The 288,358-nt window shown below is 37.9% G+C and overlaps 2 protein-coding genes across 7 annotated transcripts; one reads left to right on the top strand and one right to left on the bottom strand.

Annotated features, from left to right (window-relative positions):
• Positions 1-67,427: 67,427 nt before the first annotated feature.
• Positions 67,428-169,619, top strand: RDX (radixin). 4 transcript variants are annotated; one of them, XM_060304021.1, is made up of 17 exons: positions 67,428-67,694; positions 81,169-81,239; positions 95,432-95,515; positions 107,219-107,314; positions 107,835-108,109; positions 113,586-113,669; positions 113,873-114,019; positions 115,164-115,260; positions 116,131-116,294; positions 121,651-121,781; positions 133,700-133,860; positions 135,511-135,603; positions 139,093-139,335; positions 140,285-140,445; positions 148,225-148,426; positions 166,168-166,265; positions 169,233-169,619. In XM_060304021.1, the coding sequence occupies exons 2-17, from the start codon at positions 81,228-81,230 to the stop codon at positions 169,243-169,245; spliced, it is 2,061 nt and encodes a 686-aa protein (XP_060160004.1). In that variant the 5' UTR covers positions 67,428-67,694; positions 81,169-81,227; the 3' UTR covers positions 169,246-169,619. The 4 variants fall into 4 exon arrangements, with proteins under 4 accessions (XP_060160004.1, XP_060160003.1, XP_030692405.1 ...); XM_060304020.1 differs by having other exon boundaries at positions 168,998-169,619; XM_030836545.3 differs by lacking the exon at positions 148,225-148,426 and having other exon boundaries at positions 67,429-67,694.
• A 13,648-nt stretch (positions 169,620-183,267) lies between these two features.
• On the bottom strand, positions 183,268-253,138 carry ZC3H12C (zinc finger CCCH-type containing 12C). Of its 3 annotated transcripts, none has more exons than XM_030836524.2 (6): positions 253,034-253,138; positions 218,837-219,585; positions 200,378-200,517; positions 193,788-194,022; positions 191,174-191,280; positions 183,268-190,536 (listed from the first exon to the last, which is right to left on the bottom strand). In XM_030836524.2, the coding sequence occupies exons 1-6, from the start codon at positions 253,055-253,057 to the stop codon at positions 189,140-189,142; spliced, it is 2,652 nt and encodes an 883-aa protein (XP_030692384.1). In that variant the 5' UTR covers positions 253,058-253,138; the 3' UTR covers positions 183,268-189,139. The 3 variants fall into 3 exon arrangements, with proteins under 3 accessions (XP_030692384.1, XP_060160002.1, XP_060160001.1); XM_060304019.1 differs by lacking the exon at positions 253,034-253,138 and adding an exon at positions 252,807-252,902; XM_060304018.1 differs by lacking the exon at positions 253,034-253,138 and adding an exon at positions 248,178-248,262.
• Positions 253,139-288,358: the final 35,220 nt, after the last annotated feature.

Raw genomic sequence — 288,358 nt, 5'->3', positions numbered from 1 at the left:
GTATACATATTATATATAAATGTTTACATGTTTACAATTTCTGCACATGTGCAGAATTCAATAAAATGTCTTTGTATTATAAAAATGTGAAGAAATTAACATCCAAGTGTATAACAATGATTCTATATTTGTATATATTGCAAAATGATCACCACAATAAGTCTAGTTAACATCCACCACCACATAGTTACAATTTTTTTTGCTTCTGTATATACTATACTCATATATACATTATAAGTATATATTTTTATATAATTTATAAACAACTCCAATATCCCATCAGCAAGTAAATAGATAACCGAATCATGTTATGTCCATCAATAGAATACAAGTCAGCAACAAAAAAAGGAATGATTTGCTGATAAACACAACAGGGAGAAAGAAGAGAAAGAAGCCAAACAAAAGATTGCATATTGTATGATTCCAGGATATTAAGTCTAGAATGGACGCAAAATCAGTGGTGATAAAAATCTGATCAGTGGTTGCCTGGGTTTGAGGATGAGGAAGTGCTGACAGCAGGAAGTGTGAAGGAACTTTCTGAGGTGACGCAAATATCCCATATGTTCATTGTAGTGGAGATAACTAGTTTGTGTATATTTATCAAAACTCATAGAAGAGTATACTTAAAATGTAAGCATTTTATTTTATATTATATTGTATATAAAATATGCCTCCATGGAGTTGGTTTAAAAACACATCTCCCTCCATCTACTGTTCTATTTCTCTCTTCCCTTTTACAGAAAAATTCCTTAAAAGAGTTATGTGTATTCTGTGTTCCTTTTCTCTTCTCCCGTTCTCTATTCAAACCATTAAAGTCAGACTTCCACTTCATCACTTCACTGAGATTGCCTGAATCAAGGTAATCAATGACTTCCTCGTGGTAAATATCATGGTCAATTTTCAGCCCTCTCTGATCGACCAGCAGCATCTGTCATGTTAATTACTTTTCCCCTCTACAAATGCTTCCTCCCCTCGTCTTTAAGGACTCATTTTTAAATTTTTAATTTTTTTTTTTTTTTTTTTGCCGCGCCACACGGGAGCATACAAGATCTTAGTTCCCTGACCAGGGATTGAACCCGCACCCCCTGCAGTGGAAGCATGGGGTCTTAACCACTGGACCACCAGGGAAGTCCCAAGGACACATTTTTTTAAACTGAAGTATAGTAGTTGATTTACAATGTTGTGTTAGTTTCTGGTGTACAGCAAAGTGATTCAGTTATATATATATGTTTATATTCTTTTTCAGATTCTTTGCCATTATAGGTTACTACAAGGTATTGAATATAGTTCCCTGTGCTATACAGTAGGACCTTGTTGTTATTTATTTTATATATAGTAGTGTGTATCTGTTATCCCAAACTCCTATTTTGTTCCTCCCCCCACCCCCTTACCCCTTTGGTAACCATACATTTGTTTTCTATGTCTGTGAGTCTGTTTCTGTTTTGTAAATAAGTTCATTTGTATCATTTATGTTTTAGATTCCACATAATGTGATATCATATATTTGGCTTACTTCACTTAGTATGATAATCTCTAGGTCCATTCATGTGGAAATAATGCAAATGCATTATTTCATTCTTTTTATGGCTGACTAGTATTCCATTATATATATAAGTGAGTAGTATTCCATTGTATATATATATATCACATCTTCTTTATCCATTCTTATGTTGATGGACACTTACGTTGCTTCCACGTCTTGGCTGTTGTAACTAGTGCTGCTATGCACAGTGGGGTGTGTTTCGAATTAGAGTTTTCTCCAGATGCATGACCAGGAGAGGGATTGCTGGATCATATGGCAACTCTATTTTTAGCTTTTTAAGGAACCTCCATATTGCTCTCCATAGTGGCTGCACCAATTTACATTCCCACCAACAGTGTAGGAGGATTTCTTTTTCTCCACACCCTCTCCAGCATTTATTATTTGTAGACTTTTTTTTTTTTTTTTTTTTTTTGCGGTATGCGGGCCTCTCACTGTTGTGGCCTCTCCCGTTGTGGAGCACAGGCTCCGGACGCGTAGGCTCAGTGACCATGGCTCACGGGTCCAGCCACTCCACGGCATGTGGGATCTTCCCGGACCGGGGCACGAACCCGTGTTCCCTGCATTGGCAGGCGGACTCTCAACCACTGCACCACCAGGGAAGCCCTATTTGTAGACTTTTTGATGATGGCCATTCTGACCAGTGTGAGGTGCTGCCTCATTGAAGTTTTGATTTGCATTTCTCTGATAATTAGTGATGTTGAGCAACTTTTCATGTATTGGCCATCTGTATTTCTCCTTTGGAGAAATGTCTATTTAGGTCTTCTGCCCATTTTTTTGTTGGGTTGTTTGCTTTTTTGATATTGAGCTGTATGAGCTATTTGTATATTTTGGAAATTAAGCCCTTGTCAGTCATGTTGTTTACAAATATTTTGTCTCATTCCGTAGGCTGTCTTTTCATTTTGTTGATAATTTCCTTTGCTGAGCAAAAGCTTTTAAGTCCCATTTGTTTATTTTTGCTTTTATTTCTCTTACCTTGGGAGACTGACCTAAGAAAACATTGCTACAATTTATGTCAGAGAATGTTTTACCTATGTTCTTTTCTAGGAGTTTTATGGAGTCATGTCTTATATTTAGGTCTTTAAACCATTTTGAGTTTATTTTTGTGGAAGGTGTAAGGGAGTGTTCTAACTTCATTGATTTACATGTGGATGTTAAGGACATATTTCTTGGTTCTGCTCCCTCTCAGTCTCCCTTGCTGGTTTGTCCTCATGTCCCCAACCCTAAATGTTGGAGTGCCCCTGAGATCAGTCCTCAAACCTTCTATTTGTCCTCTTTCTGCTGGGTGATCTCATGCAGGCTCCTGACATTAAAAGTGTATCTATAAGGAATTCCCTGGTGGTCCAGTGGTTAGGACTTGGTGCTCTCACTGCCAGGGACCCAGTTCAACCCCTGGTCAGGGAACTAAGATACTGCAAGCTGCGTGAGCTAAATAAATAAATAAATACACACACACACACACACACACACACACACACAAGCATAAATGTATACCTCCAGCTCAGGCCTCTAGTCAGGATTCCAAACCTGATTTTCTAATTACTTACTTGACATCTCTACTTGAATGTCTAAAAGGCCTCTCAAATTAACATATGCTAAATCACATTACTGACTTCTGAATCATCTCCATGAGAAAAATTTCCTCTTCCTAGTCTTCTCTGTCTCAACTAATGGAAACTCTGTCCTCTGCTTTTCTCAGGCTAAAAACCTTGTAGCCATCCTTGAGGCCTTACTTCTCATCCAGTCAATCCACCAGCAAATCCTGTCAGCTCTATCCTTAGGATGTTTTAAAATTAGCCCACTTCTTATGCTTCAGCTGCTACCACCCTGGTAGCAAGCCACCATCCTTTCTTGCCTGGATTATTGTAATATCCCCCTATTGTATCTCTCCTTATACATTTGCTATCCCTGTAGTTTCTTCTCAACACAAGTTTTATTAAAAATTTAAGTCGGATCATGTCATTCCTCTGCTCAAAATACTCAAATGGATTCCCATTTCATTCAGTGCAGGAGTAAGAGCCTTACAGTGGCTTATAAGACCCCACCTGGTCTGCTCCCTCCTGATCTTATTTCCTACCCCTCACCTGTTCTGTTCCAGCCACTCAGGTCTTCTACCTCAGGGCCTTTCACTTGCTGTTCCTTCTGCCCAAAATGTTTTCCTGCAGATAACTACCTGCCTCACTCACTCACTTTCTTTAGGTACCTTTTCAAATATTACATTTTTAGTGAGGTCCTTGAAAATCACAGAATAGCAACTGCCCACCACTCCGTACTCCTTATCTCCTCTCCCTTGCTTTACTGTTTTCTACAGCACTTATTTGCTATCTCACATTCTTTATGTTTACTTGCTTATTTACTGTCGGTCTCCATATCCACCCTTCCCCATCTCGTAGAATATACTCTTCAGGAGGGTAGCAACTTAATTTTTTAAATTTAATTTAATTTTTTAATTGAAGTATAGTTAATTTACAATATCATGTTAGTTTCAGGTGTACTGCACAGTGATATATATATATATATATATATATTCCTTTTCAGATTCATTTCTCTTATAGGTTATTATGAAATATTGAGGATAGTTCCTTGTGCTATACAGCAGGTCCGTTTTGGTTATCTATTATATATGTGGTATGTGTATATGTTAATCCCAACCTCCTAATTTATCCCTCCCCCCACCCCTCTTTCCCCTTTGGTAACCATAAATTTGTTTTCTATGTCTGTGAGTCTCTTTCTGTTTTGGAAATAAGTTCATTTTGTATCACTTTTTAGATTCCACATATAAGTGGTATCATATGATATTTGTCTTTGTCTGGCTTACTTCACTTAGTGTGATCATCTCTAGGTCCATCCATGTTGCTGCAAATGGCATTATTTCATTCTATTTCATGGCTGAGTAATATTCATATATATACCACATCTTCTTTATCCATTCATCTGCTGATGGACATTTAGTTTGCTTCCATGTCCTGGCTATTGTAAATAGTGCTATGAACATTGAGGTACATGTATCTTTTTGAATTATGGTTTTCTCTGGATATATGCCCAGGAGTGGGATTGCAGGATCATATGGTAGCTCTATTTTTAGTTTTTAAAGGAACCTCCATACTGTTCTCCATAGTTGGTGGGTGTACCAATTTACATTCCCACTAATAGTGTAGAAGTGTTCCTTTTGCTCCCCACCAAGAGGGTAGCAATTTTAATATACTCCCAATGAGTATATTAATACTCTTATTTAAATAAATCAATGTTTTTTCATAGTAGGCAGTCAGTAAATATTAGCTGAAAGAATTAATGAACTAAAGATATTTATCCTTGGACTTGAGAGTAGAAGTAAAGTGAAACCGCCAGAAATGCAATTCCAAGGTTAGAAATATGTAGATAACATGGTGGACCAGATTTCCCTGAGATAAGGAAGGCAAAGGGACTAGAAAGCTATATAAGCAATGTGTTCACTTAGAACTCAAGACCCAGGTCAGTTCCTGTGATTCTAATAGAGGTAGCAATTATCAGCAGAAGATCTTCCAGAAAGGGAACCTTTGCATATTGAAAATAGTAACCAAGGATCGCTGAAAATGAATGGAAGTTTCCAGCTTCCATAAGCTCCCACTAACCAAAGTAAGTATTTACTCTTAAGGAACGCTGGAACTTTCCTCCAAAGAAGAAAATGTGTCCAGGAGGTACGATCAAAAACTATTTAAACTCCTTCTGTCCAGGAATAGAGCTTCACAGAGTCACATTTAAGTATAATGTTAAGGGAAGATGTAGTAGAGTTCTGCTTAATTTGAAGACTGCAGACAAAGCCATAATGGGGAAATTTAGGCAGCATTGGTCATTTTCGTCCAATAGATGGAGCCAGAGTAGAAAAGACACAATTTTTGGCAGATTTTGTAATCTCACAGAGAGATTAGAATGGGGAATCTACTGTGGATTCCAGCCCCTAAGAGCCCATTAGGCATCCAGCCAGGGCTCTCTCCAGTCGGTTGGTGTGGGGGGAGGGGAAGGAGCCTGAAATGAACTCAATGAACTCATAGAGTATATAGCAGGGAAAAGCAATGTGCAATGGAAAGAAAACAAATCTGATTTTAATTTGAACACCAAGGGTTTGTTTTTGCAAGTGTGCAAAACTTTGAACTTTAGGAACCGAGATGGGATGGAGGTGGATTTGTGACACCCTTTGGATTAGAAATAAAAAATTAGTACTTATATTAAAATTATAGGGCTAGTCCTTGTATTAAAATTAAAGCCATAGGGATGTGGTTTTATGGTAAACACATGTGTACTAGAAGGAAAGAAAGAAAAAAAGTGTAAAAGAAGTCTTGTGATTCCCATTACTGACTGATTAATAACCAGATACATAAAGTTTATTCAAAATGTGAACATTGTGATGCTAATAAAATCTATTGAATTACAAATATTGGATTATAGTTTGTGGATGCACTTAGTACTCTACCACTTTTAAGATGGTCTCCCATAGATCTTCCTGACAGCAAACCTCAGAGGCAGAAATTGATAATTAGTTCAAGATTAACGACACAATTAGTAAAAAATGACCCTGTCTTATGTACCTGCACTCCTTTGCTGTAAGCTCCTGTCAACCACCAAGAGTCACCTTCCCCCTTGACTCTTTGAACAGATTTTGTGGGTGTGACTGAATTAGAATACATTTCTGAAGAGAGGGGAGCTGTGCTTTGGGGAGTGAGATGACATGGTGTTGGTGAAGAAAGAGTGGCAGGAAGGGGAGCTGGGGCTAAAAGAGCTTGGAATCATAGGCCTGTCCCTCTCTTATCCAGCTGGTGGGGGAGGGCAGGGATCATAATGCTCCATCCTATCTCTTCATCAACCTGTGAGGAGAATAGGGGAGAGAAGAACCAGGGAAATTTCATAAGATTCCTGGGCTGCATAAGGGCCTCCAGGAATGTAAAGTGAGACCAGTCAATGAGGTTGCATGCTGTTCTTCTGCTACACTCAATGGGGGCAGACAAGGGCATAGGGTTGATACCTGGATTTAACAAGGTTGGGGTGGGCCAAGGGAATAAAGTACCATGAGATGGAAAAGGGAGGTTAGGGTATATTCAAGGAGGTGATTATAATGATTGGCTACTGAATTTCAGTTGGATAAGAAGATAAATGAGAAAGGAAAGTCACAGGCACAGTCTGAGCCTATTCTCAGTGTCCAGGGTTATAGAAGGACAAATGCCATAAGAAAGCAAGGAGGAACCTTGCCCTGATGGCCTCTGACAGCGAGTAGAACCCAATCTCTAACCAGTGATTCAGTTTCCCTGCCTTAAACAACTTTTGGGTCCACTGGTTCATTCTCACCCCTCAGGCTATGGTGAAGCCGTCTGTGACTTCCTCAGCTAACACAGGTCCTCTCTGCTGTTCCCAGTCACACACCAGTAATTATTTCATTTATTTGTTTGCATGTTTACTATCTGCCTCTTCTGTTAGAATATAAGCTCCATGAGGTCAGGGACCTCATCTGTTCCATTTCCCACAGCATCCTTAGCACCCAGCAGACAGTCCAGCACACAGGAAACCTTCTATAAATATTTGTTGAATGAATTAACTGATATTCTGGACTGGTTCAAGTGCCAAGCACTATACTAAGGCTTTTACTTACATTTTCTCCTTTATCTCTCATGAGATAAACATTCACTATGAAAAAGCTAAAGCTTTAATAGGTTCATAATTTGACCAAGGGCACATAGCAAAGCTAAGAATTATAACTAAGTCTTTCTGATTCTAAAACCTCTGCTCTCACCTTAGCAGCTTTCATAAATAAATAAATAGTTTGTAAACTAAGCAATAGTGCATTATGCTAAGGTTTTCACAAAAAGCCAAGGAAAAAAATAGGAGATGCAAGAAAAGTGGCTGTGGCCCTAACTTTTATTACTGCTCTGACATTTGCTCATGTGCTAGGCACCCCATACATTCCATACATTTCAAAATCAAATGTGCTTTCTGATATTGGGTTCAAATTTCAAAGGAGAAGATCCAAGATCTTCTTTAAGGGCCACTATCCCTTCTCACCATACCTCCCTCTTCTTCTTTCTTTGTCTGTAGCTCATGCTTCCTTTCAACTCACCACATCCCTTCTTCACTCTCTGGGCACACTCTAAACAGAGATACAGAATTAGACTGAGTTGCTGTACTATTACAAGAAGGAAGATCGGGTGTAGGACATGTAAAAAACAGTCAAACTTAGACAAAGAGGGGTACTGAGAAGGTATGAAAAGTAAAAAAACAAATAAAAAAATTAGAATGCCCCAAAATCTGTATCACCTATAGAGAAAGATCTGGGATCCCAGAAATATGTGTGTATGTGTGAGTGAGAGAGAGGAACCTTGCCCTGATGGGGAGGGCAACCTCCTTATTTCTTTTATATAACCCATATATAAAAGAAATAGTGTGAAATTGAGAAGCAACTTGTTGCATTAGTACTTGGAACAAAAATGTGATATGAATCTGTTATTCTTTTAATAATATGAATGTCACAATTAAGACTAAAACTAACAAATAGAAATAAAAGACCCAGCTTAAAATCTCAAGTTTTCAGAAATAATATTCTATTTGCATCTCCTGGCACTGCTGCAAAATGAGACTCATACATACAAAGTCCAGAAAGGAACTAAATTACAGGGCTTTAAAAGAAAACAATTATTCCTGGCATACTCTAAACTTTCCTTAAATAAGTTAAAAGAAGACAGAGTTACAAAAATCCTTATTCATAGCCTACACAAAAACCCCTATGGAGGCAATTGGCTATTTGCCCCAGGATGTGTCAGAAATGGGATGAAAATGTGAACATTTTGCACTTGTTCAGGTTCAGGTTGGGGAGCAGCCAAGCCTGTGGTTCCTGGGAAGTCAGACTAGGGACCTGGTTTCCTTTGTCTTCTTACCACCCACTACATGTTTTGCAGGGACAGGCTTGCAGGCCTCAAAGGGTATTGTTATTGTTCCTTGTGAGGCTAGGAAGCCAGAAGGAAGCTAAGGGTATCATTTCCTACCCCACACCATTCTCCCACTGTTGTTTGTCTATAGGAGTAATGCTAATGCCTATAATACTGTATCCTGCTGCCTGAGGCTGGGGTGTTCCCATCAGATGAGTGATACAGGAGATGGGGCTTTCTGTTCTCCATGCACAGATGGGCATGTCACTCACAGTCTCCACAATCCAAAGGAGAAAGGTAATTTCTCCAAAACTGTATCTTTTTTTTTTTTTTTTTTACTTTTTAAAAAATACTTTTGTTTTTAATACAGAAAAATAAATGTGAGTGTTTTATTTTTTTTTCTCTTAAGAGCTACTCACCTCTGTTTCCTCTCTAAGGGGGAAAGAAAAAATATTTAATAACTAGTGTTTGGGATAACAGGGAAGCTCCATTCTGAAACAAATTCCAACTGGATCAAAGATGTAAATGTACAAAAGAAAATCTAAAGGTACTGAAAGAAAGCATAGAAAGAATCCGCATTACATACAGTGGACTGACCATATGCTTTTATCTTTTCTCCCTGTAGTAGGATAAATAACGACTCCCAAAGATATGTCCATGTCCTAATCCCCAGAACCTATGAATGTTACTTTAAATGACAAAGACGTTACGATATGATTAAGCTAAAGCCCTTGAAATAGGGAGATTATCCTGCATTATCTGAGTGGGCCCTAAATGCAACAACAAGCATCTTTATAGGAGAGAGAAGAGACAGGTGTGACACACACACATTAGAGAAGGCAATGTGATCCCAGTGGCAGAGATTGAGGTGATGCAGCCAACAAGCCAAGGAATGCTGGCAGCCACCAAAAGCTGGAAGGGCTAGGAACAGATTTTCCCCTGGAGCCTCCAGGAAGAATGTGGCCCTGCCAACACCTTGATTTCAGTCCGGTGAAACTGATTTCAAATTTCTGGCCTCCAGAAATGTGAGAGAATAAATTTCTGTTGTTTAAATCACCAGTTTATTGGTAATTTGTGTAGCATCCCTAGAAAACGAATACACTTCTGGATCCACCCAAACTCCACCAAAATAACAGTTAAGGGAGGGGAAATGATACAACTCATAAAGATAAAGAGAGCAGCAGAAAAGAATTTCCATAAATTTTTGGAAGATGGAAAAATGAATGAGAGGCAACTTACTCATCAGAGTAGAGAAAACTGCAACCCTAAGAGCCAGGAGAAAGGGCTGTGAACAAGCCGGGAGTCATTTCTCCCAGAGCTGTCAGCTCAGGGTCACCAAGCACCCCACAGGGGCGGGAGCAGGGACTGGGGCTGAAACTGGAGGAGACTGGCAGTAAGAATGCGACTTTGGGTCGCTTGCCCCATCCCCTGCTTGATACTGGTCAGCCAAGAGTGAGGTGCATCCCTCTTTCTGGCCTCCCCAACCTCAGTGCATTCCCCTAATCTCACCACCATGTCAGTACCACTGACATTCCTTCTGTTGGAGAGAACTGGTCTCAATGTTCTTCCTAGAAGCAGGGGGGCTGGGAGATGCCACGCAGGGCCGCCTGGGCTTCCCACCACCCCTCTCTGCCGAGAAGGAAAGCATGCTTTTTGATGGCCCAATAGCAACGTCTGCCACATTATCCTAAAATTTCAGAACACTGGGAATAAAGAGAAGATTCTGAAAGCTTCCCGAATGAATAAAACCTCGTCACTTCATGTACAAAAGATCAGCAATCTGACTGGCATAAGACTTTAAAACAGCAATACAAGATACTAGAAGACAATAAGGCAACACCCTCAAAATTCTGAGATAAAACAGCCTATAACTGAAAAGTTTCTATCCAGCCAAACTCCCGCCAAATGTAAGGGGAAAATAAAGACATTTTCAGACATGCAAGTTTTGAATAATTTGCCCACAACGCATCATTTAGGAGGAAGTTACCAAAAAGCATAATTCAACACAATGTGGAGTGAACAAGACCCTGGAAGACACGGACTCCAGAAAAAAACAAAACAAAAAAAACAGAGGATGCGCCCAGGAGAGTGGCAAAGGGGAAGTCCTAGGATGATGGATGTTTATCACGCCTGGCAAGCAACCATCCCTAGAACAGAGGCCTGTGCAAGTGTGAAGGGGAGTCATTTAAGGAAAATATGGAACTGATAGATTATTTAATGCGTTTGAGCATTTGGGGGAAAAATCATTACTAAGAGTTTGCCAAGTCTGTTAGATCATCTGGGGGAAAAAAGTGATGATATGTAGAAAACTAAGCAATTTAGCCAGGAGTAAGGGGGTTAGCAATTATGAATGGCAGGAAAAACAAGGTTATACAAGAAGAAGATATGATTATGATATACTATCTGGTTCAGTGGTGAATAATATTTGATAGTCATAATTATATAAACACTGACTTTTGACCTAACTAGACATTTCAATATAATTATTTTGGGAAAAGAGGAGGGAGGAAAGCAGGGAGAGTTGGAGCTGGGTAAGAAGTCAAAAGCCTCAATGATTTCCTTTCTAGGATTCTAATCTGTACATATTTTTGACACAGGTACAAAGATTTATGTATAAAGAAGTTCACCACATCACTGAACAAGAAATAGCAAAACAGAGACAACCTAAGTATCTGTCAGTTGGAGGCTGGTTAAACAGATCATGGTTAAATGGAGTACAATGCAAGCTTTAAAAAAAGCCAAACAATAAACGATGACATGAACAACCAGACAGTGAAAACAAAACAGACCCAGTGGGGAGAGGTGGGTCCAAAACACTACCACTTTGGGGGGAAAATAAATATATGTATCAATATATTCACATGCACAAACACTAAATCTTGTGTATCTACAATTTCTGGAAAGATACACAAAGAACTGCTAATAGTGACTGCTTCTGTGGAGGGGAACTTTGATCAGACAAGCAGGGATAGGACCTGCTTTTCACTATACACCATTTTGTTATTTAAACATTTATGCTAGTAAATGTGTTACCTATTCAAATGAATAATTTTTTAAAGGGAGGGAAAAACCAAACTGGCAAAAGGAAGAAAAAAAACAGGAACAACATAATTAGCCCTCCTTAGTATCGCAGCTTAATACATCAAACATCATCTTAAAATGTCATTTCTGTATTTTTAGCTTTTTTCCTTTAGGTGGCAGCAACTGCATTTTTTTTATACTGTCTATCTGTCTAGCCTTGAGGATCAGTTCAACAGTAATGTTTGGATTTCTTATTTTCCCTTTTCATAAGAAAAATTTCTTAAAATGTTTAAATATATATTGACGAAATGCATGGTCTGGAAATGCGCCCAAGTATTGTTATGCAAAATAATAATAATAAGTTTAAAAGCATGTTACAAATTTGTGGAAATGTAAAACAGACTGGGAAGATATTCCTCAAAATGCTGACAGTGATTATCTCTGGGTAGTAGAACAATTAACAGGTGAATTTGTTTTTCTCTTTGAGCCTTTCTAAATTTTCTACAATGAACATGGTATTTTTAAAAACCTTGTTTATCCTCCAAGTCTGATGGGCTTGTGTCATCTCGCATCCAAACATTTCCAATATCACTGAGCTCTTTAATTTCTTAACTGTGAGTGAGACATTCTAGTTATAATCAATTCTGAGGGGATGTGGCAAGGTTAACTATAAGCTCCCCACTAAACTGGAAGGCCAAGCCTCACAAACATTTGCACCCCTGTTGCCTAGCACACATCTGGCACATTTCAGGTATTCAAAGACCATTTGTAGCACTGTTAAATTGCAGTGAGTTTTCAGGGAAAGGTAAAACGCTTCCTAACCAATTTCTTATTCCTGGAGTAGTGAGGGGTAGTCCTTGCAGAGCTATTTCTGATGGCTAGCTGAAAGGGTTCTCCCATCTCAAGTAAACAGGGCCACAGCATGACTCCTGGTCCCCAGAGGAGCCTGTGGGATGGTGAGTAGATCTGCCAGGTGAGTCATTGCAGTGGGACAGTGCAGGTGGACTCTGTGCTGGCTCAGGAAAGGGACCCCATCTCTGCTCTTTGAAAAGATGCATCAGCATGTTTATCTGTGAGACAGAAAACAAATCTGGTGTGTGATTTATAAATCCCTCAAATACAGGAATGCAAATTGGCATGGGACACCAAAGGAGAAGAGTGAGAATAAAAAGGTCAGGTGCCATATGACCCAGCACTTCCATTTCTGGGTATATAACCATAAGGAATGACAGCAGGGATTTATTTGAACAGATATTTGTACACCCATGTTCATAGCAGCATTACTCACAATAGCCAAAAAGTGAAAGCAACCTGTGTCCAACAACAGATGAACAGATAAACAAAATGTATATACATACAGTGGAATATTATTCAGTCTTTAAAAGGAATGAAGTTCTAACACATGCTACATTGAAACTTGAGGACATTATACTAAGTGAAATAAGCCAGTCACAGAAGGACAGATATTGTATGATTCCACTTATCCAAGGCATCTAGAGTAGTCAAATTCATAGGGACAGAATGTAGAATGATGTTTGCTAGGGACTGGGGTGGAGGGAGAAATGGGGAATTACTGTTTAATGGGTACAGAGTTTCAATTTTTTCGGACGAAAAGAGTTCTGGAGGTGGATGGTGTTGATGGTTACACAATAATGTGAATATACTTAAAGCCACTGAACTGTACACTTAAAAATGGTTGAAATGGTAAATGTTATATGTATTTTATTGCCAAAAAAATGCCTATATATGGAATGAGGAAGTAAGAAATATTTTCCTATATTTTACCAATATCTTAACAAGAAGAAGTTGGATGTTTATTCCAGAACTGTTCTGTAATATAGACTTGAATTATTTGTGAATGTTAATAATGTTTGCTAACATCTAATGAGTCAGGGACTGTTTAAGGGATTTATGTACATTATCTTAATTCTCAAAACATATGAGGTATCCTGTGAGGTAAATACTTTTTATTATGGTCATTTTCAAGTTCAGAAAAGTGAGGCTTAGAAACTTTAAATCATTTTCCCAGGGTGCAGGGTTTGTACCTGGTAGAGCCCAGATTTGACAGATTTATTACTGTTAAACATATTGCTCTTTTCAGAGTTTGGATTCTGCTTTTTATAATAAAAAGTTTTTTGATTTTCTTAGTCTTAACACTTTGTCCTTAAGCACTTAAGAAATTTCTAAGGAAATAAATCTGAATCAGGAGAATCCAAATGATAGGCCAGAGGATATGGGTTGAACAGCAATCCTTACCAAATTGTACCTAAAACAATACCTTGGCAAGTAGCCCCGCAAATTTACTATGGAGTTGGGGTACTCAAGTCTAAGTCCAAAAGTAAGGGGACTGGAAAAGCAACAATGACCAAATATTCCTTTTGGGGTAAAACTAATTCTGTAAAATAATTCTAAAATATCACTTTATTTTTTTTTTAACTTTCAGACTTTATAACTGTAATTTCTGGCACATTGTTCAGCATTATGTTTTTCAATAAGCATAAACTGGGTAAAACATTTGAATAAACTAAGGAATTCAGAGTTTAATTCGTCTGTTAATTTATGGGACTCTATCTTCCCCCAAAGGATTAACTGGATGTGCTACTGCATTTGCTTTTCAAACATGTTTTAATACACACACACACACACACAAAACGGTGGATTATGCACATGCATTTACCTCTACTACCTCCCATATTCCCATGAAAGTGACAGAAAAAGTCTTTAAAGAGAATGAGATAATAACAGGAATAGGAAACAAGAAATAGTGTCATCAGCAGATAAGAAGTTTTGAGAAATTTCTGAAAGACAGAAAGCAGACGGATGGACTGAGAGAAAGTGTATGGAAAACTTCAGGCCAGGGCACAAGAAACAAACATGTGTTTTCCTAAGGGGGCCCCAGATGGGAGCTCACACTCAGTCAACAATATGCTGATGGGCTGTGGGGCTATGTAAGTGGCCTCATTAAAGAACTAGATTCCGTGCCTAGGGCCAGCTGAGCCACTTTCCTTTGACCTGTGCAAACAGAGCTTGGCAGCTGAGACTTTTGCCCTTGGGCTAAAAGCCAGCCCATTGCCCTCTAGGAAGCAAGCCAGCACCTCAGAGAGGGTTCTTGGTGAGGATTTTGTGGCCTAAGGTGTAAAGGATAATGATAATGAAGAAATTCTGAATCTCTGCAATAAACTCAGAGTCCATTGTACTTAAATCAGACTCAAAATGCACCTCCACGCACTCCACCTGGAAACTTCTGGTTCCCCCAGCCTGCTTGCTTGCTTTTTGCCCACAGGGGACCCTACAGAGAAGCTTTCCTGTCCGCAAACCCCACCTACTTATACAAAAGCTGTCAGTCATTCTATTCAAGAGCTTCTTGGGGAAACAAATCTAAACAATTGAAGAGGAAACCCACACAAGCTACCTCTACTAAATTAAGGTGTTTGTTTAGTTCTTAATTCATTCATATAAATGGACAGCAGGGAACATCAAACTTGTGAGAAAAAACAATGCAAAAGTGAAAGACTTAGAAAAATAAATTAAATAACTGAGGCTGAAGGAAAAAGATAATCCAAGTGGTTAAAGAGAATTTTTTAAAAAACATGGGGCTTCCCTGGTGGTGCAGTGGTTGAGAATCTGCCTGCTAATGCAGGGGACACGGGTTTGAGCCCTGGTCTGGGAGGATCCCACATGCCGTTGAGCAACTAGGCCCGTGAGCCACAACTACTGAGCCTGCACGTCTGGAGCCCGTGCTCCACAACAGGAGAGGCCGCGATAGTGAGAGGCCTGTGCACCGCGATGAAGAGTGACCCCCGCTTGCCACAACTAGAGAAAGCCCTCGCACAGAAACGAAGACCCAACACAGCAAAAATAAATAAAATAAATTAATAAACTCCTACTTCCAATATCTTCTTTAAAACAAAACAAAACACACAATTAACACACACAAATCAATCACATTCCTAATACCTATATTAGTCAATTAAGAAAATTAATATTTAAAACATTTCCAATAAGAGCAATAAAAATGTTAATTGTGTCATCAGCGGAATTTATAACCTACTGCATTTTTAAGACAATTATAGTCTGTGATAAAAATTAACAATCAGAGAACTTGAAAGAGTTCTTAGAAACTAAAAATTAAAATTTCAGTGGAATTGCTAAATAATATAGACACAATAGAAGATCAAGTTAGTTACCTGGAAGATAAAGTAAAGGAAATAAAAAGACAGAGAATATGAGAAAAAATGAACACACATGGAAGTTAGTAATAGGAAATCTAATATTTATCTAAATGTGATTCTAGAAGGTATAGGGACTATGGAGAAAAAGAAATAGTCAAGAAGATAATAAAATAAATTTCTTTACACTAAAGAGTTTTTAGATTGACAAAGCCCACAAATTACAGAGCAGGAAAAACAAACAAAAGCACATCTAGACACTATGGTGAAATTTTAGAATTCTAAGAAGAGGAAGAAATCCTAAAAGCTTCCAAAGACGGGAAATATAAAAAAGAACAATAATCAGACTGTCATCCAATTTCTTTTCAGCAATACTAGTACCAGAAGACAACTAATTAATAAAACAAATATATATTGAGTATATACTGTGTGTTAGACACTATTTTAGATCCTTCAGATAAATCAATGAATCAAACAGACCAAAATCCTGCCCTGGTGGATCTTATATTCTATTGGCAAAATGTCCAAAATCCTAAGGGGAAAAAAGGAATCTTAGTATTCTAAATCTGGCCAAACTATCAATCAAATGTGAGGGCTAAAAAAGACATTTATCTATCTATCTATCTATCTATCTATCTATCTATCTATCTATCTATGTACTGTGGTGAAGGAAAGTACAGCACTTATTGTAGGGTGCCAATCAGGGAGAACGGGCAACACATACTCAAAAGACCGGAACTCCACAATAGCTTTCAGGCAAGGATTTTTAAAGGCAAAGTTTGGCATAAGGGTCACCCAGTAGTGATCAGCACGTGGACATTTTTCTGATTGGTTGGTGGTGAGGTAACAGAGTGATATTTCAGGAATCTTAATCATCAACCTTCTTGTTCCAACCAGTCTGGGGTCTAAATGTTTGTGATCAGCTTGTAGTCACCATCCTCCACCAAGTGGAGGGGATCTTAGTTCCTGCAGAACAACTCAAAGATATGTGTCAGGTTGTTATGTGTATCCCTTGAGGAGGAACTAGGAATCCTGTGACTCTGTTGTATCACTGAACCATTTATTAAGCTATCACTACTTTTCTTGCTTGACTGCTTTTCCTTTCTTTCTGCATTCCCTCTCTTCTCTAATCACTAACTTCTTCACTCTGCTCTTTGGAACTCAAGGAAGGCCTAAGAGACTAAAGCCCTAAAAACAAGAGACATGGAGTGGCTTTGTACCCAGGGGGGTCCCTCAGGGTCCTGGTTGGCTCCAATTCTCCATCCCCACTTTTTTGGATACTCTTCAATCCTGAGGGGAACAGGATTGGACAAAAAGGGAATAAAGTTTTGAATAGAGAGATTAATCATAAACTTGGCAGGTAAACTCGGTTTCAATCTCCACTCCTGTTTTAACATTCCCCAAACCTTTGAGAGAGCGGATGACTATTGCTCTGGCTACTTCCTGCTGAAACAGGGCACAGTTTTGTCTCTGTTTGGGGAATGGACACAGAGTTGGAAATATTCCTGAGTTCCAGGTCTTGGATCTGAGTCTTGCATGATTAAGTTCTTTGACCCTTGGTCCACTGTTTTGGTGCAACAGACCCAATTAGAAGTAGGAGGAAGAGTGAACACCCAAACTTTAATAAATCTTGGAAAATAAATCTCATTCCTTGAGTTTAGTTGGAACTGGTCTGGACCTGGCCCTTCTGAGGAGGCTTGTTATAGCCAGGTAGCAAATTGCCTAAGCAAAAAAGACCATTTTTAGACATTTAAGAATTCAGAGAACTTATTTCTTACACAACACAAAACAAGAACTTAAAGAAGTAATCCAACAAATCATAGTCCAAGAAAGAAAACAGGAAGCGATGCTATCTGAATATGAGCCAGAGGAAGTACAGAAAGCAAGAAAAAGAGTAAAGGAAAGAAGGTAGGAAGGATTTCTAAGTTCTTCAAGTTTAGAGTAATCTCATTTAAGCTGCAAATTTTCAATTAAATAAGATTATATTTCCTTCTCAATGAGGGTTCATCCACACAACTTAGTTGATAGTAATAGCTGGCAGTTATAGAGGACCTATGCGCCTGGCACTGTGCTGAGTGCTTTATATGGATTAACATTTTTACTCTTCAGAAGACTTAATTGTAATTACAGAGCAGAATATAAATATATTAAAATATGACCACGTAGATACATATACATGTATCTGCACATTAGAGGTGTGTTGAGAGATGGACTCTCTTACATAACTGGGAATCAAAAAAGTCTCTCTTAATAAATAAACCCAGAAGTAGAAGTATAGACACATTATTTAAAGTTATAAAGAATAATTTAAATATAATTTTTTGAAACATTAGAAATATAATTATATTATAAATAATATAAGTAACACAAATTAGGTGATGGAGGGATACAGAGAAGTTGGGAGGAAGTATGAACATAAGAAATTACTCATCTTTCCTAGATGGGAGTCAGTACATACTTTCTAAATTTGCCAAATCGAGAAATGAAGCTGTAAGCATATTATTTTAAATTATAATGGTAACTGTGGCATGATCTAGCAACAGTAGCTGTTAACAGTGCTTGTTTCTAAAGAATGGACCTAGTCTGCAATGGTATGGATATCATATCCATCTTATTTTAGTTTTTAAAAATTTTTATTGGAGTATAGTTGATTTATAATGTTATGTTAGTTCCCGCTATACAGCAAAGTGAATCAGTTATACATACACATATATCCACTCTTTTTTAGATTATTTTCCTATATAGGTCATTACAGAGTACTGAGTAGAGTTCCCTGTATAGAGTAGGACCTTATTAGTTATCTACATATCCATTTTATACTCTTCTGTACTGATAAATTTTTTTCTTATTATGTGTGTATAAAACTGCCATAGAATAATAATAAACTGTTTCAACAGTATTAAATACATTAATATTTTTAAAGAGTGAAAACATATTAAATTAATCTTTTCCACAAACACAGCAATAATATTTAATATAGATATATGTTGCTTAGTCATAGTTGCTAAATGTCCTCAAAGATTCACAGTTTTTAGGAAAAGTTCTTAGGTGAAAGAGAGTTTAGCATATTACTTACTTGACTTTTTTAAGTTGAAAAGAAAAAGTAAAACCCACTATCCAGGTTTTCTGATTTCAAGTTGGAGAAAGTTGCAAATATTGTGTGTCCTAAACTTTTTGACCCTACAAATGACTCAAAAACTGATGAACTAAAAACTTTGCACTTTCAAAAAATGAATTCATCACTGAGGATTACTCATCTGTCAAACTAGAATAAAATGCATTTTGTATTAAGCAAGCTTCTTTAATGCTTAATATTTATTGAGTCAGGGATGCTGTGGTGAAGTGGACAGAGCTCAGGTCAGAAAACCTTTCTGTCCCAGCTCTGTCCCCAAATAGCCTAGTGACCTGAGGCCACCACTTAATCTTTAGTTCCTTCATTTGTAGAGTGTGGATATAATCTCCCTCCTCACTACTTCGTACTGTCCCTATGAGGATCAGAAAGGATAAATCAATTGAAAGTCCTTTGAAATATTACAAAGTGCTCTGAGGTTACAATATTGTATTATTTGGATGATAGAATTTCAAAGTTGGAAAGAACTTAGAAATTATCTAGTCAAATATCTTTAATTCGGTCTCTTTTTCTCATCTATTACTTGCTTAGAGTCCCTTCATATATTATTACCCAGAGTCTTACAACAGAAATTGATTTAAAACTATATTCTTCTGAACTATGTCCTCTTCTAAAATTACAAAGAATCGTAGCCTGTTAATGCTGCAAGGGACTTTGCCAGCCATCTCATCTAATCCTCTTGTTTTAACATGAAGCAATAGCAGCCCAAAGAGGGTGGCTGGCCTAAGACAAACACAGGACGATGAGCTCAGACCTTGGATTAGAACCCAGGTTCCCAGACTCGCAGTCACGTGATCTTTTCCCAGGTCACAGCTGAATCAAGCAAAGAATGACTATTTATGGATAATCACAGTTAATAAAGGTATACATTAACCTGACAATGTATAATTAACCTGACAAGAGTATGCTAATTATTTCTAACCATTTTTCCTATGTTCAAAAGATTTTTCTTTCCTCAGAAAGCAACTATATGACAAAATAAACTAAACAACAAAAATATAAAAATTAAGGGAAAATATTTTAATTAAAAAAAGTACTTATGCTTGAAAAAAATAGTATAAATACATAGACCCAAATTATTATCTAGATAAAACTAAGATTGTAAGTATCAGAACAGTCAGGCATTTAATAGTCAAATTAATTACCAACATTTCAGTGACACTTGATCTCACCTAGTTCCTCATACAAATCCTTGGGAGAGACACAGAAGAGTATAAATGGTTAGGAACATAGGGCTTTAAGTCAAGCCATAAGTTCAAATTCCAGCTCTGCCATTTACTAGATACGTAAATTTTGAAAATGTACTCTATCTCCCTAAGCCTCAATTTCCCATCTGAATTATGGGAATCAAAATAATAATTATTTCATAGGGTTCTTGTAAAGATTAAAATACAATTCACATAATTCAATAAACAGCATCACTCATTGTTATCACTTAGGATTTTCACAGATGGAGACACCAGAGCTCACAGCAATTATTTACTCAAGACTGCCCAGCTAGTAAGTGGTAGAGACAAAATTGAAATCTATTTAGCTTTGCTAAAAGTTCCAGCTCTTTCCACAACCAAAAGAAAGATTTTCCTCCTAAGTAGGACAGCTCTGTCAGCCAATTTCAGATGATAAGACCTCTAAACGGTTGCACCTCTGCTGGCCTGCCAAAGAAATCACTTGACTCTTTCAAGTTCACAAGCCCCCGTGTGCTGTTGAGGGGTGGCGGGGGTTGCTGCCTGCCTGTGTCACACAACCCTCTCTTGTACTCTTAGGACCTTGACTCTGCATCCCAAGAGGAGACACATGTCCTTCACTGCCCTCCCCCATCTCAGGCTGCTCCTGCCAGAATTGGGAAAAACCTTTATCCTTTTTTCTCCCAGTGACTGAGTGCAGGCTCTTCAGCACTCAAATCCCCCTCAAGCACCCTTGATTTTTCTCTGAGAGGGCTCGTGCAAATTTGACTCCCCCTGTTCTAGAGGTTAGGGGACCCAGTCTTTTTATTTTTGTAACTCTCAGAGCCCAGCATGAGCTGACATTCATTAACACTTCATAAATGTTTGCTGGAAAAAAATTGGAAGGAAGAAGAAAGGAAGAAAGAGGTGAAGGGAGGGAGGAAGAGGGAGAGGGAGGTAGGTACCAGGGGTCTTGTCACTCTAGAGTTGCTAAAAAAGGCATAACATTGAAGTCATCTCCCTTGTTCCAAAAACATTTAACAATATTTATATATTTATCTCTCTATCTATCATCTATCTATCTCTGGAAGTACTGATAATAGAGAAATCACTTTAATTTTAGTCTCAGAAATCAAGTTTAAAATCTAGGAGACTCTGTGTGTGTGTGTGTGTAAAATTCTGAGTTAGACTGGGACCATGAGGGTTGAATGGCAAATATGAGTAAAGTCCAATAGCAGGACATGGAGATTAAAAGCCCTATGTTCTTCTTAGAGATATGGCTCCAAACTGTATAAACCTGGGTAAGTTACACTCTCAGAACTGTTAAAACAGAAGGAATTTTAAAGGATGTCACTCTTACAGAATTGTCACAGACAAAAATGATAATGTATTTTAAACAGTCAATTTTAAAAGGACCCATAGTAGTGCTCACTGTGCTTTCTGAATTTTACAATGCCTATTGATCTTTATGGACCATATTCTATCATTTGAGTTTTTTCTAGTTGCACTTTCTCCCTCCCTCAACTAATACCTCTAGAATTCATAACTTTTGGTCATACAGCCATCTGTTCCCACTAATTCTGTCTCTGAAATGACTTTAGAATCTGTTCCTGGCCTCTCTGTTCCCACTGTGACTCTCCTAGTCTTTTAATAATTCTCACTTAGATGCAATAGCCTTTTTAACAATCATTTTCCATTATATCTGCTTCACTCTAGGATATTTAAATAAATTCAGACTGCCCGTGTCATGTATCTCTGAGAGTACACAAAAGCTCAGCTTTTGACCACGGATATCTTTGATATATCCTTCAATATTCTCTGGTTTCTAATCCCTTGGCCCATGATTCCAGCTCCTAATACCAGTCACAGACTCCCCCAGCTTTGATTACCTGGGTGGCCATGCTTCTCTTGCACTGTGTGTTCTCTTTGACTCAACATCATTTTTATTCACAAACTCATATCTGCAACCCTGGGTAAAAAGTATTTTCATGGCCTCATTCTGGCTATGACTGACTCATGCTAGCCCACTGGCCTACTCATTACAAAAAGGAGATCAGGCAAAGTCTGTCATTAAACTGTCATTCCAGCACTCAAATTGTAACATGGTACTCTCTGATTCCAGTGCCAAGAGCAAAATGTCAGTGTGGTTGTTCAAGATTTGGGGACTTGGCTGGGTGGGTATGGGTCACAAATGATCTTTGGCAACGGAAGCCTGGTGGGAAGGAAAACAGAAGCCAGCTTTTGGGGAACACCCACCACTGGAATGGAAGGTGGACTGGGAGCAGCTGACCAGGCTCCAAAAACAGGCCCTGGAAACAGTTATTAGGGAAGCAAAGGCAGGAGGTCTCAACAGTCTCAGCTACCAATCCAGAAGCTATTGGTCCTGCCATGGAGGCAGAGGGGGTGGTAGTTAGCCAAGCTGGCAGCAAATTACATTCTTCAAATTTTCACCTTAAAAAGCATACAGATAAATCCTTGCTGAACACTCCATTTATTCCTTCAATAAATAGTTAGTCACTAACTATACATCAGGCATTGTGTTAGGCATTGAATACACAAAGGAAAAAGGAAGTAGGCATGGTGACTTCTTTGGCAAGCTTTGTTAAATAACTTGGCATGCACCACTCTTCTTTATTGTCTTGTCAATATTAGAGTAGGTTTTGGATCGTAGATGTGGCTTCTAGCCAGTGCATTTATGCAAACAATTCTCAGATGTGCCACAAATATGTGGCCAAGATAACATTATAGCCTCCATCCTTGCTCTGGAATGATGACAGTCTTTCAAAAAAAGAAAACTTCATAAGCAAATAATAAAAATATACATTGGTGGCTTCTGGATGTCTTGAATTTTCCAAGCAGTTTTTTCAATTGGTCACCCCTCTATATTCAACTGAAAAAAATCCCAACCTGGAATCTCAGATAGTTAATCATCACAACACAGTTTTCAACAATACACCCATGTGTTTATGCTAACTGTTAAGAGTACTTGGTGATCCAACATGAAATGATTTCATTTTGTTGAACTTGCTTCTCACGGCAAGATTAGTAACAAAAAAGTTTAGTCTCTTGAGAAGAAACTAGTTCATATCACGAAGAATCAGTGTCCAGTGAAAAAGAAGACTTACATAAATAAAGAGGCATGTCATATTCTGGGCTTGAAAGACACACATTGTAAAGATGTTAGTTTTTCCTAAAACCAACCTATAAATTTATTACAACTCAATAAAATTATAATGGAATTCTTTTGGCACCTGGGAAAACAATTTTAAAATTTGGAAGTATAAAAATGCACAAGAATAGCTAATACAGAAGTTAATACAGAAGAATATTAGGGAGGATTTTACCAGTTATTTAAACTGCAGTATTTACTGCTTATCGGTATCCTTCTGCAGGAATAGACAGAGGAAGACTAAAACAAAATATTTGAATACAGAATTAGATATGAATATGATTTGATTATATAATAAAATGATGGAAAAAAATGTTTTATTTGGACAACGAGTTTAATCATTTGGAGAAAAAATAAAGTTGGGTCCCTACCTTGAACTTTCAGATATAATAAAGATTTAGAGTACTAAAAAGTTTTAGATAAATACTTTTATAATGTTTAAGTGAAAGAGGGTTTGAAAACCTGACACTTGGCTGTCCCAGCATCAGATCCCTGCCCTGCCCACCCAGGGTGGGATTCCCCACTTTGAGTAGTCTTGGTATGACAGAGTATACTGCCTGGACTTTACGAGCTGAAAAGGACCCTCCTCCAGCTCTCACACGTGGCCTTGTGGGGACTCCCTGTGAGTTGCTGACTAAAAAAGCTGTTCCAGACTGGTTTTCAGATGGCTCTTCTCTGATGTAAGACACTAGCACACTACACTAGTACATTTCATTGCCCACCTTCCTGGAAGGAGCAATGGCCTTTGGGTTTAGAATCCAAGGAAAAAAAGGTTCAGTCAAGGGACATATTAAAGATTCCACTGAACTGGAAAATGAAACTCTTCCTTTTTCATATCTTGGCATACAGACAGAAAAGAAAGTTCAAGTGTAGACTGGGCAATTAACTCTGTCTATAAAGGGAAAGTGAGTTATAGCATAACAGGGGCAGAGAGGTGATCCCCAGATACACCACCACATACTCTATAGTCAGTGTTAAAAGTCAGTAGGGAACACACTAGTAACACTACACAAGCAAGGCCACTATGTGCTTAGATCCCTTCGAAATGAAAATTTGAGTCACCTCCACTAGTAAAGAACCTTAACCAGCTAAAGAACAAGTGGAGGGCAAAGAATCAGTTTTGTATTTTCAAGATTGTATAAATGTATTTTGGGTTATGAATCTCAGAACTGATTAACTTTAATGTCAGTATAGCCCCATTTTAAGCACCAAGTCTGTGTGGGGAAAAGGGAACCCTCCTACACTGTTGGTGGGAATGTAAACTGGTACAGTCACTATGGAGAACAGTATAGATGTTCCTTAAAAAAACAAAAATAGAGCTACCATATGATCCAGGACTCCTGGGCAGAAAAAACCATAATTTGAAAAGATACATGCACTCCAATGTTCATTGCAGCACTATTTACAATAGCCAGGACATGGTAGCAACCTAAATGTCTATCAACAGAGGAATGGATAAAGAAGATGTGGTACATGTATAAAATGGAATATTACTCAGCCATAAAATGAAATAATGCCATCTGCAGCAACATGGATGGACCTAAAGATTATCATACTGAGTGAAGTAACTCAGACAGAGAAAGACAAATATCATATGGTATTGCTTATATGTGGAATCTAAAAAAAAGTGTACAAATGAACTTATCTACAAAACAGAAATAGAGTTACTGTTGTAGAAAACAATCTTACGGTTACTGGGGGTAAGGGGAGGGGGAGGGATAAATTGGGAGATTGGGATTGACATATACACATACACACATATATGTAAAATAGATAACTAATAAGAACCTACTGTATGGACTTCCCTGGTGGTGCAGTGGTTAAGAATCCGCCTGACAATGCAGGGGACACAGGTTCGAGCCCTCGTCCAGAAAGATCCCACATGCCACAGAGTAGCTAAGCCCGTGCACCACAATTATTGAGCCTGCACTCTACAGCCTGCGAGCCACAACTACTGAGCCCATGTGTCACAACTACTGAAACCCATGTGCCTAGAGCCCATGCTCTGCAACAAACAGAAGTCACAGTAATGAGAAACCCACGCATCACAACAAACAGTAGCCCCCACTCTCCACAACTAGAAAAAGCCTGCATGCAGCAGTGAAAACCCAACGCAGCCAAAAATAAATAAATAAATAAATTAATTAAAATAAATAAATAGATAAATAACCCCCCCCCCCGCAAAAAAGAACTTACTGTATAGCACAGGGAACTCTACTCAATACTCTGTAATGGCCTATATGGGAAAAGAATCAAAAAAAGAGAGAATATATGTATATCTATAACTGATTCACTTTGCTGTACACATGAAACTACCACAACATTGTAAATCAACTATATTCCAATAAAAATTTTAAAAAAAAAAGCACAAAGTCTGTTCAAGGTTCAGAGAGGAAGATGCATCTTCTTGCTTACAAATAGTTCTGCAGAGAAAGTTTATACCATCTGTTATTTATCATCTTGCTCTCTCGTCTCTCTCCATCCCCTACCTCCTGGCCCTTGGAACTCTCTCCACCTCTCTCTTTCTGCTTTGTGATATTTCACTATTCAATCCCTCAATCTGTCAGGCTATATCCCACCTCCATCCACTTGCACCCTGTCCCCTACCTCCCCCTCCTTCCATGCTGCTCACCTACTACCATCTGAGATTCCACCTAACAGCCCTCTCTGAAGCCTCACAAGTATATGCCCGAAAAGACTGATCATTTGCTCCTTATTTATGTAGGAGTACTTTAATACTTTATTGTCATTATAGGTTTACATGTTTATCTCTGCTTACCAAATTCACCTCTAAAACTCCAGGGTTTCACTCTTATTCAACATAGTTTTGGAGGTCCTAGCCAAGGCAATCAGAGAAGAAAAAGAAATAAAAGGAATACAAATTGGAAAAGAAGAAGTAAAACTGTCACTGTTTGCAGATGACATGATACTATACATAGAAAATCCTAAAGATGCCACCAGAAAACTTCTAGAAGTAATCAGTGAATTAGGTAAGGTTGCAATATACAAAATTAATGCACAGAAATCTCTGGCATTCCTATACACAATGAAAACTCAAAAAGAGAAATTAAGGAAACAATCCTATTTACCATCACAACAAAAAGAATAAAATACCTAGGAATAAACCTACCTAAGGAGGCGAAAGACTTGTACTCAGAAAACTATAAAACACTGATGAAAGAAATCAAACATGACATAAACAGATGGAGAAATGTACCATGTTCTTGGATTGGAAGAATCAATACTGTGAAAATTACTATACTACCCAAAGCAATCTACATATGCAATGCAATCCCTATAAAACTACCAATGGCATTCTTCACAGAATTAGAACCAAAAATTTTACAATTCGTATGGAAACACAAAAGACCCCGAATAGCCAAAGCAATCTTGAGAAAGAAAAGCAGAGCTGGAGGAATCAGGCTCCCCAACTTCAAACTGTACTACAAAGCTACAGTAATCAAGACAGTATGGTACTGGCACAAAAACAGAAATATAGATCAATGATACAGGATAGAAAGCCCAGAGATAAATCCACGCACATATGGTTACCTAATCTACAACAAAGGAGGCAAGAACATACAGTGGAGAAAAGACAGCCTCTTCAATAAGTGGTGCTGGGAAAACTGGACAGCTACAGGTAAAAGAATGAAATTAGAACACTATGTAACACCCTACACAAAAATAAACTCTAAATGGATTAAAGACCTAAATGTAAGACCAGACACTAAAACTCTTAGAGGAAAACATAGGAAAAACACTCTTTGACATAAACCACAGCAAGATCTTTTTTGACCCATCTCCTACAGTAATGGAAATAAAAACAAAAATAAACAAATGGGGCCTAACAACAATTAAAAGCTTTTGTACAGCAAAGGAAACCATAAACAAGATGAAAAGACAGCTCTCAGAATGGGAGAAAATATCTGCAAATGAAGCAATGGACAAAGGATTAATCTCCAAAATATACAAACAGTTCATGGAGCTCAATATCAAAAAACAATCAATTCAATTAAAAAATGGGTGGAAGACCTAAATAGACATTTCACCAAAGAAGACATACAGATGGTCAAGAGGCACATGAAAAGATGCTCAACATCACTAATTATTAGAGAAATGCAAATCAAAACTACAATAAGATATCACCTCATACAGGTCAGAATGGCCATTATTAAAAAATCTAGAAACGATAAATGCTGGAAAGGGTGTGGTGAAAAGAGAACCCTCCTGGGGCTTCCCTGGTGGCACAGTGGTTGAGAGTCTACCTGCCGATGCAGGGGACACGGGTTCGTGCCCCAGTCCAGGAAGATCCCATGTGCCGCAGAGTGGCTGGGCCCGTGAGCCATGGCCGCTGAGCCTGTGCATCCGGAGCCTGTGCTCTGCAATGGGAGAGGTCACAACAGTGAGAGGCCCGCGTACCGCAAAAAAAAAAAAAAAAAAAAAGAATTCACCTGTCAATGCAGTGGACACGGGTTTGAGCCCTGGTCTGGGAAGATCCCACATGCCGCGGAGCAACTAAGCCTGTGTGCCACAACTACTGAGCCTGTGCTCTAGAGCCCACGAGCCACAACTACTGAGCCCACGTGCCACAACTACTGAAGCCCATGTGCCTAGAGCCCATGCTCTGCAACAAGAGAAGCCACCACAGTGAGAAGCCTGTGCACCACAATGAAGAGTAGCCCCCCACTTGTCTCAACTAGAGAAAGCCCACACACAGTAACAAAGACCCAATGAAGCCAAAAATAAATAAATAAATAAATGTATAAAAAAAAAAAAAGGAAAGAAAAGGGAACCCTCCTGCACTGTTGGTGGGAATGTAAATTGATACAGCCAATATGGAGAGCAGTATGCAGGTTCCTTAAAAAACTAAAAATAGAACTACCATATGACTCAGCAATCCCGCTACTGGGCATATACCCTGAGAAAACCATAATTCAAAGAGAGACATGTACCACAATATTCATTGCAGCACTGTTTACAATAGCCAGGACATGGTAGCAACCTAAATGTCCATCGACGGATGAATGGACAAAGAAGATGTGGCACATATATACAATGGAATATTAGCCATAAGAAGAAACGAAATTGAGTTATTTATAGTGAGGTGGATGGACCTAGAGTCTGTCATACAGAGTGAAGTAAGTCAGAAAGAGAAAAACAAACACTGTATGCTAACACTTATATATGGAATCTAAAAAAAAAAAAAAATTAAAAACAAAAATAATGGTACTGATGAACCTAGTAGCAGAACAGGAATAAAAATGTAGACATAGAGAATGGACTTGAGGACACGGGGTGGGAGGGGGAAGCTGGGGCAAAGTGAGAGTAGCATCGACATATATACACTACCTAATGTAAAATAGTTAGCTAGAGGGGAGCAGCCACATAGCACAGGGAGATCAGCTTGGTGCTTTATGACCACCTAGAGGGGTGGGATAGGGAGGGTGGGAGGAAGACACAAGAGGGAGGAGATATGGGGATATATGTATGAATATGACTGATTCACTTTGTTGTACAACAGAGACTAACACAGTATTTTGAAGCAATTATACTCCAATAAAGAGCTATTAAATTTTTTTTTTAACTCCAAGGCTTGGCACTGAGAATAGCACAGAGTAGGTGCTCAGTAATGCCTGTGGACGAAACTATTGAATCGCCAGTGTTAGAGGCAGATTGAGAATGAATAGACTCTCAGCCATTGACTTTTTTTTTTTTAATGAAGTATAGTTAATTTACAATGTTGTGGCAATCTCTACTGTACAGCAAAGTGACTCAGTTATACACGTATAGACATTCTTTTTTATATTCTTTTCCATTATGGTTTATCACAGGATATTGAGTATAGTTTCCTGTATATAGTTTTCTATACAGTAGGACCTTGTTGTTTATCCATTCTAAATGTAATAGTTTGCATCTACCAACCCCAAACTCCCAGTCCATTCCTCTCCCTCCCCGGCTCCCCCTTGGCAACTACAAATCTGTTCTTTATGTCTATGAGTCTGTTTCTGTTTTGTGGATAGGTTCATTTGTGCCATATTTTAGATTCCACATATAAGTTATATCATATAGTATTTATCTTTCTCTTTCTGACTTACTTCACTTACTGTGATAATCTCTGGTTGTACACAGACTTTCAAGGGAACAAATATTCCTCTAGATTTACTCTGCCCTAAATAACTAAAGCTTATACCCACAAGCACTTGGAAAGAGCCAGAATTAATTCTGTCCTCTAGAACATGTAAAATACAGCTGTTTTTCAGGTTCAACACTTAAGGGGGAAAGCTACCAGGCCTGTGTGTCCAAAAAGATCCTAGTAATAACCAATGAGCCTTTTTCTACCTTTGGACCTGACCTTGTGACTCTCCTCTCCCTTTTCTGTTCAAAGGGCAAGAGGAAGTTGTACAAGCACAGGACATAGTCTGTAGTGCATTTTCAGTTTCAGTGATAGTTAAGGCTAGGAGGAGTTCAGTACAGTATTTCAGTTCAGTACAGGAGTTCAGTTCAGTATTTCACAGTTTGCATTTTTGTTACAAACTTCAATCACTCACTGACCAGTTCTTCTTCCTTTCCCTAGGATTTCCCTAGGTCTGATAACTTTCTTGGTAAACACACTGTATATTAATAGCAAGTGAAATTCTGGGAAATTTCCATTTCCTTCCTTTTTTCTCAAAAACACTGTTTTTCATTTTTACCAACCATCATTTTCAGAAGTATATTTTACATGACAGGAGTCTTGTAACCTCTCCAAATGGTCTCTATTTCCTCCTGAGAATATTTCAATCATTTTTGTTTCTGGTTGACCTAATTTTAATTATGATTCCACTGGTCATGCAGCTACTCACATCCAGCTTTCTGTTCTATGTAGTTACTCATTGAGCCAGATTTTTAAATCCACAAACTCAGAGCAAATTAGCTACCATTGGGAAGACACATTTAAGCTTTGGGGATAGTAGAAGCTATTTTATGCACTAAAGCAGTAATTTGCCAAATGTTCCCTGGTGATGTGAGAAAAAAATTGCTGAGTTTTTCATGGTATTTAATTTGCTTCCAGGAATTTAGGGAAAAGGAGAATCTGAGCTAATATGAACAAATGGGTAATCTTAGGTGTTACCTGTCCTAAAATCAATACTGTTGCCTAATTGAGTGAGCATGTATAGGAAATGTGCTCAAAGATACAGGCCCAGCTCTCTGAACACTGAAATGCTTACGTTCCTTTCTCAGGAAAATAACTATAGGAGAAATTCTGTTTCTCCCTCATGACTTCTCTCAAAGTTAATTTTTTACTTTATGCACCAAATAATGGTAAAAACATGCATGTATTTTTAAATCTCAGGTTACCAAATATCAGGAATTTCTTGGTTACATTCACCGTTTTAAACTTAGAAAGTGAATATTTAAGAAAATTAAAAAGTGGTCCTTTAATGACTTTATAAATTACCCTTTCCACTCCATTATAATCACCACTAAGTCCCCTAATAGTCTACATCCTCAAGGGAATGCCTGACAATAAATTCCTTTGAAATAATCTGAACAGACTGGAATATTCCACAAATATCTGTGGAGTGTTTACTATGCTCCAGGCACTGGGCCAAACAATGGAGACAAAACAGTGACTAAAAGAGACATCATCTGTACTTTCATGAAATTTACAAACTAGCCGGGGAGATTGCTATAACAAGTCTTCATGTCTAATCAGAACTCTGAGGATTTTGATCCCAATAATATACTGAATTCATCTGGTCAAGATCGCCACTGATCTTCATATGGTGATCTAAATCCAATTGTCCATTCTCAGTCAAACCTACTCAGCTTCTCAAAACATTTGATGCAGTTGATCACACCCTCCTTTCTAAACATTTCTTTAATGGATGTCCAATTTCTTTTTTTTCTTAAAATATTTATTTATTTATTTATTTGGCTGTGCTGGTCACACGGGATCTTCATTGCCACATGTGGGATCTTCGTTGTGGCATGCGGGATCTTTAGTTGCAACATGCGGGATCTTTTAGTTGCGGCATGCAAGCTCTTGTTCACTGACCAGGGATCAAAACAGGGCTCCCTGCATTGGAAGGCAAAGTCTTAATCACTGGACAGCCAGGGAAGACCTGAAGATTTTTTTGATTTTTTTGATGGACCATTTTTAAAGTTTTTGTTGAATTTGTTACAATATTGCTTCTGTTTTATGTTTTGGTTTTTTGGCCAGGAGGCATCTTAGCTCCCCGACCAGGAATCGAACCCACACCTCCTGCATTGGAAGGCAAAGTCTTAACCACTGGACAGCCAAGGAAGTTCCCAATTTCTTGATATGACTGCTACATTCATATTTTCTAAATTTGACACTTTTATATGTCTATTTGCCTACTCAATGCCCCCTCTCAGAGATCTAATAGCATCTTAAATTAAATCCGTCCTGAACGGAACTCTTAGAGGAAACTTTGTTCCCTTCTCCACTCCACAAAAATCTATTTCTCCCCTCCTGTTCACTATCTTATTAAATGGAAACTGTATTCATTCAGTTCATCAGGTTAAAGATCTTGGAACTGGCCATAATTTTTCTTTCTTTCATACTCCTTATTTAACTGACCAGAAAACACTATTGGATTTATTTTCAATTTATATCACAATATTACTGTCTCCAACCACCTTCATCAGTATTATCTTAGTTCAAGACAACATTTTCGATCATCTGGATTACTCCAGTAGATTCCCTACTCATCTTTTTGATTCCACTCTTTTGTTCTATTCTCAACACAGTGAGAGTGAGACTTTTGAAAGTTTCATCATGTCATTTCCTTGTTTATATCCTTTCCATGGCTCCCCATGACACTTAGAGTAAAATCCTTACCATGACATACAAGACTCTACGATCTGGTCTTTTCCTGCCTCTTCGCTCACCTTCCTTCCTACTCTTCTTGCTATTCCTGGAGTTTGCTCTTTACCTTCCCACTTTGAGGCCTTGGCATTTGTGCCCCTCTGCCTAGAATATCGTTCACCTAGATATTACAAGGCTCTCTTCTTCAGTTTATATGTGTCTCTATTCAAATGTTAACTTTTCAGAGAGGACTTCCCTTACTACTAAACTAAACTACTAAAACAGCACAACCTCTCCATCTCCTTCTCTTGATCCTCTTGACCTGCTTTATTTTCTTTCTAGTTCTTATCACTCCCTGACATTGTGTGTGTGTGTGTGTGTGTGTGTGTGTGTGTATTTTGTGTCTCTCTAAGAGATTCAAGATTCAAGAGCACAGTAAACTTTGCCTCATTCACTCTTGTATTCCAATGCCTAGAACAATGAGTGTCTGACACATTCTAAGTACTCTACAAATGTAGGTTAAATAAGTGAATGTGATGATAGTAAAAAGGAAAATTACAGGGGATGTCAAGATATCATACATAGTTATGCAACTTAGAGTGAGGTATCAGGGAAGCCAGTAAATGAAGCAATCATGCGTTCTGGTTAACATCTATAAATAGCAAAGGCAGCTCACAAATGTGCATAACAGAGTTCTCTAATACTCTCAAGACAGTTGCACATCCCTCCTTCTGAGCTGACCCATTAGTGGTAGGCATAAAAGCTCTATTGAAGAAAAATGTTTTTCATGTATAGTTTGCTTTTGCTTTTTCCCAGAGAAATGTGACCAGCAATATCTCATTTATCTGTGTAACAGATCTGTTACGTAGTCAGACAAGAGAGATGAAAGGAAAAGGGGAAAGAAAGGAATAATACCAGTTTTGTCTTAATAAAAAGGCAATGAAACAGAGAGAAGTCTTGTGACATACCCAGCATGATAGCGGTAGAGCTAGACATGTAATGAATCCTTCTAGCTTATTATTGATCTCTGCTTCTAGGACCTGAGATGCAGGGTGTGGAGGAGGTGGGGGAGATGGGGGAGTGAAATTTCTACATATCAATCCAGAGTGGATATGTTTTCTGTTATATCTTCTCAACCCAAACCACCACCTGTAATTCCCATTATGACTCCCTTTAGGTTTGCAGTGCAAGAAGTAGAAAAGGTGTAGAAGGAAAGAGTGGGTGTTCTAAAAATAACTGTTGAATTGATAAATTAGCTGGTAAGAGAAAAGGGAACAAGAAAGAAGATTTTGTTGTAAGTGAATACATGTGAATTCACATGTGCATGCACACAGGTACGATTCCTAATGGTTTGAGCCTATGTGAAGAAAAGGAATTTAATTAATAGCATAAAAAGAATTGTAATTTATGGAATTGGAATATGGAATTGAATGGAGAATTTATCTTCATTTCTCTGACTTCTGTGTTTATAGTCTCATTGACCTCTCAACCACCAGATAGTTCTTATTTATGACAAAGTATCTTCTTTTCAAAATGACAAAAGAACTATATTTGTCAAGTACAACTTTATTGATATATCAAATTTAATTGTGTAATACGTTTCCTCACTCCAATCCAGGTATATGGTAAGATCAAAACGAGAGTAACAAACAGTATCAACTTGACTTGGCCCTCAGAATCCCTTAATCCCTTCCAACAAGGTATATGCTCTTCAGTGTGCACTCAAGTGTGATGCCTGGTCTGCAGCATCTACATTTCTTCCCTTTCTGCTCGTGACCTGGGCCTTGTGGGTGCTGGGCCTCAGGCTGTCATTTTCTGTGTGCTTCTCTATATCAACGTCTCTATGCTTCTTTCCCATTTCACTCTTAACTCTTCCAACACTTGGCTGTCCTCTGGCCACTTTTCCCTCATTTCTGATGCACAATATGCTCTGCTCCTCCTTTTCTGTGACCTACTGGAGTACAGTGGCTCTTATCTGCAGTGTCTGGGCATCACATTTATGTAATAAACTGCTATGGTACAAGTGCTAGCATATTGTATTTGAGAAATTGACTGCCTTGTTTCCTACTCAGCAGGAAAGAATGAGGGGTTGTGGAAGATAATGTTAAATGGCTCCTACCAAGCCATTCCCAAACCTCTCACCCATCCATTTATGCCTCCTACTATACAGCCTGAAAAGCAAGATACATTCTTTTCCATCTTTCTTTGCATTTAGACATGGCCCTAGGACCCAGTGCTGGTCCATGGGATGCCCCTGGAGCCTACTGGTCAAGGGAGAGGGGATTCTGAGAAAGATTCTACTTTCCTGCAAAAAGAAAACTGATGAGACCAGTGTTGTTGCCTCTTTCCCTTTACCCTATTCTTCCTCTTTCTCATGCAGAATTGATGGCTGGATCTGCAGTGCCATCTTGTAACCTTGAAAGAAAAAGTCAGGAAAATCATAGGTGTGTCCACTGTGACATCACTGACTTAGAGAACCAAGACCAGCATTTAACTTCTTGATAAGTGAGAAAAATGAATCTCTATCTTTTAAGCAACTGTAGGTGGTTTTCCTGTTATTTGTGGGTGAATGCAAGTTTAAGTGATACACAGAAACTTCCTCACCACCACACCATAGTCCCCTCTAAAGAAAGAACCCAGGCCTTTGTAAATTGAGAATAGGGCTTTTTGGTCACCATGGAAGAGCTCATGGAAGATGTTTTTATTTTTTAATGTGGGCTAATTGGAGGACAGAATTGACTTATTTAAGAGAAGAGGAGGATCTAGTCTGGGGGAAGAGAGAGCATTGCAAGACTGGGAAGGATGGGAAACAGATTCTACAAATGTCCTTGAATGGCTACTACCCAGTGCCTTAGAAGGGTAGGACCTCAGGTGGGTGTTACCCGTGTCACCAACTACTACAGTTCTGAGAGCAGAGGTAAGATCCTCTGTAGCTGAGTCTGTGGTCAGTAGAGAAGATCAGTGTAAAGTGTATCTCTTTACTTTCCCAGTGAAGCAATACTGAGGAGCAATTGAAAATGGCATCATGTGGTACTGAAAGATCAAGTGTAGCCTCCAGCAACTATGTAGATTAAGGACCAGGCCTCCTGTTTACTTACAGGCTCTTATATTTTCTGCAATATAACTATGAATGGGGAAGGGATGTGCAAAACCTTCTTAGTTTGATGTAGCCCTATTTACTTATTTTTGCTTTTATTTCCCTTGCCTGAGGAGATATATCAAAAAAATATTGCTAAGATTGATGTCAAAAAGTGTACTGCCTATATTTTCTCCTAGAAGTATTATGGTTTCAGGTCTTCAAATTAAGTCTTTAATTCATTTTGAGCTTATTTGTATATAGCATGAGAGAATAGTCCAGGTAGATTGTTTCACATATAGCTGTCCAGTTTTCCCAACACCACTTATTCAAGAGGCTGTCTTTTCCCCATTGTATATTCTTGCCTCCTTTGTCATAAATTAATTGTCCATGTAAGTATGGGTTCATTTCTAGGCTCTCTATTAGGTTCTATCTATGTGTCTGTTTTTGTGCCAGTAACATAATGTTTTAATTACTTTAGCTTTGTAGTATAGTTTGAAATCAGGGGGCATGATATCTCCTGTTTTGTTCTTCTTAAGATTGTTTTGTCTAATTGGGGTCTTTTGTGTTTCCATACAGAATTATTCGTTACAATTACTTGTTATAGTCCTGTGGGAAATGCCATTGATATTTGAATTTAATGCCATTGGTATTTTAATACCCAGATTGCTTAGGTTATTATGGTCATTTTAACAATATTAATTTTTTCCAATCCATGAGCACAGTATATCTTTCCCTTTTTGCCATTTTCAATTTCTTTCATCAGTGTCTTATAGTTTTCTTAGTACAGGTCTTTTACCTTCTTAGTTAGATTTATTTCTAGGTATTTTATTCTTTTTGATGAGATTGTGAATGGCATTGTTTTCTTAATTTCTCTTTCTGATAGTTTGTTGTTAATGTATGGAAATGCAATAGATTTCTGTATATCAGTTTTGTATCTTGCATATCAATTTTGTATCCTGCAACCCTACCAAATTCATTGATGAGTGCTAGTAGCTTTTGATGGTGTCTAGGATTTTTTATGTATAGTATCATGTCATCTGCAAACAGTGACAGGTTTACTTCTTTTTTTCCAGTTTGGATTCCTTTTATTTCATTTTCTTGTCTGCTGTGGCTAGAACTTCCAACACTATGTTGAAGAAAAGTGACAAGAGTAGGCATCCTGATCTTGTTCCTCATCTTAGAGGAAATGCTTTCAGGTTTTCACCATTGAGTATGATGTTAGCTGTGGGCTTGTCATATACAGCCTCTTTTATTTTGAGATATGTTCCTCTATATCCACTTAGTGAAGAGTTTTTATCATAGTGGATGTTGAATTTTGCCAAAACGTTTTTCTGCATCTATTGAAATGGATCTTTTATTCTTCAATTTGTTGATGTAGTGTATCACACTGATTGACTTGTGGATATGGAGCCATCCTTGCATCCCTGCATAAATCCCACTTGATTATGGTGTATGGTCCTTTTAATGTATTATTGAACTCAGTTTGCTAATATTTTATTGAGAATTTTTGCATCTATGTTTATCAGTGATATTGGCCTATAATTTATTTGTGTGTGTGTGTGTGTGTGTGTGAATCCTTGTCTGGTTTTTGTTACAGGGTGATGTTGGCCTCATAGAATGAGTTTGGGAGTGTTCCTTCCTCTTTGGCCTATATAACATCATTAGTACTACTAATGAATATAAAAATGATTCAAAACATGTATTTTGACTTTATTGTTTAGCTCTTCATTTGAAGCTTATTTACATGTTGGTACCAAATTTTGTAAAAATGGCCTATGTATTAAACTAAACTTCAGTCAAACAGAGCAGAAGCATTTTAAGAGTCCTGAAAGCCTAAGATCTACTATTAGACACTTAACAACTTATATATTCCAACATTATTTCCAAATTTATGGCACTTATTTTTTGAACTGACACTGAAAAGTACAATATGAGGAGGATGCAGCCATGCTTCCAACAGAGTCCCAAAGGTATATCGTAATCAATGTATGTGTTCCTCAATTCTCAGGCAGATGACAGATTCGTTTTTTTGGAATATATTTGAGATAGAAAGTGAATAGGTCTTCACAGACCTTGTTCGAAACGGTACAGTGTTTGCAAATATATAAGTCACACATCTTTGCTTGTATTTATTTGTTTGTTTTTTAGTTGCTTTTGTATGTCTCCACATAGGTCATCAGTCATACTTCAAAGGTAATACATATCAAAAAAAGTATTTATATATTTTTAAATATCTGTGTCCTTAATTTATAGCTCTATAAGCCTCCAAGATTTAAGTAAATTTTTGTTTGTTTGTTTATGTCTATTATAGGATTATGTGTCAATGAGACCAAAGTCATAATTCTCATAAGGTAGGTGTTCCAAGTTTTAACTCCTGAGCCCAGTCACCAGGCTTATATAATCACTACTTCTAAAAATGTCTTAGTTAGTTCAGGTTGATATAACAGTACACCATAGACTGTGTGGCTTATAAACAACAAACATTTATTTCTCACGGTTCTGGAGACTTAGAAGACTGAGATCAGGGTACCAGCATGGTTTTGGAGAGAGCCCTCTTCTGGGTTGTAGGTGGCTGCCTTCTCACTGTGCCCTCACATGGGAGAGTCAAGAGAGAAAGCAAGCTCTCTTGTGACTCTTATAAGGACACCAATCCCATTCATGAGGGCTGCACAGTCTTGACCTCATCTAATTCTAATTACCTCCCAAAGGACCATCACATCAGGGGGTAGGGTTTCAACATATGAATTTGGGGGCAGGGAGACACAAACATTCAGTCCATAACAAATAAAAACAACTGAAAACCTACAGATAGGAGCTCAAGAAACAATTAACTTGTTTCTGTGTAAAAGATTAGCAGCACCATAACACTGTCCAAAACACAGTTATGACCTACACAAATAACAGGACCCAATATCCACTCTAGCCCAGTGCATAAGGAAATTTCCAATTGGTTCTTTCCATCCTACCTTGGGAAGGAGATACACCACCTCTACCACTATCACAAGGTGTCCAGAGGAGGAGGCTCACTAGTGTATAAGAACGCTACAGGGTAGGCTGAACACAGGCAAGGAGGACTGGGTGGGAGGTTGCAGCACTGGCGGCGGGGCCACGGGCAGGTTGTTGGTGGCAAGCTTCTCTGTATCCAGTCTGTTTTCGCAGGCTGAAAGTGTCCTTTCCTCATCTTTCCAAACCTAGTTTCTACACTCTTTCCCCTGCCTTCCTCAACCAGAGTCTCATGTAAGCCCTAGAAAATAAAGCTTCCACAGCTTCCTTCTTTGACCTTTTGTTTCGCCTCACTAAGTGGGTAACTCATAGCTATCATAGTGCTCTGGGGAAGAAAAATAAAGTGTCCTCCAATACCAATGAGAGTATGGAAAGGAAGGGAGGAAAACCAGAAAGCAACAGATTAATTCCTGGAGTTATAATCTTGCCATGTTCAAATATGATCCTCAGGACTATATTTTTTTGACATGTGCTATGATGTATTTATATAACCTCTTGCCTGGATTTTCATTTTCTCTCTCTGTTGTCTCCTCTACCTGCCTCTTTAATGTATTTAAGAATGTTGGTTAAAAAAACAAACAAATAAAATGAACTCTCTTGACTTTGCATCCCTCTAGAGTTACTATTTTAGTTTTTCCCTTTAGAGCCAGTGTCTTGAAATAATCTCTACATCAGGGACTTCAAAATGGGGGACAGGTACCACTGGAAGTGTGCCAAGACTTAGAAGGGACTGTAGTTTAATGGTAGGTGTGCTGGTCACACATAATAAATCCACTCCAACCTTCCTATCGCCTTAAACCTTTGGGTTCCCTTCTGTACATCATGCAGGGAAGCTCTGGCATCTCAATCTCATTGTCACCAATCAGTCCAGGTTTCAGTAAATCCATCAGGTAAGTTACTAGAGGCAACTACAGCTGCATGAATTAACATATTAAATCTGAAATCTCCAGTAAGTGCATCCACATTAATTTAATTAGCCTATTTTTATATCTTCCCTCTTTAGTCTAACACCTTTAGAATCCATTTCCACACACATTCCCCGGTTTCTGCTGAAACATATTCATAAAATCTTGCAATTGGTTTGGTGTGCAACCTGTTATCTCCCATAAATGTTTTGGCCCTTCGAAATATGATGAAATTTGACCATAGTTACAGGTATAATGAAAACAGAAAGTGATTGTGGTGGGTATTGAGAAGAAAGAATATCCCCTTGTAAAGCATATGTCTGAAGTAAGACTATCACAGGAAGACTAGTAATCTCAGACATAAGATAGAAAGCTATGACTGGGGTTAAGGGAGGCTTAGATTCTCAGTTTCATATGAGTTTAACTAGATGTTCTCATATCAAGTTTCAGGGTGCCATAATGTCCCAATCAATGTCCTAATTTTCACATGAGTTACTTAGTGAGGCTGTAAATTTAACCAATGTTATAATTCTGCAACCCACATTATTAAGTTTTATGTTTGATTTTCAACATCAGCTCTGTAGCGACAAGAACTGAGCTTCTTTTAAAGATGTCATAGTTCTGTTGTTCTAAGATCATGATTTTAACTAAGTGTTATAGAACCTGAGATTTTCATTTTCATTCTGTAAGCACTACAATGCACTCAGAAGAGTCTATAATAGTCAAATACAGCTGCGTGGACTCCCACGACACTTATTTCACTGGCACTTAATTAACCATAGGTGATAAGTTAATTGTAATGTTGCTGCATTCCATGGGTTACTAGCATCTTGTTTCCCATTGGCAAGAAGCCCAACACATTACCCAATCCCCAAATTCATCTTTTCGGGTCTGTCTCCTGGGACCACCCCAGATATGAATTCTATAGCAGTCAGAGTTCAGTTAGGAGACAAAAACCATGCCAGTAATTAGAGCAAGGGAAACTTAAAATAAAGAATTGTTAACTAATAAAAGGTAGTTAACTATTAAAAAGGGTAAAGATGACTCAAATATCCATAAGTAGCAAGTACAAAAAAGAAGCTGTAGTCTAAGAAAGAGTGAACAATGTAGAAACAAGAGATTGAGCAGAGACATGAGACCTCTTCAAAGAGAGCATGGCTACCACAGAAAGACACAGCCTGTCCATGGTGTGTAAGCTTGCCAGAGGGTCTGGACCAGAGCTCGTCTGCAGAAGTGGTTCACCATTTCCAGAATAGATAGGTGAATAGCTGGTCTATAGACAGAGGACTAATTATTATTAAGACTTTAATTTGACACCTCCAAAACCTGCCCTTTTCAATATGTTGGTGGCTCACCCCCACTTTCATCTATGCCTCATTTTCCAGAGTTCAAAGCCTCTCTGGTTCAGTTTCTCCAGAGAATGAATTTTGCTCCAGTTTTCTGCACAAGCGAGGGAGGGGTCATAGAATAGAGGAGGAGAACTGGGTGTACTAACTGCTCCTTTCAACCAATCCTTCTGTTTTCAGGCCAACCCTGTACCCTGTCTTCAAAGGTTGCTGAAGACTAGATGCTTGAATCTTTCTGGAACTCAAAGGCTCAAAGGCTGAGACTATTTCACTTACCTTCTTACCTAAGTAGGAACTTAGGTGATTTTAGTGAGTTTTGAAGAGAAAAGTCAGAAGTCCTTTCTTTTGTTCAGTCTATCATATTTAACCAAAATCCCCCTTATCTTTTTTTATATTTCACTTAAAAAATGTCTATCAGATATTTATTTTGGTGTATGAAAGGAGATGAGGATATAAGTTGAATCTTACTCTGTACCAGAGCAAGCCAAAACCCCATCATTTATTGAACATTCTTTCCTTCCCTCTTGTTTGTAACACACAGGGAAGAGTATACTTGGCTTTCAGAAATCAGAAATGGTATCAAAAATTTATAATATTTTCTCTGGGTCTTAAATGATGAGACAAACAGAGACATATGAAGTAATTGAGGCATATGAAATGATGTGTGGGACTACATGCAGAAGTGAAAATGATGGGACATGAAAAATGAGGCTGATAAGAAGACATTGGGCCAGATCTTGAAGGACATTTTATACCACATAAAAAATTAAACTCTATGTATAGGACCCACTAGGTCATAATATGCTAAGCTAAGCCTAACACTTTAAGAGATACACACAAACCATCTCCTTACCAGTTGATTAAGTGACTTCATGGTGGTCCCTTTTCAGTTATATTAACTAGCAATGTTTTCATCTTTTACTCTCCCAAGCATGCTTCTTTATGAGTCCATCAATGCCTTATGCCTTTATGATTTTTACTTCTTTCTGCATCTGCATGTGACACCACTGAAGAATTACTCATCTCATATCTGCTAAATAAATTCTTCACACATCTCTGGATGACTGTGAAACTCTACATACACACAAAGGAGACACAAGAGAGCTCAGTAGAAAGCAAAAGCCAAGGGACACTTGACAATTGGCTAAGCTTTGAATGCCCTACCCAATCACCACACAAATGGATCAGCAGAGTGTGGAAGTCTTATAGGCTTGGGGTATCTGGAAACAACTTTGTCCAAATCACTGGCTGACTACTAAGTCATGAAAATACAAAAGTAAACCTTAGGAGGTTAGGCTGAAAGAAATAAAAATTGCAATGAAAATGTCAGCAGACATATCAACAGCTGCATACTGCGGGGAAGAAGAAATCTGCAGTTCAAGTCCAGGAGAGATACCCACCCCCCGACAAATCTCAAAATCCATAGTTGCTACAACATATTAGCTAAAATGTCTAGTTTTACAAAAAAAAAAAAAAAGGAAAATGAGATATGCAAAGAAGCAGGAAAGTAAAAAAGTAATGAGCAGGGCTTCCCTGGTCGTGCAGTGGTTGAGGGTCCGCCTGCCGATGCAGGGGACACGGGTTCGTGACCCGGTCTGGGAAGATCCCACATGCCACGGAGCGGCTAGGCCTGTGAGCCATGGCTGCTGAGCCTGCGCATCCAGAGCCTGTGCTCCGCAACAGGAGAGGCCACAACAGTGAGAGGCCCACGTACCGAAAAAAAAAACAAAAAAAAACCCCAGTAATCAGCAGAAACTGACTTTTAGTGAGCTCAGATGTTGGATTTATCATAAAAAGACTTCAAAGATATTATTATAAATAAGTTCAAATAATTTTTTAAAATATTGTGACAATATTATATGTATATATATAAAATATATATCCTCAACAAATTGAGGATACCAATGGAGAAATATAGACTATTTTTAAAAATGAGATTCTAGAGTTGAAAAATGCCACACTAAAATTTTTTTAATTGCTAAATTGGCTCAACAGCAGATCTGAGATGTCAGAAGGAGGCATCAGTGAACTCAAAATAGAACAATAGAAATTGTTCAGTCTGGGGACTTCCCTGGTAGCACAGTGGTTAAGAATCTGCCTGCCAATGCAGGGGACACAGGTTCAAGCCCTGGTCCAGGAAGACCCCACATACTGCAGAGCAACTAAGCCCGTGTGTCACAACTACTGAGCCTGCGCTCTGGGGCCCTCAAGCCACAACTACCGAAGCCTATGTTCCTAGAGCCCATGCTCCACAACAAAAGAAGCCACTGTAATGAGAAGCCCGCGCACCACAATGAAGAGTAGTCCTTGCTCGCTGCAACAAGAGAAAGCCTACACACACAGCAACAAAGACCCAATGCAGCCAAAAATTAATTAATTAATTTTAAAAAAAGAAATTGTTCAATCTAAACAACAGAGTAAAAAAAAAAAAAAAAGATGGGAAGAATGAACACAGTCTCAAAGACTTGTGGGATAACATCAAACATATAATAGGAATCCCCCCCCAAAAAGAAAGATCAAATGGTACAGAAAAACATATTTGAAAAAATAATGACCAAAAACTCTAATTTGATGAAAAACGAATATTTATAGATCCAAGAAACACAAATAATCCTAAGTAAGATAAACACAAAGATATCTATATCCGAACAAAGAGAAAAAATGGATAAGATTTTCTCTTTCTTTGTCTAGGTGTGACACACTTTAGATTCAAAGACTCAATGGTAAAATAAAATGTAAAGTATGGAAAAGGGTGATAAATGCAAACAGAAACTATATGGTAGCTGGACTGGATATGTCAGTCAAAATATACTTTAGAAAAGTATTTCTCGAGACCAAGAGGGACATTTCATAATGGTAAAGGTTCAATACACCAGGAGTAGTTAACAATTGTAAATAGATAACACCTACAAACAGCCACAAAATACATAAAGCAAAAACTGACAGAATGGAAAGGAGAAATAGACAATTCAACAATTGTAGTTTGAGATTTCAATATTCCTCTCAAAGTAATTGATAGAGCAAATAGACAGAAAATTAGTAAAGATATAGAAGATATGAACAGAACCACCAACCAACTTGGTCTTACTGATATATAGAGGACTCTCTACTCAAACAGCAGAATACATGTTTTTTTCAAAGACATGGAACATTCTCTAGTAGAGATCATATGCTAGGATATAAGACAAATTTCAATCGATTAAAAATTATTGAAATCATACAAACTATGTTCTCTGACCTCAATGGAATCAAATTATAAATCAACAACAGAAAGAAATTTGGAGACTCTCCAATATTTGGAAATTAAGCAACACACTTTTAAGTAATCATGAGTCAAAGAAGAAATCACAAAGGAAATTAGAAAACATATCGAACTGAATAAACATGAAAACACAACATGTCAAAATTAATGGAGTACAACTAAGGCAATACTTAGAGGGAAATTTGTAGCTTTATATGCTGCTATTAGAAAGGAAGAAAGATCTAAAATGTATAATGTAAGTTTTCACCTTAAGAAGCTGGAAAAAGAGCAAATCAAATCTATAGTAAATAGATGGAATTAAAAAAATAAAGAGTCAGAGAAGAAATAAATGAAATAGGGACTTCCCTGGTGGCTCAGTGGCTAAGAATCCGCCTGCCAGTGCAGGGGACACAGGTTCTATCCCTGGTCCGGGAAGATCCCACATGCCACGGAGCAACTAAGCCCATGCACTACAACTACTGAGCCTGTGCTCTAGAGCCTGCAAGCCACAACTACTGAGCCCACACGCCACAACTACAGAAGCCTGCGCACCTAGAGCGCACACTCCATAACAAGAGAAGCCACCGTGGTGAGAATCCCGCACACCGCACTGAAGAGTATGCCCCACTCACCACAACTAGAGAAAGCCTGCATGCAGTAACGAAGACCCAACACAGTAAAAAAAAAAAAAAAAAAAAAGGAAGAAATGAAATAGAAAATAAGGATACAATAGAAAAATAATCAGTAAAACCAAAAGTAGACTTTTTAACACAATCAACGAAATTGATAAACTTTCAGTTAGATTGACAAAGTAAAAAAAGAGAAGACACAAATTACCTAAATCAAAAATGAGAAAGACCCAACAGAAATTAAAAGGAATACTACAAACTACTTCATGCCAGCTGAACTGTCTCAAGAAGAAATAGAAAATTTGAAGATCTATATCATGTAAATAAATGGAATTTTAATTAAGAACCTTTCCACAAAGAATATCACAGACCCAGAAGGCTTCCCTGTTGGATTCTATCAAACATTACAGTAGAAATAATATCAGTCTTATAGGAACTCTATCATAAAGTAGAGGAAGAGGGAACATTTCCCCAAACCATATTATGAAGCAGCATTTTCCTGATACTAAAGATACATCACAAGAAAAGAAAACTACAGACTAATATCTCTCATGAACATAGACATAAAAATTCTTAATAGAATATTAGTAAACAGAACTCAGCAAAGTATAGAAAAGATTATGCATCACAACCAAGTAGAGTTTACCTCAAGCAAGTAAAATTGCTTTAACATTCAAAAGTCAATTAATGAAATACATTATATTAGTAGAATAAAGGACAAAATCTATGTAATCATTTCACTAGACACTGAAAAAGCAATTGACAAAATCCAACACCCTTTCATGATAGAAATGCCAACAAACTATGAGTAAAAGGGAACTTCCTTAATTTGATGAACAACATTTATAAAATACCTATGGCTAACATGATACTTAATGGTGAAGGTCTGAATGTTTTCACCTAAAATCCATAGGTTTATTAAAAGGAAGGAAAAAAGAAAAACAGAAAGGTAAAAAAAGAAGTCCTTTTAGACTAATCTAATGACCTTCCTTGAAATAGTGGTGGATAAGGGGGTTTGGGAGGGAAAAAATCTATAATCTTTGTAACCAAAAGTTCTGTGCTGATGCTCCGGGAAAGAGCATCATAGATCTGAAGGGGAAAAGTCAGGAAGGAAGTGATGGGTAAATGATTCAAAGAAATTCTCATATGCATATTCATTCTTTCCCATGTGGAAGCGCGACTCCATATTTGGTTGCATATGTACAGTCACTGTTTTTTTGTTTTATATATTTTTATATATACATATATTTATTTTTGGTTACATTGGGTCTTCGTTGCTGCACATGGGCTTTCTCTAGTTGCAGGGAGAGGGGCTACTTTTCATTGCGGCGCGCAGGCTCCTCATTGAGGTGGCTTCTCTTGTTGCGGAGCACGGGCTCTAGGCATGTAGGCCTCAGTAGTTGTGGCAGGTGGGCTCTAGAGTTCAGATTCGGTAGTTGTGGTGTGCGTGCTATGCGGCATGTGGGATCTTCCCAGACCAGGGCTCGAACCCGTGTCCCCTGCATTGGCAGGTGGATTCTTAATCACTGCGCCACCAGGGAAGTCACCAGTCGCTGTTATAATGAGAAATTATACCGATCCTGTGCTGATAAGTGTCTGTTTTTCACATTTTGGTTGGTATATTTGTATTGGAACATGCTCAGCCCTGTTATTGATGCTATTACATTAGAATCTATTCATACTAAGGAAGTGAACCTTCTCATCTGAGTTTTGGCTTTGATGAAAGATGTATTTGGATTTGTTTTGGAAGAGGGTAAGACCACTTGATCTATCCCATAAGAAGGATTGTTAGATCTTTTGTAACAGGTTTTCTTGGAATCCCTTGGATATGCATGCCTGTTGACACTAAGCATGGGACTAGGCCAGCCCCATGTTAGATGGAATCTGAGTTTGTAGTGAGCTAGTTGAACTGCAGAACCAGTCATAAACAGAAATAACTTTGGTGGGTACTTTCCTGGACAGGAGAATACTAGCACAAATACAAAATGTGGCAGAAATGTTGGGTGGTTCCTGTACCTACAACTGAAACACAGTTATTCAACATTTCAAGTAAGGATCCTCTCTCACAGTCCATTTTCGTTCATTGGAGTTACCCTTAACTAATCTCTAAATTTTAGTTACAGTCCTACTGCTAAAACCACTATACCAACCATTACTTTAAAAAAATTTTATCTATTCAAGAGACCTGTACAGTGGTAATAATGGGGGTTAACATTTACCAAGTACTTACGATGTACCAGGCCCTGTTCTATATGCTTTACAGGTATTAAGTAATGGTCGCAATAACCATAGTAGTAGTTGCTATTGTTTCTTTCCATATTCCAGATGGAAAACTAAGGCACAAAGTGGATAAGTAATTTGCCAATAGTTAACTAGCTAGTAAGTAACAAAGCTAATATTCAAATCCAATGGCCTGCTTCCAGAGCCTATGTGCTTGACCCCCATGTAAGCCTCTAGAAGCTCAGTTGTTTGGTGTAAAAACTATAGCCAGGGCTCCCAAACTGTTTGTTCAGGGATTTTAAACCTTTGCAGAAAAAAATCTTGGAGGTGGGAAAACTCCTCTTTCCTCACTGGTGATCAGGACTGTGTGTGTGTGTGTGTGTGTGTGTGTGTGTGTGTGTGCGCTCCCACAAAGTGGTGAGGTCCATGAGTGATGTGTATATTTTCAAACAGAAATAGAGAAGATATCTGCTTCTCATCATTTGAGGAAGACAAAGCTCTAGGGGACTGTGGCCACCTAAGCTACATGAGAGAAGCTCAGATATTGACTTAGTGTAAAATGAAGAAATTGTACTATATCACACCCAAAGGTAAACCCAGCCCTAACTACTCACTTGAGACAAGCCAAGCAGAAAGGAAGGGATTAGAGCAAAAGTAGAATTTCCAAGGGCCAGAGCCGTAAACATGAACAGGAATGCTGGAGCTGATTCCAAATGCCTGAAGATTAGGGGCAGAATCCTTGCAAATCAGGGAGGAAGATGTTTTTTCTACTTAGAAAGACAGAGAAACAAAGCTGAGCCAAATATTCTGGGATTTGTGTGAAGGAAAATCAGTTGAGCCCCAAGCTGGAACTGAGAGCCAGAGAGCTGATCCTAGAGAACAGACACAGAGGCAAGCTCCGGAGGAACCAAAAATCCTTCCTGAGATTCCACCAGAGATCGTTTTTTCCAAAGTGACGTTGGGCCAGAAATCCAAGGAGCTCAATCTAGCCTCCACCCTATCTGGCCAGACAGCGTGGAGGCCAGGAAAAAGAATTGAAGCTGGGTAAGCTCCTCAAACAGTGCCAATCTAACCAGGCTATAGCTGAACCTTGGTGAGATTAGGATAAAAAATCTGGGATTTGTAAACCTATCCATTTCTCTGCTCTCATATTTGCTTTCTTTTCCTTCAGTTCTTCCCGCCACCTCCCCCCCCCCCCAACCAATTCCAACTAAGTCCCAGCTGAACCCAGAGAAAAACTGATCTCCCATATCTAAATCAGGATAAATAATGGAAATGCTCCAGAGGCAGATACAGTGGCGGCAGAGCCAGGGAATCTGAGGCAGAGCAAAAAGTAAGGAAGAAGGATGTGGAAAAGTTCTGAACAGTAGGTTATACTACTACCTCCTTCCTAGGGATTTTTACCTTATCTTTATCCTTTTCCTTGAAGTTTGTGCTTGCATGACGACCTTGGGTAAGAGGTGAATGAGGCTTTGTGACTTCCCATTGTCAGGGCAGGAGGAACAAATAAAGCATTGCCTCTATGGAATTGTGGAATGTTTATTATCCTAAAGAAAAGCATTTATCTTCTCTCACAGGGAAATCCTGTCATCTTATCTCAGAACTTCCTCTGAAATAAGTAGTCTTCAGTGCCCTTACTTATCTTTTTCCAGCTTTATTGAGATATAATTGACATTGTGTCAGCTTAAGGTGTACCACAGGACGATTTGATATAAGTGTGTGTTGTGACCACAATAAAGTTAGTGCCTTTAATATAAGAGAAAACCAAAACAGGAAGGTTTGGTGACCTGTCTGACCTATCTGTGGGCACCCATCTATGGACAGTGGCTAAGTTCAAAAGCAACCCCCCACATCTGCTCAGGTCAAAAATTATCATGAAACTAAACCCTCTCACCTGATCCCAGCACGTTTCTGCCCTGTCCTTTCTTCCTTCTCCCTTCCCAGGGAACAGAATCTGGGAGGCTATGGTCTTGAGCAGAGCATCAGGGCTCAACCCTAGAAATGAGAAATGTAACTCATTGACAAAAATTGCTGTGAAATCTTAGTATGTTTAAGAACTTGAAGGAAGCCAGGAAAAGTGCAGGCAACCCCAGCTTGCCTTCCAGCTCACCCTGTCTTGCTGACAGAGAGTGCCTGATACCCTGTAAGGGACACACAGCTGCTTTCACGATTCCAAAATTGCCCAGAGAGTGAGAGACTTTTAAAAAATCTATTCCTAGTTTAAAAACAAAAACCTTTTCCTCCTTTGTGTTAGAATTTTATACATTTTTTTTCTTAATCTCTTCTGCAGGATCTAAGCAAATAAAATGTGACATTAACAAAAACCCATTAACATTTTCTGTAACTAATACATAAATATCTTACAATCCTACTTCCTTTTTTACTTTTTTTTTTTTTTTTTTTTGGCCATGCCATGCAACATGCAGGACCTTAGTTCCCTGACTAGGGATCAAACCCTTGCCCCCTGCAGTGGAAGTGCAGAGTCCTAACCACTGGACTGCCAGGGAATTCCCTACTTCTTCTTTTTCACTTTCTATTTCTGATGTTCACTTTTCAAAAATAGCTTTCCAAAGTGAATTTAGGAACTGAATGCAAGACTTATGTCTTTGTCTTCCTATTTTCATTGTCCTCCTTTGCAGTCTAGTCTACAATATACTCACACAACCAAACCAAAAGAAAACACACTTATAAGTTTACATAGGATAATTACTGAGCTGATGTTATCACTGATTTATAAACGCACATTTAGAGATTTGTAAAAATGCAGTTTAGCTCAGAGTCTAATTGACTAAACAGTTCTTATTTCTAAAAAGGGCAGAACTGGAGGATTTTGTGCTTAAAATAGAAAAAAAAAATTCAGCAAAATAACTTTATGATCCTGGTAGTATAGAAGTTAAATGGCAGAAAGAAGACCAAAGGACACAGTGAAATCTTCATCTCTAGAAGAACAAAGCTAACATGGAAATTTATTGCTAAATGAAATTAGGTCCCTTTTTGCTTTAAGGTTATATAATTTTGTAACACTGTCACTAACTGTGTGTGCTGGAGTTCGTTACCTTATGTTTTACCAAATAAGACTGCCTTTAAACAATAGAAAGTTCTTACTTTAGTGAAATCTAAAATGATTCATTGTCAAATCAAAGAAAGGAGAAAATGTCTCTACCAAAGATAAATGTAGCCAATTCTATAAGTTTTCCTAAAGCAATATGGTTTTACACATTTTCTCTGTTTACAGTTTACCAGTCACATGTGAACCTTGCAAATTTCATCAAATGTATGTTTGTTAAACAAATGAATTGTTGTTTCAGACAAGTAGAGAAAGATTTCTAAGCCTCAGACTTTTGATAAATGGCAGAAGCCCATGTAACTGCTGAGGACCAGTCTGACAGGAACTGGCAGCGATAACACAGAGAACAATGAAGGTCCATTATCTCAGTGTTCACAGAAGAATGGCTTGGCACCTAGCCAGGTGTATAATAAGTCTATTTTAATGTTTATCATACAAACCAATGGATTTTTCCAAAGAATAGTAAATTAGGTGTGGCTCTTTTCTTTCTTTTTTTAAAAAGAGGATTTCCTGACAATCTGTCTAGAACTTATGATAATATCTTTGCATATTTTCATAAAATGGTACATCATGCACCTATGATAAACAATGGGACTTTGGTATCAGCTTTTTGAGTCTGGGTGTTTGGGGAATTTTATTTTCAATGGTTCTCTTTTGACTGTCGTAGTCTACATCAAGGCTGACTTTACCTGAGTCTAAATCCCTTAAAATATGTGACTTGTGATGCCCCATTGCAATAAATGAGGAGAGTCGCTTTGCCTATACTGCAGCCTGGTCTCCACACAATCAAGAGGAGAGCGAAGCAAAGACAGCACTGCTACCCAGGCATCACCTGTAACGTATAATTCTAGGGTCACACATGTGTTTTTGAAACCAAATATCTGTATTTATTAGCACATTGGAGTAACTGCTGAGTAATTAACTTTCCTCATTGTCACAACATATGGAACTAAAATTTAAATTGTTGACTGTGAAAAGAAAACCTCAACCTCAAATCACTTAATGTTCTATTTATTACTAAAGCTGCCATAAAGAAGTCAAAAATTTGATTTTTAATATTAATGAGAAAATTCTTCATTTTTTAAAATTAGAGATACTATAAATCCATTGCAAATTTTATAAATAATATTAAACATGACTCTTGTGTGTATTTGGTGCAAATTTTAAAATTAATATTAAAGTAATTGCTCAAACTTCAAATAATGCTCAAAATGTTTAAAAATTCAATATCATTAACAAAACTCTCAGCAAAATATGAATAGGAAGGAACTTCCTCAGTCTTATAAAGGGCAACTATGAAAAACCTACAGCTAACATCATATTTAATAGTAAATATTGAATGCTTTTCCCCTAATATTGGAAGTGAGGCAAGGATATCTGTTCTTACTACTTCTAGTCAAGATTGTACTGAAGGTCTTTGGCTGTGCAATAAAGCCAAAACAAGAAATAAAAGGCACATTGATTGGAAAGGAAGAAGTAAAACTGTTTTTATTTGCAGGAAACACGATCACCTATAGGAAATCTACAGAATTACAAAAAAGCCACTAGAACTAATTATTGGATGTAGTAATATTGTAGGATACAAGACCAATATAAAAATCAATTATATTTCTACATTCTAGTGAAGAACAATCTCATCTTGAAATTTATAAAAGTAGGCTTCCCTGGTGGTGCAGTGGTTAAGAATCCGCCTGCCAATGCAGGGGACACAGGTTCGAGCCCTGGTCCGGGAAGATCCCACATGCCTCGGAGCAACTAAGCTTATGCACCACAACTACTGAGCCTGTGCTCTAGAGCCTGTGAGCCACAACTACTGAGTCAGCGTGCCACAACTACTGAAGCCTGTGCACCTAGAGCCCATGTTCTGCAACAAGAGAAGCCACCGCAATGAGAAGCCCATGCACTGCAACGAAGAGTAGCCCCAGCTCACCGCAACTAGAGGAAGCCTGCATGCAGCAACAAAGACCCACTGCAGCAAAAAATAAATAAATTTATTTTGAAAAAAAAAGAAATGTATAAAATCAATACCGTTTATAATAGCACCAAAAAATATTTAGGAATAAATTTGACCAAACATGTTAAGACCTATACATTGAAAACTATAAAACATTTCTGAGACTCAAATTAATGGAGACATGCAGTGTGTTCCTAAATTGGAAGACTCAGTATTGTTAAAATATCAATTCTTCCCAAATTGATCTGTAGATTCAGTGAAATTCCAGTCAAAATATTAGCATTATTTTTTCTATAGTAATTCATAAACTGATTCTAAAATCTGTATGAAAATGCAACATACCTGGAATAGTCAAAACAATTTTAAAAACAAAGAATAAAGTTAATAGATATACACTACCTGGTTTCAAAATTACTATAAATCTACAGCAATCAAAATTGTGAGGAATTGTCATAAAACAGACATTTAGATCAATGTAATGAAAGAGAGAGTCCAGAAATAGATTCAATTTGTTTTCCACAAAGGTACCAAGGCAATTTAATGAGGAAGGGAAAATCTTTTCAATAAATAGTACTAAAAAAATAACCCCTAAAATGAACCTCAAAACCTACTTCACATCATGTGCAAAAATTAACTTGAAATGTGTTACAGACCTAAATATAAATGTTAAAACTATAATAGTTCTAGAAGAAAACATAGGAGAAAAATTTTAATGACATTTAGTTTGTTAAAGAGCTCTTAAATATGACACAAAAAGCATGAACCAGAAAAGAAAAAAATTAGTAAATGGACTTCTTTAAAATAAAAAGCTTTTGCTCTTTAGACACTGGTATGAAAATGAAACAGCAGGTCACAGACTGGGAGAAAATCGTTGCAAAACTTTTACCATGCATGGGACTTCAGAATTTTAAAATACCTCATAAACCAATCAAATGGAAACTTTTGTTAAAAATGGGCAAAATAATTGAACACTTTAGCATAGAAAATATATGAGTGAAAAGAACATGAAAATCTCATCATGAGTCATTAGAGAAATACAAATTAAAATCACAATGCAGTATCACTACACATCCACTAAAATGGCTAAAATTAAAAAGACTGACAATATCAAATGTTGGTGAAAATATAAAGCAACTGGAATTCTCATACACTGCTGGTGGAAATGTGAAGTGGTGCCACCACTTTGAAACCAGTTTGGCAGTTTCTTAAAAAGTTATACATATACCTACAATTTGACCCAATCATCCCACTGCTGGGTATTTACTCAAGAGAAATGAAAATATATTCCATATAAAATTTATATACAAATGTTTATGGCAGCTTTATCTGTAACAGCTCCAAACTGGAAACAACTCAAACGTTCATCAACAATTGAATGGAAAAACAAATTACAATACATCCACACAATGAAATACTATTCAATAATGAAAAGCAACAAACCATTGATACATGCAATGGCATCAATAAATCTCAAAATAATTATTCTAAGGTGAAAGAAACACAACCAAAAAAAATACACACTGAATGATTCCATTTATATAAACTTCTAGGATATGCAAACTATAGCAACAAAGATCTGATTCAGTGGTTGCCTGGGTCTGGGTTGGGAAAAGAGAGGAATGGATGGAAAAAAGGGCACATGAAACTTTTGGGGATGGTATGTATTCATTATCTGGACTGTGGTGATGGTGATGGATTGTGAGGCTCAATATGTCAAAACTCATCAAATTTTATACATTAAATGTGTGCAATTTATTGTACAGAAAGTATAGCTCAATAAAGCTGGAGGGGAAATGCTTTGTAAACATTGCTCTTTTTACCCCTTTGTTTGTGAATTTTGTAATGTTAGCAACCCAAGCGCATGTGCTTGACCCAACATTTCAAAATTCATACTTAAAGTCTTTATTTATGTAGTTAAGCTAAAGTTATATTTAAGAGTCTAAACATGGTTTAATAACATTTTATTACTAAAAGTTACTTTAGAAAATGTGGAAAATAGAAAAAAATATTAAATATATTTCTGACCACTCAGGAATAACAGCTGTTATTTTGTTTTCAGACTTCTTCATGCATATATGAAAATAATATTTTTTTTAAAATTGGGATTATGTTATACGTAATGTTTTGTATATTGAATTTAATTTAACATTACATTAAAAGCATTTTACATGTAATTATATAATTTCCAAAAATGCAATTTTTCTATTGTATAATAAATGTTACTTTGTATGGATATACCATGATTTATTTAACTTTTCTTGCATAGGGACACTTAGGTTGTTCTCAAATTTGCACTAATTTATATAATGCTGTGTTGAACATCTTTGTATGTGTGTGTGTGTTAAACCGTGTCCTAATTTTTAAGTATAGATTCTTAGAATGGATTAATGATCAAAGTGCATGAATATTTTTAGGACTCCTGACCCATGGTGCCAAACTGTTTTTCAGGAATATTGTACCAACTCACATCCCACTGGAAGTATATAAAAGTATGTGAAAGAGCTGATTTTACAATATTCTCCAAAGTATTGAATCTTACAGAGCTTTTAAATTTTTTTTTTTTTTTTTTTTTTTTTTTTTCCGTACTTGGGCCCCTCACTGCCGTGGCCTCTCCTGTCGCGGAGCACAGGCTCCGGATGCGCAGGCCCAGCGGCCATGGCTCACGGGCGCAGCCGCTCCGCGGCATGTGGGATCTTCCTGGACCGGGGCACGAACCGGCGTCTCCAGCATCGGCAGGCGGACTCTCAACAACTGCGCCACCAGGGAAGTCTAGAGCTTTTAAATTTTAACACTATTCGCCCCGTACCCATTGTCTAAGGAAACAAGGAAATTCCTTCAAGGAAATTATTATTTTGATATGACATCCTACTTAAAAGACATGAGTCAGTTTTGCAGAAAAGTAAAAACCAAAGCATTACATTTATGAGACAAGTAGTGTCAAATTCATCAACACTGCATTGCATTGTAACTCATATATCTATAGTTTCTGATTCTGATACAAAAATAAGTAAAAATTTAAGGCATAATTTGTGAAATGATAAATTTATTTTTCTTTTTCTTAATGTTTTATTATTTTCCAGCAGAGAATTGTCACTTGGCGAAAAGTAACAATTACTTAGCTATAGATATCAAGTATAAATTTTATGGACTATGAATATGAATATAGACTATGAATAGGTAAAGCCATGAAGAGTCATTCTAGGATCTGCAATCCAGAAATATTTCCTGTTTTTTTCTTAAACTGTGTTATATCAGGAAGAAAACTAAGACAAAGATCAAGTGCTAGGGCGTTTTCATTTTTGTGCATTCTATAGAATGCTGAGTCTTTGGGGTCTTTAACAGCTCTGACCTTCACCCAAATGATTGTCCTTGCTGGTCCAGCACTCAGCAAATGGTGTAGGCTCAGTCTGTGGTGCTGGTGGGTAAGCACTACAGAGAGAATCCAGGCTGGGCCAAGGTCCATGGGTCCAGTGTCAGTTTTTGGTGGGGTATTCGGAAAGAAAAATGGTAAGGAAGCAGACAAAAAGTTATACTATTTGAGGCCAAAGAATGAATAAATATACTATGAATGAGGTCTACAGAAACATGCTTAGAGAAATTATCTAAAATGTGATTTAAAAGTAAATAATGTGTATATTCATTAGAAATTGCAGTATGTTATAAAAGTGTGTTGAAATGATGAAGGGTAGTATTGAAATGATAGGTGCAAGTAACTTACCCCTGCTGCCTTTCATGGTGCTTGGTGCTTTGCAGGTTCTTTACAAAAGTTTGCTGGATGAACAAATGATTGTTATCTCAGAGTCAAGAAAAAAGGTGGAGAATAAAACAACAATAAAGGAGATTGACACCTTGGGTTTGGATGTTATGCTCAGAATAGCCCTTCTTTCTGTGTGAAGAAAGAAGAGATGAATGTGAAGATGAGCAGTCTGAATTTTCTTTGAAGTTTGAATAAATCACACTTGAGCCTTTGTCAACCTCATCCCTTCCTCAGTATTTCTGTTCTTTTCCATACAGATTTATAGAGGAGATTTGGTTGAGTGGAAAGAATGATGTCTTCCTTAGCCAAGGAAGGAGGCCTCAGAGGCTCCAGTGCTGAGGGTAGATAAGAGATCAAGGAACTGGATTGTCTAGATCCAATTTTTACCAAAATGTTGGGCCAGAAAAGAGAAGAAACCTTAGACAGTCTGACCTAGTTAGGTTTACATTCTAAGGAAAAATGAGTGCTTATAAGTTTGAAATTTCTCTGTGATGCTATTTTAACCACCTCCCCCCCAGATTCTTTTCTTCTTTTGAAAGCTGTAAAACTCCTTAGAAACACTTTTCTGAGTCATTTGCTGGCATATAGACAAGGAAGGGAGGAAATAAACAATTATATTGTTTTCAGAGTCAAAGAGGGAAGAAAATTCAGGCTGGGGAATGAGGGGTGATGCCAGAAGAAAGCTATGGTCAGACTTGGATCATCTGGGAGAAAAGGATGAATAAAGGGCCAGGCCTGGAGAGGAGACATGTCCTCAGGAATTATCACTAGCAGGGAACTTTGCTACCAAAGGCACTGCTAGTTTCTGGGTAGGAATAGATGGAGGTACTCTACAGCACAGAAGAAAAAATCATTAGTTTTTTTTCTATCAGATACTGACATGTGTTTTAAGATCATAAAGTTTCCTTTCCTGAAAATATGTTCTTTTAATCCCTCACTGATTTTGCAACTTTCTCATTATTAATGCTCTGCCTCAGAGAAGCCCTGCCTCAGGAGATCACCCAAATAAGCCTTGGGTGATTACTAGCTATGTTAGTAGCTATGTTTCTAGCTACTAGCTATGTAATTATTACTAGCTATGTTAATTACTAGCTATGTTAGTAATTACTAGCTATGTTACTAGCTATGTTAATATGCTATTACTAGCTATGTTAATATGTCCATTCATTTCCTCATATAGAAAATTAAGAGCAAAAAAAAATAGTAAAAGAAAAAGAATAATACTTTCCATCTGGGTTTGTTGTGAGGATTCAATGAAATAGTACATACGAACCTCTTAGCAGACTACCTGGTCTAGAGCAGGTGGTTGCTAAATGTTATTGTTGTTACAAATTCAGTTGTGTAAGTATCTCATTTTGGGGCATGTGTACCAGGGACTTACTGGCTTTGTCAGTGAGAGGTTAACCCCAATTTAAAGTAGTGGGGCAGAGAGACTGTTGGATGTTTGTTGCATCAGATGCCCCTTGAGATCTGTCAGTCTCATTTGTCTCCAGGGTTTCGACTTCTTGTTTGGCCCCAGCTCTTGCTGCAGTACCAGCTCTGCATGCACTCTGACTTTATGCAGATGCCGTGTGATGATGATTCCCCTCATGCCCATGCACACGCCTACTGACTCTCTTGCTGAAGCTCCACTATTGATGCTGAAGCATGAGATGTCTTGGGACCCATACAGCATGCAGGCAAACAGCTGGAATTGCAAGGAGGTTAATACCTGATGGGATGAATCTCAGATGACAGGAGATAGGAACCAGAGGTTGAATTTCTCCTTCTTTCTCACCTCGACACACTGTTCTGAGATGTGGTCATTCACACTCCTCTCTGAGGGCTACCATATAAGATCAAGTGGTTAGTTATGCTTGATACAAAGTGATGGCCAATTCAATAAGGACTCTGACATTGGCTCTCCCTCCTTCCCTGCCTCACTCACCCTCTTTTCACTCCTTATCTCCTGGCTTTGTCCTCCGTGGTAAATGGGAGCCCATTCACTTTGTCTCAGCCTCTGCTTTCTGGGGAACCCATGTTAAGACACTTATCATATCCATTGTTACTTCCTTTATATAAGATAGTATTTTTAATTTGTAGCTAAATACATGGTTGCCCAGAGTAAACCCTGTAGTATGCAACTTCTCTTGCAGCTATACTTGGTCATATGACTAAGTTCTGACCAATGAATATTATTATTTATATATAAATATAATAATAATAACATATATTACATTATAATAATATGTAATGTATATAATAAAATCTAATAAGATGCACACACACATACACTTTGGAAAATCCCTTTAAAAGAATGGGAATGGCTTTCTCCTTTCCTCGTGGCTTTAATGTAAATATGATGGCTGGAGCTGGGGCAGCCATCTTTTGCCATGAGTTGGAAGCCACATGTTGAAGATGGTGGAGCATGAAGATAACAAGGCTGCGGTTGGAGCTCCTGGTGATTGGGAAGACACCACATCAGCTTTAGAATGCCTACCTGGATATCATTTTAAGAGAGAAGTTTCTATCTTTTCAAAACCACTGTTATTTGGGGCTTTTAGTCAGTTTCTGCTGAGCTTAATCCTAACTGGTACAGTAGAAAATTGACTTTCTTTGGAATAAAAAAAAGAAAAAGGAAGAAAAAATAACATCAAGTGTCATTTTATATTCCTTACATGGCAGCACTGGATTCAAAGGCCAAAATTTTTACCGTTACATTATACTACCTCTCGCAAATTTAGATTATATAAGCCAGATATCCAGTGACCCGATCACCTTTGAGTCACCAGAATGTTGACATTCCAGACTAACATAAAACAAATAGAATGCTACCCATTCAGAAACCTGGCCTGTCAATGCTTCTCATCTGCATGAATACATGACATTAATTACAATAGAACTTACTGTGGGTCAGGCCCTGTGCTAAGCTCTCTAGTTAGAAAACGTGAGAAATAGCACTCTATGAAGGATATGTTTGAGAAAGAACCCTAGTCTGGGATTTTAGTTAGGAGGCTTGCCAGTATCCTGGATTCAGACAGTGGTAGGTAGCAGAGTTAGAGAGGAAGAGTGGGCTAGAAGACTCTTTAAGAGATAATGTTAGTAAGACTTGATGACTGATGGAATGTGGGGGTTGAATGAATTCAGGATTATTCTCAGGCTTCTATGATGGATGTCTCATCGGAAGATGGTTTCACAAATTGAGATGAACATATACAGAAGGAGGAAGAGGAAAAGAGGGAGGAGGAGGGGGAAGGGAAAGAGGAAAAGGAAGTTTAATGAAGAAGATGATGGGTTCAGCTCTGGGCATGTTGAGTTTGAGAGATTCCTGAGTGCCAAGTAGCGATGTTAAGCGGGAAATGAATATATAAGCCTGGGAAGAGGGCTTAGCTAGAGTAATTTTCAAATTATTTTGTAATTTTCTGCTTTGACATTACCCCTTCCAGTAGACTGACTTTCTCGGGGGCAAAGTAGTCTTGTTAATCTTGGGTTCCCAGCACCTAGAACAGAGCCTGCATCATAGCCAATGCTAAATAAATGTTCAGTGATTGAGTGACAGATTAAATAAATGAATGAATGAATTTCAATCTGTCAAAAAAGGGATATGTTTTTTTCATCTCAAGTTGAAACTCCAATATACATTCCAATGGAAACATGATTACAAACCTCAGTTGGTTGCACATTACTGTGGGTCCAGTTACATTACATTTTAATAAGCTTCTGCAGACTAGCTTCAGAACTGAACCACCCTTCAAAATCATTTCCACGGGGGTGGGGTGGGGGACATTTTTCAAATTCCAAATTAGTTACACCATAATTTTGAACCAAAGGTCCTTCACTAGTTGGGAATGTCATTCTGTTATGTTTCCCATGAAGAACTTACATAATGCCCTGTACCTGCACCCTGGAAGCCATCATGTTTACCCTACAACTGAGAGTCGGTCAGAGTGTCGAGTGGTCACTACCTCAATGCTTCAGTGCCACACTAGGTACCCTTTTTTGGAATCAGGTCACTACAATGCCTATAGAAGGAGTCTTGAGGAAGGGAACAGAGGCACAACGCAGTGACTTGAAAAGCACTCCAGAGACTAATAATTGGACTAGATCAAGGACTTAAGTGGATTTGCAGAGGGCCTAGAGTTTGTCCCTTTTCTTCACACATAGTTATCATAACAGCTAGATATTTATCAGCAATAGCCAACTCTGATTCAGACAGTCTCTCCAACTTTTCTGTAATCATTAAACTTATATTGTATGTTAGCTTCTTGTGTAAAAAAAGTATTCATACATTCAATTACTAACTTAATAAATTTCATATTGTGTAAAGCAATTTATAGTACAAGTTGTGTTTTAGTTATTTTAAGTAATGGTTGTTGTATTGCTCACTCAACGTTCTCAGAGAAACAGAACCAATAGGATATATAGAGATATGTATAAGAGGAGTTTTTTTTTTTTTTAATAGGAATTGGCTCACATGTGATTATGGAGATGAAGAATTCCCACGATCTGCCACCTGGAGAGCCAGGAAACCCAGTGTTGTAGTATGGTCTGAGTCTGAAAGCCTGGGGACCAGGGGACTGCTGGCAAAAGTCCCAGAATCTAAAAGCCTGAGAACCAGGAGCTGCGACATCCAAGAGCAGAAGATGCACCTCCAGCTAAAAAAAAAAAAGAGAGAGAGAGGTTTCACCCTTCACTCACCTTTTTGTTCTATTTGGACCCCCAATGGATTGGATGATTCACCCACATTGGTGAGGGCAGATCTCTTCACTCAGTCTATCCAATCAAATGTTAACCTCTTCCAGAAACATGCTCAGAGACACACCTAGAAACAATTATTTTACCAGCTATCTAGACTTCAAGTTAACACATAAAATTAACCATCACAGTTGTATTTCAGGAAATAAGTGGCAAAGTCACAAAGTAAATAAGTCTACATGACAGCTTTGTCATTATAATACAGTAACTATGCCTAGATATTGTATATCACTAGTGTTGCCAAAAACAATATTTGAAGAATGTCAATGATTTTCTTTGCACTTAATAAATGTATTGTATTGGTACTTAGAGTTGAATACATCAAATTGAGAGCAGCAGGTGTTGTAAATAACATTAAACCTTGGAGTCAGGAAACCTGGATTTTAGTCCCACACTAACTTCTTGGGTGATTTCATTCATTCATTCAACAAATATTTCTTGGCCACCTTATAATGTTCTGCACATCATGCTAAGTGCTAGGATACAAGAGTAAAAAGAAATTGACATTGTATCTACATTTTTAGACTGGTAGTTTAAGAGGACAGACGTCAAGTTTGAAAAAAATCTACGTGTTAACAATGTACCTGCTATTAAACACTGTGAAGAAAAGTTACGTGGAGATTGGACCAGGGTAGTAGGGTGGTCAGTACAGGCTTGATTGTGATGGACATCTAAAAGATGGTTAGGTGTCAACTAGGTGAATGGGGCAGAAGGAACTGTGTATGCAAAGTCTCAGTACCCTGGGTGGGACATCAGGCATATTCTAGGAATTATAGGCCAGAGTGGCTTGAGCTCAGAGAACAAGTGCAAACCAATGACCGGCAATAGGAATCAACAAATGAGTGTGGGGTCGGGAGGGGCAGGGAGATGGGAAGAAGTGAGATAATCATAATTTTTTCAACAAATTAACTCTGGATTCAGTACCGAGAACTAATTGTAGGAGGCACAAGTAGATGTGAGAAGACCAGTTAGGGGGCTACTGCTGGAGTCCAGAAGAGATAACTGTTGTGTGACCCGATTGGGAGTGGGATAGATATAAAAAGGTGGACAGACACAAGAGGAGGTAAAAGCGACAGGATTAAATAGTAACAGGCTGGGTATGAAGGAGGTGAAGGAAAGTGTTAGGATGGCTCCTGCGTTTCTAGCGGAGATAGGGAATAATGGAAGCACACCAGACTTGAGCGAGACAAACTCTGCAGATCTTAATTTCTGTTTCTGCAAAATAAGAGGCAAACTTTAAAGTCCTGTCCAGTTCTACTGTAAAATTGTGTGATTGTGTTATGTAATTCAATCATTTTTTGAAAACAAGGAGTGGCCTAATTAGAGTAGAAATTCCTTATAGGTAAATACATTAGTTATCTGTTGTTGATCAAAAAAATTATCCCAAACTTCAGTGACTCAAAACAACAGACATTATCTCACCATTTCTGGGGTCAGAGATTCAGGAGCAGCTTAGCTGGTGGTTCTTGCTCAGGGTCTCTCAGGTGGTGGCATTCAGAATGTCAGTAGTAGCTACAGTCATCTGAAGGCCTGACTGGGGCTCGAAGATTCATCTGCTCCCACAGTGGCTCACTCACAGGGCTGTAAGCAGAAGCCCTTACTTCCTCATGGGATCCTGGCAGGAGGCTCCATTTCTCACCGCATGGACCTCTCCACAAGGCTGCTTGAGTGTCCTCATCACATGGTGTCTGGTTTGCCCCAAAGCAAGTGATCCCACACAGAACCAGCCAGAATGAAGCTGCAGTGCCTTTTATAATGTAGTCTTGGAAGTCACATGCCATCAATTCCACTTTATTCTTTGGTTAGAAGCAAGTCACTAAGTTCAGCCCACATTCCTGGGAAGGGAAATTAGGCCCCATCTCTTGATGGGTATCAAATAATTTGTGGTTATATTTGAAAACTACCACAGAAAAGTTTAAATCTTGACACTTTGCAAAGTGCTGGGTACCTTTCCTTGACAGTAAATAACACTGTTGTATAGGTTTAAATTAAAATAAAACTACTGTGTTATAAACTAGAAAACAGCTACCTAGAATACTCAATGCTAAGTTCAGGGCGAATATTTATCATTTATTTATTTATAGCTCTGTAATGAGGCAAGGAAAGTCTAACAATGTACAAAGCTTAATGGGTCATAAACTAATGGATGTTTGAGTCAAAAATTGTGAAATATCATGGTAAGTGATCCTCCATGTAAATGCTTTATGTTGTAAAATACATAATGAATTCTAGAAATTACTCATTGTTATGTATGAGAATCAAATATTTTATATGTGAATCACAGTCAGAAATGAAGGATTTTAGAGCTTGAAGAAAGCTTACAGATTGTCTGTCTAATCCAGCTCCCTTATTTAGTAGATGAGAAAACTGAGTCCATTAAAAAAAAGAAAAAGAAAAAAAGAAAAAGATGTTCCTAGAATCTCACATAGTCAGTGGCAGGAAACCACTGCTGATGGGATGGATTGGCCATTTCACAGTAATACTGGGGAGGGGATTTAGTGCTTTTTGAGCTCCTTGTCTAGTTCTGAAAATCTACAATGCCTTAAAACAATCTCTGGGACAGGCCCAAAAGGTGTATATAACATTCTCCCTCTTTTAACATTGTTTGCAAGTAAAGTACAGACTAGTCCATTGGCTCTTTCAAGGTCACTTAGCAACTTGTTGGTAGGAATTGGGAATAAAGCCAAGGTTATAGATTTCCTCACTTGGACACTTTCCACTCCATTTATTACTTACCTCTGAAATGTTATTGCTGTTTATCATGAACTAAATTGGCTTTATTACCTAAGCAGAGAGGATTAAGCAATAACTTTTACCTTGTCTTTGTTGAAGACTACATGCTCATATCTGTGATCACATTATGAATTATGTACCTATGTAATTTAATCTTAGATAGGGAGAGAGTAAAGGTAGGAATCCACCTGTGGTTTCTTGACTCTTAGTTTGGGTACATTGGACATGAAACCTCTATTGACTGTACTGAAATTTTATAGCTTATATCAGCAGTTAAATTTGTATGGCTTACTAGGTATACAAAGCAGGTGATAAGATAGTTTTATTTACTTTGCCTGTTTTTACTGAGGTCTGTTATATTGGTGAACACATTGTGAATATGTACTTAAATATGCAAGATAATGTGAATAGTATGAAATACCACAGTTTACAACAGAAGATTCACATTTGTATTTTTTCTATGTATAGGTTTTAAAAATAGTGATTTTACATTGCTGTAGCTTTTAAAAAATAGTGAATACATTTTTAAATTAATTAATTAATTAATTTGGCTGTGTTGGGTCTTTGTTGCTGCACGTGGGCTTTCTCCAGTTGTGGTGAGCGGGCGCTACTCTTCCTTGCGGTGTGCAGGCTTCTCATTGAGGTGGCTTCTCTTGTTGTGGAGCACGGGCACAGATGCTTCAGTAGTTGTGGCACGTGGGCTCAGTAGTTGTGGCTCGCAGGCTCTACAGAGCAGGCTCAGTAGTTGTGGCACACGGGCTTAGTTGCTCTGCGGCATGTGGGATCTTCCTGGACCAGGGAAACTCATGTCCCCTGCCTTGGCAAGAGGATTCTTAACCACTATGCCACCAGGGAATTCCTGTGAATAAAACTTTTTGATGGAAAAATATTTTAGTATGTTATGGTGCTCCAGATTAATTTAATTCTAAACTGTAGTAAAATCCTTGGTTTGAACGAAACTATATTTTCCAAAGAAATAGTTGGAAATGAAAGGCCTATTTTAGCATGTTATCTATGTTCATTTCTTTAACAAGTATTTATTGGATATCTCATTTGCTGTACTTATAGTTCATATATTTCCAGTTACTGAGTCCTAGAGTGCCCGTAGACACTTAAAAGTCAGCATCTTCCTAACCTGCCTAATTATCTTCATCTCTCAGTTCTACTTTTTTTACAATCCGCATTTATCTTAATGGTACCCATCAGAAACCCTGAAAACATTTTCACTTCTCCTTTTCTCTTACTTCTCAAATCTTTTGAAAGATTCTATTTCCTCTTTTTCATCCTCATAAACCTCCCAAGTTCAGACCCTCATCCTCCTGTGCTAGAGGCAAAACTGTCTACATAAGGCATCCCTCAGAATCTCAACATCCACTTTCACTGTCATTGAACCTCTCTCCCAAGCAATCCACACGGCTGCCAGTTACTTTGCTAACATAAATCAGATCACATTATTCCTCTTCTTAATACCTATTATGGAAATTCCCTGGTGGTCTAGTGGTTAGGACTCTGTGTTTTCACTGCCTAGGGCCCAGGTTCGATCCCTAGTCTGGGAACCAAGATCCCACAAGCTGCATGGCATGGCCAACAAACCAACAAACAAACTAAAAACAAACAAACAAAAAAAGAATACCTGTTACGGACTCCTATTTCTTCAAGGAGGAAGGACAAATTCTGAACTCGAACGGACCTCAATTTACCTTTCTGAAGTCTCTGTTTGTAAATATTCTTATGTCTAAACATCAATGCCATCTTTCCACTGTGTCTCCCAAGCTAATTGCCTTTCCCCTCACTTCTTTTAGGGAACTTCTACTCATTCCTTTACTCTCCCCTTCTCTGCTTATCTTTCTCTTCTCTAGGCAGAGTTAATTACCCTCTCTTCTGTCTCCTTGACAATAATGTGTTTATCTTTATTATGGTGCATATTACACAGCATTGTTTGTTTGCCTTTCCCATTACTGAATCTAGAGGGAGACGAACAAGTGTTATTCAAACTAGTAAAGGCCTGGAACTCAATGTTAGTTCTAGATAAAAAAAAAACAAAAAAACTTCCATTTATAAACCGTACTTGCAAAACTGAATTTTCTTCATTTTTAAGAAAGACTTATACGTGCTAGTGAGACAAATGCTTTATAACTAATCATCGGAATCCCAGAATTCAGAATTAGCCAATATATTGTGGTGGAGTAGAGCAGGATTCTAGCATGGAAGACTTAGTAATAGATTGTTCATCAGATTTTTTCTAAAAAAAAGTAGTTTTAGCAAATGTGATTTTACCCCTTAAAATCTGAAGTGTTGGAATTAAACTGAGAAATAAAAATTTCAATTAAGCCTTATATATATATATTTTCCACTGCAAAAGTAATACAGAAAATACTGAAGAATAGAATAAGGGGCGGGGGGGGAGGGGTGCCCATAGAAACATCATCCTGAGACAACTCTGGGTTTCAATTTTTCCTTTTTTCTAACACTTCATAGTTTTGTTTTGTTGTTTTTAAACATAGATGTGATCATACTACATGGTTAGTTTCATAACTTGTGGGGTTTTTCTTCACTTAATACTATACTTTTTAAATTGTTACCTAAAATGCTACAAAGTACTTATGGTTACTTTTAAGACATTTAGTTTCCATAATCTTTATTTTTGCATCTTATAAATAATATTGTGACATACACCTTATGAACAAAACTTTTGCTCTATTTCAGATTATTTCATTCAGATAAAATCTCAGATACAGAGTATGAATTTTTTTTAGGTTGAATCACAGCACCAAACTGTTTCTAAATAGGTTGTTTCAGTTTACACTCCCACTCACAATGTCTGGAAGCACCCTTTTAATCTCACCAGCACTGAATATTATCCTTTACTTAAATGTTTACTAATATGATAGCTGACTGAAGTATTACAATTTTTGGTCTGCTTGCTGTTGAAGAGTATAGGATAAAATCAAGGCTTTGGAGTCAAATAATACTGGGTTTGGTCACAGCTCTGCAACTTCCTAGCTGTGTTATAATACATCAAGCAGATTACTTAACTCCTTTTTTTAAAATAAATTTATTTATTTTGGCTGTGTTGGGTCTTTGTTGCTGCCCGTGGTCTTTCTCTAGTTGCGGCAAGCAGGGGCTACTCTTTGTTGCGGTTCCCGGGCTTCTCATTGCGGTGGCTTCACCTGTTGCGGAGCATGGGCTCTAGGCACGTGGGCTTCAGTAGTTGTGGCTCGCGGGCTCTAGAGCTCAGGCTCAGTAGTCGTGGCACACTTCCCAGACCAGGGCTCAAACCTGTGTCCCCTGCACTGGCAGGCAGATTCTTAACCAGTGTGCCAACAGGGATGTCCCTACTTAACTCCTTTGAGGCTCTCTTTATTCATCGGTTTTTTAAAAAGGTCAATAATAATATTTACCCCAAACTCAGGGTTGTTGTAATTATTAAAAGAAATAGTCACGTAAAGCATTTCACACCAGTGCCTGGCATGTGACAAACGATAATGAATGCTTCATTTTCTGTTGCAAAAGTATATTTGATTAGTGTACTATCTAGGAATTCACACAATACTTTGACTCTTTATCCACGCAGCCTGTTGTGGAAGGCTGGACAATCACCTGGATAATTCTTGCACCCCAGGGAGAAGGTCAGGGAGTAATCTTATAGTTAAAAAAAAAGTACACACCTGGTTCCCATTCTTGAGGAATCTAAAGGCCTTTGAGTTAACTCTTGGGGCTTTTAATTGTTCAGAGAGGTCTCAAAGGGCAATGGTGGAAACTCACTAAAGAGTAAATTTAGTGAAAGTAATCAGGGGAGAGAGTTCCTGGAAAAGCTATTGTCTCAGGGAAGGCAAATGCTAAGGCAGGAAGTATATGAATTATTTGTTCTATAGAAGTTAAATACACTCGTGAGGTTTTATTTGAATCTAAAGTTTATTAATAAAAAGTATATAAAGCACTGCAAACAGAGCAAGCTCGGCGAATCTGATTTTGTGCACTTTCTGTTTCTATACTCAGAGCAAGTTTTGCTCTTTGAATCCCAGCAGAAAATAACAGGGGCTTGGAAGTAGATGACAGAACCAGAAGTCTATCTAGTCCCGACCACTAAAGTCAGTGGGCTAGAGTCACACCATGATCAAATGCCTAACTTTCACAAAGTCTAGGATAATTTAGGTTTGGCTGCTCTTTGGGGTCCCACTTCCAACATTTTCCTTTTAACCGACTTCTTCCAACTGCAGAAGAATGCCAGAGATAATAAAGATTTATCAAATATCCTTGCCTGGATAAAAATGTGCACTCTTGATTGGGGCCATATCCATTGAGGTTTCGGTGGCGGTTTAAAAATTGCCCCTGAAAAAGCAAGTTTTTCTAGTTGGGTAAATTCTGCAAAAATAATGTAAAGTTCTTTATTGCATGCATAAATTCCTCTAAGGCAGGTCTTTTTCTCTCTCCAGGTCCAGGATTTTCAAGCTGAACAGCCAAGTAACACGCTCGACTCGGTTCTGGATTCCCTCGGGGAAGAACTCCTCCTTGGGGGCGATAGAAACGCCCTCGGTGAGTTTTCTGGCACCAGCGGGAGTTTCAAGTTTCCGCCCATCGAGGGGCGGCGGCGGGCCCACTCCTAGCTCCGGGTTGGGCGGCTCTTCTTCCCTGAGCATCGGGCTTAGCTCAAGCTCAGTCCTCCCCGGAAGGAGTCCCCCACCCCCGCGCTCTCCCTCTTTCCCTCGGGGCTCTGGAGCCGCAGCCCCGCCCTCGCGCGTCCCCGCCCGGGACGGGGACCCCAGGCGACGCTCCGCGCGGCTGGCGGCCGCGAGCCCGCGGGGCTGGGAGGGGCGGGGGCGGGGCGTGGGAGGTCTGGCGGCGGCGGCGGCGGCGGCGGCGGCGACTGCGGCGTTGCTGCTCGGGACGCAGCGCGAGGCCGGCCGGCCGGCAGGGGGAGGCGGGGGGCGTGGGGCAGCCCCGCCTTTCCCCCGAGGAGCCGCCAGGCAGCCATATTGCGGAGCTGTCTGCGGTGGCGGCGGCGCCTCTCGTCTCTCGCGGCTCATCGCTCCCTCCACCGCCTCTACCTTCTTGCCGCAGCCGCGACACCCGGCGCCGCCGCGCAGCGCCCCGGCCACACGCAGGGCGGGAAGGAGCCGCCCACTCTCGGGGTAAGCCGCCGGCGCCCTACCTTCCCCCACTCCCGTTCCCGGGCTTCGCCGGAGACGCTGAGGTGGCGGCGAGAAGTTTCGGGGCCCAGTGCTGTCCGGCGGCCGCGCCGCGAGGGCCGCGGTGTCGCTGCCCTAACAGCCCGGCTGGCCAGGCCGCATCCGGGGCCGCGGGAGCCGCGAGGCTCTGCCCGAGTCGTGGCTGCGGCCTGAACACGCCGGTGCGCGCTTCTCCTCCCTTCGGGCGTGGGTCCGCCTTCAGCGTCCGCCCCGGACCCCCTCCGCCTCGAGCTCGGTCGGGTTCCCGCCGATCTGGTGCGGCCCCGGGCTCGGCCTGGCTCGTCCCTTCTAGGCAGTTTGAGAATACAGATTTAAGCCTAGGAAAAATTACGTTTTGCCATGTAGGGAAGGAATTTTTTACAACTTCTTCTCCCCGGCCTCCAGTTTGAAAGTAAGGGTGTTGAATTACTAGAGAACGTGTGTTCCGCCCTGGTGGCAAAGGGATGTTGCATTACGGGGTTTGGGGCGCGAACCGCCCTCAGCCACCCGCACCCGCGCGGCGAGGGCCGCAGTTCTGGCCCCGGCTCTACCTGCTGCTTCTACTGCTGAAGGCGGCCTCCGAGCCCCATAACTTTCTTCGGCCTTTGAGGCAGCCCAGTTTAGTATCTTAGACCCCAGTAGACTAGTTGAAGACATTACAGTCCCCCCTTCCTTTAAAGGGTTGTAAACTTAATTCCTGGGCTAACTTTGAAAGCGGGGGTGAGGGGCACTGCATTATTGCAGTTTAAATAGAGCACTTCACTTTTTATACAGATGTGGCATGGTTCTTTAACCATTCACGACATGTATTTAGCGTTCTTTACCATTAAGGAGTGGTTATTAATGAGGCTGGAAATAGGTTAAAAGTCAACTTCATCAAAGATACATTTTAAAATACAGTTGAGATTTGTGTAGAAGACATTTTAATGAGTTGTGTGGCACTAAGACGGGCATGATGTAAATGTAAAAACCCAAGATAATAAGAATTTATTTGATAAACGAGCACTTGGACTTAGACATTGCAGTCTATTGTTTATGGAGCATACATTTTTTAGAACACTAAATACTCTTTTATATTTCGGACGGAGCTCTGAATGAACAATTGCCCCGTTCATTTTGCTGGATAAATAATGGCTTAATCCATTTGCCATAACAGCATTATTATCGATGGATTTAAGAAGAGAGACTAATATTCAGGATTGCATTTAAAAAAAAAAATTTTCAGTATTACATTACTTTAACCAGTGGGCTTTATCTTCCAGAGACTAATTACCTCAAATGTGGTAAAATGTATTGAATAAAACATTTTGAAGTTAATGGTATCCTGTAAAGTTGATTGCACTGACTTTGTTTATTTTGCTAAACCACTTTTTTTAATATATGATGGGATTTAATAAACAGTACATTATTAGTGAGGAATGAATAGACATACATTGGAATTCTTTACAGTTTTATTTAAATGAGACAAAATTTGTGGCATTTAGGAATGTTAAATTCTTGCCCTAGTGGATTATACATTGTTTTGTTCACTCCTGTATTCCCAAGCATGGCAGAGCATGTAGGAGAGGCTCAGAAGTTAAATGTAATTAATTTCAGCGTGGGGAAAGTATGTTTAGTCTGTCCTTTGTTTTGGACATTTGTATTAACTGGAAATTAAACTGATACCCTTTTTTCTGTGGCGGTGAGAAATGACAGATTCTGCTGTTCTTTCTCTCTTTTGTTAAAACTCAGTCTCAGGGAGAGAACAAGGCTTATTTCTTCTTTTTTTGCTTCACTATTCCCAAGAGCAGAATTGGATTTTATTATTCATTTTTATCTTTGGCAGGCAGTTGAAATGAAAGTCTTTATGTACTTTTATCTTAATTTCAGTTCTCAATCTTCTAATGTAATCTGTTTACAGTCTAATACAATGGAGCCTAAAATCTTGAATGATGATGGGAGTCTTGTTTTTTCTTCCATTTTTAACTTGATTCAGTTCAACTTGTACAATTTAAAAATGGCAAATTTTAACCAATATTTCCCAAAGACCAAAGCCTAAAAAAATGTGTTCTATTAAGATTGTGAAGGTAGCCATGTTGGTGAACATACTTGATAGGGTAGAGTTAATATCATATCGTGCTATTGCTGTGAATCTGGGAAGTTGAGGAAGTCACCCTTTCTTGGATGACTTGGACCTCCTGCAGACCAGGAGCTAGTGGGCACTTCTCACGACCCTGATATTATCCTTGGGGTACTGGATTTAGTGGAACTGGATTGGGTTGCTATAGACTCCAGCTTTACAAGGTTATTTTAAACCTCATGGTGTTAAAAGGCCTTCAGGGAACTTCCCTAACTTATGCAGCAAGTATATCCTCACCTGTTGCGTGATAGAAATGGTCAGTCTGACCCCAGAGAGTTCCAGAATTTCTAGCCTCTTTCAGAAGAATCCTGCCTTTACTGTTTATATTAGTTCCTGGTATATTTTTCAATATTAATTTATAATGAACATATTTTAAACCATTTTTAAAGACTATAAAACTAATAAATTTTATGACAAAGTTAAAAAAACCCAGAAAGATGTTAAGGAAAAAGTAAAAGTTCTCCCCAGCTTCCCAGAACCCTCCCCCCACCACCTCTCCCAGTCTGGGTCTCTGTTTTTCAGAGGTAATTGCTATTAGCTATTCCTTGTAGTATATAGAAAATGCCAATATTTATGCAAGGGTAAACATATACTTTATATATATCCCTTATTTGAAATTTTAAAGTCTTTAAAAATAAGATTATTTTGTAACAAACATTGAAAGGGTGTTTATTACTGTGTTGAGCATTAAGTAATTAGTATTTCTCGGATTTTCATCATTTGAATGAAATAAAAATGGAATTTCTGGTAATCTCAAGTGTTCATGTACATGTGCAAATTTTCTTGATTAATGATTGAAGATGAATTCACTTTTTTTTTTTCTTCTAGGGTATGGTATATAACTGACACTGAAAAGTGGTGTCCTTTAAAAAAGGGTTTATGATTTTGGGTAGTGAAATGTCCCTATTATATATGTAGCTTTTTACCTGGGAACTGTTTGGAAAGGAAATATGGTCCATATGATTCAGTTCTTTGTTTCTTTGTTCCATTTAATGGTGAACCCTAGCTTTAACTTCCTGGAAGAGAGAGGTTCTTTCAGGTTAGTAATTGTATAGGTTTTTTTTTTTTTTCTTTGAATAACCAGTATGTATAGAAACTCTTGCAAATTCACAAAGTTATTTTTTTCCTATTTCAGTATCAGTTACCTTTTAGAAGAATTCTAAAGTACATTTTATAGAGGCTAGTTATATATGTAAATACGCTATGCATATGAATAGGATGCTCTAGTAACACTGGTTCCTTTTCTGCTTTTCTACATAATTTACATACATTTGAAATAAGAAACTTTTGGGTTCTAGTAAAGTTGATTTATTTGAAAATGATATTCTCTTTACTGTTAACCATTTGGAGAAGAGTTCAGCAAACTGGTTTGAAGGCCACATTCAGCCTACTACCTTTTTTGTAAACAAAGTTTTATGTGAATACATGATGGCTCATTGGTTTACATATTATCTATGATTGCTGTTGTGCTACAACAACAGAGTAGTTGAAACAGAGGCTGTATGGGCCACAAAACCTAAAACGTTTACTTAACCTGGCCCTTTACAGAAAATATTTGCTGACCCCTGCTTTAAGGTATTATTCAGACATTCAGACATTTATAATCATATGCCAGATATTCTTTGCATTTGTTCAGTAAGATAATGAGAACGTCACACTCTAATGGGAATATACTTGTGCCATTTTGTATACCATAAACTGTTTTTGCTTAAGTGCTCTTTGTGTGTATAAACTGGAGTTCATATTCAGTGTAACAGTGTTGTAAGCATAGTCTTCTGTGATGTGAATTCTGGGTGTTTCTTGTTTTGTACTTCAAAAAAAACCCAAAACTTCTTGTTGTTTCTGTAAATTAACTAATAACCTTTTGATAAATTAAATTGTAACTGAAAATCCTGTTAGTACTCAGAATGATGTGGGTACGAGTATAATAGAGGGACCATTAATAAAAGGGAGAATGGGGACATAGGAAATCTCAGCCATGGTTAATTGAATCTAATCACCCTTTGACTTTTATTGAGTGTGTGGGATGGACTAAACTTTGTTAGACATCATGAGCGCTCTTGATATTTAAGCTGTCTCTAGAATCTAGACTTAAGGAAACTATAAAAACCTAGTTTGGTTATTAAGCAAAGTTGGTATATACAGTTGACACGCCACATCTGTGGGTTCTGCCAACCTTGGATTGAAAATATTTGGAAAAAAAATTCCAGAAAGTTCTGAAAAGTAAAACTTGAATTTGCCACATGCTGGCAAGTATTTACATAGCATTTACATTGTATTTACGATTGTTTACATAGCATTTATATTGTATTAGGTATTGTAAGTAATCTAGAGATAATTTAAAGTATATGAGAGGATGTGTGTAGGTTATATGCAAATATATTTTATATTTATATATATGTATGTATGTATATAAATGTACATATATTTTGTGTAAGGGATTTGAGCATCCCTAGATTTTGGTATCTGCAGAGGGGTCCTGGAACCAATCCCCTGTGGATACCAAGGGATGACTGTATACCTAAAGTGCTTACTATTTACATCTAATCATCAAGCAGCATGATAATTATAGATATTATTAAATGTGTCAAATTAGGTGGCCTTTAAATTTAATTTGATTGTCAAATTATTATTTTTAATTTTTTAATTTTTTACGGTACGCGGGCCTCTCACTGCTGTGGCCTCTCCCGTTGCGGAGCACAGGCTCCGGACGCGCAGGCTCAGCGGCCATGGCCCACGGGCCCAGCCGCTCCGCGGCATGTGAGATCCTCCAGGACGGACGGGGCCCCGAACCCGTGTCCCCTGCATTGGCAGGCGGACTCTCAACCACCGCGCCACCAGGGGAGCCCTGCTTGTCAAATTAAATGAGATTATTGAAAGAGACTTAGGTAGAGGCGATAAAGGCCTGTATTTGGGAGACCTCATTGGGAGTTTTTTTTTTTTTTTTTCCCCCTACCACGTTCACGGTTGCTGTCTCTTATAGCCTATTGCTTTCTAGTTTGCTCACTTTACAATGTAAAAGATGAGAGGAAAGTATTACCCTTGATAATAATCAAGTGAGTATTATATATGAACTTAATTTACCAAAAAAATCAACAAACATCTGAGGCCTTACTGTGAGCCAGACACCATTCCAATTTCTCAAAAGGGGGATTGAATATCTCGAAAGTTAGAAACTTAATGATAGAACTGCCATATAGCCTTATTGACTGCATGAGCGAATACTGTCTAATTTTAAAGATATCTAGTTTTAAAGATATTTAAGAAATATCTTTAAATATCTAATTTTAAAGATATTTAAGAAACATATCTAATTTTAAAGATATTTAAGAAATATCGTTAAATATCTAATTTTAAAGATATTTAAGAAACATATTAACTTTATTCTGTTTTGAAAATAAGCTACTGTAGTATCTAGTGTTTCAAAACATATATAGAATTGTGAGAATTCCTCAGGTCAGTTTGAGACTTTTCTTCTTTCCTTCTACCTAGGTGACTTACATGAACCTATCTTTGTTTTTCCATTTTTAATCATTTCTTATATGAATTTTTGATGTTTCCTTAACTGTAAGATGAAGAAATTGGACTGGATTTAGTTTTCTTACCTTTTAGCATTTAAACTTAATTTTTGCAAATGGTAATGTATTGTTTTTATACCCTCCTAGGAAGCAATACAGGTATGGTGTTTCTTTTAAATTTACAAAATTCATTTAGAAAAGAATTTAAATTCAGTGTAAAACTTTGCTTTGTGCCTTATATTTGTTTTAAGTGCTGGAAATTTGCTTTGCATTTCCAGTAACGTGTGTATTGCTTTTAAATGTTGAATATGGGCTTCCCTGGTGGCGCAGTGGTTGAGAGTCCCCCTGCGGATGCAGGGGACACAGGTTCGTGCCCCGGTCCGGGAAGATCCCACATGCTGCGGAGAGGCTGGACCCGTGAGCCATGGCCGCTGAGCCTGTGCGTCCAGAGCCTGTGCTCCGCAACGGGAGAGGCCACAACAGTGAGAGGCCCGTGTGCTGCAAAAAAAAAAAAAAAAAGTTGAATATTTTATTTCCTTGAACAAAAGTCAGTTCTTACAAAAGCAAGCACTTAATACCTTATTTAGAACTGCATGTCACCCTTACAGGATATTAATTTACAGAGGTGACTATACCAGTATTAATGTGCACTTACAACAAGTCTTTAGAGGTAGCCTTTTTGACCTGAAAACAACAGAGGATAGAGCTTTAACTTCTTGAAAAGCTCTGGTAATTGGAATGAGCTTGTCTAAAATGATGTCAGAGGAAGGCAGAGTAGGATAGCCAAAAGAGCACAGGACTTGAATTTAGAAGGACCTCTGACTTTGTTGACTAGCCTTATTTGGGCAAGTGACTTATCTGAATCTTAATTTCCTTAATTAGAAGAACAAGGGATTGTGATACTTATCTTGGGCAGAGGGAGGAATGGCAGTTACTAGGAAGATTAGATAATGTAGGTAGAGTGGCTGAAGAGTGAGCATTCTACAAATAATTCCATTTACTACCCTTATCCTTGCTTTTGGCCTTATTTCTTTTTTGCAAAATGGAACTAAAAATTCTTGTCCTCTGCTTCACTTGTGGAGTCACATGGCATTATATAGGTAAAAGTACATTATTATTGCTATTAAATTCAGTACTTAACAGAGCTAAAAAATTTAATAAGCATAGTTCTTTGTATATTCGAGGTTTTAAAACTGTGGGTCTGTGAACTTGAATAGTGAAAAAATTGCATCTTTATTTACACGTTTTCTTCCATTACGAATGTGGGCAGCAGTAGCAGATACTGTTTCTAATAGAAATTGCAGGTATTTTCATGATGAATAACTGTTATTGCAGATCTCAAATTGACATTTAATACTCATTATTACTTAAAGTTTAATTATTAGATACACTGGTAGATATTGTGATTTAAAGGTTAACAAAGAAGCATATATATTACTGTATTATAAATTTGTGCTTTTTATATTTTTGATATTATAATTCAGTATGATTGATTTTTTTTTTAATGTAATATTGTGTATTTTATTTTGTGCATTTAAAAATACTTTTCTAGGAGGGGGTTCATAGGCTTTACCAGAGGGGCCCATGTTGGGGAAAATAATGATTAAGAACTTTTTTTTGTAGATGCCATTATTTTGTTAATTTGACCGCCAGAATTACCTTATTAATTCAGTTTATACTTCTCTTTGTTACCCTGCTTCCCAAACCCACAGGAAGTTGGCAGAGGACTGCAGAGAGACCACAATTATGTTCAGAGAAGGTGTCTCAAAAGACAGAAAAATAAGTACAGTTAGGCTTGGGGAAAAGAAATTCTTAAGAGTAAAATTAGGCAGCCTGGTATAAATTATTGAAGCATCACTGTAGGCCCAGTATGGACAGACTTAACACCTGTTTTACCACCTGACAGGTGGGGAGAGTCTGTTGTTGTGTCACTGACTAATAGAGCTCAAGGTGTTAAGCGTGAGGCTGTTTTTTCCATTGTACTGCAGAAAAGAGGCTGTTTTAAGGGTCACCCTCAGAGTTAAAGGACAAAGAGAATGTTTTATGTGAATATTTCGTCTGAGAAATGTGGCACTGTGTTTAAGTACGTATTCATACGTTTTCTGGAAATGGGATATATATATGCTGGTGGCATCTCTTAATACTGCTTGCCGTGACTGTGCTTCATTGGTTCTGTGGGAGTCAGTGTGGAAAAGAGGTAGGGTAAGACCACTTTAAGAAAATTAGGAAGAGTGGGGAGGAAGGAGTAAATTTTGTTTCAATAATTATTTATTATGAGGGTAGAGGGGAGAAGAGTTGATATTTATTATACATCTTTGATATACAGCGATTTAGGTGATTATATGGTGTCATTTCTTTAGAGAAGAAAAGAAGGCACCGAAACACAGTTTTCAAGATGAACCAGTTAGAGGTACAAACTCAGGACATATATCTAGGTACCTTGGCTTCTCATGTGACATTTTATTAAATTGTCCATTCTACTACTAACAGATGCCATTTTTAAGGAAAAAAATATGCTAATACAATCAAAGGAGGACTAGAAATGTACTATTGAGGTTAAATAATATTATCGTGATATAAATATTTTTTAATGATCACTAAATTGGCTAAAAACTTAGGTTTTAACTACATTTATACACAGCTTCATCCTAAAAAATTTAAGGTAGAATTCTTATGTATGTCATGAGATCTTATGCATAAACTGATATATAGACAATTTAGTGAAATATATTTTTAAAATTCTTACCTGATTTTTAAAATTAGTAACTTAACAAAAATAAGACCCTGATTAGTATTAAGTGCTCAGTTCTGTATATCCAAATATCCTTTGTAAGGGTACCTGTTTTTTTACTTTTCACTTATCCTTATGTAAATGTTGACACAGTTTGTCCCCCTTGTTATCACATAATTTCAGCATTAATTGTGATTTTGATTTTAATCATTGGCTGTTATAATATCTTTGTACTGCTGAGAACATCTTGGTACAGATTACTTTGTTTTATATTTATTTATTTGTGGTATATTTAGGAGAGAACACTGGTCTGAAAATACACATTTTTAGAAGCTTCTTTTAGAAGTCAACCGTATCCTTATTTGCAAAGGCTTTTTGTTAGGCCCCTCACTTCCCCACAGTTCATATAGATCATTTAGTCTTGTTGGAGATTTTAAAAGCTTAATGTGTATAAACTTGGTTTTGTATATGTTGGCCTGGGATATATTTGTACTTTTCACCAGAGCACTCATATTAAACCTAAAACTTTAATGTGGATTATTTTGCTTGAAAGGTCCTTTTCTATAGAGTATAACTTGAAATAACTCTAATATAGAAAACTAGGATAAATATTTCTTAAAGGAAAAGGAAAAAACTCTACCTTTTTTTAGTTCCAGTATTTGAGTAATACAAAACTTAAGAAATTCTGCAAAACCTGACGTACATGATGCTTATTCACCTGCCTAGCTGGTCCTATGTTTGATGAGTACTCTTTCTGTAATTTGAGTGCTGTAACTTAGTTTATAGTCTGGCATCCAGTTAGTGTTCACTTTTTCCCTTTGTTCTTCCTTACCAGTGAGAGATGGCACAGGAAGGGCAGAGCAGCCAAATGGTTTAGCAAACAAGAATGATCAGTACATGAGCAAGCTCTCTTGAGTATCTGCTAACTTCTCTAGGGTGTGGTCATGGGGCCTGATATGGTAATGGAATGCTAAATCAAGAAGGTAATGTAAAAATTGATCTAGGACGATTAAAATTCCTGGTACTGTACGCTTATAGGAGCAAACCTGAAATACCTCTATAGGGAGACATAGACAGCTCAGGGCTTGCAGGAATCCCACACTGGGGAGTGAGTGGGTTAGAGACATGAGATTTCTGTCCAAAATTACCAACTCCATAAAGAAATAAGTCATAATGAACTGGAAATAGAAAATTTTATAGTGACATAAACATTATAGGGGTAAAAGGAGGATTCAATACAAATTATAAAATAGGAGTAAAAGTAGGATTCAGTACAAATTATAAAATAGTATAGCGTTAAAGTTTTTTTTGAAAGACCAAAAGTGAATTTCTAGAAATTAAAATATATAATCACTGAAAATTTAAACTAGTGCACAGGTAAACCATTAAGAACACCTGCAGAGAATTAGTGAGTGGAGGAATGTTGAAGAGAGGTAAATAGAGGGAAAATGTGAAAGAGTAGGCATGGATTGGAGAATAAGATATCCAGTATGTATCTAATAAGAATTGCTGAATGGGAGAGACAATGGCTAATAATTTTCCAGAATTTAAGAAAAGCATGAGTCTTCAGAATAAGGACGCTTACCAAATCTTGAACAAGATAAATAAAAGCAAATCTGAAGAACACACACACACATACACACACACAAAATCTTAAAGGAAAGCAGAGAGAAAAGGCATATTACCTCAGAGAAATTAGTTAAATTGCCAGCAGACTTCTCCTCATCAGTAACAGATGCCAGAAGAAAACTAATACCTTCCAAATGCTGAAGGAGTAACAGTTACTTTAGAATTCTATATGCAATTAAATTACTACTTAATGAAAAAAGGAAATATTCATTAGATATAATAATTCTAAACCTTTTCTCAATAACATAGCCTAAAAGCATATAAATTAAAAACTGGCAATTTATAAGAAGAAATTAACATCCACAATCTGAGTTGGGAAAATTCAATACATTTTTTCTCTATTTGATTAACTAGACTAAACTTTGAGAGTAGAGAGGCTATAAACAAAACATTAAATACTTACTCTGGCTTGATCTAACTTATCAGACGCAAAACATACATTATTTTCATTTATAGCTGGGAAAATCAAAAAGAAATGAGGGCTTCCCTGGTGGCTCAGTGGTTGAGAGTCCACCTGCCGATGCAGGGGACACGTGTTCGTGCCCTGGTCCGGGAAGATCCCACATGCCGCGGAGCAGCTGGGCCCGTGAGCCATGGCCGCTGAGTCTGCACGTCCGGAGCCTGTGCTCCACAATGGGAGAGGCCACAACAGTGAGAGGCCCGTGTACCGCAAAAAAAAAAAAGAAATGAAACTGACCAAGCACAAAGCATAAAGGAAATCTTAATGAATTCTTTGACTAGAGTATATAGTAAACTTAGAAATAAATAATAAAAAGACAGCATTCTGCCCCCAGGCCTCTGACCATTCTATTTGAAAATTTAAAACTTATTAGCAGTGAGTAGAAATCATAATTGGAAACTGAAACACCTAGAGCTAAACAGTAATGAAAATATATATAAAAACCTATGTGGGAAGCCACTAAAGTGATACTTAGAAAAATAGTGGAGTTTTTTTTTTTTGGAGTTTTAAATATAAGGTATTTTTTCCCAAAATTATTCCCTCCAAAAGGAGATTTATATTTGTTTCATAGGAACTGTCTCATTGCAAGATGTTCTCTTTCTCTTGAGCATGGAAGTACTATTTAAGAAAGGCACATTGACCTGAAATGCCTTTACTACATGTCAGTTTGGAAAGCTCATGGAGCTCATCTGATAAGTGATTTAAGTGAAAAAAAGAGGCTAAGAAGTCTAGAGGAGATCTGGTTTTAAGTCACTTAAAAATAACACATCTAGTTATACTGTGGATATTAAAATATATTCCAACAATACAAATAGGAAAAAATAACGTCCTACTAATGTTTTCTATAAATGGGTAATTGTGGCTTGGGATAAAAATGTTAATTTTAGTGATAGATTCAAAAAGTACTTTATGTAATCTGGAAAATTTACTGTGATTCAGAAGTTTGATATAGATGCTCATGTCTGGTGTGTGAGGAATTTAGATTATTTTACATAATCAGATGATAATTACTTGAAAATAGTCTCACTGGCAAAATAGGGAGATCATTTCATGTTTGGAATTACCTTATGGTGGGACATTTTTAGTTTGTGACCTTAATGCATGTTATTAGAAAAAAAGATTGGAAATTACTTAGGTAAACTTTCAATTTCAGGGATTAGAATATGAGCCTCAGAGTAAAAGCCAATTAATGAGAAGAAAAATGATGAGAAAAAGGACAGAAATTAACAAAACAAAAATAAAAGAAACAAGAAGATCAACAAAACTGAAAGCTGGTTTTTAGACCAATAAATGAAGCAAACTTCTGGCAAGATTAATCAAGCAAAAGCTAAGGCAAATATTAACAGTATTAGGAATGAAAAGGGGATCATAACTGTAGATGTAGTAGAGATATAAAAAAAATCATGAGAGAATACTATGAATAACTTTATAGAAATATGTCACCAAAACTTGCGGAAAAAGCAGATTTGACTGTGGGGTGTAGGGATTTAAGCCATGTTTTAGCCATGTTGTATTTGAGGTATCATTTAGGTATTGAGCAAGCCAAGTTAGCCAAGCAAGTCTGGAGATACAGATTTGGGAGTTACTAGTTTATAAATGATGTAAAAGGTTGGTTTTTGAGGCTGTTTTAAGACCTGAGATGAATTTGATAGTAGGGGTGAAAAGAGGATTTAGAAGTGGAAGATAGGACTAAAGTACAGGTAGGTTCATGAAGGTAGGTGATTGTAGGTAGGGAATATTTATCTATCATTTCCTAGCTAAGAGTTAGGAAATGAGGAATTTAATACTTCTAACTGAATTTCATAGCCCATTGTATTAGATGAGAAATTTCTCTTGATGCAGTTCCCTGTATGGGGAGAGGTTCATTGACATGTGATTGGCTAAAATTTAGAGAAACGACCTTACTTTGATCCTTTGTTTTTATTTCAATTTGGAGAATTTTCAGTTTTATTAATAATAGTATCTTAAAAAGCAATTGATAATATATTTTTAAAATACAAAAGTAATTCTATATTAATTTAGTTGATAGTGTAATGAATAAAATTTCTTGGCAAAGATATTACTTATATAAGCTGATTTTCAGGTAATTAATATATTTCTTACTATAGGTTTTCAAATTGGAATGATAATCATTTTTTTCTGGACAACTAAATGGTTAAAAATGTTACATCTTTTGGTAGGTTTGTAGGGGGAAAATCCAATTTTGTTAGATGTTTGTGAGAACATTTACCCTGAAATAGTCCATTGTTTTTCCTGGATTAAGATTTACTTCTTTTGCCTGAGCGTGAGAATATATAATTTAACATTGGTCTTCAGGACAATTCTGTATTTCCGTGAAGACCATTAGCTTGCTGATGAGTAGCATGCAGATTACTAGTGTGCAGACTATGGCTGTTTTATCTACCTTAGGTGAAAAAGTTACTCTTAATGTTATTTGTCTCTACTTGGACTTTTAAATTTTCAAGGAGGAAAAATAATTTTCTTTAAAAAGTTATCTTTTTGTAGTTTACATTAATCAGTATTTACTTTTTTGTCTTTGGCAGTACAGAAGAAAGGTTGAGAAGTGTTCCTGAATTCATTTCTTTAGAATCTGAATCTATCTGTTCTCTTCTTTGCCGTCCCTCTTCTCTACCAGTCTGGGTATAGGGGCAGACTTGACTCAGAAAGAGAAAGCATTTGGCCCTTAGTAATCTTTCCTTTGCTATGTGTTGTCTGTAATTAAATTAAAACTTTTAGTTGATGATTGAGATGCTTTATACTATGTTATTTGAGATGTGTGCTGTTTTAAATCACAGATATAAGTATTTTAAAAGAATGTGAATAATAGAAGACATTGAAAATTAGAATAAAATAAGCTCCATGTTAATTGTAACATTTTAAAATGTTAGTTTAAAGTTTTCTTTATACAAATTATATTGTTAAGCAAAAATATTACTATATAAAAAGATAATAGATCAATTATGCTTTCTTTTCTTTAACAGAAGAACAGAATTCATAAAAGTGAAGAATTTTTAAAGAGGGTGACAAAAAGAGAAGGAAAATGCCGAAACCAGTAAGTGTATTTTATTACTTCTGACACTGCTTACTTAATAAAATATCAGTGGCATTAAGGTCCTTTCGAAACAAGGCAAAGTATTATGGTAGAGTTTTGGGGGGAAAAGAAGCACTGATATTACTGTTGTTTGCTTTAGATTAATGTGGCTAGAGTATGGTGTTATGTGGGCCAGTGATGAAGAGGTTTAGGTGACACTGTAATTAAGATTACTACAGGTTGTGGGGTCAAACTTAGTTCTTATCCTTGCCCTGCCACTTAACCTGACTGACCTTTGTTAGATTAGTTCAATCTCTCCAATTCTTAATTTCTTCACATATAAAATGGAGATATAATTAGTTACTTACTGGAGAGTCTGGTGAGGATTAGAAGATCCTGGTACATATACATTCAGTGCTTAGTAAAAAGTAACTTAGTGTTAAACAGGAGAAAATAATGAGAGGTCAGAAGGATCCATGCAGTATTAATTTTCTCATAATTCTAGCTTTGATGCTAGTGATACCAGTGCTGATATTATATATAGTCCTAGATTTTTGATTTAATGGTATATATGTGATCATTTTATTAAGTTTTATAATTATATAATTTGTGACTAAGGTTTATTCTTTTATCTTAAGATAAATGTACTTTTCTTCATCTAACAAAATCGGGGATTTTTTTTCAAGAATTTTTCGGCCACTTATCTTTTTAAGAAAATCATTGGTTGTGGTTATTTGAATTTTCTGGCATGAATGTCACTTTCGAATTACTTTTAAACATTTAGCAGGTAAAAAAGTGCATTGTTGGAGGGAGAGAAGAATAAAAGGAAGTGAAAGGCATAATCAGTACAAAGCAAGAATTAAATTTTTCTATTTGCAGATGACATAATTATGTAAATAACCTGGAATTTACAAAACAACTATTAGAACTAATAACAGAATTTAGCAAGACTGTTGGACATAAGGTTATATTTTTAAAAAATCAGTTTTCTGTTTTATATACTAGCAGCAAAATTCAAAAAATGAAATAATTCCATTTGTAATAGCATCGAAAACATAAAGTATTTAGGAATAACTTTACAGAGGCTGTACAAGATCTCTATTCCGAAAACTTATAAGTACTTAAAAAGACCAAAATATATACAAAAATAAACGTTGGTCATAGATATGTCTAGAAAATATTACTACAATGTCTGTTGTCCCCAAATATATTGATAGATTGAATGTAATTCTAATCAGTTGAATCCCTTTGGTTAAAATTGACTAGCTGATTATAAAATGTTTATGGAAGAGCCAAAACTTATGTGGAATAGCTAAAGCAATAGCTAGTGGGAAGCAGCCGCATAGCACAGGGAGATCAGCTCGGTGCTTTGTGACCACCTAGAGGCGTGGGATAGGGAGGGTGGGAGGGAGACGCAAGAGGGAGGGGATATGGGGATATATTTATACATATACCTGATTCACTTTGTTGTACAGCAGAAACTAAGAAAGCATTGTAAAGCAATTATACTCCAATAAAGATGTTAAAAAAAAAAAGAAAAGGGTGGGGCTTCCCTGATGGCACAGTGGTTAGAAGTCCGCCTGCCAGTGCGGGGACACAGGTTTGAGCCCTAGTCCGGGAAGATCCCCCATGCCGCGGAGGAACCAAGCCGATGCGTGACAACTACTGAGCCTGAGCTCTAGAGCCTGTGAGCCACAACTACTGAAGCCCGCGTGCCTAGAGCCCGTGCTCCACAACAAGAGAGACCACCACAGTGAGAGGCCCTCACACTGCAACGAAGAGTAGCCCCCACTCACTGCAGCCAGAGAAAAGACCTCACGCAGCAACAAAGACCCAGCACAACCAAAAATAAATAAATAAATTTATTTAAAAAATAAATAAAAAAAAAAACAAGGGTGGAGCACTTATACTCCTGGATTTCAACACTTATTTTCAGGCAACAAAAATAAGACAGTGTGGCATTAAAATATTAGATAATAGGATCAGTGGAACAAATATACATCTCCACACACAAGGTTGTCACACAATTCAATGGGGAAATTAAATTCTTTTCAAGAAATGATGTTGGAACAAAGAGTTATCCATACAGAAAAATACGAATCTTGACTTATATCACAGTTTACACAAACAACTAACTCTGAATGGATCACAGGCCTAAATTAACAGGCCCAAACTATAAAACTTCTAGAAGAAAATAGAAAACATTTTTGCAGTCATGGTGTAGGCAAAGATTTCTTTGATGGTACACAGAAAGTTTGAAGCATTAAAAAAAAAATTGAACATCAAAATTAAAAAGTTTGCTATTTGGAGAAAGGAGCCCACGTTTCCGTAGAGCAGGAACTCCTGGCTCGGGGTCTCGTCCCTCTGCCGTCACGGAACTGCCCCGGAGCCTGAGGGGAGGCGGCCTCCCTGAGGCTGCCAGCTCTGGAGGGGCCCCGGTGGCCGAAGCCACGACAGTCGTGGGGACCGCGGGCAGGCCATGTGTATGAAAGTCTCTTGGTGCTGCAGCCAGGAGTCAGTGCTGTGCCTCTGAGGTGGGAGAGCCAACGTTAGGACACTGGTCCACAGGAGACCTCCCAGCTCCACGTAATTTCACACAGCGAAAATCTCCCAGAGATCTCCATCTCAACACCAACACCCAGCTTCACTCAATGACCAGCAAGCTACAGTTCTGGACACCCTATGCCAAACAATTAGCAAGACAGGAACACAAACACACCCATTAGCAGAGAGGCTGCCTAAAATCATAATAAGTCCACAGACACCCCAAATCACACCACCAGACGTGGAGCTGCCCACCAGAAAGACAAGATCCAGCCTCATCCACGAGAACACAGGCACTAGTCCCCTCCATCAGGAAGGCTACACAACCCACTTAACCAACTTTAGCCACTGGGGACAGACACCAAAAACAACGGGAACTACGAACCTACAGCCTGCAAAAAGGAGACCCCAAACACAGTAAGATAAGCAAAATGAGAAGACAGAAAAACACAGCAGATGAAGGAGCAAGATAAAAACCCACCAGACCTAACAAATGAAGAGGAAATAGGCAATCTACCTGAAAACGAATTCAGAATAATTATAGTAAAGATGATCCAAAATCTTGGAAATAGAATAGAGAAAATGCAAGAAACATTTAACAAGGACCTAGAAGAAGTAACGATGAAACAAGCAACGATGAACAACACAATAAATGAAATTAAAAATACTCTAGAAGGGATCAATAGCAGAATAACTGAGGCAGAAGAGCGGATAAGTGACCTGGAAGATAAAATAGTGGAAATAACGACTGCAGAGCAGAATAAAGAAAAAAGAATGAAAAGAACTGAGGACAGTCTCAGAGACCTCTGGGACAACATTAAACGTACCAACATTTGAATTATAAGGGTTACAGAAGAAGAAGAGAAAAAGAAAGGGACTGAGAAAATATTTGAAGAGATTATAGTTGAAAACTTCGCTAATATGGGAAAGGAAATAGTTAAATCCAGGAAGCACAGAGAGTCCCATACAGGATAACTCCAAGGAGAAACACGGTAAGACACATATTAATCAAACTGTCAAAAATTAAATACAAAGAAAACGTATTAAAAGCAGCAAGGGAAAACCAACAAATAACACACAAGGGAATCTCCATAAGGTTAACAGCTGATCTTTCAGCAGAAACTCTGCAAGCCAGAAGGGACTGGCAAGACATATTTAAAGTGATGAAGGAGAAAAACCTACGACCAAGATTACTCTACCCAGCAAGGATCTCATTCAGATTTGATGGAGAAATTAAAACCTTTACAGACAAGCAAAAGCTGAGAGAGTTCAGCACCACCAAACCAGCATTACAACAAATGCTAAAGGATCTTCTCTAGGCAAGAAACACAAGAGAAGGAAAACACCTACAATAACAAACCCAAAACAATTAAGAAAATGGGAATAGGAACATACATATCGATAATTACCTTAAATGTAAATGGATTAAAGGCTCCCACCAAAAGACACAGACTGGCTGAATGGATACAAAAATAAGACGCATATATATGTTGTCTACAAGAGACGCACTTCAGACCTAGAGACACATACAGATTGAAATTAAGGGGATGGAAAAAGATATTCCATGCAAATGGAAACCAAAAGAAAGCTGGAGTAGCAATTCTCATATCAGACAAAATAGACTTTAAAATAAAGACTATTAGAAGAGACAAAGAAGGACACTACATAATGATCAAGGGGTCGACCCAAGAAGAAGATATAAAAATTGTAAATATTTATGCACCCAACATAGGAGCACCTCAATACATAAGACAAATACTAACAGCCATAAAAGGGGAAATCGACAGTAACACATTCATAGTAGGGGACTTTAACACCCCACTTTCACCAATGGACAGATCATCCAAAATGAAAGTAAATAAGGAAACACAAACTTTAAATGATACATTAAACAAGATGGACTTAATTGATATTTATAGGATATTCCATCAAAAAAACAACAGAATACACATTTTTCTCAAGTGCTCATAGAACATTCTCCAGGATAGATCATATCTTGGGTCACAAATCAAGCCTTGTTAAACTTAAGAAAATTGAAATCGTATCAAGTATCTTTTCTGACCACAACGCTTTGAGACTAGATATCAATTACAGGAAAAGATCTGTAAAAAATACAAACACATGGAGGCTAAACAACACACTACTTAATAATGAAGTGATCACTGAAGAAATCAAAGAGGAAATCAAAAAATAACTAGAAACAAATGACAGTGGAGACATGACGACCCAAAACCTATGGGATGCAGCAAAAGCAGTTCTAAGAGGGAATTTTATAACAATACAATCCTACCTTAAGAAACAGGAAACATCTCAAATAAACAACCTAACCTTGCACCTAAAGCCGTTAGAGAAAGAAGAACCAAGGAACCCCAAAGGTAGCAGAAGGAAGGAAATCATAAAGATTACATCAGAAATAAATGAAGGAAACGATAGCAAAGATCAGTAAAACTAAAAGCTGGTTCTTTGAGAAGATAAACAAATTGATAAACCATTAGCCAGACTGATCAAGAAAAAAAGGGAGAAGACTCAAATCAATAGAATTAGAAATGAAAAAGGAGAAGTAACAACTGACACTGCAGAAATACAAAAGATTGTGAGAGATTACTACAACCAACTCTATGCCAATAAAATGGACAACCTGGAAGAAATGGACAAATTCTTAGAAATGCACAACCTGCCAAGACTGAATCAGGAAGAGATAGAAAATATGAACAGACCAATCACAAGCAGTGAAATTGAAACTGTGATTAAAAATCTTCCAAGAAACAGAAGCCCAGGACCAGATGGCTTCACAGGCGAATTCTATCAAACATTTAGAGAAGAGTTAACACCTATCCTTCTCAAACTCTTCCAAAATATAGCAGAGGGAGGAACACTCCCAAACTCATTCTACGAGGCCACCATCAATCACCCTGATACCAAAACCAGGCAAGGATGTCACAAAGAAAGAAAACTACAGGCCAATATCACTGATGAACATAGATGCAAAAATCCTTAACAAAATACTAGCAAACAGAATCCAACAGCACATTTAGAGGATCATACATCATGATCAAGTGGTGTTTATTTAAGGAATGCGAGGATTCTTCAATATACGCAAATTAATCAATGTGATACACCATATTAACAAATTGAAGGAGAAAAACCATATGGTCATCTCAGTAGATGGAGAGAAAGCTTTCGACAAAATTCAGCACCAATTTATGATAAAAACTCTCCAGAAATTAGGCATAGAGGGAACTTCCCTCAACATAATAAAGGCCATATATGACAAACCGACAGCCAACATCATCCTCAATGGTGAAAAACTGAAAGCATTTCCACTAAGATGAGGAATAGACAAGGTTGCCCACTCTTATTCAACATAGTTTTGGAAGTTTTAGCCACAGCAATCAGAGAAGAAAAGGAAATAAAAGGAATCCAAATTGGAAAAGAAGAAGTAAAACTGTCACTGTTTGCAGATGACATGATACTATACATAGAGAATCCTAAAGATGCTACCAGAAAACTACTAGAGCTAATCAGTGAATTTGGTAAAGTAGCAGGATACAAAATTAATGCACAGAAATCTCTGGCATTCCTATACACTAATGATGAAAAACCTGAAAGTGAAATCAAGAAAACACTCCCATTTACCATTGCAACAAAAAGCATAAAATACCTAGGAATAAACTTACCTAAGTAGACAAAAGACCTGTATGCAGAAAATTATGACACTGATGAAAGAAATTAAAGATGATACAAATAGATGGAGAGATATACCCTGTTCTTGGATTGGAAGAATCAACATTGTGAAAATGACTCTACTACCCAAAGCAATCTAAAGATTCAATGCAGTCCCTATCAAACTACCACTGGCGTTTTTCGCAGAACTAGAACAGAAAATTTCACAATTCGTATGGAAACCCAAAGACCCCGAATAGCCAAAGCAATCTTGAGAACGAAAAACGGAGCTGGAGAAATCAGGCTCCCTGACTTCAGACTATAGTACAAAGCTATAGTAATCAAGACAGTATGGTACTGGCACAGAAACAGAAATATAGATCAGTGGAACAGGATAGAAAGCCCAGAGATAAACCCACGCACATATGGTCACCTTGTCTTTGATAAAGGAGGCAAGAATGTACAGTGTACAAAGGACAGCCTCTTCAATAAGTGGTGCTGCGAAAACTGGATAGCTACATGTAAAAGAATGAGATTAGAACACTCCCTAACACCATACACAAAAATCAGCTCAAAATGGATTAAAGACCTAAATGTAAGGCCAGAAACTATCAAACTCTTAGAGGAAAACATAGGCAGAACACTCTATGACATAGATCACAGCAAGATCCTTTTTGACCCACCTCCTCCTAGAGAAATGGAAATAAAAACAAAAGGGACCTAATGAAACTTCAAAGCTTTTGCACAGCAAAGGAAACCATAAACAAGACAAAAAGACAACCCTCAGAATGGGAGAAAATATTTGCAAATGAAGCAACTGACAAAAGATTAATCTCCGAAATTTACAAGCAGCTCATTCAGCTCAATAACAAAAAAACAAACAACCCAATCCAAAAATGGACAGAAGACCTAAGTAGACATTTCTTCAAAGAAGATATACAGACTGCCAACAAACACATGAAAGAATGCTCAACATCATTAATCATTAGAGAAATGCAAATCAAAACTACAATGAGATATCATCTCCCACCGGTCAGAATGGCCATCATCAAAAAATCTACAAACAATAAATGCTGGAGAGGGTGTGGAGAAAAGGGAACACTCTTGCACTGCTGGTGGGAATATGAATTGGTACAGCCACTATGGAGAACAGTATGGAGGTTCCTTAAAAAACTACAAATAGAACTACCATATGACCCAGCAATCCCACTACTGGGCATATACCCTGAGAAAACCATAATTCAGAAAGAGTCATGTACCAAAATGTTCATTGCAGCTCTATTTACAATAGCCAGGAGATGGAAACAACCTAAGTGTCCATCATCGGATGAATGGATAAAGTAGATGTGTCACATATATACAATGGAATATTACTCAGCCATAAAAAGAAATGAAATTGAGTTTTTTGTAGTGAGGTGGATGGACCTAGAGTCTGTCATACAGAGTGAATTAAGTCAGAAAGAGAAAGACAAATACTGTATGCCAACACACATATATATATATGGAATCTAAGAAAAAGAAAATGTCATGAAGAACCTAGGGGTAAGACAGGAATAAAGACAGACCTACTAGAGAATGGACTTGAGGATATGGGGAGGGCGATGGATAAGCTATGACAAAGTGAGAGAGTGGCATGGACATTCATACACTACGAAACGTAAAATGGATAGCTAGTGGGAAGCAGCCGCATAGCACAGGGAGATCAGCTCGGTGCTTTGTTACCACCTAGAGGGGTGGGATAGGGAGGGTGGGAGGGAGGGAGACGCAAGAGGGAAGAGATATGGGAACATATGTATATGTATAACTGATTCACTTTGTTATAAAGCAGAAACTAACACACCATTGTAAAGCAATTATACTCCAATAAAGATGTTAAAAAAAATTATACCTCATTTAAGCCATTGAACCTAAAAAAAATAAAAAAATAAAATGGGTTAATCAAAAAAAATTTGCCATTTGAAAGACAACAATAAGAAAGTAAAAAGGCAAGGCAGATTGGGGGAAAATAATTGCAGTATGGCATTCTTTTAGAACTCAATAAGACAACCCAATTTTGAAAAAGTGGACAAAAACTTTGAACATCTACTTCACAAAAGAAAATATATTAATAGCGAATAAGTAGTTGAAAATATCCTCAATATCTTTGGTTATCAGGGAAACATAAATTAAAAATACAGTGAGATTCCACTTTATATTTACCAGAGGAGCTATAATTAGACTGATAATACCTTGGCTGTAAGGATGTGGATCAACTAGAACTCTTATTTCTGATAGGAATGTGAAAGTTAAAAGTAGTTTGGAAAACTGTCTGAATAATTGAGTGGAGAACACTTATTTTTCCTAAGAGTAAGGATTAAAAATTATATATAAGGCTTCCCTGGTGGCGCAGTGGTTAGGAATCCGCCTGCCAACGCAGGGGACACAGGTTCGAGCCCTGGTCCAGGAAGATCCCACGTGCCGCGGAGTAGCTAAGCCCTTAGCCACAACTGCTGAGCCTTTGCTCTAGAGCCCGTAACTACTGAAGCATGCTCACTATTTATGACTAGGCTGAAAAGTGGCCTTATATCTGTCTCTTCTGTTCATGTTCTGTTGGTGAGACCTTAGTCACATAGCCATACCTAATTGCAAGAGACATTGAGAAATGTTCTTGTAGCTCAGTAGCCATGTCAAACGGTAATTCTGTTAGATTTTGGTGGTCAAACAGCAAGTAGTCTCTGCTACAATCATGGTTAGTTTTAAGGAGAAAAATCATATAATAAATTCAGAGCAGTTGCTAAAATTGAACAACTATTCATGATTTAAAAGTAAAAACCAATACTTCTTAAGGTAAGTATCGAAGAAAACCTATAACAAAAGTAATTCTTAATTTGCTTAACAGTGGAAGCTTTTCTTTTAAGATCGGGGACAAGACAAAATGTACACACTCTCACTGCTGCTGTTCAACATTGAACAGAAAGCCTGTGCAGAAAAATTAAAAACTCTAGTACTGGAAAGGAAGAAACACTTTGAAGATGTTAAGGTATTTATTTATATCGGGTTGGCAAATTATGGCCCATAGGCCAAAGCCAGCCCACCACTTGTTTTTGTACAACCTTCAAGCTAAGAATGATTCTTACATTTTCAATGGTTGAAAAAAAAATCAAAAGAATAGTAATATTTCATGACTTGAAAATTATATGAAATTCAAATTTCAATGTCTATAAAGTTTTGTTGGAACACAGTATGCTCATTGTTAATTATCTATAACTGCTTTTCTGCTATAGCAGGAGAATTGAGTAGATGCAGCAGACAGTATGGTCTGCAAAGCCTGAAATATTCACTATTTGTACCTTTACAGAAAAAGTTTTCTGACACCTGGTTTATATAAATACAAGAATTTACATTTTAACAGTTGGCAAGGGAGCTGATAAAAGGATCAATATAAAAATCAATTGCATTTCTACAGAAGTAAAACCAGAAAAAATTTTGGAAAGATACTTCATCATATTTATGACCCTGTGTTTGAAACGCTTTAAGCTAGATGAGTTTCAGTAGTTGGAATTCTTTGGATTTTAGAAAGGTGAATATACAATGTATTATGTGCATAAGTAGTGTTATGAACTTTCCATCAAGGTCTGTTGCATCACATCAGTATTTCTATAGATTGGTGTGTGAATATCCATTTGAAGTGGGATAAATTAATTCACCAGGTGGACTTATTTCAATTGCTTTTGCTAGAAATTAGCTAATAAACTAGAGTTTTCAATGCATTTAGGATATCTTGGGATTATGAACCTATAATTATAATAGCTATAAAACCATAGGAGAAAGATATCTTAAATGATTAATATGATTTTTCTGGAGGAAATTATAAACATTTTTTAAAAAGATCTTAAAGAAGACCTAAATCAATGCATAGAAAGAACCATACACTTGGATAGTAAGAGTCAATATTGAAAAGATGTCATTTTTTACCCCAAGAGGCTGATGAATTTAGTGTAGTTCCAATTTAAATCATAATGTGGTGTTTTGAAAAATTTATAATTATATGTGGAGTCAAGAGCAAGAACAAAGAGACAAGAATAGCCAAAACAGTTCTGAAAATAATAAGGGATGACTTGCCATACCAGATATCAAGACTTATTTAAAGATACAGTAATTCAGACAATATGGTATTGGCAGAATAGTTCAATTGAACAGTACAACAGAATAGCACAAAATAAGACCCATACCTATGGACATTAGATTTGTGACAGTGCAGTCTTTGGAGAGTGAATGAAGTAATCAATATACATCATGTTTGGATGTTTAAAATCACTGTATTATTATCCCTCTGGGGATTAGGAAATGAAATTGGATTTCTACCTTAAATCATAAGCAAAAATCATTGAAGACAAACTATGAAAAACAAAACTTTGATAGGAAATATAAGAATATCTTTATGACTCCAGACTAGGGAAGGATTTCTTTGCTTTTTTTAAAAAAAATTTTATTTTATATTGGGGTATAGTTGATTTACAGTGTTGTGTTAAAAATTTTCTTAAATATGGCAAAAAATTGATATCTACATGTAAAACATTGATAAATTCAACATTAAAATTTTAAAAATGTTTATCATAGAGAGGGACTCTTCATAAAATAGAAGGGCAAGCTACAAACTAGTAGATTTCTTTGTAATGCAAGTAACTGACAAAGGATTAATCTAGAATATATAAAGATCTCCCACATATGAGTAAGAAAAAGACAACCCAATAGAAAATAAGCAATACATGTGAACAGACATTGTGAAAGATGGGGAGACAGAGTGGTCAATAAGCATATTATATTACTTTTCTATTGCTCTATAACAAATTATCACAAATTTGGTAGCTTGAAACAACACACATCTATTATCTCACAGTTTTATACGCTAGAAATATGGGATGGTATGAATGGGTTCTCTGCTCAGGGTCTCACTACCCTGAAGTCAAGGTGTAGCTCAACTGCATTCTCATCTGAAGTTTGGGGTTCTCTTTCAAGCTCATTCCTATCATTGGCACAATCCATTGCCTTGCAGAATGATCTATCCTTCTTTACTGGTGAATGAAGTCCCCATTTTCTTGCTAGCTGTTGGCCAGGGGTCTCTCTTAGTCCTAGAGTGTGGTGTGTGTGACAAGTCCTTTGCTCATGCCCCCTCCAATTCAGCAGTGGAGAACCTCTTTAATGTCAAAGTCCTCTCACACTTTAAATCTCTCTGACTTCTGCACCCAGTCAGAGAAAACTCTTTGCTTTTAAAGGAATCATGTGATTATCTCAGGCCCACCCACAATGATTTTCCTATCTTAAGGTCAACTGATTAGTAACCTTAAGTACATCTTGCAAAATCCCTTTTGTCTTGTAATGTTAACATAATCATGGGAGTAAGGTGGGGGTGGGGGCGAGGAGATCATGGGGGCTGTCTTAAAATTCTGCATATCACACATAAGAAAAAGTTCCCAACTTCATTAGGGATCAAGAACCTGCATATTAACACCATATTGAGATACCATTTTGTACCCACTAGATTGTTAAACATTAAAAAATCCGATTATATCCACTATTAGTGAAAATATAGAGCAGCAGGAATTATTATTTATGGGAGTGTAAATTGATACAATCATGTTGGAAGACAATTCAGCATTACATTGTAAAGTTGAAGCTATGCATACTTTATCACCCAGGAATTCTGAGTTATACTTCTAGAGAAACTCAGACACATGCACTAGGAGACATGTAGAAGAATGTTCATAGCAGTATTGTTCTTAATAACCAAAAAATTGGAAACAATTTAATGTCAATCGATAGGAAAATGGTAAATGAATTACTGTCTAGTCACATAAAGGTGAATGAATTGCAACTACTCACAAAAACATCAGTGAATCTTAGAAATATAATTGTGAAAAGGCAAACTATAGTGTAGAAAAATTTTTGTTTAAACCTTTTATTGAAATAGAATATACATATGCAAAAGAATATATGTGTGTAGTTGATGAATTTTCATAAAATATACATATGTAATCATTGCCCACATCAAGAAGGACTTTATTAGCAAGTATTATACAATTTTAATACAGCTATGCAGCTAAAAATCAAAAACTAAACAATATTTTACATATAGATACCTACATTTGTGACAGAACTATTGTTTTTTAAAAAGCTAAGGGGATGACAAACACAAAATTTAGGTTAGTACTTACCTGTGGGCATTGGGGTCAGGGAATTCACAAAGAAGAAATACACTGGTGACATTTTTTGTCATTTCTAGTTTTTAAGTTGAATGGTAGATTTATGGGTAAAGGAGAACCTTTTCTTTGTTCAAAATGTTCTGACACCAAAAATGAAAACATTTTCTTTATTCAGAATGTTCTGATACCAAATGTGTGGGTTTTCCATACCCAGCAGTTCTCCAATTCTATGTGGATACCAGTTGTGTGTCCTGCAATTTAATTTGTTCTGACACAACTACCCAGAATTAGCGCAGACCCACCGGACTGCTCTGGACTTCTGAAGCAAATCACAGGTAGTGCAAGTGACTCACACTTCTGTCTAACTTGGCTAACTTTTGGGGATTCCCACGATCCCCTCTTCAGATTCTATAATTTGCTATATATAACAGCTCACAGAACTCAGGGAAACACTTTACTTACTATTACTAGTTAATATGAAGGGTACTATAAAGGATACAAATGAAACAGATGAAGAAGGTGAGGTCCAGAAGGGTCCCGAGTGAAGGAGTTTCTGTCTTTGTGGAGTTTGCAGTGCACCACCCTCTCAGCAGGAAGAAGCAGGGAAGCTCTCTGAACCCTTTCGTTTAGGGTTTTATGGAGGTTCCATTTCATAGGTGTGATTGATTAAATCATTGGACATTGATGATCAGCTCATTCCCCAGCCTTTCCCCTCCTGGGCAGTCAGGGTGGGTGTCTAAAAGGTTCAATCCTCTAATCATGTGATTGGTTTCTCTGGCTACCAGCCTCCATTCTGAAGCTATTAGGGCCTGTCTGGAGTCACCTCATTAACATAAACTCTATTATGGTTGAAAGGAGCTTATTATGAATAACAAAAGATCCTCCTCTCACATCTATCACTCAGGAAATTCCAGCGATTTTAGGAGCTCTGCCAGGAACCAGGATGAAGAACAAATATATATTTATTGTTATGTTACAGTGGGTTTTATTTTGTTATGCTTCATTGTCTATATATGTTAGAAGTATTTTATGTGTATTAATATTTCCTAAAGGATTATTTTAAAGAAGGAGCTCTATAAGATTTTTTTGATTAGAGAAGGTATTTCAGATAAAAGTACATGTGTGGAGGTACATGTGGTTGTTAGCATGAGTAAAATGTAAGGGGAAATAAGTCTGATTTAGAGTTCTAATAGTGTGAGTTAAAAAGATAGGTTTTTACCATATCATGGTGAATTCTAGGTGAAGACGCTATTCTGGAGTAAAAATTATTTTGGTTAAGGCATGTTACGTTTTTGGTGAGATATCCAACTAGAAAGGTATTTACACCCAAAAATTGGAATTTAAAAAAGTTTAGCAAATAAAAGGCAATAGATGTATGGTTTTTATAAAGTGAAGAATAATACATTTGCAGTATAAATAAAACTAAATATTTGATTTTTATATTGAAAGAAATAGGGAATAGTGAATGACATTCAAAGAATTTGGAGTTATATCTCTGCCCTGCCATTTGATATCCATGTGTCCTTGGGCAAATGATGGAAACTTTTCTGTAGAAATGAACTTTTCTATAGAAATGCACATATCTCCTAGTATTGTTGCAGAGGCTAAATAAGAAAATGAAAAGCGCAGGTCCTCGTGCCTACTGTATGTTTTCAATAAATCAAAAACAAATATAAATAAATCAAACTATCACTTTAATAAAGAAAATATTAGGTACATTATAGAGTTGCTTTTTACTGCCTACATATGATACCACTTTATTTTATAAATCAGATAAAAGTATTTTCTCTTTTCTACTGATTTTCCCTTTGTTTTTTATTGCAGATCAATGTAAGAGTAACAACAATGGATGCTGAGCTGGAATTTGCCATTCAGCCCAACACAACTGGCAAACAGCTTTTTGACCAGGTATCATTTACCAAATAAAGTATGTAATTTTGACACCATAGTGTGGATGCTACTGCATACTTCTTTCTGTGTTTTTTTACCTTAACTTATAATGCAACAATGTAGCACTTGGAATATTTCACAGTACCTGTTCAAATGTCTTGAACAACTGTAGGGGATAGTTTTTCTCATTCCTAGATTTTGAGAGATAGGACTTTTTAAAAATAATTATTAGCAGGTATTTATTTAACATCTGTTATGCAAATCATTGTAACGAGGACTAAAAGGAATTCAGAGATATTCTCCAGGGCTTCCCTGGTGGCACAGTGGTTGAGAGTCTGCCTGCCGATGCAGGGGACACGGGTTCGTGCCCCGGTCCGGGAAGATCCCACATGCTGCGGAGCGGCTGGGCCCGTGAGCCATGGCCGCTGAGCCTGCGCGTCTGAAGCCTGTGCTCCGCAACGGGAGAGGCCACAACAGTGAGAGACCCGCGTACCGCAAATAAAAGAAGAAAAAAAAAAAAAGATATTCTCCATAGTCCGTGAGTGGAATAGGTGGAGATCCTAGACAGCGGGTGTAACCAAGCAATGGGCTTGTGTTCCCGCAGCACAGAAAGCCAAACTCTTGAAAGTGAGAGTTTGCAGCAAAGTAAGGGTTTATTTCAGGGCACCAAGCAAGGGAGTGGGAGACAAGTCTCAGATCCACTCCAACCTGGTCTTTGAGTTAGAGGGTTTTTTTAAAAGGGAAAGAACAAAGAAGCTGGGGTTAATCATCATCTTGTGACATTTTCTGTGACATTTCTTAATCGTAGAAGAAAGGATGTCTCTGGTTTATGATTTGCTAGCCAGGTGGTCCATGACTTGGTGGTCTGTTAGCTTATCTTGCCCTGGAGAAGTAAGCTGTACATTAATGATGATATCTGATGATACAACAGCAATTTTAGTACATTAATGATATCAACAACAGCAGTTCTGGTCATCTGACTCTGATTATTAGTGTTCATTTAGCACAGGATTAAGGTCAGAAGGGACAAGAAAGGGAATAAAGTTGGTTAGAGAGGTTAATCCTAAACTCGGTTTTAGGGGAACTTGGTTTCAAGGGGATGGCAGGAGCAAAGGCACAGGCTATAAACAGGCACCTGACAGCAGTTTGATGTTGTCGGCTCATAATACGCTAGCCTGGAGTTAGAACGTGTTAAAGAACTTGGACTACTGATATTCTCTTTTTTTTTCTCACTCTTGAGAGCACATTTGAGCCACCTTGGGGAGCTTTCAAGAGGAAAAAAGAAAAGCAATGCTTGGAAACCACCTCTAGAGATTCTGTTAGTCTGGGACCTGCTCTAAACTATTAGTAGTTTTATTTAGGCTCCCTAGGTAATGCTGTATATAATGTTGTAAGTAATCAAGTTTCATTGAGAAAAGGAGGAAAGAGATTGGTGACCAGAGGTCAAGTGGTTAAGAAGTGAATTGATTGCAAAAAGGAGGAAGGTAACTTTTACATAAACTTTTATTGATACATATGAGCAGGAGAGCAATAGTCTGTGATCAGGCTTACTATTGACCTTAGAATATGGGAGAGAGAGTTTCTGGCATTACAGCAATAAATAACATATTAGATAGCTACTGATCCAAAATATGATGAAATAGAATTTAAAAACTCCTGGGAAGTTGTTTCTTCTCTTGACAAAGTAGTAAACTTAATCTCTTGATTAGATAATTAATGAACTTGAACGCCCTGATAAAGTCTGTTTGGAAGATGAAAGGCTTTTTTTTTGGTGTGAGTGAGCAAATTTTTAAGACAACAACATAGGAAACTGCGTGCACCATACGATATAGATATTTTACTTTTGTGAACTAATATTCACTTCTGTTGATTCTTCTAGGTCTCCTGTTTTGTAAATACATAGTCTGTCTTATTTGAATAAAAATGTAGATGCAGTTAGCATTTACTACTTCATAGCATATTGAAATGTTATTTATAGTGAGCAAAATGTTTTGTGTTAGTCAAAAATGAACCAGCAAGTGGGCCTTTTTGGTATTGGATAGTGAGAAATAAAATATTTGTTTTTTTACTAAGCAGAATTGCTTTAGTTTGGACACGAGGGAAAATTAAATTACATTTATTATAATGCAGTAATATGTAGTAGTTGAAAAGTGTGGGCTCTGGAACCACACTGCCTGTAGTAGAATCCCAGCTGTAGCTCTTTGACTTCACACAAACAAATACTTTCTTTGCCTCATTTTTCTCATTTGTACAATTAGGATGATAATAACATTACTCCTTCAGAAGGTTTTTGTGAGAACTAATTGAGACTCTGTTTAAAGTACTAGAACAGTATTTGCTATACACATTTCATATTGTAATTGAAGAGGTCTAAATTAAAGAGTATTGTTATCTCGTATGGGCTCTCTCAGCAATTAATTCTTGTAGTCCCTGTTCTATTTCCTGATAATGAGGGCCAGAATGCTAGGATCTAAAAGCAGGCGTTTACCTTGGGTGTAGTGAGTATATGGGTGGGCTTTCAGGTCAGTAGGTTCAGGGTCAGGCCAGGAGCAGACCTAGGGGTAGGAGTTCTCTCAAATGAATCCACCTGTAACAAAACCTCACTTCTGATTAGGATGTCAGCTTGAGGCCATCTGCCCTGTGGAGGACTCTAGTTGAGTGCTTGAGGTCCTTTGGTTTGCTCCCTGCTGACTCTTTCTTCACTGGCCTCCTCTTCCAGCTTCTGCTTGTGGGATTAGAATAGTAATATCCCCAAGGAGTACTCAACATGATCTGTTAGGATGCAAGAAAAAATATTAAAATGTTTGTCTATATTTTTGTCTTTCCTCTTCCAAATTATTTTTAAAAAATATGCTAATATATTAGTGTGAGAGCATTGTATAACTTCTAAATAAATATACATATAATGTAGTTATGTGCCCAAGTATGTTTTTACTTGTAAGTTCATGATCTAAAGTTTCCTAGAACACTTTTAGAGGTAGGGAAAGATGGGGCCTCTTAAGGAATTTCACAACTGTGCTCTCATTTTTCCTGGTTTGTGTGTGATAGTCTGAAGTTTGCTAAGAGACTGTCCCTTGTGCCCCACTGTGGCAAATCCCCCTTTTACTTAGCATTGTGAATCACAAAAAGCCTAGAAACAGAAGCTGAAGCCTGCGCTTTGGTACACTTCTCTCTGCTGCTCTTGACATTTCCTACTCCTGCCACTCTGAGCTGGAATGTTTTCTGTGGAGCTGTTGGGACAACCTATCTTTTGCCAAAGTTGAATTATCTGGGGTCTCTTTTGTCCACATTAAAGTTTTGGTTGTGACTTCCCTGGTGGTGCTGTGGTTAAGAATCCACCTGCCAATGCAGGGGACACAGGTTTGATCCCTGGTCTGGGAAGATCCCACATGCCATGGAGCAACTAAGCCTGTGCACAGCTGCTGAGCCTGAGCGCCACAACTACTGGAGCCCACACTCTCTAGGATCCACGTGCTGCAACTACTGAGCTTGCGTGCTGCAAATACTGAAGCCCACGCGCCTAGAGCCTGTGCTCCGCAACAAGAGAAGCCACAGCAATGAGAAGCCTGCGTACTGCAACGAAAAGTAGCCCTGGCTCGCAGCACCTAGAGAAAGCCCACATGAAGCAATGAAAACCAGATGCGGCCAAAAAAATAAATAAAAATTAAAAAAAAAAATGTTTTGGTTGTTTGGCATTGATTGGCATTTGCCATCAGTGGGGGTCTTTGTATCCTATATCATTCAGAAATTTCTCAGTTTTTTTTTTTTTAACGTGGTAACCTTTCCTAGCACAGCTAAATTTTTTTTTCTTGTTTTTAATTTTTTGCATGTGTCATGCCAGTGAAATTTTTAAACAGGGAAAGTAAACTGAAGGGTTCAGTTTGCTCTCTTGAAACCAAAAGCCTGATATGTTTTTAGATTTTTGACATATATACACTAATATGTATAAATTAGATAACTAATAAGAACCTGCTACATAAAAAATGAAATTAAAAAAATATATATATTTTGAGCCTAGACCCCGCCCCATGCTCAAACGTCACCCCCCACCCCAACTAGGCCCCTGCTCCACCCTAAACCCCACCCCTGCCTAAGTTCCACCCCCCGACTAAACTCTGCTCCCCATAACCAAGGCTTTTTTTCCTTCTTTTTTTTTTTTTCTTTTAGACTGGGGTTCTGTTTTACCTTGGTGCTGACTCATTTATATTTATATTTTTTCTAATAAATCTTTTATTTTTCTAATTTTATCTTATTCTTTATACTTTGTTATTGTTCTCCTTTTGGCTTGTTCCCCCCACCTCTTTTTTTTTTTTTTTTTTGCTGTTGTGGTTTAGTTTTACCTTGTTGCAGTTTGTTTCAATTATATTATTATTTTTCCTAATATATTTTTATCTTTATTCTTTGTTATTGTACTGCTCCTTTTTCTCTCTCTCTTTTTTTTTTTTTTTGGCCATGCCACCCAGCTTGTGGGATCTTGGTTCCCAGGCCAGAGATTGGGCCCGAGTTCTGGCGGTGGGAGCACCGAGTTCAAACCACTGGACTAACAGAGAACCTCAGACCCCAGGGAATATTAATTGGAGTGAGGCCTCCTGGAGGTCCTCATCTTGGCACCAAGACCCAGCTCTACGCAACTGCCTGCAAACGCCAGTGCTGGACGCCTCAGGCCAAACAACCAGTAAGATAGGAATACAGCCCTACCCATCAAAAAAAAAAAGAAATGACAAAAAATATGTTACAGATGAAGGAGCAGGGTAAAAACCTACAAGACCAAATAAATGAAGACAAAATAGGCAACCTACCTGAAAAAGAATTCAGAGTAATGATAGTAAAGATGATCCAAAATCTTGGAAACAGAATGGAGAAAATACAAGAAGTGTTTAACAAGGATCTAGAAGAACTAAAGAGCAAACAGACAGTGATGAACAACACAATAACTGAAATTAAAAATACTGTAGAAGGAATCAATAGAATAACTGAGGCAGAAGAATGGATAAGTGAGCTGGAAGATAAAATGGTGGAAATAACTGCCAGGGAGCAGAATAAAGAAAAAAGAATGAAAAGAATAGAGGACAGTCTCAGAGACCTCTGGGACAACATGAAATGCACCCACCAACATTGGAATTATAGGGGTCCCAAAAGAAGAAGAGAAAAAGAAAGGGTCTGAGAAAATATTTGAAGAGATTATAGTCAAAAACTTCCCTAACATGGGAAAGGAAATAGTCAAGTCCCATGCAGAGTCCCATACAGGATAAACCCAAAAGAAAAATGCTGAGACACATACTACTCAAACTATCAAAAATTAAATAAAAAGAAAAAAATGTTAAAAGCAGCAAAAGCAACAAATAACATACAATGGAATCCCCATAAGGTTAACAGCTGATCTTTCAGCAGAAACTCTGCAAGCCAGAAGGGAGTGGCACGACATATTTAAAGTGATGAAAGGGAAAAACCTACACCCCAGATTACTCTACCTGGCAAGGATCTCATTCAGATTTGATGGAGAAATCAAAAGCTTTACAGACAAGCAAAAGCTATGAGAATTCAGCACCAGCAAAGCAACTTTACAACAAATGCTAAAGGAATTTCTCTAAGTGGAAAACACAAGAGAAGAAAAAGACCCACAAAAACAACCCCAAATCAATTAAGAAAATGGTAATAGGAACATACATATCGATAATTGCCTTGAATGTAAATGGATCAAATACTCCAAACAAAAGACACAGACTGGCTGAATGGATACAAAAACAAGATCCTTATATATGTTGTCTACAAGAAACCCACTTCAGACCTAGGGACACATACAGACTGAAAGTAAGGGGATGGAAAATGATATTGCATGCAAATGGATATCACAAGAAAGCTGGATTAGCAATGCTCATATCAGATAAAATAGACTTTAAGGTGAAGACTATTACAAGAGATAAGAAAGGACACTACATAATCAAGGGATCAATCCAAGAGGAAAACTTAACAATTATAAATATTTATGCACCCAACATAGGAGCACGTCAATACATAAGGCAAATGCTAACAGCCATAAAAGGAGAGATCGACAGTAACACAACAATAGTGGGGGACTTTAACACCCTACTTACACCAGTAGATCATCTAGACAGAAAATAAATAAGGAAACACAAGCTTTAAATGACACAATAGACCAGATAGATTTAATTGATATTTTTAGGAAATTCCACTGGAAAACGGAAGAATATACTTTATTCTCAAGTGCACATGGAATGTGCTCCAGAATAGATCACATCTTGGGTCACAAATCAAGCCTTGGAAAATTTAAGAAAGTTGAAATTGTATTAAGCATCTTTTCCAACCACAATGCTATGAGATTAGAAATCAATTACAGGAAAAAAAAAACAGTAAAAAACACAAATACATGGAGGCTAAACAGTGTGCTGCTAAAGAATGAGATCACTGAAGAAATCAAAGAAGAAATTAAAAAAATACCTAGAAACAAATGACAAGGAAAACACGATGAGCCAAAACCTATGGGACGCAGCAAAAGCAGTTCTAAGAGAGAAGTTCATAGCAATTCAAACTCACCTCAAGTAACAAGAAAAATCTCAAATAAACAATCTAACCTTACACCTAAAGCAGCTAGAAAAAGAAGAAAAAGTAAAACCCAAAGTTACTAGAAGGAAAGAAATCATAAAGATCAGAGCAGAGATAAATAGAAATGAAGAAAACAATAGCAAAGATTAATAAAACTAAAAGTTGTTTCTTTGAGAAGATAACCAAAATTGATAAACCATTAGCCAGACTCATCAAGAAATAAAGGGAGAGGACTCAAATCAATAAAATTAGAAATGACAAAGGAGAGATTACACCTGACACCGCAGAAATACAAAAGATCATAAGAGAGTACTGCAAGCAACTATATGCCAATAAAATGGACAACCTGGAAGAAAGGAACAAATTCTTGGAAAAAGTACAAGCTTCCAAGATTGAACCAGGAAGAATTAGAAAATATAAACAGACCAGTCACTGGTAATGAAGTTGAAGCTGTAATTAAAAATCTTCCAACAAACAAAAGTCCAGGACCAGATGGCTTCACAGGTGAATTCTATCAGACATTTAGAGAAGAGTTAACACCTATCCTTTTCAAACTCTTCCAAAAAATTGCAGAGGGAGGAACACTCCCAAACTCACTCTATGAGGCCACCATTGCCCTGATACCAAAACCAGACAAATATATCACAGAAGAGAAAATTATAGACCAATATCACTGATGAACATAGACACAAGAATCCTCAACAAAATACTAGCAAACAGAATCCAACAACACATTAAAAGGATCATACATCATGATCAAGTGGGATTTATCCCAGGGATGCAAGGATTCTTCAGTATAGGCAAAAAAATCAATGTGATACACTATATTAACAAATTAAAGAATAAAAACCATATGATCGTATCACTAGAGGCAGAAAAAGCTTTTGACAAAATTCAACACCCATTTAATGATAAAAACTCTCCAGAAAGTGGGCATAGAGGGAACCTACCTCAGCATAATAAAAGCCATATATGACAAACCCACAGCAAACATCATTCTCAGTGGTGAAAAACAAAGCATTTCCTCTAAGGTCAGGAACAAGACAAGGATGTCCACTCTCAACACTGTTATTCAACATAGTAAATGAATTCCTAGCCATGGCAGTCAGAGAAGAAAAAGAAATAAGAGGAATCCAAATTGGAAAAGAAGGAGTAAAACTGTCGCTGTTTGCCAATGACATGATACTATACATAGAAAACCCTAAAGGTGCCACCAGAAAACTGCTAGAACTAATCAGTGAATTTGGTAAAGTTGCAGGGTACAAAATTAATGCACAGAAATCTCTTGCTTTCCTATGCACCAACAACGAAAGATCAGAAAGAGAAATTAAGGAAACAATCCCATTTACCATCGCAACAAAAAGAATAAAATACCTAGGAATAAACCTACCTAAGGAGGCAAAAGACCTGTACTCAGAAAACTGTTAAAACACTGATGAAAGAAAACAAAGATAACGTAAACAGATGGAGAGATATACCATGCTTCTGGATTGAAAATGACTATAGTACCCAAAGCAGTCTACAGATTCAGTGCAATCCCTACCAAATTACCAATGGCATTTTTCACAGAATTAGAACAAAAATTTTACATTTCGTGTGGAAACACAAACGACCCCAAATAGCCAAAGCGATGTCGATAAAGAAAAAAGGAGCTGGAGGAATCAGGCTCCCTGACTTCAGGCTATACTACAAAGCTACAGTAATCAAGACAGTATGGTACCAGCACAAAAACAGAAATATAGATTAATGGAACAGGATAGATAGCCCAGAGATAAACCCACACACATATGGTCACCTTATCTTTGATAAAGGAGGCAAGAATATACAATGGAGAAAAGACAGCCTCTTCAATAAGTGGTGCTGGGAAAAATGGACAGCTGCATGTAAAAGAATGAAGTTAGAACACACTAAATTAACTCAAAATGGATTAAAGACCTAAATGTAAGGCCAAACACCGTAAAACTCTTAGAGGAAAATATAGGCAGAACACTGTATGACGTAAATCACAGCAAGATTCTTTTTTACCCACCTCCTAGAGTAAGCGAAATAAAAACAAAAATAAAAATGGGACCTAATGAAACTTAAAAGCTTCTGCACAGCAAAGTGAACCATAAACAAGACTCAAAGACAACCCTCAGAATGGGAAAAAATATTTGCAAATGAAGCAACTGACAAAGGATTGATCTCTAAAAAGAAAAGATGCTCAACATCACTTATCACTAGAGAAATGCAAATCAAAACCACAATGATGTATCACCTCACACCAGTCAGAATGGCCATCATCAAAAAATGTAGAAACAGTAAATGCTGGAGAGGGTGTGGAGAAAAGGGAACCCTCCTGCCCTGTTGGTGAGAAAGTAAATTGATACAGCCACTATGGAGAACAGTATGGACATTCCTTAAAATACTAAAAATAGAGCTACTCTATGACTCAGCAATCCCACTACTGGTCATATACCCTGAGAAAACCAAAATTCAAAAAGAGTCGTGTACCACAATGTTCATTGCAGCACTGTTTACAATAGCCAGGACATGAAGCAACCTAAATGTCCATCAACAGATGGATGGATAAAGAAGATGTGGCACATAAAAAAATGGAATATTACTCAGCCATAAAAAGAACGAAATTGAGTTCTTTGTCGTGAGGTGGATGGACCTCGAGTCTGTCTTACAAAGTGAAGTAAGTCAGAAAGAGAAAAACAAATACCGTATGCTAACACATATATATGGAATTTTAAAAAGCGGTACTGATGAACCTCGTAGCAGGTCAGGAATAAAGACGCAGACGTAGAAAATGGACTTCAGGGCACGGCGGGGGTTGGTGGGGGGAAGCTGGGATGAGATGAGAGAGTAGCAATGACATATATATGCTACATGATGTAAAATGGATGGCTAGTGGGAAGCTGCCGCATAGCACAAGATCAACTCGATGCCTTGTGACGACCTAGAGGGGTGGGATAGGGAGTGTGTGAGGGAGGCTCAAGAGGGAGAGGATATGGGGATATATGTATACATGTAGCTGATTCACTTTGTTGTACAACAGAAACTAAGACAACATTGTAAAGCATTTATACTCCAATAAAGATGTGAAAAAATAAATACAGAAATAAGATAGAAAGGGAAAAAACTAAAGAGAAAACTGTAAGAAAGAGTTAGCATTAAGAGAGATATACCGTGGCTTCCCTGGTGGCGCAGTGGTTGAGAGTCCGCCTGCCGATGCAGGGGACACGGGTTCGTGCCACGGTCTGAGAAGATCCCACATGCCACGGAGTGGCTGGGCCTGTGAGCCATGGCCGCTGAGCCTGCGCGTCCGGAGCCTATGCTCCGCAACGGGAGAGGCCACAACAGTGAGAGGCCTGCCTACCGAAAAAAAAAAAAAGATACACCAATCAAATAAAAAGTGTGGAGTTTGGATTGTGGATCAAGAAGCCAACTATTAAGAAAAATTCACAAGAAAAACTTGTCTAGATATTTGATAGCAAGAAATAACTGCTAATTTTTTTAGGTGTGAATAATGGTATTTTAACTATGGTTTAAAAAATGAAAGATTCTACAACTCTCTGAGGGTATGAATGAACAAAACATGGTTTTAAATTGTTACAATACAAATTTACTACAACATAAAACAATTCTAAAAAATGACTTAAAATGATAAACAAATGCAATTTGTAAATCTCATTCAGATCCTAAGTGGAATAAATTAACTGTAAAAATATATATATATTTTAAAAATAGCCACAGAAATTTCAGCATATTAGGGAACTGTTAAGTCTTTCTGGTGTGATAATGGTATTGTAATGTTTTACTTCTGTTTTTATAAGACTCCTTATGTTTAAGAATTTTAAAGTAAAGTATTTACAAATAAAATGGTGTATCTGGGATATGCTTCAAAACAATCTGAGAGGGGAGAGGTGCTGTAGATGAAGCAAAACTGGCCATGAGTTTCTATCTATTAAAGCTGACTGATGAGTACATTTACACTATTGTACTATTCTAACTGTTTATTTGTATATGTTTGAAGTTTTCAATAATAAAAAGGTTTTCAAAGCCAAAAAAAGTAAAAAGAAATATTTATTATTTTAAACCAAGAATGTTTATTACTTAAGAACTAATGTTGAATCTTTTTGTAAAGCTTTTAAAATCTTAAACTCTCACCTCCCTCATTTTATTTTAAATATAGAATTAAAAATATATTTTTGTTGGCTTCATCCTAGGTGTAGATTAATAATCCTAGTTTACCACTTTATTTACCCTAATACTGCTGAGTACCTACCACAGGCTAATCATTCTTGGAGATGACATGGATATTAAGATGAATAAGGCAGTAATCTCTGCTCTTAGTTTTAAACAGTCAAGGAGGGTAAATAGACACTCTACTAAGAATAGTTAATTATGATAAAATAAATGTTCAAATAGCAGTATAGGTAAAGTACTATGGGATTATCAATGATCAAGTGATTAATTTTATCTAGATGATAGGAAAGCTTCATTCACGGAAGCATGTTAGTTGAGCTGGGCCTTGAGGAATACATTATTTAACAGGTGGTAAAAGTACAGAAGAAACATTCTAGACAGGGGAAGAAACACGACCAAAGGTGTAGAAATGTAAAATTTATGGCATGTTCCAAGGATGGTTTTTTGCTCAGTGAGGGTAGAACATAGAATATATGATGGTGAATGAAGGGAAGTAGGAATGGGGGTGAAATCAGCAGCTGGATACCCTGAGGCGTGGCATTTACATGTCCTCAGAGACTCTTATCACCAAAATGATACTATTGTCTGGGCTACCTAATAGTATAGTTTTGGGGGTGGGGTGCTAAACTGAAATAGGAAAAGTGGGATTATGACAGCTCTGTGTCTGTTCCCCAGATTCTTCTTTTTATGTTTGGGTCATGATGGGAGATGAGAAGGAAAAGGACATACAAAAAAGTGGATCAAATAAGATTGAAATGACACTACAAAATTTAATAAACAAAACCTGAATTTAAATTTTCAGAAACGTTCCTTTAATCACTATGTTAAGTTTAGGAAAGATCTTTTCTGTAGCAAAAGAATAAACCTATAATTTCTGTGTAGTTTTGTTCTTCTTTTGAAGTATAGTGCCATCCAGTTATAATGTGAGTGTTGAACTGAAATTGGCTTTTTTTTTTTTTTAAGGTGGTGAAAACGGTTGGTTTGCGTGAAGTCTGGTTTTTTGGGCTGCAGTATGTGGACAGCAAGGGCTATTCTACGTGGCTTAAACTAAATAAAAAGGTAAAGCATGTATGATAACATCCAGCTAATAATTAAGGTTCTTTGAAGTTATCATGGTCATGAATTTGTGCCAGAAAAGCTCAGAGTCTGACGGAGTTCAAGCTTGTTTTTACAGTTATCTCTGTGAATCATTAGAGGTATCATGTCTTTTAATTTAGTAAGGTACCATCAACTTACCATCTTCGAAAACAGAAATGTTCATTTTTGCTATTTGAAAACTCAGAAGTAAAAAATACTATGAGGTGTTACTTAGTACTTTGACCTTAATTTAAACATCTTAAGGATAAGCTTCTCAAGAGAAATTTCAATTTAGTTATTAGTTAGGATCTGTGAACTACCGGTCGCATTCATGAGCATAGAATCTTTTTCACACATACATTTTTTACGGGTTTAGAATCTTAATAGATTTAGAATCATACTTAGTTTTACATCCTACTTTGTTCCAAAGAGAAGTTTATGTGACTGTGGTCAGTTATTGTGAACTTAATATTTTTGACAGTACTTGAAATTACTGTTTCAGGTGACACAGCAAGATGTTAAAAAAGAGAATCCTTTGCAGTTCAAATTTAGAGCTAAATTCTTTCCTGAAGATGTTTCTGAAGAATTAATTCAAGAAATAACCCAGAGACTTTTCTTCTTGCAAGTTAAAGAAGCTATCTTAAATGATGAGATATATTGTCCACCAGAAACTGCAGTTCTTTTGGCTTCCTATGCTGTCCAAGCCAAGTATGGAGATTTTAATAAAGAGATTCATAAGCCAGGCTACCTGGCTAATGATAGACTCCTACCCCAGCGGTAAGTGAAACGTGCTTTTATGTTATAGTCTCTGAAAAATCATATTTTAGAAGTTTGTAAATGGTTGTGTTTTTTGTTGTTGTTGTTTGTTTTAGATTTTTAAGTTGCCAGCTGGATCAGAGTGTATAGTTTTAAAAGTTATGACCCAGAAGCTACATAGATTTATATACTCTGTAATTACTTAAAGTTTCTGCCTCTTCTCATTCCCACAAGATAAGCAATAAATGGAGGCAGTGATAATTTGGGCTTGAGGAAGACATGACTATTGTTGCTCATTAGTAAAAATTCTCACACAGGTAGATAGTTGCTTAATAAATGCTTTTGAAAATAATAAGTGCCAGGCTATATTTCCTCCGCAGAATTAAAGTTAAGTTTCTAACTTTTCAAAAGACTTTTAAAACTCGGTTTTCAGACTCCTAGTCTAGGGCTCTGTTCTCATCTGCAGCATACTGCTGTCTCTGCTGAACTCGGGTCTGCTCACCAGACCAGGCAGGAAAGCCAGTCTACTGACACCTGGTTGTGGTGAAGGAAAGTGTAACATTTATTGCAGGGTACCAAGCAAGGGAGTGGGAGACAAGCCTCAGATCCACTGCCACTTGGTCTTTGAGTTAGGGGCTTTTTAAAGGGGAAGAACAAAGAGGCTAGAATTAATCATTGTCTTGTGACAGTTTGGGAGTCAGAAGTCTGTGGTTTAAGATTCTCTGACTAGTGGTCTGTGGCTTGAGGGTCTGTTAGCTCATCTTGCCCTGGAGAAACAACCTGAGTTTGTACACTAATGATGATATCTATAATAGCAACTTCAGTACATTAACAATGTTAGCGACAGTAGGACATTAGCAACTTTAGTCATCTGACTTGATTGATTAGTGTTTACTTAGCACAGGATTGAGGTCAGAGGGGACAAGGAAAGGGAATAAAGTTTTGGATAGAGAGATTAATGAAAAACGCAGTAAGAGAACTTGGTTTAGGGGGACTCGGTTTCAATATAACAGTTATTTTAAAGTAGCATGGCATGGAAAACATCATTAGCAGAAGACCTAGATTTTGAATGCTAATTCTACCCTTTGCTAATTTTGTGGCCTTAGTACATAACTTAAACTCTCTAAGCCTCAGTGTCTGAATCTGCAAACTGGGGATAACAGTTGTGCTCTGTCAACCTTACTGTTTTTGATTACAGTTCATGAACTGTATGCTTTACAATTTTAATTGTGAATACAAGTGTTAGTTGGTAGTATTATTTATAAAATCTAGAAAGTACATCAAATGTTACTTTTAAATATCTCAGTTCTGAATTATAGTAGTGTACATGACCCTGATATTAGAATGTACTTGGGGATTTTTCTTTAGAATCCAGAGAAGTTATTACAATTCTTAGCTCAGATTCCTGAATTTCAAAATTTCTATTTAAAGGCAAAACTGTATATTAACCTAAAATTTCAGTTCTCTATCACTTCCTCATAGTATTTAAGCCCTTAGGTATAATTTCTTTTTCATAGGTACTAAATATGAAGGAAGACAAAACTACTTTGTCTACTTTTAATTAATTTCCTTTGGTTGTAAGCATTAACGATTATCTTTGGCTAATAAATTATATTCTGTTGTTATATGCTTTATAGGTACCCTTAAGTACAATAGCTTTAATAATTGATTATTAAATGTTATACTGTTCTGCTCTTTAATATTACAACAATAATAGTTATCTTAGAAGGTAAAATAATGCATGTTGTTCACTGAAAGAATCAGGAATATGAGATACTTACTAGTCTCTGTTTGTTTTTGATGATTATTCCAGCCCAAAATTCCTTTTCTCAGATTTTTTAAGCACTAAATTGAGTAACTGATTACTGGTACAGTAGAATTTCATTTCAGTTAAAAGTTTTTATTTTAATTGAGGTATAATTTATATATAGTAAAATGCCAGCAGATTAGCTTTTAAATCGGAACATAAGGTAACTGTTATATAATCAAAATTACCCTTAAAATTGTTAATTGTTCATAAAATAGTCATGTTTTATCTGAACAAGTGTAACATAGTTGTTCTTTCAGTGTTAGATCAGATTGCTGTTTGGGTGAGTACCAGATGAAGTAATTGGCTTACATTTAATAGTCATGTGATTAAAAAAATATTTTTTGATACTGGAATCACGTAAACACAATTAATTTAACTTCTTTTACATGCATATGTGCTGTAACCCATTCTATTTAGAAGAAGGAAGATAGCACATGCTGTTCAAGATTTGGTCTTTAGGGCTTCCCTGGTGGCGCAGTGGTTGAGAGTCTGCCTGCCGATGCAGGGTACATGGGTTCGTGCCCCGGTCCAGGAAGATCCCACATGCTGCGGAGCAGCTGGGCCCGTGAGCCATGGCCGCTGGGCCTGCTCGTCCGGAGCCTGTGCTCCACAACAGGAGAGGCCACAACAGTGAGAGGCCCGCGTACAGCAAAAAAAAAAAAAAAAGATTTGGTCTTTAACTTTGAGGGTCCAGTCAGGTGTCCTTCAAGTTGTTCGTCTAAGGAGGACTAATTCAAGCTATCTAAGTTTAAAAGAGACTTATAAAGTTAGAATACTAAGTTTTTGGTTTAGAATGGAGAAGATACCTTCAGTCATTGATTTATTCCATGCATAGTATATAACAAACTTTTATCACTAAGTATCTGGGGGAAAATTAGTAATCAGCTTATTTGGTGAACCTAAATCAAACACAATAATTTGATGATTTTGTTGGATGTTTATAATTCTTGTATTGAAAAACCCAGATAAGCAATCTGTTCTCCCACAGTAGAGTTTAGTAGTCTGCTGATAGGAATAATCAGCTCCACCAGATAGTATCCCTCTCGTTTAGAAAGAGCTAGATATACATAAGTTTTTGTGTACCAGGTTTCTGACTTGGGCATTTGGGTGGTTTGTAATACCTTTTCAAGGTAAGAGGAGACGGAACACATTTCAGAGGAGGAAGATTTCAGTTTTGAACCTATTGAGTTTGAAATATCCCTAGTATAAGAGCAGTTTCAGCAGATTGTTGGGAGTTGAAGCCAGATTGTGGTGGACTGGGGGTGGTGATGTGAGGTATGGAAATGAAGGATGGTGAATATGAACAGTTTATGAAAGAAATTTGGCTGTGACAAAGAAAAATACTAAGAGGAGGGAAGCATGAGTTTATAGACATGTTCTTTAAAAGATGGAAAAGAATTAATTCCTTTATTCATTCTACAGATTTTTGCCTCTTTTGTTCTGGCACTGGGCATAAGTGGTGAGCAACATGGATGTGATCTTTGCCCTCTTAACACAAATAAGTATATAGGCATACCTCCTTTTTTCGTACTTTGCTTTATTGTGAGCTTTAGGTATTGTGTTTTTTACAAATTGAAGGTTCATGGCAACCCCGCATCAAGCAAGTCTTTTAGCACTATTTTTTCCAGCAGCTTTAGCTCACTTCATGTCTCTGTGTCACATTTGGTAGCTCTCGCAATATTTCAAACCCTCCACTAGCAAAACGATTATGACTCCCTGAAGCCTCAGATGGTGGTTAGCATTTTTTAGCAATAAAGTGTTTTTAAATTAAGGTATGTACATTGTCTCTATGGATGTAATGCTATTGCACACTTAATAGACTACAGTATAGTATAACCATAATCTCTATATGCACTGGGAAACCAAAAAATTTGTGTGACTTGCTTTCTTGCGGTGGTCTGGAAATGAACCGAAAATATCTCTGTGGTATGCCTGTATCTGGTAATATATGTAGGCAGGGGACAATAAATGATGGAGTGAAGATCCTGAGAAAATAGAGGAATAAGTCTTTTAAAGTCCCAAATAGACAGATTTAAAGCCAGGTGGGACAGATTAGCCTCACCGTGAAGATCTCCTCCTTTTTCCTGGACAGAAGGAAAAAAAAATGGGATTTTTTTCCTTTTTTTTTTAGTTTTTATCTCTTTTTTAAAAGTTAATTTTTATTTTGTATTGGGGTATAGTTGATTTATAATGTTGTGTTAGTTTCAGGTGTACTGCATAGTGGTTCAGTTATACATATATATATATCCATTCTTTTTCAGATCCTTTTCCAAAGTGGGAATTTTTGGATACCTGCAAACCAGTCATGCAGATTAATAATACAAGCACATTACACAAAATGCAAACGAATGAGATTTGAAATGCAGAATATAAAAAGCTAGAACATAAATCTTAGTGACATTTAATTTAATTAATCCATACCTTCAAATTTAGTTAACATTGTAATATCTGCAATTGGCTGCACTGATTATGCCCTCAAGGCTTGCCTCTTGGTGAGCACAGAGGCCAGATGGCAAGAGAGAGTATAAAGACAAGAAAAATGTGGAAACTTAAATGCTGTAAAGAGGAAGACAAAAATCTCCTCAAAAGCAAGAGCTTAAAAATGGTGTGTAGTAAAAACATCATGGTCTGTCTGAGGCCCCATTAAGGAATTCACTCTAAATAGTGAGCAACTTGTCCAAGGGAAGATTATATCCCAAGATTCCTTTATGCTGCTAAGAAATCTGTGGGTTTACCTTAAAATTTTTACATAGTAAAAAAAAAATTTAATACCACAGCTTTTGCTATCAGTATAATAGGATCTGAGTATTCATCAATAAAGGTGGATAATTATCATCATAATTCCCAAGGAGAATAGAAATACATAGTGGGATAGTGAACACAGCAGGTAAATTATATGCATGCTGAATTTGCTCATTTGGTGTTAAAATATTAGTCGTTGAAAATGAGAATGTTTGTGTTTGCTTACATTTGCAGAAGAAACACTGGAAGGATACAAAAGAAACTAATAAATTATTTGAAGTGTTGAGGGGGTGGTGAAAAAAATGCCTTTTCACTTGTATACTTCTTATATAAAAGTATTACTGATAGAAAATAACAAAATTAAATTTAGCAGCAAAGAAAGTAAATACATAGAGTCATAGAAGAATTAAGACCCAAGAATTCTGATTTTCAGTCTATTCTTGTCTAATTTTTTTTTATTAATCATGAGGAAGTCATTTTCCCTTTTTTTGGCCCAATATTCTACTCATTTCAAACATTTGAATTCCCATAAACTAGCCACATAACTATCTTAAAAGCATATATTATGTAAAATAGTTTCAGGATCATAGAATCTTTTTATTTTGAGATAGTTGTAGATTCACACACAGTGGTAAAAAACGGTAGTGAGGTCTGGGTCTTGAGTATCCTTCTCCCAGCCTTCCGTAATGGTAACATCTTGCATGACTTTAGTACAGTATCACAACTAGGATGTTGACATTGATGCAATCCACTGACCCCATTCAGGTTTCATCCGTGTTACTGCAGTCATTTGTGTGTATGTATATATTTGTTAATTCTGTGCAGTTTTATCACGTGTATAGCTTTGTGTGACCACCACAGTTAAGGTACTGAATGATTCTAGACTTTTAAAAAGAATATTTGAATCTTAGAGGCATTTTCATAGATTTTTTTTTTTCCTTGCAGTGTTTTGGAACAACACAAACTGACAAAAGAACAGTGGGAAGAAAGAATACAGAACTGGCATGAAGAACATAGAGGAATGCTAAGGTATTTGGGTGGTTATTTTCTTAGTATTTTTTCTCAAATTAAAGTTTTTTTTCCATAACATTTATTATCACATCAGATTATCCCCAACAGATTATTTGGCTTATATAAATAAATATAAAGCACTAAATTTTAATCCAGAGTGTTTTTGTAATTTGGTATTACTTTTACTTATATATATATTAAAATTAGCTTTATTTCAATAGGGAAGATTCTATGATGGAATACCTGAAGATTGCACAGGATCTAGAAATGTATGGAGTCAACTATTTTGAAATAAAAAATAAAAAGGGAACTGAATTGTGGCTAGGTGTTGATGCTTTGGGTCTGAATATTTATGAACATGATGACAAGTAAGTAAATTAGTTGCATAGTGAACTAGTCATTATTCATTGCTCTATATGGCTTTGCTCTTATGTTTGTAAAGTTCTTTTTAGGCTAAATTACTCTTAACTGCTTTTTTCCCTCCCAAATTAAAAGATTCATTAGTGCCACATAGGCTCTCAGATAACATATATCTGTTTTCTCAACATCTTGCAGTTTCAGAGTTCTCAAGTGTATTTTTTTTAAACAGAATGATTGACTTTTATTTGAAGTGTACTTCTTGATGTCTTGTGAGTTATATCTAGTAACTTAATTAAAATTTGTTCTTGCATAGATAAAGAGTGATTCCTTAAATGTTATGCCTGGCATGTAGGTTGAAATTGATATTAACATGTATACATCAGGAGCAGTGAGACAATGAATAGGTGTATAATTTATTGTATTTTGTAACACTTTTCTTTGAACATTTATCTTATAGGAATTGTTTTGAATATTTTTAGACATCAGTGAAGTAGAATATTCTTCCTGTATCATGCATAATGAACAGTGTAATTTTACCTTGAAATTGACCAGGAATATATATGTCAGGCTCTTAGAGCACTTTTCAGTAATGATAGCTACAATTGCTTTATTCCTTTCTTTAATTTACCATATCACATAAGCGTCCAAGTCTGTGGCAGTAATGCCTTCTCCTAAGACGTTTCTTTTTATTCTGAGTTGGCTCCAGAATTTTATTTTCATTATTTACAAGTATCTAATAAAATACACATTCCTAAGCAAATAGAATAACTCCGAAAGAGAGGATTTTACTAATTTTACTCTGGTATATTTTTTCATATATTACAAAGCAAGTTAAAATGCTATATCATTCAGAAGAGAAAATTTTGAAATTTTTGATTGAAAAGCAAAAATGACTTCAAGAGTAATTTTTGTGGATGAAATCTTTTCTTCTTTTTCTTCCTTTGGAAAATTTTTGAATGAGTTTCTGTAAGAGTACCTATTATAGTTATGACTACAGATAAGATGGGGAATGTGAAAGAGGGGTTAGCTCTGGATGGGAGGGATTGGGATTGGGGATTATGGACAAAGGGGGCTTTGGACTTAACTGGAATGGTTCAGTTTCTTTTTATAATGAGAATACATTCATCTTAAGGGATGCTTTCATTTTTTAAGGTTAACACCTAAAATTGGTTTTCCCTGGAGTGAAATCAGAAATATTTCATTTAATGACAAAAAATTTGTTATAAAGCCGATTGACAAAAAGGCACCTGTAAGTAAAATTCTTTTATGTATTAACTCTAAATTTCTGCCACTTTGCTATGATACCACTTGAAGAATGGCATTGTTCATTTATTGAATTGCTTCTGAGGAATATTCTCTTTTCATAGTTTAACTTTCCCAATGATGAACTAACATTAAGAATACAAGGTTTTAATCTTTTTACAACATGTAAATTACTAGAGTTTTATTTTAACCAAGATTTAACTATAAGGTAGGTAATATTTATTAGGAGTTTGTTGAAAACAATCAGCATTCCTATTTTACAAAAACATGTTGGTGGCTAGAATTAGTAGAGGTTGCCCTACTCTAAATTTAACTTGTTTATAGAGCTTTGCATTATGAACTTTGTATTTTCATAACTTGAAACCTTGAACTTAAGAAATATTTATATTTAAATAGATTTTTTGATTCTTCTAGTGTCAAGTATACTCCAGTATTTTAACTCAGTTATTGGAAAGACAAAGATATGGAGAACATTTCTAGGTTAAAAAGCTTAACAGCCTTGAACAAAGGTCCAGTTTTGAGATTAATGGCAAAAGGCAAAACAAACAAAAAATCCTCCTCTGTGAAGGAACTGATGCTCATAGTTTCTTTGGAGAAGAAAAAAGAATAAATGACATTTAATGCACTGAGATGGTAAGAACATTAGCTTCTCCACAAAACTGGTAGGGAATGAAAAGGTGAGAAACCAGTTATGTGAAAGTATGGCATATACATGAGGAGTGAAGAAATTTTATGATTTCTAAACTATATGGAATATGACATTAGAAGTCATAGCACAGGTTGAAATTTAGTACAGATTATTGTGAGAGTGACTGTCCTTCATGAAGATTTTAAATTTGGGCTCCTTTATGTTTAGGATTTTGTTTTTTATGCACCTCGTCTGAGAATCAATAAGCGGATTTTGGCCTTATGCATGGGAAACCATGAACTATACATGCGAAGAAGGAAACCTGATACTATTGAGGTACAACAGATGAAGGCTCAGGCTAGGGAGGAGAAACATCAGAAGCAGTTGGAAAGGTATGGAATTTATAGCCTTTCATTTTTAATTGATAGGAATAGGTTATCTAAAATTTAAGAATCCTCATCAGTTTCTTTGACATACTCTAAATTGACATTTTTACATTAGATTCATTGTTATTAAAATTGAATGACAGGGACTTCCCTGGTGGTCCAGTGGTTGGGACTCCCTGCTCCCAATGCAGGGGGCCAGGGTTCGATCCTTGGTTGGGGAACTAGATCCCGCATACTTCAAGGAAATACCCTGTGTGCTGCAACTACCACCCAGCACAGCCAAATAAATAAAATTTAAAAAAAAAATTGAATGGCAGGATGTATTATCACTATCCTCTTTTAAAATGAGTATGTATAATTTTCAAGTTAGAAATCTTTGACAAATATTTCTGAGAAAATGGCTTTTCATGACTCCATAGATGTGCTTTTCTTTTATCGTGCTTGCTTTTTACTGACAGACTTTGGTATGGATGTAGTAGTTTGAAATTTTCAAGTTTGTTTTGCTTGTGATTTGTGTGTCTTAATTTTTCAGGGTAAGAATGTGCTGAGTATTTGCTTTGAAACAGTGTCAGTGACATTGTAGAACTGAAGTGAACAGTTACTATACAGAGCTGAATAACAATAGCACTCCCTACCAATGACACTGATATTTTTAACCATGGTTCACTTAGACTTTTGAAAAAGGTGTTAAATATATTAAATTGAGATTTTTGAAATGTAAAAATACTGAATAAGCTCCTTGTCGACCCTGGAACCACATTACTGGGTCCAGCAACATAATTCCTAAATCTGATTCTATATTAATTTAGACTTTATGCTTTATTTGAAAAAATTTAGAGACCAAATTAAAGTTAACCTCTATTGAGGAAATCTTTGGAGAATAACACAATAATCTAAGAATAGAGTAGGTCCTAAAGAAAAAAAACTGATGACCCCTAACCATATATATATTAAAACATATGTCATGTTGACAATAACATGATTTGAATCCAGCAATTAAATTGGCCTTCTGCCAGATATAATTTTGCTACCTATATTTTTAGTGTTTGTATTAGATATATTTTTTTCTTAAATGTTCTGTGTATTTCAGATATTTTAGTAATTCACATTGCTCCCCTCAATTTGTCTGCCTTAGAGAAGTTTACTGCTTCACAAAACATTTTTTATACAGGCATGAAAGTTTCCAGTAATTCCTGACCCCACCATTAAAGATGCTAAGTTGGAATGTTACTTTGGGCTCTATCATTTTTCACTGCTCTCATGTAGCTTAGAATCACATTGTAGTTCTAGTCTTACCTACTTTTTAAAATAGTTCTGTATTGGGCTTTACATTCTCTCTTTTCTTATGCAGCATAGCCTTTCCCTCTCTCTCAAAGGCAAAACTTTTTCTTTCTCTCGTTCTCTCTCTCCCTCTCCCCCTCCCCCTCCCCCTCCCCCTCTCTTTCTTCCTTGCTTCCCTTCTGGTCCCTCTAAGGTCTCCTATCTGAGTTAAATGAGAAATTATATCTCATACTCATCAAGCCGTAATATGTCCTGACCAATCTGCTTGTCTATGATGTTGATGTATTATTTACATTCTTAACGTAAATATATTTGTCTATTTTTTTGTTTCTCACACATAGAGAGGAGTGTAGTGTAATTAATAAACACCATTTGGTGATGGTGCTATATTTTAGTTACTCTAAGGTCTAGATGAAAGTGGAAGATTTTAAGTTTCTTTCTTTTTTTTTTTTTTTTTTAAACAGTAACAACCCCATGGTTCCTTTCTTGGATTCCATGAAAGGTTCCAGCATTTTATTAGCAAGCATTTATTGACTGCTTTGTACACAGTAGGAATTCAGTAATTGTTTAATTCATTTGAATGCCTAGAGGATGTTTTTTACTAGTCTAGCCACATAGGGATTGGCAGTGTTTCAGAAATGGCGTTCCAAGTCTTCATTTATTCCCTGCTTTACAGGTCAGAGAGAAATGACAGCTGTGTTTGTGGAAACAATTTTGGTCAAGCCCAATGACAAAGTAGCCAGCAGACATACTTGGGGGAATGCTCAGAGGTATGCTGCCTGTGCTGCTGGAATCTCTTGGGCAAGAACAGTAGCTGGGAAGGGGCAGCAAGAGGCCTCTTTCCCTACAGTACGTTGGCATATGTGGCCATATTCTCTCCCCATAACTCTGATAACTTTTTTTCTTATAGTGAAAATGATCTTATTTTCCATGGGTTATTGGTCCCTGTAGTCTGTGTTCTTAAGTTATTTACATCCAAATTGAATTGAGTTTACAGTTTAGAGCCAGATACCTACATGTCAGTTGTAGGTTAGCTATGGGATATTCTGTGCCATGGCTGGCTGCCTGTATCACTAGGACTCAGCTGGTGTCATGCAAAGAATACAGGCTTTGGAATTAAATAAATCTGGGTGTGAATTCTCTTCTGACACTTGTTGAAAAAGTAACTTCTGACCCACTGTTCTCTTGCCCTTACTATGAAAATAATAGTCCTACTTTCAGGAGTTTTTGTGAGAAATACTAGTGTCAGTATAGAAACATTTAGCAAAGTACCTGATGTTTTTAATAAATAGTAGCAGTAAATAATTCTTAATATTATTAATACATAGTCTGAATAGAAGTTAGTTTGAGAAGTTAGTCTGAATATGTTTTAATCTTCACTTTAAGAAAAATGTAATTGAGGCCATCTGATAGTCTTTAAAAAGTAATACATTTTAAAATACTTTTGGCATATTAGTACAGAGAATTGATAGTTTATTAGTGTGTTATTTATTTCTTAAAGTAGAACAGCTTGGTCAAATGAGTGTTTCCAAATCCAAACTCTAAGTAAAAATATTTACATCTGTGGTTTAGAGTAATCACAAGAGGCTTGCTTCATGGGGAAAGTGGGACTTCATTTTGAGAGTTAGAGACAGGGGTAAGATTTTCAGAAGATGAAGCTAACCTAAGCAAATGTGTAAAGATAAGGATATGCACGGCATGCCTAGTGGCCTGTGAATGGACCAGTTTGTTCCTCCAACAAGGTTTATGGGAGAAGCAAGCTTTTTCAATTTCATAAAGGAGACAAGACAGGCCTGCAAAAACTAGGTATCACTAAGAAATGTGGAGAGCCAAAGGCATTTGTATTAATTGAATGGGATGTTAGTTGATGATGGCTGTAGTCAGGTGAGAATTCTTATTAAGATATGAGACACGGGCTTCCCTGGTGGCGCAGTGGTTGAGAGTCCGCCTGCCGATGCAGGGGACGTGGGTTCATGTCCTGGTCCAGGAAGATCCCACATGCCGCGGAGCGGCTGGGCCCGTGAGCCATGGCCACTGAGCCTGCACGTCCAGAGCTTGTGCTCCACAACAGGAGAGGCCACAACAGTGAGAGGCCTGTGTACCGCAAAAAAAAAAAAAAAAGATACGAGACACAAGCCTCATAAGAGCGCAGCAGAGTAAACTTTGCAAAATGCTTTAAATATTATAGTCAAGTTAAATATCGGCTATACATTTATTCCCTTTTTCAGTACAAAGACTAAATTTTCCCCCCAACTTGCTTGTTACCTTCTGTCTTATTTCCTGCTTCCATATCTCCTTTACCTCTGTCCTTGAGGATGAACAAATGAAACATCAATAGGGAAAAGCTAAATAACACCAGTGCCTATCTCCAGAAGGGGCCATCTGTGTGCCAGAGCTGTACCTGAAAGGTTCTGAGTTCATGGAATATTATTACAGCCTTTGGTCTTGAGATCTGTTTTGTGGTGTAAGTCCTCATAAAGTGTCTCAGGGCCTCAGGGAGGGAGGGAGGAAGGTAACTAACTGTCTTGGAGAACAGTGGCAACACTGGATTTGGTTGAGCAGAGGCTGGGGAATGTTGGGGGTAGGCTATTCAACATCTTAGAGTAGCAGCCTGGCACGGAAAAAAGTAGCTCTTGGCTATACTTAGCAATTCCTTGAAAAGTACTGTGCTCTTGCTTTCACAGACAAGCCTGCCTTTTCAGCTTTCTAAAGAATACAGAAAGGTCAGCAGCCTCTGCGGAGGCCACCAGGCCTTTGCTTTGCTCAAGGAAGTTGGGAAACTCAAACATTTCCTTAAACCTCAAGCTCCCCTGTCTTCTAGAGGGGTGGGGGCTCCCAACTCTTTACCTGTGTATACTCTTACAGGTTGAATAGGATAGGAAGAAAGAGGTGAATGTGCTGCAGAGTGAGTCCAAGTCTTGACGGCAGAGGGGTGCTTAGTTACTGACTCCTGGCTGTTGAGAAAGTACCTTGTAGGGAATTCTAGAACAGAGGTGGAGCTCCTCTCACATGAATGAACTCCAAGCCCTAGATTATTAAATGCTGTGAGGATTTATTAAAACCAGCTGGAGAGGTATGGTCACCCTTACACTTAAGGGTCTATCTCTTGCCAGCTTGCCACAACTGTACCTGTTTATCCCAAAACTGGGTTGATTCTCTTTTCATGTTGGAGGCGTATAGGTACTAGGAGCTGTAGGAACTTTTAAGTTTAGGTTTATTGAGTAAGGAATTGATAATAAAACTTTGCTGGTAAGCTTATCAGAGACTGCAGGTTGAGAAACTACATGGTTTGGGCCTGAAATTCAGAATTGACATCAAATGGCAGCAATGTCTTTTAGAAATATTTAGGTATATTCACATAAGTGTCAGATGAAGTCATAATCAATTTTTTTTTTAACGAGAGAAAATTATTCCCATTAAAGTAGACAGTATTATCTGATAATTAACATAGGGTCTCTTATTCATCATTATACTTCTGGCCCTCAACATAGAGTCCGACCCACAGTAGGCCCTTGGTAGATGTTTGATGAGTGAATTTGGCTATATTTAAGTATGTACTGTCATTCTAAGGAATTTGTCAAAGGAGATTAAACTGGTTTGTCATCTTGTATCTAAGCATAAGTTGGTACTACCTTAGAAATTAAACTTCTATTAATTAATTGTTAATGGTTGAAAATTGTTGCCCTCCCAGGTTATTTTGCTGTTTAAAGTGAAACAGCCTTGTTTACTCCCTTCAAGCCTTTGTTACTTCCCCCAGTGGAGGGCTCCTGCTAATCTAAAGAAGGCATGTCCTTGGGTATAGCAGCTGTGCAGTTAACTCCTTTTGTGCTGACATGTAATTTACTGTCAAGAGTTCATTTTAAACAGTCATTGACTAAACTTTTTGCAACCTCACAATTGTGTATGTAACAGTGTAGTCCTATATTCTTAACTATATGAGTTTTGAACAAATCTGAGTATAATGAGGACTGTTAAAATATTTATGCTGTAGTTTCTTAGTTGATTCACAGCTAGTACTTAGGCTTCATATGAATATTTGCATATATTAATTTGTAAAAGCACAATTGTAATTCTTTTTAAGGGCGCAATTAGAGAATGAAAAGAAGAAAAGAGAAATAGCAGAAAAGGAAAAGGAAAGAATAGAACGTGAAAAGGAAGAGCTAATGGAACGTCTGAGGCAAATTGAAGAACAGACATTGAAAGCCCAGAAAGGTAAAAGTTTCTTTTTGACACTGGATTCAAAATTGTTGCTCTGTCATCAGCTAATAGTATTTCTTACTACTGTTAAATCTTATTTGTCTTATCTAGAATAATTACATTTAATTGCCAATTTAATACTTGGTGGAATTACATCATAAACACGTTTAAGGCACATTCAACTATACAAGGCTCATATATTCTTTGTCTTTCATTTACTTAAGCACTCAAATATTTTTATGTGTACCCTTATATATTATGAATGCCTGTATGTAGTAATTTATTCCTATCACTATTCAGGGTTCCATAAACAAAAACACGTTTTCAATACTCTCTGGTACTTAAACAAAAGCATTTTATGGATATGTAAGAACTTCAAGGCATCTAGGTAATTAAAGGCATTTTAAGCTATTCTGACTATTTAAACTCTTCTGGAACTGTCTCTAAATTTAATTTCAGTATATTAAAAATAATGCACAACACATAGTAGAAGTGTTTTGTTTGTTTGTTTTCGGTAACATGTTTGGAAGAACCTATGACCTAGGCAGTAGGTAACCAAAATGCTACAGTGTATATATAGAAAGGATACATTGGATTTAGAGAGTGTGGTTTATATAAAGGAACTCTAGAATATACTAATTTCAAACAAGAAATAGTGGGGAGAACAAAAGAAAAAAGATATTGAGTAAAATAGGATGTTATGTTCCTTCCTAAGCAGTAAGATCTAGGGGATAACATGAAAATCTACATTATTTATAAAATTAAATTAATACCTGCTTTTCTGACAGCTAGTAGGACCAGCCATTCACTTCTGTTGGAAATAGCTAATGATCTTAGTTAAGGTTTATTTTCATTCCTTACATTAGCCTACCGTGGTGGGGAGATGCTGTTGAGCAGTGGGTAGAATAACTTGCAGATGGGTGGCTAGCGGAGGAAGTCACAAAGACTGTTATAAGTCCACAAACTGATCATTCCAATTGCAAGATGATTGGAAATAATATTTCTAAGAGAAGAAATAGAAAAAAAAAAACCCTGGATTTTATTCTGACTCATTAGAAGCCTTATTTCTCAGAGCTAGAAAAGACCTAGAAAGTATTTAGCTTAAAGCCCAGAGGTAGTAGAGACTTATTTGCAGACCATAACACAAGGGTAGAACTTGTTTCCTGAATTCCAACTTGATGCTGTTTCTCCCACTCTAGGTGCTTTTTCATCAGTTAAAAAAGCAGACATTTGTGATGCGCCTACTTTGTGCTGTGTTTTCGAAAGACAGATACATAGCATGCGTGGGAGTGAAGCCTGTGTGGTTGACAGAAATGAGATGTATACATTAAAAATATTAATAAAGTGAGGTAACGTGTGCTAAGCACCATGTGAAGAGTACGAGCAATACTCTTAGAGGAAGAATAGTGTAAAAAAAAAAATCTGGAGTATACTAAAGTGTGTTTTTTAAAAAAGGAAAGTTTAGGGCTTCCCTGGTGGCACAGTGGTTAAGAATCCGCCTGCCAATGCAGGGGACACGGGTTCGAGCCCTGGTCCAGGAAGATCCCGCATGCCACGGAGCAACTAAGCCCGTGCACCACAACTACTGAGCCCGTGCTCTAGAGCCCGCGAGCCACAACTACTGAGCCTGCGTGCCGCAGCTACTGAAGCCCACGTACCTAGAGCCCGTGCTCTGCAACAAGAGAAGCCACCGCAGTGAGAAGCCCGCACACTGCAACGAAGAGTAGCCCCCCGCTCAACGCAGCTAGAGAAAGCCCGTGAGTAGCAACGAAGACCCAATGCGGCCAAAAATAAATAAATAAAATAATTTTTTTTAAAAAAAGGAAAGTTTAAAGAAATGTATGATAGTGCTCTGATTTTAAAGAGAAGATTGAAGGATAGTACTTTTTCATTTACATAATACATTTTCTTAGAGAATAGCTATTTACTAAATCTTTCAATCTTATTTATTTAGGATGTATAATAAAAATATTAATGATTTACATACAGAAAAGTACTCAAGTAAAGGAGCACCAAAAAATATAAGGAAGATAAAACATAAGAAAGAATATAGAGCATGCCTGTCAAGACAGTTTCAAATCAGTCATCCTAAGGCAAAGGACATCCAGTTTGTTTTGTTTTGTTTTTCTAATAATACAGCTTTTCCAGGCTGTCCTAAACTCTGCATGGTTGTCTTGTAATTTATGCTAAATTCTCATGCAAATGCAGTAACTCTGGTCATATCTAAATCATGATATTTAGTAGATAAACCCATAAGTTTTTGTGAAAAGAAACTTCCATACTTCATTATTGTCATTTTCTTGAAAAAAATTTTATTGAAGTCATTATTTGAAATGTCATAAATCATTAAATACAACCATTCTGACATTTTGCATTGCCATAATTCATCATTGTTAAATTATTTAGCTTCCTTTATCATTCTTTTAACCATCTTTAAGATATATTGGTGACTATATTTGAGATACAATACAGCCAAACTTGCATTTAGTCACTATTGCAACAAATATCAAAGTGAATTTCCACCTTCACAAAGACAAACCACAGGAAAGAGTTGGGGGTATAGTGATTTCATTCATTCTGGATACTTGTTAAACACCTAGTACTTAATAAGTACACCCAGTACTGCTCTAGGCATTGTTCTAGGTATTGGGGATATAGTATTGAACAGATAAGTTTCCTACTCTCATGTAGCTTACAGTTTATTGAGGAAAGACAGAGTAATAAAATTAACAGATAATAAAAATCATCTTATGTAGTTCGAAGTGCTGTGAAGGAGATAAACAGGATAATGTGATAAAAGTAGTAATAGTAAGTAGGAGGGGTTTAGGTATGCATTGTTTACAAATAGGAGCCAAGCTTTAATTCTGTCATTAACTTATGACCATAAGCAAGTCATTTTAGCCTCTAGATTTCCTTATGTTCCTAATTTCTAAAATGGAGGTAAATAATCCCTAATTTAGCTTTTTGAGATTTTTTGATATTTAAAGTTATATTAAAGTTTTTTGTTGTTGAAATTTTTTCATAGGTATAATAATGTGCATACCTCTTAGATGTAAGGCTCAATGAATTTTTACAAAGTGAATTTATTTTTGTAACTACCCAGAACAGGATAGAGAACATTACCTGCCCTCAGGGAACCCCACCTTGTGTCCCTTTGCAGTCATTTTTTCACCCCAGATGTATATCATTCTGATTTATATCATCATGAGGTTTAGTCTTACCTTTTTTTCTAATAGCTCTGTTGAGATATAACTTACATACCACACAGCCATTTGAAGTGTACAATTTAATAGCTTTTAGTATGTTTGCATAGTTGTGCAGCCTCCATCACAGTTTTAGAACAATTTCATCACCCCAGAAAGAAGTCCCATACCTGTTAGCAGTCGCTCCCAGTTATTCCCAATTCTCCCTCCCTCAGCCTTAGGCAGCTACTAATTTACTTTTTATCTCTATAGACTTGCCTTCTGGACATTTCATGTAAATGCAGTCATGCAAAATGTGATCTGTTGTGACTTGCGCTGAGCATAATGTTTTCAGGGTCCATCACGTTTTAGCATGTATCAAGGACTTTATGCGTATAATGCTACATTTTACTTTTTCATCAGTTGTTTCCACTGTTTGGCCATTGTGAATATGCTGCTATGAACATTTGTGTACAAGTTATTGTGTATCTGTACGTTTTCATTTCTTTTGGGTATAAGCCTGGGAGTGGAATTGCTGGGTCATATGTTTAACTTTTTGAGGACATATGCATCTGATTTCTAAAACAATTATATGTCATTTAACATTCATACCAGCAAGGCATGTTTTCTCCACATCCTCACCAACACTTGTTAATCTTTATCTTTTGGATTATAGTCATGATAATGGGTGCGAAGTGGTATCTCATTGTGGTTTTGATTTGCATTTTCCTAATGGCTAATGATGTTGAGTATCTTTCCATATCCTTATTGGCCATTTACATATCTTCTTTGGAAAAATGTATTTTCAAATTTTCTGCCTATTTTTCAATCATGTTTTTTTTTGTTGTTGATGTATAAGAGTTTTTTTTAATATTTGTGTGTAAATCCCTTATCATATATCAGATATATGATATGCAAGTATTTTCCCCTGTTCCATGGGTAATCTTTTCACTTTGTTGATGGTGTTAAATTTGGTTTTAAATTTGGATGAAGTCCAATTTATTTATTTATTTATTTTGGCTTTTATTGCTTGTGCTTTCAGTGTAATGCCTTAGAATCATCTTGCCTATGTTTGAACTACATAGAAATGAATTCATGTGTACTTTTGGCTTCTTTTTGCTCAAACTTATGCAGGTAGCTGTAGTTTGTTTTTTCACATTGTTGTGTAATATTCTATTGCATGTATTTACCTCAGTTTATGCATTCTACTGGTGATGGACATTTGTAATATTTCAAGTTTGGGGCTGTTATAAAATAAGGCTGCTATGAGCATTCTTGAACATAGCACTTGGTGTACATACCTACTAGTTTGTGGGATGTACACATCTAGGAGTGGAATTTAGGGATCACAGCTGTATAGAGCTATAGTAGATACAGCCACCAGTTTCCCAAAGTGGTTGTATCAAATTTCATTCCTACCACTGCTCTACATCTTCATCATTATATTCACCACTCATTATCAGGGTTTCTTTTTTGTTTTGTTTGTTTAGCCATTCTGGTGAATACAATGAGTACAGTGCATTTCCTTGATGACTGATGATTTTGAGCACCTTAGCAAATGCTTATAGCTGTCTGTGAAGTGCCTTTTCACTTATTTTGCCCATTCAAAAAAAAAAATTGGATTTTCTTCTTTTTCTTATTGATCTGTAGTAGTTCTTTACATGTATTGTAAAAACATCTCTCCGTGGTTTACCTTTTTACTCTCTTAATGGTGTCATTTAATGAAAAGACAGTCTTAACTTTAATCTCCATTTATCACTCTTTTTCCTTATGGTTGTGAATGTATTATTGTTTACTACCTCCTAGAAACTTTGTTTTACCTTTCACATTTAGGTCCACAGTCCATATGTAAGTGATTTTTATAAGAGTCAAGGTTTGTTTTTTCCCGTATGTATTTCTAACTGACCCAGACCCATTTATTGCAGACTTTGTACCATACATAGCATCACCTTTGTCACAAATCCAGAAGTCTATATGTATGCATCTGTTTCTAGACTCTTTTCTGTTCCACTTATCTATTTGTCTATCCTATTGCCAATGCCACAGTGTTCAGTTACTAGTTGTACCTAAAAAGATTTTTAACTGATGTGTCATAAATAAGTCATAGGTATATAATAAAATGGTAGGAAGCATGTTTCAAAGACAAGGCAACTCTTGGGCTCCCATGTTACTTAACTTTATCTTTTATCTTTTATGGTATTAGTTGTTAATTGTTACACATTATATATTTTCATAAATTATAATCCTGAAATTGAGAAAAGGAAAATAATTACTTGAAAAAGTTAATACAGAGAGCCATTTAGTTTATAACAGGACAAACTAAGTCTCCAGAAGAGTTTAATATCTGCCAAGACTGGACTTCTCCATTTAAGTCAACGAACTGAATATTCTGCATATTTCACAGAATAAACCCTCTCCTCCCATGGTATTGCTAGGTGATACACCTCCTGGATCATCCCTGGGTTGGTAGTTTTCTCTTTGTTTGCTGTATTAACTATACTTTTCCTTTCTTCCCATCTCTGGTAGCTTCCTTTTCTACTTATTCACAATCCTTTTCTTAATAGAGAGCTCCTGGAGAGGAAGTTCTGGGGATGGAAAATCCAGGAGAGGAAGATCAGCTGTTGAAATGTCTTTGCTGCAAACCTCTATGGATTGAGGATGTGATAACAGTTTCTCAATGTGATGACAAGCTCTGTAACTCTGATTTATCTTCTAAGTTGGCATTTATAATACAGCTTTTCTGTTGGGTTTCCCACCGCTGCCTAAGTCTGGTCTTTTCAGATTTTCTTCCTTTAAGCTTTCATTCTCAGCCACAGGAGGAGCTTCACATGCTCTTCACATTTGCAGTATTGCTGTTTATTTGGTGGTTAGAAATGTTTTATCTTTTTTGAGGTGGGGAGGGGGCTTTTTTTTTTTTTCCTTCAATGCATGATTCTAGTGCACTGGCTTACTGTTTTGCTAAAATAAAATTAGTAGTGTATTTGGGTCCCTGTCAAAGAGCTCCTGAATTTTTAGCTGGTTTTTCTTTATAGAGGGCCTGTGGATTGTGAACCTAAATGTTAAAGGTAGAATGAAGTTTCTAGAAGGTAGTAACGGAGAGAATGTGTTCATAACCATAAGGAAAAGATGGATAAATTGAACTTTTATAATTATAAAGGGGACTCTGGCCCTTGGCATCTCTGCAGAGGGTTTGAAGGACCCCTGAACATCTGTTTCTACGTTATTGTAAGTGTTCCTCTGGCCGTTGATTCTTTCCCTATGCTTTGCTTTTTTTCCACCTCTCCTAGATGAGCAGTGTCAATCATAGTTATTTTAATGACCTTGCTTGCAAACTCCAATGTCTGGATAATCTATGGGCCTATTCTATAGTCTGTTTTCCCTTTTTGGGGTGGGGGGAGGGGGTCAGGGGCTCATTTGGTCCTGTCTGGTATACCTGGTAATTTTGATTGAATGCCCAACATTGTATATGAAAAGTTATAGAGACTTTGGATGGTGTTATTTTCCTTTAGAGAGGATTTAATTTGCTTTTGATGGTCAGAATATGTGCAGATCACCTGGATAGAGTTGAGCTGGGTTTCAGGCTTTGTTAACGATGGTCTCTTTCTGGTTTTCCCATTGCTAGTCTAGCCCTTTGGGGGTGTCATCTGGAAGACTGCATATTTACTGGGGCCCTTCTGTCTTAGAGGGCCTTGAACTCCAACCTTTGACTCCCAAGCTGCAAGAGAGTGTTAATCTCTCTGGTCACCTCTTTACCCTCTTACAGCTGCTTTTGCTTGTTTCCGTATGTGTGCATTTTAGGAGTTGGCAAATGTCTTGAGGGGAGATACACATAGATTTTGAGACTTTTCTGTTTACTCCTTTTCAGGATCTTGTCCTTTCAAGCCTTGGATGCTTTGGCAGCCCCAAAGTCTAAATCTCTGTCTTCTTAGCCTGATAGAATACTACAGGCTCTGCCTCTATTCCACTCTTCTGGGAATATTATATACCTGTTTTTTTTGCATATAAAATAAGCAAATACATGATGTACACACAAAGATATGTTTTTCTTTCCACTTCTTTCTCTTTTTTTTGTTGGCAATAATCTCAGATTTTATTCAAAAGCAAGACCACCCACCCCAATTACTCTGGTTATCCCTTCATAATGAACGTATTCTACATTTACAAAATTTTTCCTTGTGTCTACTTCAGTGAATTTAAAAATTAATTTATTGTCTCAATTATTTTCTAATTGTTTGGCTGTGGAAAATTGGCATATTAGATTGTACTGCCTGGAACAGCAACCAGAAGATCTCCTATAAACTTGTTAGAAAAGTAAATTCTCTGGTTCCATCCCACATCTATTGAATCAGAACCTGTAGGGGTGGTACCCAACAATCTAGTTTAACAAGTCATCCAGGAGATTCTGATAGAAACCATTTGAGAAACACTGGCATATGAGAAACATGTGCTATTTACTTAATGGACAGGCAGACATGGAAGTGAGGGAATATATCAAATAAGAAAATAAGCAGTGGCCCAAGTGCTTTGACTCTAAATGGGTACAGAATAAGAATAGCCATGCATGAGACTCATAAACTGGTTCTATTCAGATACGTATGAACTGCCCCTCTCTTGTGCTTGATTTCCATGGGCTTACATTAGTGTAAAACCCCAAGAACATTTATCTTGGGCAGATCTGTAAATTCTTCAGCATATGGACACTGTAGAGAAAGAAGTAGGATTGACCATTTCCTAATCATCTCCCAGGCTGCATTACCCAATACGCAGTCTGTCTACACACATGTTTCTGTCATCTGCCAAGCAGGGGCAGAAAAAAAAAGTAATATATAAATATATTTATGTAAATAAGTACATTTATATAAATATAGATTTTTATATAAATAAATATGTATAATACATATTTTAAAAATCTTCATTTTGAGTAATGTTTTTTAAAAGTACCAAAATGGTCATTAGAAAAAGCAAAACATTTTTGGCCTTCCTTATATCTTTTTATGACTTTGTATTGTTTTTAGTTTGATTGCTGGGACTAAGGCACTAGATATAATTTTTCAATGCCTGAGGCCTTACAGGGTTTTAATCTGGCTCAGAATTCTCCACTTCCACTTCTTTCTTAAACAAAAGGTACATATATCCTTTTGCACCTTGCTGTTTTCAGTTACCATTGCTTAGATGTAGTACAGGTATTCTAAAATTGCTTTTTCAGTAAGTAATTTGTAATCATATTCTTAATTCTATGATTTCTAAGAATTTTGATAATAGAACTTTTATTTGCTTTTTTTTTTTTTTTTTTGTAATAGTATTAGTTCTTTTCCCAGGGTAAAAATAAACTATTGCCCTAGACTGGAAAGAGGAAGAAAAAAATCTATAATCTTCTGAGATTTTTTTTTATTATTATTATTTTTTACTAATACTGTTACAATTTTTATAGCTTCCAATCTTTGCCCTTGGGGGTGACGTAAGAGTTGATTTGGCTTGCCAAGTCTTAGACCTGTCAAAATCAAGTGATGCTTGTGTTCAAACCTGATTGAGAAAGGGAAGCTTTCACAAATTTTATTAGCTTGAACTTAGAATAACTTCCCTGGTCTACACTTAATTAACTTCCATAACCATCTACATCAATATACTGTGTACTGTTAATGAGAGAAACAATTTATTCTTGTAACCTTTCACCTTTGTCCTGAAAGAGCTGAGATTCTAAAAGAAGCCAGATTTCCTTCGTACTCTCTTCTCACATGCCAGACCTCAAAAATTGTAGGTTCTTGCTTTTTTTGACCCAGATAGGCAAAACATTGATACTATTCACATTTCTCATCTAATCCTTCTCCTCAAGGGCTTCTAACTGGATCCAAGGTCTGGAGGGATGTTTGTTTCATAGAAATATATATATATTTTTTGGCCATGCCACGGACCTTGAGGGGTCTTAGTTCCGTCTCAGTTCCCCTGACCAGGGATTCAACCCAAGGCCACAGCAGTGAAAGTCCTGAGTTCTAACCACGGGACCTCCAGGGAACTCCTGAAATATTCTAATTTGTGGGTTCACAAACTTTTTCTTAAAAGGCTGGATAGTAAATATTTCAGGCTTTGCAGGCTACATGGTCTGTTACAGCTATCAACTCTCCCATTGCAGCATGAAAGCAGTCATGTGCAATACCTAAACAAATGAGATTGTGTTCCAGTAAAACTTTATTTACAAAAATACGGCATTGGGTTGGGTTTGGTCACTGAGCCATAGTTTGCCAATCATAGTTAACTGGAGAGGAAAGAAAGAGATCATTGTGGGATATATGGCACTTCAAAACCTTCCTTTCTAGACTAGAGACTAGAGTAGATTTGAAGCTTTCAGTACATTTTCAACATTAAAAAAAATTAGAGTTTTGTGTAATTCTTAATATACCACAAAACAACCATTGCTCCGTCTACTATTCCTCAAATTAATACTTAGTACCAAAAAACTGTTAGAAAATAAAGAGTATTTTGAAATTTAACTTTATAACCCAGGCTTATTTTTCTTTATTGACTCATAGTACAGAAAGAATTTTTATTATGAGAGAAAATAAGGCGTTTTCATTTGTAAACTTTTCTTATTATTTGCTTGCTTGTTTAGAAGGAGGATACAGCTGTGAACTCTGTGAGCTTTATTTTATGTATTAGTCAGCCAGATGGAAAGAATGATCATTAAAAAAGTTAGATGGGCTAGCTCTGATGTCCAAGTTTTAGAAGACATATACTAAAATGAATAATCCTAGAATTTAGCTTCAGTAACATCCTTCATTATACACTTTTCATCTTTATAGCCAAATAGTCGCGTAGAAGTTTACATTTTATCTAGAGTTTAAAGTCATTATTCTTTCCAGTCTTCTCAAAACCTCCCAAGTCTTAACTGCAGTTACTTAAATTAGTTCTGACCAAGAACAACAAAATGAAGAACAGTAAGGTGACTTGTACGTTACAGTTAGCTTTCAAATCTTTTGACATACAGATTTTCAGTTTTTCCTTTTTTCTAAAGTATACAGAAAGGGAGAGTCATTCTTTGTAGGACATTGCACCCATCTTAATAGATGATATTCTCTTGTCTTCTGTCACAAATGTCCTTGCTATTGAACAAAGATTGTCAGAATAATACTTAAAATTAGTACTTTCAAATTGATTTCAAATCTTTTGGCTTTGTGCTAGTAATATTTTCCTTTCTCAACTCATTAGAATAAGAAAAGAGAATTAACTTTATGATCTGTACATTTATGGATTAAAATTCACCTCATTTATCTCCAAATATTACTTACTTGTCTTCATGCTTGAGGAATGGATACTAATAACTCAAAATTTTCAGTAATTCATATAATTCACATCAAAATTCCTATTTGAGTCAGTAAGTATTAAGTCTTAATGTCTTGGGTTTACTTATCTAATACTTAGTTTAGGTAAGTAAAAACTTATTTAAGTTTTAAAGTGTGTTATTTTATAGACTTTTGAAACAGATGGCAGTTTGTTTATGTCAAAACTTCAGAGAGGTTTTTTAAAAAATTTTCATTGGTGTATAGTTGATTTACAATGTTGTATTAGTTTCAGGTGTTCAGCAAAGCAAATCAGTTATACATATACATATATCCCCCTTTTTTTTTAAGATTCTTTTCCCATATAGGCCATTACAGAGTATTGAGTAGAGGTCCCTGTGCTATACAGCAGGTTCTTATTAGTTATCGATTTAATATATAGTATTGTGTATGTGTCAGCCCCAATCTCCCAGTTTATCCCTTCTCCTCGCCCCCCCCAAATACCCTGGTAAACATAAGTTTGTTTTCTACATCTGTGACTCTGCTTCTGTTTTGTAAATAAGTTCATTTGTACCTTTTTTTAGATTCCACATATAAGCAATATCATATGATATTTGTCTTTCTCTGTCTGACTTACTTCACTCAGTTGCTGCAAATGGCGTTATTTTGTTCTCTTTTATGGCTGAGTATATAGGTACCATTGTATATTCCATTGTATATAGGTATCACATCTTTACCATTCATCTGTCAATGGACACTTAGGTTGCTTCCATGTCCTGGCTGTTGTAAATAGTGCTGCAGTGAACATTAGGGTAATGTATCTTTTTGAATTATGGTTTTCTTTGGGTATATCCCCAGGAGTGGGATTGCTGGGTCATATAGTAGTTCTATTTTTAGTTTTTTAAGGAACCTCCATACTGTTCCCCTTAGTGGCTGTACCAACTTACAGTCCCACCAGCAGTGTAGGAGGGTTCCCTTTTGGAGAGTTTTGGGGGTTTTTTGGCGATACGCGGGCTTCTCACTGTTGTAGCCTCTCCCGTTGCGGAGCACAGGCTCCGGACGCGGAGGCTCAGCGGCCATGGCTCACGGGCCCAGCCGCTCCGCGGCATGTGGGATCTTCCTGGATCGGGGCACAAACCTGTGTCCCCTGAATCGGCAGGCGGACTCTCAACCACTGCACCACCAGGGAAGCCCATGGAGGGTATTTTTTTAAAAATAAAATAAAGGATGTGCTTCTAGCTTTATGACATAACTTGAATTACAGAGAATTTTCATTTCTTTGCATTTTTGAATTGTGTAATAGAGTTTTAAAAGTTATTAGGTTTTTGCCAAGTTAAAAACGAGGTAATGTTCATTTGCATATGTGCTAATTTTAAGAAACTGTACAGATTAGATTCCTTGCTACTATTTTGACTTCTTTTGATAATGAGAAAATTAGAATTAATCATTGTTTTGGTGGGATACATATATTTGACAGAACTAGAAGAACAGACTCGAAAAGCTCTAGAACTGGACCAGGAACGAAAACGAGCAAAAGAAGAAGCAGAAAGGCTTGAAAAGGAGCGTCAAGCTGCTGAAGAGGCCAAATCTGCTATAGCAAAACAGGCTGCCGACCAGATGAAGAATCAGGAGCAGCTGGTAGGGAACCTGGGTTCTGTTAGGGGAAAAGAAAAATTCAGACAAAAGCATGGACGAAATCGGTTCCGCAATTTCAGAGTGTTTATTCTCTGAGCACAAAGGTGTTGGTTAATTACGTTTTCAAATCCCCGCACTGTGGTATGTGTGCACTCACTGCAAGGAACTTGTATCTTTTTATTCGAATGTATTTTAAAGCAGTAAGTAGAATAACAAAGAATTATGAAAACCATAGACCACATGGACCATTTTCTGTATTCAGAGGAATACCCATCATGACAAATGAAATACCAGTGTAAAAATAGATAATTTGGAGGTTGCAGTATTTAGTACAGTAAATAAATGATCAGTATTGTGCAGCCACTACCAAAAGTGTGTTGTAATAGATCCAAAATCAACAGTAAAATTTTGTTTGCTAATGAGTGCCAATAAAATAAGTTCAAATAATGGAAACTTAAAAAAACACCTTTGTAAAATTAAGTATATTATACCTTCTGGAAAGCAAACCAAAGAGACAAGTGTGGAAATAACGAAGTGTGGAAATAAGCCTAAAATGATTATTTCTTCTTTTAAAAGGAAACCTAAAAATAAAACCATAAAAGATACATGGAGCCTGTTGCTAACAAAAGATTCTGATTTGCTTAGATTTTGTTTAAGCCACTGGCATGTTTTGCTTTAGATAAGTTGACAATTACGTATATTCTAAACCCTATAAGATAACCGTAGGCTAACTATAAGATAGATCATAATTGATTGGGGTTTTTTGTGTATTTAATGGACTTGCAAATAATGAGGAGTAGGCATGACACCTAGAAGATTTGGGATTTAAATATTGGTTTAGGCATTTACTTGCTATGTGTCTTTGGGTCTTTCTGAGCCTCAGATCGCTCCCTTTGAAAAAAGGAATAATACCACCTAATAGTATTGTTGGGGAATTAAGAAAGTGCTGTTTAAATTATAAAGTGTTATGTAAATAGAATTCTTTTTCCTTCTGTAGGCTTTAACAGATAGTTTATTTTATTTTATTTTATTTTTTGCGTGGTACGCGGGCCTCTCACTGTTGTGGCCTCTCCCGTTGCGGAGCACAGACTCCGGACGCGCAGGCTCAGCGGCCATGGCTCACAGGCCCAGCTGCTCCGCGGCATGTGGGATCTTCCCGGACTGGGGCACGAACCCGTGTCCCCTGCATCGGCAGGCGGACTCTCAACCACTGCGCCACCAGGGAAGCCCCTAAGAGATAGTTTATTGATGAGTTTAAAAATAGCTCCTAGGTTCCTGCTATGAAAACAGGAATAACTACGTGTATATAGAATAATAAAATTTTTTTCACTTTGTCTCATTAGCTCATTATACCTAGTACAAGTAAGATATTTATGCTCTTAAAGAAATAGTTCCTTTTTTTAAACAGAAGACTGTCTATGAAAAACATATAACACAGTCCGTGTGGGAATTCCCTGGCGGTCCAGTGGTTAGAACTCTGAGCTTCCACTGCAGGGGGCACAGGTTTGATCCCTGGTCGGGGAAGTAAGATCTCAGAAGCTGCACGGCATGACCAAAGAAACCAGTCCATGTACATTAAAGCTTTTTTGACTTAATATAAATGACTGAAAATATATTACTTTTTAGTATTTGTAATTGTTTTGTTTATTTTAGGCAGCAGAACTTGCCGAATTCACTGCCAAGATTGCGCTTCTAGAAGAAGCCAAGAAAAAAAAGGAGGAGGAAGCTACTGAGTGGCAACACAAAGTAATCATTTGTTCATCACTATAAATTATTGAACATCTATTTTGTACCCAGCTATATGTGGAAATTATAGAGATAAATATAAGTTGCTGTCATGATTTAGAGGGGGAGAGGTACCTCTGTATGAATGTGTATGTACTGTAGTAAATACTAATCTAGTGATAATAAGCTAAGTACTTTGGGAACACAGAAGAAATATTTAATTTCTGAGGGAATGAGGCAGGTGTTGGGGAAACCCTTATAAATTTAAGCCGGCTCTTGAATAATACATTCAATTTGGGGGTAGAAAAGATGGAGACTGAAGAGGAAGTCATTCCAGATCGAGGGAATTGAATGAGCATAAGAAGTATAAAAACACATGACAGATTTGAGGTCAACTAGTAAGTGAGCAAAACTTAGGGTCTGTTTTCAGAAATTTTGAGAGTTGTGGCTAGAAAGTTAGAGAGGGAATTAAGTTGTGAAAGGCTTTAAATAAATGCCCTGCTAAGGCAAGATGCTGAGAAATATCTGTAGACGTTGGGCTCTGAAGATTTCAAAACAGGATTGTAACATGATCAAGCATGGTTTTATAAAAACAGCTTAGTAATCAGCATGAAGGATGGATTGGGATAGTGGGCAGGATTACTTAAGAGCTAATGACTCACACTAAGGATGTGGCATTGAGAAAAAAGAGGAACAGGAATTATTGAAGGACATTTTGTGGTAGACTCAAAGGGGCATGGCAACCAAATGATTGGATGTAAAGTTGAATTAGAAGAATGCAATGAAGATGATACTGAGATTTCTGAGTTCCTAAGTAGATGAAACCACTGTTGTCTGAAATGGCATAAAAGTGAAAAATTAGGCTTTATTTGGAGGGGTAGGGAATATAAGATAATGAGAATTTAATTCAAACTTTAATGTTAACTCTTAAATGGAACTATAATAATAACAATTTTTTACACTCAAAGGTATATAGTTCTCTGATTTTTCTCCGACAAAATGTACTTATTACAGAAAGCAGTTTTGTTTCCCTCTTAAATTTTCTTCGTAGCACTTCGGATTTCTTAGGGAAGTTTTTGGTATTGAGAGTTATGTATATATGTATATGTCAATGGAACTCTACAAAAAGAAAAACACTTAACTTTTTTGTTAACACTACTTTCTTTATTAGAATTGTATAGCTCCCTTTTAGGGATGATTTATGAACGTCAGGAACACATAAACTTATAAAAATAACATATCACAGAGGCACATCCTGTGAATTGTAGAAATTAGAAAATGCATGCAAAAGAAAAATCACATTCTTGCTAACTGGGATCACTGTTTTAACACTGTAGTGCATATCCTTCCAGGATCTTTTCCTATTTGCATATGTGTATACATACACATTTATATGTCCCAGAGTGAGATCATACTGTACATATTGTTCTGTTTTAGTCAGTTTTCATCTCATCTAATATTAGACTATATTCAAAATTTTTTCATTTAGATATAATTGACATATAATGTATTTTTAGGTGTACAGCATGATGATTCAATATTTGTATCTATTGTGAAGCGATCATCACAGTAAGTGTAGTTAACATCCATCTCCATATATAGCTACAGAAATTTTTTTCTTGTTATGTAAACTTTTCAGATTTACTTTCTTAGCAACTTTGAAATATAGAATATAGTATTATTAACTGTAGTCTGTATGCTGTACATTATGTCCCCATGACTCATTTATTTTATAGCTGGGAGTTTGTACTTTTTAACTCCCTTCTCCAATTCCTCTTCCATTTATGCCTCTGGTAACCATCAGTCTGTTCTCTGTATCCATAAGCTCGTTTTTTTTGTTTGGTTGGTTGATTGGTTGATTTTTAGATTCTATATATATTATAAGCGAGATCATATGGTAATTTGTCTTTCTCTGTCTGACTTATTTCACTTGGCATGATACCCTCAAGGTCCATCCATGTTGTTGCAAATGGCAAGATTTCCTGGGACTTCTCTGGTGGTCCAGTGGTTAAGACTTCGCCTTCCAATGCAGGAGGTGCAGATTCAATCCCTGGTTGGGGAGCTAAGGTCCTGCATGCCTTGGGGCCAGAAAACTAAAACATAAAAAAGCAGAAGCAATATTGTAGTAACATATTCAATAAAGACTTTAAAAATGGTCCACATCAAAAAAAAAATCTTTAAAAAAATTCCTTTTTTATAGTGGAATAGTATTTTACTATATATTAATATTTGTACCACTTTTTTTAATCTGTTCATCTATTGATGGACACTTAGGGTACTTCCATATATATCTTGGCTATTTCATTCTTTTGCATGTGGCTCTCTAGTTTTCCTAGCACCACTTATTGCAGAGACTGTCCTTTCCCCAACCTATATTCTTGGCTGCTTTGTTGTAAGTTAATTAACCATATATGTGTGGGTTTATTTCTGGGCAGACTATATTCAGAATTGAACCAAAAAGTCTTTTATAGCTAATTTGCCAGGCCAGTGTCCAGAGTAGGACTTTGCATTGCATCTGTTTGCTCTAAGTCTCTTTTAAAGTAGGACAGTTCTTTTTTTTATGATATTGGTTTATTAAAAGGACCCACAGATTGTCCCTCCTCCTGTATTTGTCTAATTCCTTTCTTATGGTGTCATTCAGCTTGTCTTTTTATCATCAATATTTCTTGTAAGCTGGAAGATAAACCTAAAAGTTTGAAGGATTCAAGTTAAAAATTTCTGGCTATGATGCCTCATAGGTGAGACTTTCAGATAATTTATCATCCAAACTAGAACACTTTTGAGAGTGAAAGGGGGTGTTGTTAATAATTACACCAGGACAACAGTGTAAAGCAGTACTTTTCCAGACAAACCAGCACAATAGAATTACTCAGATAATTGGTGACGTTGGATACTTTCTGTTATATTATATCAGAAGACATTTAATATCTGATTAACCCACCATTAGTTGTTTTAATTGATCGTTGGACTAGAGTAATAACAGTCTGTTTCCTCCATTGTCTGGTTATATTTTATCGTTGCTAAAACGTAATCTATTCGATGTGGAATTCTTTGGCATTATACTTATATCCGTTTTCTCATCAACTATTTGTATAACAATTTTAGCAACAGTTGATAATCCTTGCCAGAATTAATAATTTTATTAGGGTTTTGCACAGTGGTGTCTTTAATTCTGTCATGTAATAAGCTTTTATCAATAGGGCCTGTTTTCATTACCCTGAAATATAGTTTATATTAGAAAGAAAGGATAATAACTTGATTTTTTTTTTTTTTGATGTGGACCATTTTTAAAGTCTTTATAGAATTTGTTACAATATTGCTTCTGTTTTGGCTTTTTGGCCACGAGGCATGTGGGATCTTAGCTCCCTGACCAGGGATCGAACCCGCACCCCCTGTATTGGAAGGTGAAGTCTTAACCACTGGACCGCCAGGGAAGTCCCAGGATAACTTGATTCTTTTAATTACCAATTTTCAAAGTAACTTGCTGATAAACTTATTTTTTATGTTCAGGCTTTTGCAGCCCAGGAAGACTTGGAAAAGACCAAAGAAGAGTTAAAGACTGTGATGTCTGCCCCTCCTCCACCTCCACCACCACCAGTCATTCCTCCAACAGAAAATGAACATGATGAACATGATGAGAATAATGCTGAGGCTAGTGCTGAATTATCAAATGATGGGGTAATGAACCATAGAAGTGAGGAGGAACGTATAACAGAAATGCAAAAAAATGAGCGTGTTAAAAAACAACTCCAGGTATTTAAAATTTGCAGTTGTATGCACATTTAAATATAATTTGCATTTTCCCCATTTGTTAAGACAAACTTATTAAAAAAGAAACATTTGATTTTTGGAAGCCTTTACCTCTAGCTGGCCTTGTGATTGGTTTGTAAGTACTTGGCCTACAGTCACGTTATTTCATATTTTCTGTTGTATGTCCCTGTCACCAGATGTTTGTTAGCCTTGTGTAATGAAGCCTTAATTAGTAAGCTATTATTTAATTATAACTTGAGCCATGTTAAAAGTAGAACATAAAATACTGTTTAAAAAACAAATTTCTTTTTTAAACAGTATACATTAAAAAGAAATGATAATTTAATAGACTACCTGTATGACATTACATAATCTGATTTTTTTTGTTGAGATTTTGTAATGGCAAAAGGTCAGTATATTAAATGTACATAATTAGATTAAAATAGTAAATTTTAATGTTACACCTATTAGAGAACTTAATAGAATCAGTTCTCTAATTTTTAAATTCATGAAATCTTTAAATATTAATAAAATGGGGTGATAGTTGTAATAAATGTATTAAGACTTTTGGAGAAAACTTCTCTCATGGTATAGAATTTATAACTTACAGTAACATTCAATAACAGCTATATTGAACCTTTTGTAAGTCATTTCAAGTATTAGATGAGAAAGTTCAAGGAAATTTAGAATAATACACAAACTCATCATGGTTGCGGAGTGTAGAAATGAAAGGCCATGGGTATTCCTCTCTAACCACTACCCCCCACCACTACTAAAAGTACAACAAACGTAAACACTTTAAAGAAAAAGATTTCGCAGTGGAAATTTTAATATACTAAAAAGTCAGAGATCTGTTATATTTGTATTTTGTGTCTTTAAACCTCTTTCATAGGTTTTTAAAATCTAAAAAAAAAAGTTAATAATGGTCATACTTTTTATTTTTTAAACATAGGCATTAAGTTCAGAATTAGCCCAAGCCAGAGATGAAACCAAGAAAACACAAAATGATGTTCTTCATGCTGAGAATGTTAAAGCAGGCCGTGATAAGTACAAGACTCTGCGACAGATTCGGCAAGGCAATACAAAGCAACGTATTGATGAGTTTGAAGCAATGTGAGAGCTGTTATTTTGCATACATGTTCTTCATAAGCTGAACCACCAACAGAGAAAAGCAGGCCTTTGCAGATGTGATGGAATGCATCTCACCTTGCCAAAGCACTTAAACCAGTTTGACTGTGGTAGCTAAAAGACATTTAAGGGGAGCTTTTCAACATTAAGGCAGTGTGATATCATGCTTGGTTTTCTTTTTCTTTTGGGCCAAGGAATGGAGAACAGTGTTCCATCACCTCCTTTTTCACATTTTTCATTTTCCATTTTTTTTTTCTGTTGAAGATTAACACTAATTATCATGTCTGACAAATGTGTATGTATGATTTAAGCACTTTGTACATTTTAAAGGATGGTGGTGACTTAATGAGTGTTTAGGTAGGGCACTCTGTTTTTTCTTCTTCCATATTTTAGCTGCATGTATTTCCACATTCTCTCTCATTCATGTTTCCTCAGTGTGTACTTCTCATACCTTGATGTGCCCTGTAACCATAGCGCTGCCACTATACAGATCATTGGCAGTGATTAAAATGAGCATAGGTGGCAGGGTGGACAGTCTTTCATCATTGTGTAGAAGATGGCTATGAATCATGAAAAGGATTAGAATGTTTAACAGTATAGTGTACAGCTAGTGGTTAATTTTTTAAATCCCAATTTAATAACATTATTGGATATTTGTTATTTGCTTACTTAATTACGGTCATCTTTGACAGCTGAATTGATTGGTGTTTCATCTCCTGTCATCATTTGGTTTTCTTTGCCCACTGATCTTACAAAGGTATAGACAGCAGGTAGTAAGTAGTTCCCTAGGAAAGTTTACTGATGAAACACTACTGCAAATAACAGTTGTCTCTGAAAGATTCTTTCATAGATTGATTTAGAAAAACAGATGTTTAATAAAAGAAAAAGCACATTTGTTGGTAATTGATTATCATCATTAATAAAACCCTGGACCTTGCTAGAAGGGCAGCATATGAAAACAGCAGTCCCGAGGAGGGGACAGTAATACTACCTCACTACTATACCTGTGATGACTGGTCGTTCAAACACAGTGAAGTGTGTAAGCTATATGTTTTATAATACATAGTGATACTGTCAATCATGAAGGAATATTTTTGAGATCTCCTTTTCCTTCAGAATATCTTAGAGTGCTAAATTTTAACTGCCTTTTTGTTGAACTGAACTGTGGGACTCTGATTTGTATTAAAATTGTTAGCGCTCACTGATATACTATCTTCCTGGAGGGGTGTTGTATGTCTAAGGAAGTGTGTGTGTGTGTGTGTGTGTGTGTGTGTGTGTGTTTGAGAGAGAGAGAGAGATTGCCCTTGTAGCATATGACGACGAATGTTTGTACCTTCATTTCTTGGTGTAATTATTACATAATCATTTTAGCATATTTGGTTTCTAAATCATTGTGCTTATTTTTTTCAATCTAACTAAAAATACTTAAATTTGGTTAGTTAATTCTATTTTAGAAATTATAATTTTATAGGTTATATTAATTTCAGTTATGTTTTACAAAGAAATCTTTCTAGTTTGAAAGATGTTCAATATTCACAGGTTCTAACATTTTCTTTATTATAAAACATTTAGATTTGGAGATAAGGAAAGCCTTGTTTTCTCTGTGTGGTTCAGCTACTTTCCATTTGGTATTATGCATTCAAATTTACATTTATCTATTAAAATTGCCATTTTGTTAGACATTTTTCATGCACAATAGATTCAAGTTGTGTCTGAAAATATCTCTGTGCTTTTTTGATTTTGCTGACTTTAAAAGGATTAATCTGGGCAGACATTATGAAAAGGAAAGGTTGCATTTAATATATTTTTTGGATTTAGTAGGACAAAAGATAACTGGTTAACCTTGAAGTGACTGTTGTACGGTGGTTGTGCACATGCTTCAAAACACTGTGGAAGAGGACATTTCTCCTTGCAGCACATTAGAGGAACAGATGATAAGCCTTACTATTCATGGTTTAAAGCATGTGTTCACTCTTCCAGAGCATTAAAGTAATTGCCATAATAGGTGAAAACTTGGATTTTTATTGGATTTTTGTTAATTTGCTTCATTTTGAATTGTGTGCACTACCATTCCTACATCAGTTTGATATCAGTGTTGAAAAATTACCAGTTATATTTGCTGTTTATAATCTATTTGTAGATTAGAATTAAAATGGATTTAATCCATTTTTAAAGCTGTGTGAATTTTTCTAAACAGGAACAACTATTTGCAATATGGGTTTTCATTAAACCAATTATAACTTTTATTATTAGCATTTGAGAAGCACATGTTCATATAGCAATGTAAAAATAATGAGTATTTGGTAAATTCCAGCAGGCTTATACTATTAGCATAATTTTGTGTTGTACAATTAAGTTACATCTATAATTTTGGATAACAATCATTGGTTAACAATAAAGTGACAAAAGCTCATGTTTCATGCTTCACTGTTGTTATTTAACATGGATTTCTTGTATATTTCCTGAATATTATAATCTCTATTAGATCCATAAATCATTACATCTTAAAAACAAGTGGATAGGAAAAAATTCAGAATCCTCATACATTTACTCGTTCCCCCAAATTATATATCTCTTTTGGTATGGAAGTAATAGTGATAATTCTCCAGAAAAGTTAAATCATTAAATTAAATTGACTCTTTTCATAATAGAAAATCATTTAAGATTTCTAGTCATTGCTTTTCTTGTATAGTGTTTAGTTTTCCTAAGGAAGAAGCAGTTTCATTGTCCTTGATTAATCTCACTATTAAAATGCTTATGTTCTTTAAAGAACTGTATACTAAGTGCTTCTTACTAAATTTTATTATAAAGATTATTCTTCTTAAATAACAAGTGATAAATCTGTTTTAAGCATAGTAAAAGCCAGTTGTCTTCTCAGTTTACAGTAATATTGAACTGTCACTTTATTATTTCTATTCTCAAAGACAGGTGGTGATCTCTTTATTCTGGTCCTGTTAGAAAAGAAAAGGGAATTCCGTAGTATAATATTTTGCTTTATGTCTAATTAGAGTTCTTTTTTTAAGAACTAGAATTAGCACTTAGAAAGTTATGTCTTACACTGTATTGGAACTCGCTCCTGGTTATCATTGGAAAGAGTTCCAATGTTAGTGCTGTGATTAAAAAAAAATGCACATAACTTTCTGTCTCAGTTCTTATTACCTGTTGATTGGTGATATTTTTAGAATTGAAGATAAAAGATTTTTTAGATCCCACAGTATCCCATTTTATGTATGCATAATGAAAATAGTCTTTTAAAATCTAAAACTTAAAACTGAAGTATAGGAATTACTGCCTTTAGAATTAATTTAGTGAACTGATTAGTAAACCCAAGCTTAGATGTATTTAATAAGAATAAGGGGAAACGTTTAAATATGGAACTACACTGGTAGACAGTCCTCTTTTCTTTAAGTTTGTTCTAAATGAACAGAACTTTAGCTTTTCTTATTCTGTACTTCATTCTTTTTTTAACTAGGAGATAATCTATTAAATATTCTAATGTGGTTTATCATGTAGAATGACAATATTCTAGTACATTTCAAAAGCACAGTGATTCAGCAGATATGATAACTTCATAAAATGTCAAGGCAGTATGACTCCTCACATTCTACACTGTTCGCAAGGAAAACTTGGCTCACGATCGTGTTTCATATATTAAAGCTTATCACCCTCCCTTCCGTGGCTTTTCCAATTAAATAATCTTAATTCCCACTTTTTCCTACTGGACCTATCTTTTCAAATTTAATTTTATTTTTTTATACAGCAGGTTCTTATTAGTCATCAATTTTATCCACATCTGTGTATACATGTCAATCCCAATAGCCCAATTCATCACACCACCATCCCCACCCCCTGCGGCTTTCCCCCGTTGGTGTCCATAGAATTGTTCTCTATATCTGTGTCTCAGCTTCTGCCCCGAAAACTGGTTCATCTGTACCATTTTTCTAGGTTCCACATACATGCGGTAATATACAGTATTTGTTTTTCTCTTTCTAACTTACTTCACTCTCTTTATTACAGTCTCTAGATCCATCCACGTCTCAACAAATGACCCAATTTCGTTCCTTTTTATGGCTGAGTAATATTCCATTGTATATATGTGCCACATCTTCTTTATCCATTTATCTGTCGCTGGGCATTTAGGTTGCTTCCATGACCTGGCTATTGTAAATAGTGCTGCAGTGAACATTGGGGTGCATGTGTCTTTTTGAATTATGGTTTTCTCTGGGTATATGCCCAGTAGTGGGATTGCTGGATCATATAGTTATCCTATTTTTAGTTTTTTAAGGAACCTCCATACTGTTCTCCGTAGTGGCTATATCAATTTACATTCCCACCAACAGTGCAAGAGGGTTCCCATTTCTCCACACCCTCTCCAGCATTTGTTGTTTGTAGATTTTCTGATGATGCCCATTCTAACTGGTGTGAGGTGATACCTCATTGTAGTTTTGACTTGCATTTCTCTAATAAGTAGTGATGTTGAGCAGCTTTTCATGTGCTTCTTGGCCATCTCTTTCTTTTCTTTGGAGAAATGTCTATTTAGGTCTTCTGCCCATTTTTTGATTGGGTTGCTTGTTTTTTTAATATTGAGCTGCATGAGCTGTTTATATATCTTGGAGGATAATCTTTTGTCTGTTGATTCATTTGCAAATATTTTCTCCCATTCTGAGGGTTGTCTTTTCGTCTTGTTAATGGTTTCCTTTGCTGTGCAAGAGCTTTGAAGTTTTATTAGGTCCCATTTGCTTTTTTTTGAATTTCCATTACTCTAGGAGGTGGATCAAAAAAGATCTTGCTGTGATTTATGTCAAAGAGTGTTCTTCCTACGTTTTCCTCTAAGAGTTGTATAGTGTCCGGTCTTAATTTAGGTCTCTAATCCATTTTGAGTTTATTTTTGTGTATGGTGTTAGGGCGTGTTCTAATTTCATTCTTTTACATGTAGCTGTCCAGTTTTCCCAGCACCACTTATTGAAGGGACTGTCTGTTCTCCACTGTATATCCTTGCCTCCGTTGTCATAGACTAGTTGACCATAGGTGTGTGGGTTTATCTCTGGGCTTTCCATCTTGTTCCATTGATCTGTGTTTCTGTTTTTGTGCCAGTACCATATTGTCTTGATTACTGTAGCTTTGTAGTATAGTCTGTAGTCAGAGAGTCTGATTCTTCCAGCTCCGCTTTTTTCCCTCAAGACTGCTTTGGCTATTCGGGGTCTTTTGTGTCTCCGTACAAATTTTAAGATTTTTGGTTCTAGTTCCGTAAAAAATGCCATTGGTAATATTATAGGGATTGCATTGAATCTGGGGATTGCTTTGGGTGGTATAGTCATTTTCACAATATTGATTCTTCCAGTCCAAGAACATGGTATATCTCTCCATCTGTTGGTATTGTCTTTAATTTCTTTCATCAGTGTCTTATAGTTTTCTGCATACAGGTCTTTTGTCTCCCTAGGTAGGTTTATTCCTAGGTATTTTATTCTTTTTGTTGCAGTGGTAAATGGGAGTATCTCCTTAATTTCTCTTTCAGATTTTTCATCATTAGTGTATAGGAGTGCAAGAGATTTCTGAGCATTAATTTTGTATCCTGCAACTTTACCAAATTCATTGATTAGCTCTAGTAGTTTTCTGGTGGCATCTTTAGGATTCTCTAAGTATAGTATCATGTCATCTGCAAACAGAGACAGCTTTACTTCTGTTTTTCCAATTTGTATTCCTTTTATTTCTTTTTCTTCTCTGATTTCTGTGGCTAGGACTTCCAAAACTATGTTGAATAAGAGTGGTGAGAGTGGACATCCTTGTCGTGTTCCTGATCTTAGAGGAAATGCTTTCTGTTTTTCACCATTGAGAATGTTTGCTGTGGGTTTGTCGTATTGGCCTTTATTATGTTGAGGTAGGTTCCCTCTATGCCCACTTTCTGGAGAGTTTTTATCATAAATGGGTGTTGAATTTTGTCAAAAGCTTTTTCTGCATCTATTGAGATGATCATATGTTTTTTCTTCTTCAGTTTGTTAATATGGTGTATCACATTGATTGATTTGCATATATTGAAGACTCCTTGTATACCTGGGATAAATCCCACTTGATCATGGTGTATGATCCTTTTAGTGTGTTGTTGGATCCTGCTTGCTAGTATTTTGTTGAGGATTTTTGCAACTATATTCATCAGTGATATTGGTCTGTAGTTTTCTTTTTTTGTAGTATCTTTGTCTGGTTTTGGGATCAGGGTGATGGTGGCCTCATAGAACGAGTTTGGGAGTGTTCCCTCCTCTGCAATTTTTTGGAAGAGTTTGAGAAGGATGGGTGTTAGCTCTTCTCTAAATGTTTGATAGAATTCACCTGTGAAGCCATCTGGTCCTGGACTTTTGTTTGTTGGAAGATTTTTAATCACAGTTTCAATTTCATTACTTGTGATTGGTCTGTTCATATTTTCTGTTTCTTCCTGGTTCAGTCTTGTAAGGTTATACGTTTCTACGAATTTGTCCATTTCTTCCAGGTTGTCCATTTTATTGGCATAGAGTTGCTTGTGGTAGTCTCTTAGGATGCTTTGTATTTCTGCAGTGTCTGTTGTAACTTCTTTTTCATTTCTAATTTTATTGATTTGAGTCCTCTCCCTCTTTCTTGATGAGTCTGGCTAAGGGTTTATCAATTTTGTTTATCTTCTCAAAGAACCAGCTTTTAGTTTTATTGATCTTTGCTGTTGTTTTCTTTGTTTCTATTTGATTTATTTCTGCTCTGATCTTTATGACTTCCTTCTTTCTGCTAACTTTGGGTTTTGTTTGTTCTTTCTCTAGTTCCTTTAGGTGTAATGTTAGATTGTTCATTTGAGATTTTCCTTATTTCTTGAGGTAGGCTTGTATAGCTATAAACTTCCCTCTTTTGCTGCATTCTATAGGTTTTGGATCGTCGTGTTTTCATTGTCATTTGTCTCTAGGTATTTTTTGATTTCCTCTTTGATTTCTTCTGTGATCTCTTGGTTATTTAGTAACATATTGTTTAGCCTCCATGTGTTTGAGTTTTTTACGTTTTTTACGTTTTTTTTCCGTGTAATTGATTTCTAATCTCATAGAGTTGTAGTTAGTAACATGCTTGATAAGATTTCAAATTTCTTAAATTTACTGAGGCTTGATTTGTGACGCAAGATGTGATCGATCTTGGAGAATGTTCCTTGCGCACTTGAGAAAAAGTGTAATCTGTTTTGGGATGGAATGTCCTATAAATATCAGTTAAATCTGTCTTGTCTATTGTGTCATTTAAAGCTTCTGTTTCCTTATTTATTTTCATTTTGGATGATCTGTCCATTGTTGTAAGTGAGGTGTTAAAGTCCCCCACTATTACTATGTTACTCTCGATTTCCTCTTTTAGAGCAGTTAGCAGTTGCCTTTGTATTGAGGTGCTCCTGTGTTGGGTGCATATATATTTGTAATTGTTATGTCTTCTTGGATTGATCCCTTGATCATTGTGTAGTGTCCTTCCTTGTCTCTTGTAACATTCTTTATTTTAAAGTCTATTTTATCTGATATGAGTATTGCTACTCCAGCTTTCTTTTGCTTTCCATTTGCATGGAATATCTTTTTCCATCCCCTCACTTTCAGTCTGTTTTGGGTCTCTTGTAGACAGTATATATATGGGTCTTGTTTTTGTATCCATTCAGTAAGGCCATGTCTTTTGGTTGGAGCATTTAATCCATTCACGTTTAAGGTAATTATCGATATGTATGTTCCTATGACCATTTTCTTAATTGTTTTGGGTTTTTGTGTTTTTTTTTTTTTTTTGCAGTATGCGGGCCTCTCACTGCTGTGGCCTCTCCCGTCGCGGGGCACAGGCTCCGGATGCACAGGCCCAGCGGCCATGGCCCACGGGCCCAGCCGCTCCGCGGCATGTGGGATCTTCCCGGACCAGGGCACGAACCCGTGTCCCCTGCATCGGCAGGCAGACTCTCAACCACTGCGCCACCAGGGAAGCCCTTGGGTTTGTTTTTGTAAGTCCTTTTCTTCTCTTGTGTTTCCCACTTAGAGAAGTTCCTTTAGCATTTGTTGTAGAGCTGGTTTGGTGGTGCTGAATTCTCTTAGCTTTTGCTTGTCTGTAAAGCTTTAGATTTCTCCATCGAATCTGAATGAGATCCCTCCTGGGTAGAGTAATCTTGGTTGTAGGTTCTTCCCTTTCATCACTTTAAGTATATCATGCCACTCCCTTCTGGCTTGTAGAGTTTCTGGTGAGACATCAGCTGTTAACCTTATGGGAGTTCCTTTGTATGTTATTTGTCGTTTTTCCCTTGCTGCTTTCAATAATTTTTCTTTGTCTTTAATTTTTGACAGTTTGATTACTATGTGTCTCAGCGTGTTTCTCCTTGGGTTTATCCTGTATGGGACTCACTGCTTCCTGAACTTGGGTGGTTATTTCATTTCCCATGTTAGGGAAGTTTTCAACTGTAATCTCTTCAAATATTTTCTCAGGTCATTTCTCTCTCTCTTCTTCTGGGACCCCTATAATGCGAATGTTGTTGTGTTTAATGTTGTCCCAGAGGTCTCTTAGACTGTCTTCATTTTTTTTTTTTTCATTCTTTTTTCTTTATTCTGTTCCACAGCAGTGAATTCCACCATTCTGTCTTCCAGGTCACTTATCTGTTCTTCTGCCTCAGTTATTCTGCTATTGATTCCTTCTAGTGTAGTTTTCATTTCAGTTTTTGTGTTGTTCACCTCTGTTTGTTCTTTAATTCTTCTAGGTCTTTGTTAAATATTTCTTGCATCTTCTCAATCTTTGCCTCCATTCTTCTTCCTGGATCATCTTCACTATTATTATTTTGAATTATTTTTCTGGAAGGTTGCCTATCTCCGCTTCATTTAGTTGTTTTTCTGGGGTTTTATCTTGTTCCTTCATCTGGTACATAGCCCTCTGCCTTTTCATCTTGTCTGTCTTTCTGTGAATATGGTTTTTGTTCCACAGGCTGCAGGATTGTAGTTCTTCTTGCTTCTGCTGTCTGCCCTCCTGGACCTATTTCTTAATATCTCTATCTTTAGTGATTTTAAGAGCTGCCGTTTTCCCTCTGGAAAGATGATGACTTTTTGCTTTGTTGCCTCAATACTTCAACCTCTCTTAAACTGTGATAACAAGAGTTTTCTGGTTTGAGGTTACATATGCTGTTTTAGGAGTTGAAGTATCTATCCATCATTATTCCTCACAGAATTTTAAGGTTAATGATTGTGACTAAGATAATTAATTACCCCATGGCACATCTTTTAAATTCAGGTTTATATTTGGCTTGAGTTCCCTAGCTACTAATGGTTCCAGGTTCTTATTTAATGACCGTCATTTAGCCAATACACTTTTATTAAGTATGTTCTATATTCTAGGATAAAGAAGCAAGATTAGAATGACAGTGACCCTTTGTTTTGGACTATCTTAAAAAGTGAAACTTCAAATATTTATCTTATTTCTTGGATCATTTGCAATAATCTGTTACAATGCTAGATTTCTTTTAAGATGGCAACACATTTTGTTGACTCATGTTATTTGTATGCCCAGATTCCTCTGTGCTTATATCTAGTCAGTTGCTTCCATCCTTGTAATTTATTACTCTGTTTTAATTATTCACTTATATTTAATGAACATTTTTAAAATTTAGGTTCACTTTGGTAATTATGCATGTCAGTTAGTTTGCTCCTAAAAGTAGTTTACTGGTTTTAGTTTATCTTTAATAAGTCTATATAGCTAAATGTACATCTTGGTAACATGGGATCAGAATTTCTGAGATTTATGTAATAATCCTTGGAAAAATTCCTTTTGATAAAATGTGGATTTGTTATATCAAATTCTTCTTGTGCTGTGTTACAATGTATGCGTGATAGTTCTTAACTTTTTGCAAGTTAAATTAAAATGTTTTCCCTTTGTTTTAGACCTAGAAATGCAAGTATGTCTTAGACTCTTAAAGCAGTACTACCTTCTCCCTCCCTTTCCTTTTGTTTATACTGAAAAGTCTTTGTTATTCAGATCTAGCATTTGAGTCTTATATGCCATCATTCCATTTATGTAATTATTTGCTTTTAAATTTTAGCTGATTTGGATAAAATGATACACTGTGTCATGAAGGAGACTACTACAACATAAAGAGCAATAGAGGAAAATAAGCAACTGATAGAGAATAAGAATACACAGCAGTTTCTCAAGTATGCTTGTTCTCTGATAAATTGCTTAATTTTCATTTTATAGGTCAAATTTTAAACACTGATCAGTATTTAAAGATATCCCAAAAAATAAAGTGCCTAATTTAGAAGTTTTTCTAACTTTATAGAAAGACTCATTTTATACCCAATTGACAAACCAGTCAGTATATAGTAATTAGTAATCTGTATCAAGTACTGTGAAGTTCAGTGGAGTTGGGAGATTTCAGTTGAATCTTCATTACTGTATTGTGTTAAAATATATGTAAGATTTACCATTTTAGCCATTTTCAAGTGTTCAGTGACATTAAGTATATTCACATTGTTGTGCAACCATCACCACTATCCATCTCCAGAACATTTCATCATCCCAAACAGATTCTCTGTACCCATTAAATACTAATTCCCCATTCCTCCCTCTTCCCAGTCTCTCGTGACCACTATCCTAATTTCTGTGCCTTTGAATTTGACAATTCTAGGTACCTCACATAAGTGGACTGACTCCTATATTTGTCCTTTTGTGTCAAACTTATTTCACGTAACAATGTTTTTCAGGTTCAGCCACATTATAGGACGTATCAGAGTTGTTTTTTTTTTTTTTAAGGCTAAATAATATTCAGTTGTATGTATATACCGTATTTTCTTTATCCATTCATTGGTTAATGGCCATTTGGATTATTTCCACATTTTGACTATTGTGAACAATGCTGCTATTATGTACATTGGTGTACAAGTATCTGTTCGAGTTACTGCTTTCAGTTCTTCAGTATATACCCAGAAATGGAATTGCTGAATCATATGGTAATTCTGTGTTTAATTTTCTGAGGAACTGTCAATACTGTCTTTCTCAGCAACTGCATTATTCCCACCAGCAATGCATAAGGGTGCCAATTTCTCCACATCCTCACCAACAATTTTTATTTTTTGTTTGCTTGTTTGTTTGTTTGTTTTTTGGCTGTGCCACTTGTGGGATCTTAGTTCCCCGACCAGTGATTGAACCCAGGCCACAGCAGTGGCTGAGTCGTAACCACTGGACCACCAGGGAAGTCCCTTTATTGTTTGTTTTTGATAATAGCCATCCAAGTGGGTGAACTGGTATCTCATTTTGGTTTTGATTTGCATTTCCCTATGATGCATTTCTCTCTGATGTTGAACATCTTTTCATATGCTTATTCACCATTTGTATCTTATTTGCTGAAGTGTATATTCATGTTTTGACCATTTTTAAATTGTTTTTTGTTGAATTGTAGGAGTTCTTTGTATGTTATGGATGTTAGTCCCTTATCAGATACGTGAGTTGCAAACATTCTTCCATTCTGTGAGTTGCCTTTTTATTCTATTGATAGTATCTTTTGATGCACAAGTTTTTAATTTTGATGAAATTTAATTTTTCTGTTTTTCTTTTGATGCCTGTGCTTTTAGTCTTGTGTTTTTTAAAGAGACAGAAGAGAGATTATGTACAATGGTCGAAGTCTAGAGAGATGAAAAGTACACTGTCTTGACTACAATAGAAAATGTAATTTCCTGTGTATTGACTGCAGGATGATAAAGCTAGAGTAGATTGGGTCAGGAATTTATGGAGTCTTTAATCCTCTGCTGAGGTGGTTTAGTTTGATTTGAAGACATCTGGTGCCTTTGGGAATGCAGTTACAAAAGGGAATAATAACTAAACTTTGCTCCAAAGGAAAATTCATGCTGCTATGTAAAGTATACTAGAAAGTGCTATAATGTAATTAGCCTGAAGAAAATCTGTGGTCATGGGAATGATATTACTACCTTCTGAGTAAAGGAAATATGTAGATGTATTTTGCTCTCATGTTCACTATATGTAGTAATGTTTTTCCTTCTGCTTATTTTCCAAATGACCTCTTTTGAGGACAGTTAAGTTTTATCCGTGACCTTTTAAGGATGCGTTCTTTAGTGGCACAAAAAGAGAACTAGAAATTAAAGACACCCAAGAACAAATGGATTTGATTCTGAGTTCTAATTGCAGGTCGTTGTACTCTATTGTGCTCTAGTTTTATAAGCAGTTTCATAGTTCTGAATTAGATTGTCTGTTTCAGAGCATTTCTCTGGAATCAGATACAGACATTTAGATTCCAGATTCATTGTGTCACTAAAATGTAATGACCAAATGTTAATATCCATGTACTTTTGAATTATTAATACTTGTTTATAGTCGAAAAACTATTACTGCAGAGTGTGCTTACAACAGTTCTATCAACATCCTTTTGCTCTCAGATGATTCTAATAATGTAGTGACTGGAAGAAACTTGAAGGGTTTTTTGAAATAGGTTTTAAGGGGTTAGGGAAAAAAAGTTCTTTCAGATCATTATGAAGGGGTGTTATATTCATCAGAACACAACTCAATGAAGATTATCTCAGAATATATACACACAATTAACTATTCACTGGCTGTGACAGCTTTGAACAAATTACTTTGGAAATTTCTGTAGGTTTTTTAAAGTTGAGAATCATTTGATTATGCTCATCAACTTAACTTTCTTGCTAGATTTGATTCATGTGCTTATGCCCAAATGATATGTTAGGTTTTTTTTTCCCCTTATTTTTGCTTATTTTGCCTGTTTTCCTCAAGCAATTTGGTCATCTAAGTTACAGGTGAATGGTTTTCCTCCCCACTAACTTTAAAATATGGTGGTTTATCATTGGTATGTAGATTAAATGTAGAATTTTGCAACTTCTTAATTTGTGTGTTTTAAAAGTACTTTCTATCAAAAGACAAAATCAGTGTATGCGAAAGGAAATCATAATCAAACATGTTTACTTTCTTTTAAATTCTTTAATTAATGTTTGCAAATGTACTGCATGATAGCACATTTTAGTTTCTTAGAACTTTTACATTGATTAAACTATCATTTTTTTCAAGAAATATTAAAATCTTTAAAAGGTAGGTGATTATAACTATGAAAAATGTTTTTGTTGGTAGGGTCAAAATCAAATTACATCACTACTATTTAGCAGTTTATATGTATTCTTAAAATACCTTAAGAGAATACCTCCATTTTGTAAAAATTAGAGTATCAAACAGTATAAAACATGAAATTAGAACCCAGAACCTAACCATCTGAATAATTTATAATCTAGTTTAATGTGCTGGGCCACATTACATTTCAGTATAAGCTGATGTTTTAAGAATGTTTATAATGAATTGGGGGGACATAGGCTATATCAAAGGCTTTGAATCAAAATGTATAGAAAATATATCAATTGGAGAAATAGTTTTATCTTTAGAGGAGATTATTGGCATTAATGTTTTAGGAATATTCTCAAGCATTAGGAAGACTGGAAACCAATATGTCTTCTAGATTACTGATGTGATGTATACAGGTAGGAAAGTGTTCTCCACTACCTTATTTTTGAGCAATTATGCCTTAGTTCTTAGGCATTACAAGAATTTATGGATTTTTTCCCATAAAGTAATAAGATTAATACCTACATACATATGCATTCATAGATGCAGTCCTTCTTCCAGTGATTTACAGAGCAGTTGCTATTTATGCAAAGCACTGGTAGAGTTATGGGAGATAGATGTGACCCTGTGACTGTGTCAAGGAAATTGTAGTTAGGGACTTGGGACGTGGACTCAAATTAAGGTACAGAAAGTAAAAGTAGTAAAAACCAAAAGAAAAATTGAGATAAAATGTTCAGGAGTTAAAATGAGAGGTTATTAGTAGGTGCTAATTAGCATACAAAGAAGCATGATATTGACTTGATTAATGAGGCTGGGAAATATATTCTTCATTTATAAAATTACAGCTGCTGGGGAGCATCAAAGTTATAAATTAATCACTAGGTAGGCTAGCTAATGTTAACTTGGTTCTCTGCCAGTAAAGAATTGCATTTTCTTTAATATCAACGTGTCTGGTTTTCTTATAATAGAATTTATTGAATGTAAGCAACCTTAACAATAATGGTTTATATTAGAATAGCCAGTATTGAAATGTAATTTAATATTAAAGTTTTCTTATAACCCTTTTGTTAATTACTTATTTAACTTGCCACTAAGTTTACCATGTTTTTACTATAAATTATTTTTTTACTTTAAGTAAATATCAGGATACCCATTACCTCAAACAGTACAGGTAGAATTTCCTTCTCAGACGCTGGTTAATTGTGTTGATTTTTGTAAATGTATATAGCAATAGTTTGTATCATAGCAGAGCTTCAGAAAACTGGGATATTTAAGGATTGTTCTTTTCCCCTTTGGTTATTTTCTTTCTTTCTTTTTTAAATATTTATTTATTTATTTATTTGGTTGCACCGGGTCTTAGTTGTGGCAGACGGACTCCTTAGTTGTGGCTCCATGGCTCCTTAGTTGCAGCTTGCCAGCTCCTTAGTTGTGGCATGCAAACTCTTAGCTGCAGCATGCATGCGGTATCTAGTTCCCTGACCAGGGATCAAACCCGGGCCCCCTGCATGGGGAGCGTGGAGTCTTATCCAACTGCGCCACCAGGGAAGTACCTGGTTATTTTCTTTGGAGATTATTTTAAGCATTAAAATAACTATTATTGCCAGAGTCCCTCCTTTTTTATTAAAAAAACAACTTTCAGCTATGCATAAAGAAAATTGTTTTTAAAAAACTAGAAATTAGGTATTATAGCTATTTTAAGAAAAGCATATTTTTCATTGGCTTCCAGTATTATCATGTTATCTGTTGAAGTTGCCAAATACTAAAGGTGCTTTAGGTCATACTTAGCTACTTTATGACTGAAGTGTAATTTTTTTAAAAACTTGGTTAAGTCATTAAAATTAACAAATATATAAGTGAACATGAAACAAAATTCAATAGATAAAAATAGGGTAACACAAAAAAGTAAGCCTCCTTGCTTTGTCCTCTAGCCCTGCAGCTCTCCCCAATGGTAACTATTTTTTTCACCTTGTGCCTCCTGGAAATTACCTGTACATGTAGAAGCATGCATATGTTGTATACTTATTGTTGTTTACATAAGGTATAGCATTCTGTATACACAGTGTTGTGCTTCTTGCACTGAATGGTGTATTTTGGAAATCGTTATATATAAGTACAAAAATACCACAGTATTTAATTATGTGGATGCCCCTTAACTTCTGATGAACATTTATATTTTTACTTTGCTTTATATACAATACTGCCATGTATTGTTGAACAAACACTGCTTTTGTTTTATCCTGTTTAAGATATTGTGTTAGGAAGTTTTTACTTAAATGATGTAGGTGCACTTTTTACATTTTAAAAATTTAAATAGTAGTATGTGCTTAGTGAAACACTTTTATAAGAAAAGTGGGCACTTTTCCTTTTCATAAATTGGATTTCTGTATTTCAGGTTTAAAAGGTGACATAGCTATAATGGCTTTAATGTTTCACTTTTGAGGGCTCAAGTGTAAAAGATCTGCCAGTATATAAAAATTCTCTGACTTCTTCAAATTTTATAATCAGAAAATGCTATTTTTAAAAAAGAAGAAAGTCAGTACCTTTCTAAAGGTACTTTGGTAGCTTTTTGGTTTTTAATTTCCTTTGAGTACCACCATTTCCTCAGTGTGGAGTTTTCATTTGCTTACCTTTATTAAAATGGAAAATGACAAGCTCAGATCATTGCAAAACACTCGACCATGACACCAAGCAACAGGAAAATTATTTCAAAGAATATCAAAGTTTTCTTTGATTTTTAAGGAGGTAGATCAACTTAATTCATCCTATTATGTGATCTTTCTTTCTGACTTTAAGAAAATGTCCTTTGATTTCACACCTCACTTTTCAGATCAGATATTGCTCTTGTACCTGTAAACTTTTGGTTCTTAAGTGATTTTCTTGGGCACCAAATATTTTGGGGGGTATAGCCTAATTAGTTTCAAAGTGCTAATGATATTTCATGTTAATCAGATAGAAGAAACACTGATATTAGTGGTTTGCAGTCTCCCTCTCTTCCCCTGTTCCCTGAGATTCACAGTAAATTCTAAGCTGATGTACCAGAGAGGCTCATAAAGTCTAGGTCCTCAGTCTGTAGTGTTCACCATCCCTCTGTTGCTCTTTCAGCTGCTTGGTGCTACTGAGTTCTGATCCCTGCTGTTTCTGCATAGGTTTTCAGGCACACTCAGAAATTGTCAAGTGAAATTACAGACTTCATAGCCCATGGTTATCCGCATTCTAAGGGTTCAGGGATCCTTTCCCAGATTCTCTTGCTTTTTCAGCCATTGTTTTTGTTTTTTACAGTAGATACTTAGATCCAGGTTTTATTGGTCCAGAGCACATTAGATACACAGGCAGTCTGACTGGCATTTAGAGTGTTTGGAATAGATGTGAAGCAGCACGATGTAGAGTTAATTGCATCTGGGTTTGAATTGTGGCCTGGCCACTTTCTTAGATGTGTGACATTAGGAAGCCACTCAGCCATTTTGAACATCAGTTTCCTCATCTGATAAATGGGAGTAACACTATAGATTTTATGAGCATTGACTAATAATATACATGGAGTACTTTGTTTACAGCTTGGCATATTAAAGGTGTTTATTAACTTCTGTCATTTTGTTTTTCATATTTTTGTTCATCTGTCAGTAGTGTGGGTATTAGTATTTATACTCCAGTCCTTTGGATTCCAGTTTTTATGTCTTCTTGCCTTTTAAGAATTTTATTTGTGATTCTCTTTAGATGGTATTGCTCAGCATATGTTTATTGAGTGTGTGCCAGGCCCTCTGCTAAGTATGTAGAGATAAAATAGACATGGTTTGTTCTGAGCAGTAAAGAGTTCATGGTCTACTCCCAGTAGACGAAGTAAATAATGTGTGTGTATGAGTAAGTAATGTTCTCTCCTCAACCTGTTAATGTTGGAGTGTGCCAAGGCCCAGGTCTGCCCCGTCTACACTTGGTTCCCTTAGTGTCCTCCTCCAGTGTTGTTGCTTGAGATACCATCTGTATGCTAAAAACTCAAATCTCCAGCCAAAACCCTCTACCTTGAACTCCAGATGTGTATATCCAACTATCTACCTAACATGTCCACTTTGATATCTAATAAGCATCTCAAACTTGCTATGTCAGACCAAACTTGAGGTCTTCTCCCACCCCCTGCCCACTTGCTCCTGTCTCAGTCTTCCCCTTCGTCTTCCCTCCTTTCAGTGAATCTGGCCCAAACCTTGACTGTAATGTGATTCTTCTTTTTCTCTCATAACCCACACCCGCTCCAACCACAAACCTGTTGGCCCAACATTCAAAATATATAATATATTCAAAAAATGACCATTTCATACATCCTCCACAGCTGTCACCCTGTTCCACACACCAGGATTGCTTGTATTATTGCTAGAGCCTTCTGATGGATTTTCTGGATTCCTCTCTTGATATTCTACAGTCTATGAAGACAGTAGCCTTAAAAAGGTAAGTCAGATCCTGTCATGCTCAAAAATTCTCCAGACCTTTTCCATCTCAGTAAAAGCTATATCCTTCTCAGTGGTCATTCAGAGCCCAAGATCATCTGATTCCTTGTCACTCTCAGACCTCATCTGCTGATTTCCGCTTTTCTCACTGAATTGAGGTCAACTGGCTTCCTTGTTATTCTCTAAACTAGCCAGTGTTCCTGTTACGTCATCCTGGAATGCCTTTTCTCCCCAGGTATTTTTATGATGCACTTCCTTGCCACTTCCAGGATTTTGCTTAAATGTCACCTCAATGTGGCCTTCCCTTACTACCCTATTTAAAATTACACTTTCCCCAGTATTCCCTACCCATGTCTCTTAATTATTTTTCTTTATAGCACTTACTATCCAACACACTATATATATTTTTAATATTTTAATATATATATATTTTAATATTTTTTTACCTATTTGTATTGTTTATTATCTGTCTTTTCCCACTGGAGTGTAAGCTTCATGAGGGCAGGAATTTTGCTGTTTTGTGCAATGAAATGTGCTCAGTGCCTCGAGCAATGCCTGGTGCATGATAGAGCTCAAAATTTTTTGTTAAATGAATAAGTGGGTGAATTCTGGGAGCTCAGAGGAAGGCATCCAGTCTTGGTGGAAGGCTTCCTGGAGGAGATGACTCCTAAGCCAAGCCTTTAAGAATGAGTTATTCTTAATGGTGGGAGGGCGTGAGGGGCAAAGATAGGAGGGCTATCCAGATAGTGGGAGCTATGTATGTAAATACCTTCAGGCACAAAAAGACTTGGAGCGTGCTGGAACTGCCTGTTTGTACTGAGAAAGTATAAACTCTGAGATTCAAAAGGTGGTGCTATGAAACACTGGGGAATCATGAGGGGAAGCAGGTGTGGATGTGCCTGTGATGCTTTTTTGGACAAGTTTGGAATGCTGATGGAACGTCATAAGAGTTCCCAAAGAGAAAGTGTAAGGAAAGAACAGCTAGTACAGAGCCCTGGTGAGCACCAACATTTAAGGGCTGGCCAAAGCAAGAAGAGTACGTTCAGGAGAGAGCTGCAGAAACACAACAGGGCAGAGTTAAACGTCCTGGGTGACCACCAAAGCCATAGGAAACAGGTCTGTTACAATGTTTCAATGTACACTGGCTTTGGCAGTAAGAAAATCATTGAAGAGAGCAATTGCTTTGGAGTTAACACTAGTTTTTTGCTTAGCTTAACTGTATAGTATCTTCTGGGAAGTGTTTTCCACAAACACAGAACAGGAAAGTGCTCTTTCTCGTAGTGTCCTCCGTCAGCTCCAGATGTCTGAAGCTGACACTGGCATGAACCCCACCCCACAGCCCTGCTCCAGTCCATGAAATTTTACCTAGTAAGTGAAAATCTGTATGCATGTTTACCTTTTAGGGGTGCACCATGTAGTATTTGAATGATTTAATCCATTCAAATAATTTCATTCACTAAGCATTTGTTAAGTACTTGAAGTTAGGTCCTGAGGATTCATAAATAATTTTTAAAAACTTTCATAGTCTAGAGGAAGAAACGAAGAGTTAAGATATAGTGTGACAGACAAGTAGACAAGAGATACATACAAAGATCTGGGGAACAGCAGACCCCTTGCTAACATCTCCAAGGATGTAGAGGTTATTGCAATTGTCAGCATTTATCTCAGGAACACGTACAATTTTCCCCCAGCTTCCCTTTAGGGCTGAGGGAACATCTCAGTGGATGTCCAATGGTGGTCTCAATGCTGGTTTGCACAGGGGTTCCAGGAAAAAATCATACCTTAGGAGTCATTTCCAGTGCTAGAACCAGGGGTGTCAGCTATGTAAGCAGAGGCTGATGGAAGTCTGGGCCTAAAGCCAGCTCTAGAGTTGAGCAGGGTATAGTAGGACTGCCTTGGGCTGTGGGTTAGGAAAGTCCACTTATAACTTGGGCTACTTCTAGGTACCTCAGGATAGGTAAAAATGGGTTTTGTGTATGTTCTGGAGCTACTAAGGAAATTTTGGTAGGAGGAGTCCTTGCATTTATTCATCCAAATATTTTAGTGCCTAGTACCTTCCAGGTACTGTGTACCTACTAATCATTAAGAATATAATAGTGAAGAAGACTAGATCCTTATTAATGGACTTACTTTCTATGGTAAGTCATGAAACACATGCAGAATAATTTAAAAGTTGTGAATCGTATTAGATTGAATCATGTAAAATTGCTAATATTCAACCATCTTTGACCTATAAAAGCAGCAAATTTGTATCAATGCTGTGAAAGAAACAAGGGACTGAGTTGGGGAAAATAGGATGATAATCGGGGATAGGAAGGTCGGAAAAAGTCTCTGTGAGGAACTGGCATATAAGTTGCCACCTGAAAAAAGAGAAGCCTAGCTTTTTAAATTTAAATCAAGATGGCAAATGCAAATGCCCAGAAGGATCAAATGAGCACACTGGGCCTGGTGGGGGAATCTTCCCGCCGGGTCTAAAGAGGGCGGCAGCTCCTCAAAGCAGTGCTATTTTGATTTTCCAAGATAAGCCAGCAAACAGCTTTTTTAAAAAAGCATCCAAAGAATAATGCTTTAAATATTTAAGTAGAAATGTAATTTTATGTGAAATCTCTCAAATTTTACACGTCAGCTATTTAAAAAATTTTAGATAATGTTTTGCAAGCCAAACAATATATCTGCTCTCTTGGAAGTGGCCCACTAGACACCAGTTTACAAGATTTGCTTTAAAGCATTCCAGGTAGAGAGAACAGCATATGCAAAGACCTTGAGGCAAGAAAGGGCTTACTGGTTCAAGGAACTGGAAGGAGGGCAGTATGTCCAGAGCTAAGTGAGCCCAGGGGAGAGTTGTTTGTGAGATGAAGTTGGAAAGGAGCCAAATCTCAAGGAGCTCACACAAGCATAGTGGCAGAAGTGGAGGGACAGACATAAAAATTTAGTGTGTACCAGATAAGCGTGCACCTTGGGACCTCACCTGTGCCTGGAGGAAGGGACACACTTTCCTAATCTGTACAAAAATGTCATAAATGCTGCAGGTGTCCTTGGAGGTAGGTGCACTATCCCATTTTAGAGTTCAGTAACCTGCCCAAAGACCACCAGAGTGGCAGAGTCTGCATTTGGGTTTGGGTTTCTTTGAATTGAAATCTTCCCCCCACACTTTTTTAGAAACTACAAAACGCCAACTTTGCGATTGAGACATGTTTACATGACGGTGCCCTTCAGAGGATTTTCTTGTCTGCATAACTTAAAGTGAATGTATTCATTAGTTTAGAGGCCAAAGAAGAATGCTCTAAATATTATGTTGAATACAGAGTAACAGTGACCTGGAGATCAAACCCCATCAAATTGGGGACCAGACTTATTCCACTGTTTGATGTGGGCTAGTAACGCCAACCTCTGAAGAGTTTAGTGCTCTCATTTTCAAGAAAAGGTGGGTATAGCTTAAAGATTTGAAGTTGAAATATACAGTTTATACCTGTGGGGGTGAGAAAGCATCCTTTTCTTTTTACTGAGTGTTAAAGCCCTCGAAATCAAATGAAGGGTCTGTGCTCAAGGGATCTTAGAAATCTAGAAAAAAATGCAATTTGAGAAGTGAAGATGGATATGTATAGAAATAGGCTGTTTGAGCTAGTTAATAGATGTTAAATAAAATATTTCAGAAATTTGGTGAGCAGGACTTCAGTGATAAGAACTGAACTTGGTCTAGAAAAAATTCAAGAGGTTGAGGATCAGATTGCCTGGAGAGTTTCAGCCTGGGACAGAGCCAGGGAGGAAGGTGGCCACAGCTTGAGGCCTGAGAAATAAGTCACAGTGCAGCCTTGAGACAGGCTCACAGTTTAAGTGAAACACCTGAGGAAATGCCTGTGGAGGAGATTGCTAAACTAGTTTACAGAACTAAACGTGATGGAGTATTTCATTAAAATTCACCAGTCATTTTTTTTGTCACATTACAATATTGAAGACAGAGAGAAAGTAGCATAATTAACAACTTTCTCCAGATGCTCTGTGTGGGTTATTTGATTTACCTTGTAGATAAAAATGGTTCTGCTTTGACTTTCCTAAGAATTCTTTTAAACTATTAGATTTTTGCCTGTGGAATTAAAAGGAAAATTGTACATTTAAGAGGAAATCACTATGATTATATTTTGCTTCAAGGTTAGTAGATTGTAATTACTGAATAAAGTAGGAGTTGGCAAACTTTTTCTCTAAAGGTAGGTCCAGATATTAAATATTTTAAGCTTTGCATGCCAAATAGTTTCTGTCACAAGTACACAGCCCTGCTGTTTTGGCACAAGAGCAGCCATGGGCGTATGTAAGTGAAGGAGCCTGGCTGCCTGCCTTCCAGTAAAACTTCATTCATGGACACTGAAATCCGACTTTCATACAATTTTATTTTATTTTTTATTTTTTCATACAGTTTTATATGTCATAAAATTATCTTCTTTTAATTTTTAAATCATGGTCTTTACAAAAACAGATGGGGAGCTGGATTTGGTCCATGAGCCATAGTTTGCTGACCTCTGAATTAAAGGATTTTAAAAACAGTTACGTTCTTCCAAGGGCCAGCAGTGTGGCTTTCTCAGCTGTCTAGATTGTTTATTTCATGGTACAGGGGTCTTATTTTGTAGTAATGAAGAGATTTCCCTACACATTTGAGAAACTTCTAGCAGTGGTTCTCAAACTAGCATATATCATTATCACGTGCAGACTTTGTTAAAATGCAGATTGCAGGGCTCCTCCTGAAGTTTCTGATTCAGTAAGTCTACATGGTGCCTAGGAACTTGGATTTTTAACAGGTGAGGCTAATGCTGCTGTTCTGGGACCACACTTTGAGAATCACTTTTAGAGATGAGGGTGTCAGACACGGTGGGAATAATACAGTTGCTTCTTTTACTCAGTGTCCTTGGAGTAGCTATTGACTTCTCTACCTAGACGATTTGAGACCTTCAAAATTCTAATGGTTCAAAGACCAAAGATAATTGGAACAAAATTTATAACTTCCCTGTCTATTGTAGTATTTTTCCTCCATCAATTTCTGAAAGTTTTAAACATTTACAAACTAGAGATTGTTTTACAACAGTGTCTAGGAGAAATATAAAGAAATCTGTTATTATATATAGTATATATTCTTATGTAGTATTATACATGTAAATATATATATAAGTACTCATGCATCCGTTTTAAAATAGTACATTGCTGGTAACTTAGGCATTCTGTATTCCTTCTCTATCATGTCTCCCTCTTCTTTGATTTTAACTGTTTGTATCCACAATATAATGTCTCCTTTTGCATGCCTGTGAACTTTACCTACTTTACATACATGCGCACACACACATCCATTTTGATGAATATAGCTGTGGTTCATTCATTTTCGCTGCTGTGAGGGTGTCTGTTTTATGAATGCACTATAATTTATCCACTCCCCTGATAATGGACACTTGGATTGTTTCTAGTATTTTTTATTTTACAAACAATATAGCCTGAAATCTTCTTGAACATATTTCCTAGTAGTGTGAGCAACAGTATCTCTACCTAGAGAGGGGAATTGTTCAGTTACAGGGGCATTTCAACTTTTCTGTGTAACCAGCAACTTGTTTTCCAAAGGAAGGTTATACCCACACTGACTTCAACACACTTGAATATCACTAACTTTTTTAACTTTCTGCCAATTTGATAGGTTTAAAATGTGCTTTTAGTTTGCATTGTCTTGATTACTAATATAGTTCAGAATTTTTCTTAAATTTATGGGCCTTTCATGTCTCCTCTTTGAAGTGACTTCTTTTTTCCTGTTTTCTTTAAAAGTTTCTCCACCTTGTTTTGATAGAAATGTATTAATAGATTAATTTGGAAAAAAATTATATCTGTACAATATTTAAGTATTCCTAGTCATGAATATGTAATATCTCTCCATTTAGTTATGTCTTCCTTAATACTTCTCAGTAAAGTTTAAATTTTTCCATTTAGATCATCTATTTCTTTTGTTAGATTTATTATTAAGCATCTTATTTTTACTATCTTTTTAGTACTTAATTTTAAAACTATTGGTGGCTGGTATATAAAAATGAAGTTGATTTTTGTTTGCTGACCTTATATTCAAGAACCTTGCTCAATTCTTATTTTTTCTCATAATTTGTGAAGCCTTTTGGGCTTTCTACATAAATAGTCATCTACACTTAATACAGTTCTTTGTCTTCTCAATCCATATAACTTCTTTTCCTTATCTTACTGAGTTGATTTGACTAAAGCTTTCAGTACAATGTTGAACATAAGTGCACCTCATTTCTGATTTAACAAGAATGCTTCTAACGTGTGCCATGACATGTTTGCTGTTTTGACAGATGACCTTTATCGGGTTAATGAAACTTCCTTTTATATATATATATACACCTGTTTTTCTAAGAGTTTTTTTAAAAATCAAAAGGGTGTTTAAAATGTATCAAATGCAAATTCTGTGTATATTGTGATAATATGTGTATGCTTTTTTGTCTGTTAACATATTGAATTAATAGATATTTCTAATATTAAACCAAGTTTCGTTCCTGGGATAACTTGATATGATGTATGTCCTAACCTGTGGTTTGGCACTCCACGAACACTGAGTCACCTGTATTGTGAATATCCTGCCCCTCTGATTTGTATGTATCTTCCACTCACCGCCCCTCCAACAAGGGTTGCTGTTTTCTAGAGGTATTTTAATTTCATGGCGCCACCTGGTGGCAAACTTTCAACATTTCTGATGATGTCTCTTTGCTACCTTTCTCTTAGGCAACTGCATGTAGTTTCCTCTGTTATCACTGTAACCCCTCATTTAACTTTATTTTCTCTCTTATACCTTAATATTTATTCACTTTACTCCCCCATCCTCCTTTCTCTTGCTCCTCCAAATATTTTTCAGTATACTCATGCCAATCATTCTCTTTTCCGTCCTTTTTCTTCTCTCTCCCCTTTTGTTCCTTTATGGGTACTGCAAATCTACCTCAATTATGGTTAAGAATGATGAGAATAGTGCTGGTTACTAGGGTAAAAGATACAGCAATACATTTTAAAATGACAATTGGTACAATAAAGTGCCAGCTCTGCTAACCTTCAAAGGCCTTGAAAATACTTAAAATTCTTTTTAAAGTGTTCTTAAATTCAAGTACTACTTAATCACCTTCTAATTAATTCTGCCCATTTAACATCAAAGTTCACTATTAAGGAAAAATTATAAAACTGCTTTGTTTCAGTGTTCCTTTATCAAAATGTGAGGGTTCTGCTGTATTTTGCTGCAAGACTCAGTTTTTCATTATGCATTAAACTGCTTGGAAACCAAACTGATCATCTATAACATGGTTTCCATAGGAAACAGCCCACCACAGATGCCCTTTTGATGTGTAACACATTTATAAGATAGAGATTACCATTTCCAATTGCTTAACTCTCAAGCATAGAAAATACTGTAAACAATATTCTCCCCAGTCAGAAAACTAACACATGTATAAGCTTCATTGGTTTAGCAATTTCTTTTTGGAGTTAATTGTGACTTTTGTCTTTGGTGTCTCTAAGGGCTATGTCTGAGAATGGCAGGTGAGTCAGCTGAAGAAGACAGAACAGAGAAAGTAGGGCTGAAATTGATCTCTTTAGCCGCTGCAGTGCTAACATGGCTGCAGGGGAGGTGGTTTTGATTGTGTGTTTGTCTTACTCACCCTAGTCTTAGTAGGCAGGTACAGTATATTGAGCCATTGCTTATTCATAGATAGCAAGTGTTGATTTTAAAGTAGGCACCAGGAAGTATTTTGGTACCTAAGTCTGGTTGGTGCCTGAAAGATATTTTAATCAAGAGAGAACCTCAAAATATAAAATCTGATCTTCAGCATTACTCTAATACTTAAAAAGATTTTGATGGCTTTGAGATCTGGTAGTCTTATGAAAATGACTAGTTTGTGCAGAGCTGCTGCAACTATTAGAATTCTAGCATCTTTTCAAAAGGGAGATTTAAAGTTATTCTTATTTCCACATTGTAATAGTAGAGATTCAAAAGTGATTGAAAAAGAAAAGTTAGAGGTTAAAGATTAGGAAGGAGATTACTTTGGCAATTTGGTTACGTAGAAGGCTCTACATAATGCAAGGTGACAAGGGTGCTTCTGGCTTCTGTACTACAGTATTTGGCTTCCTTCTGTGTTCTAAACGCTTTCTAACCTTTTGATGTCTTTTTTAAAAGGTGGGGACCCAAACTGTATGCATTGTTCCAGATGCGTTCTTGCCAAAGCAGTATAAAGCAAATGTAACAGTTAGGAAGAAGGCTCCCTCCCTCACTGGGTAAGTACAGCTGGCAGCCTTGACCAGGGCTAGCCCACCTTCCCATTAGACCTGCCATACCCTCTCCACTGCAAAAATGCTGGCGGGACCCCGTAAAACCTGAATCTGTTAATCCACAGCCCAGAGCCTTTCATCTAGTGAAATGCCAGTCAAAAGAGCTGACCCAGAGCCAGCCCTACCATTACAGCACCTAATCCCACCCCGTCCAGATTTTTTTTCAGTTGTTTGCATCTCTTTGGCTCTTTGCCAATCAAGAACACTGAGGTCAGATAGAGTTTATTAAAATGAAATTTTACCTATAATCTTGGTGAGCTGATTAGACACGCTGCTTTAGACTGTTTGCTTACCTTTGTGAAAGAACCCCCTTGATGTAGAGTATTATAGTGCAAGCTCACACATATGACACTTGTGTGCTGCTAGAAGGTTTTTTTTTCTTATTTAAAAAAATGTTCAGATCTACTTAAAAATGAAGTGCCATACCTATATATTAAGTAGAAAAATCCAGAATTGGTTCGTAAGCCAGGTTAGTATTATGCATTGATCTCAATTTGGAAATATTTAAAAATCGTTGATCAACGTGATTATCATGATAAGAGGTTGTTTCAAAGTTCTTTAATTGATTTTTTGACCCATCCCATTTCTAAATAAAACTACAGCCATGTGGTTTATCTTGTAGATCTTGAATGGTACATTTGAGTTCCCCCAACTTGCTGATTAAACCTCCCACAATTCTATAAACCAATCTCTAGCTATATGGGAATATATTTTAGATAACACTTTAAAATGTGGAATAACTCTGTTATAACAATATTATTTTTTAGGTTCTTTTCATGTGACGTAGAAAAATGGTGATATATGTTCACTTAGGCTGGGGAACTTTTAGAAATGATTTGCTTCTTTGGCCTTGACTTTATTTCTGTATTTCTTTATTTTCTAATCCCAAACTTCCAATACTTCCCTGCCCACCCCCCCTCGCCCTTGGCAACCACAAGTCTGTTCTCTATGTCTGTGAGTCTGTTTCTGTTTTGTAGATAGGTTCATTCGTATCATATTTTAGATTCCACATATAAATGATGTCATATGGTATTTGTCTTTCTCTGTCTGACTTGACTTCACTTAGTATGATAATCTCTAGGTCCATCCATGTTGCTGCAAATGGCATTATTGCATTCTTTTTAATGACCTTGACTTTTGGATTGCTGTGAAACGAGTTTAAGGTCATGCAAGAATCTCTGACATTCCATGACATCACCAAAATATTTTCATTGTTTCAAAATCCACTTGAAGTCCTTGTGACACATCCATCATTGTTTGCTTTCACTGGTTTTGAAAGGGGTGTTTGTGACTCCATAGAATCCAGTTAATCTTATTCTTGATATTTGAGCTAAAATCCTTGGTTAAAACATGTTCTTAATGATCCATAGATTGCCACAAACAATACTGTTCTTAGCTATTCATCTTTAAATCATTTCTTCCAGTGCAGGCATTTATGTAACTCTTTCTATTTTGTTTGCTGATTGGTAAGATCCTTCCAACTGAAATTTGCCTGATGTTTTGCAATTTTTCCTCATTGATTTTCACCCTTTAGTGTTTTTGCTTTTTAGAGCAAATCCTTTGAGTGAGTTTGACTCTGTTGTTGCCATCAGAAGTAGGAAAAGAAATTTTCTGCATGACTTACCAGAAAAGTCAAGATCAAATGACAGAGGTTTTGAATTGTCCAAAGATGAATTTATTAAAGGATCAAGGGAGTTGGCAATCGCTGCATCCTTCAGCTTGAAAAGTCACATAGTTGACAGCCTCAGAAGAACAGCTGGGCCCCCCCTCCTTAGTTGATTGTAGTGTTATTGACCGAAGAAAAAAGACAGGAACTTTTGACAGTTTTCCGGTCCTACTCCCACTGTCCTGAGGGTTTCTCCATCAGAATCCTCACCCTCTTGCTTGTGATTGGGCAGGCCCGTGGGATTATGGTGGCGAGGAATTACAAGGATAGCCATGGACGAACTGCAGCTGGCTGGTTTCTTCAGGGATAGAATACCCTACAGCCTCGGGTGTCAGGCTGTATCCAAATCATGAATCAACCCCAAAGGCCTCTGGTTGTCTGGTGCATCCAGACCCACAGGCTTCTTGCTCTCAACCTTCAGGCCTTGTCATTTCTCTGAGGTGCTAGGCTGATTTTAGCTTAGGAGGCTGAGTTAGACCTGATCTGATGACCTTCTTTCCTACACCCTGGGGTCGGGGGGTTGAGGGGGAAGTAGCCTGAGGTGGGTAAGACAGAGCTGGTGTAAATAAGGTGACCAATCCCTTGGGGACACCTGCCTCACAGGCTGCTTACTTCTCTTGTGATTCACGTCACAAAGGCTTATAAGACTGACATGAAGGGGAGTATGTTTATACCATGATCTCATATCCACATCATGATTCTGGATCTGAGCATTGCAATACCTACCATGTTAGATTCCTTTTGAGACCAAAAATAGTTTTAGCAAGGCTGAGGTCAGAGTGTAGAACCTGTGGAACCACCTTTGTTTTGGTGCAATTTGTACGTCATCGTGTTTCCTTGGTGACATTCCATCCCCCTTCATAATTCAGTAGTAAACTCTTGTCTTGGCTACATGTTACTGGAAAGGTGATCAGGGTCGTGCCCTTTTCAACCCTATAATGGTAATATTTAAAAGTTCAGTTTTCTTCTTTCTTGCCTAACTTTCCTGTTCACTTTCTGTGTCTTCACGCAGGTCCCTGGCATCTGACGCACATGGCGAGCTTTAGGATAAGGTCGTACTAAGACATGCCTGATGTTCTGAATGTCTGTATCCCCCAAAGTCCATAATCTCAGCTGAAACCCGATGGATGAATGTTCCCTCAATCAGGGCTCTTGTTGGTGGTTCTTTCCACACCTCGGTCGACTGTTGGTTTTCCCTTTCTTGCTATTCTGTCTCTCTCCTCACCTCTCTCGATTGCCTTTCCTAGGGACAGACCTTAGAGAGACGGGCCAGGACGTGGGAACTCGGCACTGCACCTGGCAGTCCTCAGCCAGCATCCTCTGCATCCTGTCTTCAAGGTACCATCCCCGCAACAGATGCCTGAAGGCCCAGGCTTCTGAGAACCCACTTGTTTTCTGCATGACTAGCTTGTAAAGAGGGATATGCGGAGAGAATTTCCAAGAACTTTCCACTTAAAAAAAATGTATGTGACTTATTTTGGGCTTCGAACTGAGAGCAAAATCAGTGGTATGCAGCTCTGTTTCCTGGAACACATCTGTGGCATCTGGAGAAATTGTTGCAATACTCCCTTTCCTGTCTGGGCTGTTTGTATAACTGTATATATAAATGTAGCAATAAATATATTCTAACATCAGCCTGGGGCATTTAGTTTCCGCTTGATTCTGCACACCGATGGTAGGCAGTGAATATCACATGCTCGAGGAATTGCCCTACTGACCAGCGGGCTTGCCTGCCCCTTCTCAGTTTCTCATCTTCTCTGATTTCACAAAGTGTTAGCTTGGAATTGGCCAGTGTTTGGAGAAAGAAGGTTGAGGGGTGCGGTGGCAGAGCTGGGACATGAAGCCACATTATTAATTCACTAGGTTGCACTATTCCTGACGCTCCGAGGTGGCTTGAATGTCTGAGGACTGAAGCTTAGAGGATTGGGTGACAATTTGCAACAGGAGTCAGCTATTTTATAGTCACTCTTAAATCCTTCAGGAATGTATTGTGCTTGGATTATATGACAGGTACTCACCTGCCAGTCACAAAGTTACCCCTTAAAGATTTTCGGAAAAACCACACAAAATATGCCAACATGATATTGAATTTTCCATCTGTCCCTGATGTCTTTCGAGGGCACTAAGTAAGTCTGGTTGTTTTAGAAACAGTGCCCTTCTAAAGTGGACACATAAGCAAATAAACTTTTTAAATGCTGTTTGTCTACTATCAAGAAATATTTGTTCCCAAACTGCTCTCATAATTTATTTGAAATCTTTGCTTATCAGGCATTTTTATAACTTAAAAGATAACCACACAACTTCGTGTGATTCTTATCAAATTGCTGTTTGCCAGGCCTCTCCTCGATTATAAGCGGCAGGTGTGTAGAACCATTCAGCCCTAAGGCCTGGGGATGCAGTGGAGCCAGAAGCTGGTGTCCTGTGGCCAAGGTTCACAGGCAGCACCCGAAAGACTGCGTGTTATGTATTACTACAGACTGGAAGTGCTTGAGGAAATCATCTTGTTGGGGTCCTTGAACCACTGGTCAGGTAACTGTCTGAACAATCATGCCAGGTGTGTTCTTTCACCTTTTAGCAGATCCGTCAGAGAACCTGAGGCTCAAGGTCAACAGGTAAAGAAGGCACAGCGTGGGCTGCTGCCGCCACAGCAAATTCCCATGTGCTACCACCGTACAGACCTCTTCCACACACAGACTGGTCTGGCCCGGACTGGTAATACAGGGGGAAACTATTAAAAAAGAGACAGGACATGGGCTTCCCTGGTGGCACAGTGGTTGAGAGTCTGCCTGCCGATGCAGGGGACGCGGGTTCGTGCCCCGGTCCGGGAAGATCCCACATGCTGCGGAGCGGCTGGGCCCGTGAGCCATGGCCGCTGAGCCTGCGCGTCCGGAGCCTGTGCTCCGCAATGGGAGAGGCCACAGCAGTGAGAAGACCGCGTCCCACACACACACACAAAAAGGACAGATTATCAGTTGCTTCTGGTTATAGTGCGATTATATAAACATAATTATAGATAATGCCGTATAACCAGCAGTTCATAAGCTTGTTCCTGGAGCTGTGGAGGGTTGAGGGTTTTCAGCCAGTGGGTGTCAAGCCTGGGCATGGGTCGTGACTGAGACCCTGGATAGGTCACTTCAATGCCCTGGGCCTTTGACGCGTCTGCCGGAAAATGAGGTGTTTGGACTAAATGATTTCTAAGATCCTTTCTGTTCTTTGAGTCTCCTCCTTTGGAAAGGGAAGGGAGTTAGCCTACTTTCAATGCTAAAGAGAAAGGTCATGGGATGGCATAGATGGGCAGCTGAGAGGCAGAGGGGAGTTATGAAGATCGCTTATTTTCAGGTAACAAGAAATGCATGAAGATAACGACAAGTTAAAGCACCATTTTCGTCGCACCCCTTCTGAGGAAACATGTTTAGCTATCACTTCCCATGGGAGAGGAAACTGGCTGGATTTCTTCCTGGGCTTTCTTTTGCGCTGGGCAGAAAGGCTGCTGTCTACACTGCGTGCTGGGACGGACAGGTGGGGACTTGAAGCCTCAGAACCAGAAGCCACTTTTCTTCAGGAGCTGCTCACACCCACCAGGCCCTTGTGAACTGCTGGACTTCAGTCCTGGTCAAGCGAAGCTGACAGGGGTGTAGCCACCCAAAGGGAGAAAAGCTGATCTCTTCCAGTCATGAATAATCCACATCCACTCTTAGGAGCGCATTGGTGGGCAGACACTACTCTTTAGCACAACACTCCCGTCCTCTTGGCCCCCTCGGCCCCCTCCTTCCTTTCCAGGCAGGTGGGACGGATTGCTTGAGCAGTGAGTTTGGAGAGGAGCCATGTACCCAGTCCTGTTCTCTGTCCACAGGAAGCACACATGACTGTCAGCTCCTCCATGCCCTAGTTCTGCTGAGGCAGGCCCGGGCTCCCACAGGAGAGGGGTGGCTGTCTCATTTGGGATTCGATATTAGGGAGTCCAGTTGCCGTAGGCATAAGCCTAGATTCCCAGCATTAGCTTCATCAATGATAAAGGTGATCTTGTGGGCTTCACCTGCTCATTCTTTTGCTTTAATTCTGAATTGATTTCACCCAGTGCTTTTTACTTTAAACTTTATGAGCGTGATTATCGTCCGGAGGGTTTGTGAAACCACAGATGCTGGCCCCACCCCCAGAGTGTCTGATTCTCAGGTCAGGGGTGGCGCCCAAAGACGTGCACCTCTCCCAAGTACACAGGTGAGGCTGCTGGACCGGGGACCACACTTACAGACCTAGGGGGCGCCAGAATGGGAGAAGGAGTTCTGTTTACTGGTCCTGTTAAACCCTAGAACTGAATGTTCTCAAGGCTATCTGGGTCAGCCGGGCGCCCTTCACTCAACTGGGGCCAGCAAACACTCTTGGGTCTGTATGAGTAATTCTCGCAAATCAGTGTCATCTTCTAGCCCACAGCCTTGGGCAGGAACAAATGGTTATGGATTATACTCATTTCTGTTCTAAGTAAAACACAAGATGATTCAATGCCAGCCATAAATCAGCCCTGAAATGCGGATTTAAAAACAGAATCCAAGATGTGTGTGTGGTTCTCCTTTGATAAAACCTTGCAGAGTGCCGTGCACAAATCAGCATTTAACTGGGACTTCTTGTTAATGCTGAAGCTACTGCATTGAAAAAACTTTTCATTGAAATATAAAGTAAAAACATTTGCAGTTTAGTGGACAGTGTGAAGAATCTTCACAAAGTGAATGCATTAGTGGAATCAGCACAAGACCAGAAAGAGAACATTTCTTCCCTCCAGAGACCCTTGTGCTTCTCTGTTACTAGATGCTCCTCCAAGGGTAAGTGCTGTCTTGAATTCTAACAGGAGAGCTACGTTTTACTACTATGTTCTTTATATAAACGCAGTCATTCTGCTCATACTCTTCAGTGAATGGTTTCTTTTACTCAACAGACTCATGGATTCTTAAAAATCACATGCGTCCAGTGTGCCTTGTTGCTTACCTCTCGGCACTTCACTCTGGTCCCTCCGGCCACTGTTATGGGGCTGTGCCCTGCTCACCACCGTGCATTCCTGGCCCGCCCTCACCTGTCACAGCTGGGCTTCTCACCCCCAGGTGTTCCCGCAGGCTCTTGTCCCCGTTTCCATTAGTCAGAATGGACGGGGCTCAAGCCTGGTCCCCTACAACGCCCAGGCCTCTGAGGCTCGTCCCTTGCTCTGTGTGCATCTGGGGCCACGTTGCTCCCTGCGTCTCTGCAGGCACCTGGTTTTCCCTGCACCGTGCAGAACACATGGTTTCTTAGGCACTGTCGCAGGCGGGTAGAGACTGGGGACCCCCATGTGGGCTTCCCACCACCTGCCCCGGTGTGACACGTGTCTCTTCTGTTCGTATTTCATTGGTCAGAAATAGTCACACGGCCCCTCTTAGCTCCAGGGGGCCTGGGAGAAGTAGGGGAGCCCAGGGAATATTTGGTGAGCGTCACTATCTCTGCTACGCTGTTCGGTTGGACTTTTCCAGGCCAGAGTCTGTCCTCCTTTGCCCTCGGGCACTCACCACGCTCCCTCTCCTCTGCATTATCCTACAATATTTATATTCTCTACACCACTGGTTCTCAACCAGGGCGATTTGCCTCTCAGGGGACATTTGATAATGCTTGGAGACTTTTTTGTTAGGATCTGCGGATGTGTATGAGATACTGGCATCTAGCAGGGAGGGACCAGGGATGCTGGTAAACATCCTACAGTGTGGTCCCTCAAAGAATCACCCAGCCCCAGGAGTGCCAGACCCCCCCTGCTGAGAGCCCCACTGTCCCTGCTGCTGCTTCCCTTGTGCACGGATCTTGCCTTACTCCCAGCAGATCACGACGGCGTGGGAAGACAGCCAGGCTGGACTGTGGCCTGTGGCCTGTCCCTTCGAGGGGGCCACTAAAAGAAATGAAGTAGGTGACCAGGGTATGGAGTGGTGGTGGAGAAAGAAGGGGACAGGAACAGTTTACCCAACCTCCTCCTCAAGGACAGCAGGTCTGGGTGGAGCCCCTCACCTGCAGACCCTCACTGCACACAGGGTAACACTGACCTCAGGGGCCCCTGAGAGGAGCCGGGGCCCTGGAACGTGAACACACAGACCTCTTGCACCCTGAACCTCTCGCATCTCTTTGGCACCACCTTTTTCCGGTGTGGTGGCTGGACCAAGGAGCCCATGTTAGCAAGTGTGAGTCATTACTCTTCCTGTCCTCACAGGGGACTGGCCTCTGTGGCCTGAAGTGAGACTCATTCTAATTCCAACTCTGCCATCTTCTGCTGTGTGAGTTTGGGTAACTCGTTTAACCTCTCTGGGCTTTACTTTCTATAAACAATAGAAAGTACTTTTTTTTTGGCTGTGTTGGGTCTTTGTTGCTGCATGTGGGCTCTCTCTAGTTGTGGTGAGTGGGGGCTACTCTTCGTTGCGGTGCACGGGCTTCTCATTGTCGTGGCTTCTCATTGTCGTGGCTTCTCTCGTTGCAGAGCATGGGCTCTAGGCGTGCAGGCTTCAGTAGTTGCAGCACGTGGGCTCTGTAGTTGTGGCTCACGGGCCCTAGAGCATGTGGACTTCAGTAGTTGTGGCATGCAGGGTCAGTAGCTGTGGCTTGTGGGCTCTAGAGCGTAGGCTTAGTAGTTGTGGCACATGGACTTAGTTGCTCCATGGCATGTGGGATCTTCGCGGACCAGGGCTCGAACCCATGTCCCCTGCATTGGCAGGCAGATTCGTAACCACTGCACCACCAGGGAAGTCCCAGAAAGTACTTTTTATAAAAGAATAAATTGATTTTTACAACACATTTTTTTCTCCACAAATAAAGTCTGTTGGTCCTCAGAACCCATTTTTGGTTCCCTTTGGCTTAATTTAATGCAGCAGTGCTAGTCCTATCACCCTGGGGAGCCTGTTCACTTGGCCCAAAAGGTGACCTGAAGGTAGAAATGAAGAATTTGGGATGAGTGTCGAGGAGCATTTGTGCGTGACAATGGGGAACAAGGTCACCTGAGAGAAGGCGGCTCTTTCACTCATTCATCTGACAACTGTTTAGGATCATCCGCTGGGTCCCCCAGGCAGTGGTCTCAGAATGAGTGGTTGAAAGGGGTCCCTGGCCTCCCACTTCCCCTGGCACCAGGGCCAGGCCCAGTGGTGCCTCACTCGCCGATAATTCATGGTAGAATTGGAAGCTGCAACTTCGTCCTCCGGGAAAGCTGCTCAAGCAGCAAGCCCAGCTGCTGTGCCTTATCCCACCAGCTACCTTTCCCATGTTCTGTCCTTGTCCTGAAGCCACCAGGAGTGGGGGGGCGGGGGGGAGAGTGGGCTTTGGGAGGGCAGGGGGGGGCCTAGAGCCTACAGATGGCCACGTGGGGAGTGTTTGTACTCAGTCATCAAGTTCACTCTCACGTGTGCCCATGGGTCCAAGGTGTGAGGTGACTAACAATGCCTGGGAGTAAAAGCTGCCCTTTTCTTCAGGCTCCTGCTGGGGATGCTGGAGCTGATGGAAAATGACTCTGCTGGGGCTTCCCTGGTGGTGCAGTGGTGAAGAATCTGCCTGCCAATGCAGGGGACACAGGTCCGAGCCCTGGTCTCGGAAGATCCCACATGCCACGGAGCAACTAAGCCCGTGCGCCACAACTACTGAGCCTCTGCTCTAGAGCCCATGTGCCACAACTACTGAGCCCACATGCCACAACTACTGAAGCCCACGCGCCCAGAGCCCATGCTCCGCAATAAGAGAAACCACCGCAGTGAGAAGCCCGCGCACCACAATGAAGAGTAGCCCCCGCCTGCCGCAACTAGAGGAAACCCGCGCACAGCAACGAAGACCAAACACAGCCCAAAATAAATAAATAATTAATTAAAAAAAAAAAAAAGAAAATGACTCTGCTCTGGTAAATGTCACCCTCGTCTGTGTGGTGACCAGGCCTTGGACACCTCCCTTTCCTCGCTCTGTTGGGAGATGATAGCTCAGCTCTGGACTGCACAGCTGTGTCCTGACTTTGTCCATTGAAGGGTGAGAAACGCTTCAAATACACGTATCGTAACCCCAGGGCACAGAGCCCTTGACCCCACTGCCGGCCAAGCCCTGAGGCTCCAGCTCCCCGACCTCCTGTCCCCCCAGGACCAGGGCAGTGGAAGGGGCCAACCTCAAGTAGCTCATGGCTTCAGAGTTTGAACCTGCAGCCCCGCACCCCTGAGTGTGTGCAGCCTGGGTCCCAGCCACCACCTGAGCAGTGCTCACTCAGGTAGAGCCAGGCTCCCTCCCAGGTGATGCCTGCAATGTGATCTGTTCCTTCATCACACACGTATTGAGCAACCAAACATATCAAGCCCTTGCCTTCCTGGAATTCTGTTTCCAGCTGAGGAAGATGAGTAGTAAACATGCTACGTAGTGAGAAGGGCTGCGCAGAAATGGAGATGGGCCATGTCCCTGAGGGAGCGCCGGGGTTGCAGTTCTACTGGTGGTCAGGAAGGCCTCCCTGGGGAGGCGACACTGGAGTAGAAATTGAGAGAAGGATCCATGCAGGTAGCTGGAGGATAAACCAGGCAGAGGGAAGCACAAGTCAAAAGGCCCTGAGATAGGAGGGTGCCTAGTTTTGTAGCTATAGAAGTAGCTAGAAGGCCAGTGCAGGGGCTGCAGTCCCACAGAGCAGAGCCAGGGTGATCATGGTGCTATTTGTTGTCCAAGAAGTGGCCTGGGGAGTGGGTGACAAGGGAGGATGGGACCTGCCATCCCAGAGGTGATGGGAGAGCGTGCCAGCTGGGAGCAGCCTCAGTTCTGGCCCACAGATTCTGGAAGGTGCAGTGCGGGAGGAGCAAGTCCAGGCCCAAAGCTGGAGGTGTTCAGGAAGTCCTTGGCCATATTGAGGGGACCGGGTGTAGTCTGACCTGGCTGCCACACAGAATGATGGGACCCGAAGGACAAGGCAGATCTACACATTTGACCTCAAATTTTGCAACTGGGTAGCTTTCGTCAAGAGCGGTGTGCAGAAGCCTAAGGATAAAGGGTGCCCTAGGGAGGGTTTTCAGTAGGGAAGTGACTGTCTCTATTTATAATATATATACAGAATATTCTGGCTGCTCTGTGGAGAGCAGGTTTGTGGGCAAAAGTGGAATTGGGACGATGAGGCCTTAATGTTCTAGAGAGAACTTATAGGCCAGGGAACTGACATTTGCTGGGCAGCCGCTCTGGGCCAGCGCAGGACTTTAGGGTGTGGCATTAGTCGCTACTCTGCCTCAGGCGCAGGGTTTTACTGTCATGAAGGCCCACGCGGCAAAGCCCTTGTCAGCATCACCCGCATACAGGGCCCAGTTTGATTGGGCTTCAGAGGCGTGTCCAGCCGTCCTCCGCTCCCGCCCACTGAACGGGCCTTGTTTCCACCCTCAGGCGGGCGGGCAGGCAATTGCAGCCAGCAGTCTCCCCATTGCCGACCTTCCCATCGTTTCAGCCTTCTCCCCAAGATCGTGATCCTGTGTAAAAATCTTCAGTACTTCTACTGGCCCAGGTATTGCCTGTTTGCGGGGACCTCAAACACGAATGGCTTCAGGAGCCAGGCATGACCTGATTAGGGGGTGCGGCCCTGGCAGGAGGCGGTCAGTGGAAAGCACCACAAGAAAGCTGTGCCCACGCGTGTGCATCCGGCATCCCACCAGGCTCGCGCCCCCCACTGGCCATTCTCAGTTTAAAGGCCCCCACCCTGAGTGTCTACAAGCTGGCCTCCCGTTCTCCTCTCCATGAACTCAGTCCTTCGGCCGCTCTGAACCTCTCTGTTTCTGTCCTCGGAAGTTGCTCTGTCACGTCTCCCCGCCCGGTCAGTTTCTTCTGACTTTTATATTTTCTGCTTCCCCAAAGAAGTCGACCTCTGGGACCCAGGTGCAAGGCTGCTTTCTTTGTGAAGCTTTCCTGTCTGCTGGGAGGTTGTCCAGGTGGAGGAGCCTGCAGGACACAGCCCAGAGGAATGAAAGCACTTGTAGTACACACTTTGCAGGGTCAGTGGTCACGGTGGGTGTTGGGGGACAGAGGTGCACTGGATATCACTGTGACGGGGGCTCTGAATATTGTAAGGAGTTCTGGCTGCGTCACACAGGAAGTGTGTGCGTGTCGGGTGTGGGGCTTCAAGGGCTTCTAAAGTGCTGGTTAACTCTGGTCTGGCTACAGGGAGGGGGTGGATCTGAGGGGGGCCGCATAGAGAGGCCGACCAGGGAAGCGGGGTTACTAGAGGCTGAGCCAGCACAGTGGGGAGGCTGGGCAGGAGGTGATGAAGTGAGATCTGGAAAGGGTGGCATGGAGGCCTTGCAGAGCTGCTGTGTGTGCCCTGCAAGCTTTTGGGGGTGGTGGGGGAGGCAGAGGGAGGCTGGGGCCAGGCTCAGGGCTCTGGCTGGAAAGGGAATTCACATCTTTCAGCCACTATTATGTCCCAGGTTCTAGTTCTTATTTGATTATACTGACACCTCTGGAAGGTGGGTAAAAAGATCCCCCTTTTTAATAGAGGAAGTAGCTGAGCCGCCTCGAGATTAAGGACCTGCTCAGGGTTGTAAGTGCGGCAACAGGGCACTAGGTTGGCAGCCAGGTCTGTGTGTCTCCAAAGCTGCTGCTCTGCCCACGCCTACCCTCCCCGCACCTTCCCGCCCAGGACTTAGCGCCGCTGTTCCCCAGGCCAGAGTGGCTGGACTCTCACCATTCCCTCTCGCTGGTTCCCTCCACCCAGCTCTCTGTGCTGTTAGCGTCTGTGCTTTGCCCCAGGCCCTAGGCACAGTATTACTGCCAACTACAAGTTTTTGCTTTACAACCCAAAAGACCCAATGTGTCTCAAAACTATTTCATTTCCCCTGGGACCGTACAGTTAGCCTCCGAAATGTTGGGTCTCTCGAGGGGAGGGTCGTGTGGACAGAGCTTACCGGTGGTAGCTGGGGAGGTGTTGCACTTTGACCCCAGGCAGAGCAGGGGAAATTGTCTTGTGCCTCCCATTCAGCAAAGGAGGCTCAGCAAGGCAGTCTGATGACACTGCTACCTGTTTAAGTGAATACACAGACCTGCAAGATGGGCCGCAACTTTGGAACCACACCCACAGGGCTCCCCAGGACCTGAGCAAGCGGGCTGTGGCGACTGCCCTCTAACTTCTGCTCGGGCCGCTAGAGCTGGGTTGCTCGATCCTTGAATGCACATATATTTTAACGACAGAACTAGAGCCTGTGGCTAGATTCAAAGGTTCCCTGAACCTTCCCTTTAACCACCTGGCATTTCCCACTCCCAATCTGGGAAGTGGCATCAGAATTCTGTATATTAAATTGTTCGAGGGATGGGGGGGGGATCTTTCAGAGCCAGTCACCATCCTCTTCTTTCTTCTTTCCCCAGGCCCACGGCTACCTGGTGATCTCAGTCCCCAGGCAAACTCTGGCTGGGGAGGGTGAGGGGGCAGAGCTGAGGATGCTCACCTTTCTGGGTGACTCAGAAGCAGGAAGAGAGGGCAGGGCGTGTGAAGGCAAGAGCTCTGCTCCAGGGCCCGTAAGAGCCTGGGACTGGTGGCCCTATCACCCACGCTGCCCCTTGGGCCGGTGGCCTCGTCCAGGCCCTCTCTCGCCCCTCCCACAGCTCCCCGCCTGCCCGAGCTCCACATAATCCATGAAGTTGATCTTGGACTAGGAAGTGCATTTTTCTCCACCCCCCTCCCTGTGATTTCAGACTCAAGCAGCAGTAAGTGGCAGCTTGCAGCAAGTAACAGTGAGCGGTAGCTGGAAGCAAGAGCTTAGTTCCAGGACCGGGAGTCCTAACAACTAGACCACAGGGGCCAGCAGCTAGGGCCTGGATCTCTAGTTCTTGCCTGCCTTGTCAAGAATGAATTCAGGCGAGGAGGCAGAAGGTAAAGAGAAAAGTAAAAAGTTTATTGGAAAAGCAGAGTACATGCGGAAAGACACACGGGTGAACTCAGAGAGAGTGGCTCCTTTGGGAAGTTTAAGTCCTTTATAAGGGGGCATTTTCTCGGGCCTTCGTCTCCCTTCTGGCCAGTCATCTTGCTTTGTCCGCGAGCCACCGCCCCCCGCCCCCATTTGTCTCAGGACCCTCCCCTTAGGTGCGCACGCACCTCTCAGCCAAGATGGATCCCGATTTGTAGGCGTCTGAGAGAGGCAAGAGTCTCCACGGCCTGGAGTTGTTCCCTGACCCCCAAGGAGTCTTTCTGCGCATGTGTAGTGTCTCCCTTGCACCAAGGAGGGGGGAAGCGGAGATCCTTTGAAATGAATGATAATTACATCTTTGGAGAGTGGAGGGGGAGCGGAGAGCTTTGAAGGCTGAGGTGGTGACAAAACCTGTGCCCGGGACTCGAGTGTCTGGTGCCAGCGGCCCGAGGGTGGAGGGCGCCCTGTGCTCTTGAGCCTAGCCGCTCCGGCCTCGGGACCAGAGCGCGGGAGGCCAGGGGTCGGGCGGACCGGAAGTGCATAGCAATATTTTATTTCCCCTTCTTTCAGTATTCTGTCCCTCACCTGGCTCTCCTGGGGACCTGGGGAGGGAATTTGTTCAACCACCTAATTAAACTTTTCTGTTTCTAATCTCATGCTGAATTTGTGCAAATAGAAAGCATGGGAAATGCAAATGGCAGCTGCCTCACATAAAAGGTGCTGTGTGTGCAGAGGGCATTGTCAGGAGTCTGAAAGCTAAATGGGGCTTCTCAAAAGACACCCGCGAAGGGCTCTGTGCACGACTGGAAACATTAGAAATGAATGTACTGCCTTTTACTCTCGAGGCCTACAAAGAGCTCTGAGGAGTGAAGGCAGGGGTCCAGACTGTAAAACAGCTTCCTTCCACCACAGAACCCATTAGTCTTGCTCATTGGAGAGGCTGCAGGTCTGTGCGCTGAGCCTGGCAGCTAGCTTGGGTCCTGGGCCAGGGCTGTCCTCACAGACCTCCGGACAGGCAGCTCTCTGGGTAAACTTCCTTCCCACGCAAGAGCCATCTTTGTCATTAAGCTACACGAACGAACGTGGAAGGTGGCCGGGGTCGGGGGGGGGGGGTCTAGTGAAGCAGAGGAGCAAAAGTTCTAGTTCAGTTTTCCGGGCCTTGTCCTGCCCCCAGGTAAGTCAGCATGTTTAAGAATGTGCAGCTACAGTGCCGCTGGTGATCATTCCTCAGACCCAAATTCTAATAAAATACACACCAAGGATGATCATGGGCCCATTCCTATTACTGTCTTCCAGCAGAGTAAAGAGAAAAAAGGATTTTGGAAGCATGCAGAGAGGCATTTGCCTTTGAGCAAGTGCTTTAAAGTCAGTCTTCTCATTTCTAAAATAGGGATCATGCCTATTTCATGGGATTTTAGTTTAACTTATCCGTAGTTAATCTAAAACCTTCACATGTGAGTGGTCTCCCCACCAGCCCTATCTCTCCAACTTTAAGAGCAGCAGTTAGTTATAAACCAGGAGGAAATAAGTTGAAAACAATCACCCAATTTCATCTGACACCTCCCTGGAAATGTGCATCATCCACCTGAGACCACAGAGCACCGGCTTCTCTGTCCAGACTGGCTTTGCAGATTCTGATAGTGAGGGACCAACATCCCCTTCCACTCAGGTCAGGGGAGAGGGGTGCACACAGGTCTGCCAAGTGTCATCTTCAGGAGCAAAACTGGAGCTCAGAGGGGGGTCAGTCATGCAGCCCACAGCCTACTGAACTGTGAGCTTCTGGAAAGGTGGACTTCTGTCTTATCATTGTTATTTTTGTTATTCCATTTATATCCCCATTAAGATATTATACCCTTGAGCCAAGAAGGGCCTAACAACAGGGGTAGCAAGGACATTGGGTGCCAAGAACTCTTTAAAATGTCACTCCTGAAAGGCCTGTGGGCATGGAATATATATTACACTGATGGCTAAAATCCAACTCCTCTGCAACATAACGTATAGATAGGAAGGCTCTCATGAAAACATCTGAAAACGACTATGTATAAGCACCTCGCGTTCACCTAACAATGGCTGTAGTTTATTAAATGCACACTATGGATCTACCTGTTCACAGGGTTGACTCATTTAGTCTTAACAAACCTAGGGTTTGGGCCATTATTACCTCCGTAACTTGCCTGTCTCTGCCTGTAGGATGTGTGCAGTGGGATCAAGCCTCCAGAGGCTGTATTCTTAATGCCCAGGTTGATGGTTGCATGTAGAGAGAAATACATTTTTTTAAAAGGTTCCTTTAAAGATCTTAAAAGAAAACCTTCTTTAAACTGTTGAAAGACTAAAAAAAATCCTTATAAAAGCCTTAAAACACCAAATGAACATCATTAACTCAAAAACAGCATCAAAGACTGAGGGCATAAATGCTATAAAGTACATACTTTAACTAATGAGAGGCCCAACTAGAGGCATTTTGTTTTGTTTTGAATAAATTCACCATTGCAGTTGCTTTTTACAGTCTCCTCTTCCCAAACGTTACTTGATTCATCAATGTGTATGAATCCTTCCTCTTTAGACAAAGGTACTTACTAGGTGGGGGAGAAATAAACTATTAGCTCTAGTCAGCACTGTAGCCTAATCTCATATTCTCCAATATTCTGAGCTCAGATTCTCCCACCTAATACTTCTTGTGGATCTGCTGAGTTCCCTGCCAACCACAGCTGAACATCAATAATCAAATCTGCTGACAAAGCGGAAATAAGTTACCTAGATGCATAAGACCCCAGTTAAACAGTTTAAGTGGGAAAAAAGAGAATACCCGACTATGGCAAATAGCAACTTTAGGAAAAAAAATAGTAAGAAAAGCAAAAGTCTGAAAAGCATCGAGGGAAAGAGATCTGTCATCTGAAATAAAATGGTTTCTTCTACACTGACACAGGACATAAGTATGTTAAAGCATGCAGATCGTGAGATCATTTCAGAATTGTGACCATATCTGAAATGGAAAATTCCTAGGAGGTCACAAAAGAAACGAAGCGAACCTATTGGGGGCAGCATTAGTAAGATACTAAACTTGATTCATGCAAGGAGAGATGCAGAAACTAGAAAGATCTATAAAACAAAGACTCACTGATGGAAATGATTAGAACCGTAAGGTAGGACTAGTTGTCTTTGGCATTTAATTTCGATTTTCATATGAATTAATTACGGTTCTAACATAACCATTGATACTGAATGTGTGCTTGTCCTACAGAGGACGCCTGTGTCACTAGCCACTGAACGCAGGGAGGCCAGCCGTGGGACTAGGGAAGGACGCTTTTACTTATGTGGTGTCTGTGCTGCTGCATGTCCAGTTTTTCATGAAACAAAAACAAACCACCATAAGAAAAGTGAATTTTTTAATGTTTTTTCTCAGTGGCAGAATCACATAGCTGTTTTTATTCGGATTTCCAGTAGGTCTAAAATACCGCTTTTTGGAGTTGTAAAAATCCCATTACACAAACACACAGAACAGGCATAGGATAAATAGAATCACATCAGTTTATCAGACGGTTGCTCTAAACATATTCTTTGTCTTATTTTCTTATAAGAAAAGTTTGAAGGATCAAATTGGAACTTGTACACTCAGCAAACAACTCTGGTTTGGGAGGAGAAAACCTAGAAGGAAAAGATAAAAGCAGTAACTGGGTTCACTGGCAATGCCGTGTCCACATCTCTGCGGAAGTGTGCATGTGTGTATTAGCTGGGACGTTTATAATTTCCAAAAACTTTAGGAAATCTAAAACATATTCTTTATAAAAACAAACCATTGCTCTTCAATGTCTTTTTCCCTTGAGGCACAAGCTCCTTCAAGAAAGGGGTCAAAAGCTTTAATGAATAATTTGTTATTCACCTGAAATATCTGGACAGAAAATTGGCAAATTGGGTACATGGTTTAAAAAATTTTACACATTCTATAAAATTGAATTGAAACATACACAGACTTTTTTTTTTTTTTTTTTTTTTACTGCCCAATTGTCAAGTGGTCAAAACCTTAAATTGTTTTTAAATCCTTTAAAGACTAAAGACCTTAGGGAAAAAGCTGCTTCCAACACACGAAAGTGTTATTATAACGGAAGCAGAAAGCAGGTGAACAGAAGGCATTAAAGAAAAAAAATTAACCATTTAAAACAGTAAACACCTGTTAAAAGCTAGAGTTATATTCCAATCCTAAAAGAAAGTATAATTACTTAAGTGGACGGCAATGTTCAAAACTTTACTGTTCCGGTGGAAATGATATTACGATGTTAACACAATTTATGAAGCACTGTGAATGAACATGCTCAGTGGTGTGTACTCCAATGAATTTAAAAATCACACAGGATAATGTTAAGAATATCATTCACCAAGGACAGTCCTAAAGTGTCTTAAAAAAATCTATACTAAAGGTTTGGACAGAGAAAGCAGGGATACACTTTGTTTCCTATAAAGAGAGTCACAATACAGCAAGTGCACTCACAATTACACTAGTCACAATTTTTAATTTTACAGAATAAAGTTACAGTATGTAAACTTACAATATATTGATCTACTTTAAAACCATTTTTGATCTGTCATTTTTTAGAAATCAAAAACTAGCAGAAAAATGTAACTGATAAATGCAGTCTTTACAATATTTTATGGCCAATTATATGCTAATTTTCAAAACACAACAGAATTTTTGGTCCATTAGGCCCTTAAAAAAACAAAAGGCAGGTAAGGATTCCCATTTATCAGTAGAAATAGAAAGGTCATGAAAAAACTCCAATAATTATTACAACATCTTTTTACACAATGCTTTTTTTGGGTGGTTAAACACAAGAAATATCTCTAATAAATAATGGGTGTGACCAGGCGAAAAACATAAGTGGATTAAGATGCTTTCATATGTGACTGTCTCACAAATCTTTCGAAGGCCATCAATAACGGATTTTCTTTGAATGCCAACTAAAATATAATTATTATTTCTTACGTTAACATATTTCAGGATTTACTGCTTAACATGCCTGTTTTTCTCCCTCTAGGGCAGGAATCAGCAAACTATGGCCCACAGGCCAAATCGGGCCTGCCGCCCCTTTCTGTAAAATAAAGTTTCATTGGCATACAGCCACACTCATTCACTTATATATTTTCTGTGGCTGCTTTTACACCGTAAGGGCAGAGGTGAGTGGTTTATAGAGACCATATGATTCTCAAAGCCCTGGATTATTTACTATCCCATCCTTTACAGAAAAAGCTTGTCAACCCTTGCCCTAGGGGGTTTCCCAGAGCAATCTAAAATAACGCATATGTTTCTCTACTTTTATGAACACTCTGCTTTCTCTTCTTCAAATGCACGTGTGTAGTTCATGTATTTTATACTTCATTTTATTTGTTGGTGTATACCAAAGAAGCTCAACATCCCAGCTGAGTTCCCATGTTTAACATATTTGGAACATAACTGATCTCTCTGGCCATAACCTGTTTGATTCCAGGTCACTCAGGAATTTTCCAGGAGTTGGAGGATAATAAAATGGATGAGTCACATCTAACAGAATGGCCGGGAAACTGTACATCTTATTTTATCTTGAATAAGGAAGTTGAATAGCAAAAAGAATAATAAAAACCAAATATCCCTTAGGGTATATGCCATTAAGTCAGGGGAAAAACAGCTCAAGCGTTTTCAAAACACACACAAACATATCCAGGGCCATCTTCCCACCTATTACAAACTAATGACTACAACATAGAGTATATTTGTTTTATAAATATATTACTGTCTATATACATATAGATACGTCCATAAAAGACATGTTAAATAATTATCTGTATAAGCAATACTACTTTAAGTTTTTTTTCTGTGTTTTAAAATTACACATTCTATTAAAATTATCAAAATAATTCTTTAAAAATACCAGGAATAAAGCCAGTAAAGAGTTGCTTTCCATTCAAGTGGTTCTAAATCTTATCATTGGTCATCCAGACTCCAGACTTGGTTGTCCATAACTCAAAGAAACAGTTTAATTAAGGAAAACTTAGCCATCAAAAGCGTAACATTCTCCCATTTTTAATACTTCTTAACAAATATGTATGCATGTATGTATATATATATAAAAACACTCTTTTTAGTTATATTACATATTCTCATAAATGAATTTTCATAAAAACACAAAGTTCAAGTTTCTACCAGTATCAAATATTTTATACTGGTGTGCATTTCTTTCAAATGTTTAGGTCAATGACAAACTCTATGAGGATACAGTGATCACAAAAAGGAAATTGAAAACTTAGATGTCACATGCAAGAAAGGAGGAAATACTAAGGGCCAGAATTTGGCCAGTTGGGTACTACTCCCTCTGTACTAAGACACAGAGACAACAAACCGGCTAGTTACTGTGTAAAACAGTCAACTGTCAATTATTCAGGGGCAGAATATTCCAATCTGAATCCTCCTCTTCTATCAGTTGACCACTTCTACTACTTACTAACATACCTCTCTCCGGTTATTTGTTAGCAAGTCTGAAGATACGATTAAGGTGAAAGTTTTGGCTAAAATGAAGTTTTGGGATCAGCTCTGAATTTAATTAATGATGGATCCTTTTACTTATTGCTTTAGATAATTAAGAAATTGCTGCATCTAAAGTCAGCCAAATATCTCATTCTTAAGCTCTGAAAGCAACATCGGTGCTTCAAAAAAAAAGCGCGGGTGGGGTGGGACAAATTTCCTGTTGACATAAGAAAACTATTTCTTAACTCACAGTCAACTACACTGCAGGATTTCAGCGTGACTATTCAGAGCTATTCACGTCAGGCCACGTGGCGGCAAGCCCCACTGTTTTTTCATAGTCTAAAATCCGGAAAGCAATGAGAGCTACTTAGCTACAGACATGAGGAGGTCAAATTAAAGGGTGTGTTACACATTTCACCGAAGACCTCATTTAAAGAAATTTCATAAAATTTGGCAGAATCTTCAAATAATTCAAATGCAAAAATTAAGAAAATGGAAGCAAAACCTACTTGTACAATTTAAAAATGATTTCATACTAAAAAAAAAAGCAAGCTTAGAATAAGACTGAGATGAAAGGTACTCCACGTTTGTAACTCTACTTTTGGCACTGGGTTAGCATCTACATTAAACTTGTTACAGAGAGTGACCGACAAAATCAGGAGAACGATTTCACAAGTGAGCAGGTCACTCAGAGGACGCCTCGGTGGGTCCATGCGGCCGTGCCCGTATCCTCTGCGGGCGCAGCGAGGGGCACCTCACCTAGCAGGCGGCAGCAGCGACTGTGAACCCCACTTTCCTGAATTAGGTTTGCTGAACATGGTTCAGATTATTGGATATGTCAATATGCACAATGCCTTTTAGAAGCATTTACTGTAACCCAAATCCTACTTCATGCGACACACAGTGTCACACGAGTAGTGAAAATGTTGTCCTAGTCAAAGGTGCTTGGACGTTATTTTCAGGCAGCATTTTACCTTTATTTTAAGTTAAGTTCACGCTAGATAAGTTTTAGGAGAAAGAAAATGCCAATAAATTCATTTAATATATTTTAATATATAAAACTAAGACAGACACTTTTATTTACCTAAATTGTTTTTATTTTCTACCCTATTCTAGACCTCAATTTTACTTTAAAAATTTGTATTTAAATAAGGGATAAAATGTTGCCCAAAAGTCTAATCATAGTTACACATCTGTGTTTTAACTAGATCTACAAATCAAAATAGTTCTTATAGTTAAAAAGATACAATTTGTATCAACAGTAAAAGGTACTTTCTGGTTTTTCAGGGCTTTACTTCAAACTGTAGCAGGTAGAATAATAAGGATAACCAGGGCATCTAGGCACACTCCAGAAACAGATCGGAATGCGTCTGTTACACTAAGTAAAACTCAAAAACTGGAGGCAGCGGTGAAGTCGTGTCAGTCACACAATTGTCTGCCACTGATTGCATCATCTCTCTTCTAACCAGCGACAGAAACGAATCCACGCTCAGCAAAACCCATGACTTTGAAACCAGAAATATCCCTTACTAATACGAGAACAGACTTTAGTCTGTATCTAAAACTACACTATTTGTGGCAAGAATCTGGCCTTAATAATATAACAGGCCCCCCCAAAAAACTACCTTCAGGAAAATGGAAAATATACAGTATTTTACAAAAATTTTAAGTTACCATTTACAACTCCTGCATCACCATTTCTATAGTGCAGTATCAATAAATGTTGCATATCCTCAACACATAAAACCACCTCAGGCCAGCCTTGATAAATAGCAGGAAAGCTAAAGGGTATATTAAATATAAAAGTTGCATTGAGAATAATTAGATTCGTTAAAAACAGGCAAGTACTGCAAAAGGGTTATTTTATCCAGTATTGTGCCCCAAAACAAAAAGACAAACACATTAAAAAATACAGGTTAATGGAAGTCTAGGAATTCAATTCCATTTCTACTGTCCAGAAGCACATCATAGCTGGATAACAAAGCTCTAAACTGTAACAGTTGATGGCTTTTGCCTTTTTTATAAAAAAAAAAATGGAAACAATTTTTTCCATTGATTGCATCTGCTTTCCTTTAAATCAACCATATTAAATTAACAAATTACTTAACACAGAAAATCCAAACGAAAATAAAACAACGAAAAGTGCCATACTGTAAATCATTCTAATATATACTGTTACCCATTTCAACATAAACTGGTAACTTTCATTTTGTTTAAAATATAAAGTCAGTACTGTAGTATATCTTTGTTTCTATAAATAATGATTATAGCACAAAGAAGCCCACTTTCCCCAAATAAAAATAACTTAAAAAGCTGTAAAAGATTCCAATTATGCTTGGCTTGAAAAAATAGTTTGCTAGGTCTAGTCAAATGTTCAACATTCTAAAGGTATTGTAATTGCTTGCAATTGATAGACAAACACCAAGTTAATAAAACATGAAACAAGGATAAAAAGTGCTGCATATAAACCCCTGATGCACCAAAGATTAATATCAAAGATCACAGATACATCTAATAAATCAAACTGGAAAAATCTCCAGCCAAGGATATAGCTTTAAAAAGGAAATATTAAAAAAAAGTTTGAATGTAAAGCAATCCCGTGATACTTCCACTATGTGGGGCTATACATACAGATTCCATGATACAGTATTTCACATAAATGGATACTATATAACCTCCTTGCTGAGAAGGAGATCACATGTGCTATTGTAGCAAACCTCCCTCAGCATTTGAGCTGAACAAAAAACTACTAAACACCACAAAGATGCATCATCTTTCAATAACCCAGCTGTGATTTCTCCACTAAAATGGCTGCAGCCAGCTGCTGGGCGTCTGTCATGTGAGGGTTCCTTTTCATGACAATTCTCACAAGGTCAGGTGGGAAGATGTTGCACAAGTTGATATAAATCTTTTCTCGGCTGTCTTGGTACCTGGGGGGGTCTTGCGGCACTCCGCAGTACGGGATGCGCCAGGTGGGCTCCGGCTGCTCAGGGAGGCTCTGGAAGGTGAACTGCTCGTAACACGGCTGCGTGGAGGTGTCAGGCAAAGAATAAGTCTGCCGGTAGCCGTACACATCGATCCCGTAGCTCTGCCTATCCCAGCTTCCCAGCCCTTCCTGGCGGGTGTAAGGCTTTCTTTGTCTGGAAGGAGAACTGTCATACAGCCGAGAGTCAGAAATGCTGTCTATTCTCGTGGCCACCAAGGACCGCCCCAGGTGTGGTGCCTTCGAGTGCGCTGAACTCGGAGGAGACGGGTAATCGCCAGGATAGCTGGACCGGGCCCCCACGGCGGCGTGCTGCAGGTGCACGGCCAGGTGTGGGAGGGGAGGTTTGTGATGGTACTTTGGTTCTTCGTGACTGTAACTCTGCACTCTGGTTAAGGGGTCGTGGAAATTCTGCAGGAAGGGCTGAGAATTAAGGCGGCTGTGAGGGTGCATGTGTTGACACTTCAGATTCTCCTCCAGCTGTGGGTCAGGAGAACTGACATAGGAGCGGTCACTGTACCCCACATACGAGTCACTGCTCCCGCAGCTCATGCTCCCTTCACTGCTGCAGTCAGAGGCGACAGAGCTTATCCTATAGTCTGTGTCTAAGGAGAAACGCCTTTCAGGACTTCGTGGGCCTGAGATACTCAGATTTGAATATGCATTCAACATGGAATAATATCCGATGTCGACAGGCGAGTCACATTTTGGATACTGTTCATAAGGCATTGGCGTTCCATGATTTTTGGTTGCCATCAACATTGGAGGATATTGTCCCTGTGATCTTTGATCCTGAGGTGGGAAATGAACTCCAGATGGAAGGCCATTGCTTAAAGATGTAGTGCTTTGGGGTTTTGCGGTAGAAGTAGCCGGTATACTAACTAAGGAAGGTACAGACCTGGTTTCCAGTTTGTTTTTGGTGGGAAGCTTTTCCTCTAGGTCTTGGTAGACTTGAGTCCTTATGCTTGGATCTGATTGCCTCTTTGGAGCACCTCGCTTAACATCGGAAGTGCTGTCGGCTTTAGTGCTGCAGGGGACACTGTTGCTTTTCACCAGTCCTCCTTCATTTGCAGTTTTGGCTGCTGTGTTTCTAGACATGGCACGCAGTTCATCAGCCACTGACCGCTGAGGCTGACTGCCCCTTTCTGGATGATAATATTTGCACTTGTGTCCATAGGTACACTTCTTTCCTGTGAAGAGTAAAATCAGTTAGGCAAAGGGCCATTCATTCCATCAGACCCTGGACACCCAGTGTGGCACTGCTCTTTTAACGTGAAGAAGAAACAAGGGCAGAAATGAGAGCTGTGCTCACTGCTACTCCGCTACTTGTTTCTGAGAAATGCCGCCTTTCAGTCTTCCCCCGTCGGCACTATCAAGAGCAATAAGAAAGTTGGCTGAATGAGTAACAATCACCTCCAGAGTTTTGGTTAATACCCTGTGTCCTTAATTCCTACCTGCCTCTTCTCTTCCACTATGACTCTGCAATCAGTAGGACATTCTGTTTTGCAGAACATAATGTACTGCCGTGATGTGAAAAAACCAAGCTAATCTGATGTGTAGCTAGATGAAAGAACTCCAAATTTTTATCTACCTGAAAACTTACTTCATGTAGAGTTAACCAAAACCATGTTTTAATTCAGGGAAATGCATATGTGTTGAACCCAGCTAGGTAAAAGTAATAATTTTTTCACATAGACTTTTTCTTAAATTTAATTACATTCAAAAGAACCACATACTATATGCCATCCAAATTTATTTTTAACAGCAAAAGTTTAACAATATATTGTGTTCTAAAGGCATGTATTAAATACTCATAAAGAAAGTTACCATATGGACAAGGCTGCTTTTTGTGTTCAGGAACAATAGGTTTCTTCCTCAGAAAATTATCCAGGCTTGGACCATGTCTGCCAAGAGGGTCATCTGGGGGCATGAACCTGTCATGGATATAATACAAAATTATACCTAAGTAGGAGGCTGACAATTTAATTCTAAAGACAGAGTGTAAAGATTATTCACCCCAAGGTATTTTTTTGAAATTTTAATCCAAGTATTTTGATTCAACATTTATAGGATAGGGACTTCCCTTGTGGCTCAGTGGATAAGAATCCGCCTGCCAATGCAGGGCACACGGGTTTGAGCCCTGGTCCGGGAAGATCCCACATGCCGCGGAGCAACTAAGCCCACGCACCACAACTACTGAGCCTGTGCTCTAGAGCCTGTGAGCCAAAACTACTGAGCCTGTGTGCCACAACTGCTGAAGCCTGCGCGCCTAAAGCCCATGCTCTGTAACAAGAGAAGCCGCCACAGTGAGAAGCCTGCACACCACAACGAAGAGTAGCCCCAGCTCGCCACAACTAGAGAAAGCCTGCATGCAGCAACGAAGACCCAACACAGCCAAAAATAAATGAATAAATTTAAAAAGATAATAAAACATTGATAGGATAAAAAAACAGTACAGGAAGTTTTCTTTTCTTAATGAAAACAAAATTAAAATGTTTCAAGCTGAACCTGTATTTGTTTTAATTCAAGTAAGTTTTGAGCCTACCATGTTCTAATTAATTCTTCCTTTTCTTAGTCTTGGAATTTTGTAAGGACTTTAGAAAATGACTACAATGACATTTTAGGAGAAGTTTTATGAACATTAATCTTGTGAAGCAATATGAGGCAGGTGGGCGCCAGGAGGATCAGCTGAGGGACAGAAGGGAGAGGTGGGAGAGAGGAACGGGAAGACTGAAACTACCCAAACATCTAGTACATGTTGGACACCCTGCACACGTCACTACATCTCATCCTCACAATTTACCCTTGAAGTGTTAGTTCCACGTTACAGATGAATACACTTTTCTAATCTAGGCTTAGATGAATTGAGTATTTTTATCTCTGTTCACATGGCCTAGTCAAGATTCAATTTGTCTAATTCCACATTCATTCTCTGCCCCCTATAATAAGGTACTTCTCAGCTGAGATAGAAAAAAATCTTACGGAAATAAACTTATTATTTTGGATTGATTGTCCAATGGAAGCAAGAATTCATGGCATGAATACTGTAACAAGGTTATGATTGCAGTTTGACTACTAGTTATGTCACTGTTTGAACATGAAATAAACCAAGTGTTTACCCATAAAATGTGAATAATGTTTGAACTATTAAGGGAGTGTCAACATGCCTGAGTAATAACACTTAGCAACTATGATGTTTAAGATTATTATAAAAACAATATGGCAACACGAAAAGTTTAAAAATAGAAGACAAAATCACTCAATCCTACAATCTTAACACAATTATTTTCCAGTTACGTGTTGCATTTTAGTCATTTTCCTGTATGTACATATCACTTTACAAACACAGATGTAATTTTATGCTTTGTCTTTTTAACATAAATATTTTTCCATGTTTCTTAACAGCTTTCATAATCATAATTCTGAATAGCTGAATAATATTCCACTAGGAGATGTATTGCAATTTAATTGTTTTCTCTATAGTAACTTTAGTTGCCTTTGAAGTCTTGCAATTATAAATATACAGAAATGAACATATTTGGGCTTCCTTTTTTCCTCATTATATACTCTAAGAAATGAGATTATTGGTTTGAGAGGGTATTTTTTTTTTTTTTTTTTTGTGGTACGCGGACCTCTCACTGTTGTGACCTCTCCCGTTGCGGAGAACAGGCTCCGGACGCGCAGGCTCAGTGGCCATGGCTCACAGGCCCAGCCGCTCCGCGGAGGCATGTGGGATCTTCCTGGACCGGGGCAGAACCCGTGTCCCCTGCATCGGCATAAGGCATATGCAAAAAAGTTTTTTAATTTTATGAATTAAATGGGTGAAAAAATATACTCTTCGTAGATTTAGTTTGCATTTTTGATGATCAACAGGTGAGCCTTTCCCACATATTTGTAAATACAGTTGACCCTTGGAAAACATGGGTTTGAACTGTGTGGGTGAACTGATCCTTGGGTACTTATTTCTCAGGAGACAATCTTGTTCATGTCATCTGTCCATTCATCAACTTAATCGTGACTAGTCTTATATTGCTTTAAATGTTTAAAAATCATATATTTCAAAAATCATATATTGAAGTAAGTTCTCAATGCTCTAAGTCGATTTCAAAAGGCAGGGTTCTAGCGGTCAGTATGTTCTACATCTGCATCCTCTGAAGATGGCCAGTCTCCCAGTGTCAGTTACTCCCAGTCACTCAGCCGCAGAAGACCTGCTCTGCTAGTCACTTATGGGGAAGGGCAGCCTGCGACTCACACAGGGCCTCCCGAGGCAGGACTCTGCCGTTTTCTTACTCTCACTGAGGATTAGTGGGGACATCAGTGGTTGGAAGAAACTGTCTTAGGTCTGGTCAGTGGCAAAGAGAGAGGGCTTCTGTAGCAGCTGCCCAGGGATAGTTATATTTTCAGGGAAGCAGTGTTACTGTAAGTAAGTGGTTTTACTTACTTGTCATTGACAAATGAATACATTAATAGTCGCTCATCTATGAACTTTTTCCATTCTGGTTTCTCATTTGCCAAATCCCTGTAGTTATCATTGGATACAATTATACCATCCGACTCAAACGCCAGCTTCACGATGAACCTGTCATCATAGCACACCACTCGCCTCCCCTGCACTCTCCGGGACGGTGTGAACACCAGGATTTTCTCCTTCTCTAATTTGCGTAGAACTTCTTGATCTGCAGGAATAATCAGGGTAGAATTTCAGTAATAAGTACATACAAAACACATCTCGCAACCTTCATACAAAGTGAGTGTTTATAACATGAACTGGATACCTGTAACCACTTAACTAGGGATTATGATTTACAGTTTGTAGATGTAGCAAATTTGTAACTCCCAGTAATAGTTTTTCTTCAGGATTTTCAATAAAAAAGGTTTAAAAAATAGCCAAAAAAGTGAACCTGAAAAACATGAAAAGTTTAAAAGCATAAAACCTGAACATGACTGAGCAAATTCTGATTTTCATTACATAAAGCTTTTGCTTGATAGCTGGAGCCCGCAGCTCTACACTGTGAACCAACTTCTCACACATCCCTAGCACTACGCCATCCTAATGAAGCAGGTGTGTTGGGTTCCGGTGTGAGCAACAGATTCTTTCCCCCAAATTTGTTTATTCTGTAGTGCTCGTTTTCTAACTAGTGGATGTGATGGTGGGAGAGTTTGAAAAGTAGAAGAGGTGGAGGTAGCAAAGGGAAGAGTCTTAAGATGCAGAAGGTTCAAAAAGGAAGCAGGCAGTGAGGTCAGAACTGTTGTTCTGGACATGGCTATTCTGCATTCTGTGTCCTTTCCTGTGAAGCAGGTGCTAACAAAGGCCAGCAGTCTTGTGGGGCTGGACTGAGTGAATAAGAAATTAGAAGTGATTATATGGGGAAAACAGACATTGATTAAATATGGACAGGTAGGAGAATGCCCATTTTCTCTTTGGTGGGCACACTCTTTCAGTACTTTCTAATTCTACTGACTTGTTAGTGGTTTTTTTTAAAAAAAAAAGGTGCCAGAACTCATATTTTGATTAATGATAAAATTCTCTCCTCACCATGCCTTCCTTCCTACCTTTGCTTTTCCACTCCCTGACTTCCCACCCCTGTAAATTCTGGCACAGAGTGCTGGGTATAAGCTGACAGATGTCATGAATTTTTTTAAAACAAAGGCTCACTTCTCCTCAATGCTTATTAACTGGAGTTACTAATTAAAAAAAAAATCTCTCTTTTCAGCAGATGATCACTACATGCCTACTCTATGGTATGTGCTGTCTAAGTGTCAATGGTCCTCAAGATGAAGAACACTTTCTCCTCAAGGAGGCCTCAAGTTATTGGGCCGGACGAGCCTGTAAACTGGGAGAGCAGGGGCTGTGATCGCCACAAGAGAAGTATGAGCAGGGTGCGGGGGGAGGGGGAAGGAAGAGTGACATGGGTCAGCTTGGCATACAGACTTCATGACGTTCCAGACAAATGAGTTCATTAAGACCAGAACTTTGGTTTAGGAAAGCAGCAGAGTAGAAGTGGAAGAAATATGAATGTCAAAGTCAGCAACTCGTGGATAAATCTCAGGTTCTGCCACTTTCTCTATCTGGCAATCGTGGTCTTATTGAACCTGCTCTGTCATGTCCTCAAATGCAGATTGTAGGCCATGAGGAGTCAATGAGTTATCACATGTAAAAGCACCTAGTAGAGTGCCGGGCAAGCTCTCAATAAACACTGTGTCCTTCAACTTGATTTTGCCTAATAGATGCGTGTAATTATTGATCTCTTTTGAAAATCTTTTGAAAATCACAGAAAACCAATACAAAATCAAAAGCCCAGTCTCAGCCACAGGATTTGCCATATTATAGTTATTTTGTGTGCCCCCTAACAAACACTTTGAGGGCAGGTGGCTCATTTATCTGTGTGCCCATCAGCACTCAGCACAAGGACATATTAGCACACCAGTAGATCCTCAATAAATGTCTGTGAAAGGAATATGTAAGCTACTTAAAGATGTGTATTTTGAGGGCTTCCAGTTTATTCACTGTCCATGTTCATGCATAATCCGTGGCCCTTTATTTGTGTTTATTTGTATAGGATATGCCTGGATCCTGGAAGCGACTGGAGGAGTGAGGTGGTGGCCTAATAGTCATCACCATCTTGCTTAATTTGCATTTCTTTACCAGCTAAGGAGGTTAAAAGGACACTAATTAGGAAGAAAATTAGTGCTAATTAATTGGGATAAATAGTCCTAACCTAAATAAATATGAAGTCAGTCTAGCTGGTAAGTTAACTGAATCTCTAGTTCCTAGCACAGTACCTGATACATAGCCTCGTGCTTGCTTGTTAAATATTTATTCAATCAATGGAAGCCTGGCTAACGCGCTAGTTTGAATCTATACTGAGAACTTTAAAATATTTCTTATCAAGTTTCTTTTTTGGTATGGTGAAAACAGACTGGACTATTCAATTTACCAGGCATTATCTGGTTGAGGGTTTTAGTCAAAAGAATTATTACCTGGGGGAGAAAACACCTAACAACCTCTGATTACAGTGGTACACATTTTACAAAGTAAACTGCATACTGATGAGTTCCAGAGACCTGGCGTGCTGGTATTTTAAAAATTAAACTCAGCCACATCTCACACTGAGTAGTACCATTTTCCCTTCTTGATCTCATATTCCTTTCACACTCAAGAAGCTTTCATTTACGTGTTTAAACATTGTTTTTTCTTTTTCAGTTTATCTTTTCCCTGATTATTAACGTATTGTAGTTTCCTGTAAAAAATTGGGAAAGTAAGAAAAAGTAAGAAGTAGGGAGAAAATAAGAGATCATAAGGACATGACCCAGAGGCAATTACTGTTAATATTTTGGCATATTTCCTTCTAATCATTTTCTGTGTATTTTTTCCTTCTATACACATGTGTATATATGTATGTATGTATGTATATGTGCACACACACACAATAACAAAGGCTGCCTTTTACGTAAGATAGCACTTCCTGAGATCATTAAAAATTCTGCCTAAATATTCTAATACTACATATTTTATCATATAGATATATACTTATTTATTGAGCCATTCTTCTAATGAATGTATGTTTTTCTTCCATTTTTTTTTCTAACTAATATTGTACTGGATGTATTTGTGGTCTAAAATCTTTGCCTGTACCTCTGTTTATTTTCTGCGGAATTATTCCTAGAAGGGGAACTAGTAGATCCAAGTATTTACACTTTAAGATCAAACTTTTCCTGAAAGGTTGTAATGATCTACATTTCCACATCAGTATAGGAGTAACTCCCTCCGGGCACTGAGTATTATCAGTTTTTAAATCCCTGCTAATTTGATGGGTAAAAAAATAACAGTTTTTAAAATATTCATTTCTTTTTTTTTTCATTTTTTTTTTTCATTTCTTTAATTACTAATGAGGTTGAACACTTTTTCGTCTTATCTGGCACTTGCATTCTTCCGTGAACTGTCTATTCCTACTACGTTACCAATTATATACTGTTTTATCAGTGTGTAGGAGCTCTTTATATGTTCAGGACATGGATTCTTTGTTTATTTGTTGTACTTTTTCTTAAGCAAATACAAAAATTTTCTCATTGTTAAGAGAACGTCCCAAAATACAGAAGTTTGATCCAATTAAACCTATCTTTCCTTTCACAATTTCTTCTAAAATTTTAATTTTAGAAAGGTCTTCCCCAGCCACTCAAAGACTATTTATAATCTCTAATGGAGATTTTTGACAATTAATTCTTCAACCATCTGCATTATATGGTGTAAGATAAGGATCTAAATATGTATATTTTTTCCAAAGAGTTATCCAATGTCTTGGTACGGCCAACTGAATTATGCCCACCCCTCCCACGCTACAGTTTATATAGGCTAGGGTCTGATTCCATGGCTCTGAGTTCCACCATAACTTGTCTATGGATTCTTATTCTAATTTAATAAAATTTAATAATTATAGATAAAAATAAAATAATCTTCCCTTGGGGTACATGGTGGGTGGTCACTCCATTTGTTTTTATTTTTATTGGAGTATAGTTGCTTTACAAGGTTGTGTTAGTTTCTACTGTACAGCAAAGTGAATCAGCTATACATATACATATATCCCCTCTTTTTTTGATTTCCTCCCCATTTAGGTCACCACAGAGCACTGAGTAGAGTTCCCTGTTATACAGGAGGTTCTCATTAGTTATCTATTTTATACATAGTATCATAGTGTATATATGTCAATTCCAATCTCCTAATTCATTCCACCCCCCCACTTCCCCCTTGGTATCCATATGTTTGTTCTCTATGTCTGTGTCTCTATTTCTGCTTTGTAAATAAGATCGTCTATACCATTGGTCTCAGATTCCACATATATGCGTTAATATATATTTGCTTTTCTCTTTCTGACTTACTTCACTCTGTATAACAGTCTCTAGGTCCATCCCCGCCTCTACAAATGATCCAATTGCGTTCCTTTTTATGGCTGAGTAATATTCCATTGTATATATGTACTACATCTTTATCCATTCCTCTGTTGATGAACATTTAGGTTGTTCCACATATATGCGTTAATATATATTTGCTTTTCTCTTTCTGGCTTACTTCACTCTGTATAACAGTCTCTAGGTCCATCCTCACCTCTACAAATGATCCAAATTCATTCCTTTTTGTGGCTGAGTAATATTCCATTGTATATATGTACTACATCTTTATCCATTCCTCTGTTGATGAACATTTAGGTTGTTTCTATGTCCTGGCTATTGTAAATAGTGCTGCAATGAACACTGTGGTACATGTCTCTCTTTGAATTATGGTCTTCTCAGGGTATATGCCCAGTAGTGGGATCGCTGGGTCATATGGTAGCTCTGTTTTTAGTTTTCTAAGGAACCTCCATACTGTTCTCCATAGTGGCTGCATCAATTTACACTTCCACCAACACTGCAAGAGGGTTCCCTTTTCTCCACACCCTCTCCCGCATTTATTGTTTGTAGATTTTGTGATGATGGCCATTCTGACCGGTGTGAGGTGATATCTCATTGTAGTTTTGATTTGCATTTCTCTAATAATTAGTGATGTTGAGCATCTTTTCATGTGTTTGCTGGCCATCTGTACGTCTTCTTTGGAGAAATGTCTATTTAGGTCTTCTGCCCATTTTTTGATTGGGTTGTTTGCTTTTTTGATATTGAGCTGCATCAGCTCTTTGTATATTTTGGGGATTAATGCTTTGTCAGTTGCTTTGTTTGAAAATATTTTCTCCCATTCTGAGGGTTGTCTTTTTGTCTTGTTTATGGTTTCCTTTGCTGTGCAAAAGCATTTAAGTTTAATTAGGTCCCATTTGTTTTTTTTTTGTTTTTACTCTCATTACTGTTGGAGGTGGGTCAAAAAAGATCTTGCTGCGATTTATGTCAAAGAGTGTACTGCCTATGTTTTCCTCTAAGAGGTTTATAGTGTCTGGCCTTACATTTAGGTCTTTAATCCATTTTGAGTTTATTTTTGTGTATGGTGTTAGGGAGTGTTCTAATTTCATTCTTTTACATGTAGCTGTCCAGTTTTCTCAGGACCACTTATTGAAGAGGCTGTCTTTGCTCCACTGTATATTCTCTCTTCCTTTGTCATAGATGAGGTAACCATAGGTGCATGGGTTTATCTCTGGGCTTTCTATCCTATTCCACTGATCTATATTTCTGTTCTTGTTCCAGTACCATATTGTCTTGATTACTGTAGCTTTGTAGTATAGTCTGAAGTCAGGGAGCCTGATTCCTCCAGCTCTGTTTTTTTTTTCTCAAGATTGCTTTTGTTATTCTGGGTCTTTTTTGTTTCCATACAAATTGTAAAATGTTTTCTTTTAGTTCTATGAAAAATGCCGTTGGCAATTTGATAGGGATTGCATTGATTTGACAAGTGCTGTTGTTTTCTTCACACAGGTTCCTCAGTTTTGTTAATGTTGGGGAAGAGAGGGGCAGGAGGGGTTGGGTGCCAGTTGAGAATCACTGACTTGAGCAAAATGTTGGGCAGCAATAATTAACAGTTACAGGGGACACCTCTGCCTGAAACTCATACATTTAAAAATTACAAGATAATGCAAAATACTGATACTTTATTGGGATCGAGTCATTTCCTCTACTTGACACCAGACAGCATGCTCCCAGGATCTCACAGGTCTTTATTGATCTGCAGTCACTAGAATTTGATTACCACCTAATTTCATACAGCAGATGAGAAAACTGGGGTCCAAAGAGGGTCAATGTGCTGCTCAAAGTGCCATGGACAGTACCTAGCACAGTTGGAATTTGAATCTAGGCCTCTTGACTCCTAGCATGTCTCTAAAAGTCAGAATTTTTACAAAATTTGAAGTAAAAAGTTTCCAAATGAAAAAAAAAGAACTGGCTTATGTAGCAAGAATTACTGTTTAGTTAACATAACCCAATAGTTTTTAAACTCGAAAATAACTTTAATGTTCCACCCAAGTGAATGTGGCAGTCACACAAACTTAGTAAACAGAAGCAGACACACAGATTATTCAGCAAGACACTGGCTCAGGTACACACGGAAGCTTGCGGGCTCACCTGTGATGAGCGCGTCAGGTCGGGACTGCTCTTTCCTCCAAGCAGGAACAAAGACGGTAACATCCTTGTGGCCTCTTTCCAAAAACCAATCCACTGCTAATTTTATTCCTCGGCAGGAAAAGACTTCTTTGTTTCCATGGCTAAAAGATTATTTTAGAATACTTAAAACACAACAAAACCTAAATTTGACTCCATTAATTCAAATTTGTAAACAGATGTGATAACATAATTAAAATATTAATAAGAAATTCAAATTTAAGATAGAGTTTTAGGGCTCAGAGAAACATTAAGATAACCGAGGAGTGAAAAATCTGTGAAGAACAAAAAGAAAACTGGGATGATTACTGTGTGAAGAATAAAGAAAACTGAGTTTTCAAATGTGAGGTTGTAAAGGTTAACTAGTTAGAAAGATACAAGCTCGTTTTGATAGGAGAGGGAAAAACGGGCCTCAGCCACAATGAGAGTAATTTCAGTCAAATGTAAAAAAGAAGTCACATAGAAAAAAAATCTGTAAAAACAGTGGAATGGAATACTTAAGAGTTTCTAAAAACTCTTCCTTTTCAAGAGTTCCTATGTGTATATTTCAATCCAGTGATTAAGCAATGCACAAAATTTATCAGGTGACCAATGTAAAACAACATACACACATGCACTCAAGTGAAAAACTCAATGCTTAATCTCATACAAGAAACATTTTCCGTCCTTCAGTGAAAAGACACCTGGTTTCTGTTTAACAATATTGTGTTGCACAAGGATTAATGATGACAAAAGGGCATTCAAAATTGGATTAGCAGTTTTAGTGCCTAAAAGAAAATGCCCAACTAAAAGTGTAGTCATTCAATAAATATTTATCTAGCACCAGGCTCTGCTTGTGTACTTTAACCTAATAATTCAAAGTAACACTATTCTAATGTTTTAAAAGAAACAGTCTTCTGCTTTGAATGCAATAAGTACACTTTTTTACAGTTTGAGCACTGAAGGCTCCATTCTTATCTATAATGGAGATAGATATTCTTTGTTCTTGAGCTAAGGTGCACTGAATGGAATAAGGTAAGTAAATGCTCTGTTACCTTTTAGCACAAATCAAACATTAGGTATATTAATATACTGTTCTAGTGGTCCCCTGGGAAGCACTAAAACTATCTAAATATGACTACTCATGTTTGAAGGACAAAACAGAAATAGACCAACTTGCTTTATAGGTATTGAAGGCTATAAATGCAAACCTCAGAAACTGTTTATGTTCCATAGACCTGTCCTAATGGTCTGGGGCAACATTAGAGTTGAAATCAGATGCACTGAAAGTCTCAGAGAAAGGGATAAGGGAAGGGGGAGTTTGAGGCACATTTTCTTGGAAAGAAGGGATACCTGATGGCTTCAACAATGCCCCAGCAAATGACACAGAGTGATGCTAGGTTTCATGGAAAATACTGAAATTTAAGCAGTCTTCTGAAGAAATATAAAAAATGATGGCTGGGGCTTCCCTGGTGGTGCAGTGGTTAAGAATCCGCCTGCCAATGCAGGCGACATGGGTTCGAGCCCTGGTTCGGGAAGATCCCACATGCTGCGGAGCAACTAAGCCCATGCGCCACAACTACTGAGCCTATGCTCTAGAGCCTGCGAGCCACATCTACTGAGCCTGCATGCCACAACTACTGAAGCCCGAGAGCCCTAGAGCCCGTGCTCCACAAGAGAAGCCACCCCAATGAGAGACCTGCACACCACAGTGAAGAGTAGCCCCCACTCTCCGCGACTACAGAAAGCCCGCACGCAGCAACGAAGACCCATCACAGCCAAAAATAAATAAATAAAATAAATAAATTTATAAAAAATAAAAAAATGATGGCATTCTCTCATGAGAATATATATACTAATTATTCCTAAATACAAAACTCAACTTGCTAAGACGCAAGTATATTTTTATTTTGCATTAATGCTTTGAGATCTAAATGTATTATGCTTTGCTAGTCATTATGACATTTGGTTTACTGAGACTTAAGAATTTAACTGCTTCTGGCTCTAAAGAGAGGACTGCATAAGCATTTTCTTTCAGGTGATTTCACTTGGTAAAGACAACCATCACATTTTACTGTAGAAAGAGAAGATTCCATCTTTCTAACTAAATAACTTTCATAAACTGTGTGTAAACAGCAAACCACTTACAAACATGGGACTAAGATTCTACAGATGCTAACCCAGGTATGATACCATGTGCGACACTGACAACAGGTCGTTCCCATTATCTGCTCTTCCCCTCTGCCCACAGCCCCGCACCCCCTTCCCACAAAACCTCCTAGGGAGAACGCAAGCAAGAGGATGAGAGGCACCACACTGTGAATGGCAAATAGAACCATATCAACTGTTGATGGACCCACATCAATCTCTGATTTTGTTATTTGAGAAAAAATACCTCCCCAACATTTGTTTAAAAAACTGTAGTGAAATTTTCTGTTATTTGCAGCTAAACACATCCTTAACTGCTGCCTTACTCATACCGTAAACCAACAGAAAATTCTATGAATATCAGAAAAAAATATATTTTAAGGCAGAAACATTACCGGGGTAAAAAGTTATTACATAATAGTAAAAAGGGAACAATTCACAAGGAAGCTATAATAATTGTGAACTCAGTGTAAGGCAAAAGATCACGGGATGACAAGAAGAAATAAACAAATCCACAATAATACTAATTGACAGGTGAAGCAGAAAACATTTAGTAAGAATACAGACAAGTGAATAATCGATTACAGGTGACCTAATGAACATATACAAAACCCTGTACAAAATTAAAGAGAAAACCTTTTCAAGAACACATGGAAAAAGAACACATTGGCTGTGCACTAGGCCACAGAACAGATTTCAACAGACATCAAGAATCTATCATACAATGTTCTTTGACAATACGTTATTAAAGATGTTGCTATACACCAGTAAACCGATTTAAAATTTTAATTTTAGGGCTTCCCTGGTGGCGCGGTGGTTGAGAGTCCGCCTGCCAATGCAGGGGACACGGGTTCGTGCCCCGGTCCGGGAAGATCCCACATGTCGCGGAGCGGCTGTGCCGCTGAGCCTGCGCGTCCGGAGCCTGTGCTCCGCAACGGAAGAGGCCACAACAGTGAGAGGCCCGCATACCGCAAAAAAAGAAAATTTTAATTTGAAAAATGACGCCATTTTTAATAGTTACAAAAACGAAACAGATCTAAAGAAGAAAAGATATCCCAAGAGCTTTATAGAGAAAATGAAAATTGAAAACCTGTTTTAAAGGGAGTAAGAGAAGACCTAAATGAAAGGAACAATATACCAGTTTCATGGATGGTAAGACTCAATGTATGAAGATGGCAATTCTCAAATTAATCTATAAGTGCACTGAAATCCCAATAAAAATCCTGAAAGGGTTTTTTTTATGGAACTTGAGAAGCTGATCCTAAAATTAGTATGGAAAAATAAAAGGCCAAGGATAGTTAAGCAATTCTGAAGAACAAAAGAGGAGGAACTTCCCCACTAGCTATCAATACTTGTGCATAAAACTACAGAAATCCAATTGGTGTTTTACTGGCAAAAATAAAAAAAAACAGAAAAAGTATAACAGACAAGTGAGCCTAAGATCTCTCTCTCTCACACATACACACAGGTGTGTATAAATCATAAAAGTGTCATTACAGATAAAGAAAAGATGGATCATTTAACAAATGGTACTAGGGCAATTGATTATTTATGTGGAAAAAATAAAATTGTATTTTTACCTCATACCATACATAAAAATAAATTGTATATAGTTCAAAGATTTAAAAATGAAAATACTGTAAAACTTTTTAGAAGAAATTAAAGGAGATATTCATGTCAAGATAGGGAGATTCTTCTTAAAGAAGACACAATCACATACTATCAAGGAAAAGAATGATACATTTGAGCACATAAAACTTCTTTATGAAAAAGACTCCATAAAAATGCCATAGCCTGGAAGAAGGTATTTTCAATACATAGGACTGATAAAGACTAGTACTCGTAATACATAAAGTACTCCTATACATTGAGAAGGGTAACCATTTTTTTTTTTAAGGCAATAGATATGAACAGTGAATCCTCAAGAGAGGAAACCCAAATGACCAACAAACATGAAAAGATGCTCAACAGTGAAGAAATGCAAATTAAGCTAAAGTGAGACACCACTTCACACCCATCGTACTGGAAAAAATAAAAGTCTGCAAACACCAGATGTTGCCAAGGATGTGTGAAAGTAGGAACTCATACATTACAGGTGGGAGTATAAATGGTATGACTATTTAGGAGAGCAATTTGGCAATACTTTATAAAGGTGAAGGCGTGTTTTCTCTCAAACATAGTAATTCCACATCCAGGTAGAGTAAAACCCCATAGTAACTTGAAATCAGATTTAAAGCAATCAGCAGTTGGCCCAGCCTCAGATCTCACATGGGGGCAGGCTAATGTCTTCTCCATGGGTGGGACAGAAAGAAGCAGGCAAGTGGGGATGTGTAGGGTTGGTCCCTGCATGTCCAATACTTCCCCAGCCAATCCTCTCCTGATCAGGCCAAACAAATGAATGCCAGCTAGGAAATCCCTGGAATGGCTGCTGCTGGCATGGAAGTCCCTGCTAGCTGCCAAGGCCCAGAATCATCCCTAGTAACAGTGAAAGCCTGAGCAGAAAACTACCAGGTAGCTCCAAACTGCAGGTGGGACTTACAGACTGGGAGAGGCTGGGGGAGACTGAACTTGACCTAACCTTATGAGGCGTGTTGAAGGATGTGACTAATCATATGTGCTGGTTACTATATAAGGGGCAAGGGTAGGAGGCTCTGATAAAGAATTATAAAAAGAGTAAGCCTGATATAAAAAAATATGAAAAACAGGATGTCAGAGTGAGCACAATGTAGCTACTGATGCAAATTAACTGTCTGTTGAGTGTTTACTAAAAGAGTAGGATGATGTTTACAAACTGTAGCTCTAATTCCACAAATAGAGAAGAAAATTCATTATAGTTCTGTAGCCATCTTACAGGCTGTATCTGCATGCATTTAGGGTTTTTTTCCTCAGTAGTAAAAACAGCTAGTTCTATATTTATGAATTGGCATGTTCCTGTGGGCCTCAATTTCTTTCGTATTTCAACAATTTGGCAATAAGGATGGTATACCTCAAGTGAGTCCCGCTGGTGAATTTGTTACAGGGTTTGTAGCCACCATTGATTAGGTTGGAGACCCTGGATGTTTGCTACAAAGTGTTCCTTTGACTACTTTGGCTCAGTGGGTTTGGTTTCCCAGGGAAAATGCCAAACTCTCACTGCTAATTCTGAGTTCCTGCTGAGCAAAATGGGTAATAGAGGCTTGAAGGTTGTGTGTGATTCAACACTGGCTTTAATGTAGAAAATATAAGGAGCCTGCCAGAAGGTCTCTTTCTTAAAGGGCTTACTTTACTCTGTCATGTTTTGAATAGGCATGTTTATAAAAATCCTGCTTTGCAATGGCCAGAGGAAGGCTCATTTAAAGTAGACAAATTGGTATATTTACACAGATTTTTAGAAAAATCCTACTTAAAATAAAAGGGTTATTGGTATCTCTGGATCTCAGGAAATAAATGAAAGAATGAACTAGACAGCCAGTAAGAATGAATTAAAAAAACTGAAGGAAGAGATTAAGAAACTGAAAGCACCTTTTTGTTTCTCCAGGTTCTCAACACTTCTCTGCTACTGCTCCTTCTACCCCCCTTCACCTTCTTTGCCTTCTCTGGGACCTAGAAAGAGGAGATGATGCCTTCTTGGACAGATGGTTCCCAGGGACTTCAGGATCCCGGGATAACTTCCCTTTGGAAGAGGGAGAATTGCCAGCCTTATTTTGAATGTTCTGGTATGGACTCCACCTCCAAGACTCCCCCTACACTCAACATGCAAAACATAGCTAGGGAAGCAGAAATGATTAAGAGGAAGGAGCAAGGAGTCTGAAAATCTGTATAAGAAACTGTCTTAGAATTAAGGCATCAGGTTGGCAAATGGTTTCCCTGATAACTTGGAGGGAAGGGGAAACAAAAGGAGTCAGGCTTTTAAATTGCAAAATGAGCCTGAAACTATAGTGCCATACAAACCAACTTAGTTTTCATCTCAGTGTAGAGAAAAATCAGCCTTCTCCCTTTGGAGCTACAGGGATTCAAATACCCTTCAGAAGTTATCCAGTACTGCTGGGTGGATCAGATGTGGTAAGGGTACCACATCCCTTCCCCCTAGCTGATATCCATCTTAAGAGTTATTTTCCAGTGCCCTGGAAAGATCTGCAAAAATGTGCCAAGGTTTTCTACAGCATGTTTTCAGTTTGCAACCCTGTGTGTGAGGATGGACACTGACTGTAACTTGGAATGTTGCCTTAGGTGAGTCTGCTTGACTAAGGGAACAGATGTGATGGGGCAAATGGAGTGTCATGGCTTCAGGCACCTTCCGCAACAACTCTGGCTGCTCCTCAAACCTAGGACACCCATTGCGAGGCACTGCTGATGGCAGACTTTGCAGTCTTTCTGCAAAAGGTGGCCTGAGAGAAGCTGCAGTGCTGCTCCTGCATGAGTCCCCCAGTGATTTCCATCAGTGGTTCACCAAGGCATTTTCTAAATGAATGGGGATGGATACAGGGGTGGATCAGAATAGACTCTTAATCCTCTCCACTTCTGTGGTAGCCTTGTTGCAAGCACAAGTAAGAGAAAAGGTATCTGTATGTCAAAAAATAGACAGTTTCTCAGGTATTGGCAACAGTAATCCAGTTTGGGGGAAAAAATGGAGAAAGGTGAAGCCAAAAAGAAACTCAAGATTGCAGTGTTACCTACGTACTTATTCACACAGGGAGCATATACTTTTCTGGGGCTACCAACAAATAAGATAGGACTTGCCGATGAAAAGTCAGTGCCTTACTATTGTAAGAAGATAGGATGTTGCCAATGAAAAGTCAGTACGTTACTATTGTAAGAAGATAGCTAGAGACTGAGGAAGATACAAGGGACGCTACCTATAAAACTTTACCATCTCCATCAGGAGACACCCCCTCTCTGCTTGAAATCAGACAGGAAACAATTAGCAAATGGTGCAAACTAATGAGCAAAACTGACTTAATAGAGGAGCTTCAGAGCTGGGAATGGAAAAGCCTTATATGTTTCCTTTTCCTGCCTTAATATTTTCTTGTCCTTTCTTGTAGATACTGGAACCATGCATGTATTCTGCAATTTCTACTGACCTCTCTTGTTTCACCTACATCCAGAAAAACATATAAGTTGTGGGTATCTCTGGACAACCTTCTACCGGTTCTTTCTCCTCTGAGATTCCTGAGCAAATAGGTCCTCTCTTGGAGGAACATGCCTCTCTTGTCCCTTAATGCTGTTCATCTGTTGGGAAGAGATCTCCTGTATAAACTAAAGGCTACCATATTCTGGACTCCAGGTAGAGGATTTTTGAAGCTCCTGGGAGACAAGCCACCTGAGTTACTGAATATGTGCTTATCTATACTGAGAGTAAATATGTGCTAGAGGTCTGCCATGCTATGGGCCAAATTTTGAATGAGAGGTTTTCTAATATCCCACAACTAATATGCCACGTGCAAAACTAATTGCTGATTTATTAGTCATTGCAACTTCCCAAACAGATTTCTGTAATTCATTGCAGAGCTTATTCCAGACAGTAAGATGAAATTAATTTGCAAGCTGTGAAAAGGGCTACTAAGGTCTGGACTGGGGTAACTGAAGCCCCATTTCTTTTATGCAGGGACTCCTACTCGGAGTTTCAGACATATGCACCTGCTAGTGAACTAGAAATTGGAAACTAAGGGGAGCTAAAATGAACACAAATTATCTTGACAAACATATTCTTCATAAGATTTTCACTATCATAACTTTATTATTCTGTAAATTCACTTTGTCTTGTATCTAATGGGATTATCTTTAATCTCTTCATATATACTACTGCAACAAATTTGAAAACCCCTCAGTTCTACTTTTCTGTCTTCAACAGAAGGGCAATTCCATAAGCACTCAAACTAATATGATATTTGCTAAATCTTATAAAAACATCATATATACTTCCCACTAGAGAACTGAAGTACACTTGCTTATTATGTGCCATTAAATTAGTCACCTGTGATGGTTAACGGATTTACAAAGGTGTATTTTGTAATGCAGAGAAAAATTCAGGGAACCACACACTTTAATGTAGCTTGCCTCAATACAGGACCTAGAAGAGAGGGATAATGGGCGAACCATTCCATTTGCTGTGTCTAGGAAACATAATTTCATGTATTATATACTTTGTTAAGTTATATACACACATATCATTAACTAGGTTAACCACAGGATAGAAAGGGTTATTTTAGAATTATAACTGTTATATTCCTGTGGTAGACAGGAGCAAATTGAAAAACATGGAGAAATCTAACAAGGGAATGAAGGCATCTATTAAAGGGGACTACTTCTTTTTAATTCTTTTCATGGCATTGAAAAAAAAAAAAAGAGAAATGAGTCTTTTGTCAATTATCTTTATTTCCTCAAATTTGATTTTGCTCAACTTTGAGTATTTGCTTTGAATTAACATATTACTTATAATGCTTGCAAAGAACCTTGGAAATCATAAATGATTTTTATTTTCTTATATTTATGTAATAAGTCTATCCCTTATATGATCAAAGGAAAGCCATTCTTAAAAAGTTTTTCCATAGCTCATCTAAAATCTAATTGTAACAATCATACCTAGAATGGCATGTTTAGTACTACTAATAGTAAATTAGCACTACTAATTATTATGACAGTATTAGTACTATTATACTACTACTAGCATTACTACTAAACAGAGATGGCTTTTCATGAGTAGGCCAGCACAGTGAAAATAACAGTGTCTGGAATTAGACATGAGTTTAAGTATTTTCTTTAGTACATTTCTGTGTGACCTTGGCAAGTTACTTATTTTCAACCTCAATCTTCTCATATTTAAAATGGAGATAATCCCACCAACATTACAGGGTTGTGAGAACTGAACAAGGTAACATCCACTGAGCAGAGTGCCTGGCACATAGAAGACTTCAATAAATATTAGTGCCTTCACTTTCTCATGTCCCTTTGGTCCTAATTTTTAGAAAATGGAAAAGAGCTTGCTTTGGAATGAAAATGAAACCAGTAAATCTTTAATAGCTTTAATCTCACTACTGATGGTAAACTGTGATTTTTTAGATCAATGTGTTTGATATGTGGAGATCACTAAACAGTTTTAGTTTTTTTTTAAAAAAACAGAAAGAGATCAAGGTATCAGGGGACTCAAAAAAACAATCCATTGCTTTTTTATAACCTTTGATATATCATCTTTTATTTAAATCAAAAACTTGACCTACAAGTTTGCTAACACCCTTCACTGGAAGATTCAAGTATGATTATAAAACTTCTGTGACTTTAATGGGTCATTATATCAAACTGCATATAATGATAAGGATACAAGTTTGTCAGTGAAGTGCCTAGAGTGAACAGTATGAGTAAAATGTATACTTTCTTAAATTTTTTTTTTGCGGTACGCGGGCCTCTCACTGTTGTAGCCTCTCCCGTTGCGAAGCACAGGCTCCGGACGAGCAGGCTCAGCGGCCATGGCTCACGGGCCCAGCCGCTCCGCGGCAAGTGGGATCCTCCCGGACTCAGGCATGAAACCGCGTCTCCTGCAACGGCAGGCGGACTCTCAACCACTGCGCCACCAGGGAAGCCCAAATGTATAATTTTAAACTAGAAAACCGTATTTGAATCTTTAGTACCAAAGTCATTTAAGCTTAGATATAGTTAGCTTATATAATTATATTATATTAATATAATAATAATAATATTTATCGAACACTAATTATTAATACACCTAGGTGCTCTTCAAATACTTGATGACTTAGTTTTTCAATTTTTAGGCCTGACTGTACATAACCCATGTCGTATACATGAAAATAGATTTTAATTTTAAAGAACTCTTTCAAATACTAATGCATTAGCAACGTTTAATGATTGTTAAGAAGAAACTCTCCTACATCTATCCCATTTCCCTTAAGCAAGGAAACAGGAGTACAGCTGGATATCATCTTCAATATGGAAATAAGAGAATATTTTCCTTCCTATTATTGTAGTCTAATTAAATTTCATATCGTATTTAAGAATCTATAATTCCATGTGCTGACTCATGGGCATCTAGAACTTTTTCTTTTATATTGAAGGCTCATAATGAGTGATTTATGTCTATTTTGTTACTCTTATAGCTACTGAACTTTTAATCTCTGATCTCTTTCCCACTACACCAAGATCACTTTGAACCTAAACCTAGTGGTCAGGATGCAATATACCCAGAAAACTAAATCCCTTGTTACAGCTAAACTCCCTTCTTACAGATAATTTAATCAGGTCTATCAAGTTGTGTTCCAAACAGAAATCCCAGAGGCCCTTCTAGGGAACAATGAAGGGAATTTTTAACTGGGAAACACAGCCCTCACTTATACCCTCCAATTCAAACGATACTATGTTTTTGTTTGTTTTAAATACTGGGCTTCCTTTTAAGATTTGCAGGATTGTACTGCTTCAAAGGAAAATAAAAGTCTGAAAATTACTGATTTAGGACAATGAAAATTTCAACACCAAAATTACAGTCGAAGTCTTAACATGAAAGTTCATTATTACCCTCCAGTTGGTACAGACACAAGAGCAGTGTGGCCAAGAGAATTTTGAGAATGGGAAAGGATAAGGAAAAAGGAAAGTAGAAAGATGTCCTCACCTTATAAGGTCCATAATTTGAAGCCAAAATCAATAATAGGAAGCACATCTAGCTAATCTAGATCCAAGTGGGTCATTAGTCTAAAGATGCTGAACAGAACATACCTGTTAAGTAGATGTAATAATGTCTTCAATATTAAGACAGGTAGGAAACATAAAACTCGAATCACTTTTTTCCTATTATAATTGGGTGACTTTTCCCATTTCTTACAATCACTAGTTAGGTGATTTATAATTAACTTTATTCATTATGTAATAGGATTATTAATTTGCTATTTCCTAGGTTAGGGTTTAAATAAGCATATTTGAGATAACAGGAAAGTTTATTGACCATTGGTCTACGAAAATTCATTAATGATGACAGGTAGAAGTATATACTTACGGTTATAAAGAGATGCAGTGGAACAGAACTAACATCTGTCTTTGTCAGACTCCACACTGATATAATCAAACAACAGAAAAAACTAGTTCTGATTCTCTGATTCCTTTCATATTACCTAAGGATTTTCTTTAAAACAATGAGAAATGGGACACTGCCAACTAACCTGTAAGTAGTACCTATGACACTGACACTCATCTAGAGGGAAATCAGGCTGTCTTTTAATTGATGTTAAGCCCCCACTAAGTTGGAACTTAAAAAACATTTCACTGAGAGGTTACCCAATAGAAGTATAATGTGAACCACAAATATAATTTAAAATGACCTAGAATAGCACATCTTAAAAATTAAAAAGTAGGTGAAATTAATTTTAGTAATATATTTCATTTAACTCAATGTATCAAAACTGATCATTTTTATACATATTCAGCATAAAAGTTGTTTTATTTCATATATTTTTGTACTAAGTTTTCAAAATCTTGTATGTATTTTACATTTACAGAATATCTTAATTTGGATTAGACACATTTGAAAATCTCAACAGCCACATGTGGCCAGTGGTCACCGTACTGGACCATGCAGATCTACTGCACATAATTTTGATACATTTTTGTTGAGAGCCAAAACCAAATTTGAATGAACCCTGGCAAGCTGTAGTCTCACACCTGTAATCTAAACCAAAAACTTGGACTAGGTGTCCTGGAGGATTTTATTAACTGTGAGACAGGGCTGTACTAAAATGGTAAACAGGCAACAGAACAGCAAACCCATCAAACAATTGAAGGCAAGTTTTGGAGCCCAGGCAAGATGGTCTTCAATATTCTAATTCACACTGAAAACAGTTCTCAAGTCCATACAACTTCACAAACCAGATTAGATACATAAAAGCCTTTGTACCTTCAAAAAGATTAATCTAGATAAATAAATCCTATTTATACAGACTGCTAAATTCTGCTAATATTTTATAAATATATAGGCTTAGCCCACAATTCTTGATATAAAGAAAAGTTGTTACAACTTGGGCATTTTTCTGTTCATATTTTGACTCTATAATCTGACTATATATGATTTCTGTTCAAACTTTAAGAAAATGACTTCAGTGATTTACCTGGAGTGCTTTTCTACACCCCAGTTAAGATTCAGATTTATACAACACCAGCTGGTTTCCAACATGAGTCTTTTTGAGGGGTAGGGGTCGAGCAGATGGTTGTTTTATTTATGTACTCTCTGCCATTAGACTGGTATACAAAGGCAATATTCTTCTTTTTCCAGGAGTTGTCCACAATTTAACTTTTGCATATATTTTCAAATATAAGTAGGTCTCCTTGTCTGCAGTCTTAGTGCTCAAATCCTTCTCTAAATTTCTCTACAGAGTGAACTTTCTTAAAGGTAAATATGATATGCCACTCTTCCCTTGCTTAAATTCTTTTCGTGGTCCCCCATCATTAACACAGAGGCAATACAAGCATGGATCCTATTGGTCAAAAGTGGTCCACCTGAGATTTTTAGCAAACAAAATATCTATCCTAATACTCTGCTCAAACATGCAGCAATAAAGCCTACCCACCAGTTAGGAGATTTTATCTAAAACCAAAAGCCTGGATTCACTGACCGAGAGAGGACTTGCAATGACAGGGGAGTCAGGGTGAGGAGGATCTCAATAGTTTGTTCATATCAAAAAGAGAAGGCTGGTGTGCCTAGCTTCCATCCCATGAAACTGGAGAATTTGTGCTACACATAGTGTAGAGGTAGTGATGAGGCTCTGGGTTTTCTCTTGTTCACCACTCTTATTTCACATATTTGGTAGAAGCTGAAGTAGAAATATGGAGATATAATTTTATGAAGTCAGGTGACTATGTTATGGAAGCATACTGAAGAAATCAAGGACGTTTAGGAAACCAAGAGCAACAACATCCAACTTACACTCCCATCCCTGATGGCTCACAAGATGGTACTTTGTTAATGGCAGAACAAGTCATCTGAACCTAAAACCATGGGTAAATTAAAACACTGGAATTTCTTAAGGAAAAATGAATTTAAACTATTGGATACATGTGGATAGAGAATAATTCTATACTCCATTGCTAAACTACCTCAGGTTTAATAGAATCAGATTTTGAAGAATTGTAAAGCTACTTGGAGGAAATAAAAATCACAATATCATGAGAATTTCATTTCAGAAATATGATAAGTATTACTTATGCTTTGTTTCTGTTTCTATATCTGGAGTATACATTTCACAGTATAATTATATTATGAAGTATCTGCCCTAGTATGGAAAGAAGCCTATTTGCTGAATGACCAATTTGCTAAATTACTGAGAGTTTTTTTTTGTTTTTGCTTTTTTAAGAATTAAAGTTAACTGCAGCTTCTTGTCCGTACTTGTTAGTTAGTCCAGTTCCACTAAATATAAATTTATTCTGTTTCATATTTCAAAAACCAAGTAGTTTTGTGCAAAAGTTTAGGGCTTTATCTAAACTTATTAGTTTGCTGTTTTCTATTTTTGAATACTTATGTCCTCTTTACTCTTATACCTCACATTGAAATGCTATCACAAATTATGCTAGACTACAGTCTAGGTATTTGTCAATTTTGAATGAATTGCTTATTCAACGAACTTACCCAGAACTTCTATCAACGTGGCACATTTTTAAGAGATATTAATAAGCTGAAAGTAGAAGCATGCTTCCTGCAAAGCAACACAGGATTCCTGCAGTTTTGGGACCTATGCTGTATATTACGGTTACATGGCTTGTCCCTGGGCAATTTTGGCATCACCCAGATCTAAGAGCCCAAGTCTTCTTTATGAAACCATAGAAATCATTGAAAACAATCGATGATATAAACATAAAGAATTAAAATATACCTATAGATCATAGGATGGACTGCTAAACTGCTGTTTGTTAAATGTTGAATAAAAAAACTGAAAAGCTGGGACTTCTTGGTGGCGCAGTGGTTAAGAATCTGCCTGCCAATTCAGGGGACACAGGTTCGATCCCTGGTCTGGAAAGATCCCATGTGCCGCGGAGCAACTAAGCCCATGTGCCACAGCTACTGAGCCTGTGCTCTAGAGCCCGTGAGCCACAACTACGGAAGCCCGCACACCTAGAGTCCATGCCCTGCAACAAGGAAAGCCACAGTAATGAGAAGCCCGTGTACTGCAATGAAGAGCAGCCTCTGCTCACCGCAATGAGAAGCCCGTGTACTGCAACGAAGAGCAGCCCCCGCTCACCACAACTATCAGCAACGAAGACCCAACGCAGCCAAAAATAAAAATAAATTTATTTTAAAAAATCTGAAGAACTAAGTTTTCATTACATTAGTTATTATGTTCTGGATTAAAATACAGAATCTAGCTCTTTAATGTAATAATAACTGTAATTTACTGAGCACCTACTACATGCCAGGCACTTGGTATTAATTATCTTTAATTCTAATAACAAGCCTGCAAGGTGAGTTCCTCTTTTTACAATCCTGAAAACTGAGATTGGAGAGTTTAAACAAGTTACTCAGAATCACAAAGGTAGTGTGTAGAGAATTAATTGTTTTTTAAAGTCCATTTTGGTAATTTTACTAAAATGCCTTTCTTTCCTACTTTTAATTTACGTCTAAAGAATCATTTATATCAGTTCCACTGCTAGCATTTAAATGAAACTAAAATATATTCTTCTTATATGTGGAATATATCTGCCTGAGAAATCAGAAAGGAAATAAAATAGTACTCTATTCTTAACTCATCCTCGCATTTACCTATTATAATTTATTATGATGTATATAAATTTATTATATAATAGGTTTGCTAAAGTAACATGAGTACGACATTAACTTAAAAGTAAAAGCATGGGGCTTCCCTGGTGGCGCAGTGGTTGAGAGTCCGCCTGCCGATGTAGGGGATACGGGTTCGTGCCCCGGTACGGGAGGATCTCACATGCCGCGGAGCAGCTAGGCCCGTGAGCCATGGCCGCTGAGCCTGCGCCTCCGGAGCCTATGTTCCGCAACGGGAGAGGCCACAACAGTGAGAGGCCCGCGTACCGCAAAAAAAAAAAAAAAAAAAAAAAAAGTAAAAGCATGTTTACTATATTTTATGCAACAGGAAGTGGGTAAAATCTCTCTGCATTTTGTTAAATTAAGATTTTGAATCTGAAGTAGATATGCATTTCTAACTGACTTTTATTACTTTACGTAGATCTCGTAAGTGGCAGAATGTAAAAGTTTACTATGCATTTCCATGAGTTCTGGCACTTTCAAAGTTATGGACATGGTACGACATTTCATTGTGACTGACAGTATAACGCTGCTATAATAAAATTTCCTGTCAACTCGTTCTCTCCTGCAATGCCTGAAGCATCTCAGGTTACATGTCAGATTAAAACATACGATGTGCATTGTCCCGTCTTTACAGCAAAAGAAACAGAATGGGGCCAAAATAGCGTGGGGGTGGAAGTGTTTTCTAATTACATATAGTAGATTGTTTGAAATGCCTTAATTATGCCATTTATTTTTGTATCTCATCATGTGGGATAAGTAAAGTTTAGAGTTTTATGCAAATTTTCAGTTATCCAAGTACTTTTCAATTGCCACTGGGAACTAGGTTTCAGTCATGTGAGTTGCTCCAACTATGACATCATTTATCTAAATGATATCCATTAAAAAAATTCACGTCTATGGGCTCTAAGTTTTATAAGTCTGATGCTGTTTTTCCCCTCCAAGGTGTTCTTCTGACTACCCCAAAGTGTATTTACCTCCAATGCCAAATTCTCTATTTGTATTTTGATTGTCTCCTCCTTCAGAGAACTTTGCTTCAAAAATTAAACTCTCATATTATTGCTGTTGTGGAGACTTTTTCCCCATCCCCTCAGCTTATATAGTTCTGTTCTATATAAAACTAAAAATCCTTTCTCAACTCACTCCTCTTTCTTCCCTTCCTCTGTCAACTTTTGAGAATAACAGTCTAGCTCTATTCCTTCATTTCTTGACATCTTGTAACTGGGTTTCTATCTTTAACACCATATGGCATTCTTGAAGACAATGATTTCCTGGCTGTCATGTCCCTGTATCTTTTTTTCAGTTCTACCCACAGGATACTCTCTCCTTAAAGCCTCCGCTTCCTTGAGTTGATGGCATTTGTATGTCTCTTGGTTTTACTAGCACTAAACTTTTTTCCAAGACTGGTATTTTTCACACTACTCTTTCCCTGGATCATCAGTTTCTTCTACCTCCCGACCTATTGATATCCACACCTTCCATGTTGAATTGTTCTTAACACTGGCTATGCATCAGAAATACCTTGGCACTTTAAAAATACTATATAGTTATTTGGGCTCTACTATACCCCACTGAATCAGATTCTTCAAGAGTTGAGCCCTTTAAGAACCTCTCTGGTGCTTTTGGTATATGGCTATGGTTGTAGGTGTTTCTCCAGGACCTATTACCTTCCTTCATTACTCTCTTGCTTGGCGATTCCATGGTGTTTTGGCTTTACTCATTATCACTCTAAGGTAACTGTTCACTAGTTCTGGATTATTGCAAGAAAAAAAAATCATTTCATGGCTAAATTTGGGAAAGATTAGACAACAGAGAGGTTATTTTACTGAAGGACTTCTCAAGGTTGTATGTACACTTCATACCTCTATGACACTTAAGGCCCTTTTTACTCCCTTAGAAAGGGTTGTTTGCATTCAAATTTATCTCCTATCTCCTGTAGTCCACTTTAAATATCATGGCCAGATTATCAGTTTAAGGCACAGCTCTACTCTTGACATTACCCTCCTCAAAAATCTTCAATTACCTTTGGATTGGAGCCAAGTTTAAATTCTCTAGCTTGGCATTGAAGGCCCTGGAAGATCTGGCCTGAACATTTTCAGTTTGTTTTTAACCTTTCATTATGAGGAAAAGTGTATAGACTTTGAAGTCAGACATATTTGGGTTTGAATTATGTTTTACTTTGGACAAGTAATTTAAATACTGCAAATCTCATTTGCTTATAAATGAAAGAAAGATAACCTTTCCATCAGGTGGAAGCAGTATTATTTTGAGGATTACAAGTTGGTCCTTCTCATACTCTATGCAGAAATGCTGCTATCACCTAAAAAACAGTGGTTCTCAAATTTTAGTAGGCATCATTATTAGTGGGGGTATTTGTTACAAAAGGAGATGGCTGGGCTACACCTTGATCTAGACTTGGTAGGTCTGTGTGTGGACTTGGTAGGTTTCTAGAACTATACTGTCTAATATGTAGCCACAAGCTACATGTGGCTATTAAGCACTTGTAGTATGGCTAGTCTGAATAGCGATGTGCTATAAGTGTAAGATATCTGATTTTAAGACTTAATATGAAAGAAATAATGCAAAAATATCTCATTAACAATTTTCTTATTGAACACACATCGAAATAATATTTTGGCTATATTAACCTAAATAAAATATATTATTCATATTAATTTCACTTGTTTCTTTTAATTTTTTAATGTAGGTGCCAGAAAATTTTAAATGACATATGTGCCTCACATCACGTTTCCATTGAACAGCACTGCTCTAGAATGTACACTAGTTAGAACAAGTTCCCCAGATGATTCTTTGATAGCTATCCTCAGGTCACCTTGAGAAACAATATATGAAATGTTAAGCTTTCTGAAAGAAGAACTGATGCCTTTCCATATCTTTATATCCCCACAGTATTCTGAACACTGTGGGCAGTTAACTATATACTAATTGAATTTAGATGCACTTTACGTTTTTAGCCATCAAAATCCATAAAAAAATTTCTCTGGAAGCTTTGCTTTTTTTTTCCCCCCAGTTCCTAAAAAATTATTTTTGAATTACATTTCTTAAATGGAACAAAAAAACTCCTGAAATTATGGCTTTGATTTGTTCCTGAAACCAATAAAAATAATTTTCTCAAAGAACTGGGATTTTATCTTATGGTTATTTGACTTTGTATAGAAAAAGGCCATTTATCTCTCTAGGTTCCAAAGTTATTCAATATGATCATACTCAAGTTCTTCAATTAAAACTAATGTTTAACACTATATCGGGAATATATGCTAATTTTTATACCATAGTAATTTACCAGATGAGGGGGGAAAAAAAAGACATAACTAGGGAAAAGGAGGTCTTTTATTTAGGGACAAATGAGGTAAGAGTGGTTGACCGCTCTGGAATTAGAGAGAGAACTAAGAGAGACACAATTAGAAATATGGAAGCTAATGTTGGGATGCAGAACAACCTTGACGTTAATGACTGTTAGAAAAGAAACAGTCACAAAATTAGAAATACGTTTTAAAGATTGTTTGGTAATAATGAGTGAAGATTTCCCCACTTACCTCATCGCCACATTGCTGCCATCGATAACTATTGGTCTCAGATTTTCCCCATCATCTGTTACAATCTCTTGCATCGGAGATTCAGACCGCTGAGATTCCAGGGAAGACGTTTCCCTCATTATACTGTTAATTGTACTAACCGTTTGTTCAGCCTCACTTTTATTTCCAAGTTTGACAAGTTCTCCCAAAATATCATTGATTAAAGCATCGGTACCAAGTTTGTTTAGCACAAGCTGAACCTGTTCTTCAGAATAACCTAACTTCAGTGCAAACTCCAGTTTTGTTTGGTACTCTCGCACCACATCAGGGGGTTTCCTCACTTCCTTGGTTGGCTGAGACTCTTCAGGTTTAAAGTCTTGCAAAATTTCACTGCGTTTGAGTATGTGAGGCTCTAAACACGGAGACCTACATAGTTGTCTGTGAGTCTTGGTTAATAAGCATGGCTCTACCGAAATGCTACTCAATTGTTCTGACTCATTATCAGAATTTGTGCTTTCTTCAGAGTCACCAGAGCCCGCATTCTCTTCAGACACCTCTTTTTCTTCCTTCCCGGAATTAACTTTATCCATTGTTGGTTTTTCTACCATTGACCAAGGTACAGATGTACTTAAATGTGGGTCAGTGCTCTCCACATAAAGGTGGCCTAGGTCATGCCCCAGATGATCCTTCAAGCCCATGAAGCTGTTATGTGTACTTGACTCCACTTTGCTGTTTTTTCTGTATTCTTGAATGCAAAGCACCCCGTATTCCTAGAGAAAAATGTAAAATATTTAGAATTTCATGTCTACTGAATGATATTTCAGTATCATTTCTATTTCAATAAAGAAGTTGGGAGAGAATTACCAAACTATTGAATATCAACTTTGTTTTGTCTACATCCTCTCATCCCTTATAACACCCTTCCAAGATAGTATCATGTCCTGTTTTTCAGATGACAAAGTTTGGAATTAGAAAAATTAAGTATTCCCTCCAAGGCAACAAAGTAAATAAGTAGGGGAACTGGATTTTTTACCCAGTTTTGTCTGACTCCGAAACCCATGCTTTCCCCACTATATCATGCTGCTTCTCAATCCTGATGGAAGAGATTTTCCCACAGTTAGAAGGCCTATGTTTCTATAGTGACACACAGAATATTATTTAAAAAAACCCTGTTTTAGATGTGCTATGACAGGTTATGTACATTTTCTCTAAAATAATTCATAAAAATTTGCAAAAATTATTTTAAAGAGAAAGCCATGTGAAAAGGAAAACATTAACTTATTATAATTTAAAAGTTATTAATTTGCATCAAGCGGAACAACAATTTAAAGACTTTCAAAAATGATTTAGAGTACTACTGCGATGAAAGAGCACACATTCTACAACAGCCAACAAGGAATGAAATAATTACAAAGTGAATTATATTCCACTTAAGAGATGAATAGTTTTGCCCTAATAATCTTTATTTTGTAAATCCTGAACACAGTAACAGAATACAACACTGTGCTACCCTTATTAAGTGCCAGGGACTACAGTCTATTTCATTCCAGGGGAAACGGCTCTTATTCTATGCACATTTATAGAAAGCATAGGAATGGAATATTCCTATAATTATATTTGCTGCTAAATAAAATTAGCAGCAAATAATTAAGTACACTGAATAAATGTTATCTTAATTTCTTGAATTTTATGGCAGAAAATACTTCTGTATTATATTAGGTGATTAGCTAATTATTATCTGCATTTGGTTAAAAAGTCATCTTTTATTCTACTTTCCCCCTACAGAATGCTTTTACTGTTTAAAAGGCTTTGGCTGTTTTACTGTTTTCCTAAAAGTCTACTGGGAATAATTGTTATTTCTCTACCAGGAATAGGTTAGCAAAATAAAATTATTTTCTCTTGTGCTTCATTGTAAGGACTACATGCACATCAGTAGTTTACTTATTAAGGCAATTCCAGTGTTCTACGCATGGATAACATTGGTAAGCCAGTGGTAGCTGAATATGAGACTGTCATAGAACACCTATTTAAATAACCTAAAAAAGAAAATTGGAAAAACATTTTATTCTACAGTTCCTCAACATCTTATTTACACTAGAAAGGAGCTATTATATAAATGTTAAGAGAAAATGCTAAGTGATTTTCTAAGAAGTTGCACATTTGAATGCATTAGAGTGAACTTATTAGAGAGTGCAGCATTTCTATACAATGAAATAAATTGTATTAACTATGGTAAATAATAGAGAAGAGACCATGGAATCTTTAACTTGATAACAGTACACTTAAAATTCCTTCAGTGTAGAAATCCTACACACTTCTACAGGAGTTTCTTCAGTTTTATCCCTTGAGAAGACAGATAAATTTAACATCATTGTTCTACTAATATAGCATTCATTAGTTTTAAAGAAACATCACACTCTCCTGGCTCCTGACTGCACAACTGATAAAAAGAGATTTTCCTTGGGAGACCTCTATATCCATCTGCTCCATTATGAAGCTGTAACCATTTCAATTTTTTTTCTATTAATATGGATATGCATGAGCCCAATTATTAGAATTAAAGGAAGCAGTTTTGAAAGCAAATCCTAATACTCAGTGATTTATTAACTACTGTAATATACAGACACCATAATGCAAGCAACAAATCACAACAGCATCCTAATAAAGGGATACAGTTAAAAAGAAAAATCTGCACTGTGGCCTTGGTAGAGCTCCCACCAAAAGTATCTTAAACAAGGAAAACCTATTGGAAGCTGGGCTGCCTGGCAACCAGAGCTGGTTGCTAAGCGGCACTCTTTTAACGTGCCATCATGAATGCTAGCACAGTAAAAGAATAATTTGGTATGAACAAAAGCCTATAAAAGAGACTGGGACTTAAGTGCGTCTGGTTTACCCTCTGAGAACAATGCATCTGCCAAACCAATCTGGAAGCTCCGACATCATTGTTCTGTAAACCCCACAATCTGCTCTGACTGCAGGAAGTGTATTTAACGGGCAACATTTTTGATCTCCCCTGAAAAGTTTGGATTTTGCATAAGTGCTGTTGTGAGATAATTTTTCACTGACCAAACCCCTGAATTGAACTAAGAAATATTATTTTAATATTGAGCTGTAGTGTTTTTCTTTTGGACTGTTTTAAACAAGATTAATACTTTTTGAAACATACAGCCGGTGGGGAACATTAGAATGAAATGTTATGTTTAAAGAATAGTGAATTCTTAATTTTCACATTTTTCAAAGAAGCAAAACCAGATATTATAAAGTTTTTAAACTGAAAATTATCCACCCTAAAAACGTATTGGGTTGGTCAAAAAGTTCGTTCAGTTAGTGAATACGCTGTTCAATAAAGTTCTTCATGAACATGAAAAATGTCTCCTATTTTTACCTAAAACTGAACAAACTTTTTGGCCAACCCAATATTTAAATCTTTCAGTATCACTTTCACTCTAATATTAAAAAAGTGATGGTGACACTATGTAAATCTGCTTTTCTATGTAATTTTATTATATGGCTATAATGATTAAATAGGGAGAAAAATGGGATTATCCATTGTTTGCTTTTTATAATATTAAACTAGATAAAACTCATTTGTATTCAAATGTATTTAGTGAATACCACACACCTTGAACTTGTGATAATTCATATAATTTATATATACTATTTAAATATAATGTTTCCAAGTGAGCTAATATTAGGTATAAGTGTAAGCTTGATTTACACTACTTCAAAAAATGTACACCTAATTTTGTTGGGCAAAATAACTTTTCTTTTCCTTTTTTTTTTTTTTTTTTCGCGTTACACGGGCCTCTCACTGTTGTGGCCTCTCCCGTTGTGGAGCACAGGCTCCGGACGCGCAGGCTCAGCAGCCATGGCTCACGGGCCCAGCCGCTCTGCAGCATGTGGGATCTTCCTGGACTGGGGCATGAACCCGTGTCCCCTGCATCGGCAGGCAGACTCTCAACCACTGCGCCACCAGGGAAGCCCAAAATAACTTTTCTTTTAAAATATTTTGGTTGAACTTTTTTTTCATACTGACAGGCCTCTCTTCATTTTCCAGATTTCACTGGATAACTTTCTTTGAGGTAACCAATGTCATCTTGTACTAAACAAGCAGTTAAATAATTTTTAGTTCCTATAAACCAACAGACTATAAGGACAAATAAGTTCAATTACCAGGCCTATAAGCTGCATATATTTTCTCCACTACATAATATAAATTTGAAATAACTTACTTTTATTGACTCAAATGGTAAAGATTTGGTTTTTAAAACTTTAATCTCTAAAGTGCTTCCTTATTCACTTGTAATTTGTAAAAGATCACCCTTCACATATATACAATGGAATATTACTCAGCCATAAAAAGAAACGAAATTGAGTTATTTGTAGTGAGGTGGATGGACCTAGAGTCTGTCATACAGACTGAAATAAGTCAGAAAGAGAAAAACAAATACTGTATGCTAACACATATATATGGTATCTAAAAAAAAAAAAAAATTGGTCATGAAGAACCTAGGGGCAGGATGGGAATAAAGACGAAGACCTACTAGAGAATGGACTTGAGGACATGGGGAGGGGGAAGGGTAAGCTGTGACAAAGTGAGAGAGTGGCATGGACATATTTACACTACCAAATGTAAAACCAATAGCTAGTGGGAAGCAGCCGCATAGCACAGGGAGATCAGCTCAGCTCGGTGCTTTGTGACCACCTAGAGGGGTGGGATAGGGAGGGTGGGAGGGAGGGAGACACAAGAGGGAAGAGATATGGGGATATATGTATATGTATAGCTGATTCACTTTGTTATAAAGCAGAAACTAACACACCATTGTAAAGCAATTATACTCAATAAAGATGTTAAAAAAAAAAAGATTGCCCTGAATTAATATGGCACTAAAAAAAAGTCAATATTTTGAAATCATTCAACCAAAAAATTAAATTTAAAGCTGACAAAAGTCTTACGATATAAAAGCTGACAAAAATATCTTCATAGGCTGCAGTACTACTTAATGTAATGTGTAAAACTTACAAGGAATTATTACATCTTAGAACAAAGAATGGTATGTGATCTTTATTTTTGTTCAGTGCCTTAAAAATGAACAATATAAAAAAATGATCAATATAACTTTGAAAATGATTAGCAAAGACTACAATAACAACACAAAATTTACTATTACATGCAAGGGAGAAAACACTTTTCTTCTTAAATTTTTAAATTAGACTTTTAAGTTTTGCCATTTACTGAAATACAAACGCATATAAATAATCTTTAAATTAATCAACTATTAACAAGAGTAATTTTCCTCATTTCATGAAGCAGCCTAGACAAAGTTTCACACACAAAGTAGGTCAATGTTTATATTCCCATAGTCATCAAAAAACTCCAAGAATACGGCTTAACTTTTAGGTTATCAGAGACCTATTATAACTGGCCTTTACACTATATTCATGAACACAAAAGGTACCGAGCAAACATATATTGGTCTGAAAACAGATTTCTGTACTTACAGAGCTTTAGATTTCCTCCAAATATTGTAGAAACTAAAACAATTTTTCTTATTGAAGGTCTAATAAGTAAAAAATCAAATAATACTATATGTTGAAAAAGAACTAAAATGTCATGCTATAGATGACATTTATAGATGATAAAGTGTAACCAATTATTTTAATTGCCAAAAAGCTTTATACTAGCTGAAAGCAGATTTTATTATATAAAGGCTATTTACTAGAAATTTGTTGCATACACAAACATTCCCCCATTTAGTGAGATTTTCTGAAAGCTCTCATTAGATAACTTAATCCTTCATCTCAAATCCAGTAAAAATTTTTTTATATTCTAAAAAGCATCATATTATCAAGAATATTAGACCATAAACTTGTTAAATCAATGTTTGTTTGTAACATCAAGTTACAATGCCATAAAGTGGGTTCTGATTGTTATCCAAATGGTAATAGTATGAGAACAATGAAAATAAAATAATGAATATGTAATAAATACCTACTGCTGTAGTCTCTGTGTATTTAATTACCACTGTATTTTAGTGAGTGCTGTTGTCTGCATCCCTCTAGCTAACAAAAGAAGGATGTCCCTTTGAACAGATTGGTTAATGCTCTGGGGCAACAGATGTCTACTGGAACTGCAGGAGACCAGCAACTGGTGGCCTGCCCATCTTCTGAAAACTTTCAATAGACTTATGCATATGTTCACACAATAGGGCATGTGGTAGAAATGAAAACCTCTTTTTAACCCTTTATGCTCTTTCTTTTCCTCCCAACTGATAGATGAAAGTCTTTGTCTCCTCCCTTCCCCATTACAGATCTCTTGAAAGCAACAGTTCTCCAAGTGACATCTTCAATCTAATATCTGAAACTAATGCAAGCAAAAAATAAAGATGGGAGAGAAGAAATTGTAAACTATACATGAGTATTGAAACTGCTGACAAAGCAGTTGAATACTTAATCATCCTAATTAAAACAAGCTGAAACATCTAATAGCAATCCATCTCCCCAAGCTAGATTTTTAAAACAATGGAAAAATCTATTAAATCTTACTATCATTTTACAGCACCTAGGTCTGACAGTGACACCTTAAGAAACCTAAGAATGTGACAAGAAGATAAAATCTAAATTCATTGTTTATCAAAATATCAGAACACACTATAACTTATCTTTAAGTACAAATGATTACATGGCATGCTTAATGCCTTGTGAATGTTTATGAAATTGTAATTATTTATATAACTCCAGAATATAAAAATGTAAAAAATCTGCTTCACAGACATATTTTACAGAAAGAATTTAACTTTCTGGTATTTTGGCACTATGTAATAATTTGTAGGCTTTCATTTGAGGTGCATTCTATCCTTAACAGAGTTCAAATTAATATCCTGAATACTTGGCAAAGTTTAACTTCCAAGGCATTAAGTAGCACATATACTCACGTTCGCAGGAAAATACAAAGACATTGGTTTCTGTAGCAGCTTCAGCAGTAACTCCTTAACACAATTTTAGCTGCAGACTTCCAGGCAAGCAAGAAGAACAATGAATGGGTGAACAGATGGAATGGCAATGTCTTTGCTTAACCTATTACCGAGTGGAATAACAACCAATCATAGGCCAGAAAGCTCACAATTAGTCGGCCAGGCAGATGCAAGCCAACCTCAGCACCCTGCGTCAGGTTCGCAGGTTTCTAAGATAAGCAAGTTGATGTCATTCTCGGGTCTGCCCCGGGCAGCATGTGTATTAACGAGGGGTGTGCGGCAACAATAGGCCATACAAAGCTGTAGTAGGCAGCTGCTCTTTGAGAGCAGAGCCATGAGGGAGCAGGCTGCCAACAAGAAAACACCTGGCTTGGGCAGACCAGCTTTTCCTCCTTGGTTTTAAACAAAACAAAGAAACCAATTATATTATAAAGTAGTAAAAGTTGCATGTTTCCAAAAAGTCAAGGCTATCCTCTAGTCTATTAGCTTTTTGTTTCTGAGAAATAAAGAAAACGAGGTGTGTCAAAGTAGCAATTAACTACTGCAGCAATCCCTTTTCTTTAATAAATGATTTACTGGTGAAATGAGACAGATTATAGCAAAGCTACTTCCCTGGAAATACTGGGAAATATAAAATATTTGTAAGTATTGGTTCATTTGTGGCAAGAGAATAAAACAAACAAAAAAGAGATGATGAAAATAAGATTGCAAAAGAAAAAGGTTTAAAAGCGTACAAACAGAACTGATTTTTTTAAAGTTCATAAGATAAAACAAGTTTGGCCAACTTTGTGCCAAATGAGTCATCTAAACTTAATATTTAGACAAAACTACTTAACTTCAACCTAAAATCACCAGAACGACCCACCTTATTTATGCCAAATAACAGTGTAAAATTATTTTATTATGGATACCAGTTAATCATGTAGTTAAATAAAAGCAAAATCGTTCATTATGTTTTAATATACAACACGTTATTTGTTATATTTATATTTCATAAAATTTGTAAGATGTAATACTCAAATTTCAGTTCAGGAACAGGTTAACTTTACAAAGAAGAAACATTGTAATATTTTTAAAGGATATGAGTATACAAAAATCAGCTCTGTCAGTGAGGAAGCTTGTCATCCCTGATTTATTTCAAAGTTCCAGACTACAGTATTTATAATGTTATGGACTACTTGCTTTTGAGAGCTGCATAAATTGTATCTTGAGTGACCTCTGATTACGGAAATTCAATCAAAATTTAAACACCATCAGGTGTTGTGAGACTAATTCCTTACTAAAGAAAAAGGCAATCTAAAGTGGTTCACTACCTACTTATGTGATGTAGAACACACACACACACACAAACACACACACACACACACACACACGTCTCCCCTTTTCATTCCAGTGCAAATTAAAAGAGTGAAGGAAAAAGCTCCTCTTAAAATACAATTTTCTGAGATAGGCTGATTTATGCAGAGCCTGGGCTTTCCCATTATATAATCAAGTACCCTAAAGGTATAAAATTTGGTTAAAGCACCCCAAACAATCTCAAACAATCTAAATCAGTCTCTCTTCTCACACACAAAAACAGAGGCTACTCACATTTAGGACCATGTGACAATACTTAGAAAAAAAGTTAATATTGGTGGGGACTCTTGGGCATGTCCTTATTGTGCCCAGTCAAATGTAAATGAGAGGTACTCTATTTACAAAATAAGAGAGAAATCTACTCTAAATGGTTAAAATTTTTCAGCTACCTCACCAAAAACATTCCTTATGCCTACTAAAAGCCTAAAAATTATTGCTGTTTCCAGAAAGAAAACTAAAATACAAAGTATGGTATTTGTAGATCACCATTTGTCTATAGATATTTTTCCTCAAAAAGAGCTTAATATTCCATGAAAGTATGTTATTCCAAAAATGTTAGAAAATTTAAAAATCTGTGAAAGTATTTTTAAACTAAATGTAATTAGTAGATTCTGAATGCCAAACTAATTTCTAAAGGAAGAACTATTCTTTTTCTGCCAAGGGTTACAGTAATGTTTTTTGCAATAGTTACACCCATAGCCTAATTCCATAAGCCCACAAAAGATCAAGATAAAGCATTTCTAATATTATAGTTTATTGCAAAGTATAATGTGAATTACATAGAGTTCAAATTTTATGTCTTGAGTAAGCATATGAACATCACAAAAATCAAGTTAGAAATTATTTTTTTGTTGGTGTGGTAGTAATTTCTTTTTTTTTTAATTTCATGAGTAAAAAGGTATCATCAACTCTGAAAAAAGTAAGAAAGATAAATCAAGTCCACTAGTATGGTTAGTAAATGTACTTCTGGTAAAACTGAGTTTGATTAAATAAGATTAAGATGAAAAATATGACATATTCATGCAAAGTAGTTACAACTAAAACTTAATAAAACTTAAGTTATGTACTGACTAGAGATAGCGAGGTCAATATTTATGAATTTACATTAAAATATTTTCCCTTTTGTATATAAAAAAGACACTCTTTAGTATGAATAGACAGTCCCTCTTTCCCTTGGGCTTTCTTTCTTCTTTTTACCCCTTTGCTACTATAGTTACTACTTTATAGCTTTAATTCAGGAGGAGGAGGAATCTTCTCACTAATTCCTGCCACTGTGAACACAAAGAATGAGAGAAAACTACCCGAGAGCTCAGCAGGAAGCCTGATCCCTAGCACTGGATTAAGCTTTTTTGCAAACAGCAAATAAAGGCAGTGATCTGAAAAAGCTAATCAGATCCTGCTGTGGTATTTAGACTATCTTGGTTGCTAGTATTGGATAACGTTAAGCACATTAAAACATCTGTAGGTGAAAAGAGGCCCTTGCCTGCCTTTCTTAGTCACATGGCCCTGGTCCACTTCCCACTGCAGAGAAAATGCAAACAGCTGTACTGGGCTGTCTGGGTCACTGCAATAAATGACTGAGCACAGGGCACAGTTATGACAGTGTGGTTTTAGTGATAACACTAATATCTGTCAATGTCAAGGGCTTTTCTAACATTTGAAAATTCAACTGTTTGCTGAGGTATGAATGTGACACACGTGGGTTTTGATGCTAGTGTTGGAATCAATTCTCTTTGTCAGCAGTGATCCAAGCTGCCTTCCCGGTACCTTTCTCCTAATATGGATTTGTTCTCCTTCAATCTACAATTCTTTTCATCCTAAAACACCTCCATAGAAGTAAGATCATTAAATCAAATTTTCCCGGTACCTTTCTCCTAATATGGATTCATTCTCCTTCAATCTACAATTCTTTTCATCCTAAAACACCTCCATAGAAGTAAGATTATTAAATCAAATTTTCCCATTTGTCCCCAGAAGATTGAAAGGTTAAATTTTTAACCAAAAGCTCTCATTATTTTTGATTAAAAAAAAAAACAACCAACCAAAAACCTAATTTATACACATGGTATAAAAGAATGGAGCAAAATCAATCAGGCACTAACTCTAACCTCTGAAAGTTATTATATTTAGTAAATCAGATGGGCATGAGAGCTTTAATATATTTCATTTCCTTAGGCTTAGATTACTTTCATTTCTTAATTTATCTCCTTCCTTGAATACCCCCTAAGTACATCCCTGCCAAAGTAATTTTCAATGACACCACGCTTAGGTTTAAAAAAAATCTCCGCAGATCACATCTCTGGTCCTCTGCTTTGTTTTCAAGATTCTTACAACCGGGGCTCCTCTAGCCCTGTATTCTTATTTTCCACTTCAATTAAGGTGAAGGAATAGCAAAAGTGAAGTCACAGATGCTGAAACAACTGTCCCTTCACCCAAGTGTTCTCTTCCACAGCCTCACCTACCCAGATCATATCTGTTGTTCTAAGCCCAGCTCAAGGCTTATTTTTCCATAAAAATCTTCTTGGACCAGTCTGGTTTTTATTGAACTTCTATAACATTAATAGTCTGTACTACACAATATAGCACTTATTTATGAACCAGGCTGTAAGCTTCTTGAGGGCAGATCCATTTAATCTTTGATAATCCACACAGCAAAAAAAGCCTATATGGTACCCAGCAGTGTGTTGCTATCTAGAAGACATCTGAGTGAAAAACAGGACCAGTAAAAAACAGGCTCCAGCAAATTTGAATGCAGGCATTCATATGAACAAAATGCTCCCTGCTAGTTTTTATTTCTCTTTGTGACAGGGTGAGCTTATCAAAGAGCCTGCAGTGATTTGCAATGTTCCTGTAGCCCTGGCTCTGCCACTGGGGCTGCTTTCAACATCCAAGGCAGCTGTGAAATTGAGTGAGCTCAAGCCTGGCAGGGATGAGAGGTCTTTTCCTGCAGTCTCCTTCTCTGGCTTCAGTTTTCTAACTAGAGTGGCATCCCTAGGAGTAATGCTCTGGCCTCTTCCGCCTCACTTGAGGATGACTTATCTGAGGGGTAAGTCTGGGAAGAGGAGTTGTGTAAGCAAAGTGCAGCCCCTTCCTCTGCACATTTCTCTTGGGATCTGCCCAGGTGCAGACAGCACACAGTTGCTTTGCTCTCCAGCACTGCCTGAGATTGGATGACTACATCTTTCTAATTTGGGGGTTCAATGTTGCTAAATCCTTTATGCTGTCATGTTCTGCAATAGCTCCATCAAAAAAAGAGCTGCTATTTTGATGTCCATCTACCTGGCTCCTTTGTTTATTTCTCAATTGGTTCAGAACTAAGGCAGGAAAAAGACCCCCTCAAACAATATTCAATAATAATAAGTTTTGATATAAAGAACTATTAAGGAAAAAAAAGGTGATGAAAAGACTTACATAAATTAACTCAACAGACCACTTTAAAAATACATATAAAGGGATAAAGTTAAAAAAAAAACAATTCTGTGACAAAGAAAGAAGATAATGCTTCTCCAAGTCAAAATTCTTAGGGTTTGATTATAAAAATGTTTCAGTGTCATATCACTAAGAGCAGATATCTTTCAATTCTCTCCAGGGTTCAGAGGCAAATAGGAAATCCACAAAAACGGCATTTCTTCTCAGTGGTCTAAAAACAAAGAAACTTTTCTATAGTCACTTTAAGTGACAATATAACCCATATCATTATTTGGGTTATATTTTCAAATATTTCCCAATGATTAGCTTCCCATTTAGTATTTTTTTTTTTTTTTTTTTTTGGCAGCTTGCGGGATTTAAGTTCCCTGACCAGGGATCAAATGGGGGCGCACAGCAGTGAAAGTGTCAAGTCCTAACCAGTGGACTGCCAGGAAATTCCCCCCATTTAGTATTTTTAAAAGTTCAAATAAACAAGCAAGTCTTTTAAAAAGATGATCTTCAATTCCTATAAAACTTGTAAATACTCAAGGAATGAGAAATTTTAGAAAAGCTCAGAGAATACAAATGACATCCAAAATGCTGATGTACTAGGTTGCTAAAGCAGCTAATGTGTGGCAGAGCAGGATAGAGAAAATTCGTGAGGAAAAAAGGACATAGATGATCTTAAAAGAAGTATAAAGCACATGATATCATCCACGTTAACAAAACACAGTTATATTAAGTACAACTGAAACTGAGGAAAAGCTGACCAAACCTATGTAATTTTTTTTTTTTTTTTGATACGCGGGCCTCTCACTGTTGTGGACTCTCCTGTTGCGGAGCACAGGCTCCGGACGCGCAGGCTCAGCGGCCATGGCTCACAGGCCCAGCCGCTCCGTGGCATGTGGGATCTTCCCGGATCGGGGCACGAACCCGTGTCCCCTGCGTCGGCAAGCGGACTCTCAACCACTGCGCTACCAGGGAAGCCCCCAAACTGTGTAATTTTATATAAAATATATGTAAGACACATTCTCTGCATTATAACACAACTGGATGGTAGTTAAATGGCACTTTGTCTCTGACAATAATGATAAGATTTACAACATCATTCTCCAAGCCTAGTCAGAACTCAACCCATCTCTCCTTTTGATGCCACAGCACTGTACCTCTCACTCCTGACAGCACCCCTCACTTCCCACCTGCACGTGCTCATGTGTGCACATCATTTCATCTCAGGCTGAGTGTACCAGCTGAGGACGGTGCATGTCTTATTCTTCTTCGGGTATTAAATAACTCTATTTAGCAAACTAACTCAAAACTTCTTGACCAAAAGTTTAAGTGAAATTGACAGATTCAGGCGATAAAGAATAATTGTATCAGACAGAATTAAAAGAGGACTCTATTATTAGAGGTCTCTGTTCTTGCTAATGGTCTAGAAGACAGTGTAATGGTACATTAAATGTAAAGGAACTCAAGAAAAAATATATAAAACATGGTATACAGCAAATTATGACCCAATAAAAGTTCTTTGTTAATTATAAGTTTGATCTAAGTATAAATTCTTGCTAATAATCAAGACAGATAATAGTTCCTTACATACCAGCTCCTATAAGATGAGAAAATGAAATGCTTGAGTTAGTACTTCCAATGGTCCTCATTCTACTGGTTTAGACAATTGTCCCAGTGTGCAAGAAACTGAAAAACTTTGAGAGGCTAACAAAACGAATGGTTGTGTTAGAAAACGCTCAGTCAAATTAGCACAGAAGTTCACAACACAATTTTTCTTTACAGAGTTCTATTCATATCAGAGGATGATATAGTAATTTAGACATTAAATTTAGAATTCTGAGCATTTAGGATAAGATTCCTTCTAAATGCAAATCATCATATACTATAAGTTAAATCTAGACTATGAATCATCCTAAACAGCTGCCAAAACAATTCAACTATAAACTCTAACAGGCCAGAGATTCTTGTGTTTTGTTTTCTGCTGTATCTCCAGCAACTAGCAGAGTGCCTGGCAAACAGCAGGTGCTTAATAAATATGTGCTAAATGATAGCATTCCAATAACTGGGCCAAAATCTCTTTTCCAGATTTATTTGTTCTTTACATCCCTTCACATAACCTACACTCCAGCCAAACACAAGGATTTAAAGCAGTGGTTCTCTTAATTTGGTTGCACACTGGAATCCTCTGGGGAGATTTAAAATATACTGGTGTAAGAGTTTCATCCCTAGAGATGTTTATTTATTTATTTATTTATTTTTTGGTCTGGGTGATTCTAATGTATAGCCAAGTTTAAGATTCTTTCTTCTAAAATAACTTTCTCCATAGTTTCACGGGTTAAAATCTTATCTATTAGTACTGAAGATTCAGCTAAAACCCCAACTCTGCCATGAAACCTTCCCCGGAACACTGTTAAACCTATCTTTGGATTATTTGAGTTTTGCACAGGGCCTGGCATAAGGTTAGGACTTGATAAATGTCTGAGTGGTAAATAACTCTGGGAGCATGGCACATAGCAGAAACACAGTAAATATTTATTGAAAAAATGATGTATAGTTGGCCCCTGTTATCTGTGGATTCTGTACTTGCAAATTTGCCTACTCACTAAAATTTATTTGTAACCCCAATAAATCCTCGCGGTGCTTTACAGTCGCCCCACGGCAACGTGCATGTGCAGAGAGGCGGAACATTTGAGTTGCCAGACAGGCATTCCAGCGGAGGCTGAACAAAGCCCGCATGCTGAAACAAGTGTCTTAAAAAGGGCTTGTTAGTGCTATGATTTTTGCATTTTTGTGCTTTCTGTTGGTGAATTTGCTGTTTAAATGGCCCCCAAGTCTAGTGCTGAAGTGTTATCTAAGTGCAAGAAGTCTGTGATGTGCCTTGTGGAGAAATATGCGTGTTAGGTAAGCTTTGTTCAGGCACGAGTCACAGTGCTGTTGGCTGTGAGTTCAGTGTTAATGAATCAACAGTACATATTTAATAAAGTGTCTCTAAACAGTACTGCATGTACAACAAGGTTATGTATTGATTGGTCCATGAAAATGTTCTGACCGGAGGCTTGCAGGAACCTAATCCCGTATTTCCTCTAGAAGCAATGGTTCAGTATTTGCAGTGACTTCATAGAACATAACTACAGTTGCCCCTTGAACAACAGTGGGTTTGAACTGCATGGGTCCAGTTAAATGTGGATTTATTTCAACAGATACATAAGGACTATGTGATTCTTGGCTGGTGATCTGGGGATGCAGAACCCTGGATAAGGAGGGCCAACTGTGAAGTTATACTCGGATTTCTGACTGCACAGAGGGTCGGTGCCCCTAATGCCTGTGATGTTCAAGGGTAAACTGTTCAAGAAAAACAAGATTGACTGTAATTTCATCCTCTCTTCAGAACTCTTAGTGATCTTACCTGTAATTTTTAATGCCAGTTTCATTCAGCAAACGGGCACCTCCTAGGTGCCAGGTGCTGGGGATACAGCAAGAACAAAGCAAGTCTCTTCTCTCACCAAACTCACAGAGGGAGAGAATGTAAACAGTAAATACACGTCAGGTGATGGTAAATGCTATAGAGAAACTTTTAATCAGGGAAGGCCTTTATGATAGGGTGGTATTTGTGCAGATACCTAAATGAAGTGAAAGGAATGTGTAACAGGAGGAGGGAGGGTTAAGTACAAAGCCCAGAGATGAGAGACGTCCACAGGACAGCAAGGTGGCCAGTATGTCTGGTGGCAGGTGAGCAAGGGGAGGAGTCAGCAAATGAGGTCAGAAAGGTCAAGGTCAAGACCAGCCATGTCATGCAGAGCTTTGAAGGGCAATGCACCTCAAAACTTTACACAGCGTGGGAATCATACAAGAATCTTTTGCATGTATATGCTTCCAGCTACTTAAGAATTAGTTTGACAAGTTTTAATAGAAAAGCTGCTGTTGGGAGTTCGATGGAGATTGTGTTGTAGTAATCCTTGCTTAAAAAGCACTACTGATTTACTATATTGTTTAATCAAGAATAATTGATTGAAATTTCCTCTTTCAATACAGCTCCTAGATTTCTTTGTAGGGGGCTTATAAATTTCTTTTTAAACTTGTCTTAAAATATTTTGCTTTTGTTCTTGCTGTGAATGGAGGTTTTTTTCTTCCCTTATATTTTCTAACTAGTTATTGTTGGTGTCTAAAAAATAATTATTTTTATTCTTGTACATAAAACTTTAGTGAACTAGGTATCTCAGTGAACTCAATGTTTCTATTAGTGTTTCACTGAGGCTCTTGGGTTTTCCAGGCATATATAATAATGTAAAATCATCAGATTGACTCTTCCTTACCAATTTTTACATCTCTTGCTTCATACTTCTGTCAATTACATTGTAATGTTAACAATGGTTATTTTGTGTCATTCCTGATATTAATGGGAATGCGTCTAGTGTTTTATTATTAAGCATTATATTGATGGCTGGTTAGGTTGTACATACATATACATATAAAACATACACATCTATCACGTTGGGCAAATTTACCTCCTCATGCCTCATCTGTTAAAAAATAAAATACACACACACATATAAATAGTTGTTTTGAAATTTAATGAGCTAATACATGTAAAACACTTGACACCTGGAACAGTGCCAGGCACACAGTACGCACTCAGTAAGTGTTAGCTGTATGTAATTATAAGTTTATATACAACTATACATTTACACACAACACAATATGTAGCCTTTAAAAAGTCACTTATAGAAATATGTTTTCCTCCTCATGAAAGATTTAAGAAAAAAATTAAAAATGTGTATTGCATTAAAATGAGATATTAAGATGATCATAATTTCTTCTTTGAGTTACTAATATTGTGAACTACATTAACAGATTTACTAATATAGAAACATTATTACATTTTGGAGGATTATACTGTATATGCTGGTATTTCCTTAGGAATTTTTACATCAATAATCATAAGACTGGCTTGTCATTTTCTTTATCTGCTTTGCCACATTTGGGTACTACTATTTTGCTGATGTTAGAAAAGGGGTATGGTATTCCATCCAAACTTTTTCTCAATGACAAACCAATTGCCCCACGTACCAAAGGGAATTAGACTAGACTGGGCCATGTGTTCCTATAGAGGCAGCACTATTTCTAATATCTGATTTACTGGTATTCTGAAACGTGTACCTGACCCCTTACTATAAGTTCTAGGGTAGAGTTTACTCCAGCATGGGGTCCAAAGAAAAGAGGATGAGCAAGAGAGAGATCTTATAATTTATGGATATAAGAACCAACACCACAACACACCCTCTCCCAAAAAGTATCCAAATATCCTGGACAAATTACACAACTGCTGTGTTTCAGTTTCTTCAACCATAAAATGGGGATAATAACAACACCAACAGCACAGGGTTGTAATATATATAATAACTTAGAACAGTGTTTGGCACATAGTAAATATTATTATCTTAAAAGTTTATACTAAAAGTGAAATTTCAGTACAAAACAATAGAAAACCTGATTTTCATTATTTTATGTTCTCATTAATATAATTCTAAAGTTCTGCCTTTGTTCCTGATCTCAGAACATGAATTTTGTTAAATTAATAAAATAATTTAGAACAATGTTTCTCAGAGGGAAAGGGGAATGACATTTAGTTTGGAAAAGCCAAACATACCTATCCTTTTTTGTAAGAAAAACTACTCAAGATTTAAGTGTCATGGAATACTTTGGCTAATAAGGATAATTAGAAGACAATAGTATCAATAACTATGAGTATCTTTGTACGGTGACACATCATAACTAGACTTACCCTGGTGATTGTTTTGAAAAGTACAGAAATATCAAATCACAATGTTGTATAACAAGAACTAACATTGTGTTGTAGGTCAATTATACTTCAAGAACAAACAAACAAAAAATAGAAGGAGATCAGACTTGTGGTTACTAGAGGCAGGGGGTGGGGTGAGGGGGAATTGGATGAAGGTGGTCAAAAGGCACAGACTCCCAGTTATAAGAGAAATAAGTACTAGGGATGTAATATGTACAACATGATACAGATAATGAACACTGCGGCACATTATGTGTGAAAGTTGTTAAGAGAGTAAGTGCTAAGAGTTCTCATCACAAGGAAAGATTTTTTTTTCTATTATTTAAATTTTGTATATATATGAGATAATGGATGTTCACTAAACTTACTGTGATAAGCATTACGCGTAGGCTCAGCGGCCATGGCTCACGGGCCCAGCCGCTCCGTGGCATGTGGGATCTTCCCGGACCGGGGCACGAACCCGTGTCCCCTGCATCGGCAGGCGGACTCTCAACCACTGCGCCACCAGGGAAGCCCTGTGATAAGCATTTCTTGATGTATGTAAGTTGAATCTCTATGCTATGGCCTTAAATATATACAATGCTTTATCTCAATTATATCTTGATAAAAGTGGAGGAAAAAATATTCAAAAAAGAAGATAATGGTAGAAAGCTTAGTAAGGAACATGAGTATAAAAATGGCTGGGAATCAGTAATTTAGAAGAAATACATTGATCTGATGATGGGCAGAAGTGAAGGGATGTGGGAGAAAATGGAAGTAAAATTAGAAGAAATTATAACAAGCACCTGAAAGGAAACAAAGGTTTTTCTTATGGAAAATGAGAAAATACTTCTTTCAGTTTAACAATATAAATTGTGGACTGTGCAAATTTATTTTAAAATAAATGGCTGTAGACAAAGATCAGCCATCGGCTCCCACCTCTCTCATAATCTCATTAACTTTTAATAAAGTAATAAATTAGTATACTTTTCAGAATTAGCTTTCTCTTAAGATCTGTAAGTTACTATCAAAAAATTAAAGCCATAATAATTTTCTCCTTTAAATAATTGTTATTTAACAAATCTTTTATGGAAAAAAATCCTATGACTTAGGAATCTATTTTCTTGATAGTAATATCATTAAATACAGAGTAATTTAGTTCTTATGGCATTTTTACAGATGTTAGCTAGGTGATCAAATTCTATTTTAAAATGTGTGCAACTAATACATTTTGAAAGTAATACTCTGAGGAAACGCAGGACAACAGCAGCCTGGTCCATGGTCACCCAATCAAACTAAATCAGAGGTTAAGCCAGTATTCAATGAATTAATGTATTCACTCAAGAAACATTTATTTGAATGCCTACTATGAGAAAGTGACATTAAGTGAAGAAGATGAGAGAGGGTACAAACATGAATACGGTTGCTACCCTAAGGAATATAAATTTACTAAAGAAACCAAATAGATGAATACCTATAAAATATAGCGCATGTCAAAATTAATGCTATTAATAGTGATATATCATAGAATACAAGAGACAAAGACATTGGCTCAGATTGGAGAAGGTTCTGAGAGGCAACATATAAGCTGAGAACAGAATGATGATGATGACACATTCCTATATATACTATGGTGTATGTGTCTGTGGTAGGGCAAGATGGGGAGTGGGGTAAGGTAGGGAAAGAAAGGATTTTTGAGAAAACAGGATCAAAGGCCAGAGACGTGAAAGATGATAAAATATACAGAATACTGTGAGATTAATACTGCTGTAGAAGAGGCTAGAAAGTTAGGATGTACTTAGTTCATGGAAAGTCTTGAATGCCATACTAGTGTTTCAACTTTGTTATTGGGAAACTACTGAAGGTTTCTGAAAAAGGGAATAGTGTATTTCTACCCACATTTTAGAAAGGTAATTAAATCAATATAAAATTAAATATAAAATTAATATAAATTTAAAATAAATTAAATAATAATTAAATAATTTATATATAAATTAAATCAATATAAAATTAAATATAAAACTAATATAAAATTAGAATTATTGATTTAAAAAAAAGAAAGGTAATGGGGAACCACTGAAAGTTTCTGAGAATGTGAATGATGTGTTTCTAACTACATTTTAGGATGGTAATTCCAGCTCTATTAGGTTTGAGGGGGCAAGAAACTCAAAGACAAGTTAGGAAGGTATTATAATACATAATGGTCTAAGCAAAAGGTGACTGGTATCTAAAGTTATGCAGAAAAAAAGAAACAAATATGAGATATTTTCTAAGATGAGCCAATGGGTCCAGTAAGGATTTGATACTAAAGACAAAAGAGGAAGGAGTAACAAAAAATAACTGATGGCACCAAATGATACAGATACACTGCAGAATGACTGAGGACATTGGGTAAAGGTGATTAGTGACCACTGAGGGAGCTGTTTTGGAGATATGAAGACAGGTGGGGTGAACAGGCAGCTGCTCCTTGTTTGCTCCTAAACAAGTTTTTATGCCATAGATCCTTTCTCAGTCTAATGAAGGCTATACACCTCTTTTCGAAGTAATGCTTTTAAATGCACAAAGCAAAAGCAGAGACTGCATTACAAAGAAGCCAATTATATTAAAATAGTCATCAAAATATGTAAAAATGTGATATAGTAAAATATGTCTTTTATTAACACATTTAAATAAGATATAGCAGCAGACCTAATAACTACCATGATTTTGAAGTAGTTAAAAGTAAAAATGATATTTCAGAGTATTTACTTCAACTGTAACATGATAGGGAAACATTTATGATTTCTATGGATGACACAGTCATATATGCTGTTATTAAAATTGGACTTGTTGCTTACATTCATAATTGAGGGAAATGGTAAATTTCAATCAGAGGATATGAATATAAATACATAAATTTTTTCCCATCCAACATCACAGAATGCCCAAATTCTATCCATGGACCCTTTGGGGAACCACAGAACACAGGCTAAAAACTCCCAGTTAAGGAGTAAGTGTGTGCTGAAGAAGAGATGACAGCATATGTATTCTTTTAATAAGTTTGGCAGGAAAGGAATAAGATATAGAAAGATATTTTGGTGGGTAGGGAGGCTAAGGGTTTTTTTTTTCTTTCTTTTAAGAACTTTAAACCAGGAGAATGGATTTAATGGGGCAGGAGAGAAAAAAGGTATGCCCACCTATGTATGAATGAAAGACTGGGAATAAATAAAAGGACAATAACTTAGAGGAAAAAAAAGAAGGAATAGCAGTGAATTGGGAAAACAGAGTTGGTTCAATGAGGCAAATGTTGGCTCTACTTTAGCCTCTAATTCTCGGTCAAAATTAACCAGCCTACCACCCTCAACCCTGCAGTCCTTTCCCAGCCTCCACAAGACCCAGAGGGCCAGGACTGACTGGGGTGAAGAGTGAAAGGCGAGGACAAGCACAGCTGGCAGGGAACTGCCCATGTTCAGGAGCAGGAAGTGCGTTCTTGTTGCTCTTCTGCCTCCTTTTCTAACGCATCTCCAGTCTTCTTTCCCAGCTCTCAAGATACCTAGAGGCTTAATGCTGCCATTTGGCCGTCTAGATACTCCCATCCTAGCTGCTCCGTCCAGTCTCCCTTCCCGCAAAAATCAAAACTCCAAAAGAAAGATCATTGAGGGTACTGTGATGTTTATATGATAAAAGTAATTATTAAATATTTAAGTATGAAAGATTCTTGAGGAAGGGGCGTAAGTACAATGGATGCTCTAAGGATGGCTTGTTAAACTAAGTGACTATTTATTTAGATAAAACGATTGATGAAAGATTTTTAAATATAAGAATCTTAGTGTAATCCTGGTCTCTGGACCTCCTTCCTTGTCGGCACCTTTCCTCCTCTGCACTTGTGTGTGCATATGCACACGTGTGCATGGAGAGAAGGGGGTGCAGGGAGGACAGAACCAACTTACCGCATTTCTGACTCTTGGAAGAGATTCTTAAGCCTTTGGGTTTAGTAAGCAAAAAGCTACATTATTGGAAAGCAAAGATTTAGCAATAAAACAAATTAATCAGTCTTCAGACCCAGTATTTCTATTTTTTTCTTTTTTTTTCTTTGGCCATGCCATGCTGGCATGTGGGATCTTAGTTCCCCAACCAGGGATTAAGCCATGCCCCCTGCAGTGGAAGCACAAAGTCTTAACCACTGGACCACCAGGGAAGTCCCTAGACCCAGTATTTCTAAAATAAATAACTGATTGTTTTATTTTATCTTCTAATTCTGATTATTTTTTAAGAGATAATACAAAAAGTTGCGGAAGAGGTTAGCACACATTGAGAAGAAAATTATTTCAGGATTTTGATCAAATATAAATCCATGTTGAACTGGATTAGCTTATATTAGGTGTTTATCATAAAATAGTATTCAATCTATTAAAATGCACATAAGACTTAAGTACTCATTTGCTCTCAAAGTGGGAAATAAACATTTATGATCTACGTGTTATTTTGAGGAATGCTCAGGCCCAAGACTCAGCACCTGGTAGCACTCTTGCCAAATTGGCATTCTGGCTTCTGGCTATCACTCAGGAATTCCAAAGTGTTTTCTCTACCTGCCACATCTTCACTCAGGTGCTCTCCCAGCATGGGATGGTCTAGAAGCTAAGTTGCAGCTGTCAACCTGGCACATGCTTCCCAGCCACCTAGGCTAGCAGTAAAATTTTCTACATCAACCAAACTCACAGAATTAATTTTGTGAATTTTTTTCTTATAAGCCAACTCCTGATTTTTTTTTTCAAAATCACACTTACACTACCTATACTCTAAACCTAGTCTCTCTCCTAGTACAGAAAATTTTTCTAATTTGTGGATCAGTATTTGACTTCAAACATTAGCTGCCTCTGATTCCCTACTGAGGTTCTTATTTAAAAGGGAGGGATTAAAGACCTTAGGACCTAGCAGAGCCTCTATTTAATATAATCAAAAGACCTGAAAGAACACTGAAAAATAGAGAACTTAATGGGAAATAAAGGAGCAGCAATTTAAAGCATTTTGTTTTTCTTACTTATAGGGATCACTAGAATTGTCCACCATCCATTTTAAAGAATGTGGAGTATTTTCTAAAATTCTGTCATTTCTCTTGGCCAATGTATTCATCCCATCCATAAACAGGTCAGGAAAGAAGAACTAATTTTTATTTCCAAAGCTTTACAATTTTGGGGGTGAGAGTATTTGAAAGATGCACCCTGAAATACTATAAACTGGTAAAGAGCATAGTGGGGCCCATGGAAAAACAGAGCTGCTGGCTCAACTTCCAACTCCAGGAAATCCTAGAACACACACAGAAGGGAGCACACAAGGGCCAAGGAGATGTAGAGATCTGCAGGCAGAGATGCCCCATTTAAGGAACTCAAATACTTTTCAAACAAACTTAGAGATCAGCTTATTTTGAAAGTTACACCATCCTATCCTTACACAAAGATGACAAAAAGCCCTGACAATCTAAAGCTTTAGATTTACTTCTTTTATCCACAGGCCTTAAATGATGATGATGGCATTAAACTCCAGGGTATATGTGTATTTAATCAACAACAGCAACAACAATTAAAATGGCCCTTATCTGAAGTACTCACAGAGTAATTGCTAGGGACTTCTTTTTTTTATTTTATTTTAATTTTTTATTTTTTGCCTCTCACTGTTGTGGCCTCTGCCGTTGCGGAGCACAGGCTCCGAACGCGCAGGCTCAGCAGCCATGGCTCACGGGCCCAGCCGCTCTGCGGCACGTGGGATCTTCCCAGACCAGGGCATGAACCCGTGTCCCCTGCATCGGCAGGCGCACTCTCAACCACTGCACCACCAGGGAAACCCTACTAGGGATTTCTTGACTTCAAAGATAAGATACAGAGGACATTTGCACTAGACAGACCAACTTTTTCAAGGCATTTAGGAAAAACTCAAACATAGAGAATGGAAGTATACTCTGACTATGAGACACAAAAATGAGAAGTCAGCATCTGATAACAAAAATTTTTTTAAACCCTAAAACTCCCAATATCTGTACATTAAAACTCTCTTCCAGATAACCCTGCAGTTAAAGAAAAATAAAAAATAAAATTACGGACATTAAAAATGGATGACAATAGAATTATAACCTATGGGATGTGGTCAAATTAATACTCAATGAAAAAATTAATGGTGTAAATGTATTTAATAGAAAAAAGAAATAAATGAATTAAACATTTAAATTAGAAAGGTTAAAATAAGCAAACAAGCCAAAATAAAGGTAGGCAAAGTAATAAAATTAAAAGCATAAATAAGTAAATTAGGAAGCAAAAAAATGTAGAAATGGTTAATATAATGGAGAGCTGGTTCTAAATATGAATGAATGAATAAATGAATAAGTGAATAACTTCCTAAAAATGTGACCAAGAGGTTAAGGAACTCTACAAATTAACAATACAAATATAATGTTCAATGAAATGGAAGGGTTTCTTTGCATAAATCTTTATGCCAATAAATAAGAATCCATAATTGAAGCCGACTTAAGAAAAGGTTGTAAGTGAATAACCATGGAAGAAATAAAAACTTTGTTAAAGATTTATACCCTCTATTCCATTCCTGACAAAGAATGCTATACCCATTTTTTCTGTAGGTGTGTTCTGGCAAAATCCTTTGTTACTGAGATTATTCTAGGGCACCTAAGAACATGGAAAGCATCCCAACTGGTTTATGAGGCTGGCCTAATTATGACCAAACCTAACAAAGATGGCACCAAAACTAATCAAATATATGTATAATCTTACTTATACTTTATACAGAGTTCTAAATATAAGAAAGGTAAGTTATATAGTATATTCAAATTATTACAATACACATTTAACCAGTAGATTTCATTCTATGATAATAGATTTTTCTAATATTGAACACTGTTAATTCAGTTCATTTAATCATAAGTACTGATGGGTACTTATGGGTACTTGGATGGGTGTGGAAGATGAAAGAGACATGAAGAATCAAGAACTTCTAGATCTATGGTGTGAGCAGCTGAGAAGATGGTAGTAACATTTATTAAAGTGGGGAAGACTTGGAAAGGGACAGATTTGGAAGGACAAAAATTCTGTTTTAGATAATTTTGTTTCAGATACTAATAGCTATCCAAGTAGAGCTGTCCCAAGACAGCTGGGTAAAAGAGAGAAGTCAGTATTGGAGATAAAAATTTGGTAGTCATTAGCATGTAGATGGTATTTAAAAATATAGTTTGCATGGATGGAAAACTGTACAAAAAAGAAGAGAGTCCAGGATTCAAATTTTAGTAACCCAACAATAGAAAGACACTACCTAGATCTGTGAATACCATATCTTCATACAGTATATGTTGCTATACTTAATCATTTTTTAAAACATGCTAAATCAGGACTTTGGTACAAAAATTATTTAACAAAAACCTTACGATATCACAGGGTGGGTTTCCTGCTAGCCCCTGAAAACTTCAGTTTCAGTAGCACTGTCATATTTGTGATTTGTAAATTATTTGAATCTTTTTTGGGGGGTAGTCATTTTTAAACAGTTTTCTGAAAGATGCCTCAGAAGCTGAGTAAGGAGGGCTCTGGGACTATGACCTTAAGACTTTATTTGAATAAGGGTTTTATTCCAAGGGGCAAATTTGTTTCATTTACTTTAACTAGTATTTTATAAATATAATGTAATAGCAGACAATGCTGAAAAGTAAAGTGGGTCTCAAAGTCTGTATCATTGAGACAAGGATGGAATCATTAAGTGGGTTGAAAGCAGCAAAATTTCAGCCTTACTGACATTTAGCCTTATTTAAACTGACTGACTGTATGTTCAATTTAAAAAGAAGAGAACATGAGTCAAATGCTGAAAATATAGTTTTGAAGATGTGCCTAAAAGATACTTAGGAATTTAACAATTTAAAGGAATTCTCCCATGATATATAAATCTATTTTCAAGTTTCTCACATTTAGCTTTTATAGATATTTGCAGGAATATGTGTATATAAGCAGGGGACACCTATGTCAGGAAACAATAGCCATTGGCATTTAAAAAATGAAATAACAGGGAGAAAGACCCAGTAAAATAAGAAATAAGCTCAAATGCCTACTATCACTGTTCTATGGTTTCAACCAATGCAATAAGACAAGAAAAAAAAGTTGAAATATTTTTTAAAATTTATATTATTTGGGGGTCACTTATAATATATCCTGAAAATCAAGACAGTCAACTGAAAAAGTATTGGAACTAAGTACTACAATATAACTAACGGTACATAAAAGATGGTTATTTAAAATTGACTAACTTTCCTTTATACCACCCACTACAAGGTATAAAATATAGGCATACCAAGTATAGAATATAATGAGGTGAAATCTCATTCATAATTAATAATGACAGCTAACATCTCTCAAGGGCTTATACTTCAATGTACATTATTGGTTAATAGCCACAACCATGATATTATATGATATTACCATGATAATAGGTACTATCATCACAATTTCACAAAGAAACTGCGGCTTAGGAAAATATAGGAAATTTGCCCACGATCACACAAGTGTCAGAACAGGAACTCAAACTCAATCTCTCTGACTCTACTGAAGGAGCTTCTTAGCACTATTATGTCATTCTTGTTTATCAAATTAACAAAGACAGGCTGTGAAGGGAAACTGTGATGGGTGCAGAGAGCGACACACATGCATTTCTAAGAATATAAATTGGTGCAACTTTTCTAGAGGGCAATTTGCATGATCACATCTAGGAATTTGTTTAAAATATATTCATCAATGTGTACAAAGATCTATATACATGGACATTTATCATGTTCACTATAACAATAAAAATATTGGTCATACTCTAAATACTCAACAATATGAGCTTGATTAAATTGCAGTATTTGAATGTGTTGAATGCATTCAGCCAATAAAAATAATCTTTTTTTTTTTGTGGTACGCGGGCCTCTCACTGCTGCGGCCTCTACCGCTGTGGAGCACAGGCTCCGGACGTGCAGGCCCAGCGGCCATGGCTCACGGGCCCAGCAGCTCCGCGGCATGTGGGATCTTCCCGGACCAGGGCACGAACCCGTGTCCCCTGTATCGGCAGGTGGACTCTCAACCACTGCGCCACCAGGGAAGCCCAATAAAAATAATCTTTTAAAAGGATATTTAATGATACAGGAAAACATCGTATATTGAATGAACAGCAAGAAACAAAACTACATATGCATACAAATTTTTTAAAGGATGTGTTTATATTGACTAGGAGATTAAAAAAAAATGAAAACATTACCAAAACTTTAAGTTCTCTCTACGGGAGAATTATATATGATTTTTCACTATCACTTTTACTTTTTCTCTATTTTAAAAATGTGATAAAATAAATGTTAAAATATTTAACTCAAAATTTAATTTTAAAAGATAAAACGAAGTAGTCAAAATAATAGAAATGCACTTTGGAAAACATCTCTCCTATTTAAAATTATTTTTTCCTATGCATGATATTGCTAATTTTAACATAACGTTATGAACACAATTTTTATGTTACTTAAGGCATTTTTCTATCTTAGCAAAAATAGAAATAATGCCTACTTTATCAAAATAGATAATTTATTGCACACTTCCAGCATTTTAGATCTGTACTAATCATTTACAATTACAGCAAAATTCCAAGAAGTATCTAATACATAAAATCGCCAACTCAGTGGGGCAATTCAAAGAAACGATGACTTAAAAAACGTCTAAGTCAACAATGAGGAGGCAGCCTCAATTATATGGGAGAACTGCTCCCTATAAGTATACAAAATAATAAAAATAAATTATAAAGTAAAAGCCAAGATGTGAAACAGACTAAGTCACAGAATAAAGGATAAAATTAAGCCCATGTAATTTTGAATAGGAAATGAGTAGATGACTAAGAACAAAGAACAGAAACTAATTTTAGCTTCACCCTAAATGACATGAAGTAATAAATTTAAAAGCCCTTTGAAAAATCTAAAATATAAACTTACATATTAAAAGCAATAAAAGTAAACTTGATTTTTTAGGTATTTTTCATCTGGTAAGCCCAATTACCCAGAACACAATTAAGAGCCAGTGAATAAGTAGACAGAAAAATAAAACAAACAAACAAAATCTCTGTCTAATCAATTCAGTGAATACTGCTAAGTCACTTTATAATAACATTCACTGCCTTCTATGTGCCAGGCACTTTTTATACTCATTAGCTTAAATCACTAAAAACAACTTGCAAAGTACAAGAAATCAAAGAGAAACTGAGTTTTGTCTAAGGTCACAGCCAGTAAAGGACAGAGCTGGGATTCAAACCCAGGTCTATTTGATTGTTAGAGGCCCCAACTACTCTCTGAAAGTGCAATTTCTCAGTTCTCCAACCTAGACAATCTGCGAGTCCTAAAGGCCTTTAATTGCTGCCTAAATACTTTTATGTTAGCCATAATACTAGCTGTTGTCATTCAGTTTCACAGTCCATAGCAGTTATCTTCTTCAAATTAGAGGGAAGAAGTGACAACATCAGCAAGGAACAGCTAACAGCAAGGAAAGAAGACCAAAAATCATTAATATACATCAACAGAAATCATTGAGTTCTGCTGTCCTCACCATCTTTTTTTTTTTTTAAAAAAAAAGCAAAACAAGCATTGTTATTTAGATAGGATAAATAAGAAATCTTGATAACCCCTGTTCTATCACCTGGAAGATAGGCAAAACAACAGTATAAACTTTATACAATTGTTGTAAAACTAAATTAGATAATGTAAGTAAAGTGCTTAATACTGTACCTGGCATAAAGTTAGTGCCCCATAAATGTTAGCTATTATTATGCTTCATAATAAGTGAAGTTATAGGCTACATGTTACTTGAAGGTAGAAAAATATAATCCATGTATTTAAATTTTTCCATTTAAAATAGTTAAAATGTTTTGTTCTTGAAAGACTTTAAGACTAACTTCTAGAAATTTGCCTTTATAATATCCTTCCCCAGCTAAGTGGGGTAGATAAGGGTAAATGCATGTGACCACTCAAGAAATCACATCATACATACTAAGTTAATTTTAAAATGTTTGGGTACACAAATTGTGTTATTTGCTCTACTGATTACTGCGATCATCTCATAGCCATCTACTGACTTTTGTTCACCCTACCACATCAGCAGGTCCATTTAAAGAACATACTCTATGGCCTTTAACAATAAAAACACATCCATGAAGTATCTACTAGGTATTAAACACTGTAGAAGACTTGGGATAAAACAGTGTAAACCAAAGTCCTTGCCTAAAGACTACAAACAAGATAAAGAAGATCCTAGGCACTGTATTTTGTATTATCAGTTAATCCTTATGACAAATCTATGCCCTAGCTAGTACTTTTTTTTCTGTTATATAGATGAAGAGCAGAGACACAGAAAGCAAAAAAGAAATAAAGAAGAAACAGTTAACTATCACCAAATATACAAGTGTTATAGAGGGATTTAAAGTATTTTGAAAACACAGGGGAGTAAACAAATAATTTTGCCTAAAGATGGGTAATTAGAAAATGCTTGTATTTTAAATTTAAAACTCAAGTAAAAACTCTGTAAAGTATAACTACAGGAAGAAAAAATAGGAGAGTGTTTATCAAAATATTTACAGAAGTTATTTATCGGTAAGAAGATTCCAGGTGGTTTTACTTTTCTCTTTGCTTCTTCTTAATCAACCTGCCTACTTTAATATCTTAAAATATAAGTAGAAAAAAGTCAGCATTAAAATTAGATATTAATGTTCATTTAACAAACTGTCAAAAAATTTTACAGTTAATAGTTAATTCAAACATGGAATGAAATCAGCTCTGTCACGCTTTTCTGACAAGTGTACATACCAATACAGCTTTTCTGGAAAACTTTTTGGCCATCAAAGACCTTAAAGCTTATTCTCTTTGATCATTACTTCTAGGAATCCATCCTAAGAACACAGATGCAGAAAAAAGAAAAATTACTGGGATGTTCAACTAAAGCATTATGATTTTGAAATACTGGGGGAAAACAAATGTCTAACTGAAATAGGAGAATGATTAAGTAAAATGATATGTTCTTAGGAAGAAAATGTTTGAAATATTTTTAATGTCATGAGAAAATCCTTAGTGAATGTTAAATGGGGATGGAAAGGTGGGGCACCAAGCTCTATAAACTCCCAAGAGAGATGATTCTATTATATAGTTTAAATCTCACAATAATATATTAACATGTATTAGGTTAAAGAGACCTTAATATTTCATACTTAGCCTAAGTTGGGACACCTGCTCTGCCATTAACTGTGAAACCTCTAGCAAGTTATTTAACCACACTGTAGTTTGGTTTCCTCATCAGAAAAAAAAAAAGTATTGAAATACTTCTTTACAGGAGTACAGTAAATATTAGATGCATTAATATATGTAGAGCACTTAGAACAGTGCTTGGCACAGTAAGTGTCACCTCTATTATCAATCTTAACCTACAATGGAGTAAACCCAGTGAGATCTAAGCTGAGGCCTGAATAATGAGGTGTGAGCCAGGCAAAAGATGAGGGGGTATAGGGGAATAATGTCCAGGCAAGCAGGAAGAACTTGGGATTTTTATTTGCTATCTACCTTTAGAGATCTGATAATTTATCTTAAAGGCAGAATGCTTTGAGTGTTCAGACATCTGCTTATGGGCTTTACTTTATGCCAGTTCACTGGGCATAAGAATCATCATGCATCTCTTAATTTTGAAACAATGTGTATCAACATACAAACATACACACAATGACACACTTTTTACAGAACTAAAAATAGTATCACAGGAAGGCAGAACTGCCCAGTGGTTAAGGGCATGAGTTTTAAAGTCAGACTCAGGGGTTCAAACTCCCTCTGCAATTTACTAGATGTGTGACTTTGGACAAGTTATTTAAACTTTCTGTGTCTCAGTTTCCTCATCTATAGAATGAAGATAATAAAAGCAAGCATAAGCATGACATTAGCACATCAGTGCACAATACACAATAACTATTATTATGTCAGCTATAAAAACCAAAGATGGAATTGATATCTCCACATCACAGATCTGAAAGTTATCTTTATGCCACTGGATCCAAAATACAGTGTGCCACAGCAAAGGAAACCATGAAGCAAATGAAAAGACAACCTACAGAATGGGAGAAAATATTTGCAAATTATGTAACCGACAAGGGATTAATCTCCAAAATATATAAACAGCTCATACAGCTCAATATCAAAAAAACAACCCAATCAAAAAATGGGCAGAAGATCCAAAGAAGACAAACAAATGGCCAAAAGACACATGAAAAGATGCTGAACATCACTAATTATTAGAGAAATGCAAATCAAAGCTACAATGAGGTATCACCTCACACCCGTCAGAATGGCCATCATCAAAAAGTCTACAAATAATAAATGCTGGAGAGGGTGTGGAGAAAAAGGAACCCTCCTACACTGATGGTGGGAATGTAAATTGGTAGAGCCACTATGGAGAACAGTATGGAGGTTCCTTAAAAACCTAAAAAAAGAGCTACCGTATGATCCTACAATCCCACTCCTGGGCATATATCTGGAGAAAACCATAATTCAAAGCAATACATGCACCACCAATGGTTCTTACAGCACTATTTACAATAGCCAAGACATGGAAGCAATCTAAATGTCCATCAACAGATGAATGGATAAAAAAGATCTGGTATGTTTATACAATGGAATATTACTCAGCCATAAAACAAGAATGAAATAATGCCATTTGCAGCAACATGGATGGACCTAGAGATGATCATACAGGAGGCATATCAGCACTTAAAACACAAATTTTTTTAAGAACATTTGGTATTTTTGAACCCCAGAATCACGATATTTTAGGCTTAAATTTGAATTCCTGATTTAATATGCTTCTGTTATTCACTGACCTTCTTACTTAATATTTTTCTTTCCAATAAAACTATACCCTTGAAACCATCTTTGCCACCTTAATCATCCACTACTCCTATCATCCGGGGAATGCTCCAGACACACTGGATCACCTACTCCCTGCTTTCCTTGACTCAGGGTATCCATTTGGAAATGACTCCCATCTTTAAGGCCTGGCATGCCACCTTTCTCAGTGCCTGAATTTCCTACTTCTTTGCTTACGGCACGTAGAATATTCCATCTAGCTTTATGTGCTCTCTGTTAATAATCTCTCTTCTTTTAGAGGTCAGGGTCCTTATACAGCACCTAGATTGATACTAAATAATTATTTGCTGAGGTAATAGAAGTTTACCAGTCTCACATGAGCAATAACTGTCAATTAGTTTACAATCCTACATTCTAATTCTAATACTAAAATGATAAAAAAAAAACCCTCCTACTTAAAATCTTACGTTTACTTCTTTAAAACTGCTATCAAATAAGAATGAAAGTAGAATTCTTTTGAATATATGTAGAAAAGCAATTGAAAGCACTAAAAGGGTATAAAATGATATAAAAATGGTATTAAAAACTATAAAATGATAGCAACACTTTTACATCTGTTACAGTAATTAAAATTAATGTAGAGAACACTGTGATGTGCTAGAATGAAGACAAGGTAACCCAGTTGTAGAATGAGAAAAATACTTAAAAAACACTATATCTATTGAACACTTGGGGTTCAATTTGGCAGATGTAATCCATGAAAACATAGCTCCAGAGAAACCAGTAATATAAAATAGGATAATTTTATTAGTATAGTAATTAAAACAAAAATGTAGTAAAAGGAAATGACTAATAAAAACTTCCATCAGCATACAAACGTTTCTGTTTCCTATAATATTTTCCATTATAATAAACTAGTTCATTAGACTTCCATTATTAAAAGCAGGTTAAAAAAATAGTGGCCTCTTTTTTGCTGTTGTTTTGTTTAAAAGTTCATTTTACTTTACATATAGAGTTTAAGTACTTGTGTGATGACCAGATGCTAGAGGTAGAAATGTAACCTACTTTGAAAGCAAAATCCATTGTTAAACTAAGTAAAAATACTCAAACATTTCAAATCATAGATACACAGTTACCAAACGATTCTGATGTTTAGGGTATCTTCAAGTAGACAGATTAAGGTAACTTAAAATCCAAATGCCAAATTGGAAGAAAGCAGGTGAATAGAGAGGCAAGTCTGAAATAAGCATCTTCCTGGGGTTATCAACAGTAAGACAATTTTACAAATACTTGGTGAAGCTATCCTTATATTCGAACAACAGATAACACCAAAATTGAGAAATTGCGACTAAAATTAATTGCATATGTGATTAAATAAATGGAAGTCATACCCTCATACCCTAAATATATTAAGACTTTAAAAAATATATAACACATTACATTCCCACTTCTTGTGGTTCTCCAAGGTCCAAAAACTTGTATTAGGCATATCCACTGTTTTCTGTTTATAATATACATTAGAAAAACTACATGAGGAAATAAGTGAAGAACTGATGAATTTTCCCAAATTTCTAAATATACTGAGCCCCAAGTATCTCTGCAACTATTCTAAGATGGTTAAAAAAAAAAAAAAAAAATCTGAATCAATAAGCGCCTCATGGGCCTGGGGATATTCCAACACATTCTTGCAACCAACAGGAAAACTTTCCCTAAATCTGGATTAGTATTTCTTCTCTTTATCACAAAACACAGAGCACAGACCAGGATTGTTAACGGTTACCCAAACAGCAAGAAATCCAGTTAGGGTGATCAGTACTTGGAAGCTTAGGCTGGTTTTAAGGTCTTGAAGGGGTGAAGGACGAGACAGTTAAGGGAGGAAATGCGGGATTCATTTCTCCAAGTTACATTTGTAACACCTCTTTGTAGGGAGTTAAACATGGGGACCGGTCCGGTTAAATGAACGCAGGGTGAAAATGGGAATTTGGCTGGACACTGAGGGGTGAGGGTTGCAGGAGGGACGCGGGAGCAGAGGGGGGTTTTCGCCACGGCCCGCCTGGGGGTTTGGCTGGAGGGATGGATAATAAAAGCTAATGGCTGGGGCTGTATCCGAGCTGTCGGATGCTGCCTCACCCCCCCCGCCGCCCCCCCCCCGCCTCCCAGCGCGCGAGGTCTGAGCCTCAGGAGAGGGACTGTGGGTCCGTTTCCATCCGGGGCGCCCGGGTCCGCCTCCATGTTCGGTGGCCGTGCCCTGGGGCGGCCGGGAGTGGACCGAAGCCCTAGGCCGCGGGGCCGGAGAGACCGGCCTCCCCTCGCCCGAGATCCCCGGTGGGGCCGGCTTTGCCGCCCGGGAGGATGCGCTGGGCTTTCGCTCGACCCCGCCCGAGCCCCGGGAGCAGCCGGGGCTCAGGGACTCGACTTCCAGCGGCCCGACCTGCCTGGGCCTGGAGATCCGCCGGCGCGGCCGCCCCAGCCACGGCCCCTCCGCCCGGCGCTCGGGCGCGGCCTCCCGGCCCGCGGCCCTCCCCTCGCCCAGCTCCCTCAGGGCCATTGTCGCCGCTGTCCGCCCCTCCACCCCCTTCCCGAGGGACAAACCTGGGGGCCGCTACCCGGCATGGCCGGCCCCGCGAGGAAGCGGCGAGCCGGCGGCGGGGCCCGCAGCGACAGCAGCCACTTCGGCCCTCCCCGCTCGGCGCCGCGCCCGCCCGCCCAGCCCGCGCGCCCTCCGCGCCGGCCGCAGCCCCGGCTCCCCCTCCCCCAGCCGGCACCACTCGCCCCCCCGACCCCCACAAGCGCGCACCCGGATCTGTTGCTCAACCTACTTTCAGTCTCTTCTCATCAGCCATCACCACATGCCCTGGAAGCGGGGCCGCCCCGGGACCCTCCGGCGGGCGGCCGCCTCTCCTTTAGCCTCTGGCCGCCGCTAGAGCGCGGGGCGAGTGGGAGGCTCCCCCATGCCGCCTGCGCGCACACCGGCCACACGCCGGGGCCCCGGCTCGGCCCGCCGCCCGCGCCGCTGCTCCGCGGGGAGAGCGAGCCTGGATCTCCCGCTGTCGCCTCGCCCCTAGCCCCTCGCCCGCCCGCAGCGGCAGCCGCAGCCGCTGCACCGGTTCCTCCTCCCCTTTCCTCTTTTCCTTCTCCTCCTTCGCCTCGTCTGGAGCTGAGGTTGGCAAACCAGCACCTGCTGCTGGAGATCACCGAGAACTGAAACAGGAAACCCCGAACCCAGGGGAAAACCCGGGAGGCGTGGGGAGGGGTGAGGGGAGCTGCTGGAACCTGTCGGGCTTGGCCGGGCCACTGCGGCCGCGGGAGGTTCCCGCTCCGCCTCTCCTCGCGCCCAGCCCAGGGGTCCCGACCTCCCCACTCCGCTCCCCCTGCCCGGGCCGGCGGCGCCTCTCGGCTCAGCTACGCCTCCTCCACCCGGCAGTACCACGGATCATTCCCTGGGCAGCAAGGGAATCGAGCGGCTGCCTTCCTTTCCCGTGCTAGTTTGCTTGTTATCAGTATTCCGTAATGAGGAAAAACCACACCCGGCATTAGCAAGACCAATAAGGGAATTTAAACAAATGAAGCTGTTGGGATTTTACCCAGGGGAAGGACTTCTTTCAGTAAGGAAACTGGCCTTGTTGGAAGTGGCAACATGTCCAAATTGAGGTGAAAGTCAAGTTGAATCCAGATCTCCTTCGGGAGGTTGGGAGGAGAGCCCTCTGCACGGAGGTGGGCTCCTGAGTTGCAAGTGTGAAAGCACTGAGAGCAGCGGGCCCTTCTACTTTGTGAATTGTCCAACACCCAGCACAATCTAGGCCAACATTTCAGAAATGTTCAAATCATCTCACTCACCTGCCTGTGGAATTGTCACCAGGCGCGTCACTCGTAGCCTTGGGCAGGATGCATCTGCTTTTGGAGTGAGAGGGAAAGGAACATCTCCGTCCCTGGATTGTGCCACAGACCTGGCAGCTGCTTTAAGTGCATTAACTCGTTTAAGTGTCACCACGGCCAACTGAGCTAGGTGTTATAATCCCCTTTATCCCACAGAATATTGAGATTAGAAAAATTTCCCAAAAGTATACAGCTTGCATAGGAAGGACCCAGGTCTGTCTGCATCCAAAGCACATATTTGTTTCACTGGACCTGAGTTCACACCTTTGATCACACTTTTCACCCTTAACAAAGTTATTTCTTGCCTCTCTGAATTGTTTTTAATGAGGGCATACTTGCTTTAAGCATGGATCAGTTGAATCTGATTGGACTGCTTAATGGTAGTGATATCCGTGATGCTTACTGGGGTTTAAACTTTATAGTTTCTCTATTTTAAAAAAACCCTGCTTTTATGGCTCAGATGAGCAGCATAGATGTCCCCGCCTCATTGGCCAGCATCTGTTGCTCTTTAGCTATGGATGATATGGGGTCCCAGCTGAGAGCATCCTGCTGGCTGGTGTCCATGGCATGCTGACACTGCGAGATGAAAGGAGAGCATCTCACTGAGCCTGCTTTCCACTACAGCAGGCCAGTCTTGGAGCCTAGTAAATGAAATAGTAGACTGGTAGGTTTTTTGGGGGACATATGAGAATTCTCTGGTCCACATTTTTAGTACCACCTTAGGAAGTTTGGCAACCTTCTGTCTGCAGCCAGGTCAGTTTGAATTGGCAGGAAGGGAGGGATGCTCGGGAAAGAATTCCCTGTTCACTGAGCCAAACCCTCAGAAGCCTCTTGAGCAGTATTAGGGAGTGGCAGGGACTTAGAAAGAGGCTGGCTTGCTGACAACAATATGTGATGGAATCTATGGCATGATTTTAGTGAGACCAGGAAGTTCCCCTATTCCACAATGTACCACCCACACAGTCTACTTATTTCCCTCAGTTGACTCAGCTGAATTCCACTCAATATTGATAAAGCATGGTTATGGGCCAAGGCACTATACTAGGAACTTTGGAAGTGAGAAGTATGAATAACTATCATAGTTGCTAACATTTAGTGAGTGCTTATCATGTTCCAGGTACTATTCTGAGCACTTTTATATTCTCTCACATAACACCCACAAAACCCCTACAAGGAAATAACTATCACTGTTTCCATTTCACAAATGAGAAAACTGAGACCAAGTTTAAGGTCAGTAAATAACAGTGCAAGGATTAAAACACAGGTATTCTAACCCTACAATTCAGGACTCATTATGTGAATGATACAGTAACTGCCCTTAATTACCTTACTATGTAGTTGGGAGATAAAAACATATGAAAGTTAAAAGAAAACTAAGAAGGCAAGAGAATTCTTAACTGTTAAATATGTGTCACGGGTAATAAATGCAATGAAGTTTCAGAGGACAGAGGAATCACTTTAGGTTGGAATGGTTGGAAAGACATAGAAGATTATTCTGGGTTTCAAAAAGGGGAAATTTAAGCTAGATAATGAAGATGAATAGTACTTTGATAAGCAGAGAGGATAAGGAAGGGCATTTGAGTGGCACAGCATAAACAAAAATAGAATGCCAGGGAAATCTGGGAAATAGGGATAAAAGAAGCTGGAAAGGAAAATTAGGAAATTACACAGATTTGCAAATAAGAGAGGGAGAGAGACAGACAGAGACAGGCAGACAGACAGAGACAGAGTTTGAGCTCAATGTATCCTATATACACTGGGAAGTCTGTGAAGGTTTTGAACAGAAGGTAACATGGAGAATATCCCAATTTAGTAAACCCAATATTGTATTGGTTATTGGATAGTTTGGAAAAGGCAAGGCTTGAAGCAGGGAAACAAGTTTGAAGGCCATTATGGGAGCACTGACAGGGAATAATGAAGAAATCATGAGGGAAGTGAGGAAGGGACCAGTTAGTGAGACATTGTGACTTAAAAAAAATCACTGAGGCTTTGTAAATGATTGGATACATTTGATGGAGATGAAGCTAAGAAAAGGGAGAAGTCCAAAATGACTTGGGGGTGTGAATATGAAACCTGTAATATCACCAACTGGGAAAAAAGGGAAGTTAGGGATAGAAGAATTACTGTTTTGAGAAAATGTTTAGAGGAATTTGGTTTTAGGCATGTATTTGTGGTAATAGTGGGGATATGCTTGTGGAAATGTTTCATAGTATTATCTAGAAAAGGCAGGGAGTTGGGTAAATGAGGCTTTTATCTGCTACTGAGAGAGTAAGTATGAACACTTTAAATGGTCGCTGTTATAACAATAACCAACTATGGTTTTCATCTTAAGTAAACCAGAGTTGAAAGAAAATTTCAATCTCAGATAAATGAGCATTAGGGAATTCCTCTTCTCTTTACTCCAAGTTCTATTTACTCAAAGGAAAAGAAAATGTATAGGAAAGAAATTTCATGCTTCAGAGAATGTCAGACTGATGAAAGAAAACTTAAGAGATCATTGAATCTGACCCCACTTTTCAGTTTGGGAATGGTGAAAATGAGGATCAAATTTTTGAATGTCTGATACTAAAACTTCGAAATAGGCTTTAAGCAAGTATGGCACATTTGCTATTACCAATTCTGGATAGCCTGTTTGTATTTTAGTTGTAAACTCAAGTCTGGACCTAGAATTGTGACTTCGAGTTGCACATAATTAAACAATTTGAGTGGCTATGGAGCCATAACAGGCAAAGCCCTGGAATAGCCTCACTAGTTAAAAGCAAATGCTTTGGAAAGGACGGGCTGTGAGCAGAAGGTGGGAGGGAGAATGGTTGCAATGTCAGCACTTCTTTCTAAAATGTAGCTCCCAAGTAGACCACCTCACACTGAGATTCACATTTGAACCTTAAAAGACAGAGTTTCAGGTGCCCATCACCCCTTACTTGGCTGCCTCAGTCTGGATTTTCCAACTGCTCAGCCACCTTATCTAAGACCTCTCGGAGCTTCAAAAGTGATGGCCCGTAAGTCACCCTCAGGTTCAAAACTGGCACACAACCCTGGAAACTACTTCTAGTTCTATCCAGAGCTAGTGGTGTCCTTAGGAATTTTCTGATTGAAAAATGTGTGGACCCACTGGTTACACTTGGTGATGCAAGAGAATTATTTCTCTTGTTTTCACGTCTCCCACTTTATCATTTATGCCAAAACACTTACCTTAGTTAAAGCGATGTCAATAGTCCCTTGGATGCACCTTCCTCTCCAGCTCTTTGTCCAGCACTTGGTTTCCTCTGATTGAAGAGCTTCACACACATAGCCAGGTGACTACTGTGATTTTTCATTCACAGTTTCTTTTGTCTTTCAGAGAAGTTCTGGTTAATTCCAACAGCCCATGAAATGTAATGTTTCCTTAATATTATTACCCTAAATGACCACTTCCCAAGCACATGATCTATATAGACGGACATGGAAGGATACAACACACTCTTGCCCATGTGCTTCAGTGATTGGTTAGAGTTGCTTTTCAGTACTGAGTTGTTGGGGAAAGGAACTAGACGGCACGAGATAACAGGCTGTTGGCCAATCCCAGGGCTTCTTTCTTTTGATGAGTTACCACAGGATTCCATACTAGCAGCATGACTCTGGTTTTCAGCATGTGGGAATCCAGGCAGCAAGGTTTTCAATACGCTTGTGTCATACAGTTGTGTGCTTGTTCTTCTACCTGAGCCAGACAGTGTGGCTGCCCTAATTTCACCATATTTGACCAACGTAGAAATTTTGTAAACAGTAAACACTTAAGAAATGCTCCTTAGGTGACATTTTGCCATCTTGACAAGGATCACACCTGTCATTGTAGTTCACCCTGCCCAGAAGTTTAAAAATTTTTGTTTCAGCATGGAATTTTAAGTGTACCAAGAACATCCTCATCACCTCCGAAAGCATCTGTTGTTTTATAAGGAAATTGATATATAGAATTACAAATGTACAAAACTGAGATGGTAGTTGGAAACATAATTATGGAAATTTCAGGTTAGAGTACATCTTATGTTAAAAGGCTATATCCAAGACTATTAATTGCAGTATTACTTACAAAGTCAAAAAATTAGAATCAATTTAAAAGTCTATTAATAGGAAACTATTTAAATAAGTTGCAGTGTTGCCATATATTAGGATGCCATTCACCTATTAAAGAGAGTAAAGTGGCTCTATGGGTATGGAATAAACTTCAAGACGCATTGTTTATTGGAAAAGTAAGGTACAGTATATATAGTATGCTACCATTTGTGAGAAAGACAAAGAATGTCTCTGTGTTTGCTTATACATGCATATAACATCTCTGGGTGGGCACACAAGAAACTGCTAAGTGTTGTCTTGGGCAGGGAAACTGGATGATTTGGAAGAAAGGGCGGAAGAGAGATTCACTTTTTAGTCTATACCCAATAATGGCTTTTGAATTTTAAATTGGATACTTGAATTAGCTATTTGGAAAAAAAGTCTTTTAAGTCTACTCATTGGTGATGGGTACTATCGTCCACACCTTTCTATTTGATTCTATAAATAAGCAGATATTATTTTTTTTAATAGTTGAAAAGGAAGAGAAAGAGAAGAAGAAGTTGAGGGAGCCCTGTGAGTTGCATGTGTGGAGTCCGGGGCTTCCCAGGCGAGGGGAAGAGTCCTGTGATCGTGTGGAAGGGGAGATCCCATAATTGCTAAAGGATTCCCAGCCAGTGTTAGTGGGACGGGTCACTTTTTTTTTTTTTTATAACAAGTAATTGTCAAAAGCTCCAAACTCAGATTCTGTGAAGATTTCTGATGGGAACTGCTTTAACTAAGGGAAACATTCAGGGACATTCTCATCAGCAGATGCAGGAGAAGTTCCTATAAGCTGCAGGCATCACAAGTCAGCAGTAGGCCTGGGCAGATGAAGCAGGTTTTGTTTTTTTTGTTTGTTTTTTTCATGATACTCATCACCTAGGATTGTATTTGCTTATTTATTTTACTGTGTATCCTCACATCAGAACGTAAGCTCCGCAAAGGCAGGAACTCTGTCTGTCTTGTTCCCTGCAGTGTCCTCAGTTCTCCTGCGCCTGACATGTAGAAGGCACTTGGGTTGGTTCTAGACTACTGAAACTGGGGACCATAACACCCAGTGACTCTCCAGCCTGTGGCTACTTATTTAGGCCTTAATCTGTTAGGACATAGTAAAGACATGGCCAGGGGAACCAAGTTTTATGCCTTAGTATCTGAAAGAGCAAGCAAAGCAGAATTCAAACCTCAAAGCAACTGGGGAATTAGAAAACTACTTAAGCATGGAGAAACAAGGCAAGGAACCAACTACTGAAGTAGCAGAACAAGGTAGGGGTTGGCTTAAAAACAAAAGGAAGGAAAAAAGAAAAATAACCAACCAGAAAACAAATTAAAATGAAGGAATCTCCCCAAATATCATAACAAATATCATAACAAATATCATAACAATAAAATAGAAGAGATAGCTGCATAATTAGGGCTGCAGTTTACTGGAAGAGCAGAACTATAAACAGAGCAAGTTTGCTGCTGAGTCACTGTATGCTGGAGAGTTGGGTGGCTGAGGTGGGAGAGTCACCTTGATTTAGAGTCTACAGTGGCTTCAGAGTCTAGGATAGGGGTGAGTGAGCCTAGACGCTAAGGTCTGAGGAATACAGAGGAAATGGGTAACCTAGGTGGTTCCAGGTACTCCCTTCCATCCGTAGAGTAGAAATCAATGGGACATTTACACTGTCAGCTATTTTTGTTTGAACGTGGACATTCCAGGGGATATTCAGCCAAAGATCATCCAGGAGTCAGAAATGAGGAGTCCAGCCAGGCAGCGATGGGACCCACAAGCGAGTGCCACAGGCCCAGGCAGGAGATGATCTAGGCTGAAGAGATAAATAGACTGGAACTATCTGATGGCTTTTAACAGTTTTGGATATAGTACAGCCATTTATCTGTTTCTGTCTTCCTTTGTTTCTTTTTTTTTTTTTTTTTGGCTGTGCCATGTAGCATGCAGAATCTTAGTTCCCTCACCAGGGATCGAACCTATGCCCCCTGCATTGGGAGCTTGGAGTCATAACCACTGGATCACCAGGGAAGTCCCCATTTATCTATTACTATGTCTCACGGCCCTTCATTTTCGTCCAAATATTTACCTAATTTGAAACGTCAGTATTCCCCTGAAATGTTTCTCTAACTCTTCAGTTATTATGTGACTTCCTCTGCTTTTTTTAGTTTCATACACAGACCCCTGTTTTACTGAGAAGGGCTAGGACTTCTGGGTTGTTTTTACAAGCATCTATTTTAAAAAGTGAGAATTATTTGTCTTTGGCAGTTTCTGCTTTTTAATGGCAATCTTGCTAGAGAAATTCAGGAACTTGTCACTTTATTTTGGAAAACTACAGGAGGCAGCTAAATGTTCTGTAAACTTTGGCAAGGACAACTTGTTTACTAGAAGACACTTTCCTGATGAATGTATTATTGCTACCTTCTGTGTTTCCTTTGCTAAAATATGTGTTTGCAAGAACATTTTAGAGAGTTGGTAGGTTTGAGTCTAAACAATTACTTGTATTGTCTTGGTGGTCAACTCTTTACGTACAAAAGCAGGAGCTGGCATTTTCCAAGGTTTTTTATTTTTATTTTATTTAACATCTTTATTGGAGTAAAATTGCTTTACAATGTTGTGTTAGTTTCTGCTTTATAACAAAGTGAATAAGCTATACATATACATATATCCCCATATCTCCTCCCTCTTGCATCTCCCTCCTACCCTCCCTATCCCACCCCGCTAGGTGGTCACAAAGCACTGAGCTGATCTCCCTGTGCTATGTGGCTGCTTCCCACTAGCTATCTATTTTACATTTGGTAGTATATATGTCCATGCCACTCTCTCTCTTTGTCCCAGCTTACCCTTCCCCCTCCCTGTGTCCTCAAGTCCATTCTCTACGTCAGCGTCTTTATTCCTGTCCTGCCCTTAGGTTCTATATAACCATTTTTTTTGATTCCATATGTATGTGTTAGCATACAGTATTTGTTTTTCTCTTTCTGGCTTACTTCACTCTGTATGACAGACTCTAGGCCCATCCACCTCACTACAAATAACTCAATTTCATTTCTTTTTATGGCTGAGTAATATTCCATTATATATATGTACTACATCTTTATCCATTCATCTGTCAATGGACACTTAGTTTGCTTCCATGTCCTGACTATTGTAAATAGAGCTGCAATGAACATTGTGGTACATGACTCTTTTTGAAATATGGTTTTCTCCGGGTATATGCCCAGTAGTGGGATTGCTGGGTCGTATGGTAGCTCTATTTTTAGTTTTTCAAGGAACCTCCATACTGTTCTCCATAGTGGCTGTATCAATTTACATTCCCAGCAACAGTGCAAGAGTGTTCCCTTTTCTCCACACCCTCTCCAGCATTTATTATTTTTAGATTTTTTGATGATGGCCATTCTGACTGGTATGAGCAGATATCTCATTGTAGTTTTGATTTGAATTTCTCTAATGATTAGTGATGTTGAACATTCTTTCATGTGTTTGTTGGCAATCTGTATATCTTCTTTGGAGATATGTCTATTTAGGTCTTCTGCCCATTTTTTGGATTGGGTTGTTTGTTTTTTTGATATTGAGCTGCATGAGCTGCTTATAAATTTTGGAGATTAATCCATTGTCAGTTGCTTCATTTGCAAATATTTTCTCCCATTCTGAGGGTTGTCTTTTCATCTTGTTCATGTATTCCTTTGTTGGGCAAAAGATTTTAAGATTCATTAGGTCTCATTTGTTTATTTTATTTTATTTTTTCATTTCTCTAGGAGGTGGGTCATAAAGGATCTAGTGGTGATTTATGTCACAGAGTGTTCTGCCTATGTTTTCCTCTAAGAGTGTTATAGTGTCTGGCCTTACATTTAGGTTTTTAATCCATTTTGAGTTTATTTTTGTGTATGGTGTTAGGGAGTGTTCTGAATTCATTGTTTTACATGTGGCTGTCCAGTTTTCCCAGCACCACTTATAGAAGAGGCTGTCTTTTCTCCATTGTATATTCTTGCCTGCTTTATCAAAGATAAGGTGACCATATGTGCATGGGTTTATCTCTGGGCTTTCTCTCCTGTTCTATTGATCTATATTTCTGTTTTTATGCCAGTACCATACTGTCTTGATTACTGTAGCTTTGTAGTATAGGTTGAGCCTGATTCTTCCAGCTCCATTTTTCTTTCTCAAGATGTTTTGGTTGTTCAGGGTCTTTTGTGTTTCCATACAAATTGTGAAATTTTTTGTTCTAGTTCTGAGAAAAATGCCATTGGTAGTTTGTTAGGGATTGCACTGAATCTGTAGATTGCTTTGGGTAGTATAGTCATTTTCACAATGTTGATTCTTCCAATCCAAGAACATGGTATATCTCTCCATCTGTTTGTATCATATTTAATTTCTTTCAACAGTGTCTTATAGATTTCTGCATACAGGTCTTTTGTCTCCTTAGGTAGGTTTATTCCTAGGTATTTTATTCTTTTTGTTGCAGTGGTAAATAGGAGTGTTTCTTTAATTTCTCTTTCAGATTTTTCATCATTAGTGTATAGGAATGCGAGAGATTTCTGTGAATTAATTTTGTATCCTGTTACTTTACCAAATTCATTGATTAGCTCTAGTAGTTTTCTGGGAGCATCTTTAGGATTCTCTATGTGTAGTATCATGTCATCTGCAAACAATGATAGCTTTACTTCTTCTTCTCTGATTTGGATTCTTTTTATATCTTTTTCTTCTCTGATTGCTGTGGCTAAAACTTCCAAATCTATGTGGAATCATAGTGGTGAGAGTGGACAACCTTGTCATCTTCCTGATCTTAGAGGAAATGGTTTCAGTTTTTCACTGTTGAAAACGATGAGAACCATTGAGAACCACTGAGAATGATGTTGGCTGTGGGTTTGTCATATATGGCCTTTATTGTATGATGTAAGTTCCCTCTATGCCTACTTTCTGGGTTTCTTTTTTTATCATAAATCGTTGTTGAATTTTGTTGAAAGCTTTTTCTGCATCTATTGAGATGATCATATGGTTTTTCTCCAATTTGTTAATATGGTATATCACATTGATTGATTTCCTTATATTGAAGAATCCTTGCATTCCTGGGATAAACCCCACTTATCATGGTGTATGATCCTTTTAATGTGCTGTTGGACTCTGTTTGCTAGTATTTTGTTGAGGATTTTTGCATCTATATTCATCAGTGTTATTGGCCTGTAATTTTCTTTCTTTGTGACATCTTTGTCTGTTTTTGGAATAAGGGTGATGGTGGCCTCACAGAATGAGTTTGGGAGTGATCCTTCCTCTGCTGTATTTTGGAAGAGTTTGAGAACTATAGGTGTTAGCTCTTCTCTAAATGTTTGATAGAATTTGCCTGTGAAGCCGTCTGGTCCTGGGCTTTTGTTTGTTGGAAGAGTTTTAATCACAGTCTCAATTTCAGTGCTTGCAATTGATCTGTTTATATGTTCTATTTCTTCCTGGTTCAGTCTAGGAAGGTTGTGCTTTCCTAAGAATGTGTCCATTTCTTCCAGGTTGTCCATTTTATTGGCATATAGTTGCTTGTAGTAATCTCTCATGATCCTTCTTATTTCTTCAGTGTCAGTTGTTACTTCTCCTTTTTCATTTCTAATTCTATTGATGTGAGTCTTCCTCCTTTTTTTCTTGATGAGTCTGGCTAATGGTTTATCAATTTGGTTTATCTTCTCAAAGAACCAGCTTTTAGGTTTATTGCTATTTGCTATTGTTTCCTTCATTTCTTTTTCATTTATTTCTGATCTGATCTTTATGATTTCTTTCCTTCTGCTAACTTTGGGTGTTTTTTTTTGTTGTTGTTCTTCTTTCTCTAATTGCTTTATGTGTAAGGTTAGGTTGTTTATTTGAGACATTTCTTGTTTCTTGAGGTAGGATTGTATTGCTATAAACTCCCCTCTTAGAACTGCTTTTGCTGCATCCCACAGGCTTTGAGTCATCGTGTTTTCATTGTCATTTGTTTCTAGGTATTTTCTGATTTCCTCTTTGATTTCTTCAGTGATCTCTTGGTTGTTTCTTAGTGTATTGTTTAGCCTCCATGTGTTTGTATTTTTTACCGATTTTTCCCTGTAATTCATATCTAGTCTCATAGCGTTGTGGTTGGAAAAGATACTTGATACAATTTCAATTTTCTTAAATTGACCAAGGCTTGATTTGTGACCCAAGATATGATCTGTCCTGGAGAATGTTCCATGAGCACCTGAGAAGAAAGTGTATTCTGTTGTTTTTGGATGGAATGGCCTATAAATATCAGTTAAGTTCATCTTGTTTAATGTATCATTTAAAGCTTTTGTTTCCTTATTTATTTTCATTTTGGATGATCTTTCCATTGGTGAAAGTGGGGTGTTAAGGTTCCCTACTATTTTTGTGTTACTGTCGATTTCCCCATTTATGGCTGTTAGCATTTGCCTTAGGTATTCGGGTGCTCCTATGTTCGGTGAATAAATATTTACAATTTTTATATCCTCTTCTTGGATTGATCCCTTGATCATTATGTAGTGTCCTTCTTGGTCTCTTGTAATAGTCTTTATTTTAAAGACTATTTTGTGTGATATGAGAATTGTTACTCCAGCTTTCTTTTGATTTCCATTTGCATGGAATATCTTTTTCCATCCCTTCACTTTCAGTCTGTATGTGTCCCTAGGTCTGAAGTGGGTCTCTTGTAGACGGTATATATACAGGTCTTGTTTCCGTACCCATTCAGCCAGTCCATGCCTTTCGGTTGGATCATTTAATCCATTTACATTTAAGGTAGTTATTGATATTTATATTCCTATTACCATTTTCTTAATTGTTTTGGGTTTGTTATTGCAGGTATTTTCCTTCTGTTGTGTTTCTTGTCTAGAGTAGTTCTGTTAGCATTTGTTTTAGAGCTGGTTTGGTGGTGCTGAATTGTCTTAGCTTTTGCTTGTCTGTAAAGGTTTTAATTTCTCCATCAAATCTGAATGAGAACCTTGCTGGGTAGAGTAATCTTGGTTGTAGGTATTTCCCTGTAATCGTTTTAAATATGTCCTGCCACTCCCTTCTGGCTTGCAGAGTTTCTGCTGAAAGATCAGCTGTTAACCTTATGGAGATTCCATTGTATATCATTTATTGCTTTTCCCTTGATGCTTTTAATATTTTTTCTTTATATTTAATTTTTGATAGTTTGATTGATGTGTGTCTTGGCATGTTTCTCCTGGGATTTATCCTGTATGGGACTCTCTGCACTTTTTGGACTTGGTTGACTATTTCCTTTCCCATATTAGGGAAGTTTTCAACTATAAACTCTTCCAATGTTTTCTCAGTCCCTTTCCTTTTCTCTTCTTCTTCTGGGACCCATATAATTCGAATGTTGGTGCGTTTAATGTTGTTCCAGAGGTCTCTGAGACTTTCCTCAATTCTATTTATTCTTTTTTCTTTATTCTGCTCTGCAGTAGTTATTTCCACTATTTTATCTTCCAGGTCACTTATCTGTTCTTCTGCCTCAGTTATTCTACTATTGATTCCTTCTAGAGAATTTTTAATTTCATTTATTTTGTTGTTCATCTTTGTTTGCTCTTTAGGTCTTCTAGGTCCTTGTTAAACATTTCTTGTATTTTCTCCATTCTATTTCCAAGATTTTGGATGATCTTTACTATTATTACTCTTAATTCTTTTTCAGGTAGACTGCCTATTTCCTCTTCATTTGTTTGGCCTGGTGGGTTTCTGCCTTGTTCCTTCGTCTGCTGTGTGTTTCTCTGTCTTCTCATTTTGCTTAACTTACTGTTTGGGGTCTCCTTTTCACAGGCTGCAGGTTTGTAGTTCCCGTTGTTTTTGCTGTCTGCCCCTAGTGGCTAAGGTTTTTTCAGTGGGTTGTGTAAACTTCCTGGTGTAGGGGACTGGTGCCTGTTTGCTGATGGATGAGTCTGATCTTGTCTTTCTGGTGGGCAGGACTGTGTTTTGGGGTGTCTCTGACCTTATTTTGATTTTAGGCAGTGTCTCTGCTAATGGGTGGGGTTGTGTTCCTGTCTTGCTAGTTGTTTGGCATAGGGTGTCCAGCACTGTAGCTTGCTGGTTGTTGAGTGGAGCTGGGTCTTAGTGTTGAGATGGAGATCTCTGGGAGAGCTTTTGCTGTTTGATAGTACATGGAGTCATTAGGTCTCAGGTGGACAAATGTCCTGAACTCAGCTCTCCAACTTCAGAGGCACCAGCCTTACACCTGGCTAGAGCACAAAGACCCTCTCAGCCACATGGCTCTGAAGAAAAGGAGAAAAAAAGAAAGAAAGAAAGAAAAATAAAATTATTAAAATAAAAAATAATATAAAATAAATAAAAAAATAAAAAGTAATAGAAAAAGAAAAAGAAAGAAGAGAGCAACCAAATCAAAAAAGAAATCCACCTATGATCAGTGATAACAGGCGCTAAAACTATACTAAAAAAAAAGACAGACAGAACCCTAGGACAAATGGTAAAAGCAAAGCTATACAGACAAAATCACACAAGGAAGCATACACATGCTCAGAAAAAGAGAAAAAGGAAAAAAATCTATCTATCTATATATATAAAAAGGAAGAGAGCAACCAAATCAATAAACAATTGTACCAATGATAATAAACTCTAAATACTAAACTAAGATAAACCTAAAACCAGAAACAAATTAGATGTAGAAAACAAACCCCAAGTCTACAGTTGCTCTCAAAGTCCACCTCCTTTTGGGATGATTCGTTGTCTATTCAGGTATTCCACAGATGCAGGGTACATTTAGTTGGTTGTGGAGATTTAATCCGCTGCTCCTGAGGCTGCTGGGAGTGATCTCCCTTTCTCTTGTTTGTTGACACAGATCCTGGGGTTGAGCTTTGGATCCAGCACCGCCTCTGCGTGTAAGTCGCCTGAGGGCATCTGTTCTTCGCTCAGACAGGACGGGGTTAAAGGAGCAGCTGATTCGGGGGCTCTGGCTCACTCAAGCCGGAGGGAAGGGAGGGGTACGGATGCGGGGCGAGCCTGTGGCGGCAGAAGCCAGCGTGACATTGCAACAGCCTGAAGCACGCTGTGTGTTCTCCCAGGGAAGTTGTCCCTGGATCACAGGACCCTGGCAGTGGCGGGCTGCACAGGCTCCCAGGAGGGGTGGTGTGGAGAGTGACCTGTGCTTGCACACAGGCTTCTTGGTGGCGGCAGCAGCAGCCTTAGTGTCTCATGCCCGTCTCTGGGGTCCATGCTGATAGCCGCGGCTCGCGCCAAGTCTCTGGAGCTCCTTTAAGCAGCGCTCTTAATCCCCTCTCCTCGCGCACCAGGAAACAAAGAGGCAAGAAAAAGTCTCTTGCCTCTTCGGCAGGTCCAGTCTTTTTACCAGACTCCCTCCCGGCTAGCCGTGGTGCACTAACCCCTTCAGGCTGTGTTCACGCCGCCAACCCCAGTCCTCTCCCTGGGATCTGACCTCTGAAGCCCGAGCCTCAGCTCCCAGCCCCGCCCGCCCCGGCGGGTGAGCAGACAAGCCTCTCGGGCTGGTGAGTGCCGGTCGGCACCGATCCTCTGTGCGGAAATATCTCCGCTTTGCCCTCCGCACCCCTGTTGCTGCGCTCTCCTCCGCGGCTCTGAAGCTTCCCTCCTCTGCCCCCTGCAGTCTCCGCCCGCGAATGGGTTTCTAGTGTGTGGAAACCTTTCCTCCTTCACGGCTCCCTCCCACTGGTGCCGGTCCCGTCCCTATTCTTTTGTCTCTGTTTATTCTTTTTTCTTTTGCCCTACCCAGGTACATGGGGAGTTTCTTGCCTTTTGGGAGGTCTGAGGTCTTCTGCCAGAGTTCCGTAGGTGTTCTGTAGGAGTTGTTCCACATCAGTAGATGTATTTCTGATGTATTTGTGGGGAGGAAGGTGATCTCCACATCTTACTCCTCCACCATCTTGAAGGTCTCTCTCTCCAAGACTTTTTAAATATATGTAGCTGACTAATAGGGAAATTGAGACTCAAATACTTCAGCTGTATGGATCTTGAACAAGGGTTAATGGAGGTGGATTTCACTGGCTTTAATAGCTAGTACCTTGTAGTATTCTAATGTATCATTTTAAGTTATAACAAGAATACATGTATATGGTAGAAAGTTTTAAGACACATAAAAACATAAGGTTTCAAAGATACAAATCATCTCTCATCCCATCATCCAGATATAACCAACCACCCTTTATAATTTTTTCTTTTTCTTCCATTATATATCTACATTCCACTGCCTTTCCTGATTTATTTTTTTGAGTTCCAGCACTGAAGTTGGAATCAGAAAAGACATGGTCCATAACTTAAAAAAATATATATATTTTCTCGGAAAGGTAAGACATACATTTGAAAAAATTCTAGAGAAAACACTAATATAAATATAATTAAGTGACAAACTTGCCTGAGTTAGGGGCTCATTCAGTCAGCTGTGTTCTCCACGATGCAGATCTCAAATAATTCTCTGCCACCTGAGGGATTCATTCATTCACCAAATGTTTATTGGGCACTTACTGTGTGCTGGGCGCTGGTTGCACCCTACTTCCTAAGGCAGACTTGGAGAGTCCCTAAGATGAAAGCAGTTGCTGCTTCCTTCAGTCTATCCTGTTCACTACCAACCCCTTGTCTTCTTCCACCCACCCCCACCCCCACTCATTCTCCACCAGCCACACTGGACTTCTTGCTGTTTTTGTTGTTCCCTCTCTCTAGAACATTCTTCCCCAAATATATACAAGGCTCATTCACTAATGTCCTTAAGATTTCTGCTCAAATGCCATCTAATTATTAGAGAAGCCATTCCATAACACCTTATCTAGAATATCACATATATCCTTCATTCATATACATTCTGGTCACTATCCATCCCTAACCTTGCCTATTTTTTAGTATATATATATATATATATATATATATATATATATATATATATAAAACATATATATATATATATGTATTTCAGTATCTCCAGGTAGGATGAATATATAAATGGAAATTTATTTATTTGAAGATGAGAATGCAGGAAAGTGTTTTTGAATAGGTAAAAGGAGAACAGACATGGCATCACTACTGAGATATATTACAGGAAAACTAGACAGACAGTAGATAAGTAGGTGAGGCTTCAGAAGTCCCCAGATGGGCACAATAATGAGACAATGTAATGAGAGGAGTCTTAGCTATCTAGGTATCTACTGTACATCATAATCAGCCAACAGCAAATCATCTAATCAAGTTGTGATTTACATTGTGAACTCTGTTTTCCTTTAGCTTCTGTGATACCATTTCTCTCCTGCTTCCCCCTTATCTCCCCTGATCAGTATCTTTGGGATATTTCTTCTTCTGTCTACTCCTACAAAGAATTCCTGTCTGACCCACGTCCTGGGTTTTATCACTCATTCCTCTGGCATTAACTACTACCTACATTCTGATGTTTGTTCAATCTCTGCAGCCTATAGGACCTGGCACTGAGTAGGTGCACAATAAAAGCACTTTTTATGCATTCAAAATGAATAAATGGCCTTTTTTTTTGGCTCTTACTGTTGTGTTAGCTATTGTTTTAGGTGCTGGAAAGGTTTCCTGCTCCAAGAGAACTTATATTACTTACCCAGTATATAATTAAACAAATACACAAAATCCACAAATAAGCAAAGGAGTATAATAATTTCACATAGTAGCAAGTGCTCTGAAAAAAATAAATTAGAATGAATCACTAGAAGGTCTGGGACTGGCTTGTGGGTGGGCATCAGGGAAGACCTCTTTTAAATCACATTTGAACTGAAATGATGCAAAAAGAGCCAGCTATGCAAAGAACGGACGTTCAGTTACAGGAAACAGAAAGTGAAGGAGCTTGGAGGCAGTATAAGCTCGGTGGTTCCCACGGCAGAGAATGAAGGGCAGTGTAGTGGAGCTTGGTGAGCAGGAAGGAGTTTGGCAGGAGCAGAGGCTGGGCCCCTATAGGTGAGTCCTGTGCTCTCCTGTTTGCCCAGATCTCACACCTTACTGTTATCTTACCCCTGGCCAGTCTCTTTACTTACCTTACTTGCCTGGTTCTTGTAGGTATTTGAGTTTGTGACCCTTCCTTGTCCTTGGAAAACTGCATTGACAGTTTAAAACAGTCAGGTTCCATGCTTTTGTTTACTTCTGGGCCTCCACATAGGCTGCTCTCTCCGCCTGCAACACTCTGACCCTTGTGAACAAAGATTCAGCTCAGCGATTCATTTCATGCTAGAAAGTTGTCTTTGATCTCATCTATCTGAGTTACATGTCCCTCCTCTGTTCTCCCAGAGTCCAGTGTGACAACCAATGCATGGAAAAGTTGAGTAGCTTCCCCCAAATCACGTGACAAGGTCAGGATTTGAACCCAGGCAGTCTAGCCCCCGTTCTTAACCACTGTGCTCTATTCCCTGCCTATAAGGCCGTTGGGAGAACTACATGGGATGATGCATGCCAAATGCTTAACACAGCTCTGACCTTTGGAAAATACTCAGTAAATGTTAGCTCTAATTACAGACATAATCTCTGCCCTTGAGAAGCTTATGATCAAATGAGGGAGCTAAAAGTCTAGTAAATATATTAGTAAGTTGGAGAAAACAGTTTGAACACTAGAAGGATCTTCACTATAGTAGGATCTAAAACTGTACTTTTAACTGCTTCTCTCATTGGCATCACTTTCTATAAAGTACTTGTCATTTAATAACAGTGATGGTGACACTCTTTGAAAAAGAAAATATTAAAAATAGGAGCAGGTCTTATGGAAAGAATTATTAATAAAATTCAGTTTTAGACATGTTGACCTTGTCTTCTGGAAGGGCTTCTGGAACATCCAATTAGAGATGACAAAGAGGCTAAACAAATGGCTGCATAATTCACCCTGTTGCTTCAGTATCATTCTTGATTCTCCCCTTCCCTCACTTCCACATGTAAGCCAGTGGCCAGGCCTTGTTGGTCCCACTTTCAAACTACATCTGTTAATCTGCTCTCTTTTCTCCTCTGCTGTCACCCTGATCCAAACCACCACCTCTGTGTCTCGCTTCCTTCATCTGTAAAATGTAAATACTGATAGTGCTTACCTTATGGGGTTGTTATGAACCTTAAATAAGAAAATTTGTGTCAAGCACTAGGAATGCTGCCTAGCACATAGAAGAAGGACAGACCAAAAAGTAGAGAGAGGACCAATACTGTGGGGTCAAGGAATCCACAGAACATAAGTTCCTAGAAAAAAGCAATTATCAGAGGATAAAAGATTGGGAACTTCCAACATGTGATGTCCTGTTCCATTAGGACATGTTTACATGAGAGTGGTGAAAAAGAAAATTGAACAAGATTGTTCCACACAATGTGTTAATTAGAATAATGTATACAATAATTATCTACAGTAAGGTTGAGTCAATTAGGCTTCTTAGTTAAAAGGAGTAAGACTCAGCTAGGATCTGGTTGACTCAGGTCACCTCTGTTGAGTCAAAACTTTTTGTCTCAGGCAACCTCATAGACTGCCAATCAGTCTGTTGAATTGGCTTTCTTTGCGTCAGCTGCCCACCCCTGTTCAATTAGTGGAGGCCAGAGAGGGGTATGATCAAACCACCGTGGCTGGGGGCTGCCCTGTCAGTAGGGACTCAAGATGGGCAATTTCCCCTAGAAGTGGTTCTGGATTCTGGGTGTGGCAGGCACCACAAATGAGACTAATAGTTGAGAAGTACAGTTATGTAGAGGAAAAGTAGGGTGTTTGAAGCTTGGGTTTTGAGTCCCAGCAATTCAGTTCCACTTTGAACCAGCTCTGTGCTTTGAGCAAGTTAGTAACTTTCTTTAACATCTAACTTCTCCTTCATCAAGTGGATATGCTCATGATTTCACAGATGCTAGCTTTGAAAAGCTCTATGTGAACTGTCACCACCTTGAATCAGCTAGGTCCCAAATAACCTTTTTTTGCTTAGAAGGAGAGATGGTTTCAATTGAATAGTTAAGTTATTTGCTGAAAATTTTGTTAAGATACTACTTAAAGTGACACCACTCTCTGAGAATAGAACAAAGGTAAAATTCCCACAAAAGATTCTCTCATCTTTCAGAGGTACGGAGAGAAGACATTCTTTAATGCTAATGAGAGATAATAGGGTAACGCCAACAAGGACAGTCTCCACATGCACAACTGACTGCTATGAATTTACCTCCTAAGAAGTAGAATGAAATGGGGTAGAAGAGCTAGTTAAAGCTCTTCTTCAAAGAAGCAGAATATTGTACTAAGGAACTCTGACAAGAAAGGGGAAAGAGAATGAACTAAATGAGGGAAAGTCCAGCGGAACAAAAGGTGGACCTAGGATTTCAGTGCTGTTCTCAGTGAATGGGAATGGGAATTACTCCCAGTCGAGCACCCTGAGTGGGCCATTTGGGGGTAGAGAAAGAGCAGACTGGGAGCCATAGTGTGGTGTGAGGGCTCTAGAACAGGTAAGAGAAAACAGTTAAATGCTGATTCACATCACATGTTTGTGCACAGTCATTGCCACCTGGAAGGTACATTCTGGAATTCAAAGTGATAATGCTCCCGACTACCAGCAAATGTTTTTGCAATGGCTACCAACTGCCCACCCCCTTCTCAAGCTACCACATATAGCTGGAGTAATGAGTTCGATATTTTAAAATATTTAAAAATAAATATAACAAAATAGTCAGGATTCTTACACAAAAAAAATTATTTTAAAATGTTTGGTATTTGATATAACCTCCAGAAGGGCTTGAAAACCGGGCTTATAAGTGATAGAACCAGGAACCATGTCCAACATTACATCTCAGAAGCATCCCAGTAAGATATCACTGTCCCTATGATAGGCTCAGACGCCACAGCTTGCCCTGCTTTCAACCTGATGCTGGCACTGGAGGTGGCCTGGAATCGCTGCGCTTTGGAAAACGAATGCAGCTTCTGTCCCTGCTATTATTAATCTATTCAGAATGGACTCTGAGCTTCCTCCTTCTTTGGTCCTGGTTCAAAATCTGAGGTGGGTGCATCCAATCAGAGGAATCTAGACCATGTGCCAGCAGCAGTCTAGCTGGCCAAGCCAATACCTGGAGTGCTGAGCTTCTGTAGTGGAAGGTGGGTTCTGTCTCATAAGGTTTCTCATGCATAGCAAAGAGGTTTAGATGCTGGGGAGCCAAAAACATTAAAAGTGTATACAAGGTTTGTTTTCTAAGAATGCTTGGTTTTGGTCAACAAATTCTTGATTTAGTTAATTCAAGATATTTTAGCATACCACAAGCAGTCTTCTAGACATACCCTTTTTGTTCCCAGTACTTGTTGGCAATTCCTGAGAAATCCCAAAGAAAGTGAAGGCAATACTGATTCATTAGACCCTTTTACCAAAGTAATGTTTCCCCTGTGGGATATTATGTAAACATTTGCTTAGTTCAAAATTTTGAACATTTACTAGTATTAAAAATTATGACGTGTTTTTTGTTGCACAAAGATAATTGTTAATATATTGAATAATCACCCATAAAAATAATGAATAGGTTAAAAGAAAAGCTTATGTATTAATAAGATACTTTCTAACTTAAAGTATGCCATGATTAGGTAGCATTATGTGGTGATAATCATCATCAACATCATTAAGGAAAGGGTATCACACTAAATATTTTATGTATTCTCAGATTTTTTTTTTAGATTTCTGCCCAGACCTCTGAGAGTGTATACATACAGAAACTAGCTTCAATCTCTTTTTGTCACCAGTGGAATATTTTGTGGTCCAACATCCAGACTGTAAACAAGTTCTCTTATCAAAGCTGTCTAATAGTCATTTCATAATTGATTAGCAGTGCCAGTCATGATGCAGATACATGCCACATGTAAATATTTCTAATATCCATGGTCCCTGTACATCTTCTCCCAACTCCTAGTGTAGCTAATTTAGAAGTTATGCAGTGTATAAGCCAGGTAGGAATTAGACTATCCTCAGAAGCCTGGGAGATCTTGTCTATATGTTTTTGGTTGTTCCATAGTGAGACCATATTTTCCCAGAGTGATGTTGAAGGGATGAGTGGCCTGTCGTTGGTGCTTACTCAGTCTTTGTCTTTCCTGTGAGTCATTATTGTTTTCTAGCTAGATGCTGTGGCCAGCCTCTCTTTCAATGTGCCATTTTTTTCATTCATTTGGAAACTAAAGAGCTGTGCTTTGCATCATGTCCCTAATGTCAGCAAAGCCAGCTCTGCTGGATTAAAATGCAGAGATGCGTTAGCAGCTAGTGCGAAGGGCTGCAGGCTGCCTATCTGAGCCAAGCAGACACACTGCGCACATTGAAGGCCCTGTTCAGAAGGGGTCAGGGCTGGATGCCTAGGGTTAGTAACATGTCAAGGCTGGCCACGGCAGGAAAAACTGCCTTTATTTTGTGACTGGCAGGTACAGAATATGGCATGTAGGAGAGATGTGGGCTTGGTAGAACTCACAGTAAAGTGGTCACATGATATTTATCCCTAAGCCTCCTATGGGATGGACGCCTGGTAAAGGGTAAATTAGTTAATACATATAAAGCACTTAGAACAATGTGTAGTTAAATTTTTATAAATGTTATTTCACTTAATCTTTATAATAGTTCTATTCAGATAAGAAAACTAGATTCAGAGATGTTAAGTAACTTATCCAAAGTCACACCGCTAGTTAATGATTTGGAGGCTGAATTCAAATCCAGTTCTGCCCGACATCTAGAACTCAACCTTTCAGTTAACTCAAATTCAACATCTAGAATTATATTCTGTTGGAAATGGAGTGGGGGGGGGAGTGGTATACTTCACGTGGAAAGGAAAAAGCGTTCATTAAAGAGAACTGCCCCAGTGGGCTTCTCAGACAAAGGAAGGGACCATTGCTAAACAGATTGGAAGTTCCAGAATGGAGTCCCTTAAGCTACAGCCAAAAGCCGTTTTAATCTTTGATGAGGGATTCTGTTGACTTTTATGTTCTTCGGTGTATTTACACTTCCCCCAAATTACTTCACTACATAAATAAACCCACAGGTGTGGGAAAACTGAGTGTGTGATAATTGAGTCAGGAAACAAAGAATTAAAAACTCAAGCTATGCTAACCCTTGGGGTAATGATAATAATCATAGTACCTCAATAAATGTTTTATTTAATGAAAGAACTTAGAGATTGTCACAGAATGTTTTGTATGTAGAGCACAGATTACAGGCAAAAAGAATTAAGATCTTTCTGACCATAGTAAAATAATTTATGCATGTATAATTTTAACAGGTGTTTTGAAAAAACCTGGATCTTTCCAAGAAGAGACATGTTGTTGTTTAAAACAGGAAGACTTATTGCAGTGAATTCTATGAGGCCTGGGAGGCTCCAGATGATACTGGCCCAGGCATCTCGTGTTTTTCACAATGTATTTGCATTTAACTATGTCACCATCTAAAGGCTGAATATCCTTTAGGCAGTAATGTTGCAAGGAAGTTAGGGTTGCCCAAGACCCTAAGGTACTGCTCTCCCGAGTACCCTAGAACCTGTCATTAATATTAAGAGAAGGGTGCCTCTGGACCAGGGGTGCCCCTGGGCAGCTGGTTGGTCAACTATTAACTTAGTGGGTAAAGAGTATACCTCCCAAAGACCCTGCACTCTGAATTTCAGCCAGGTTTCATTTCTCTGACTCCAAAATTTGCATAGTTGCTTCTTCTTAAGTTTTCCCATGGCATTTTGTATGTTATCCCACTGTGACTCCCACGGGACTTTATTGTGTAAGCTGGTTTACTTGTCTGTCTCTTCTCTAGAGGCTTGGAACTGCTTCATGTTCACTAAGAAAGTTCCACTGCCTATCACATTGCTTGGCACATGGTCGGCACTAGATAGATAACTGTTGAGTGACTGATGTTAAGCCATAAAGGAGTAGGAAATTTTAAAGAGGGTGTGGGAGAAGGATGCTCTCTAACTGCAGTTAGTACAGTAGGAGTTATTTAAAAGTCCTTCATCTGAATTGCATTAAATTACAAAGAATTATGCACATTTTATGCCACTTTTAGGTTCAGTTAAAAACCCACTTATTGTGCATTTACTGTATGTCAGGCCCTGTGAAGAATAAGACATGATTCTTGCTCTTAAGAAGCTTCTAGTCTAGTTGGGTGGAGTGAAACTGAAATAAATAACTACAACCCAATGTGATATGATCAATGGTAAAAGTGCTTATTATGTGTCAGAACCTAAATACTTTTAATTTCTTATATTATTTAATTCTAACAACCCTATGAGATAGATATTATTATTGTCCCCTTTTGCAGATCAGGAAACTGAGGCCTAGTAAGGTTAAATAAATTGCCCAAGATCACGTAGTTGCTAAGTGGTGGAGCCAGGAGATGAACTCAGGTTAATTTGAATTCAGAGACTAAGCTAGAAACCATTGCACTGTAACTATCCAGCACAGAAGAGGGAGGAATTACTTTGGGAAAGGAGAAGAGAAAGGGAGGAGGGAGGACAGCTGGCATCATGGAGGAGGCATTCCTTAAGCAGTGATCTGAATGACAGATGGCACTATGTCAGATAGACAAGTTGGCAAAGGAAGGGTGAGAGGGAACATTTGCAAAGATGTGGAGAATTGAAAGACATGATGTGTTCAGGGAACTGGGGTAGTTTTGTGTTGATTAAGCTTAGTGTGCAAGGAATGGAAGTCGGGAAGGTTTAGACAAGGATCGTATCATGGGAATTAGAATATCCTCAAAAGTCAGTAGCCTCTGGCAGAATCTGCACCTATGTTAAATTGCTTCTTTCTAGAAGGCCATTATGAACTTGGGGTCAGGGGCTGCACACGGGTAGAATGGAAATTTGTATTACTCTGCTACGCAGGTCCTTGATGGCCATGCGTCTGGTAGTGTCTGCAGAGCCCTCTGGTTCAGAGAGACCAACATGGGGGATGAGACAGTTGCAAAGAGCCTGGAATTTTTGACAGAGAGATCATAAGTTTGTAAAAGAGCCCAAAATAACTTAGTGTGAGTTGATTCCTAGCTTAGATTGTAAACTCCATGACTGCTTCTGTCTTAATCACGAGCTCCCAGACTTGGCACATAGTGGGCTCTCAATACACGGCAATACATTTTGTTGAATGAGTGAATAAAAGAATAAGACTAAGAAATTACCACTAAAAAAGGCTTAAGCCTAAAGCAAATAGAGGAAAAGCAAGAATAAATGGAGAAGGTGGCTTGTAAACTCAAGAGATAACAAGTTATGGCTGGAGTGGCCATATTACCTGATAATGACTAGCAGAGCTTTTACTGCAAACTGGGCTCAGAGGACCTGGAGAAGTAAGCTACTGGGCTGAAATTTTGACTTCACTTAGTAGGAAGGAGGAATCATACACAATATCTCTCAGAGTAACTGAGATTTTCTTAGTCCTATTACTTTTTCTTTTTATCTTAAGAAATGTTGCACATGAAAGTTTCTGTTAAGGATGGTCATTAATGATTCCAGTGATTTTATTTTTTTATGGGAAATCAAATAGGGGATTTAATATCACTATTTCTTGCAGGTTTTGTTGATAAACATCTCATCTGACAGTCTGATTTGATTCAATGCAGTAACAAAGTAACATATCTTCTACCATAGAAGAACAGAGGGATTGTATATCATGGAAGATAATTTCTAAATCATACCACTCTCAGAGAGGCTCTTGATAGGAGCTGAGTAGGAGGTAGATAATGCTGAGGTTGCCTTCTCTGTCCAGTGCCTGATATGCTAGTAGTCTCTGTGGCTGGTTGAGATCGATATGTGCTTTGAAAATAAAAACAATAGAGGTCATATTGTTATCCTATTATTAATATATAAGCTCTTTCAGTACACTCTTGGATAATCATTTCTATCTCTACATGGAAATAGATCAGAGAATCAAAAGCATCTGAGACATGTAGGGGAGGGGAGGAAACTTCTTCCTCCCATCCAACTTTTCAGAATTAAAAAAAGAAAAAATTCAGTAGACCCATCGAAAGCATATATAATCAGCTATGTACATTGTAAAAAAGGTCTCAGGTTCTATTTATCTTCTCATGCCACACAAAAATATCTTCTTTTTCCTTCATTACGATAGAAAACAACAACAACAACAGCAGCAAAATTATGAACCCCTTGAAAAACTCAACTAATAATAACAATACTACAGTGTCATCTTTTCCTGGCTGATGTCCTGCCTGCCTGCCAGCATGATGTTTCCTCATAGCATCACCTACAGACTTACATCACTGGATGCAAATTTTCCTTCCCTCCTAACTTGTATAATATTGGTTGGTTAATATGTTTTTCTTAGTAACTCATATATTTGGAATTGTTATCAAAGAAAAATTTTAATGTTTTTACCTGGCAAAACCGTCAGCTGCTATCATTTTGAGTTTCTTTCAATTTCCTTCTGTTCTTTTCCATTACAACCTCTTTTATTTCAGAATTCCTGGAGAATGTGCAGGAATCACCAGGGTCCCAAGAGAAACTCTCACAAAATATTGTTCAAACTGGAGAATGCCTACTTCTTTTTCTTCTCTTTCACCATAAAAAAATCAGTGATATTACTCAACTCTGGTAGAGTTATACATCTAAAAGTAATGTTACATTTTTTCTAAGAATGTGTTTTGGATCTACACTAACATTCATTAATTCATTTATTAGTTCCTTCACTCAATGATAATTACGGGTCAGGTACTATCCAAGGAACTAGAGATTCAAAGACAATTAGTGAGAAGACAAATATTAAAAACAAATGATTAGGGCTTCCCTGGTGGCACAGTGGTTAAGAATCCGCCTGCCAATGCAGGGGACATGGGTTCGAGCCCTGGTCCGGGAAGATCCCACATGCCATGGAGCAACTAAGTCTGTGCACCACAATTATGTGGTTGGGGCAACATCACAAAGGACTTTGTCCACCATGTTTGCCACGGGGAATTTGTACTATCTCTTGAAGTCAGGCCACAGGGAGCCGCTGAAGCATTTTAAGCAGGGAGGAAACATCATGTTTAATTTTAGAGAGATGAATCTGGCTTCAGTTTAGAGGATAGATAATGAAGAAATTAAGACTAGAAACTTTTCAATTTCCCTTGGCATAGGTGCTAAAAGACTGGTGTGGGGAGGGTTAGAGGTATCTCTTACCCAAGTGCTAAGTGGAGAATGATATGAGGTGAATATCAGGATTCTGTCTGAGAGAGATACTGGAGTTGAGTTGGAGTAGAATTGTCCAAAGGAAACCATTATAGCTGGGGTCAGAAATCCAGAAGAGACAAGAGCAAAGGGTACCAGATTGGAATACATGGAGCAGGAGGCAGCTTGAGTGAATTCCGAGGATGGAAGTGGGAACCTACACTGGGACTGTTAAGTGGTGGGACTTTTATATTTTCACACATCTGTATGGGCAGAATGAGTTCATTGAAAGTAGCCAGGATGAGGCAGACCAGAAGCAAGGATACTTGTTAGAACTCATTTATGGTTGTCCAGTCAAGAAACATGAAGGATGAGTGGCAGAGCTGATAAAGAGGAAGAGATGGATTTTAGAGCTTTTCAGTTGCTTTCTTGTGATATTTTCTAAGATAAATTAACAACAAAATGTATCACTAGATAACGAATCAAATTAATTTATGGTGTTTATTTTATGTTAAACTTTGGAGTTAATTTTGGAGACTATCAAAGACAATGTGTTTTAGCTTTCACATAACTAATACCAAGCCTCTCTTTCTGGCAATAGACTCAAGGACCAATTGATTATGAATCCATTCCCTGTTCATAATAAAACCTTGTTAATAGCATGTAGGAAGATACCTGTCTTCTTATTATATATGGAAGGGGACATTCTCTAGGCCATCTAAAGTGTAATTTCAAGCTATGAATGTATAAATTATAAAGAAGTGGGGTCAGAACACATACCACTGAAGGTTATCATCTGACTTCTCAGAAGACCACTTGTGCCTACCCTCATTTTGTGTGAACATAAATAACCACAGCTTATATTGAGCTCATGTAGCTTGGTCCAGAGGCAAGCTGCCCAAAGGAAAGGGCAATGACAGGGCACTGAGAGTTGTAAGCAGTAGTAATGGAGGTGCCTGCTCTTCTCTATGACACAACTCTTTCGTCCTGTCCTTCTCCTTGTCCCCAGTGACCTCACCGCTTTGCTCTCTAACCTTCTTTACCAGTCAGTGGGGCTCTACTCTCCTTTCTAAGGATGGCCACTCTAACTACCCATGTACCCCTTGGAAAGGTAGTTGCCCTAAATCCTAACAACCTCCTTTCCAGGCTGCCTAACTTAATTTTATTTATTTTATTTATTTATTATTTATTTATTTATTTATTTTAACATTTTATTGAAGTATAAAGATGCTTTACAATGCTGTGTTAGTTTCTGCTTTATAACAAAGTGAATCAGTTATACATATACATATATCCCCATATCTCTTCCCTCTTGTGTCTCCCTCCCTCCCACCCTCCCTATTCCACCCCTCTAGGTGGTCACATAGCACCGAGCTCATCTCCCTGTGCTATGCAGCTGCTTCCCACTAGCTATCGGTTATACATTTGGTAGTGTAAATATGTCCATGCCACTCTCTCACTTTGTCCCAGCTTACCCTTCCCTCTCCCCGTGTCCTCAAGTCCATTCTCTAGTAGGTCTGCGTCTTTACTTCTGTCCTGCCCCCTAGGTTCTTCATGACCATTTTTTTGTTTTTTGTTTTTTTTTAGATTCCACATATATGTGTTAGCATACGGTATTTGTTTTTCTCTTTCTGACTTACCTCACTCTGTATGACAGACTCTAGGTCCATCCACCTCACTACAAATAACTCAATGTCGTTTCTTTTTTTTTTTTTTTTTTCCGGTACGCGGGCTTCTCACCATTGTGGCCTCTCCCATTGCGGAGCACAGGCTCCGGATGCGCAGGCTCAGCTGCCATAGCCCACGGGCCCAGCTGCTCCGCAGCGTGTGGAATCTTCCCGGACCGGGGCACGAACCCGCATCCCCTGCATCGGCAGGCAGACTCCCAACAACTGCGCCACCCATTGAGGGAAGCCCTCAATGTCGTTTCTTTTTATGGCTGAGTAATATTCCATTGTATATATGTGTAGGCTGCCTAATTTTAATCCCTACAGTCCTGCCCTGACCTAAGTGTGGCTGTACTAAATCTCTACCCACCCCTTCTTAAGAGGTGTCTTCAGGGCGAACAGAAGGAAAACAATGCAAACTTATTCTCAAGCAGACATTCACTCCACAGTCTTAAATTTTTCTTTTCTGATTTCTCTATGAGATGAGAATGTTACATAGTCAGTAGTGGAGTAAGTACTAAATGGCTCTGTGACAAAGCAGGGTCACCCTAAACTTCAATTTAAGAGGTATATTCAGATGAATTGCAAAACCAGTGACCAGGTTCAGTTTGAGAACAGCTTAGAGTCTATGACACTTGAGGAACCCGAGACATACAAGGTCCCTTTAGAATTATAAAGCTGGAAGATATAGGCCTTTCAGACAGTTTTTATTTGTGCTTCCAGTATCTTTTTTTGAAAGAGGTACGGTGGAAAACTGTCAATAAACACATCTTTGTCATTGGTTAATCAAACTAAACATAGGGCCTCCTATCTTGATATTTTACTTTTTTTTTTTTTTTTTTTTTTTTTTTTGCGGCATGCGGGCCTCTCACTGCTGTGGCCTCTCCCGTTGCGGAGCACAGGCTCCGGACGCACAGGCTCAGCGGCCATGGCTCATGGGCCCAGCCGCTCCGCGGCATGCGGGATCCTCCCAGACCGGGGCACGAACCCATGTCCCCTGCATTGGCAGGAGGACTCCCAACCACTGTGCCACCAGAGAAGCCCTATTTTACATTTTTTAATGAAATACTTTCAAAAATTTTAAGTATCATCTATTTCTTGAGTGGTTAAGTGTTAGCTTTGCTCTTTTCAGTTGCAAAGAAAAGACATGTCCCAGTGACCCTAGGATTATTTAAGGAGCTCTGCGCAGCTCTGCCGTAGTGTTTGGCTTACTTGTTTGCTAACTCCCTTGCCCCAACTACCCTCATCTGGGGTGTTTTTCACCTTTAACTTCCTCAATGAGAGGACCTGGGGCAAGTGACTAGGATGGTTGATCACGGTGCTTCCAGGCCAGTTCAGCACACTGCCTGCCCTTTACCTAGCTAACCAAGCCAGGTTCATTCCTGCTGCCTAATAGTCCTCAGCAAACACCTGTAGAAGGGTGATGGGGTTATCAATCTATCAGCAGGATGTACTTAGTGCAATTGGAAATGGAATTTAGAAGTCCTTCTAGTTAAAAAAGATTCCTATAGAAGTAGGAATGTCCTTCCCATTTCAGTTTAATAAACTCCTATTTTTGATAGTGTGATGATGTGTATAAATAGTTTTTGGAACCAATACTACATTAAGGTAAGGGCTAAGAAGAGGAGGCATTTTCTCCTTTATACCATTCATTTGTCTACTTTATTTAAAGATAATTTTGTTACCTTTTTCACAGTTAGATAGCTTTATTTTTATATAAAATTTATTATATAAAATATGTTTGTCAATAAGTATAACTATATTTATCTATACATATAGTAAAGTATGAGAGACTGAATATACAAACAGCCAATGGCCAGACCATAAATACAAATAGAACTCTGACTCACTACCTGCAGCAACCTGCCCATGATACCAACCCCGTTATCTACAATAATGAGCCTAGGAAGCCAGCCCACTGTAAATCAGTCTTGCAGGAAGCCAGCTTGCTATCTCTAGTGGTAATCCAGGAAGCTAAACAATAACTTGCCTAACAATCACTCCAAAATGATCAGAACTTGATGAATAACTAATGGCTTCCCTGATTTCTGTCCCTGCTTCCAGCTGAGGACCAACCTGAGAAAGCCAAATGTGCACCCCTAACCAATCTCAAAGGATGCCCCAGTCTTAGTTAGCCCAGCCACAGCTTCCCTGTGCCCACAGCCTTCAGTCAGGGCACACCTGAAACCTTCTCTTTTCGCCGCTATAACATTTCCCACTCCTCTGCCGGCCTTTGAGTCTCTCTGAGCCTAACACAAGTGATGTAGTTCACGCCTTTGCTATAGCAGGCTCGGAATAAATAGGCTTTGCTTTACTCATTTGGTTGGTCTTTATTTCCACAGATATAATATATAAATAAATTTATATAAAATAAAAGTAGCACATGCTCTTCTTAAAGAATTCAAGCAACATACAAAGAAAAAAAAGAAAGTCAGGTTCATCTAAAATTCCACTACCCTGATATAACCATCATTAACTTTTGGTGATCACTGTTTTTGTGTATCTTTATAGGAGTATATATAAAAATATAAATTCATACATGAACAGCATCATATCATATATTGTTTTTATCATGGACACTTATCATCCCACCCTGTCTAGATTAATTATATTACTTATAGCAAGTTGAGGGAGTTTATATTTTGAAGGTTCTGTTGGTCCATAATGTGACTTCTTAGCAGAGTTGTTTTAAGTTTTGAGACTCCCCCTTGTTAAAATAAGCTTGAGGACAGCATGTTGTGGTACCTCTCTGGAAGAAACCTGGCACCTTCCTCTCCCTTCTGCTGTGTAGTGATCCTCCACAGGTCTGGCTCCCATCCATTGATTTGTACAGCAGAGACCATGCATGGTAGAAGGACATTACAGAAGGACATCACAGAGCACAGTGTGAGAAGCAACCATCATTCCAAATGTGCTAGTATGTGCAGCTAGAATAGGAACTTTATTGTCTGAGGAAGGAATCGTGGCTGCTGGGTCTTCTGAATTGTCTGTGTTAAAGGTTTCAGCTGGGCGTTTGGGCGTGTGTAGAGTGGGTAGAAAGTGGCTGTTAAAACTGGAAGAAATAGGGGAACCCCCAGGCAATGCTAAGAAATCAGAAGCAATCCTGCAACTAGTTAAGAAAAGAGACAAACAGAAATATAGCTATTATAAAAAGTAGTAAGAGAATTAAAAGTGACTAGAAAACTAGATAAAATATAGGCTTTTGAATATTGTTAAAAATATTAAAAGGCAAAAATTGAATAGTAAGGAAGGTAAAACAGACTAAATATAATTAAAGCAAAAGAAAACCATCATATGCCAAGAAGATATTTCAAAAATAAATATAATAATGTTAAAATAATGCAATTAAGCCAAGAGATTGAGAAATTTAAAAAATTTAAATCCAATGGGTTAAAAATGAAAGTGAAAATGCAAAACAGATAACAATTCTAGGGCTAAGATCTCCATGTGGGGACAAACCTTCAAAGCTTCCAGGATGAGACCACTTACTTCCAAGGTAAGTCTGCAGATTGCTGATGACCCAGAGCAAGGACCTGTGGCCTCTGCCCTCCCCTTTCACTGCTGGTTCTCACCATGCCCACGTGTCCTCTTGGCTAAATGCTCTCTGTGCTGTGGGACAGTTGAGTCCCTACCCTAGACCATAGCAGTACGACAGCCCAGTTTGGTGCACCAACAAGCAGTCTTGGACGCTGGACAATGTTGTCGAAAGTTCAGCTGGAAGACAGTCTCCCAAGATACCAAGAGAGTGTCTCATGCTTTAAAATGTTCCGGGTTTAAAAATGTTTAATAGACAGGTGTGTTTGGCTTTGTACTTCACCTTAATTTTTTGCATGGTACACCACAAAGTTGTCTTACCCAGTTGGTAAAATGCAGCAGTGGCACTGAGTGTACTCTAAGCATGTTTTCCTGTAGTGGGACTGGAGGGGTGAAACAACCCTGGAAATTCCAGGTTCCTCACCTCTGGGGGAGGTACAACACAGAAATCAGTTCGAAAGGAAGTTGGTGGCTGAAATTCAGTGTGGGGTGTGAGACAGACCCTGCAATCTTGCTCCTAAACCAGTGTTTCTCACTTGCTTAACTCTGGACACGTGTTTTACACTCTAGTATTTCACTCCTATGCAATGACCTAAATTTAAAAGACTTCAGTAATAAAGAGATGTTTACCTGATTCAAATCTCAATAGAATTAGGGAATTGACTTACCGTTTTCATTGTTTCATGGAAATGTGCCAAGTCATGTCACTTGGTTTGTACATGTTGTTGCACTCAGATGGCTTTACATATGGTGTGTGTGTAAAAACATTTTCATCTTTTCTTTCTGGAACCACATCTATAGCCAAAATTTTAGTATTACGTGTATTATGAGTTTTTTTAAGGGATTATTTTAAAATGCATTCGTGTAGCGATGATTCTTTTCTCTTCAAATTTGTAATACCGCCTACTCCATCTTCATTCTCAGTTGATGGTCTTGCTTCCCACTTCACTGAAAAATTGAGGAAAATGTGAGACAAATAACACAAGCTCTCACCATCACATTTACCCACTTACATGCATCTATGCCCATAAACTCTGGCTTCCCCCCATGACTATTGGTGAAACCTGTGTTGGGAGCTCCTCCACTTGGGTACCAGAGCCATCCCCCTCTTGCCCACTCAAGGACATTTCCCAGAAATTATCCCTTCTTCTCCTTGGAGCATCATTTCTTATATTTTCACTATCAGCTTACAAAATCCCACAGATATCACAACGTTTCCCTGCCACACTAGAGCCTGTTCTTAGCTGAACAGCCAGAGTGATCCTGCTAAAACCTGAGTCACATCATGTTATTCCTCTGTTAAAAATCATCTGATGGCTTCCTGTTTCAGAGGAAAGGGAAAAATCTTTAAAATGGCCAACAAGACCCAACATAATTCCCTCTGCCCCCACCTCATTTCTCCTCCTTATTTACTCTGCTTCAGTCATATTAGGCTCCTTGCCGTTTCTTGAACAAGCCAAGAGTGTTCCCAACTTGGCGCCTTTACATTTGCTTTCATCTGCCTGGAATGCTGTTCCCTGGACATCCTGCTCCCTTACTTCCTACAGGACTTGCTCCAGTATCACTTTCTCAGTGAGTTCAACCTTGAGCACCTTATTTAAAACTGCATGCTCTATCCACACTCCCATCCCCTTTCCTGTTTCAGTATCTGCGCCCAAAGCCCCAGGATTTACTACTTTCCAATATATCAGTGTTTGTTAATTTCTGGGCATACACATATATATATGTATGTAAAGCTCTTGGAGGCAGGAATGTATATCCACTGCCCTATAGACGGCTTGGCACAGTCATTATTTGTCATTTGGATGAAAGAAACGGTAACTCCATGAAAGAAGAACCTTGTTGGCTTGTCCATTGCTCTGCCCCCAGTGGCTAGAAAACTGTCCGGCTCACAATGATTTTTCAGTAACTATTTGTTGAATGAATGGGTAAATAAAACTAAAAACTGAGAAAAACTGTGCAGGACTGTCTCATGGCATTTAGCTCCCCATCACTCACACCTCTGAGCTGGCTATGCAAGTTCTTTGCTTTTACCTGCATTTAGCTTAGAAATGATACTAGTTGAAACATGATCAATTGGTCTTCAGCCTCTGCTGATTCCTCAAATATTTCCAAGTAATGGGGTGAGCTTGGGAATGGGGGAGGGCAGTGGGGAAAGGTTGGGATTATAATTGCAAGGCCAGGAATTCTGCCTTGACTTTTATCTGTTGGGTTGAGTTTACTTACTCATTCAAGAAATACTCCTAAAATTTCATCTATGTGCTGGATACTAGAGATACAATTCATTCATTCATCCTTTCATTTAACAATGCTGAATGTTGCCCCCTGTTTCTGCAGCTCCAAGTTGTCTTTGTATAGTGATAAGTGTCCAGATTCAGGGAATGAAGCCTTACCCTCAGGGAATGGTGAGGAAACTAACTACAATCCCCTCCTGGAGGGAGAAGGCAATGGGGAGGGGCTCATTCAACTCAAGATTGGGGTCTACTGGATACTTTGAACCCAAAGGAACAAGCAAAGCCTCAAACTGTCCTGGATTTTAAGCATTCTTTTTTTTTAAATTGATTTTTATTGGAGTATAGTTGCTTTACAATGTTGTGTTAGTTTCTACTGCACAGCAAAATGAATCAGCTATACATATACATATATCCCCTCATTTTTGGATTTCCCTTCCCATTTAGGTCACCACAGAGCATTAAGTAGAGTTCCCTGTACTATACAGTAGGTTCTCATTAGCTAGCTATTTTATACATAGTATCAATAGTGTATATGTGTCAATCCCAATCTCCCAATTCATCCCCCCACCCCTTTCCCCCTTGGTGTCCATACATTTGTTCTCTACGTCTGTGTCTCTATTTCTGCTGTGTAAATAAGATCATCTATACCATTTTTCTAGATTCCACATATATGTGTTAATACACAATATTTGTTTTTCTCTTTCTGACTTACTTCACTCTGTATGACACTCTCTAGGTCCATCCACATCTCTACAAATGATCCAATTTCGTTCCTTTTTATGGCTGAGTAATATTCCATTGTATATATGTATCACATCTTCTTTATCCATTCTTCTGTTGATGGGCATTTAGGCTGATTCCATGTCCTGGCTATTGTAAATAGTGCTGCTATGAACATTGGGGTACATGTGTCTTTTTGAATTATGGTTTTCTCTGGGTATGGTTAGGACTAAGTGAGAACAATACTTGACTATCCTTTGGTGATGAAAGAATTAGAGCTCAGATTCATCTGGCAGCAGGTTTTTTTCCTTGTCCTTGGTTGCCAGTAGCTTATTTGACCTAGAAAAATTGAGATTATTTGATAGTATCCCACGACTTTAAGAATCTTTGTATTTAGCATTTATTTTGTTTCTGGTGGTGAGATTTATATTTATAGCCAGAAATAGATTATGAACAAGACTCTTCTCTTAAACATCCAGTAGCTAATCCCTCACAGAGCACTTTGTACATAGGTACCCAGGAGATATTTGTTCGATTCATTGTGTGTTTTGCATACCTAGGAGAAAGTCTGTCTTTTTCTTCCTGAAGACACTGTCACTATCTTTTTCAATTAAAATATTCCCTGTTTATTAGAAGCCTATACCAAAAAAACTGGCAAAAATCAATCACAGTGTAGGATATAGATTCTTTCCACTGTTGTGAATGAAGAAGGGCTGGAGATACAGATTATTCTTTTCAAAAGCCTGATTGTGAAAGGAAGACAAGAGGGTGGAAGCCAGAGCAGCACAACTGAGTTAGGGATGGACTTTTTAAATAGGATGGGAGTAACTGCACTGTGAGTGTATGGCTTGAGGGGGGTCAGCTGAGAGGAAGAGATTCAGAATACACAGAAGAGAAATGAAATAATTGCATAATGAGCAAAGAAATGAATTAATGTGTTGAGGGAGTGGAGGGTGTTAGGGCAGTGAGGGAGGAAGGAGGCTTGAAGAGAGTGGTGCAGGCTTAGAACAGCCTCTAAAGCCATAGATCGGGGGCTGACCACAGGCCCAG

This window comes from Globicephala melas, chromosome 8 (genome assembly GCF_963455315.2).
Source record: "Globicephala melas chromosome 8, mGloMel1.2, whole genome shotgun sequence".
NCBI lineage: Eukaryota > Metazoa > Chordata > Mammalia > Artiodactyla > Delphinidae > Globicephala > Globicephala melas.
This window is presented reverse-complemented; position numbering and strand designations above follow the sequence as displayed.

Coding starts and splice junctions, on each gene's coding strand:
- RDX (XM_060304020.1), top strand. Junction 116,295..121,650: donor CATCAGAAGCAGTTGGAAAG/GTATGGAATTTA, acceptor ATTCTTTTTAAG/GGCGCAATTAGAGAATGAAA. Junction 139,336..140,284: donor GTGTTAAAAAACAACTCCAG/GTATTTAAAATT, acceptor TTTTAAACATAG/GCATTAAGTTCAGAATTAGC.
- ZC3H12C (XM_060304018.1), bottom strand. CDS start 248,210: ATGGCCAAAAAGTTTTCCAGAAAAGCTGTATTG. Junction 219,586..248,177: donor TTTCCAGAAAAGCTGTATTG/GTATGTACACTT, acceptor ATTTTTCTCTAG/GAATACGGGGTGCTTTGCAT. Junction 194,023..200,377: donor ACCTGACGCGCTCATCACAG/GTGAGCCCGCAA, acceptor TTATTCCTGCAG/ATCAAGAAGTTCTACGCAAA.